Source organism: Furipterus horrens, unplaced genomic scaffold (assembly GCF_987537825.1).
Source record: "Furipterus horrens unplaced genomic scaffold, mFurHor1.1.pri manual_scaffold_10, whole genome shotgun sequence".
Lineage (NCBI taxonomy): Eukaryota > Metazoa > Chordata > Mammalia > Chiroptera > Furipteridae > Furipterus > Furipterus horrens.
Window position 1 is genome coordinate 50,990,797 of NW_028327180.1, and position 239,247 is coordinate 51,230,043.

A 239,247-nucleotide genomic window follows, 5' to 3' on the forward strand; every position below is an offset into this window, starting at 1 on the left:
AGCTATGAGGAGGCAACTGCTTTTTGTTCTCTGGTCTTCAATGCTTTCTTCTCTTAAATAGCCGATGTCCTGCCCGTACCTGTGGGTCTCCATTGTAATCCTCTCTCCTGTTTCTTTGGTTCAAAGTTACTCTTCTGCTATTCAAGGCTAACTCAAAGGCCCCGCCTCATTAGTTGTTTGGTAATTTTCCATCTTTAGCTCTTTGACTCTCACCAGAAAGCTTGAGCAGAAGCATGGACCACTTGCACCTTCATCATCTCACCATTTCAGGTATTTCGGGCTTGAACATTATGACCCTGCATCTGAGTCCCCATAACCTGTGTCTATTCCCTGATAAACACATTGAATATTCTCAGTATAAGTGGGAAGGACAAGGCAAGTCTGCTTTCTTGGGTGAGCCTCTGAAGCATACATTATTAATGCAAATAACGGGAGTAAAAGTCTGAAAGTAGCATTCATACATGGATACATGTGTGCAGTTTGTTCAGACACCGGAAGGGGGGAACTACCGGCTTGGTCATTTTTTAACAACGTAGTTTAGAGTCAAGATGACTTGAATCCAACTCCACCAGTCATGGGAAAAATGCTTACCTTCCCTAAACTCAGTTTTATTTATTTTCCATAAAAATAAGATAACAGCAGCTTTTTAAATAGGGTTGCTTTTAAATTAGAGTGGACTTAAAAGCATTTACTTGGTGCCAGACAAAACCGCTTCTATCAGGATGTGGTGGTCCGCACAAGTAACAGGAAACCAGACTGGCAGGGAATGCTTAATGACCCCGTGTAACAAGAAGTCTGCAAAATTGGGTAGGAGCCAAATCATCATCACGATTTTCTTGGATCTGCCCTGGCCGATGTGGCTTGGTTCGTTGGAGCGTCGTCATCCCATGCACCAAAAGGCTGTAGGTTCGATTCCCAGTCAGGGCACCTGCCTGGGTTACAGGTTAGATCCCCAGTAGGGGTGCATGTGGGGCGGAGGGGCAATCAGTGTTTCTCAGATTGATGTTTCTCACCTCCTCTCTCTAGAAGCAATGAGAAAAATGTTCTTGGGTTAGGATTTAAAAAAAAAGATTTTCTTTGATCCATTTGTTCTACCATCCTGTGTTGCTGAGTGGCTGCTGCAGCTCAACATTATTTCTTCCAATGACAAGTGCCAAAAGCCAAAGCAGGAAGCAAAGTAAACAGCACTAAAGAAACTTTCTCATTGTGCTTTTATCAAGGAGGAATAGTCTTCAGAAGCCCAAAGAGACTTGCCCCTGTGTCTCCTTGAAAGAGCTGGGCCATATACGCACTCTTAGGGCACTGGCCAAGAGGATGGGTGGGCCAGTTTTCTCCCCTGTCACTGTGCATTCTGTTGCCTGACACACGGTTTTGTTAGTATGGAAGAAGCAGAAATGACAGTCCATAAGATTTGCCATGATGTTCAAAAAACGACTATTGCAGTAAAGTCAAAGTGTATCTAGATAGAATTTTTTTAAACATTAAATTACCTTTTATTCTATAAATAAATTTTAACATTTAGTACGCATTCTTTCGGACTCCAAAACTGTATATTGTGTATAAAGTTAGTTTTATCATGTGACCTATCTCACCCCAAAATATAAATAGTTCTCCTACGTTAAGGAGCATCTTGTACTTCAAATACTCCTGAGCTAGCTGAAAGGGCCAGTGTTCTTTAATCCTCATAGACCTACCCACGTGGTCCAATTGAACCACCCAAGCTCAAATGTTCCCCCGGGGCAGGATAATCAGAAATTTTTGGAAATGTCTCTTGCACTGTACAACATAACACTAACAGCTCTATTAAAACCATCTGTGGCCTCTCAAATTTCACCCAACAATCACCGATTTCAGGACATTTTTGTTCTTCCCTTTTTTTTTCACTATTTAAAAAGCTTTGTGATAAATCTCTTATTGTTGTCAGTATCCTCAATTATAACTTTAGGATTCTTTATTGAAAATGACTTTGCCAAATCAAACTCTATGATATTTTTTACCTCCCGACTGCTTGCCCCTCTTCCCATGCCCATCAACAGTGTGTAAGAGTTGCTCTTGCATTTATAAAGTTAAATGTGTAATCACCATTTTGTCTTTAAACTCTATAAATGTAGTGAATAAAAAGATGCTGAGTAGGAGGCCTGGCCTGTACTCACTGGCCCTCTAGGTAGATAGCTACTGTCCTTTCTCTCCCTCCGTCAGACACCAGGGGGGGCTGATGTGCGCCCACAGTTTGGGAACATGCTTTCCAAAGTCAGCTGTGTTCTTCCCAGTTGTGTTCATGATTGTAATTGCACAATTCAATTAAATATTGTATAAACTAGTAAGATAGGGCTAAGAGAAAATGCTTTTGATGAAAATGGGCTAAATACCTTCTTTTAAAAAAATTATTTGTTTATTTTTAGGGGGGAAAGGAGAAAGAGAGGGAGAGAAACATCATTGTGTGGTTGTCTCTCACTTGCGCCCCCAACTGGGGACCTGCCGTGCAACCTAGTCATGTGCCCATGACTGGGAATCGAACCAGCGACACTTGGCTTGCAGGTCAACGCTCAATCCACTGAGCCAGCACAGGCAGGGCCTTAAATACCTATTTTAATTGAATATATAAGCTGATAGACTAATTGTTAAAAGAAAGTTCTTGTTTCTATGGAAACTAAGGTAAGTGCTTTGTAAAGACTAAATGAAGGTGAGTCACTCAAAAATACCATGGAATTAGGTTTAGGTGAGATGAATGTAAAGATAGGGGAGAAGTGTAAACACCCAGAGCAATTCTGCATTCACATTGTTTCTCTGCTTTTGGAGAACCCAAAACTGGTGATCTCAGCAGTGCATTATGGGTGTGTGTAGTTTCCGTGGAGTGCTAATCAGGGGACACATACGCAAAGAAATGGATGTGTCCTTACACCAAAAGACTAGTGGACGCACAACCATTTATAAGTGATCAGTTAAAAGAAAACATTCAAAATAGATATGTTTCTCTTGTTAATTAGTTAAGATTAGGCTCAGCTATGGGAAATGGAGCCCCCAAATAACAGTGACTTTAACAGATAGAATTTTATTTTTCTCTTGTAAAAACCCAAAGATGCACAGTATGAGCTAGTACGGCAGCTCTGACTTACTTTAAGGATAACTGAACAACCACTAGTCCCAATAGTGACAGAAGAGCTATCAATTTGCATACTTACATAAGCACATCCTCAACCGCGGAGTAGAAACCATGTGCTGTTGTAACTGCTTCCTGACACTTGCTCTCAGTGCCCTTGCCCGCCTGTCTTACTCATCTGACAAAAGCCCACTTTCGGGTAAGTCTAAATCTCTGCTGGCTCAGCATCTGCCCTGAGGGCTTAGACTTGGCTGGAGAAACACCCACAACCAAGTGGAGTGGTCTCACCTTAAGACCAATAATATGTTGTATTTTCCTCATCCACTTACTCCCCACTGCCCTGAGGGTACTTTCTAACACCTTTCCCTAAATTCCCAGTCCTCCAGCACCTCTCCCCTCCTCTCTCACTCAATGACCCTGCTCCCTGTGCATGAAGACAAAAGGAGCGATAGAACACCAGGTTCCCACTACCGCATCTAGCTGTCCCCCTGCCTCTGCGTGCGGGTAGTCTTTCTCCTGTCACTGTGGGTGAACTGTGCTCCTCCCAGACCGAGCCCTTCGCTGGTAACTAGATCCCGTCCCCTCTTACCTACTCAAAGGATATTGCTCAGCAGTGCCCTACACAAGTGTTAGCACGCACATGCACACACACGCGCACACACCATTTCCCTCTATTAGATCAGCCTCACAGGTTACAAGTAGGCTCCTATGGATCCATCTTAAAGACAACCAATTTCCCTTCAGCTTTGCATTGGCTTCTCGTTATCACTTTTCTCTGCTTCTCCTTGCAGCACAACTTCTTGAAAGAGTTGTCCTTACTTGTCCCCACTGCCTCTCACTCATCCTCTCATGAACTTGTTCCTCTCAGCCTCTCACCACTCCACCCAGAAGGTCACCGGTGAGGCCTTGACCAAACTGAAAAGTCGGTCTGCAGTCCTTCTGCAGAACCTCTGATCCCATTTGACACAGGTGATCACGCCTCCCTTCCTCAGGTACCTTCTTTTCTTGGCTCTGGGGTCACTGTCATAACTGTGCCTTATTGTCTCACTGGGGGTGCTCCTGGTCTCCTTTCCTGGGCCCTCCCCATGTCCCCACCTCTAAACATGGGAGCGCCCAGGGCTCAGGCTTCAGACTGCTGCCCTTGTCCATCTCTCTCATTCTCTCAGCGAGCTCATCCAGGGCCAAGCCGTCAGCTCTCTCTGTCTGTGGCTCCCAATTTATCATCTCCATCCTGGACCCCTCTCCTTGGTCCCAGCCTCACATCCAACTCTCCTGTCCCTTCCTGTATGCCCAGTAAGCAACTCAAACCTTTCTACCAATTTTGGGAAACACAGGGCCCAAAATAACCCATGTGAGTCCAGTCAGCAAAATCCTGACTGTTGACAAGACAAGTGACTCAATTTCTTTCAGGAACAAATCATAAGGGGAAAAGGGGGGAAAGGAGGGAAAAGGGGAAGAATGAAGGAGGAAGCCACAGATTATAAGAGATTGAAGAGGTGATGTCAGTCAGGGGCAATGTAGGGACATTTTTTATGTACTGCTCTAAGAACTGCAGGAAACTCAGCTTGGAGACTGCATTCAAAGCCCTGCACTGAGTCTAGACCAGATTTAACATGGGTTCCAGCATCCTAAGGCCATGTCCCTGGGACATCCCAGTCTCTTCTTAGTCTCTGGAAAAGGTCAGAGATATCAAAGAAACTGCTGTTGTTCCCCTAACACCTGATATAGACTCCTAATCTCTTTCTTAGAGCATTTATTTGATTGATTGATTGATTTAAAACTGTACCCTGGCTGGTGGCTTGAGTGGGGTCTGTGAACTAAATGGTCACTGGTTGATTCCCAGTCAGGGCACATGCCTGGGTTGTCGGCCTGATCCCTGGTTGGGGGCATGTGAGAGACAATCAACAGGTATTTCTCTCACACATTGATGTTTTTCTTCCTCTGTTTCTCCCTCCCTTCCTCTCTATCTAAAAAACAGATAACATTGAAAAATAAAAGTGCTTATAATTGTGAATCCATGAGTCTGGATAGCCTCCTGGTCCAATTGAATTGATCACTCAACACTTGGTTCTTTAAAGGAGAAAGAGATTTATTTCTTAGTATAGTGCACAAAAATGGCATCCTGTACTCCCCTCCCATGCTAGTACAGGATACTTTCACAATTGGGCATTCCCACTCTGAGGCTGGCAGAAGTTAGTGACATATGTAATGTTGACAGCTCCTCTTGGACTGTGTCAGCTAAGTTCTGATGGAGGGTAGGGACTGAAGTGCTATTGGGTCTCAGAGGTATCATCTGAAGAAATGGGGATAGAAGGACAACTCTAGTAAGCCCTCCGTGTGGCCAGTTTTTGAGTCAGCTCTTCTGAAGCTTTGTTTCTGTTCCCTTCAGTGGATTGGTCTCTGGTCCACTTCCCCAAAAGGCACAGCAGGGGGTTGGGCTTCCTTCTCCTTGGCTCATTTACATGTAAGACCCAGTCAGCAGGAAAAAATGCATCTTGATCATCACTGATCCCACAACCTTACCGTGTGCATTTTTCAGTGTTTAGTGGAAATATAGAAATAATTCTAGGTATTCTAAGCAGAAGAGGTAAATACAGGAAAATAAGGGTTTGTGGACTGATTGGGAAGCTGGAGGAGTACGCCACTGGTTGTCCTCCAGGAATCAGAACACCAGGGAACTGACCTACCCGGGAAGCTATAGCCCTACCTTCATCAGGAAGGGGGAAGATCAGGACAGAGATAGTAAGTTCCAGAACACCCTGAATAGGTGCAGTCTAGGGATCAGGAAGTGCCCACAGGCTCAGCTGCCTCTGCAGAATCACAGACCTGAAGGTCAGACCCTGGGACACCTAAAGAAAAAACCCACATGGAACGTGCCCACTGTGTACTAGCCACGGTACTAATTTAGGATACCTCAGTGACAAAACAGAATAGTCTCCCTCCTGGTGGAACTTAATTCTAGTAAGGGAGACAGACAATAAGCATAAGTAAGTTACATAGTATTTAGAAGATGACGAGCACTTGGGATTTTTTTTTTTTTTTTTTAAGGGTAAGGAGAGTCTGTGGGTGGTAGTGGGGCATGTCTCAGTGAGTAGGGTTTGGGAGAGCATCATTTGAGAAATGGAACCAGCATAATCAAGGGAGTGGGAATAGCTAGAATCAAGACCGGCAAGGAGACTTCAGGAGCAGAAGCAATGATGGGAGAAAAATAGAAGAAGGTGTGGGGTTGGGGTCCGGGTCATGAAGGGCTTTTAATCAATTGTAGAACTTTGGCTATTCTAAATGATATGGTTAGTTGAAACAAGTGTCAGTTAAATTTTAAAAGGCATATTTAGCTGCTGTGTTGAGGCAAGGGAAGAAGCAGAGACTGCCACAGTAATCCAGGCAACAGATGGCAGTGGTGTGGACCAGGGAGGTAGCAGTGGAAGTGCTGGGAAGTGCTTGGGTGCTAGACACTTGTTTCAGAGGTAGAGCCAGCTTGATCTGTTGGTAGAGTAGACATGGGGTGGGGGGTGAGAGAGAGACAGGAATCAAGCTGACTCCACAGTTTTGGCAGCAGAAAACAGTCTAAGTGGTAGAGAGAGGGCCCACACATTCACATTTGAAATCTCAATGGGTAGAACCAATTTCATATGCAGAACCCTAGCACAAGAGATTTTGGGGAATGTGGTATTTCCTTTCTAGCCCCCATAATCCAGGCTGGCATTTAATAAAGAGGCAGAAAAGGGGTGTGAGTCAACCATATTCCCCACAATGGGCTAAAATTAAAATTGCTTTTATATTGTATTGTGTGCCCGCCACCCAAAGTCAAAATTGGAATGTAAAGATTTCTGTGACCATATATGCTGCCAAGACAAAGTTCTCTCTGATTCACTTCCTCAATACAGCATTTCCATGTGCAAACACACTCAATGCCTAACACCAACTGCATACTCAGTGGGACTCTAGAAACTTTCACCACGCAGGATAATTATATAAATATTTTTGGAAATGTCTCTTGCACTGTACAACATAACACTAACAGCTGTATTAAAACCATCTGTGGCCTCTCAGATTTCACCCAACAATCACTGATTTCAGGACATTTTTGTTCTTCCCTTTTTTTTTTCACTATTTAAAAAGTTATGTGGTAAATCTTATTGTTAAGTTGTTGCCAGTATCCTCAGTTATAACTTTAGGATTCTTTATTAAAAATGACTTTGCTGAATTAAACTGACATTTTTACCTCCCGACTGCTTGCCCCTCTTCCCATGCCCATCAACAGTGTGTAAGAGTTGCTCTTGCATTTATAAAGTTAAATGTGTAATCACCATTTTGTCTTTAAACTCTATAAATGTAGTGAATAAAAAGATGCTGAGTAGGAGGCCTGGCCTGTACTCACTGGCCCTCTAGGTAGATAGCTACTGTCCTTTCTCTCCCTTCGTCAGACACCAGAGGGGGCTGATGTATGAAGAATGCTCTGCGCCAGCAGTTGGGAACATGCTTTCCAAAGTCAGCTGTGTTTTTCCCAGTTGTGTTCATGATTGTAATTGCACAATTCAATTAAATATTGTATAAACTAGTAAGATAGGGCTAAGAGAAAATACTTTTGATGAAAATGGGATAAATACCTATTTTAATTGAATATCTAAGCTGATAGACTGTAAGTGCTAAAAGGAAGTTCTTGTTTCCATGGAAACTAAGTTAAGTGCTTTGGAAAGACTAAATAAATGTGAGTAGCTCAAAAATACCATGGAATTAGACTTCTGGCCAAGATGGAGGCCTAGACTGACACGCTCTGTCTCCCTCCACAACTAAGAAGTAATACAACTACTGCAAAACCAGAAATAACCAGAAGTTCCAGAAAATAAAGCTACATTGAAGTCCAATGTACAAAGTTATAAACAGGTGGTGCTTGTCTGGACTGGTAGGAGGGGCAAAGCCAGGGCGGAGAAGTAAAGCTGTGCTGGCAGTGGCAGCTGCAGTGATGGCGGTGGGACAGTGGTAAGCACAGACACCTGTATTTAAGGGGAGGTGAGAAGTGCCTGGGGGCACCCCTGGCTGCAGACCAGACCTGTTAGCTTGTGATTTCAATGCTGGGGAAGGCAGATCCCCATTGCCTCAGACTGTGAGGGCCAGAGTGGGTGGAGACAGAGGAAGAAGATCCTGGTAAACGGCAAGAATTCATCTTGGACCCCCGCCCCCACACACATGACACCACAGGGTGGTGAGAAGGATCGGTCACTCAGTAGTGACAAGTGCATGGGACTCCACCCCCTATAATGTAGGAGGTGTGACAGCCCGGCCCAGGAAGCAAAGGTAAACACAAAATTGTCAGGATGGCAGGGATCATGATAGAGATCCCAAACACACAGATGACCAGACAGCAAATATATGATTTAACGGACCAGCAGATAGGAAATCTTTCTGAGGCACAGTTCACAGCTTTCGTTATAAGAAAGCTTACAGACGTAACAGCAGATCTTAAACAAGACACGGAAGGAATGGAGGCTAGCCCTGCTGAAATGAACGGAAACACATAAGAAACTAGTGGTGAGGGAAGGAAAACCAGGGATCAAATCAACAAATCGGAACATAGGGAAGGAACAAACAGTCAACCAGTGCAGAAAGAGGAATCGAAAGTGAGGAAAATGAGGAGAGGCTCAGGAACCTATGGGACAGCTATAAGCGGGCCAACATCCGAATCATAGGGCTGCCAGAAGGTGAAGAAGAACTAGAAATTGGAAAATTATGTGAAAAAATAATGAAGCAGAACTTCCCTAACTTGGGGAAAGAAATAGACTTACGGGTTCAGGAAGCACAGACAGTTCCAAAAAAACTGGACCCAGGGAAAACCACACCATGGCACATTATAATCAAAATGTCAAAAATTAAGGATAAAGAGAGAATCTTAAAAGCAGCAAGAGAGAAGAAGAGAATTACATACAAGGGGATCCCAATAAGACTGTCAGCTGGTTTCTCAAAAGAAACTCTGTAGGCAACAAGGGACTGGCAAGAAATATTCAAAGTAATGAAGGACAAAAACCTACAACCACGATTACTCTATTCAGCGAAGCTGTCGTTCAGAATGGAAGGGCAGAGAAAGTGCTTCCAGGACAAAGTAAATCTGAAGGAGTTTATCAGATCCAAACCACTGTTATATGAAATGTTAAAGGGACTTGTTTAGGAGAAAGAGGATCAAAACTATGGACATTAAAATGAAAACTATCACAACAGCCAACAACAGAAGATAAGGAATCGAAACAAAGGCAAACTAAGTAGGCAATGAGAGTGGGAAAAGAATTATAGGTATGGGGAACATTATGGGGGGAGGTCAGCAGGGAGGGGGAAGAGGGGAAAGGGAGGGAGGTGGTACAGGAATTAAGCATAGTAGGAGGGAGTGGAGTAGACAGGAAGATGTGGAAAAGAACTATATGCACAACCAATGGGCATGGACTAAGGGGGTGGTGGACCACTGGAAGGAAGGGGGTCACTGGGTGGAAGGGAACAAAGGGAAAAGAATTTGGGACAACTGTAATAGCATAATCAATAAAGCATATTAAAAAAAAAACGAATCTGAAGGCTTCTTTGGAGAAGGTAACAAGTGAGCTGACAAAGCCATAGGGAGAAGGGAAGGACTGGAATAAAAAATAAAAAAACAACAACAACATAGAATTAGGTTTAGGCGAGATGAATGTAAAGATGGGGGAGAAGTGTAAACACCCAGAGCAATTCTGCATTCACATTGTTTCTCTGCTTTTGGAGAACCCAAAACTGGTGATCTCAGCAGTGCATTATGGGTATGTGTAGTTTCCGTGGAGTGCTAATCAGGGGACACATACGCAAAGAAATGGACGTGTCCTTACACCAAAAGACTAGTGGACGCACAACCATTTATAAGTGATCAGTTAAAAGAAAACATTCAAAATAGATATGTTTCTCTTGTTAATTAGTTAAGATTAGGCTCAGCTATGGGAAATGGAGCCCCCAAATAACAGTGACTTTAACTGATAGAATTTTATTTTTCTCTTGTAAAAACCCAAAGATGCACAGTATGAGCTAGTACGGCAGCTCTGACTTACTTTAAGGATAACTGAACAACCACTAGTCCCAATAGTGACAGAAGAGCTATCAATTTGCATACTTACATAAGCACATCCTCAACCGCGGAGTAGAAACCATGTGCTGTTGTAACTGCTTCCTGACACTTGCTCTCAGTGCCCTTGCCCGCCTGTCTTACTCATCTGACAAAAGCCCACTTTCGGGTAAGTCTAAATCTCTGCTGGCTCAGCATCTGCCCTGAGGGCTTAGACTTGGCTGGAGAAACACCCACAACCAAGTGGAGTGGTCTCACCTTAAGACCAATAATATGTTGTATTTTCCTCATCCACTTACTCCCCACTGCCCTGAGGGTACTTTCTAACACCTTTCCCTAAATTCCCAGTCCTCCAGCACCTCTCCCCTCCTCTCTCACTCAATGACCCTGCTCCCTGTGCATGAAGACAAAAGGAGCGATAGAACACCAGGTTCCCACTACCGCATCTAGCTGTCCCCCTGCCTCTGCGTGCGGGTAGTCTTTCTCCTGTCACTGTGGGTGAACTGTGCTCCTCCCAGACCGAGCCCTTCGCTGGTAACTAGATCCCGTCCCCTCTTACCTACTCAAAGGATATTGCTCAGCAGTGCCCTACACAAGTGTTAGCACGCACATGCACACACACGCGCACACACCATTTCCCTCTATTAGATCAGCCTCACAGGTTACAAGTAGGCTCCTATGGATCCATCTTAAAGACAACCAATTTCCCTTCAGCTTTGCATTGGCTTCTCGTTATCACTTTTCTCTGCTTCTCCTTGCAGCACAACTTCTTGAAAGAGTTGTCCTTACTTGTCCCCACTGCCTCTCACTCATCCTCTCATGAACTTGTTCCTCTCAGCCTCTCACCACTCCACCCAGAAGGTCACCGGTGAGGCCTTGACCAAACTGAAAAGTCGGTCTGCAGTCCTTCTGCAGAACCTCTGATCCCATTTGACACAGGTGATCACGCCTCCCTTCCTCAGGTACCTTCTTTTCTTGGCTCTGGGGTCACTGTCATAACTGTGCCTTATTGTCTCACTGGGGGTGCTCCTGGTCTCCTTTCCTGGGCCCTCCCCATGTCCCCACCTCTAAACATGGGAGCGCCCAGGGCTCAGGCTTCAGACTGCTGCCCTTGTCCATCTCTCTCATTCTCTCAGCGAGCTCATCCAGGGCCAAGCCGTCAGCTCTCTCTGTCTGTGGCTCCCAATTTATCATCTCCATCCTGGACCCCTCTCCTTGGTCCCAGCCTCACATCCAACTCTCCTGTCCCTTCCTGTATGCCCAGTAAGCAACTCAAACCTTTCTACCAATTTTGGGAAACACAGGGCCCAAAATAACCCATGTGAGTCCAGTCAGCAAAATCCTGACTGTTGACAAGACAAGTGACTCAATTTCTTTCAGGAACAAATCATAAGGGGAAAAGGGGGGAAAGGAGGGAAAAGGGGAAGAATGAAGGAGGAAGCCACAGATTATAAGAGATTGAAGAGGTGATGTCAGTCAGGGGCAATGTAGGGACATTTTTTATGTACTGCTCTAAGAACTGCAGGAAACTCAGCTTGGAGACTGCATTCAAAGCCCTGCACTGAGTCTAGACCAGACTTTAACATGAGTTCCAGCAGCCTAAGGCCATGTCCCTGGGACATCCCTGTCTCTTTCGAGTCTCTGTTTAGAGAAATCAGGACTGTCAAAAATTTTTGCATTTTGTTCTAGCTAACACTTGGCTAAGGCCGTGAGCTGCCTTTCCTAGAGCATATACTTAAAGGACTTATAATTGTGCATCCTCCATATGTCCCTTTGAGATGTATATGTCTAACCTCTTACTCCAGAGTGTGTGTCTCAAGGAAGTGAAAACCATTTGATTGACATGTTATCATCAGAAAGAGAGGGCTTCTGTCTCCCAGTCTCTGGCAGGATAGAACCCTTACTTCCATAATTTCTATCTGGCAGACACTTCTGGCCTAGTCACAGTTACAGTAACCAACCCTCAGCAATCTCCCACTTGAGCCCTGCGCTCTCCCCTCCCCCTCCCACCCATTCTCCCTTTAAGATGCCCTGTCACCTGTTTGTAAATCAGAATGGAGCTTATCTCTTTTCCCTACTGTCAGTAGTCACTGAATAAAATCTGTTTTCACTACTTTAATATCCAGCATTGCTTATCTTTGATATTTCTAACAAAATGTAAAAAAAAAAAATCATGAGGCAATCAAGAATATTTCTATATTGACTAGATGGTTGATACCATTGAATAGTTATTGTTATTTTTAGCTGGAGAATAATGTTGTTTTCATTATATTTTCCAAAATAACAATTAGAAAAACCTATCCAGAATGTTACCATTCCTCACTGCTTCCAGCTTTATCGCTCTTGACTAAACTAGCATCGTTTCTTGTGGGATTTTGCCTCTTATTTGATGGGTCTACTTCTGCACCTCCTCACTCCCCCAACCCCCTTCCACCAGTCTGTTCTTTACAGGGCAGCCAGAGTGATCCTGGAAAAATGAGCATATCCTGTCATGTCCTGCCTCATTCAGAGTAAAAGCCAAGTCTGTTCAATCTACAAGACCCCATGGGATCCTCCCTGACCGCTGTGACCTTGGGTCCTGCTCTCTTGGTCAGTCCACTTCAGACATGCAAGTCTGGCTACTTTTGTAAGAGTGAGCAGGTCCAGCTTCAGGGTTTTCTCATTATTTTCTCCCTGCCTAGAACCCACTTCTCCCAGATACCTTCATGTCCTGTTTCCTCACTCCCATAAGGTCTCTGAGGTTCCCTGTCTATCCTACCTGAGTTAGTAACATCCTGTCCCTGACACTCCCTATGCCCCTTTCCTGCTTTCTTTCTTTCATAGTGTTTAGCACCATCTGACTTATTATTTCTCTTTTTGTCTGCTATCCCACCAGAACATAAGCTATGTGAGAGTAGACTTTTGTTCATTACCATATCCCTAGAACTTAAAATAGTTCTCTGCACATAATAGGCACCAAATAAAGGTTTGTCGAAAGAATGAAGGCATGACTATTGTGTGTGGTTGTAAGTGTGTGACAAGAATTGATAACCACATTTCTGAGCAAGTGAAAAAAGGACCCTTCAAGTCTGCCGGCTTCCTCCCAGGGAAGAATGTCCCTGACATTTCCGGGTAGAAGAAAGGATCTCACCAGCTTAGCAGGCAGGGCTTTAGGCCAGTTCCATGTGCTGTCCTCGTGGCTTTTGTTGCTGCATATGTAGTCTACCTGGTGTTTTCTGTGAATGTACTGTGAGTGCTCAGAGACATCCAAAGGATTATACCAACAGGAACTTGTACTTATAGAAAAGTGCTGCTATCTGTGCGACCCCACAGCCTGGGACCCCTTTGAAGGAAAAATCCTTCTGATTGATCCTTTTCCCAACTGGAGCCCTGGAGGGGGTTGTTTCCTCCCTGAGGTGGCAAAGAGATACATGTTTTTTCAAAAGCAACTCATAGCTTGCTGTTGGGAATCTGTCAGAACCGAGCACCTGAGAGTGTTAACACATACCACACCCCCTCAGAAAGAGGCCTTGTGACTGATATTTGGGGGTTAGGTTAACTTGGACTCAACAGCTAATGGTGTGGGGAGGACCCAACATGCCTTACTTGTCAGGTGGAAATGTCTATGTAAGTCTGCACCTGGCCTGAGCCAGCTGGCATTTTCAGCTTCACATGAAAAAAGGCAGCTAGCCCTTTAGTGGAAACGTTACCTTCCACCCCATAGCCTGAAGGAAAGCCACTTGCTCAACGGGTTTCTCAGTCCATGGAGGTCCCCCAAATGCCCAGGCCTGGTTCACTGGTGGTTTGGCGAAGCTGAAACCCATGTTGTGTGCTGGGCTGCTGTGGCTATTCAGCATCACTGCAAGCTGTGTGGAATGGAAAACAGATGTGGTCGCTCCACTCAGGAGGCAGAACTCAAAGCCCTCTTTACAGCTCCGGCCAGTAGGCCTCCCAAACCTTGTCATATTTTTACTGACTCCTGGGCTGTTGACAATGGCCTAACTGTTTGGTCAGCATTTTGGAAAACTGCAGACTGGGAGATTAAACTATAGACTTCCCTCTCTGGGGCCATGAACTGTGGAAACAAATCATGGGTGTTGATGGAACTGCCTGAGTCACCATGTAGGAGCCCATGGTGAGGGTCCATTCTCTGATGAGACCAACTAGAATCAAGTGGTGGACTGAGCCTGTAGTACCCAGACCTTTACTGCCCAGACCTTTGCTGCCCAGACCTCCCATTGAACCAGACACACAGCACACTGCCATCATAGGTTGGGCACCAAGTAAAGGACTCTGTGTTTCAGATACACTAGCTCTGACTCACGCCAGGCCTGTGACTCCTCATAGAAGCCTCTCATTGAGGGAGGCCCTTTGCACAGGGTGAGGCAGTTGAGTGCTTGGCAACTTCGGCCCCTTCTGTGGATGCTGCTGGTGGCTCACCACTGTTGACATTTGTCCAGTTTGCAGTGTTTCTGTCTCAGTCCAATTCGCTGACTCTGGCCAGACCACTGTGGCCCTTTAAACTAGTCTTTGTTCTATTTCTGGCTATTTGCTGTCTGACAATGATATGCCTTTGATCACAATGGGCTCAAGCGACTGAAGTTATTTCATGGGCCTTCCTCACTGCCCACCACCCACAGGCATCTGGTTTGCTGAGCACTGAACTGCCTTCTCAAAAGTCACCTTAAAATGATTTCTGGTCCTCCCCCTATTGCCCCCAGTCCATGTGCGTTAGTAAGGCCGTGCGGTCACTAAATATGACTTTTCTTAGAAAGTAATCATTTCTTCTTAGCCATACCATAGCTACTCATAAGATGAAAAGGTGAGGTGTTTTATAGACCTATTGTGAGAATTTGGGATTCCCTCCAGGCATGATGTTTCTTTCTTCATGCTAATGGCACTCAGCAGGACTGGTGGCTTCACCTCTGGTGGCTGCCCATCGAAAAGGGAGCCTAGGGGAGTCAAACTTTATGCTGGCTCAGTATTTTTAAAAAGTATTAACTTTCTATACAATTTGTTAACGTTCACACTATTGAGTAATATTAAGTGTGACAATCGGACTTTGAATTTTCCGCCGAAGAATCTTGTCCCCCAAACTGAATAACAGTTCTGTTGGGCCCACAGCTCTGAAATTGTGTCCGAGGCACCCCAGGTGCAGCAGCAGCATAAACTATTTTAGGCGTTCAAGGGAAACACAATGATACTCAGCATCTGCAGGAAACCGTGCGAACTGCAAGTACAAGGTAGATCACAGTTGTTTCAACACGAGATTGTTATCCTTTTAATAATGGCCTATATCTGCAAAGTTGGGTTTTTTGCAGTTGCTGTAATAAAAAGCAAGTATTGTGTGAATATGTGTGGAATAGGAAATGGAAATAACAGTGTCCAATCTTAATCCAAGGATTGAGAAGTTGTACAGCACCCAGTACATCCCAAGAGCAAATAATTATGATTACTTAAAAATAGAATAAAAGCCCTGGCTGGTGTGGCTTAGTGGGGTGGGTGTTGTCCCGGAAGATGGAAGGTCCCTGGTTCAATTTCTGGTCAGAGCATATGACTGGGTTGTGGGCCTTGTCCCCAGTTGGGGCATGTGCAAGAGGCAACAATGTCGCTGATGTTTCTTTCCCTCCCTTCCCCTCTCTCTAAAAATTAATAAAATCTTTAAAAAATAGAATAAAAGTATTATCTTTTCTTTCAATTTATATGTGTTATTTTTCAAGTGGCTACAAAGTTGTGACAACATAAATATGTATTAAGATATTTGGACCTGACAACTGAATAATGGAACCCTTAGGTATTTCTTTTGTACTGAGTTGCTATTTACTGAAACACTAGGAGAACAACTGAGTAAATTTTATAAAAATAACCTTGTTCCTCTTGTACCTGATTCTTCTGCACACAAGGTCTGGGTGTGACAAATGGTAAATTTATATTTACTGGAATGTGACGCCGTGAAGGAAGAATAATGACTTAGGGAGGGATCACTTCAGTCCCCCAGGGGCAGTAGAAAGCAAAAGGAAATTAATGATCTTGGTCTGTCAGAGCTGCCCCTGAAGCTTCTGGTTCTCTCCGATTGTCACAAACCGTGTAACTGAACGTCTCGGCTAAGTTGGCCACCCCCTGCAAGGTGGCTCTGGTATTGATTTGACCACCATTCTCTTCAGTCTCAAGTGGGAGTCTACTGGAGACAGCAGGGGCCAGTCCTAGCTCCCGCCCCTCCGGATCTCACCGTCATTGCCCCAGCCATTGCTCGGTCATTCCACTTGTGATGAAAGCATCCTTGGATGAGATCTGTCTCCCTCCCTGCATCATTCCTTCATCCCTCATTCCTGTTCCCTGGGATCACACCCCCCAATAAAATCCTGGCATGAAACCTCAGTGTCAGGCTCTGCTTCCTGAGGAATCTAGGCTAAGCCACCACCTATCAGACCCTGTTATTACTTTGTCCAATCAATTACTTTACCTATGATTTCTTTTTTTCATCTCAGACTTTCCTTCTGGGGGGTCACTTTCCTTTATTTTAGTGTTTTCACTGGACTTCCTGATTCTAAACTATTGTAACTTTCATCAGTTCTGAAAAATTCTCAGCCATTAACTCTTGAAGTATTGTCTTCCTCTTTCCCCCATGTTACCTCCTTCTCAAACTCTGTTGGACCCTCTGTCACAACTCTGCTCTCTGTGTCTCTCAGTCATTTTCCTGCTTTCTATCTCTTTGCCTCTGTGCTACATTCTGGGTAATTACTTCAGATTTATTTTCTAATTCATGTCTCCTTTAAGCCATGTCTATTCTCTTATAAAATTTTTCCTCTAAATATTTAATTTCAATTTTATACTACTCATTTTTAGAACTTATATCTTTTTCAATCGGCCTAAGCAATTCTGGTAACCTTTTCTCTTTACTCACAGTTTAATTGCCACCTTTATTTCTTAAAACAATTAAAAATGTATTTATATTCTGTGTGCAGTGAATCTTTTTTGAAATTTCTGTGTGTCTGGCCTTGTTCACTGTAGTTTCTGTTTGTTTCTTAATGTGAGTTTTAAAAATAGATTTATTTATATATCATAAAATTTACCATATTTAAATGTATAATTCAATAGTTTGGGGTAAATTTAATGAGTGGTACAGACATCACCATAAACCAGTTTTAGAACATTTTCATCCCCCTAATAGGATCCCCTAGGCCTATTAACAGGTCATCCTCATTCCCACTCCCAGCCCCAGGCAACCACTATTCTACATTCTGTCTCTATACATTAGTCTCTTGCAGAATTTTCAGGTAAATGGAATTATACAAAATATGGTCCCTTGTGTGTGGCTTCATTGTATGGCATAGCATAGAATGCTATGTTCCTTTTTACTGCTGAATCTGTCCATTGTGTGGGTATAACACATTTTGTTATCCATGCACAGTTGATAGGACATTTAGATTGTTTTCAGATCTTTGACTCTAATCCACAATGCTGCTATGAACATTTGCATGCAAGTTTCGTGTGAATATATGTTTTCATTTCTCTTAGGTAATTACCAAGAAGTGGTATTTTTATTCCTAGAATAATTTTTGATTAAACTTTTTGAGAAACTGCCAAATGTTTTCCAAAGCGGTTGCACCATTTGACGTTCCCAGTAGCCATGTGTTAGGGTTCGGGATTTTGCCACATCTGTTTTGTATCAGTCTCAGCCTGTCTGGTGACGAGTCCCCACAGACAGTTCCCCGATGGAGCCAGTGTTGTACCTGGCCCTGCCCTTGTGGTTCCTGCGGTGATGGCAGGATGCACCTCAGCAACAGCCACCAGGGCAATTTGAAAAAGCAGGGTTTATGACTCACAGGTCCTGGGGGACAGGGGAAGGGAGGGCAGATCTGAGAGTCTGCCTCTGTTAGCGTGGAGGGTGGGGTGCCTAGGGTTTCACGGGTTCACTCTTTACTGGCAAATTTAAAGCATAAGAGCAGGAATTAGCATCCAGGAAGGGAAAAGCCGAAGCGTTCAAGACGTCAGTTATCTGGGTTGCCCACGGCTTTCTAAAAGGGGGACTTCATGGGCAGGGCAGCCTGGTTCTTTACCTAGTTGTGTAGCTGACAATACCTTTATTCAAGATGGATGCCTCTGAACTGTGTGCCTCGGCAATCAAAAGCTTAATCTCGGGCACTTACGCTGCAATATCCTTGCTGCTGATTATTATTATATTTGTCACCTAATGCTGCCATAACAAAGTAACACAAATGGGGCAGCTTAAGCAACAGACATTTATTTTCTTACAGTTATGGAGGACAGAAGTCCATGACTGAGGTGCTAGTGAATTCGATTTCTGATGAGAGCTCTCTTTCTGGCTTGTAGACAGCCACCTTCTTGCTGTGTCCTTACATAGCCTTTCCTCTTTGTTCCCATGGAAAGAAAGAGAGATCTCTGGTGTGTCTTCCTCTTCTTATAATGACATCAGTCCTTGCAGAATAGAGCCCTACATTTATGACCTTATTTAGCTTTAGTTAATTCCCTATAGGCCTTGTCTCCAAATATAGCCACATTGAGAGTTAGGCTTCAACATATAAATTTGGGGGCGGGGAGGCGCGGACACAATTTAGTCCATAACATTCTGCCCTCTGGTCCCCTCAAATTTATGTCCTTTTCACATCAAAATACATTTAACCCCAAGGCTTTGACCCATTCCAGCATTAATTCCAAGTCCAAAGTCTTATCTAGCTATCATCAATATCAGGTGTGGGAGACAGCTGAGCTATGAGCCATCTGGAGCCTATATTCCACTCCGGCTGCAAACCTGGGAAGACAAACGGCTTTGCCCCCTGGACCTGTGGCAGGGAGTGGCAGCTCAGCAAATCTCTGAACCACCTTTGGGGTTCTTCTCCTTTTTTTGTAAAAGGATAAAGCAGGTTGAATAGCTCTATTATCCTGTTCTGTAGAATCCCAGAAGTCCCAAATACCCCCCTTTAGAAAATCTTTCTTTATTTCATTGTAGCATCTATTCCCTTTGGTCCAAACTGGCAGCGTTTCTGCCTGTATAATCCCATCTTGACTCCTAGCTTCTGCTGAGGTGGCTGATTAACTCCACGGCTAATCATGGATAATTTCCTAATAGAGTGATTGTCTAACCACACGCTTGGTGTTCTCTCCAGAACAAGCTTTCTTATTCTTGCAACATGGATAGGCTGACAACTTCCCAAATCTTCAAGTTCTGCTTCCTTTTTGCTCAATTTTTCTTTCAAGTTCTCTCTATCCGCTTGCACTTTACTCTAAGCAGTAAGGAGAAGCCAGGTTAACACTTTCAACACTTTCCTTAGAAATCTCCTTGGCTAAATAATCCAAGTTTATGGCTTGTGAGTTCTTCCTTTCACAAAACACGAGATTGAACACAATTCAGTCAGGTCTTCTGTCACTTATAACAGGAATCACCTTTCCTCCAGTTGCCAATGGCATACTCCTCACTTGAGTCTGAGCTCTCTCTAGGAGCACTATCAATGTCCTTATTCCTACCTATAGTCCCTTCAGGCAATCTAGGCTTTCTCTTGCATGTCCCTAAAAATTTTCCAGTCTATTCCCATCACTCATTCTGAAGCCACTTCCACATTTTTATGTATTTGTGACGTCAGCACTCCACTTCACAGTATCAAACTCTGTATTGGTCAGCGTTCTCCAGAGAAACACAAGCATTAGAATTGTGGAGGAGGAACAAACTTTACCCTCAGGGTTCTCCTGTATGGCTGCTCTAATAATCACATATACATGAGACAGATTAGCAAGAGAAAATAACGAGATTTAATGCATATATATGGGAATTCCCACATACATGAGAGAGTCAGAGACCCTACAAGCAGGAGAGATTCAGAGGTAGAAAAGGGGATTCAGGTATGTTTGAGGTGATGCACCTGGGGGACTTCAAAGCGTCAGCGCAGGTTGACAAGAAGAGCAGACATTTGGTAAAGAGAAGTTTGTCCTGCCCTACAGATAGGCCCAAAGAAGTTATCTGATAATCTCCCATTATGGGTAAGCCCGATTCCAATTCTTCCAGGTAGTCAAGGGGAGGGCAGAAGTTGGGTTTTTGTTTGTTTGTTTGTTTGTTTTTTGAGCCTGCAGCTAAAGTCCCTTTAGTTCATAACAATCTGCACACCACAGAGACACATCTTGGCGTGACTCGTTCTGGAACCCCACAGGATCTATAAAGAATTGGGTCAGGTGATTACGGAGGCTGACTAGTCCCAAGATCTGCAGAATAAGCTGGTAAACTGGAGACTCAGGAGAGCTCATGGTGTGGCTCCAGTCCAAGTCAGAAGGCCAGAGAACAGGAGAGTTGATGATGTTGTTTTAGTCTAGATGCTGGCAAGCTCGAGGTCCAGGATGAGCCAGTGCTTTGGTTTGATTCCAAAAGCAGGAAAAAGCTAATGTTCTGGTTCTAAGGCAGTCAGGTAGGAGGAATTCTCTCTTATTCCAGAGAGGATTGGCCTTTTTGTCCTATTCAAGTCTTCAACTGATTGGATGAGGCCCACTCACTTTAAGGAGGGCAATCGCTGTACTCAGTCTCCAGATTCAAATATTAATCTCACCCAGAAACATTCTCCCAGAAACACTCAGGACAGTGTCTGTTCAAATATCTGGGCACCCCATGGGCCAGTCATGGTGATGCATAAATTTAACCATCACAGTTATTGTCTATCTTATTATAGCCACTCTAGTGGATGTGAAGAGATATCTCACTGTGGTTTTCATTTGCATTTCCCTAATGATTAATGGTGTTGAGCACATTTTCATGTACTTTAGCCATTTGTATCTTTTCTGTAATGAAAAATAAGTTCATATCCATTGCCCATTTTTTAAAAATTGGGTTGTTTGTCTTTTTCTTATCGAGCTTAATGTGTTTTGTGAATTTTCTTGTGAGCTCATATTAATTGAAACTTTTTAGTATGGTAGCTTTGGGGGCCGGGTTGAGAGTGTATTTCTCCTGGGAGGATCAGAATTTACTACAGACATACATCCATTTTCAATTAAATCCTCCCTATAATTTCTAAGCCAAACAGGTAATATAATATTCTCCCTTAATCTTTCTGTGGCTCTGGTGACTATATTTTCTGAACAACAACAACATCAAAATACATAGTCAGAATGGAAGTACTTATGGGACCAAGGGCCAGAGTATTTGAAATCATGATTGCCTGGGAAACCCAGATGGTATGTAGCTATAGGACCGTGTTCACCCCAAGTTTTCAAGCCTGGCAGGGCCAGGTGGACAGAATTTTGTGTTTTGAAAATATCTGCAGTTTAATTTTAAATACTTTAACAGCATGATATACGTGCATTGTTTTTAACTGCTAGCCTAAGGATGGTAAAGTAACAATGGAAGTGCCCTGATGAGGAATATAAATTCCAGCAGAGGCTGATTAGCTGTTGGAAGGTTCTAGGCAGATGTCCACACGTTAGAGAGCTTCAACCATCTTTATCTCCAATCAGTGCTGAGACTACATAGTTTTCCTTTGGTGAAATAAACACTATTTGTGATGTACAGATTGGCAACGAATACTGTACAGAGGCCACCTACACAACAGGATGTAGAAACCTAGGGAACCCAATGCGTATATACCCTTGTCATGGTGTTCTGGTTTAGGTTAGAAAACCGATGGCTCCAGAGAATTATTTGAGGATTCTTATTGTGAAGATATGCTGAATCTTGCCCCTAAAATATTACTTCCTGAGTATGGAATGAATCTTTTATGCAAGGTTTGGTAAGAGTACTAAGAACGACAGGGAACTAGGGCTTTATCAAGATCACAGAACAGCTTTCATAATAGTTTTTGAGTGCATTTGCTATTACATGATTGCATGAGCAACAGAATAATTCTGCCTATGTTACTATAACATAAAATTTTGCAGTAGAACTTCCACTGTTACAACATAATGTTAAACAAATAACATCTAGAAAAAGAGGAGTATTCCTGATTTGAAAATCCCCCTGCTTCAATAATTTTCAAACTCTATTCTGATTTGGGAACGAGAGGAGAGTCTTGGACATATGGATTAAAACAAGGTGTGAGATATCTGAGGCTTGGAAAGGCCTTCTTCTGCCCTATACCATGCAGAGTATTTGCATGGCTCTACAGAGAAAGCCAGGATCTCTGAAGCCTGATTCAAACCACCTCAGAAAAACTGGATTTGGTGAGGGGTGCAATTATTTGCCAAAATGGTTGGGAGATGGGGAGAAATCTTTATTTCTTTGCGTGAAAATATTCAGTAATAGCAGAATTAAACATCAACACTTTTAAATAGTCTGAGGAAAGCTCTTTTTGGCTTACAGATTTAGATATCAATAAATAATAACACCTGGCTGCTGTGGCTCAGTGGATTGAGCGTGGGCCTGCGAGCCAAGTGTCACTGGTTCGATTCCCAGTCAGGGTCCATTACTAGGTTGCCTGTCAGGTCCCCAGTTGGAGGCGCGAGTGAGAGGCACCCACACAGTGATGTTTCTCTCCCTCTCTTTCCCTTTTCCCCTCTCTCTAAAAATAAAATAAACAAACAAATAAATTATGTTTTAAATAAATAAATAATGAAAGGCAACATTTATTGCTGGCAATCTACTCCTTGTGCTAAGTATTTTACACACATCATCTTATGAATGTATGTACATTTCCATACAACCCTATGAATGCATGCTTTATTCATATTTTATATATATATGAAAAGTGAGGCGCAGAGATGACATAATTAGGTGTTTGTAAACCCAAGCTTACTCCTTTATTCACCACCTATATCCCTATATCCTCTAACTGGAAAGGATGGGGCAAGTCAGTTTAAACATGAGCGTGTAAGCTAAATCTGTTTACAGAAGTTGCCCACCGAAAGGGAGTCACAATCTTTAAAATATGACACATTTTAATGCTTCAGTTCACTTCTAACTTCCGGACACCTATTTCTAGCACCTCTTCGGTGCTCACTTTCCGATACAGCGAGGCTGCTAGAAAGGGAGCAGCTCTTTCTGCAGGCGAGCCAATGAGACGGCTGGATCTTGTGAGCGGCACATGTTTGGCCAATGGGCTCAGCCGTGGAGATCCGCAAGGGGACCGGAAGTTCGGGTCTGAGCATGTGGGTTCTTGGGTGTGGCAGCTGCATTGAGTCCGGGCTGTTCCTGAGCCCCGCAGAGCCGGGCAAGGGCGAGGACGCTGGTGAGGGGCCATGAGGTGGGTGTGGAAGGCCGGGAAGGCCGAGGTCGTTCCGGTACAGGCCAGTGGGCATCGGCACCGGCTCACGGTGGCGAGCGGTGGCCCTCCACATCCACGGCAGGTTACCCCTCCCCCCAGCCGTGAGGCGCCTTCACCTCCCAGTGGGGCCGGGGCAGGAAGTGGTTATTTGAGGCTGCGTGTGCACGAGGACATAGGACTTCGAAGAGTGTGGTGGCGTGAGGAGCGCGGGGACTCCTGCAGGGTTTGAGTGTTCGCAAGTGTTAGTTGGACCGAAATGGTGGGCAGGGCCTTGCGGTTTGGGGGATGGTGCTTTTTTCTGAGGTGGAAAGCGGGTAGGATTTGCCTTTGGGGTGGGGGTGGGGGCGGAGGCTCCCTTCCGGTGAGGTTCCGGTCCTAAGAGCCCAGCTTGGAGCTGTACCTGGAGGTGGGAAGGTAGGCCTCGCCTGGGACCCGTCCCTGCTGGACCTTTCAGTCAGCCAACTATTTGCCACTAATCAAAGCAGGGCCCGTTATGACGTAGGTGGGGGCAGTGCGGGGCGGGGAAAGAGGAACATTCCAGAAATCCTTAATTGGTTGGCGCTTCTCAGTGTGTCCCAGGTGGGCAGCTGATTGTTCTGGATTCTGTGGTGGTGCTAGGAAGGTGTGAGCCAAAAGGCCAGGCTAACTGAAAAGGAGTTTAAGAAATTAAAAGGGGGAATCTTGGAGGAAGGGAGGCATATCCTGCCATTTTAGTGTAAAAGAGGATAGTTCAGTTAAAAGTTTTTTGTCAGATCCTGGACCCTCCACTTAAAGTATCGATCTAAGAATTGTGTGTCAGTCTTGTCTTTATGTGCATGACCGGATTTCTCTGTAGCTAACGTGTAAGACAGGTTTGCAAGAGTTAAGAAGGTTATTTGAGTTTTCAGTTAAGAAAGATTCTTCAGGGATCAGGGGTGGGTCAGGACAATGGAGGAAGTCCGTTAAAGAAGATTTTGTGAAATCTGTAGGTTATATAGTGATTTTGAAGAGTACCTGAGATTTGGGAGGCAGGAAGAGCCTCAATCCTGTTACCTGGGGGAGAAAAAAGTGAAATGTCACCTGACATTCAGCAGATATTGAAGGCACAATGCAGAAAGGGTCTGTACCCTGGAGACCTCAATTTGGTGGAATTTGAAAAGTTTTATGGGAAGGAATTGGACAAGATGTAGAGAAGCTACTCAGGAGATCAAGTAGGAGTTGAGATAGTTTAATGTTATAATGAGCTGGAAAAAAAATAGCACTCTGATAAAGGAAAGAGGCCAAAAGCAAAGCAAACCTATCAATATTTATTGACAGAATATTACGATATGTCTGTGTGAACTATAAGTTTTCTTGTGCCCATACATAAAATGTACTTTCTTCTAAAACTGGTAGTTATCCGATGGGACTAAATTCTCCAAGAGGCTGTTTGGGTAGGAAATAACGGGAAAATTCAAGGAGGACTTAGCCTCTGAGGGATTGCTAATGGGGAGTGTTTAGAATATTCTGGGCTAAATAGAAACTTTTGAAGTGAACATGATACAGGAGACTGGTTGCATCACTGGTTTGACCAAAAGTCAGTTTTTCATTAATGCTTTATGAGTCTGTCTGGAAGGAAAAGGAAAACCATTGGGAAACTTGACTCTTTGTAAAATGCTGGCAGGTGACTACCCAGAACAGGATTGACACCCGTGTTCTCTCAGGTCTTCCATGGATCCTGTCCAACCGCCCTTCAGGGGCCCTTCTCCTGGGCACCCGTTTGAGTGTGTGCGGATGCCAGGCTCCTGGCCACAAGCTTCTAAACCTCCGGCCTCCACTCTGGGCAGAGCAAGACCCGTTGGCAGAGGCCTCCTGTTTGGAAAGCCGGGGGAGCCAAGCCCACCAAGGGGGCCAGCACCCAGGGTAAGACAGACCATTTCTGGACATGTAGTAGCAGCATGTAGCTTATCATTAGAGAACATAATGGATCCAAAGTGCTTAGAAAACTGTGAAGTGCTATATGTGAAAATAAGGTTTGTTTTTTTGTTTATTAGTTTGTTTGTTTTTCCCCCTTTAACAAAGTTGTATGTTCTGAGCATATATTTCAAATTCTAGTTGTGAGTCTGGAAAAAGTGCCTCATAATGAATGCTGAATGGATTTGGGTAAATGCCTTTGTCCTCTAGCTTATATAAATATAAATATATAAGTGGTAGGTTTAAAGATAAATCCTTTTGCTCTGAGTGTTTAGATTTTTACTCTGGATTTGGCTTTGTGGTATTAGCAGCCACTCCTACCTCTGAGGTAATAATTGTTAAGAATGGTTGGTTTTTTTTAGAAAGCTCTTTGCCCAAATCTTTTTAAAAAGAGGATTTTCAGCTATTACTACTGCCTGTATGTACATTCTTAATCTCCTAATTATATAGAAATTTTAAGATGGTATTTGTCTATAATTAATAAATCTCAAAGAATAAAGAGTTAGCAAATATAAGGAAACCTAGTAACACAGTTATGACAATTTTAAGTAGAGTTGACAGTCAGATATAATGTTCTGTAAAAAGAAAATTTGATGACAGTAATCTTGTATTTTTACTCTGGTGAATTGCTTGAAGTCTGTATGGCAGTTTGAACTAGCGTAACAGCAGTAAACGTTTTAAGACTGCTGCAGGAAACCAATAGCAAGTTTTGTTGGAGGTTGTTAAAAAAAAAAGACCCATGTACCCTTAAATGATCCAGCTTTTTTGAAAATGTATTAACCAGTGTACTCATTCCCTCTTGAGTATACTGGTCCACCTTGTGTGTACTGGAAATAAAACAAAAATATAAAAGTTAATTCTGTTATACTGTATATCAAATCATGGACCATAGCAATTTATGCTTAAAAACCTAATATAACATAGTTACATGTTTTTTAAAAATTGTAAATATTTAAAAATTTTTATGAGATGTTTTTATTCTTTACTGTAACATTTATAGAATCTAAAGAAGATAATTTTTATTATTTACTAAGACTTTAAGAAAACCATCAGTGTCTCAGGTTTTAAACTACATCTTGGAATGACTTTATTCTTTGACTTTCCATAGATATCGGCAGGTTTGGTCTCCATGTTCCAAGGACTAGGCCTTGAAACAGAGTCCCAGACCCTTGTGAAACGGGAAGTGTCTTCTTCCATGTTCCAAGGACTAGGCCTTGAAACAGAGTCCCAGACCCTTGTGAAACGGGAAGTGTCTTCTTTAGGTGCGTGGAAAACTAACTTGAGAAGACATGGTAGTATGCACGATTGCTTTATTCTTCAATTCATACAGTTTATCTTCAGAAAAACAACCATACTTTACAACATGTTCAACTCACAGTCATAGTTGGGGTTTGATCCTTCCATTCAGGCAGAGGCGTTTTAGGTCGAGGCTTGTCTATCAGTATGGTGCCCAAGGAAAAAGAAGAACCCCATCCTGCTTTTCTGGATCCATCAGTGTTGGCAGCTGGGGATAGCAAGATGGTCGAGACCTCCATTGGTTGGAATAGGTGGGTAAAGGTTCCTTCTCAGGGAATTGTCAAATTCAAATATAGTAGCTTTATAAGTCCAAAGGGGAACTCTAAAAAGGTTCTGTTGCCCTGGCTGGGTGGCTTGGTTAGTTGGAGAATTGTCCCGTATGCTAAGGCATTATGTTTGATTCCTGGTTGGGACACATGCCTGGGTTGCTGGTTCAATCCCTGGTCAGGGCTCGTATGGAAGGCAACTGGTAGATGTTTCTCTCTCACATCAACATTTCTTTTTCTCTCTCTCTAAAATCAATAAAACATACCTTGGGTGAGGATTAAACATTAAAAAAAAATTTTTTTAATAAAGTTCTTTTAAATGAAAAGGTTGTATTAGCTCACAAACTATGCATGGTTTTATATTTAAACAATGGGTACTTTCCAAGAGTGATCAGCAGCTATTGATTCAATTAGTCATTGAAAAAGGGCAAAAAAGTAATTCTCCACTGGATAATTCATTTGACCTCTGAAGAAGTTAACCTGATTGTAATGGTTTTTGAATCTAAGGGAGCCAAACTCTCACCTCAATTCTGCCATGAAAATTTGGCCCTGAGAGTCACTATTAGCAGCAATTGGTGAGTGAGTCAAGTTGGCATATTAGACTTGGAGAGAATCCCAAGGCTTATGGCCCTCTTGCTGACTCCTTAAGGAGGAGAATGTAGACTTGAGGAAATCATTTTGAATCAGCAGAGGTATAGAAGCATGATTAAGAAAGTCCTGATTTGCCTCTTTTCAACATTTCAGAATGCTTGGAAGAGGGAATTTGGATGTGCCTGTATTACCATTGGGAAGTGCAGCTGGTGGAATAGGCAGAGGTATGTACAAGGCTCCCGGTGCTGTCAGCGTGCCTCCTGGCAATCCTGTCCAGCAGCCTTCACTGCCACCTCTACCCCTGTCCTCACTGCACTCGCTGGACCACCTTCCACTGGGGACTGCAGGACACACGAAAAAGTAAGTAGGGAACTCAGCCTTCTGTGCTTGGTAGTAAAGTGGGATGGGGCCTTCTCATGGTATTATAACTGTTTCTATTATAAATGTTGTTTCTGGTGTGTCTGAAGTCCTCCCTGGGTGGTAGGTACTGCAGGGTTGTTGGTTTTGTAGTTTTGCTCGTGGGGAGAATGATAGAGAGGTGGGACAATTCCTGATGAAGGGAAATGGGATTAATGATATATAGAGAGTATGCACCAGAGAGTGGACTTGTGACTTCCCATTTTCCTTCCAGTTCAGACATAGACAATTCTTTGTCACGGTGAAGATAAGGAAATCACTTAGGAAAAATATTGCACAGTTCATTTTTTTCTGTAGAATTAACTCTTGTGTTCTTAGTTAGCTGGCCTAATTTATTCCAGTGGTATTACTCAGACAAATTGGGTGACCTTGCTTCTTTAGACATTGCTATTCATGTATCTACTAGCCTTCAAAGCTTGCTTTTATATGCTTCAATTCTCGCTTTGTGTATCTTGTAAGCAATGTGTAAAATACTACTTTCCCTTGTCTGTGTATGTGTGTGGTGTGGATTATTTTTGTTTGTTTGTTTTTGGTATGTGTGGGTGCTTTTTTTCTAATTTTCTTTTCCAGAGAGCTGTTGGTGAAGCAAGGATCGAAAGGAATACCTCAACCTTTGGGATTGAACCTTATCAAAATACAGTGTCAGAATGAAGCAGTTTATCAATATCATGTGACTTTCAGGTATTCACAGCTTTTCTTCTCTGTATTGTTCACTTCTTAGAGAGCAGTAATGAAATCGTTTACCTGGAATAACTGAATATTTTTTGTGTATAATTCCTGATGAACTTCTCCCCCACACCCACAATAATGCATATATGCAGATCCTTGCAGTAAATTTAAGGTTAGCTTATTTAAAAAAAATTTTTTTTAGTTATATTACCAGTTAAGATTTTAACTTAATAGGTGCAGTTTTATGCATGAGATTAGAGGTGATTTACTGTGAAGTCAATGAAGCTTAAGTTCAGGTCCTTGTACTTACATAGACCCCGTTCCATATTTTTTAACTTATTTTGTACCTGTAATTTTGTATTCTTCTTCTTAAACAGAGTCCCTCTCCCCCAGTGGTGTAAGATGCACATCCCACAAAACCTGGGTCCTCCCTACATGAGTTCCATATCACTGTTTGATGGCTCTCCAGTGACAGTCTAGGGTTAAATTTGAGGGTGAGAAAATCAGAGAAAGTAACTTTACTGTTAGATCAATAACTTTAAGGTTGACCATACCTTTTTAAAATTAAGAATTCATATTAGTTTGTGTTCTCTCTTAAAATGTCAAGAGAGGGGAGGTTGTTAGCTGGGATTGTGAAAATGAATGAGTGTTTTGGAATATCTGTGGAGAAACTAGAAAGATGGAAGACTGAATTTAAAAAAATAATTATTGATTTTAGAGAGAGAGAGAGAGAGAAAGAGAAACATCAATGTGAGAGAGAGGGGAAACATCAATTGGTTGCCCCCCATATGCACCTTGACTGGAGATTGAACCTTTCAACCTCAGTATGTGCCCTGACTGGGGATCAAACCAACAGTCTTTTGGTGTACAGTATGATGCTCCAGTCAACTGAGCCACCCGGCCAAGGCAAAATATTGCATTTTTGAAGGACAACTACTAATTGGTACACAAGGAAGAAATGGAGTGAAAGAGAAGAAAGGAATATAGGGGGAAAAACCCTGAAAACAGGTTATAAAAACCAAAGGAATGGGCCCATTTAAATGGGGAGGAAGTGGTTGACTTTGGCCACAGGAAAACAAAGTTACTGAATTTGCTTCCAAGAGCATCCTTGGTGATTTTCTAAGTACTCTGTTCAAGTTATGAAGACAAAACTATACTAAAAGGAAAAGGAGAGCATAGGAATATTCAATGAATTGGCCATTTATTTCAAAGATGTATAAGAGGGATGAGAAATGGTATGATGATTAAAGAAGGTAGCAGCATTGCTTTCAAGGTTTCTATGATGTAAGAAAGCAGAGCTGAGCACATAGAACAGGTGAAGAGAAAGATTTAGAAAAGGGAGAGATCGAACTTTGGAGAATGGAAGGTACTAGGAATGGGCCTGTTCTGGAATGTAAGAAGGTGAGCATTAATGAGAGGGAAGAACTCTTTATTTGGAAATGGATTGACAAATGTTAATGAAACAGAAAAGAGTGTGAGAGTCGTCACAAGTCTCTGCATTGTCTGGGAGAAGACATGGGTTCCATAAATTTATGCAAATCTGGACCTTTGAAGCTACAGTGTGGAGAGGATGTCGGCCACTGGGAGAATACTGAAAGGATGTATTACAGTGGACCGGTCATCCTGTAGCTTCTTGTACTACAGGAAAGGAGTCTGGAAAGACATCTTTGAATATTGTGTTCATATACATGCATATATATGAATTTTTTTGAAGAAGCATTTTGAAATACAGTAGTCCCTCTATATCGTGGCTCACTTCTTGTGGCCTCACTGTATCGCGGGATTTTAAAAAATATTATATTTAATTATTGTGGATTTTTTGCTATATCACAGGATTTTGTGGCACTGTATACGTATATTAAAGTTACGTAGGTTTAAGAGTAGAATATGTTTAAGAACATAAGTAGTGTTTATAAGTGTGGAAAAGGTTAATAAGGGAGTGGGGAAGGTTAATGAAGGACAGGGAATGGTTTATAAGTGTGTGGGAAGGGTTTATAAAGCCTTAAAATATATATAAATACTAAAATAAATATAAGGTTCCTACTATGCGGATTTTCACCTATCGCGAGGGTGAGGGTCTAGAACTTAATACCTGCGATAAGAGAGAGAGTATTGTATTATGTTAACATGTGAGTGTTTGGTTTTGGGGACAGTACATTGGATTACCACTTGGTTTTTTAAATTCTTATTCTTGTACTTGAACATGCTTGACCCTTTTTAGCCTTGGATTTATTTAAACTTTGCAGTTGTAGAACGAGGCTGTGTGTTACTATGATGTAATGGGACAGTCATGGTACATAGCAGCTACTAGAGTTTTTCAGAACTGTAAGATTTGTGGTAATGAATCAATAAAAAGTTGAAATTTCCATGAGTGAGAAAAGATTAGAGTAAAATCCCATAATCAAGTTTTGCAGGAACGCAGCCCTGCTCACTGGTTTACACATTGTCTGTGTGGCTTTTGTGTTGTGTCAGCAGAATTGAGGGGTTGCAAGAGACCATATGGCAGTAAAGCCTGAAATGTCTACTACCTGGCCCTTTACAGAAAAAGTTTTCTGACCCTGTGGTCTAAGCTCTGGAAAATGCTGTGGCATTTGTCTTCGGGGGAAGTTATGGGTTTTTATTTTTGTGAGCAAGTATCCTTGGGTCAAAGTTCTTTTTCAGTCAGGGTATTTGAATTTTTAATACGACCACTAGATGGAGCAGTAGTTACAAGAGACTGCTTCTCTAGCAAACCTGTTGCACAGCTGTAGTTAAGACTGCTGTTTGAGTCAAATTGAAATAAAATCCTCTTTTATTATTTTCTAGCCCCAATGTGGAATGCAAAAGCATGAGATTTGGCATGTTGAAGGACCATCGAGCTGTCACCGGAGATGTCACTGCTTTTGATGGAACCATTCTCTATCTGCCTGTTAAGCTTCAACAAGTGAGACCAAATGGGAAATGTACTTGCAGTACTTGCGGATGAAACCTAAGGGTGTTCTGGTGCTTTTAGTGATGGGGGGGTCATAAACTTCCTGAACGTTTGAGTTGTACTTTCCTAATTTTAGAGGGAAGTTAGACTTCTCCATAACAAAGAAATGACAAACTGAGAAACATTTACATTTGAATTCTTCAAGAATTCCCTTCTTCCATAAGGGGAGTGGTAGAAATCCTTTGACCTCACTGATAAAGAATGGTTTAAGGTTTCAAATTCAGAGGGATCTTTTGTTAGATCTCCATTGGGTCTCTCTCACCAAATACAGTCTTTTAAAAATTTTTTATTATTTTAGAGAGAAACATCAGGTTTTTTGTTCCACTTTATGCATTCATTGGTTGATTCTTGTATATGCCCTGACTGGGGATCGAACCTGCAACTTTGGCATATCAGGATGATGCTTTAACTGACTGAGCTACCTGGCCAGGGCCTCACCAAATCTGGTCTTCAATCCTGGTTGTCATGCTGTGATATTGTCCAGTGTGGGCAGCAAAGTGAGGGGAAGGTAGAAAACATATCAGAGACAGAATTGGATTAGATTAGGGCTTGGTAGTTTTGTCATTTTTTTTTTTTTTACTTGCATGTATTTATTTGTTAGGTTCTTGAGTTAAAAAGTCAAAGGAAAACCGATGGTGCTGAGATCAACGTTAAGATTCAGTTGACCAAGATCCTGGAGCCTTGTTCTGACTTGTGCATTCCCTTCTACAATGTTGTTTTTCGTCGGTGAGAAAACAGCTGACATCTTATTTTCTTTACTCTCAGTCTTGTAACGCTGCTCTTCAAGCAGCTTAGGTGGTACTACACTACAGTGCGTATGGAGATGAGTTTGGAAACATTTAATACATAAATGTATGATACTGAGGCTAAGTTACTCAAAAGTTATCTCAAGGGATTGACCATATTTGGGTATGTGAAAGTAGCTTTCAGGTAGTTGGATGTGGGATGGTTTCAGGAACTTTAAAAACAGGTGTTTAAAATGGACATTCATGTTGTTAGTGGTGGGGCTATTTGAAGAGGTAGAGTGGAAAGATTTTTGCTGGAAGAATTTTTTCCCAGACACATACAGCTCATAATTTTTAAACTTTTCTAGACTCCCTAACTTTCATAATGTTTTTTTCCAAACCACCTCTTTTTTAATGAAATATGGAATCTAATTTCTGTCTATTTATCTGACCGCTCAGGAACAAACATAACTTCCTTCACCAGACTGATATCCACAAATTTAGAAACTGACTCTCTTGCATGCTTTTTAGTTAGTGGTGAAAGTAATCCAAATTGAGCCTGGGAAATCAACCCAATTCTTGGTTACCTAGTGAATAGGAAAAGCAGCAACCAGTTGCATACACCCTGAGATAGATGCCAGGGCAGCTTTCTCGTTCTTTTATCATGAGTGTTCTCATGGTAAAAGCTACACGGTATGTGACGAGGGTTCTGATGTTCTGACCCATTAGGTTTCCAAAAGAAATGGCACTAAAAGTAATGGGGTTTAACTTTTTGGATTCTTCTGCTAGAAAATCTGTTCTTGCTCTTTATTTCAGGGTAATGAAACTTTTAGACATGAAGCTTGTGGGGAGGAATTTCTATGACCCAACGAGTGCTATGGTGCTGCAGCAACACAGGTTGGTGTCGTGTTCCTCTTCCTCACTTGAGAATGTTCTGGCAAGAAATTTTTCATTGAAATCACCATATTTAGGACAAAAATCTCAGTGGTATTTTAGGGTTGTGAATACAATGTATCAGTTAAATCTCTTCCATAGTTTAGTATTTCGGTAAGTTCACAATGATGTTGATTTAATTGAGTTTGTTTCCTTGTCCTTTCTTGTTGTTACTAGGGAAGGGTAGTATCTGCTCCAAGTATTGTTTCAGATGGGGGCATGGAAGTGTCTGTGATTCTTTTAAAACCCTAAGGTAAAGCTCACCTGTCTGTTCAGACTGCAGATCTGGCCAGGCTATGCAGCCAGCATCCGGAAGACAGATGGCGGTCTCTTCCTGCTAGCTGATGTCTCCCATAAGGTCATTCGCAACGACTCTGTGCTGAACGTCATGTGAGTGAATAGTGGGATCTTCCTTTAACAAGCTAACAGGTTTCTGAAAAGCTCATTAATAGCTGGTAATAAATACAGAATAGCCATTGTTCTCTTTGGGCTTTAAATTGTAGATCAGATGAAGAATGCTGAATGGAAGTGCTCCATTGTCTAAGTCCTGCCAAATTAGAGGGGGACTTGGTTTAATACAAGCACACTCTTAAGTTTTTGTTTAAATGTCTTACTATAGCAAATATTTACTGTAGTAAGGATACATGTGTATAATTTGTAATGGTTACATGAAGTACATCTGTGATTCATTTATTAGGCTATGTACTTAGAAATGGAATTACTTTTTCTCATATTTATTGAGTTTTAGAGAGAGAGGGAGAGACATCCATTTGTTGTTCCACTGATTTTTGCATTCATTCATTGGTTGATTCTTGTATGTGCCCTGATGGGGGATCAGACCCACACCTTGATGTATCAGGACAATGCTCTAACCAACTGAATTACCCAGCCAGGGCTAAAATGCAATTACTTAATGAAAAGGCTAACCATTTGAGGCCCTGGTCAGGTAGCTCAGTTGGTTAGAGCATTGTTGTGCTATATACCAAAGTTGCAGGTTCTATTTCCCATCAGGGCACATACAAGAATCAACCAATGGCCTTGACTGGTGTGACTCAGTGGATTTAGTGCCAGCCTGTGCACCAAAGGGTCGCCAGTTCAATTCCCAGTCATGGCACATGCCTGGGTTGCGGGCCACGTCCCCAGTTGGGGACATGGGAGAGGCAACCGCACATTGATGTTTCTCTCCCTCTGTTTCTCCCTCCCTCCCTCTCTCTAAAAATAAATAAAATCTTGGGGGGAAAAAAAGAACCAATTAATGTATAAGTGGAACAATAAATTGTGTCTCTTCTTTCTAAAATAAATTTTTAAAAAGGCTGAACATTTTAAAGACTTTAAATATATATTTACTATAACAAGATATTTAAAATACACTGACAGATTACCTTCTGAAAGTTTATTTTTATGCAGTTCATTTCCCCACCAGCTGTGTACAACTACTGGGTATTATTAGGTTTATAAATCTTTGCTTATCTGATAATTTTATTCACTCTTATACTCAGTGTGTACCAGAGTCTTGGGACATATCAGTTAACAAAACTTTTTTTTACAATGGAATTTACATTGTAGTCAGGTCAGAAAAAATGATAAATAATAAGCATGGTGAGTCAATTGTATACTAGAAATGATGAGAGCTACAGAAGAAAGAACAGATGCAACACAGGGTGGGAGAGATAGGGACTGGAGGCGGGGCGTGGGGTGGGAGCGGTGAGCTGTAATTTTACTTAGAGTAATCAAGCTCATTTGAGCCACCTCTTGCAGGAGGTGAGAGAGTTATCCAGGTGACTGTATAGGTGAAAGGAACTTTGGCAGAGCGACAGCTGGGGCAAAGGCCTTAAAACAGAAGCATGCCTGGTTGATTCCAGAAGAGGCAGGGAAGCCATGGTGGCTGGACCAGAGCCAGGTCAGAGTGTGGAGTAGATGGAGGAGTGAGGACAGAGGGCTCTGTAGGGCTACTGTAAGGATTTTAGCTTTCACCCAGAGTTAAATGCAGGCCTTGTAGCCAAGGAGGGATGTGGTGTGACTTGAGTGCAAGGAGAATAAATTAGGATGGGGAAGAAGTGGGGAGACCAAATAGGACACTGTTGTATTCCTCTGGAGGAATGAGGGAGGCAGCAGATGAGGTGCTGAGAAGTGGTTGGCTTCTGGGTGTATTTTGAAAGTAACATTCAGCCAATTTCCTGACTGACGTGGGGTGTGACAGAGAGGTTGAGGATGGTTCAGATTTTGGGGGGATTTATAATGATTTATCCTATCTCTTCTTGATCATGGGGACTGTGTCTCTTTCACATGGTATACCCAGTTCTAGTTTAGTCTTAGCATGTAGTAAGTGTTCAAGAATACTGAATAAAAATAGATGTCTTTAAAATTACTGTTTCTTTCTTTGTTTTCTGCCTTCACTTTTCTGTCTAGAAAGGTCTGCTTATTTTATGTTTTACGTTTTCCAGTGTTAACCTCTTGCAGTGAGGTGAGGTTATTATGATTGTCTTGGTGCTCTTAGATGATTTATTGAAAAATATTTTTCTTTAGATTTAAATCACTGCTTTTATCATATTCTAAAATACTCGGAGTTACTTCTGAATACTTCATTTGATTCACTGGTTAAAACCAATGTGATGCTGTTTTAATTGTTATCATTTTATTAGGTTCTAATATTTGTCAAGGAATTTCATGTTCAGACATAGTGAATGCCATTCACATACTCTTTTGTGTAATCCATTAAGTAATTTAGTGAAAATAAGAAAACAGTCATTGACATTTTGATTGGAATTGATTGGGGAGAATGTTTAGTGAGTCTTTCTATTCACAGATATGGCATGTCTTTCCATTTATTGAAATGTGTTTTATTTTTTATCGAAGTTTTACTTTTGTAGAACTTTTAGTCATATTTTATTGTGACTATGCAAAAGCTATATATAAGTGAACTATGTAGTATATACTGTGATTATTTCTGTTTTCTGCACAATTATTTATCTTGCATATAAAATTATTTTTCATCAGGTCCCCAGTTCGGGGTGCAAGTGAAAGGCAACCACACATTGATGTTTCTCTTCCTCTCTTTCTCCTTTCCTCTCTCTAATAAAATAAAATAAAATAAAATAAAATATTATAAAAAAATAAACAAATAAATGAATAAATTATTTTTTTTTAATTATTTTTCATTTACTAAGTACATAATTGTATATATACTGGCCACTAATTTAACTTCAGATTCTCCTCACTCTACATTCCAATGCTAGTTATTTTGTCAGTTTCATCCTCTCCTCCCCCAAATTGTGTATTTCTTAGATTATCTAAATAAAATTACCTTCAGCTTTGAGCACCTGTTCTCCAAGATAGTTGGAAGTCCTATGTCAGGCATTGCCCTGTTACGTCACACACACGAATGCTGGGGTGTTTGTGATCCTGTCCTTAGTCCAGCTGCAGCGTCCAAGCACTGGGCACAGAGAGTGTGACCATGCTGTTGGTGTGGGGTTCTCACATCTTAGTCCTCCTGGGTACCCGTGCCACTGTTACATGCTTGGGGTTCTGCACCTCTCTTCCCCTGTGCCCTTTATGTTCTTACAAACCACTGGAAACCACAGAAGAGCAATTATTTTCCTGGAGGTCAGAAATGTTCTGTCCTCAGACATGCAGCAGTTTTTGTCCGTATCAGAAATGGTGCAGGAATGGTTCACATATTTCTCAAAGGACAGCGAGTCAACTAAGGTTTGCCAAATAAGGTTAAGTTGCTATTAAGTTCTCAGTAATGCCTTTAGTGACCCATCGCCACAGAAGTCAATATTGTCTTAAAAATCTCTGAATCTCTGTGAAAACCTGATTGGTTTCAGTGTGGTCTGGTTTGCTCCCAAGGCTGGCTGGACGGCTGTGGTCCTGGGGTCGCTCTACACTGCAGCGAGGACTCCCTTGCCCTCCTGCAGCAAGTCTGAGTTGGGATCCATGACTGCTGCTTCTTGGTTTATTCTCTTGTTTGGGGGAAGGCTACATTGCAGGAAATGTTTTTGAGATCTTACATGTTTGAAATGTCTTTATTTTACCTTAATTTGGGCGTAGAATTCTAAGTTGGAGATAATTTTTCCTCAGAATTTTTAAAACATTTCTCCAGTGCCCCTTTTAAAAAATAATCTTTATTTACATTTACATATTCTTTCGTAGTGAGACTCTTTCCTTATTTAAATTGAACTCTTTGGGTGTTCTCATAGTAATGATCTATCGAAAACACCTTATTTCTGGATTTTTCCTCTTCTTCATCCTGTAGGTGAGTAAACAACCATTTCCTACACCATTATTCTTTTTTACCTTATTTATGCCTTTTGGGCAAGCCCAAACTTAATTTTGACATTGCTCATCCCTTTTTTCCCCCATATTTTTTCCTAACTTTATCTGTTCAATACTGTATAGGTATTACATTTTAAAAAATTTATATTATATTTTAGCAATATATTTTAATATTGGTAACATATTTTTAGCTTCCTTTATCTTTTCTGTAACTATTTTCACATTTATTTTCCAAGATAATTTTAGAGGTTTTTTTTCTGAGTTTCCCAAAAACGCCATTGCAATTTTGCTCCACTGTCGTTTGGCTTTCTGATTTGCTGCTGAAAAAAATCTAAAGCTGTTCTGATTTCTGATTCCAGAATCTTCGTAGGTTCCCACCGCCACATCGTCTTGGAAGCTTTGAGAGCTTTGCTTTACTTTGGTCTTCTGAAATTTTATATATTCTTCATTTCTTTCACATCACTTAGGAATCTTGATTATTTTTCCTTTGCCTGAAGAAACCCCTGTAGTATTTCCTTTAGTGTGGAATCTGCTGGTGACATATTATCTCAGTTTTTGTTTATTTAAAATTATTGGGTTGACCAAAAAGTCCGTATGGTTTTTTCCATAAAATAAAAGACACATTTTTCATTTTCACCAATAACTATTAATTTGGATATTTTGAGTGTGTCAGCTATCTCCCGTGTGGTATAGCGTTGATTGTTCTCAGTGTCTTGATTTGATCACTATCAACTTCAACTGGTCTACCTGACCGTGAAGCATCGTTTAGCGAGAAATTTCCAGCACACAACTTCGCAAACCACTTTTGACACATTCAGTCAGTCACAGCATCTTCTCCATGCAGTGCACAAATCTTCTATTTTTTTTGTTTCATTTGTGCTTTTTACCTTTCTTGAAATAATAAAGCATAGTATGCTGAGAATGTTGTGTATTTTCTTCCATCTTCAGTACTAAAATAGCTACACAAAAATTTGCAAATTTTGATTTTTTTTAAAATGCATGCTGATATGACAGCTTTTACAATACAATCTAACAAAATTGTTTTGAATGAAATTAAAGATAACTAAGCACTGCACTCAAGTCAATAAACATACCCTTGGGTGAAGACTAAAAAGGAAGAAATAGAAATCTTTTATCAGATACATAATTTGCAAGTATTTTCTTCTGGACTGTGGTTGCCTTTTCATGTTTATTAATGAAACGGAGCAAACATTTTTACTTTGAACTCTTAATTTATCAGTTCTTTCATGGATTATGTTTTGGTGTCATATTTAAGAAATTATTGCTTAACTCAAGGTCACAAAGATTTTCTGTTTTATTTTAGGAGGTTTATTGTTTTCTCATACATTTAGGTTTGTGATCCAGTTGAGTTAACTTTTGTGGAAGATAGTAGGTAATGGTCTAGGTTCATTTTGTTGTATGTGAATATCCAATGATCACAGAACTATTCTTGATTTATCTTGACACTTTTGTTGTAAATGTGTGGATTATTTATTTATTCCTCATATAATTTTAAGCTATACATTTCCCTCTGACCACTGCATTAGTTACAGCTCCTGAATTTTTGATATACTAGTTTTGTTTCCTTTCAATTCAAGTTATTTTATTTCCCTTGTGCTTTCTTAGATTATTTAGAGTGTGCTGTTTAATTTAGAAATATTTGGAGATTTCCTATTTTTCTTGTTTCTAGTCTTATTCTAATGTGGATGGAGAATGTAGTTTGTGTTCTTTTAGGTTTTTTAATTTTTTTAAAAGGTTTTATTATTTAGAGAGAGGAAGGGAGGGAGAAAGAGAGGGAAAGAAATATCAATGTACGAGAGCAAAATTGATCCGTTGCTTCTCGCCTACCCCCAACCGGGGACCTGGCCCACAACCCAGGCACAGACCCTGACTGGGAATCAACCGGTGACCTTCCGGTTTGCAGGATGATGTCCAACCCACTGAGCCGCACCACTCAGGGTGAGGTATTTTAATTTCATTGAGACTTGTTTTATGGCATAGCACAGAGTCTGTCCTGGAGGAAGTTTCTGTGTATTTGAAAAGATATGATTCTGCTGCAGTGGGATGGGGCACTTTTTTGTATGTCAGTTAGGCACATTTGGTTTAATAGTGTTGCTCAAATCTTCTGTGTCCTTCCTGATTCTCTACTTGTTCTGTCAATTACAGAGAGAGAAATATTGACATCTCTAATTATAATTGTCAAATTGTTGATTTCTTTTCAATCCTGTCAGTTTTCCTTTAGATACACACCATATTTGTAGTTAACTAAACATAGGGGCAAAAGGAGGTTTACAGTTCCATGGAAAATAATACAGTAATTAATAAATAATACAAAAAATATATATTCACAACTGCCTACTTTTCCCCTACCTTATATGTATTTATAATTGTTATATATTCCTGATGTAGTAACCTTTTATCATTATGAAGTGTGCCTCTAGTAATAATCTTGTCTTAAAGTTTCTTTTCTCTGACATTCATGTAGCTTTTTTATGGGTACTGTTTGCTTGGCATATATTTTTCTATTTTTCTGTTTTCAATCTATTTGTGTCTTTGAATATAAAATGTATGTCTTTTAGACAGCATGTTGCTAGATCTTGGGTTTTAATCTAGCGTGAAAATCTTTGCGTTTTGATTGGCATGTTTAACTCATTTATATTAAGCATCAGTATTGATATTGTTGGCTATATGTCTACCATTTTCCTATTTGTTGTCTATATATCATGTTTTTCCCCCTTTGTTCTTTCTTTATTACGTTCTTTTGTGTAAAATATTTCTTATTGGACTATTTAAATTCCTTTGTTAAGTGTGTATCTGTATGTGTAAGCATCCTTCAAATAGCATAATCAACTTTAGGTTAATATAAACTTAATTCCAGTAAAATATAGAAACTTTGCTCCATAGCTCTCTCCTCCTCTGTGCTGATATTTATTTATTTTCCCTATATGCTATTAACCCAACAATTCCATGTTTTAATTATTACTTTAAACAGTCTTAGGATTTTTAAAGAAATCAAGAGAGGAAAAATATGTACAGTCTTATATTTACTCACATGTGTATCATTTTCAGTATTGTTTCTTTCTGTGGATCCAAGTTGCCATTTACAATTCTTTTCTGTTAGCCTGAAGGACTTCCTTTAATATATAGAGCAGCAACAAATCTTAGTTTTTGTTTACCTGGGAATGACTTTGTCACCTTCATTTTTCTATCAGCTTTATTGCAGTATAATCATATACTATACAAATCACTCATTTAAATTTTATCAATCAGTATATTTTAGTATATTCAGTGTTTTGTACCCATCACTACAATCAATTTTAGAGCATTTCTATTACTGCCCCCCCACCAAAAAAAACCCAATACCCCTGAGCCATTACCCACAGCCCCACCGCACTCACCACCACACTCCCCTCCCCAGCTCTGGAGAACCACTAATCTACTTTGTCTCTAATAAGTTCTGTCTCCAGTAACCTGTTCTGGACATTTTATATAAATGAAATTATACAGTATATGGTCCTTTGTGACTGGCTTCTTCATTTTCATTTTTGAAGGATAATTTCACTAGATATGGATTTTTGCTTGACAGATTATTTTTTCTACACTTTGAGCGTGGCATTATACGGCCTTCTGGCCTCAGTTATTTCCGATGAGAAGTAGGTTGTTAATCATGTTGCTTCTCTCCTGTGTGTGATGCATCATTTTTCTCTCACTGCTGTCATGATATTCTCTTTGGCTTTGGATTTTGGTAGTTTGTCCATGATGTGTCCAGGTGTGGTTCTCATTGTATGTAGCAAAGTTGCTATTTATTGAGGTTCGTGGATCTGTGGGTTAATGTTTATCATCAAATTTGGGAAGTTTTAAACCACTGTTTTTTTTAATATTCTTTTTGTTTTTTTCTCCTGTTCTCCTTCTGGGACTCTTATTACATGCTTGTGAGACTTTTCATACTGTCTCACAGGATTGTGAGACTTCATTTCTCTTGAGTCTTTTTCTCTCCTTTGATTGGATCTCCTCTGTTGATTTATTCTTATATCTGTGATGATTTATTTTGCTATTTTAAATCTGCTGGTGAGCTCTTCTGCCCAGTTTTTCATTTTGATTACTTTCAAATCCTATAATTTATTTTTGTTTTGCTTTTTAGTTTATTTATTGAATTTCATATTTGTTGACTTATCACATTTTTTTTTTTTTAGTTATTTGAACCTACTTATAATTGCTGCTTTGAATTTTTTGTGTGCAAAACCTAATATCTGAGCACTTCAGGATGAGTTTCTTTTGACTTTATTTTTTAGGATTATTGGTCACACTTTCCTGTTTCTTTGCATATTTAATAGTTTGTAATGGAAAACTAAACATATATTGTAGCAAGTCTGGATTTTGTTTTATTTTTTCTGAGTTTTAAAAAATTCTGATATGGACTTCCGGTCAAGATGGAGGCCTAGACAGACACACTGTGTTCTCCCTCCACAACTAAGAGGGACTACAACTACCTCAAAACTAGAGGTAACAAGAAGTTCCAGAATATAGAGCTGCATGGAAGTCCAACAAACAAAGATATAAAGAAGATATATCCAGACAGGTAAGAGGGGTGGAACCGGGTTGGAGAGGATGTGGTGTGGTGATGGCAGCAGTGGCAGCAATGGCAGGCCAGCAGAAAGCGCAAACATTTAAAAAGGTCAAGAGGGACACCTGGGGAGCACTCCCAGCACCAGACCAGACTGCACAGGTCATGATTCCAGCGCCAGGGGAAATAAAGCCCCATTGCTTCTGACTGTGCAAACCAGTAGGGGTTGGGGTAGAGGCAGACAATGTGTGTTTAAAGGGCCCCCATGGTCCTAGAACCTCTGCAGACCCACCCACTCTGTGAACAGTGGCCAGGGCAACAGCTAGAGAGGTTCCAGGCCCATGCGGAAGTGGGAGAAGTGCCTGGAAAAGGGGTGACTGCTGAGCAAGCAGCATTGTTCCCTCTCAGACCCCTCCCACACACACAGCGCCACAACGTGGTGAAGCAGGTCACCCATACCGATGAATACCTAAGGCTCTGCCCCTTACAGCATAACAGGAGCAACAGGTCTACCTAAGACACAGAGGCAAACAAACACAGGAACCTGTCAAGATAAGGAAACAGAGAAGTACATATGGCCCAAAAGAGGGAACAGATCAAGGTTCCAGTGGGAGAACTTAAGCGATGAGAAGATAGCCAATGTAACAAACGAGGAGATAGCCAACCTAATAGATGCAGAGTTCAAAACACTGGTGATAAAGATACAGACTTGACAGATATGCTTAAGTATGGCAAACACATACAGGAACCAGTGAAGACTATGCTAAATGAAATGAAAGAAATTGCACACAAAACCAATGGTGAAAAGAAGGAAATCGGGGTTCAAATTAATGATTTGGAATATAAGGAAGAAAGAAACAGTCAACCAGTGCAAAATGAGGACACAAGAATTGAAAACAATGGACGAGAGGCTTAGGAACCTCTGAGACAACTTTAAACATGCCAACATCCTAACCATAGGGGTGCCAGAAAGAGAAGAGGAAGAGCAAGAAATTGAAAGCTTATGTGAAAAAATAATGAAGGAAAACTTCCCAAATTTGGTGAAAGAAATAGACATACAAGTCCAGGAAGCACAGAGAGTCCCAAAGAATCTAGACCCAAAGAAGACCACACCAAGACACATCATAATTAAAATACTAAAGGTTAAAGATAAAGAGAACATCTTAAAGTAGCAAGAGAAAAGCAGAGAGTTACCTACAAAGGGGTGCTTATAAGACTGTCAGCTGATTTCTCAAAAGAAACTTTGCAGGCAAGAAGGGACTGGCAAAGAGTATTCAAAGTGATGAAAAGCAAGGACCTACAACCAAGACTACTCTATCCAGCAAAACTATCATTTAGAATGGAAAGGCAGATAAAGTGCTTCCCAGACAAAGTAAATCTACGGAGTTCATCATCACTAAGTCATTATTATATGAAATGTTAAAGGAACTTATTTAAGAAAAAGAAGATCAACACTATGAACATTAAAATGACAACAAACTCACAACTACCAACAATTGAATCTAAAAAATAAAAACAGAAACCAACTAATCAAACAACCAGAACAGGAACAGAATCATAGGTATGGGAATCATTTGCAGGGTTATCAGCTGTGAGAGGGAAGGGGGAGAAATGGGGAAATGGTGCAGGGACTAAGAAGCATAATTGGTTGGTACAAAATAGACAGGAGGATGTTAAGAATAATATAGGAAAGGGTGAAGCCAAAGAACTTATATGCACGACCCATGGACATGAACTAAGGAGGGTGGGATTGCTGGAGGGAAGGGGGGTACTGGGAAAAGGGGAGCAAAGGGAAAAGTATTGGGACTACTATACCAGCATAATCAATAAAATATACTTTAAAAAAATTCTCATTTCTCCATACTTAAACTGTGGACTCTGTGGTGTGCAACTGCTGATGTTTTTGCTCAGTTGTTCTGTTCTTATTCTTTTAGTTAGCCCCCCTTCCTTGGCGCTACACCTTTGTATAGCTTACTGGTTCATACAGTGATTTGGGTAGAGGTTGTACCTTATGGGTTGAGCCCATAAGGCTTCCATCCTCGGCTGATGAATCTGTGTAGAACTCATTCAAAGTTACAGGTAGTTCTCACGTCTGTCTTCACTTTCTTCTGAATATGTGTAAATCTCCCAGACAGCCTAGGCTATGTGGTGAGCTTATCATAAGCCCTTCTATGTTAAATTTCCAGCCCGTCTGTTGTTTGCCCCAACATGGACTGCATTGGACTAGCAAAACTTTGGTGTTCCCCATAGCCATTTGTACCTGGCTTTTGGTGCATTCCCACCCCTGCCCTCAGGGGGTGTTATCCCACATTGGCAGGTAAAGCTACCATTCTCAGTGACTAGACTGTTGGGATGGGTTAGGTGGGGTCTACCAGGCAGGGAGACCACACACTCCTTCTGTTCTTACAAGGACTTTCAGCAGTTGTTAAAAAGTAAATGCTTCTCAATTTGTTGTCTACCTTGGGTCAATTTCCAGTATCCTAAAATGGTGGTTTTTGACAGTTTTGTCCAGTTTTATGCTTGATTTTTATAGAGAAAAATTGCTGTCTTCATACTGCCGCAAAAGTTTTTTAGTGTAAATCTTGTTTGAGATATAATTAACATGCCATGAAATTTACCATTTTTAAGTACTTAATTCACTGGTTTGTAGTATATACACAAATCATTTTATGTAAAAAGTAGTGAAAGCTGAATAAGGCCACTATCTAATTCCAGAACATTTTCATCACCCCCAAAAGAAACTCGTTACTTATCATCCCTTTTCATATTTGAAATGCATATTTTTTCAAAACTTTTTAGATATAGGTCATTTTTCATTGATTTGCCAACTGTTTCTTGAGCTCTTTCAGTTCATTCCAACTCTTCAGTTTAGTTGCTTTTTATTTCTTTGATTATTTCTCTTCTGTAAATTATTTTATACGTATCTTTTCTCTCTTGGAGTTCTACATGTGGGTATCCTTTATTTTATCACACTCATCTCTTTGTTATATTTTCAAAATACTAAAACATTTCTTAAACCTGTGTATTTTTAATTTATAAATTTGATTTCCAGACAGATTTTCTGCCTCCATTATCTTTGCTAAGATTTCTAAAAGTTAGCAGTCATGCTTTCTTTTTCCTTAAAGCAATCACTGTTACTCTCAAATGATCTTTTCATAGACTCAGTAATCTTTTGAATATCATTGAAAATAAGAATAAGTTACAATATTTCCTATTTTATATATCCCAACTTTTTTCTTTTTTAGAATTAGGCTAGTTTTTTATTTTTCCCTTCCTTGCCAGAATTCTAGTATTTATATTTTAATTATTATATATTTTTCGACTTTTAAAAGTGTTGAGTTGTGAAAATTTTAAAACATTTACAATGGTAGAGCAAATAAGTATAATAAACTCTGTCATTCCCATTTTATAGATTCAGCAATGATCAATTAATGAACAATCTTGTTTCCTTAAGTCTCCTACCATTTTCTTCCACAAAACAATTACTTTGAAGCGAATCCTAGATATCTTATTTCTTTCACAAATATTTCAGTATACACCTGTTAAATTGACTTCCATTTAAAAACAGAATTGTAATATCATTATTGCACCTACATTTTAAATTTTTTATGAAATTACAGTGGCACATTCATAGGTTCTTCCTACACCAGATTGTCTTCATAAATTAAAACCAACACTGGCAAATTCTAGTTCTTTGGAATCAAAAATGACTTGTTTGAAAATAGTTGTTTGTTCTAAGAAACTTAGTATTTGTATTAACATGAAAGACTATCTGAATGATAGTATATGATTGATTACACACTTCTTTTTGGAAATTACTAGTATTAACAAATTTGAAGAAAGCTGAGGGAAGGAAAGTAGGTCTCTATGAAAAATGGATTGTAAACCGTGTTTAATTTTTGTTTTATAGTGGTGTTTTTATTTTTATTTTGCAATGAACATGTAACACTTTTTAAGCAAAACCATGGTAAAGATAAAAGAAAATAACAATCCAGTGAGAAAATGGGCAATAGTTATTTTACCAAAGAATGGTTTAGAAGGTAAATAAGTACATGAAGAGATGTTCATTATAGTTAGCCATTAGGGAAATGCAAGTTATAACTACAATGAGATATCAGTGCACACCTATTAGAGTAAGTAAAATAAGATATAGTGAAAATATTGTACCAAATGCTGGTAAGGCTGTAGGGAAACTGTCCCACGTATGTTGTGAGTGGGAATGTAAAATTGTTCTGCCAATCCAGAGAATGTTTTTGGCAGCTTCTTATAAAATGAAGCACGCACTTAATCAGGAGCCCTGCAGTCACACTCTCTGCACTTTTCCCAGAAAAATGAACATTTAGATTCACACAAAAACTGGTACACAAATGTTCATAGCAGCTTTATTGGTAATAGCAAAAAATGGAAACAACCAAAATGTCGTTCAGCAGGTGAATGGTTAAACAAACTCTGGTCCCTCCATACAATGGGATACTGTACTGCTCAGCAACAGAAACAAATAAGCTATAGATACACAAGACACCCTGGATGGGTCTTGTGGCCATTATGCTTAGTGAACAATGTTGATCTCAAAGGTTGGGTGATAATATTCCATTTATATAGCATTCTCAGAATGACAAAACTATAGAGATATAACCCAGATTAGGGAAGGGGAAGGAGTATAACTAATGGATAACATGAAATAGTTGCTTTGTGGTGATATGGAACAGTTCTGTGACGGTGGTAGTAGCCACACAAACTTATAAATGAGGTAAAATTGCATAGGACTACACACACGCAAATCAGTGTATGCGAAACAAAACAGTAGAAACTGAAGAAGGGCCCTGACTGGTGTGGATCAGTGGGCTGGGCGTCATCCTTCAAACTGAGAGGTCATGGATTTGATTCCCAGTCAGGGCACATGTCTGAGTTGTGGGCCTGGTCCCCATTTGGGGTGCACAAGAGGCAACCACACATTGATGTTTCTCTCCCTCTCTTTTTCCCTCCCTTCCCCTCTCTCTAAAAGTAAATGAAATCTTAAAAATAAGTAAGTGAAATCTTTAAAAAAACTAAACTAAATAAGGTCTGTCAGTTTAGTTAACAATATTATATCAGTGTCAGTTCCATAGTGAGACCCATGTACAAATTTTGCACCTTCCTTTGATTTTATAATTATTTCAAAATAAGAAATAGAAAATAAAAGGTTTTTCATTGGAGATAAGTGAAATTCAATAAGTTTCTCTCGTTTAACAGCCTGATCTGGTAATATATGTTGTGAATCTTAAAAAATAAAAGATGCAGAATGGATACAGTGTTTTTGATTGTGGAACCTTCTTCACCCCCTCATGATCTCTCAAGGGACTAGTGTTCCTGAGGAATATACATTCCCTGGTGACACTGGCCCACAGAAAAATGTCCAAGCTCTGTTCCTTGACTTACAAGGCAATTCACATCTGGACCCTGCATGTCTGTAACCTACACTTAGCATCTTCTGTTCCTCTTTTACCTACTCGCCCTACCCAGTCCCAGGTCCCTAATTATCCCCTGAATACCACTGCCTCTGCCTGGGATGTCACTCATTCCTCTGCCCCAGTGTCTCTGCCTGGCACATTGTGCCTTCAGGTATCAGCTGCCTCTGTAAACTTTGGGTATATTCAGGCAGGCTTTCTGCAAGTTTCCTATGTTGCTTTGTTTATGGCACTGTTAGGTTACCACAAGGGTACTTCTGTCTACAGTGAGCCTTTTCATCTCTGCATCTTTAGCATCTTCACCAGTGCTGCCTTCTGATAGGTACCATAGCTTCTTCCTTCAGCTAGTAGTTTAAAGAATGTTTTATTGTTCCTCTGTAGACTACACCCTAATAATGATGATACAAATCATGGTTATTTTGATGACTGAAGTACCTTATTTTAAGGAATATCTTGATTTTTATTAATTTGTAGTTGCTGTTTTTAATTTGATTTTTAATCCTTTCAGTATTTTTTGAGTTTTCTGGTAATGTTGAAAAGGAATGGAAAAGGTGGAGCCTTTTGGTGCTTATAGCTCTGAGTGTACCCCTAAAGTACTTATTTGCATGCTCAATCTCTTTTATATTGCTCTATAGATAAATGTCATCCACAAGTTTTTTGTCTCCTCTCAAAGGCATGCCATGTATCAACAGAACAAAGAAAACTTCCAGGATGAGTGCACTAAGCTTCTGGTTGGCAATATTGTCATAACCCGATACAACAATCGTACCTATCGTATTGATGATGTGGATTGGAATAAGACTCCAAAAGATAGCTTCACCTTATCTGATGGGAAGGAGATCACATTCTTGGAATACTACAGGTAGAGAGAAGAAACTGGACTTGGTGGTGGGTCACTGGTGGGAGGCATAGTCTACCATTCTGTAGCATAATACTGAGTTTCATAGTGGTGTACAATGGGACACTTAAAATAATCGAATTGGTAATATGCCTAAGAATGAATGAACTCCTTTGTGGGATTGGACCTGAATATGCCGCCCTTACAGTTTCATTACTTTTAATACTTTTGGAAGTTAATTCGTAAATTAATCTCAGGGCTTTGAATTGCATTTCCTTTGCTGGTTTGGTTAGAAGTCTGGTTGGAGAGCTTAAATGCAAGTCATTAATCATTCAACTATCATTTTGTCTTTCTAGTTGCCTAAGCCCTTTAACCTGATGCAGTTTTAAACAAATACTTTCCTTGACTGTTAACCTGTTCCTCTATTTAATTGCAGCAGTAATTTGGGTCTACCTTTTCCAGTTACAAATATGCTGTGATGAGTTTCTGATGGACCCTTGACAAGGGTATTTTGCAAATTAGCACCTCAGACCTGGTTAAAACACTCAAGACTATGTCGCTGTAAGGGTAGTGATAGTGATGCTGATTCTGAAATTTTTTCCTCCTCTGTCCTACTGTAGCAAAAACTATGGGATCACAGTTAAGGAAGAGGACCAGCCATTGCTGATCCACAGACCCAGTGAGAGACAGAATAACCAAGGGATGGTGAGTAAGGCTGTCCATCAGCCGCTCTTGGCCTTCTTCACGGCTTTGGGAGCCAAGGAGCAGTAATTACATTGTGGCTGGAGAAGGCTGTTGCAGTTTTGTCTGTGTCTTCTAGCCAGAGATGCCACCTCTGTAGTCTTTGCTTTTGAGATCTCCATAGTGAGGAGCTAAATAGTCATATGTGCGAGGTAGATTAAGGAATCAAGAGAACTTGAGAATAAAGAAAAAAAGGCTGGATTCATTAGGGAAGTTTTAGACATTTTAAGAAGGCTGGGCTGGGGGAAAGTGCCTTGACACCTGACTCTTCTATCTTAAGTGTGGAGGTTGTAGATTGACAGGCTAAGATAAGGTGGAGGCACCAGCCTGATAGGATGTATGTATTGTCTTAGCTTGTCTGCAAGTCAAGAGGGACAGAATTTTTTCCTAGTTCTTTCTCTCCTTTTGACAGTTTCAATATTTTTCCCTTTACTTAATGTAACAGCTGTAAGTGTTGTGTTGGAGGGGAAAAGGGTAAAATACCTGTAGTGATTCACTGCCTTCCGGGGTTTTATGCTTCTTAGCTTGCCAGTGACAGCTCTGCAGGGCCAGCGCTGGGCATGGCATGTCCTGTGCAGAGCAGGGGACAGGGTCCTCTTCTACATTTTCCCCTCTAATCTCTCTTCAAAGCTGCTAAAAGGTGAAATCCTGCTGCTGCCAGAGCTTTCCTTCATGACTGGGATCCCTGAGAAGATGAAGAAGGACTACAGGGCCATGAAGGTAAGAAATGCCTGCTTGAGCAGACCTTTCCAACAGCAGATTGAGCTAGAACTGTGCCAGACTGGCATCTTTACGTGGGCAGGTCCATTCTCCAAAACTCCAGTTTTCCACTTTGTAAAACATGATCCATGCCCCTTCCCACAGACTATAAAAGCCAATCCAAGTCTCCTTTTGAAGGTTGTTAGAACAGTAGAGTGACCAGATTATAAGGTAAAAGGAAGCAGTTCTCCCTTACCAGTCCAGTGGATGACTTGTAAACTGATCATTTGATCATAAATGAGATTCTATGAGAGCACTTAATTTTTTTGAACATTTCTATAAGACTTCAATTTATATAAAGGGATGGAAGAGAGAGTGTAGGAGAAAGTCAATAAGTCAGAGGATGAGGTAGAAGGACAGAAGTTCATCTTGCAGGGCCTGGGGAGTCCTGGAAGTTTCAACCTCAGTTTCAGTAGGAAATAGCCTGAGGTGCAGATGAATCCAGTCCCTGGGTGCTTCACCTACACACTTTCAGGGACTGCTGGGCCGTCCATGCTCGAGACCTTCTGCTGCCTCACCCCTCTAGCCCATGTCTGTCTAATCCTTGGACCATGCTGGTCTCAGATGCCACACTGGACTGTCAGTAACATCATAAAAAACCTGACATGACGCTTACAGTTCCTGTAAGAGGTTTCTTTCATGTGTACCCTCTGATATTTCTGCCTTTAATCTGTGGGTAGGGCTCCTTTCTTACAACTCCCAGTTGCCTAATGACTTTATCACCACAGACTCCTCTTACTAACCCTGACTGCCTCTCAGGGAATAACAGCTGTATAATTGATTAGTCCCAAAAGAATAAATAAAGAACTCAATTTGATTCAGAATCTTCACCCACACTTGCTGTACACTTGTTAGATATTCATTTAGCAATAAATATTTAGAAAGCAACTGTCATTGGCTAACCTCTGGACGAAAAAACTGATGTTAAATGGTTGGTTCAGTATGACATAAAATATAAGACTGGATGTGGTTTTCCATTCAGTTATATTTCCCAAATATTAAATGGGTAAAATAAAGTTCCCTTTGCTCTTGTTTCGTAGAATCTTTTAGGAAATTTAAATTCAGAACATAGCATTGAAAAAGAGATAAGACTTAGGTATCATGAGAGAGAAAGAAATAATAACATTTAAAATTCTTTCATGATTAAAATTTTAATCTTATACCTTATTAACATTCCTGAGAGATATTTATTAAAGTCCTTGGAGACACTTGAAAATTTTTACAGATTTCAGTATGAAGATTTCTTATGAAAAAATTAAGCTTCCAGTCAAGATAGAGGTGTAGGTAAACATGCTTTGCCTCCTTGCACAACTACAGCCAAAATTACAACTAGACAACAAAAAAAATATTGCTCAGATATATCAGAAAATCAAGCTGTATAGAAGTCCAACAACCAAGGATTTAAAGAAGCGTCATCTATTCAGACAGGTAGGAGGGATTGAGACGGAGAGATGCATGGAGGGGTATAGAGATGCGGAGTGGCACGGAGAGGCATAGAGGTATGGAACAGGTGATCCCACATTCAAGTGTGGTGGATCAGAAAGTATACCTAGGGAGCAAGGGATCCTAACCCTGACCAGCCAGCCCAGGGTTCCAGCACCAGGAAGATAAGTCCCCATAACTTCTGGCTATAAAAACCAGTGAGGCTTGGGGCAGTGGAAAAAACGGCAGGATTCCCAGGAGACTCCTCTTAAAGGGCCCACAACGGTCTTAGGACTTATGCAGACCCACCCCCTCTGGGATTCAGTAACAGGGCAACAGCTGGAAGGGCACTGGTAGCATAACAGCTTCCTCCCAGGCAAAACTCCAGAGACCACGCAGCAGCACTGCCCTCTCTGTGCCCTCTCACACACAGAGCCATGGTAAAGCAGCAAGAGAAAAGCAGAGCATTATCTACAAAGGAGTTCCCGTTAAGACTATCAGCTGATTTCTCAAACTCTGCAGGCAAGAAGGGACTGGCAAGAAGTATTCAAAGTGATGAAAAGCAAGGACCTAGATTACTCTGTCCAGCAAAGCTATCATTTAGAATGGAAGGGCAGATACAGTGCTTCCCAGACAAGCTAAAACTAAATGAGTTCATCATCACCAAGCAATTATTACATGAAATGTTAAAGGGAATTGTATAAGAAAATGATCAAAACTATGAATAATAAAATGGCAATAAATTTACAACTATCAACAACTGAATCTAAAACTAAGCAAACAACCAGAACATGAACAGAATCATAAGTATGGGGATAGTTTGGAGAGTTATCAGCTGGGATGGGGAAGGGGGAGAATGGGGAAAAAGGTGCAGGGATTAAGAAGTACACATTGGTAGGTCCAAAATTGAGGGATGTTAAGAAGAGTTTAGGAAATGGAGTAGCCAAAGAACTTAGATGCAGGACCCATGGACATGAACTAAAGGGGGAGTTGCTGGAGGGAATGGAGGTATGGGGAAGAGGGGGGTAAAGGGGGGGTAAATTGAGACAACTGTAATAGCATAACCAACAGACTATACTTAAGAAAATATTTAACACTCATTGAGGTTTATTTAACCTCATACTGAAAGAAGTAATGCTTATAACTAATTATCTTCATTTTAATTGTACTTAGGATTTGACCCAGCACATTAACTTGAGCCCCAAACAGCACCATAGTGCTTTGGAATGCTTGATACAGAGAATTTCAAAGAATGAAACAGCCAACAATGAACTAACACACTGGGGACTCTGTCTGCAAAAGGATGTGCATAAGGTAACCCAGAAAACGTGATGTGGTAGGAACCAGTGATTTCAGAGCTTTGTGAGACTCAGTGGTAACTTCCTATCTTATCTTTATTTTGGAGTTCTTGCTTTATTATTTTACTGTTTTTTTTTTTTTTGGTCCTTCTCATAATACTTGAATTTCCTAGACTTAATTTGTCTAGTATCTCTTACAGATTCTTCTTTTGTATTTCCCAGGGATCTGAGCTGTTAATTTCCAGTTAATTAGATAGCAAAAAGAATATTAACTTAAATTTTACTGCATTTTCAGTTTTCCAGCCCAAATTACTTTTATAAGCATAAGATGAGTCTGATGCTTTACACACTTTTGCCAATATGAGTATCGTTCATTGTGTTAGACTTTTCTAATGTTAAGAAAACCATTAACTTTTTTATTATGAAGTATATTGTTGTTGTTTTTTGTTTTTTTAAGAAACCAAACAGTAGAAGTCATAGGAAGTAAAAGTCCTCCATAATTACACTTTCTCACAGATAATCACTACTGAGTATGGACTTACTCAGTTTTCTGTGGTACATACCTTAGCATTCTTTTTTTTTCTTTTTTGCAAAAACAGGTTTGTAGTTAGAAATGATTTTAAAGATTACAAAATAGTCCATGATATTGCTATATCATCAACCTAGCTATCTTCCTATTTTGGTATACTTAGGTCTAACTGATTTGTTATTCTTAACTTAATTTGTTCTTTCATTATGTTTATGCCTCTTGCTTCCAGCTTTTCCTGTGTATAAAGTAGAATAGTAGTTTATGTTCAGCATATTAAGAAATTTTATCTTCAGTTTTTCCCTTAAAGTAAATTTATTTATGTATTCAAAGATTTAACTCATTTTTAGAGGGGAAGGGAGAAAGAGGGAGAGCGATATTAATATTAGGTTGCTTTTTGTGCACCCCCTACTGGGGACCTGGCCTGCAACCCAGGCATGTGCCCTGACTGGGAATCGAACTGGTGACCCTTTGATTCGCAGGCTGGCGCTCAATCCACTGAAACACACCAGCCAGGGCTCCCTTAAAGTATATTTAAAGATTATGTTCCTGCTTTCCTTGAAATTATAGTTGTTTTATAGGCATTTTCTGCTTCTAAAAAGACAACGTTTTCTAATCTCTTTCTTGGGAGACCATATTAGAAGTAACAGGGACAAGTCCATGTTGTGGAGCTGAGCAGTCCCCAGAGAGAACAGTACCTGTGTTTTTCTAAATAGTGTTTGCAGATGGTTCATGTCATAGGTACTTTCTTTTCTGTTTAGATTGAAGGACGTATTCTGCCAATGGAAAGAATTAACTTACGGAACACTTCGTTTATTTCATCTCAGGAAGTAAACTGGGTTAAGGAAGTAACCAGAGACCTGTCCATCTTGACTGTGAGTGGTTTTCAGGGTAGTGAAAGGAGGACCAGTATTCCTGACATAGTGGAAATCAGGAAGGAGGAATGATTTAGTGCCTTCTTTTTGGGAGAACGTTCCAACTGAATTCTATTCTTAATTTTATCTACTAAACCAGGTCCTTCAAAGAGAGCAAGGTGATGAGTTGTTAGAGGCAAGCCCTTTGCTTGACCATGGACTTAGGAAAAGAAAATAACTTGCTTTGATAATTCATGTAGTACCAACCTACCACTCACTCTTGCTTTCTCTTCCTCCTCTTTTTTCCTGGGGGTTCCTGGAAGATGTGAAATTAAAACAGTTCCCTATCAAGAGAACCAAAGAAAAAAAATGTTTTTGGCTAACCTTTATGGCCACACATAAAGTACACACATCTTTTTCTAAACTTTTTATTGAAATATAGTATATTCAGAGAAAAAAATACACTTTTAAGTGTATAGCTGGATGAATTTTCACAAGTTAGATCTGTGTGATTACACAAAGGATTGAGAAACAACTTTACCAGAGCCCCAGAAGTACCTGTCCATGCTCCTAGTTACTACCTACCTCTCTCCTTACCCCAGAATAGCCACGACCCTGACTTCTGACAGTGTAGATTTGTTTCAAATGTGTTTTTCTTTTTTCAAATTATAAGAGAGAGTTTATTTAGGAAGTTACAGAGGTAGGAGAAGTGAGCCAGCTGGGCTGTGTAGGCTCAGGAAACAAGTTACAGAAGCAAAAGAAGGGCCCTTGGAGCTTAGGAGAAGGCAAAGGTAATGTGCCTGGGGAAAGCAGAGGGGGAGGGGAAAGGCTCAGCCTGCTCCTGAGAGGGAGGGTGTGTGTTGTTTTCACCTGTTTCTGTACAGAAAACCATAGTCCAGATTTATTTCTTCAACCTTATATTAGTGAGTTTCACTCATATTCTTAGGTGTGGTTGTAGAGCTTCAGTTCTCATTGCTGTATAGTATTCCATGCCCTGATTTACTTACTGCACACATCTGTGTTAGTAATAGGAAGTAGATAAGGCAGGGCTCAAGCCAAGAGAGTGAAAAGCAATTTATTTTCTAATAACATCTCTGGGATGTGAGTTTGGAGTGTTCAAGTTATGAAGAGTACTAAAAATAGCTTGTTGTTCCTAGGTCCCCATGCATTTCTGGGCACTCTTTTACCCAAAGAGAGCAATGGACCAGGCTCGAGAACTGGTTAACATGTTAGAGAAGATAGCTGGCCCCATTGGCATGCGCATAAGCCCACCAGCCTGGGTTGAACTAAAAGATGATCGAACAGAGACCTATGTCAGAACCATTCAATCCATGCTGAGAGCAGAGGTAATAATTTAAATTGAGTAGATTTATAGGATGTCTGTTCTAAAATACTTTGAACATTTAATTTTAAATAAACCTGGGTTATCAGTCTGCTGTGATGCTGTTCAGAAACCTGTGTCTTACTCATATGCACATGAAATACTGACAAAAATAGCCTTTACACCCTTCGGTTAATTTTGCTTCTCTCATTCTAGGTTGGCACTCTCCTGCTAGCATTCTGTTCGTCACGTAACTGGCTCAGGGAATAGCTGACTTAACTTCAGTTTGTTATCTACATAGAACATATCGTGCTCAGAAAGCAACTTCTTGGGCCAGTTGCCATCTTGCACGATTCAGTACTGAGCTATTCCAATTTGGTCTGGTTCTAGATTCAAATTGCTCTAGTGATGAACTTGGCAGGTGGCCCATCAGCTCATTGCTGATAGCCCATTAGGATCACTGGAGCTGAGCAGGTCATAGTCCTCACAACTCGGTAGTTCAGGCCTGCAGTTCTTATCTGTATATACATAAAACAGAGGAAGAATATTAAGGAGGAAACAAAAGTAGAGGCAAGTTTTTGGAAGTAATTAGTCCTTGAATTTTGACAATCAGTTCTTATGGAATCAGTACTAGAATTAGATTCTTTTGGTATCATAGCTTTCTGTGTTTGATACACCACTCTGGGTGTATCCATCTATAGCAGCACGCTCATGTTCTCTTTCTCTTTGTAATTTCCTCCTGTCTTCTCATGCCTACTGTACTCTGCTGTGGCCTCCCCTGTGCCTGGTCATTGATGAAGTTTGCTTTGCTTTCAAAAGAACAACCCAGTTCAGTACATCCACTCACCCATTCCACAGCTTCTCATGTTCTTTTCCTGAAAGTGTATTCCCAACAGTTTTCAGGCAGCATGGATATGAGTTTCGTTCATAACGTTTACCAGGTTTAACTCATATTGGTATTGCTGTCTCTCTGTAATCTTCATGGCATTCTCTTTTATTATTCTCTTCATTAGGGGTCACAAACTCAGATGTCTACTGGAGCCAGATGAGTAACACAGATGAGTAAAGTGGGCCAGGAGGGGACTATAATGAACTAAAAAGAGTAAACCCCCTGACGGCAGCTAAAAGCCCAGCTTTGTCAAATTGATTTTTAATTTGTCTGTTTTTTTTTTTTCAATAGATGCAAAAAAATCTAGATTTGCATATGTGTGCACCTCCCTATGTTTAAATACTTGCTAATAATAATAAAAAAAAAAAACTTAAAAATCATTGCAGGGACTGAAAACCACATCTGTTTGCTAGACCCAGCCCATAATAGGCTCCCCATTTTTAGCCTGTCTTCTACATGACTTTGGAAGTATACTTTGATGTGACTGCTGGAACATCCTCTGAGAAGTCTTAATCTAATACTAATCTTGATTTCCAATAGAGTACTATTGATTACCATTTATAGCCGTTTTTGCCAACTTTATTTTTGCTGGAGTGCTACTGTATTCAGACTTTGAAAGATTCTCTATTTTTAATACTGGATCTCTAAAGCAGTGAGGGTTGGAGGGTGTTGATGTGAGATGTGCTGCTGGCAATGCCATTCTCTCCTTACCAGAGAGAGCGTGCCCTACTTACAGATATGGCAGTAGCCTGATTTTCATCTGCATTTGGCCCCAAATTGTTTCTTGTGGTATTGCATGCCATGTGTCCTCAAAGTTATGTAATATGAATATAATAAGGTGCTTAGTTTACTAAAGTGAGTGGTAAAAACATGGCAAAGAATTGAAAGCACGTAATAAGTAACCCTCGCTTATTTTCAAGTCTGGTCCTTTTCCAGGCATCTTAAGTTTCCTAATAAATAAAAGAGATAATCAGCTCTCAGTCATTTTTGGTAACATTACATATCTGTGCAAAGAAGCCCTGGACCTAACATTCAGGTTCAAGGACCCTTTTCTGTATTAGAATGTCCACCACCTTTGTTTGAGTCCTCTCTCTACCCTCAAGGTGCCTTGGCTTCGCAGACTGTCAGACTGCCTCCAACTGGAGCCCTGTCCAAGTTCTCAAGCCTGACTTACATATACTTTACCTCCTCAAGGGGAAGATACAGATGGTTGTGTGCATCATCATGGGCACACGTGACGAACTCTACGGGGCCATTAAGAAGCTGTGCTGCGTGCAGGCTCCGGTGCCTTCGCAGGTGAGTGGGAGCTGGGCAGGAGGTTCAAATGGAAACTAGCCTCCCTTGAGACTTGGAAAAGAGGGGCAGGTATGAGCAAAAATACTGAAGTAACTGTTAGAAGGTAGCATATGCACACCCTCCTACAAAGCCTTCCCCTTATTAAAGTAACCTGGAGAATAGCAGCTGCTGTTCGTAAGTGCTGCCTTCATGTTCCCAGATTAGTACTTTTGCTTGTTCAGAGGGTGGGTCTCCCAAGTGGTTTCACATGACTGGGTTCTGAGATTATAGGCTTCACTCAAAGAGGAGAAAGCTATTTTCCTATGGAGATTGAAAAAGTTTTTACTCTGCATGAGATCTTTTGAAGGTTTTTGTTTGTTTGTTTTTAAGGTTTTATTTATTTATTTATTTTTAGAGAGAAGGGAAAGGATAGAGAAAGAAAGGGAGAGAAACATCGATTGGTTGCCTCTTGCACTCCCACTACCAGGGACTTGGCCCACAATCCAGGCATGTGCCCTGACAGGGAATTGAACCAGTGACCTTTCTGCTTGCAAGCTGGCACTTAATCTGCTGAGCTGCACCAGCCAGGGTTTTGTTTTTTGATTTTGGCTTGTGTTTGTGTTGTGCGTGTATGCATGTGTGCCTGCCTAGAAATCCTAGAATCAGAACTAGTAATGCAGAGTGTATTAACTGCTAACTGGAGTTTCTTAAACAAATATAGTATACACTTTGAATTGTTTAGATTGTCTGAGAGGTTGACAGTGTCTTCTTTCCCCATACCTTTTGGTCCCTTCATTACAGGTCATCAATGTCCGAACCATTAGTCAGCCCAACAAGCTTTGGAGTGTGGCCCAGAAAATTTTACTCCAGATTAACTGTAAATTGGGTGGTGAGCTCTGGGGAGTGGATATTCCTCTGGTGAGTGATGCTGAGATGTGTCTTCATTCAAGTCAACTCTCCAGAGAATCGTGCCTACCTGTTTTCCTCATAGGGTCAGCCCTACTTCCAGTGCTTAGCATTCTAAATGAGTTCATTGATTGTTTTTGTATTGCTTAAGAGCTGAGAATGGTTTTTGCCTTTTTTAAATGGTGAGACAAAAATAAAGCTAATATTTTCTGACACATGAAAATTAGGTGGAATTCAGTTGTCACTCTCCTTAAATGCAGCTTTATTGGAACATCCTGTAGTCCTTTACGTGTATCGTGGCTGCTTTTGTGCTGCAATAGCAGGCTGAGCAGTTCCTGTGGAGACCACGTGGCTCAGAAAGCCTAAGACATCTAGTTACTCTGGAGTCCTTTCCAGAAAAAGTGTGCTAATCCCTGGTATAGGTCTCTTATTTTGTACTGTGTTTTAAAGATGTGTTGATTCCAGTCTTGTTTTTCCTTTCCCAGAAATTATTTTCACATGTTGCTTTGGGGTTCAGATAATAATTAAAGATGGGGTTTTTTTCATTCATTTTTCATTTTCTAACACAGAAACAGTTAATGGTGATCGGGATGGATGTTTACCATGACCCCAGCAGGGGCATGCGCTCCGTGGTCGGCTTTGTGGCAAGCATCAATCTGTAAGCACCCCGCGTCGTGCCACTCTTGTTTGGTTACCTCGTCTTGTTACCTAATCTTAAAAATATAGCAAATGTTTTTGAGTATTTCTTTTTTTTTTTATAAGTATATTTTATTGATTATATTGTTACAATAGTTCCAATTTTTCCCCTTTGCTCCCCTCCGCCCAGCACCCCCCTCCCCCAATTGAGTATTTCATAGTATAGTATAAGTATACTCAACTCCATCCTCCTCTGTCTTCCTACAGTATTAGTTTACACAGTCTATTTACCAGCCTTGTCACATGTATAACTTCCCTGGCTGCAGTGTAGTTTCCTTCAGAATGGGGACTGTGTCTTGTCGGTGGTGTTTTTTTTCCCCAAAATGAAGGTTTTTTTTTGTTGTTGTTGTTCTGTTTGTGAAATTAAGGCATGCCCATGCAAATACCTGCTAAAAGTTAAAAGTGAGTTTTTTTATGGTTCATTTTCTGTTAACCACTACCTAAGGTTTGATGTATATATACTTTCAGATTCTCTTATGCATATACTAAACACATAGGTGCTGTAGATATGTGTATACAAATGGCATAGCATTATGTACACTGTTCCTCAGCTTGATTTTTGTACTTAAACTATATATTTTGGACATTTTTTCATATCAGTACAACTAAATCACAACCGGTTCTCTTTAACTCTTGTATGGAGTTTATTGTATGCCACAACACTGATTATTTAATTAGTCCTCTGTTGGTGGATATCTACATTGTCCAGTGTTTTCAGCTAGAAGCAGTTTTGTGGCAAGTATCCACAACTATGCCTATATTTTTACATTCTGTATGTGGCTTGTATGTGTGTATGTTACATGTGGCTTCACATGTAACATAAATACATTTGCTGCTTGTTGTGGCCTTGGTGCTTAGAGAAGCCTGTGTGTGCTGCCATTCAGGCTGTGAGCCTTCCTCTGTAAGTGTGTGTTCATGCTTTCCTCTTCCTCTCTCCTTACTGCCTCCACCCCAGCACCCTCACAAAATGGTATTCACGAGTGGTGTTCCAGATGCCGCATCAAGAGATTGTGGACAGCCTGAAGCTGTGCCTGGTGGCCTCCTTAAAAAAGTTCTATGAGGTGAGGAGAATGGGAATCCCCAAGTTTCAGGGTTTGGAGGAGTGCGTACCCAAGCACTTGCAGAGGAAGTCTGAGTTAGTGGAAGGGATCCCACTTTGAAGGTGAGTCTTAAACGCACGGAAGAGTTGGTTATTGTTGAGTAGGCACCTCGACAGGGCTGCTTTCAGTCTGCTGCTTGTACAGAGCGGCTACGGAGCTAACTGCTTTCATTCAGTTCGGTAAATAACGATTATTTCCCAGGTCGTGAACCTGATGCCTGTAGACATAGTCTTCGTGCCCCTATCAGGGAGACTGGGGGTACATTTCAGCAATTAAAGCAATTTATGAATTTACTCAGCTTTATGGCTGTCATTAGGCACTGGCTCTTTTCATTTGGGTTCAAGACAAATGCCACCCTATAAATCATCCATAGAACTCAAAGGAATGCTAACCATGGAGAATTGCTGTCATTAAGCTGATACTGGGTCTGGAAAAATGAACAAGCAGAATACTGGGTTTTGACTTGGCTAGTACATCAAAGGAAGCATTGATAAGTAACTTTCATTGCTTAGGGTCAGAGTTAGCCCTTTGCATGGAGATTAACCAGCAAGAAATGTAATAATTTCATGTGATTAAAGTCAGTCTCTAGAACTCTTCCTTGTTTCTTTTTCAAGTAACTGTTTCTTATGGTGTCAGGATTAATCAGAGATTACGTAGAAAAAAAGTTGAATTTTTGTCTCTAAGGAGGTCACTGTGATATGTTACTTTGTCACCAAGTTCTACCACACCTTCCTTTTTCTTGTTGTTACTGCTTTCCTGCCAAGTTGTGTCTTTTAGGCCCATGCTCAAAAGTTACTTCCGTGAAGCCCTGTCCTTTACTCCTGCTCAGCTCTTAGCAAGACTTACATTTTTATGTTTCTCTCCCAAGGCCCTTAGTTTATATTCTGTGTAGTTATTAGCATATCCTGCCTTACATTAATTTCTTGGATCATTATGTATCTTTTCCCTTGTAACTTACCTGAGCACTCTGATTCTTGATGACTGTGTAAGAGATTCCTCTAAAACTTAGTGACATGCAGTGAACATTGATGGTGTTCATGGTCAAGAAGTTGGACAGGGCACAGTGGGCTCCTATTCCTCCTCAGTGTGGTCTTTCCACATCTGCTCACTGGGCTTCCTCACAGCACGACGTGTAGGTTCAATGTATGAGTGTTCCAAGAGACTGAGAGAACAGGTGCAAGTCATGTCTCCTTATACCTTAGCCTGGAAGGTCATGCAGCATTTGTTCTACTGCATTCTATTTGTTGGCTGATGTCATTATGAATATGCCTAACAGTTTACCCCGCCAAGCCCTTAGGAACTCTTTAACATAAAGATTTTTAAAATAGCCCTGCCTGGTGTGGCTCAGTGGATTGAGTTCTGACCTGTGAACCAAAGGGTCACTGGTTTGATTCCTGGTCAGAGCACATGCCTGAGTTGCAGGCTAGATCCTTAGTTGGGGGCATGCAAGAGGCAACCACACATTGATGTTTCTCTCCCTCTCTTTCTCTCCCCTTCCCATCTCTAATAATAAATAAAGTATATTTTTTAAAGATTTAAAAATAAGTTATAGTTTATAGCTTAGAGATTGTTACAAGTCGAATTGTGCCCCCACCCCTAAAAGATGTTGAAGTCCTACCAGTGAATGTGACCTTATTTGGAAATAGGGTCTTTGCAGATGATCCAGTTAAGATGAGGTCATTAGAGTGTATGACTGTCCTTATGAAAAGAGGAGATGTGGATACAGAGACCGTACATGTAGAGGGAAAGCAATGTGAAGACACAAAGAGATCACAAAGGAACATCTAAGGCAACCAGGAGCTAGGAGGGAGTCATGGCAAAGACTCTCCCAGGCCTCAGAAGGATCCAGCCCTGCCAATGCCTTGATTTCAGAATTGTGGCCTCCAGCCCTGTGAAATTGTACATTTCTATTGTTTAGGCCACCCAGTTAGTGGTACTTTGTTACAGGAGCCCTAGCTAATGAAGACACAGCCAGCTTTTGGCACCTGCAATTGCCGCACTGATCCAAGAACCACTACATCAGGTACAAAAAAGAGTGTTCTACTCCTGGGGGAAAACAAAGAAAAGTATTGTTAAACCTGCATCCTCCCCACTCCAGCCCCTTCCCTAGATCCCATGGAGGAGGGGAGGAATCTGTCTAGCAAGACATTTCCTTGGCCCCTTCTCAGGTTGAGTGTGAGTACACAGTCGTGAAAGTGTGTTAGCCAGCTCTCATAGCCTTCTTTATTCCTTCCATTTGAGATGAGAAGTGTTTTAGTTGCCCATCCTAATTCTGTCACACTGTTACTCTGAGAATGAAAGTGTGTACTTTGGTGTGAGGAAATGTGACTTGGCTGGCCAAATTGGTGAAATATCTTCGATTTCAGTCCTTTTTTAGTGTTTTGAGCATTGGCATCTACCAGCAGGTATATAAAGCCCAGTCCAGAATAGGTGTCTCTTTTTCTCAGGAACTGTAGCCTGGAGCCAGCAGGGACAGTCCAACTTGCCAGCTCTGTGCAGGGCCTTTCTTCTGGAATCTACCCCAGAGCCATCTGCATTCTCTGGGCCGACAGAACAGTTCTTGCTGGTATTTTGCACTTCAGAGAGTGCAAGAGAATATGTCTAGATTCAGCCTATTTCTACATTGCTGCATCCCCCAATGTCTACTCATTTCGTGGACCCAGGTATCACCTCAAGCAAGCACATCAGGATATTCACTTGCTGGTTTCAGCCACTTTCTGATCCTGGGAGGAGGTAATTAGTCCCCATTCACCCTTCTCTCTACTTCCTGGTAACATCCACTTTGCTTTCTGTGTCTACAAATTTGCCAATTTGGGATATATTCTATAGAAATAATCATAAAATACGTGATTTTTGTTTTTGGCTTCTTTCATTGAGCATGTCTTTTTTTCCTTTTAATATTTTATTTATTTATTTTTAGAAAGAGGAAAAGGGAGAGAGAAATGGAGAGACATGAATGTGTGGTTGCCTTTCGCACACCCACAACGGGGAACCTGGCCTGCAACCCAGGCATGTGCCCTGACTGGGAATTGAACCAGTGACACTTGGTTCACAGGACGGTACTCAGTTCACTGAGCTACACCAGCCAGGGCCCATTGAGCATGTTTTTAAGGTTCATCTAAGTTGCAGTATGTATCAGTACTTCATTACTTTTTATGGATGAATAATATTCCATTGTATGTTTATTTCACAATTTGTTTATCCATTTATTATTGATGGATATTTGAACTGTTCCCACCTTTTGACTATTGTGAATAGTTCTGCTATGAAGATGCTTATCTATGTATTTGTTAGAGTACCTATTTTCAGTTCTTTCGGGTATATACCTAGGAGTAAAATTGACGGGTCATGTGGTAATCCTATGTTTAATTCTTTGAGGAACTGTCAAACTGTTTTCCACAGTGGCTGTACTATTTTACATTCCTAATAAGAATGTGCAAGGGTTCCAGGTTCTTCATGTGCTCATTAACACTTTTTATTTTTCATTTTTTAATTAACTTGAATTTCCTTAATGACCAGTTATGTTTATATGCTCATTGTCCATTTGTATATCCTCTTTGGAAAAATTGTTTCAAATCTTTTCCCCACTTTTTAATTGAGCTATTTGTCTTTTTTGTTGAGTTATAAGAGGAGTTTTTAAAAAACATTCTGGATACAGAACGCTTGTTTGGTATATGATTTGAAAATATTTTTGCCTTTTCTGGAGGGTGTCTTCACTTTCTTGATAATGTTATTTGCTGTGCAAAAGTTCTAAATTTTGACAAAGTCTATTTTATTTTTTTATTATTTTGTTCCGATGCTTTTGGTGTCAAATCTAAGACTCTGTTGCCAAATCAGAGACTTACTCCTGTAATTTCTTCTAACAGTTTCACAACTTTAGCTCTTATATTTAGGTCATTGATCCATTTTGAGGTACACTTCATATGGTGTGAGGTAGAGGTTCAACTTTATTCTTCTGTATGTGGTTATCTACTTGTCTCAGAAGCTCTTGTTGAAGAGACTGTATTCTTTTTCCATGATAAGGTATTGGCATTCTTGTTAAAAATCAATTGGCCATAGGTCTGTGGATTTCTTTCTTTCTTTCAAATTGAATTTATTGGGTTGACATTGGTTAATAAAATTACATAGGTTTCAGGTATACAATTCTACAATACATAACCTGTATATTGTATTGTGTGTTCAGCACCCCAAGTCAAGTCTCCTTATGTCACCTTTTATCCTCCCTATATGGATTTATTTCTGAACTCTAAATTCTATTCCATTGGTCTATATATGTCCATCTTTACGTAAAGCACTGTTTTGATTATTGTTTCTTTTCCATTAATTTTGAAATTGGGAAGTGTGAGCCTTCCAGTTTTTTTATTTGTTTGTTTTTTGTTTTTTGATGTTGTTTTAGTTATTCAGGGCCACTTAGAATTCCATATGAATTTGAGGATAGGCATTTCCATTTCTGCAATTAATGTGATACACCGTATAAACAAAAGAAAGGATAAAAAATTGTATTATCATACCAGTAGATGCAGAAAAAGCATTTGACAAAATCAAGACACCCATCTATGATTTTTTTAAAAAACTCAGCAAATTGTTATCAGAGGGAACATATGTCACAATAATAAAGGCTGTGTGTGACAAACCCACAGCTAACATCACACTCAACTGGAAAAAATTAAAACCATTTCCCTTAGTATCAGGAACAGTACGGGAGTGTCCACTTTCACCACTCTTATTCAACATAGTACTAGAAGTCCTAGCTGCAGCAGTCAGACAAGAAGAAATAAAAGGCACCCAGATTGGAAAGGAAGAAGTAAAACTATCATTATTTGAAGGTGTTATGATACTGTACATAGAGAACCCTAAGGATTCCACCAGAAAACAATTAGGTCTGATTAATAAATTCAGCTCTGTAGCAGGATACAAAATAAATACACAGAAATTATTTGCATTTTTTATAGCAAAAATGAACTATTAGGGAAACTAGTAAAGCAGTTTCGTTTACAACTACATCAAAAAACAAACAAACCTACGAATAAAGTTAACCAAGGAGGTAAAAGACCTGTACTCAGAAAATTATAAGACACTGAAGAAAGAAATTGAAGAAGATACAAATAAATGGGAGCATAAATCATGCTCATGGATAGGAAGAATTAGCTTCATTAAAATGTCCATACTATCCAAATAAATCTATAGATTCACTACAGTTGCTATAAAAATAATCAATGACATTTTCACAGAACAACTAATCTAAAAATTTATATGGAACCAAAAAAGACCCAGAATAGCCACAGAAATCTTGAGAAAGAAGAACAAAGTTAGGAGTGTCAGCTACGTGATATCAAACTATACTACAAAGCTGTAGTAACCAAAACAGCATGGTACTGGAATTAAAACACACATAGGTCAGTGGAACAGAATAGAGAGCCCAGAAATAAACCCATACATATATAGTCCATTTGTATATGAAAAAGATGGCAAGGACAGTGAGGTAAAGAAGTCTATTAAATAAACGGTGTTGGGAAAATTAGGTATGTGCAAAAAAATAGACCATCTTCTTAACCATATACAAAAATAAAATAGATGAAAGACATAAATATAAAACTCAAAACCATAAAACAAAAAACAGGCAGTAAAATCTCTGACATTTTTCTTAGCAATATATATTTTTTATTTATTTCCTCTGGCAAGAGAAATAAAAGAAAAAAATGGGACTACTTTGAAATTTCAGTGCTTTTAGTTCTTTGAATTGTTGAGTAAAAGGTGAAAGTACCAGTTTATATTATACTTTGATATGCTAAAGTTTTGTGTTGTAATTTGTAGGGTATCCAGTATTAGAGTAATAAAAAAGTATGCAGCTCTTCAATGAGAAAGAAAATAAAATAGTAAAAAACGTTTTAAGGAGGAAAAGAATGTAGAACATGTGAGATCACAATACTTTAACTTTGAAAATGTTCCACCAAGAGAAAGAAGCCAGTCACAAAAGACCACATATGCGATTTCATTTGTAACAAATATTCATAACTGAGAAATATAGAGGAAAGAAAGTAGATTATGGTTGCTTGAGGCTAAGGTAGGGAGAAGTTAAGAGGGTGGGTAGAGAGGTAATAACTAAAAAATACGGAGTTTCTTTTTGAGGTGGTGAAAATATGATAAAATAGATTGCTTTGGTTGTGCATATCAGTGAATATACTAAACATTGGATTTTGCACTTTAAATTGTTTTTTCTTTCTATAGAATATGAATTATATCTTAATATAGATGTTTTAAAAACTTTCAGCATTGATGGTGTGGCTCAGTGGATTGAGCACTGGCCTGCAAACCAAAGGGTCACCGGTTCAATTTCCAGTCAGGGCATACGCCTGGATTTCAGGTCATGTAAAAGGCAACCACACATTGATGTTTTTCTCCCTCTCTTTCTCCCTCCCTTCCCATCTCTAAAAATAGACAAAACTTTTTAAAAAACAACTGGATACAAATTCCTGGAGTTGTAAAATATAACAAATGAAAATATCACTAGAGGGGCTTTACATGAGGTTTGATTAGACAGAAGAAATAATGAGTGAACTTGAAAATAGGTTAAATGAGAGTATTCAGTGTATGGAAAAGCAAGAAGAAAGAAATGAAGAAAGAGACTTAAGATCTGTGGGATGCCATCAGCCATACCATTGTGAACATAATGTGATTCCCAGAAGGGGAGTAAAGAAGAGAGAATATAGGGGGGAAAGAATGTTGAAAGAAATAATAACCTGAAATTCCAAAATTTGATGACAGACGGTAACCAACTCATCTAAGAAGCCCAATGAACACTAAGTAAGAAAACTTAAAGATATACCTACCTAGACACATCACAGTAAAACTTCTAGAAGACCAATAGGGCATTCTGAAAGCTCCAAGAGAAAGCCACTTATTATGTTCAGGACCTCTTCAATAAGATGAGAAGCTGACCTTCTCTATCAGAAATTATGGAGGCCAGAAGGCAGTGAAATGCCATATTGAAAATGATGAAGGAAAAGGTTGAATAAGAATTCTGTACCTAGAAAAGTTATGTTATATTGAAGGAGAAATCTTGATAATATGCTCAATGAAAGAAAAGCTAAACATAGTTTCACTCCTTACATGTAACAGGAGCAACAGCTCTATGTAAGACACAGAGGCAGACAAACACAGGAGCCTGTCAAGATGAGGAGACAGAGAAGTATGGCCCAAAAGAGGGACCAGATCAAGGTCCCAGTGGGAGAACTAAGTGATGAGGGTATAGCCAACTTAACAGACGCAGAGTTCAAAACACTGGTGATAAAGATGCTCACAGGCCTGACAGATATGCTTGAGTACGAAGCATAAGGGAAGAAATGAAGGCTATACTAAATGAAACAAAGGAAATTCCACACAAAGCCAATGGTGAAGAGAAGGAAACCGGGGTTCAAATCAATGATTTGGAATATAAGGAAGAAAAAAACAGTCAACCAGTGCAGAATGAGGAAAAAAGGATTGAAAAAAATGAGGAGGGGCTTAGGAACCTCTGGGATAACTTTAAACGTGCCAACACCCGAGTCATAGTGGTGCCAGAAGGAGAAGAGGAAGAGCAAGAAAGTAAAAGCTCATGTGAAAAAATAATGAAGGAAAACATCCCAAATTTGGCAAAGGAAATAGATATACGAGTCCAGGAAGCACAGAGAGTCCTAAACAAGCTTGACCCAAAGGGACTACACCAAGACACATCATCATTAAAATGCCAAAGGTGAAAGATAAGGAGAGAATCTTAAAAGCATCAAGAGAAAAGCAGAGTTACCTACAAAGGGGTGCCTATAAGATTGTCAGCTGACTTCTCAAAAGAAACTTTGCAGGCAAGAAGGGACTGGCAAGAAGTATTCAAAGTGATGACAAGGAAGAGCCTATAACCAAGTTTACTCTATTCAGCAAAGCTATCATTTAGAATGGAAGGGCAGATGAAGTGTTTCCCAGACCAGGTAAAGCTACAGGAGTTCATCATCACCAAGTCATTATTATATGAAATGTTAAAGGGGCTTATTTAAGAGAATGATGAAAACTATGAACACTAAAATGACAACAAACTCACAACTATCAACAACTGAATCTAAAAAAACAAAAACAAAATCCAACTAAGCAAACCAGAATAGGAACGGAATTATAGGTGTGGGGATCATTTGGAGGGTTATCAGCTGGGAGGGGGAAGGGGGAGAAATGGGGAAATGGTGCAGGGATTAAGAAGCATAATTGGTTGGTACAAAATAGAGGGGGAAATTAAGAATAATACAGGTAAGGGTGAAGCCAAAGAACTTACATGCACAATCCATGGACATGAACTAAGGGGGCTGGGATTGCTGGAGGGAAGAGGATACTGGGCAGAGGGGAGCAAAGGGACAACTGTAACAACCTAATCAATAAAATATACTTTAAAAAAAAGTTAAACATAAAAAACCACATTTTATATCATTCCATTCTATGAAATCTCCACAGTAGGCAAACCAATTGAAACAAAAAGAGACTGATTACTGGTTTTCAGAGAATGAGGACAAGGACAGGAATGCAGAGTTACTGCTAATGGGGTACAGTGTTCTAGGGATGATGAAAATATTATAGAATTAAATAGTGTCGATAGGTCCATACTTTTGTGAATATAAAAACACTGACCTTCTGGTCATGATAGTGGAGTAGGTAAATGCAGCTTGCCTCCTTGCACAACCAAATCAAAATTACTACTGAACTATAGTATAACCATCATTCAGAATGATCAAAAATCTAGCTGAGTGGAAGTCTTACAACTATGGAATTAAAGAAACCATCAGCTCTGGTAGAAGGAGCAGAGATATGGACCCGCTGGTCCTACACCCATGTGTGGCAGATAAAAATTGGGAGGGGTGTTTCAGGAGCAAGGGATCCTATCCCCACACCAGGCCCTCCAGCCCAGGGTACCAAGGCCCAGAAGCTAAGTCTCCATAACTTATGGCTGTAAAAACTAGTGTGGGTAGAAGCTGTGGAAAACAGAAACTCTTGGGAGTCTCAGGCAGTTCCTCTTAAAGGGCCCACACACACTTACTCAGACTCATTCCCTTGAGCTCCAGTGCAGGGGCAGCAGATTTGAAAGGTATCAGAAGTATGAGGAAGACTGAATTGTCCAGCATCAAGACAAGAGCTGGGGAGCAGCTTTCTCCCACACAGAGGTGCTGGAAGAGGCCATTGTTCATTTTCTGAGTCCTCCCTTCACAGAACCATAGAGTCAGCAAGCGGGTGCCATATCTGAGACTCCCATTAACCTGGCTCACACTGTTTGCTCCACCTGGTGATTCCCTGAGGCCCAGCCCACCCAATTTTCAGGCCCACCCAAGCTGTTTCCAGTGGCTTGTCTTGGTTCCTGCTTCAGATTTTCCTTAATTGGCTCAACAAGCAGCACCTGACTTCAGCAAGCCCATACCTCTCACTACCTTGCCGCAGACCCAGCACTAATAGCAGTTGGCCTTGGTTCATCACTTGGCCTCACCTGGGCACCTCCAAGGCCAGCACAAGTGGCAGCCATCTGCAGATTGCTTTGAAGCTTATGTTGTGTGACCCTAGAGAAAACACAAGCGGTGGCTGACCTTGGATGTGCCAAAGGCAATCAAGGCTCAACTACAAAGGATGGTGTACACAGCCCACACAGTGGGAAAACCTTGAGTACCCAGCTTGGGTAATAGGGGCAGCTGTGCCACTGGACCCTACAGGACACCTACTACATTAGGCCACTCTGTCAAGCCTTGGAGACATAGCAGACCTACCTAATACATAGAAATAAACACAGGCAGGCTGCCAAAATGAGGAGGCAAAGAAACATGGCCCAAATGAAAGAACAAAACTCCAGAAAAAGAACTAAACAAAATGCAGACAAGCAATCTACTAGTTGCAGAGTCAAAACACTGGTTATAAGGAAGATTGAGGAACTTAGTGAGGACCTCAATAGCATAAAAAAGATCCAATTAGAAATGAAAGACACGCTGATTGAAATAAAGAACAGTTTGCAGGGAATCAGCAGTAGAGTGGTTGAAGCCGAGAATCAAATCAGTGACTTAGAATATAAGGTAGCAAAAACAACCAATCAGAACAGCAAGAAGAAAACAATTTTTTAAAATGAGGATAGTGTAAGGAGCCTCTGGGACAACTTCAGTTGTTCTAACAACATTTGCATCATGGAGGTGTGGAAGAAGAGGAAGCTAGAAATTGGAAACCTATATGAAAAAAAATGACAGAAAACTTCCCTGACTTGCTGAAGGAAATAGACATATAAGTCCATGAAGTTCTGAGAGTCCCAAACAAGATGAATTCAAAGAGGCCCACACCAAGACACATAATTAAAACACCAAAGGTTAAAGAATCTTAAAGCAGCAAGAGAAAAGCAGTTAGTTTCCTACTGGAGCATTCCCATAAGACTGTCAGCTGATTTCTCAAAAGAAACTCTGCAGGCTAGAAGGGGTTGACAAGAAATATTCAAAGCGATGTAAACTAAGGACTTTCAACCAAGATTACTCTTCCCAGCAAACCAGCATTTAGAATTGAAGGACAGATAAAGAGCTTTCCAGACAAGAAGCTAAATGAGTTCATCACCATCAAAGTAGTATGACATGAAATATTAAAAGGTCTTCTTTAAGAAGATCAAAAATATGAACAATAAAATGACAATAAATAGGTATTTATCCACAACTGAATTTACTAAACAAATAAGAACAGAAACAGAACCATAGATACAGAGAATGTTTTGATGGTTGCCAGATAGGAGGGAGGTCAGGGGAATGGAAGAAAAAGGTGAAGGGACTAAGAAGTACAAATTGGTAGTTACAGAAGAGTTGTGGGAATGTAAAGTACAGCAGAGGGAATGGAGTAGCCAAAGCCATATAAATGCATGACCTGTGGACATGGACAACAGTTGTGGGAATTGCCTGAGGGAGTGGCAGGGGGCTGGGTGGCGTGAGGCAAAGGGGCTAAAATTGGGATGACTGTAATAATGTAAACAATAAAATATATTTTAAAACACTGAACTATACAATTTAAAATACTGAACTTTATGGTATGTGATTTATATATATTTCAATTTTTTTTTTAAATGGAAAAGTTAAGATGTTCTCAGATAAACAGAATCTGAGAGAATTTGTCATTAGGAAACCTAAAGGGAGACCTTAGCGTGGAAATGAATTGACACTAGATAGTACCTTGTATCCACATGAAGAAATAAATGTCACCAGAAAAGCTAACTATATAGATAAATATAAAAGAGGATAAACATATATTTTTAACTTTTCTTCTGTAATTTCAGAGAGAAATACAAAAGGCTATAAATAAATCTGAGTGAATATACATATAATATTTAATGATTAATTTGTATGACAATAAGGAGAGGGAATGGACCCATATAAGAACAAACTTTTAAAAATACTGAATTTTATATTAACCAAATGAAATTGTTTTAAGTTCATATATTAATTGTAATCCCCAATGGAAACAGTTAAGGAAATAACTCACAACAAAGGAATTAAAATGGTAACTTGAAAATGCCTACTTAATACAATATAAAGCAGTCACGGAAGTAGAAGGACAGAAAAGATATAAAGCATGTGGAAAACAAGCAGTAAAATGACACGTGTAAATATTAGCTTATCAGAATTGCATTAAGTGTAAATGGAGTAAACACTTTATTCAAAAAGTACAGATTAGTAGAATGGATTAAGTAAAACAATATGTAGGTGTGCTTTCTACACAAGACACATTTTAGTTTCAAAGACAGTTGACAGTAAAAGCATGGAACAAGATATACCATGCAAGTAGTAACCAACAGAGAGCTGGCATGGTTATACTATGAGGGGAAATAGACTCTAAGATGTCAGTTGTTACTAAAAGCAAGGAAGGATATTTTATAATGGCAGAGGCATCCATTCACAAGAAAGACAATCATATGAACCTAATAGACCCAGAATACATGAAACAAACAAACAAAAAAAAACATAATTGAAGGATGAAATAGAAAATTCAATAATAATAGTTGAAGATTCACCTCAAAATTCACTTTTTAGTAACAGACAGAACAAGTAGAAATAAGATTACCAAAAAAGATAAAGACTTGAACAACACTATGATTCCCCTAACCATAACAGACATCTATAGGACAAGCCACCCAACACAAGAACACACATTCTTTCAAGTGTACATGACACATTCTCCATGATAGACCATATATCAGACAAGACTCAGTAAATTTAGAAGGATTAAAATAATATGAAATTCAAAATAGGGAAATTTAGGAAATACACAAGTATATGGAAATTAAACAATACTCAATAATCATGGGGTCAAAGAAGAAATCAAAAGGGAAATAAACTATTCTGAGATGAACGGAAATAAACAACATACCAAAGCCTGTAGATGTAGGTAAAGCGGTGCTTAGAGGAAAATTTATAACTGAGCAGTTACATAAAAACCTTTTAGTTTTTTGTTTTTGTTTTCTTTTCCTGTTAAGAATCTCCTGATGTGTTCCCATTCTTTCCACAATAGATGGTTCTTTTCCACTTTCCTAACTTGGTATTTTCCTTCGCCTGGTTTGTGCTACTCAAGACACACCTGAAAATGCTACCTTTTCCATGAGGTGATTCCTAATCAGCTTGTGAAGTCTTAATCCTCTAAATCCACATAACCTTTAGTGCCTGTCATAACACTTAAGAAATGCGGTCGTAGGCTGCTTTGTTTCCTTTTATAAAGAAATGGCTGCTTCTCTGACCAAACCCAGCCCCTCAGAGTTGGCATTAATAGGAAAACATCCACCTGGAAAAGACGTGGCTGGACTCTCCTCTGACTCCTCATTTCCAGAGATTTTTCATCTGCCTGATCTTTCTCTGGTTGATTCCTGTCTTACCACTGCACTGTACTAAAGGACTCTACTCCTTCTCACTCATTCTGGCTAAGCTTGCACACACAGTCATCCTTAATTTTTGTCACATATTTGAGGTCAGCCTGGAACTTGGAAACAAATAATGGACTAAATGTTCATGGAAATCAACACACAGAGATAACAGACAATTGTAACCTGGCTTAATGATTAAAAAATAGTCTCTTAATTTAAAAACATGCAACGAGAGACCACCTCACACACACTAGGATGGCTAAAATTAAAAACAGATAAAAGTGGTGTGAGGGATGTGGAGAAATGAGAACCCTCACACATTCCTGGTGGGATTTGAAAACAGTGGGGCTACTTTGGAGAACAATCTGGCAGTTTCTCAAAATGTTACACATGGAATTACCATGTGACCCAGCCATTCTACTCTTTGGCATATACTCCAAAGAACTGAAGACATGTCCTCACAAAAACTTTCACACAAATGTCTATACTAGTATTAATAATAGCCAAAAATAGAAACAATCCAGATGTTGGTGAACTGATGACTAGATAAACAAAAGGTGATATATCCTGCAATGGAATATTACTTGATGAAACTGATGAAGAACTGATACTGATACTGCTACAACATGGTTGAACTGTAAAAACATATTAACTGAGATTAATTAGTCACAGAAGATCACATATGATTTTATTTGTCTAGAATATCCAATTCAAAGAAACAGAAAATCTGTTAATATGTTCCAGGAATTGGGTTGGGAGCAATAGGAAGTGACTGCTAATGGATATGAGATCACCGTTTTGGGTGATGAATATGTTTGTTCTGAAAGTAGGCTATGGTGATGTTTGCAACATTTTATAATATAGAAGCAGTTGAATTTTATACCTTAAAAGGGTAACTTGGGTGGTTTAGCAAATTATATCAATTCTTAAAAAGTATTCCTGAATCTCCTAGCCTTTTAGGTAACTTTGTGAAATTAGCAAAATCAGCTGCCAGAGGGAAAAGATTTAAAAGCCTGGTTTATTTCCCTAGACCCATATTCTTCCTCTCATGCTGCCCAGATCTAAAACCTTTACCTAGAAATCTTAATATTTCGTCCAGCGTTTCCAATTTTCCTCGGCTGCAGGGTGTCTCAGAAATCCTGGTCTTCCACCTGAAGCCACATAGACAGCTTACGCTCATCTGTGGCTTAACTTAATATGTAATATTTAGATTTATATCTCTAGTCACACAGTTCTCAAGTTTTTCATGTAAGGAACACTTAGGTCTTAACATGTGAGTGTGAGTGCCAATGTTTCCTTCCACTCAAGTATGAAAATCAACACTAAGCTATGTTCTTGATTGAGCTTTATCCTTCATGACTAGTAATCACCAGATGTTGAAAATTCATCTGTTATTTGGCTTGCTTGAGCTTTAAGAAGATTGACCTCAGCTCAGGTTAATTCAGCCCCTGTTGGTGCTAGTGTTGCTCTGGCTGTGGCTATGACTACATAGGCCTAGACTGGTTATGACTAGTGTTTGACCCTAGAGTGGGTCAAGATACTGCCTTTGGCATCAGAAGTTGCAGGCAGCTGTAGGATGTGTGAGAGTATGGGTTCTTTCTGCATTTCAGTTCTACCTTCACTTCCCTCTTCTCAGCAGAATTGGGAAGAGATTGGAGTGGAGAGTTGTCTTGAACAAGTGATTATTGTTTGCGGGGATCTGCCAGACTTTAGCCTCCCCTTTCTGCACCCACGGTTGCTGATGGCTTCCTGGTTTCTTATTCTTCCTTTATTTTCAATTTTTTAATTGCGTTAATACACATGACATAGAATTTGCCATCTTAACTATTTCTGAGTATACAGTTCAGTGGTATTAAATACATTCATAATGTTGTCAATCATCACCACCATCTCTACTTTTCATCTTGGAAAACTGAAACTCTGTGCCCATTAAACAATAACTCCTCATTCTCTCCTTTTAACCACTGGCAACCACCATTCTACTTTCAGCCTCTGATTTTGACTACTCTAGTTACCTCATATAAATGGAATCATACGGTATTTGTCTTTTTGTGACTGGCTTATTTCAATTAGCATAATATTCTCCAAGTTCTTCCATGTTGTAAGCTATAGTAGAATTTCCTCCGCTGTTAAGGCTGAATAATTCATTGTATGTATATAGCATATTTTGCTTATCCATTCACCTGTCAGTGGACATTTGGATTGCTTCCATGTTTTAGCTATTGTGAAAAATACTGCTACGAACATAGATGTACCTATATCTTTTCAAGAATGCTCTCAGTTTTTCATTGTATGTATCCGGAAGTGGAATTACTTGATCATATGATAAACTTAAATTTTCTGAGAGACTGCCATACTGTTTTCTGCCATTTTACAAGGGTTTCAATTTCTCCATATCCTTGTTTTCTGGGTTTTTCGTTTTTGTTTTTCATTTTTTCATTATTAGCCATCATAGTAGGTATGAGATGGTATCTTATTGTAGTTTTGACTTGCGTTTCCCTTTGATTCTGTGAATTTTTGCTTTATATATTTTGATGGTCTGTCATGAGCTGTGTAATAATTATATCTTCTTATACTATTAAACCTTTTATTAATGTATAATAACTTTTTGTCTCCTACAACCTTTTTATTTAAAGTTTGTTTTTAACCTTTTTTAACTTAAAGTTTATTTTGTCTGACATAGTATAGGGAACCCTGCTGTCTTTTTATAACTATGTAATGGAATATATTTTTCTATTATTGCATGCTCAACCAATTTGTCTTTGGATCTAAAATGAGTCTCTTATAGACAGCATATAGTTGGATCCTGTGTTTTTTTATTTTTTAAAATCCTCACCTGAGGGTATGTTTATTGATTTTGAGAGAGAGAGAAACATCGATCATTAGTTGCCTCCCATATGTGCCCTCACCTGAGATCAAACCTGCAACCTTGGTGGATGGAACGATGCTCCAATCAGCTGAGCCACTCAGGCAGGGCAATTGGATCCTGTGTTTTTGTTTATTCTGCCTATCTCTGTCTTTGGATCACAGTGTTTAATTTATTTACATTTAAAGTGATTGCTGATAAGGAGGGACTTCTGTCATTTTGCTCTTTGTTTTACTACCTGCCTTATAGATTTCTGTCCTTCATCGACTGCATTATTATCTTTTGTGTTCAGTTGGGTTTTCTTTTTGTAATGAAATGGTTGAATTCCTTTCTCATTTCCTTTTGTGTATGTTCAATAACTATTTTTGCGTGTGTGTGGTTACTATGGGGATTACATTCATCATCCTAAAGTTGTAATACTAATTTGACTTTATAACAGCTTAAATTAAATAACATAAAAATTCTCCTTTCAGTTATGTCAGAAAATTACATCTTTATGCATCATGTGTTCCAATATAAAAACGAATAATTCTTTTAAATGCACTTGTCTCTTAAATTATGTAAAAATCATAAGTAACAGTAATATACTAGGTTTTAGACTAACCGGTCTTTTTCTTTAAATGTGCAGTCTCTTAAATCATGTAGTAAACAAGAAGTATAGTTACAAACCATTGTTAACAATAATACTGATTTTATAAATGTTCATATTTTTTTTTCCTTATTGAGATCTTTATTTTTCCACATAACTTCACATTACTGTCTAGCATTCTTTCATTTCATCCTTGTAGGGTGTGTTCACTGATAACAAAGTCCTTCAGCTTTTGTTTATCTGGGGGTGTCTTAATTTCTTCCTCAATTTTGTAGGAATGTTTTGCCAGATAAAGGTTTTAGATGAGTTTTTATCCATTGGCACATTGAATGTATCAGCACACTACATAGTGGCCTCCACAGTTTCTGATAAGCAGTCTGCTGATAACTTAATTGAGGATCTCTTGTATGTGATGATTTGCTTTCATCTTACCACTTTCAAGATTCTTTGTTTGTCTTTGGCCTTTGAAAATTAGATTATAAGTCTTGGTGTGAGTTTCTTTAAATTATTATCTTTTATTGATTTTTTTAGAGACGGAGAGAAGCACTGATGTGTTGTTCCACTTATTTATGCATTCACTGGTTGCTTCTTGTATGTGCCCTGACCAGAGATCAAACCTGCAACCTTGGTGTATTGGACGATACTCTGACCCACTGAGCACCCAGCCAGGGCAGTGTGGACTTCTTCAAATTCACAATACTTAGTTTATCGAGTTTCTTGAATATTTATATTATAGTCTTTTAGCTAATTTGGGAAGTTGTCAGCCATTATTCCTTCAAATACGTATTCCCTCTTCCTCTTCATTCTTCTCCCGGGTCTCCCATGATGCATATGTTCACTGGCTGGTGCCCCACAGGTCTCTTTGTCTTCTCTTCACTCTTTTTTCTTCCTGTTCCTAAGACTCAATAATTTCCATTGTCCTATCTACAAGTTCACCAGTTCTTTCTTCTGCCTGCTCAAATCAGCCTTTAAATTAGTCTATTGAATTTTTAAATTTCAGTTAATGTACTTTTCAACTCCAGAATTTCTTTCTTAATTTTTAGGTTTTCTCCTTATTGCTAGTTCCATTTTTTAATATATTGTTTTCTTTACTCTCTGCGTATCTTTTAGTTCTTTGAGCATCTTTAACGTGGTTGTTTTAAAGTCTTTGGCTAGTATACCTGCCATTAGATCTTTTTCAGTAACAATTTCTGTCGATTTAATTTTTTTTTTTAATGGGCCATACTTTACTGTTTTTTTGTATGCTTTGTGCCATTTTGTTGAACTGGACATTTAATGTGGTAACTCTGGAAATCAGATTCTCTTCCTTCCCCAGGGTTTGCTGGTTTTTCTTTTAATTGATGCAGGATGTGTCTGTGCTGGGGCTCAATGAGCAGTGTAAAGGTAAGGGTTCTCAGGTCTCTTCTGAGCCTTTCCCTGGGTGTATGTGGTCACTATAATTTACTCCCATGGATGCAATTCGTTTTCAATGTCCTAGTCTTTAATATCTGACTCCTAAAAGAGGAGAAGGACAAAAATGAATGAAGGCAGGGAAGAATGGCATCAGCCTGTGAAATCCCCTGGAAGTCATCTCAACTGGCAGGGGAAGTTCAGCAACAGTGCTCGGCAGCCTCTTTGTCTGCCCTCCTGTGATCAGAAGCAGCCATCCACAATCAGAGCACAGATCCTAGTGTTTCTAAGACAGGGTCCTGTTTGGTGGCTGAGGATAGGGGATGGGGAGCTGCTATTGTGCTAATTGCTGATACTAATTGCAGTTTACCCTCCGCGTCTTCTGTTGGAAGTTGCAAGCCTTCAACACACTCCAGAATTCCAAGATAGTTACATCAGATAGATTTGTTAAGTGCAGTTGTTACCTAGGTGGAGAGACCAATTCCTGGTGCTTCCTACTCAGCTGTGTCCCCCAAATCCTGTCTGTCTGGCCTCTTGTTGACCTGGTAAACTTTCCCAGAACTCAGGCCTCCTCTTCCTGCTGCCTGCACTCTCTCCTGGCAAAGCTTCAGAAACGCACTGCCCACATGTGAAGGCTCTTCTCTCTGGACATGAGGTTATCGAGGCTTTCTGTATTTGCTGGTCTTCGATAGTCCCAAATAGTGTGATTTTTATGTTATTTTGACTTTCCTGCTGTTACCATGGGAATGGAGGTTTTCTGTATCTTTTGATATCCTGAACTGGAAATAATCTCCTAATATTCATTCTTAATCATCTTCATTCTGTCTTGTAGATCATTGCCAGAGTAGTCTTCCAAATATGGGACTGATCGGATAGGTTGCTCTTCTGTCATTTAACTGTAAACTGCAATTAGTATCAGTATCAATTAGTCTAGGCCATTGCTCATGCTCCACCTGGATCCTTTTACCCTTCTGTGCTCACTGAATTGACTGCTAATTCTTTCATCATGCCTTTTCCTGAGGTGTAATATTTACTTCTCCCTCCAGAGAACAAATGTCTTATACTTCTCTGTTCTCACAGCATTTTACTTATACCTTAATTATGTTGCTTAAAATGTATTGAAAGCATTTGCTTTATGTGTCTGTCTCCTAGTTCTAATTTGAGTTCCGTGAGTATTTGGATGGTATCAAAGTAATTTTCTAACTTTATGAGACGAGAACAATGGCTTATAGCTAGTGGGCATTAAGTGTGTCTTCTGTGAATGAATGGAGCCACCCATAAAAGAACATCTCAGACTTCCAGCAGATACTTGTTTTCTGCTTGACTCTTGCAATTGTATTCAGTACTAGGGATACCAAACCAAACAAGTCCAGTCCTGCTTTCCTTTTTTTTCCCTTAAGTATATTTTATTGATTATGTTGTTATAGTAGTCCAAAATTTTTTCCCCTTTGCTCCCCTCTGCCAAGTACCCCCTTTCCCCCAGCAATACCACCCCCCTTAGTTCATGTCCATGGGTTGTGCATATAAGTTCTTTGGCTTCACTCTTTCCTATATTATTCTTCCCCCTGTCTATTTTTTACCAACCAATTATGTTTTTTAATCCCTGCACCATTTTCCCATTTCTCCCCCTTCCCCCTCCCAGCTGATAGCCCTCCAAATGATCCCTATACCTGATTCTCTTCCTATTCTGGTTTGCTTAGTTGGATTTTGTTTTGTTTTTTTAGATTCAGTTGTTGATAGTTGTGAGTTTGTTGTCATTTTAGTGTTCATAGTTTTCATCTTCTTTTTCTTAAATGAGTCCCTTTAGCATTTCATGTAATAATGCCTTGGTAATGATGAATTCCTTTAGCTTTACCTTGTCCGGGAAACACTTCATCTGCCCTTCCATTCTAAACGATAGCTTTGCTGGAGAGAGTAATCTTGGTTATAGGCCCTGGCTTTTCATCACTTTGAATACTTCTTGCCAGTCCCTTCTTCTCTGTGAAGTTTCTTTTGAGAATTCAGCTGAGAGTCTTATAGGTACCCCTTTGTAGGTAACTCTCTTCTTTTCTTTTGATGCTTTTAAGATGTTCTCTCTATCTTGAACCTTTGACATTTTAATGATGTGTCTTGGTGTGGTCCTCTTTGTGTCTAGCTTATTTAGGACTCTCTGTGCTTCCTGGACTTGTATGTCCATTTCCTTTGCCAAATTAGGGACATTTTCCTTCATTATTTTTTCAAATAAGGTTTCAGTTTCTTGCCCCACCTCTTCTTCTGGCACCCCTGTGATTCGGATGTTGGTACTTTTAAAGTTGCCCTAGAAGTTCCTGAGCCTCTCCTTGTTTTTTTCAATTCTTGTTTCTTCATTCTGTACTGGTTGACTGTTTATTTCTTCCTTATATTCCAAATCATTGATTTGAACCCCAGCATCTTTCCCTTCATCACTGGTTTCATGTGTCTTTTGCTTCGTTTCACTTAGTATAGCCTTTACTTCTTCCCTTTTGTGTTTGCCGTGCTCAATCATGTCTGTCAAGTCTGTGAGCATCGAAACTGAGTCTTCACGATCATAGCTGAAAAGCAGCTGAGTCAGACTCAGTCCAGATCACCTGGCCCCAGATCCTGTGTACTTCCTGTCTTAAGTGCCTGTGATACCCACCTGTTAACACAGTGCATCAATTAGGGGTTTCTGGGAAGTCACAGAAATGTGCTTTCACATAATGGGAACTAATTGATAAGGTCATGGAGAGTCTCAGAGAAGTGGTGAGAAAGTTGAGCATCAAGCTGGGGCATGGACAGTAGCCAGGGACCTGAAGAGGCAATGCCAAAGAGGAACCAAACTCCAAGTGATTTTTATTCTCTGCTCAAGATTCAGAGCGAGGGAGAAGTGTTCTGTTGGCATGGCTTGAGTCATTTCTATGTCCTTTGGTTAATGCAGTGTTTCTCAGCTCAGGTAGTTTTGTCCTCCCAGTGGGCACTGTCTAGAGATACTTTGGGTTGTAACTGTGGGCGACTGCTAATGGCATCTAGTGGGTAGAGGCCAGGAATGCTGCTAAATATCCTATAGTGTCAGCCCTCAATAACAAAGAATTAACCAGCCCCTCATGTCAGGAGTGCTGAGGTTTGAGAAAGCCTGGCGTTGGTGTAGGAAAGGCACTTTCATTAATCGTCCCACTAGGCTGTCATATTGAAGGAAACTAAACCCTCTTACCAAAAACGTGGAATAGATACTAGATGGCCAAAAACAGCACAAACAAAAAACATGCTGCAAACTGGGACAGTAATTTCCATCTTGGACTGTGCATGTTTGTAAATGTAGTACTTGAGTGGCTCAGAAAGAGGAACATTCATAAAATATTTGAAATCTGAACTTAGCGTCCAAAAAGATTCTGGCTGATTATTTTTAAAAAGGTTTTTTTTTTTTTTTTTTTTAATGAAACTTAAATTTTCTTGTGGAGTAACCTATAAAGAATGTATAGTATGTGCATATTTAATTCATGATAATTTGAGATTTTGAGGGGAATTATGACAAAAACCTAGAGGAACCACACTCAAACTGAATTAAGCTAAAGTGCTTTTTGGAGAACTCCTAGTTTAAAATGGAACAGCCTAGTCTGTTGAACTATTGAAGTCAAACATGATGAGAATGTAATTATATTCTCTAAATAGAGAAAAAAAATTACTCATCAAACTGACTCCAGCCAGCATTTAATTTTATTTGAATTTATGGACAATTTACCATGACTCTTTGCTAATTGCTTAGTTATAGTAAAAATGTTTCATATTATACTGGATTGTAGGATGATATTTAGCAAAGGACTCTTTCACTTGTTAGCAACTTTGGATGTTGCTGATACCTAAAAATGTGAGGAGGTAGATCTGTGGGAAGTGTGGTCTGTGGGAGAATTTCTCTAACAGCTCACCTTGTTCTTGGCCTAGACAGTGATTAGTGTTAAATCCAAGTAGAAGGAGATAGATTGAGCCCATAATTTTCCTATTTTCCTTCTAACTTTATTCACAACATTCGAGTATGAGCCATATGCATATGAAACAACTTGCTCATTTTGCTTTCGTATTTTATGTATGCCTTTGCTATACCAGACCTGTTTCACTACCCTGAGGATGGTTAGGAAGGACAGAAGCTCTCCCTGCTCCGACACTCCTGCTGTATCTGCAGGCTGTCCTGAGCAAGCTGCTCACTGCCTTGTGCTCATTAGCCTCCGGGCTCCCCTCTTACCTGGTAGGTGTCATTTCAGGTGAACCACTGTCTCCCAGAGAAGATCGTGGTGTACCGAGATGGAGTATCTGACGGCCAGCTCAAGACAGTTGCCAACTATGAGATTCCTCAGCTACAGAAGTGTTTTGAAGCTTTCGAGAATTATCAGCCCAAGATGGTGGTATTTGTAGTTCAGAAGAAAATCAGCACCAATCTGTACCTGGCTGCTACCGAGCACTTTACAACTCCCTCCCCTGGAACAGTGGTAGATCACACAATCACAAGCTGTGATTGGTAAGTAGACAAAACATGACATTTTAGCAGGAATAGGTTGCAGAAGTTGTTCATTCCTTGGTGTAAGAATGGAGTTGCTCAGAAGCCCATTAAGATGCGGTGAGCAGGAAAAAAGTTTATTGGGAGAATCAGCAAGCGGGGAGGGAGCCCTGCCGTGAGTGGCTAGGACTCCAAGCTTCCAGAGGAGAGGGGTTGCTTTATAGAGAGAAGAAAAAAGGGATTTTTGAGCTTAGTTGGCCCATTTGGTTATCTTGCAGCAGCAGGTGCGATGGGCAGATCAAAGAAGAACGTGGTTTTGTTTATTTTCAGTTTGAAGCACCCTGTTATCTCCCAGGCAGCTGCAGGGGTAGGGGAAAGGGGGGCATGGGAACCGGGGATGTCACCTGGGTATTGCAGTAGATAGGTTGCCTGCAGAGATGTGGAATGGAATCCTCAGATTTTACTTTTAAAAAATAAAGCTTTAATGGGGATGTAAAGTACAGCATAGAAAATATAGTCAATAATATTGTAACAACTATGTATGGCGCCAGTTGGGTACTAGAAATATTAGGGGGACCACTTTGTAAAGTATATGATTATCTAACCACTATGCTATGCACCTAAAACAAATAAAAATAATATTGAATGTAAACTATAATTGAAAAAAAATAGATGTTTCCCTCTTAAAAAAAAATAAAAAGAGCTTTAGCCCTGATCATTGTGGCTCAGATGTTTGGGTGTCATCCCGCAAAGCAAAAGGTCACCGGTTCAATTCCCAGTCAGGGTACATGCCTAGGTTGCAGGTTCGGTCCCCAGTCCCGGTGCATTTGAGAGGCAGTCAATCAATGTTCTGTCTCCTTCTCTTTCTCCCTCCTTTCCCCTCAATACATAAATAAATAAAATATTAAAATAAGCTTTAAAAATTATTAGAAAAAACAAATCAAGGAAGTTTTTACCTTTTGGGTATAAAATATTAAACATACACTCTTAAGATACATGCTTTATGTTCTGCACACAGATATGGTAGTTTCAATCATGATTCTTGAATAGCCTGTTGAGTTAGGATACCTGAGTTCTAATTATGGTTTGGTCCCTGTGTGTCCTTGAGCCAGTTATTTGACCTCTCTGAGCCTTAGGTGAAGGACCTACAATGATCTCTCAGATCTTTTCCACCTCCCTGTGGTCAAATCCAACCATATCATTGCTTTGTCCTTTTTCTTTACCAGGGTGGACTTCTACCTTCTTGCCCACCATGTACGGCAGGGATGTGGCATCCCCACACATTATGTGTGTATTCTCAACACTGCCAACCTGAGCCCGGATCACATGCAGAGGTGAGCTGACCAGTAACTCCCTCTTTCTTACTCTGAGCAGCTAGCTAAGGAAGAGTCACTGCCCACCCCCAGAATATGTACCCCTCAAGTTTCTTCATGTCTTCCATAGCAATGGTATCTTTTTAAGGAGTGATTGGTAATCCTGTTATATATTAAATTTACTTGAAGAGCTTTAAAAAATATACTGATGCCCAAGCTTCACACCTGAGCATTCTGAGGCATTTATATTTTTTAGAAATGATCCTGATGTTTATGAGATACAGCCTAAATTTGATATCCAAAGCCCTTAAGCTCAGATTATATAAATAAATTGCTGGGTACTTACCCTTCTGCAGCCTCTTCTTGAGGCAAAATTTTTTTTTCTCCTTATTTTAATATAAAAACAGGGGGCACCTAAAGTGAGGGAATTTACCCATGTTCTCCAGACTCGCAAATGGTAGAAATGGAAACAATTCTGCTTAAAAGAATGATTCTCAAAGTTGCATCATATAAAAAAATAAATGAAAAAAAGATGCATCATGTATTCCTTGGGCCCCAGTTTGCTGGAAGGTACACACCCATAAGTACATGAACATGTCTCAGAACGACGGTGGGAAGTAATAAGGATCATGTTTTCTTCTTGGCCTGCAGGTTGACTTTCAAACTGTGCCACATGTACTGGAATTGGCCTGGCACCATCAGAGTTCCAGCTCCTTGCAAGTATGCCCACAAGCTAGCTTTCCTGTCAGGACAGATCTTGCATCACGAACCAGCCATCCAACTGTGCGAGAACCTGTTCTTCCTGTGACTGGACAGCCAGGATATGGGCTGATTAGAGGAATTACACTTCTGAGCTCAGCTGTGATTCATGCAGGATCAAGGGATTTTTGTGTTGATGTTTTCCCTTTCACCAACTTAGTAGGATAAGATAACTTTTTATCCTATTTTTTTTTCTTTCTATTTTAACCCTGGTATCACCAAGAAGCAAGTTCTATTCTAAGTATCAGCTGGAGAAATTGCCTGGTTGCCTTTGTGGAGCAAATGGGGGTGATACTGCTACTGTGTAGATGGAGTGGGTGAATACAGGGAATGTTTAAGAACCCGCAAAGCCAACAGGAGCTGTAGAAACCTGCAGAAGTAGCAGTTACACCTAGCTCTGCTTACTAAGCAGTTCGCATTTCTGGTGCCATAAGTGATAATGAAGTAAACACCAAGGTTCTTAGAGAATTACTTTATATGGGCAACTCGGACAGGTAATAAAAAGGTCTGTGAGGCAAAGTGTTTCAACATACTGCTATTCCTGGCAAGTGTGAAAGACTTGTAGGAAAACCAGCTGGTGGTATAGTCAGGCCCTTGCTGGCCTGATCTCTGGGGATTGAGTGTGTGGCACCTGTGAATTGAGTGGGTTTAGGTCTCCCCTGTGAAGTCCCAAAGTTTTTCTGTATATATCAGTTATTTAACAGTAGACCATGTTGATTTCTTCCTCTGCCTCCCAACTCCCACCAGTCTTTGCTCTTTGTAACAGATTTCTAGTGAGTTGCAGGTTTTTTATTTTTTATTTTTATTTTTTTTAAGGAGAGAGGGAGGGAGAGACATCGACTTGTTTCACCTATTTATGGATTCATTGGTTGATTCCTTATGTGCCCTGACTGGGGGTCAAATTTGCAACCTTAGTGCATTGGGACAATGCTGCAACAGCTGAGTTACCTGGCGAGGGCCATAAATTTCAGTATTTAAATTAAGAATCAGAACAGGTGAAATTCAGCCGCAAGGAAGGTTTATGATGGATGTGAGCTTTTCTTAAACCTTTCTCCCAGTTGTGTGGCACTTGTTGATACATGATTGTAAATTCAATCACTCATTTTCCTAACTCAATAACCTTTTCCTGGATGTTGGTTCATTTTGTTAGGAATTTTTCTAAATCCAGGTTATGATTTCCAGAAGTTGGCTTTGGAAAGCGTAACACTTCTGCCAAAGTCCACGCATTTGAGTTTAGAGAGTTGTCACTGTGCCTGGGGGTTTCAGTGTTTTGGGGGAATACTGTTTTTTGTGTTGATTTTTCCTGATTTAAAAACTACTTCCAGTCCCTTCAGGGTTACTTCAGTCTTACCATGCTTTAATTGGGTTTTAAAAGCCAGTTTTATTTAACCTTTTCAGGTTTTTATTTACTTAATTTTTGGTGTGATGGCAGGAGTGGATAAGTCAGAAATTCCCATTTTATATGACAGTGTGTAAGAAAAGAAACTTTAGCTTAAAATTCCTCAGAGGACAAAAACCAAGCAAATTGTCAGTTTGCCGTAGAGCTCAGCAGTGGTGGAGGAACTTTGGGTGTTGCTGGTACTCAAGTGCACTCTGGTTTTGTGTGGACTACAGCACGCGAGGCCGGGTGAAGACCTAGAATTTTAAAACCATTGGGTCAAACAAATTGGAGCACTGGTCTCTTGTCAGTTTTCTGATTCTCTTTGGAAGCATTTTGAGTTTTTCTTTAGAAGTTTGGATTTCTTAATACTCATTTTTTTTCTCTTATGTAATAAAAATACTTCAATATAATACAGAAATTTCTTCAATTTTTATTCCTGATTTTCTTGCTTTGCATTTGTCTTTTTTTAAAAAAGATTTTTAAAATTTATTTTGAGAGAGAGGAGAAAAAAGGGAGAAAGAGGAGAGAAACATTGATCGGTTGTTTCTTGCAACCCCCTGTTGGGGGACCTGGCCTGCAACCCAGGCATGTGCCCTGACCAGGAATTGAACTGGTGACCTTTTGGCTTGCGGGACCCAACCCACTGAGCCACACCAGTCAGGGCTGCTTTTCAGTCTTAATAAAAAATGGTTGGGTCACCAGATGGGAAATAAAAACAAAATTATATAAATCTGTAGTCATGTTTGGAATAATGTCGATACATTGGTATTGTTTTTTTTTTCCAAGGAGCCACAACTCTTGTTAGAGTTACTAATTTATTACTTGACATGCAAAGTGCAGCTCTAATAATAGTAGCCCAGTAATTTCACTATGACCTGGATAGTAAGATTTTTGGAAGACACTGAACAGTCTTACTTCTGAAACACATGAAACACTTGTTTGTACGTGTGTGTTTTGTCTTGTTTTTTGAAATTCTTTTCCCCTCAATTTCTCTTAGTCTGAGTAAGAGCCAGCTCCTCTCCCCTTTTTCTAATGCTTGCCCCTTTTTGCATGTACTTCACGGTGTGTCAATAACCCTTAAAAATACCTTCCCAAAGCACCCTAGTGGCTCGCTGCATCGCTACATCCCAGTCTATTTATGTAGAGACTCCATTCTTAACCCTTTTGAGTGCCATGCGTAATTCAAAATTTGGATCAACATGAGAAAAAGTTATATCAATATATAACCTGAGGTACAAAAAAGAGAACAAAACATAAAATACAAATTGACAGCCTCGGTTCCCACACCACCCCCCCTCCCCCCGCCCACCTGCACCTGTCTGGGAGTTTCCCATGATAGTGGGGTACATCAACCCGAACTCTGTTTGGCCTTGATCAGCCCTAGACTCACAGCTGCAAGATAACTACTGAGTTCAATAGTTTCTTTTTCTTCCCCCTATAAAACAGCCCCTCCTTCCCCAGGACCCCGGAGTCAGGCCATTCGTGGCACGGCTTCCTCCCCTCTTACTAATTCCCTCAAAGAAACTTTTGTCTGCTCACTGCCTCCTCATGGTTCTCTGAGCGACACCATTCTTACATTATGGTGCTGAAACCCGGATTGGGACACAGGTTCAATTGGGACTCCCAAGTCGAACTCGGGCCTGAGCCGGCCCCAATCCTTGGACCTGGAGTCGCTCAGACCTCCATTGGTCAGCGGCTCGAGCTTCCCCTCTGGCTTGTTGACTCCTGCCTCCTTTTTCCTCCGACCCCTCCCCTGACTGCCATATACTCCCAGTCAACACTGGCCCTCAGATATATGAGTGAGTTCTCCACCTCCGTTTTCTCAAGTGGTTCTGTTTCCTGGTCTAATCTGAGACCATTCCGGGCAGTCCGGCCCTAAATCTGAGCACTCAGTCAGAACCACCTCCTTGGCGTCAGTCCGGACCCCTTTCTCCAGAGCCTGATGAATCCCAGGGACTCCTGCAGTAAATCAGGGCCTCCTCTCAGCGTTTGGCCTTCCACCCTCTGCTCGAAACAGGAACGCTCGTCTCAACAGTGTGGAGCCGGAAACATTGGCTTGAACTCACCCTCCCCCTCTCCTTCCTTCTCGGACCCACAATAACCTTAACAGTTGCCATGGGACTCCGCTAGTCCCTCCCACCCAAAAATACCCCTCTTGGGTGTTTAGCCCATAATCTCAGACCTCGCCAAATAAATGGAGAAGTCAAGGCACTATCACGTAACCCAATATCCTCTAAATAACCAGCCAGTAGCCAAAAAACAGCACACTTTGGAATTCTCAAAGACCTCCATTACTCTATCTGGCAGTCAGACAGGCAGGCAAAGAATTTCCCTATGTTCAGGCTTTTTAAACTCTTAAGACCACTATCTGCAAACAGCTCACTGTCCACCAAACTCATCCGAAGAAAACCACCTTCCTCTCAACCTTCTGCACTCCCTTTAGCGCCTTCTCCTTACACACACACACACACAATTACGATAAAACACCAAAACACAGATTTTTAGCAATAACCAAAACATTTATTCACAGACCGGCAACTTTAGGCGTAGCCAAGGACCAAGGGGGCTGCCTAGCTGCATTTTCCCATTTCCCAAGGTTTAGAAATGAAGGCCAGTCCGAGGATTTCAGATGGCCTTTGTTCTCAGAGGCGTTTGTGCTAAGCCGAGAAATGCCCCTTTTCTAATGCTAATGTTAACTCTGGCTCAAAGAAACCCCTCTAATTACATTTGCCCTTTACTGCTAAATATTTTTCCACTGGTCTAAAAGCTTCTTACATTTAAACACTTTCGGTCTCGCTCCCCTGCTGCCCCACCAGCACTGGGGCTGCCTGAGCTTAGTGCCAGAAGGGAGAGCCCCTGGGGCTCGCCCCGCCCCTGACTCACCTGGTAGGTGAAAAAACGGATCAGAGTAGTAGTACTTCACTTGCGCCCCACGAGGCCGGCGAATCCCGCCCCGCCGCCCCAGTCAAACTCCCCACCTGGCACTGTCCCCAGTGCGATCCCGTCTCTCCACACCGCGGCCCGAGGGAGAACTTAGGTGCATGGCTTCCCTTCGCCCCGACCCCACTCGCCTCCCAGGCTACGGGTGAATCTCCGAGGTCGCGCCAGGCCCAGGCCGGCTTGTGGCTTCGCCCCCGCCCCCGAGCACGCGCGTCCCTGCCGGCTTCCGCGGCAGCTAGGACGATCCACGGGAAGGGCCCGACTCATGTCCAGAGTCACTGCTGGCCCCGGGAGTGTCCGGGCCCTGCCGCATTCAAAACCTCTGTCACCTAACTCCCCACAGTTGCCACCATCCCTGCCCCCCCACCGCGCAACTCTTCATCCCTCCTCCTCCCTCTTGCTGCTGCCACCTTCTCCAGCCAATCCCAGAGGCCCATCCCTCCCTCCCCTTCCCCAAGTTCCTCCGAACCTCCGATCAGCATCGCCCCTCTAGTCTCCACTCCCCACTATAGCCACCATCACTCATATTATAGGTCCTGCTGCTCTCTGCACCCTCTTCAGGCATGTCAACGACACCCACATTCAGCCTTGCTCCTTAGGCTCATTCAACTCTTCCCTTCTCTACAACCACACCCTAGACCTGGCCTTAATACACTATAAAAGTCAACCAAAAACTCCTACTCATCCTTACATATTAGCCCAAATTCACAATCACACCAACACTTCAAATTTTCTACCTCCCTATCCTCTCACACCTGAGACCCACCCTCCAAAGCCCGACCAATTCAATCCTACCCACCCCATCCACTAATCATCAAAACTTACGCATTACGCCAAAAGACTATATCTATCTTAAAACCCTTACACCTAAAGCTCTCACTCCCCGGTGGCCCGGCCCACATCTAATCCTCCTAACCACTCCCACAAAATACACTTATTCAAATCACCTTCCAAATATAAAACTGGCAATAAAAGAGGGAAGAGGAGCCACGAAAATGGAAATACAAGCACTCTTTTCCTGGCTAATGCCCTAAAAAATTCCTCCAAGGAAAGAAATTAAAATAAGCCTAAAAATAAAGCCTCGACCATCAGGCAGCCTCCAGCCCCCTGTTTCCGGTGCAGTCAGGAGAAACATTGAACAAAGCTCTGTCCAAACCCCCGCTTACCTCCTCTCGGTCCCTGCCCTTTCTGTCAAAAGACAGGTCATTGGAAGGTAGACTGTCCATCGGCCTCTAACCAAGGGACTAGCCCGCCTACCCTGGCAGTGGATCTGGACGCTAGCCTTACGGTTCCAGACCTCCTTGGACTTTCCACCACCTGACAGGGCCCAGGTTTGAAAGCCGCGCCTTTCACCATCACAGCTGCAAAACCCAGGGTAAACGTATTGGTGGCAGGTAGGCTTGTTTTCTTTATCCTTGATACAGGACCTACGTATTCTGTCCTGCCCAAATTTTCGGGACTCCAAACTCCCTCTGCCATATCAGTTGTAGGAATAGATGGCAAGGCACCCAACCCCTAAATACCCCTCCCCTAACTTGTCTCATAATACATCAGGCGTTCACCCACTCCTTTCTAGTACTACCCCACTGCCCAAGCCCACTTCTCAGATGCGATATTCTAACCAAACTGCACACACCTATATCTCTTAGTTATTTTGACTCCATACCCCCACCAAATAATCCCACCTCAAAACCTCCCACTTAACCATCCTGGACCTCAAAAATACCTTCTTCACTATCCCACTCTCCCCAGTCTCCCAAGACCTCTTTGCCTTCACCTGGACCGACCCAACCACAAAAATAACCCAGCAACTGACATAGACAGTCCTGCCTCAAGGGTTTTGAGATAATCCCCACCTCTTCAGTCAAGCCCTAGCAGCCAACTTACAGCAGCTTGACCTTTCCCCACGCGTCCTCCTACAGTACGTGGATGATCTCCTTCTCTGTAGTCCGTCTGAAAACCTTTCTCATCTCCATACTGCCCAACTCCTAAACTTTCTTGCCAGTCAGGGATACCGCGTGTCACAAAACAAAGGCCAATTCTCTCAGATTCAGGTCACATATCTCGGACTCTCCATCACCCCCACTCTTAAACACCGAACTCCAGAAAGACAGAACCTAATAACTACCTTCCCCCTGCCCCATACTAAACAGGAACTCCTATCATTTTTTGGCCTCACCAATTTTTTCAAACCTTAAATACCTAATTTTGAATACCTAGCCAAACCTTTCTATCAAGCAACAGCTAGAGACTTGTTTAAATCCCTAGAAAACTCTCGAGCCCTCCTTAAACCCTTCACCACACTCAAAATAGCATTCGGCCAAGCCCCAGCCTTAGCCCTCCCAAACCCAAATAAACCTTTCCTCCTATACACCAACACAAAAAATAGCTTTACTCTCGAGCTATTAGCACAGCAATATAAACCAGACCAACGAGTTATATCCTATTTTTCCAAACCACTCAATTCCCCCTTCCTAGATTGGCCAGGCGCAGAAGCAGCAGCAGCAATTCTCAGTCAAGAAACCCTTAAGTTAGTTCCCTTTGCCCAGGTAACAGCCCACTCCTCTCATGGTATTTCTGGCCTACTAACCCACCAGGCCATCGCTGCAGCCTCCTCTTCCCAAATTCAGTTCTTACATGCCCAACTACTTCAAAATCCTCAAGTCTCCCTACATAAATCAGCTCTCCCCCTCAACCCTGCCTCATTACTCCCCCTCCCCCACTCCCATACCCATCACTACACTCAACATCTCCTTTTTACACCCCTTCCCCAACATACAAAACACCGCTCTACCCCAGGTAAATTCCTCTTTTATAGATAAAAACTCTTACAAGGTTGGCCCAAAAGGAGCAGAATATGCCATCACTACCCTCACCTCCATCATTAAGTTGGAACACTTGCCCTCCGGTACCTCTTCCCAACAGGCATAAGTTATTACCCTAACGTAGGCCTTGGCCCTTACAAAAAATCGTCATGTTGCTGTATACACTAACTCCAAATATATCTATCACATCATACATTCACACATAAAAAACACATTGACATTATTGCCCAAGCTAGGGAACAGGCATACAGAAAATCCTAATTTAAAACCTTCCTCTCATACTTCTCCTCTCCCTTCAAAGTGATCCTAGTGCTTCTCATAACCGCACTGCTTCTCCTCCTATTATTTCTTGCCCTTGGCCCTTACTTCTTCAAACTGCTAGTTAACTTTATTCTGAAAATAGTACAATCCGTGACAGTCTCTACCGTCCATAATGTACTCTTATTAAGATCTTTTAGATATCAACCCATGGCAAGAGATGACCCCGAGCCGGCAGTCAATCCCCTTCCATCGTCCTAACTCAGCAGGAAGTCATTATAGAACAACAGAGATTCGACGACCCCTCTCCCAAGCCGTCTCTGCCACCCCCCAAAAACACACCCCATACCTCGCCTCTTTTTATTAAAACAAAAAGGCTAGAATGACAGCCTCAGTTCCCACGTCACCCCCCCTCCCCCCGCCTGCCTGCACCTGTCTGGGAGTTTCCCATGATAGTGGGGTATATCAACCCGAGCTCTGTTTGGCCTTGATCAACCTATACTCACAGCTGCAAGATAAGGACTGAATTCAATAGTTTCTTTTTTCTTCCCCCTATCAAACAGCCCCTCCTTCCCTAGGACCCCAGAGTCGGGCCATTCGCAGCACAGCTTTCTCCCCGCTTGCTAATTCCCTCAAAGAAACTTCTTTTTGTCTGCTCGCTGCCTCCTCATGGTTCTCTGAGTGACACCGTTCTTACACAAATTATTCCATTGTTATTTACATTTATAGCCATCGAAAAAAGAGTCACTGGGAGTGACACTGGCACTTTTGGGAAAATCTGTCAGCGTCACTCACAGCAACGTAGGCACTCAAAGGGTTAAATGATGCAGTGCTCTTGAACTCCTGCCAGAAAGAACCTAATTTCTATACAGTGCTATAGGGCCCTTTGTACTTGGGCAGCATTTTGTTGAGTGGTGTATAGAAGGGAGATGTTTTCCAAATGACTAGCTGTTTATATTGAAAATGTTAAAATTTGTGTCTGAAATTTTTCAGTGATTTGTGATTACTGGAGAAGACCCTCCTCCCTCTCTTTGTGGCTCTATATCTGAGTTTCTTAGTAACTTTTCCTGTCTGGATTTATTTTCTTTGTTTAAAAAAAAAATGAGGAAAGTCAAGAGAATTAAAAGATGAGCCAAAGACTGGATGAAAATATTTGCAAAAGATACATCTGATAAAGGATTCTTATCCAAAACATACAAATAACTCCTAAAACTCAAGAAAACAACCTGATTAAAAATTGGGCAAAAGACCTGAACAGAGAAATCTTTTTGCCAATTATGTATCTCACACCAAAAAAGATACACGGTTGCCAAATAAATATATGAATAGATGCTCAACATCTTGTGTCATTAGAGAATTACATATTGAAATGAGAGACTACTACACACGGAATGGCCAAAATCCAAAACACTGACATCAAGTGCTGGTGAAGATGTGGAGCAACAGGTACTCCCATTCATTGCTGGTAGGAATGCAAAATGGTACAGCCACACTGAAAAACAGTTTAGTAGTTTCTTACTACTAAACACTCCTGCTATATGTCCTAACAATCACATTCCTTGGAATTTGCTCAAATTAGTTGAAAACTTACGTCCACACTAAAAACCTTTATACAGATGTTTATAGCAGCTTTATTTACAATTGCCAAAACTTGGAAGCAACCAAGATGCCCTTCAGTAGGTGAATGGAAAAATAAACCCTGGTACATCCAGACAATGAAATATTCAGTGCTAAAAAGAAGTGAGCTATCAAGCCATGAAAATACCTGGAGGAAACTTAATTGCCTACTACTAAGTGAAAGAAGCTGATCTGAAAAGGCTACACACTATATGATTTCAACTATATGATATTCTGGAAAAGGCAAAAACTGTGGAGATGGTAAAAAGATGAGGGGTTAGGGACAAGGGATGGATGAGTTGGCAGGGCACAGGATTTTTAGGGCAAGGAAACTCTTCCATATGATACAATGGCAGATACCTGCCATACATTTGTCCAAACCCATAGAATGTGAAACATGAAGCACGAACCCTGTTGGAAACTATGGACGTTAGGTGATTATGCTGTGTCACCAGAGGCTCATCAATTATAACAAATGTACCATTCTGGTGGGGGTTGTTGATAGTGCTGGATGGAGACTGGCTATATATGGGAAATCTCTACTTTCAATGTAGTTTTCTGTGAACCTAAAACTGCTTTCAAAAAAAAAAAAAATAATAATACTTCCAGTCAAGATGGTGGCATAGGCAGATATGGCTCACCTCTTTGCACAACCACATCAAAATTACAACTAAAATAAGGACAGTCATCACTCCGAACCATCAGAAATCAAGTTGAATGAAAGTCTGACAACTATGGAATTAAAGAAACCACATCTATTCAGACTGTTAGGAGGGCCCAAACCCACATGTGGTGAATAAAAATTTGGGAGTGTTATCTCAGCAGTGAGGAGTCCCAGCCCCACACCAGGCCCCGCAGCCCAGAGTTCCAGTGCCCAGAAGATGCGTACCCACAACTTTCTGGCTGCAAAAACCAGCGAGGATTGAGTCTGTGGAAGAAACTGCTGGAGCCCCAAGCAGTTCCTCTTAAAGAACCCACACATGGACTCTCCTACTCAGATTCACTCCCTCTGAGCTCCAGCACCGGGGTAGCAGCTTGAAAGGTACCAGTGGTATACAGGGAGGAACTGAAGTGTCTGGCATCAAGGTGAGCAGAGGCCATTGCCCCTTTTCTAAACCCCTCCGCACACAGAACTGGCAGGCTGGTGCCATACCTGAGACTCCAACCTGGCTAACACTGTTTGACCCAGCTTAGAGATCCCTAGAGACTATGCCCCACCCAAATTTCAGGCCCACCCAAGCTGCTTTTCCATATGAATGGTTGGTCTTGCCTCATGCTTCTCAACTTTCTAAATCCTGTCAAATAGCAAAGCTGGCCTCAGTGAGCCCCAAGCCCAGCACTAGCAGCAGCCAGCCTAGATTTGCAGCTTGGCTTCGCCTGGGAATCTCCAAGTCCAGCACAACTAACAGCCATCTCAGATTGCTTTATAGCTCAGGTAGGGTTGCCCCAGGCAAGCACAGGTGGGGGCTGACCTTATCCTGCATCACCTGGGAAACCCAGGGCTAGCGCACCAGTGGACAGTTACAGACACCACATTGGATCACCACCACTCTGCCACTGCACAGCTGATCCTCCATGGAGGGCAGAGGTTGGCAGTCAGTGGTCACAGCCAATCCTTGCAGCTGACTGGCCTGTATGAATCCCTCCCATTGATCTGCCAACAGCTGCCAAGCCTCAACTACAAGAGGAGGGTGTACTCAGCCCACATGAAGGGCACACCTTGAATACCAGGCTTGGGTGAAAGGGGAGGCTGTGCCACTGGACCCTACAGGACACCTACTACATTAGGCCACGCTGCCAAGACACAGAGTCAAAGCAGCATTACCTAATACATAGAAACAAATACAGGGAGGCTGCCAAAATGAAGACAAAAACAAAACAAAACAAAAAACCTTGCTCAAATGAAAGAACAGAACAGAACCAGAAAAAGAGCTAAACAAAATGGAGATAAGTAATCTATCAGATGCAGAGTTCTAAACTCTGTTTATAAGGATGCTCAAGGAACTGAGTGAGGACCTCAACAGCACAAAAAATATCCTGTCAGAAACAAAGGATACACTAATTGAAATAAAGAACAATTTATAAGGCAACAACAGAAGAGTGGATGAAGCTGAGAATTAAATCAATGACATGGAACATAAGGAAGTGAAGACCAACCAATCAGACAAGAAGAAAAAAAATTTTTTTAAAAATGAGGGTAGTATAAGCAGCATCTGGGACAGCTTCAAGAGGTCCAACATCCAAATCATAGGGGTGTCAGAAGAAGAATTGAAAGAGCAAGAAACTGGAAATTTATTTGAAAAAATACTGAAAGAAAACTTCCCTAATTTGGTGAAGGAAATAGACATGTGAGTCCAAGAAGTATAGAGTCCCAAACAAGATGGATGCAAAGGGGCCCTCTTGAAGACACATCATAATTAAAATGCCAAAGGTTAGCCCTGGCTGCTGTGGCTCAATGAATTGGCGCCAGCCTGCGAACCTAGAGGTCACCTGTTTGAGTCCTGGTCAGGACACTTGCCTGGTTGTGGGGCCAGGTTCTTGGTTGGGGGTGAGCACGAGACAACAGGTTTGTGTATCTCTTGCACATTAATGGTTGTCTCCCTCTCTTTCTCCCTTCCCCGCTCTCTAAAAGTAAATACTTTTTTAAAATCTTAAAAAAATAAAGATACTGTGCTTAAAATAAAAAATAAAACACCAAAGTTTAAAGATAAACAATCTTAAAAGCAGCAAGAAAAAAGAAGTTAATTACCTATAGGGGAGTTCCCATAAGACTGTCAGCTGATTTCTCAAAAGAAACTTTGCAGGCTAGAAGGGATTGGCAAGATATATTCAAAGTCATGAAAAGCAGAGACCTACAGCCAAGATTTCTCCACCCAGCAAAGATATCATTTAGAATCAAAGGGCAGATAAAGAGCTTCCCAGACATGAAAAAACTATAAAGGAGTTCATCATCACCAAATTATTATTATATGAAATGTTAAAGGGACTTATTTAAGAAAAGAGGATAAAAACTATGAACAATAAAATGGCAATAAATACAGATCTATCAAGAATTGAACGTAAAAAACAAACTAAGCAAACAAGAACAGAGACAGAATCATGGATATGGAGAGTGTTTTGGTGTTTGCCAGATGGGAGAGGGGTGTGGGAAAATGGGTGAAGAGGTGAGGGGACTAAGAAGTACAAATAGGTAGTTACAGAACAGCCATGGGGATGTAAAGTACAGTATAGGACATGGAGTTAACCAAAGAACTTATAGGCATGACCATGGACATGAACAATGGTGTGGGGACTGCCTGAGGGAATAGAGGGTGCTGGGTGGCAGGAGTAAAGGGAAAAATCAGGAAAACTATAATAGCATAACTAATTACACACACACACACACACACATACACACATATATATAAATGAATAAAATGAGGGAGACTTCTGGCAACATGGCACGCTGAGCTGACTCTACTAACAAATGTTGGCCAAAACATATTTTTTAAGTATTTGTTTTTAAGTAGCTGAATTGGGGGGAAAGGGAACGAGAAAAAGAAGGGAAGGCAGAGAGGCATGAAGGAAATTGTAGAGGTATAAAAGTGGGCAGCCAGATGGAAATAGATGATGACAACACAACTCTTATGATTGTAGATAAAATGTAACACTGAGGTTTCTCACTCCAGGTAAGGAAAGAAGATGCGGCCTCAGTTTCTATAAGGTGCATGATTGCTGGAGTGAAATCTGGATGAAGAGAGCTGGAACCTGGAAGGGGAGTAGAGAATCCCTGCCAACCATCCAGGAGCAGCAATAAGGAAACTCAAAGGTAAAAAGGCATTCATGAAAAGTCCTCAAGCCTGGGCCACATGCAGGTGTGTGTAGTCTGAACTTACACTGCTAACATATGGAGGGACCATAAGCTGAAAACTTACCATGACGACTGGCCCAGTAGAAACAAATGCTAAGTCAATTGGATTGCAGCACAAAGAGGTATAAATAGGAACAATGCTGGTTAAAATGGAAAGAATGAGTCACACAATATGGAAGAAAGAATTAGAGACAAATATGAATCTTCTACCTGAAGAAACTCATTGAGGATAAAGGAAAGCACATTCACTCCTAGGTCTGCTGGAGTGAAACTCAAGAACACCAAAGACAGAGAATCGTAAAAACAAGCACATGTGGGAAAGGTTGCTTACAAAGAAAAGTTTTCAACAGCAGACTGTCCTCAACCACAACAGCTGCTTAAAAGAATAAGAACTTGCTGCAATGTGTCAAGTTGGAATTCTGTTCCCAGAGAAAGAGTCATTCAAAAGCGAGGACTTTATTTTTAAATAAAGATCAGGCAGAAATTAATGAAATAGAGACTAGAAATACAATAGAGGAAATCAATATCATAAGTTGGTTCTTTGGAAAGATTGACAAAATGGGCAAACCTTTAGCTAAATTTGCCCCGCACCCCCCACCGCCAAAAAAGGACTCAAACTACTAAAATCAGGAATAAAAGGGGACTAATGACCTTATAGAAATAAAAAGGATTATATGAGAATTATATGAACAATTAAATAACAATTTAGTTACCTTAGATGAAATGAACAAATTTCCAGAGATAATGTGATACTGAGCAAAGTGTTACTCTTCTCAATTGTCTATTTTCATTTGCTGAAATCATCAGATGGTAACAGAAACGACAGCCGTCTAAAGGCGTTCTCTTTGGGCTGACGGAGTGTGGGCTGCTGGTTCTTTGAACTAATTTCAGGTGAACTAAAACCTTCACATTCCTTCTTGTGCTCTTAAATTAGTTAAGTCATGCAAAAACGCAGGAAACTCATTTTTCCTCTCAAAGTGTCATAGAAACCTGGTTGGTCATTGGTTTCTCTCTCCAGTCCCTCTTAAGCTGGCCTTGTAGCTGCGGAGTGGATCTGCCCCACCCTGCAGATCAAGTTGCCTACATTGCTGATACACAACACACAGGTGCTTTAATATTCTTGGTCCCCAGTCCCACTCCATACACACTCAGGGCCAGGGGTTGGGAGGCTCATTTCTCTGGTTTCTTTCCCAAGGTCCACTCCCCTCAGCTATAGGAAAACTGTCTGCATGCCTTTATCAGGTAGCTGTGCTATCTTGCCAGAGGGTAAAGCAGTCCCCAAAATGCCAGGTTTCTGTGTTTAGTTCCCTTAAATACTACCCAACATCAAACTCAGTGAGCTAACCTGATTTATTCATCCAACAAATATTGATTGAGAATCTGTTATGTGCAAGATGTTATGTTAGGGGATGTAGGTATAGACAGAAATCTTTGGTAGTCAAGGCAGATTAAGATCTAATAAGTAGGTTAGAGACAGAAGTGAAATAATTTTAAGGGGAAAATGTTGTAATTCTGTGGATCATGATCCAGTAATGGGTCATGAAGTCAGTTTAGTGGGTTACCACTTTTTTAAAAGTTGAAATAGAATATAAAGTATCAGTATATTGCAGGTACTAAGAACATTTTGTAAAATTTTTGTTTGCTATTTTGTACTGGAGTTACAGTGTAAAATATCTTTAAATGTGGGTTACAGTAAAAATAATTGAAAAGGCAGATCAAATAATGCTTCAGAAAAATCAAGAAGCTTTCTGAAGGGAGGTGGGATTGAGTTAGAATTTTGACAAGTGGAAATGGGGTAATAAGAGGCAAAGGTCACATACTGTATTAGGTAGAGGAAAAAGTAGAATTGGGACCATGAACTTGACACTAGTTATGAAAAAATAAGTACTAACTCCTCAGCGACAAAGATGGTCTTAGGGTATACCTACAGAATTTTGTGCGGGGGTGGGTAGAGAGAGTTAAAACCTTTTGATTTCAAGCTGTGTTAATAATTAATTATATTCCCCTAAGGGATTACTGATAACTTATCAGCTTTGGTGGACTTTGGCAGCTCTACCCCTTCCTCTGGTTGCAAACAAATGAGAATGCTGTGATAGGTGAAGTGGTGGGTGTCCTGTCCTGCCTCTTCTACCACCTCTCAGGTACCTCATTCAATTGCGGGTTATATTGACACCTGACATGGGAAAGCCATGAGTTTGCTTTGGGACCTCAGTTTTCAGAAGTGATCCATACCCTTTGTAATGTGTATTTATGGCCTTTGTACTTTCCAGAGCTCTGGGTGTTAGAAGCATGTTTGTTTTACTTAATTTCTGTTGAGTTTCTCATTCCTTTTCCTGGAACTTCAAGGACAGGAAGGAGTGGTCAAGACTGGACCATTTCTGACAGCCCCACTGGAGATGGGATTTCCCCAGTGGATGACATAATGTCTAAAAAATACTCCACGTTTAACCAAAAAACGCAAATAAAAAGGGTTATTAAAAAGATGACAGGGCTCTGAGGGGAATTTTGCAAGAGATAATATTATTTTGAAATTGCTTGGAAAATGAGAGTAACATCACCACATCCCTTACCCAACTGAAGCACTGTAACTGCAGGGTGAGGATAATGGACTTCTACAAGAACCTGGGGCCTAGCTGGTCTCTTCAAGAGTGGCATGAACGATCTGCCTGTTCCGGCTTTGCTTCAGTGCATTCTTTTTCCCTCTCCACCCAGCCCTGAAGGGCAGGCTGCCATCCAGCTCTGGACTCTTCCTGTCACCTGCTCCAGACATCCTCTGCTTTCCTTTCCATTAGTGCTGCCATCGTGGGCGTTTTCTCCCTAGGACCCGCAGAGCGGGATGTGGTGCCCCTTCCCTTGCAAATGCAGACATAGGCAGGGGAGCACGAGTCACGGAGCTAGAACATGGACACAGGTACTAACTAGCTACAGTTCCGCTAAAAAGCCTTTTTTTATTTTTTGGTCCCCTAGACCCAGCAGGCAATGGTTTAACCATACAGGAAATAATACTGATGTCCAGCAGAACAGAACAATGAGAATTTAATGGGTGGCTTATTTTCTCAAGAAATTAGCATTTCCAAGGCCTGATATCCATCTCAATAGGACTATCCCACGTCGAAGAGATTCCTAAGACAGTCCTCACACAAAAAAGAACATTTCTCCCAGCTTTGGGTTAAGAAATCTGTCCTTAAAGAACATTGAGTTCGAAAATGAGTGTAATATGGTTTATTTGGCATGCGAACAAGAAATTTTTGTTCTTTTGGCTGGTGGGAAATTACAGAAGAAACATCGTCTGGGTGCTCCCCCTCCTAAGGTACATTTCAGAATTGAGTTGTGTTAAAATAGGTACATACATGAGGAGCAGCCTTACTCCTAGGGGATGGAAGGCAGGTTGTGAGAGCTCCCCACGTAAGGGGCGGGGGTGGCGGGGAAGTCTAATGGGAGGTTCCCTTCCCGAGGAGGGCGCTCCGGCGGCCTCCGTGAATAAAGAATTCAGTTCGCCGCACGGTTAGGAGATGACCCTGATCAAGCTAAGACAAGAGCTGGTATCTTAGCAAGCTAGGATCGCAGCCTAGGGCCGCCAGGCGCAGCAGGGCGCTGACTCGCCCTGGCAGCCCCGCGCGGCCCGAGCCTAACCCGCGTCTGGCGGGCTGCCGGCTCCCGCACGTAGCCCTCCTGCCTGCCAGGGCCACACGTGGCAGGCCCCGGGGAGCGCAGGGTGGGGCGGGAGCGGGCGGGGGCGGGGCGAGGCTGACGTGCAGGGTATATAGCCGGGCATGCGCGGCGTGGCGGGGACGAACGCAGGCCGGGGAGCGAGGGCGCGCGGGCTGTTTGCGCGGACGCCGGGACAGAGACGCTGTCGCTGCAGCCGCCAAAACAGGCCGCCCGAGCACCTGGCTTGTGAGTTTGCGCGGGCCCGGTGGCGTCCGCCCCAGCTTCAGGTGAGGGGCGGAGGGCGAGCGAGCCGGGCGGCGCCGAGCCCCAGGGATGCGGCAGCGCGCCTCCGGGCGCGGGTCACCCGGTGGGGGTGGGGACCCGGTCGCAGTCCCCGAAGCCTCAGGCTGGACCGGGAAGCCTCTCTGGAGGACCCACACACGGGCCCGGCCTCTCGATGGTGGCGACACCTGGCCAAGGTGCACGATGAGGTTATAGAAGAGGGAAGGAGAGGTCGCAGCTGCGGTCCAGTGTGCTGGAGAGCGCGGGATGTGGGAGCCAGAGAAGGTGCCCAGAACGTGGAAAGCCGCGCTGCAAGCTCAGGGAGGCTTCCTGGAGCTCACCGACGCGAGGATAGAAAAAGTGGGGAGTGGATGGGTAGCTCTTGGGGCGGTCCGGATGGGGCACTGGTGTCCGGACTTTGCTTTAGAGCAAATGTGGCCCCCACCCCACCTCACCTTGGCCAGACCACGGCCTAATTGAAGAAAAATGACTCAAATCTTCCTGCCGGCCGGTAGCAGGCAATGGAGGATGGCAAAGCAGGGACTATGCTAACTCCGACCTGCCTTGCCTCGCGGGCATGGATTTTTAACTATTTTTGGTCTGTACTGACCAACTTAGGTGGTCCGGTTTAGGCTGCCCTCTCTTGGTTGGTTATGGCAATAGGACAAAATAGGCATCCAAGCAGTTCACCATGTGATCTTGAGGTCCAGTTCAGCCAAGAAGATTTCTTGAGCTCTGCGTTGTGGCTACAGTTTTGAGGATCTAGTGTCTGCCAGGGCCTGAGTGTTCAAGAGGACTGTGAGTGCGTGGGGGCAGGAGCAGCTTTGACCTGACCCTTCCTCCTGGAGCTACCCTGGGCCTGGGTTTGCCTTTGGCCACTGTTCTCCAGGAAACCCAGGCTCCTCAGGGAGATTGCTGGGAAATGGCGATGATCCGTGTAGAGGGGACTGGCCTGGTGACCCTGGCCTCTGTCCCAGCTCTGCCGCTAACTTACCCTATGTCCCTGGGAAGGGGTCAGTGCGGAGGTCAGGCTAGATCTGTGGTCTCTTATCCATTAATCGTTAGCTCTTAAAACAAGGGCCATAACAACTGAGAGGAACTTGGTGAAGCAAGAGAATCATAACTTGTAGCAGCTGGGATGAAAAAGCACATATTCTATTTCCTCTTGGAGACTCAGGTGAGTGTTTCATCCATTGTGTGGAAACCAGGAGATAGACTAGCATTACTCTTCCTGCCATTGGTTGCAGGTTGACTAGAGGGCACCAGACATAGGATGGTTGGCCTTGTCATTTAGGCAAGAAGTTCTGTGATTCAGAGCCATCATTCATCCTTCAGTTTGTAAGTCAGTCACAGGGCCTGGTCTGTGGTTGGCTCTGCACTGGCCACTGCAGGATGCAGAGAGGGGTTGAGGTCCGGCTCCTGCACTCTTCTTGGGCAGAAAGCACATCCATACATAAAGAATGAGGTAGCAGCACAAGGGAGAGCCCATTGTTGTGTTTAGTTAAGCTTGGAGAGAACAGACTCTGCTAAAGGTGATACTGGGTGGCAGGAGCGTGCTGGGCTTTTGAGCCAGGTGAATCTGTGTTCGAATCCTGGCCCTGTCACTCTTGGGCGGGGAGAAATACTTCATTTATGTGGGCCTGTCCTCACTGCCATGCAGCATGTTGTCATTGTGCTTGGAACATAGTAGAGGTCTCCTCTTCCTCCCATCCTCCTCCTCATCATAATCTGAGGGGGGGGGCTAGATTATTTAGGGGTACTCGAAGGAGAAAGATGAGGTGGGTTGTAGGGGTGAGACGAGCCCGCACTTAAGGTTGGTTCATCTCCCTGACTTTCTGGGTAGGCCTCCTTTCTGTGGCCTACAGATTGTCCCATAGGTTCACTGGGCAAAGGAAAACTTTTTTTTCCCCCAACCGTTAAGTTTTGGGAGCTCCTTTCATTTCTTAGATAATGGAAACACTCCTCTTTGGGGCTGATAAAAAGGCAGGAAGGACTGACAGTGTGTGCGCACGTAATATAGATCAGTCACTGGACTGGTTCAGTTTTCAAACCCTTCCCACCTCCGTCTTTCCTTACCTGCTCACACCCTACTCTATTCTAGGAGGAACCTCAATCCATGTCCAGGGATCTAAGTAGCAGTGCTGTGAATAGATTATATATGTCTGGGAATTGGAGCCTTCTCTCCACTCTTCCAGGATAATTTAGCCTGTTTGCTCTTGATGCCTGAATAAAGTCATGCTTGGGCATTTTGCAGAACCACAGACTATAGGATGTTGAGCTGAAGGGACTCTGGAAAGCGTCAAGTCTAACCCCTTTGTTTTATAACTGAAGAAATTGGGTCTGGAGAGTTTCATGGGTATCCTGAGTCACATTGCCTACTAGCAGCCAAGAGGCTAGGTGGCAAAGACCAAAGAAAGGGTCCATTTTTATTCCTAAAAGTGATGACGAAGTTGCTGATACTCCTAGTCTTTTCCTTGAAAATGTGAAGAGGAAGGGGCCAGTTGTCTCTGTGTCACTTGGGGGATGGGGGTCTTTGCTTGTGTGAAGAGAAGTCACTCCTGGACAAGTCCTCTGCTTCCTTCTCTTTCCAGACTCCGGAGACCTGGGAGGGTGGGGAGTGGGTAAGAAGGGCTCCAGCCAGGACTCACTAGGTGTCTAGAGAGGACTTCTCTGACCTCTAGGCTGGGGGGCTGGCAGAGTGCCGGCAGATAAGGAGTCCAGAGTCTGCTGCCAGCAGGGGGTCTCGTGCTCTTTCCCAGGGGACAAGCAGGGCAGCCTCACCACAAGGTCTCCATGCCCCAGCTGCCACATCCCCACCCTTACTGTGACTATTGGGGCTCCCAAAGGGGACCCTTCGTTGAGCCCAGCTGCGATCCAGAGGCAGAGCCCCATGTGGGCCCTCTGGGACTCCCACAGAGACAGGAGGAAGGGCAGCTACAGAATCAGCCTGAGAGAGCCTGGCATGACCAGTCATGGGAAACCAATTCCCTGCCTTGGAAACTGGAGATCTGACTGTGCTCTCAGCCACCCCCTCACCCCCACCTGTCTGCATCATAAGGCCCAGGAGCTGCTGGGGCTTTGGTGGAATGAGCAGGTGACTGTCCTGAATTTATTGCCAGTGAGGCCCTAGAGGCTCTTGATCAATGTACTCAGTATTAGTGGTTGATAAAAAACATCAGCCAAAAGTTGAGAATAAAAAAAAAATTCATGTTTTAAACGATTTATTTTACCTTAAAAACATGTGCATATATTGTTGTTTGCCAAAGCTTTGATTTAGGGCCTTTTCTTGGAGTCTAAATCTCCTAGTGAGACTTGCAAATTGTTGTTTATAAAAATCACACCACGTGTATCACTTGCAATTTCTCTCTCCCTCTCTTTTTTAATTAAATGTTTTTCACTAGTCCATACATTAACATAGCTCAAAGATCAAAAGGCTAAAAAACAGTTTCAAAAGTCACACATGTGCTTTGGCTGGGTGGCTCTGTTGGTTGGAGCGTCATCCCGTATACCCACCCATAGGTTGAGGGTTCAGTCCTCATTTGGGGCACATACAGGAGGCAACTGATCAGTGTTTTTCTCTCTCTATCAATAAATATATCCTATGTGAGGATTAAAAAAAAAAAAAGTCACACAGTATTCAGTGAAACATACTGATGCTACAAGTTTGCATTTTAGACATATTGTTTAGCATATCTTGTTTTTTTACCTACCAACTGTATTAGATATTTTCATATCAGCACATAGAATACTTTTCTATCATCCTTTTACTATAACTGCATATTATCCCAGAATATGGAAGTACAGTAAGTTTTTAATCACTGTATGTTGCCTCCCTCTCTCCCCAATTTAGGTTGTTTCAATGTATTTTGTCATTACAATGCTTCAGTGAAAAACTGTACAAATGGCATTTCACTGTGTAATGTGTAAATGTATAAATGTAACTATAGAAGAAATTTGCAGAAGGAGAATTGCTAGGAAAAGGATTTATACATCTGTTCATTAGTTTACATTAAAAAAAATAAAGCAAGAATTCAAAAAACATTTGCAAACCAGCCCACATGCACAATCCTGCTTTTATAATGCACACACCTAATTTAGTCCTTGTTTTTTCATTTGTAACACATCTTTCTAGGTGAGCAATTCTTAAGCTTTTTGATCCTAGGATTCCTTAATACTGTCTATTGCTTATGTGGCTATTCCTATTGATATTTATCATGCTAACTATTATTTTTAAAATTTTTAATTGATTTTAGAGAGAGAGGAAGGGAGAGAAAGAGAAACACTGATTTGTTGTTCCACTTATTTATGCATTCATTGATTGATTCTTGTATGTGTCCTGACTGGGGATTGAATCTGCAACCTTGATGTATCCAGACAATACTCCAAATGCACTGAACTACCTGGCCAACGCTATCATGCTAATACATTTTTAAAAAATTTAAAAATAGTTATTCATGCCCTAACTAGTGTGACTCAGTTTGTTGCGTGTCGTCCGCAAAGTGAAGAGTCGTTGTTTCGATCCCCAGTCAGGGCACGTGCCTGGGTTGTGGGTTTGGTCCCCTGATGGGGCACTTATGAGAGGCAGTCGATCCATGTTTCTCACATTGATGTTTCTCTCTTTTTCTCCCTCCCTTCCCCTCTCTTTAAAAATAAATAAATAAAATCTTAAAAAAATAAAAAGTTATTCATTTAAAATAAAAATAAGGTCATTACATGTTAGCATTAAAAAGCATATTTTTATGAAAAATAACTTTGAAAATAAAGTTTTTACACTTTTATAGATCTTCAGGATTTCAAAATAATTATTACTTGTTAGATAATAAGATCAATTATAACAGGTATGATGTAAGTTGATGGCCAGTAAGTTGAAATCCTGAGAATAAAATGAGTTAATCTCTGAAAGCAAATATATTTATACCCTAAACTTCTACCTTAGAAATTTCTAGAAAACTCAAGACTACGTGGTACGCATTCATCACACTTCCAGTAGCTTCTGAAAAATGAAAATGAGAAAGATTTTACCATCTTAATATGATAATAGAAACCGCTTTTACTTTACAGACCTCCTGCCGTGGCCTCAGTGACCCAGGTGTCATCATGGTATTTCAGACCACAGTTACAGAAGTTCCCGTCTAGGGCACTTCATTTAATTTTGTAGAAATCAAAATGTTTTCTTTCTGCATTTCTATTTCAGTTACTGCTTAACTTAATTGTAATCTTAAAAACAAGCAACAGTGGCATGAAGAGTTTGTGGAACAGACACAGCAGACCCCTGGTCAGTAAATCCTCAGCTGGTGGCAGCAGAGGGGCTGTGTGCTGCAGGGAGGTACGGAGGAATAGGGGGCATGTCCCAGCCCATGGTGCTCAGCTGAGACAGCTTCCACTCTGCAAAGACCACAAAACACAGTCTCTTCCAAAGCTGCTTGTAGAATATGAGTGGCGGTCAGCTGAGTACACACGGAAAGTTACATGCTATCTCGTTGCATTCATTCCCTGAGACCTACTCAGTGTGACAGACAAGAGGCACTTAAGGAGTTTGGAGCAAGGTGAGGCGACTGGGGACAGGAGTGGTCTGGGAAGGCTTCCTGGAGGAGGAATTAGGCCAAGCTTTGAAGGCTAGGAGGAAAAGAGGGAGGACTGGAGTCCTGACAAGAGAAGTTGACTAATGAACCACACAAAGATGTACATTCCTGGGGCAAGGGTGGTCTTATGTAGGCCAGAGTGGTTGGTAGAGGGATAAGTGATGTGGCTAGAAATTTAGGCTGGGCCCCTGCTGGTATGGCTTAGTGGATTGAGCACTGGCCTGTGAACCAAAAGGTCATGGGTTTGATTGTCAGGGCCCATGCCTGGGTTATGGGCTGGTCCCTGGTTGGGGGTGCGTGAGAGGCAACTGATCAATGTTTCTCTCACATGTAGATGTTTCTCTTCCTCTGTTCCCCTCTCTCTAAAATAAATAAAAATAAAATCTTTTTTTTTTTTTTTTAAAGAAATTTAGGTTGGGTCCAGCAACTGTGAAGGGCTTTGGGGTCTAAGGTACTGATAGTGTTTGTGTCCATGTCAGAGCCTTGTCGCTGTGTTTTAGCAGCCCTCTGTGTTGGGGTCCAGACTGTTCTCACCTAAAACAGCTCCACACCCCCAAACAAACAGCCTTTGCACCAGTCCACTTATTCCAGCCTCTTGCCTCTGCTTATCAAAAGTAATGCATACTTATTGTAAAGATGGGTATAAAGAAGCATCGGAGAAAAAGCTGTAATCCTTCAGCCCTGAAGTAACCCCTGTTAATTTACCCATCCATTTCCTTATATTTTAAACTTTCTATTTTGGACTAATTTTAGACTTAAAGAAAAATTGTAAAAAATATAGCAGAGTGCCTTTTTATCCCTCACCCCATAGGATAGTTACCAAGAACAGGAAATCAACATTGGCACGTTAGCTAAGCCACAAGCCATATTTAAACTTCACCAATATTTTGCCCTGGCTGGGTGGCTCAGTTGGTTAGAGCATCGTCCCATACACCAAAAGGTGGTGGGTTTGATTCCCAGTCAGGGCTTCTATGGGAGGCAACCAGTCAATGTTTCTGTCTCACACCAGTGTTTCTCTCTCCCTTCCTCTCTCTAAAATCAATAAAAATGTATCCTTGGGTGAAGACTAAAAAATAAATTTCACCAATATTTTTACAAATATCCTTTTTCTGTTCCAGAATCTGATCTACAATCCCACATTGCATTTAGTTATTTATCTTTAGTTTCCTTCAAACTGGAACAGTTCCTTTATCTTTCTTAGAATGAGGTCATGCATTTTTGGCAAGACTGTCACAAAAACAATTGTTGCTTCCTCTTCAGAGCGTTAGATGGAGGTATTCAGGATGTCACTAAGTCTTACTCCTGGTGACCTTTCCTGGATCACTTCGTTACATTGTGTCTGCTGGATTTCCATACTGTCTCCCATCTTGAATCCTTCTCATGCTTCAGATCCCTTTTGCCAGGAGTCTGTCCCTTTTAAGGGTTTACCTGATGAGTTCTGGCCCTATCTGAAGGTCAACTACATTGGTCAACTAACACCAGCAGAATCCTTTTGTTAGATAATGTAACACAATAACAGGAGTGATACCTCATACGTACGGGTCCTGCCTGCACACGAGGGTGAGGGTCATTGGCAGTGACCTTAGGATTCTGCCAACTGTAGCAAGAGAACCTGAGATACAAGGTCTGAATCTCGGCACAAAGGATTAATTTCCTAGGGTTGCCTGAACAAACTCACAAACTTGGTGGCTTAAAACAATAGAAATTTATTCTTTCATAGTTCTGGAGGCCAGAAGTTCAAAATCAAGGTGTCAGCGGGGCCATAACCACTCCCCCCTACCCCCTGGAGAGCTTTAGAGGAGAATCCTTCCTTCTTCCAGCTTCTGGTGGCTGCAGGTGTTCCTTGGCTAGTAACATCGCTCCCCAATCTCTGCCTTTGTCTTCACATGGCCTTCTCAGTGTCTGTCCAAATCTTCTCCTCCTTTCTCATGTAATGATACCAGTCACAGGCATCTGAACTAATTACATGTATCTGTAAAGACCCTGTGTCTCCAAAAAGGTCACATTCTGCAGCCTTGGGTGGACATGGTTTTGGAGTACTTATCTAACCCACTGCACTCAGGATGCTAGGGGATAGCCTTTGGAAACCCTGGTTGACAGAGCTGCTCAGGAATGGGAGATTTCTTTTTAAACCTAAGACCGGAAGCAGGCCTGGCTGCTGTTGAGCCAAGGGCCCAGCCTCAGGCTGCCTGCTCCCCTGATGTTGACAAACCTCTGAGAAGCAAGTGGCTGAAAATATAAAGCTGGCTTCAGAGGCCCTGCACGCTTAGGATCCAGATGCCACAATACCAACAACTTGCCTCTGTGCGAGGAGCACTCACTGAGTGTTTGTTTCCCTGCAGGCTGGGCAGGGCAGAGATGTGGTACCCGTTTGCAGGAAAGGGGGAGCTGACTTCCAAGAGTTCAGATAAATCACAGGATGTTGTAGGTGACCCATGTCTAGTCCAGCAGTACTGAAATGTCAAACCAGTGCCCCAAAGGAGAGTGAGGTTGATCTCTCAGAACTAGATGCACAGATACTGGGTCTCACCCAGGAGGCTCTGATTCAAAAGACCTAGGCAAGGCTCTGTTCCCTGGAGCAGCCAGGTCTCCAAGAAGGGGAGAAACAAGGCTGCCCACATGGTCATCGGTAAGCCTTTCCCCTTTCCTCATTGGACTCAAAAATTCACTTCTTAAAGTATTACATGTTCTTTATACAAAGTACGGATGAATAAAAAGATAAGGTATCAGTAAACCCACCTGTGGGTTTAACAGTATGTTACACGTTTTAGCCTTTTTCTGTGAATGTGTACATTTTAAGGGAAGATGGTCTGCTGTACACAGTTTTGTAAGCCCTTGTTTTTCAGTTAACATATGAATGGCTTCCCATGTCATTCTTCTCCCAAATAACTAGCATTGGTTGAGTGACTAGTATACATCAGACACTGTATGATTTGTACTGAGTATCTCATTTAATTTTCTAAACTGCTGTGAGGGAGGGACTGTTAGTAGCTTTGTTTTTTCTAAATTAGGACAATAAATCGTCTTGAACTTGGGACTTGACCCAAGCCCTGAAGCTGGGAAATGTGGAGTCAGGATTCACAGTGGGGTCTGTCTCACTCAAAGCCCAAACTCTTGTCTCGGTTTTCAAACAGATTTTGTCATATGGGCCACCTTACATTAGCAGTCACCTCCCACTGTACATTTCACTGTTAGGGTCACCGAGAATGCACGCTCCATGTGGGTCAGGATTGTTGTCTGTGTGCATTGCTTTTCCCCTGGCACTTGATGGATATTTGTTGTTGCACGTACACTTTGTAAATTCCTTTAAGCTGAATTCCCCCATTGAAGACAATTTCCATGAGATGAGTTCCCAAAGTGAAGTATTGGGACTTGACAGGATGATTTTAAAAGCTGTTTTTTTCCTGAAAGAATAAACGCACAAGGATAGCCAAAAACAATTTAAAAAAGAAAGTAGTGAAGTTGGAATTGCTTTACCAGAAAAAAAACCCAAAAAAACCAAAAAATATCCCTGGCCGGTGTGGCTCGGTTGGGCATCATCTTGCAAACCAAAAGGTCGCCAGTTCGATTCCTGGTCAGGGCACATACCTGGGCTGAGAGGGTTTGGTTCCCAGTCGGGCGTGTATACAAGAGGCAACCAATCAATGTTTCTCTCTCACATCTATGTTTCTCTCCTCTCTCCCTTCCCCTCTCTAAAATCAAATCAAAAATAAAAATAAAAATTTAAAAATGAAGTGTGACATTGGCACAGGATAGGTAAGTGGAACAAAACAGGAACATCTGAAAACAGACCTCAGTATGGGTAGGAATTCAGCCACCAATGATGGTATTAATTTCTTCCTCATTGTGTGCTTTTAAGCAAATCTACTTAGCATCAGTGTCCTCATCTGTAAACTACTTGTTGAATTTTAAGATACTTTTTGTTGTTTTAATGTTTCTGAAACAGGGAGGTGCTCGTTGATGTACACAGTGTCTTTCTCTCATGAATTAGGGAGGAACTGTAGAATGTATCTTACACAGTTGTTGAGAAGATTAAGTGAGATAATGGAAACAAATTGCTTAGCACAGTGCCTAGCAGACAGTAGTAAATCCTAGCTGTTATAAAACTAAGGAAGAAAGGACAATGGATGAGTTAACAGGGGTGTTTATATGTAAAAAACAGCATCATTCCAGTGCTGGTCGGCAGATAGCAGGCAAAGCCTTGCGGGAGGCCCATGTTCCTGCGCAGTGATGCCTCTAGGAACCCAGGCTCTTGCCCCAGATCAGTCTGCACTGCCATCCTTCACACAGTGGGCTGTGTTCTTTCTCATGGTTGTTCCTTGGCTGGCCTGTACCTCGGAGCAGGAAGGAGGAAGGGAAGAGGTGGCACCCACACTGTGCACTGGCATGCATTGGCTAGACCAGCCGCCTGTGGCCTCTCAGTGCAGAGGATATAATTGACTTTACCTCTATGTCTTTCTCTTTTTTTTTAAAGTTTTTATTTATTGGTTTTAGAGAGAGAGTGAGGGAGAGAGAGAAAAACATCGATTTTGTTTTTCCACTTATTGATGCATTCATTATTTGGCTCTTGTATGTGCCCTGACCCAGGGGATCAGACCCACAACCTTGGCGCACCGGGAAACGGCACTCTAACCAACTGAGCCACCTGGCCAGGGCACTTTACCTCTATTTCTAACCTTAGACTCCATGGTTGAAGTTTACAAGGAAAATTGACTTTTCATTAAACAATGTTGAGATAATTGGCTGTTTTTAAAAAGTTAGATTCACTTTCTCACACTGTACCCAAATTAAATTCTAAATGAATTAGAAATTTAAATTTTTAAAGGCAAGAAAATATGTGTGTGTGTTTCTGTAATTTCAGAATGGTAAAGGTTTTTCCAGGCATGGTAGTTAAAAAAGCAGAAACCTTAAAGGAAAAGCTTGATATATTTACCTCTTTCAATTTTGTCAGTAATACCAGTTAACAAAATTAAAAGGCAGATGATTAGGAAGATATGTGTCATATGTGACAAAAGATTAGTATTTTATTAGTCCATGCCGTGAACGCTTTCATACACAGGTAAGAAAAAAGATGAACGTGTGGCAGCAAAAGATGGACAAAGGACAATAACAGGCAGTTTGTGAAAGAACTATCAATGTTAGTAAACCTGAAAATGTGATGAGCCACACTGTTGACCAAAATAAAGTAAATGAAGGGAATTACAAGAATGGTTTTTACCCAGTGTGGCTGAAATGGAATAGGATTTCAGTGCTCAGCATGGACGAGGCTCTTGTGAAACAGGCATCCTTATACACAGGCAGTAGGGTTATTAAAGTAGTTGAACCTTCAGAAGGGTAGTTTAGCAAATTGTGTAGCAAGGTCTTCATAAATATTTGCTGGCCTGGGGACAAGGACTGTTCCCCAGCCAACTTGCTCCTGGACCTCTCCAGTCTGCTTCTGGGAAGATCCCATTCACCCCTTAGGGCCTTTCCCTGTGCGCTGCTGGCGGGGGCGGGGCAGCCAGCCCTCCTGGAGTCCTTCCACCACCGGCACTGCCCGCCCCCCACCCCCAGGGCAGCTGGGCTGTCTTTCCAATCCACTGTTTCTTCTTGTGTCTTTTACTGGAAACCTGGAAGGTTGGCTTGTATGAAGCAGGACTGTCTGTGTATGTACGTTCTTTTAGTCCAGAAAGTCCTGTAAGTCCCAGTGGGCAGGCCGAATTGTCACACTCGTCCTTTCCTGGAAGCCAGAGGGTTCCGGGCCAGCCCCCAAGGGACTCCTCCCCCCCCCCCCCCCGGGAGGCTGGCCCCGCTCTGCCCCTGCCCGCCTGGAGGTGAGCTGCAGGTTGTCGGCCCTGGTGTCCCTTCCTGCCTCTGTTCTCCTCCCCGCCACCCCCCCGCACTCCCCCACTGACGGTGTGTCCTGTGCTCTGCAGTCCCGGGACCTGGTGACGTTGATTGGCATGTATGTATTTCTGTGCGGACCATTTCCTTGGTGCTGCAGACTTTCCATCTGAGAGGTCCGGCAAGATGTCAGGAGACCCGGGCCGTTCTCATCCGCTTTCCCAAAAACGTGCAGCAAGAACAAAGTCGCCCATCCCCCAGACTCTGGCCACTAGCCAAAGCGCCCTCGAGGGTGGCCTGACCAGCCCTAGGAACAGGGATTCTGTCCGTGTCCCGGTCCTCGCTTCCCTCCCCGCCACCCCCAGCGTGGGCAGACGGGGTACGGAGGGGCCGCCCACGGCAGAGGCCTTGACTGCGGGTGAACCCTGGTGCGTGCACTGCCCTGCTGGCCAGATTTGCCTGTGACCTTGGCTGTCCTCGCACCCTCCCTCCTCTGGACAGCAGCGCGGGAGCCCCGCCCTCTGGCGTTCAGGATGTGCCGTTGGCACGTTGAGAGAGGCTGTGTGCCCCGGGACCGGGACTCAGAGTTTCCATGAGAAGCTGAGAAATTCTAGAAACAGCCTGTACTTTTGAGGTTTCCTTTCCTTTCCTTTTCTGCCCCTGCCGCTGGGAAGAGTTAATGTTTAATTTTCGGCAGGATTATCAGATGGTGGCCTGCCTCCGCACACTGGTGTTCTGAGTCGGGGGAAAGGACGCTGTCTGCCTATGCCTGTCTCTCTCCCACCACCTCCCTCCTGGACCCCCACACCACCTTAAGTTTTTCTTTAATTTTTCTACCTTATGTTTTGTACCCCAACTCCAGACCAACTTCCTTGGGGTCATCAGTTCTATTGAAGCTTCAAGAGAGGGGGGTTCTGCCCCCAGAGGATGCTTGTAGTTCAACTGGGGGTAGAGAGCAAAGCACAATAAATTTAAACTGAGCAGTGGGCAGGGAAATTAACACACTCGTTTGGCAGGTACTTTTCCTCCCAGCTCTGCAGCAGGGAAAATAGGCCAAGTTACCCACTGTGGAGTTTACAGTCTAGTCGAAGGAGACAGATACATGTATTAACTATGTCAACAACAGAAAAAAGACTATTTTAGATAGTGATCATAGGCTAAGGAAATAAAGCAGAGTGTTGGGATTCTGAATGACTGGGAATGGGTTGTTGGGTTGTTTTTCTTTTTTTTTCTTCCTTTTTTTTTCTTTTTTTAAACGGTGGCCCTCCACTTAGAGGAGGTGACAAGTGAACTGAGAGAGCTGATGTGAAGATCTAAGGGAAGAGCGTTTTAGGGAGAGGGAAGGTCAAGTGCAGAGGCCCTGAGGTCAGAATACCCTTGATGTGTGAAAGGGAGAGAGGAGGCAGGATGTCTGGATCGGGAGAGACAGTGGGGTCAGCAAGGACCAGAGGACACAGTGATTTGTAGGCCAGAAACAGGAGTTTAGATTTTATTCCACTTATACCGGGAAGCCGTTGAAGGGGTTAAAGGAAAGAAAGTGCTGTGATCAGATTTGTACTTTATAAGAGGATGACTCTTCATTGAGCCTCACAGGTAAGATCTGGGCACTTTACATATGTATCTATCACACTTGAAAGAGAAAGAACTCTTGACACTATGGGGGTAGGTGCCCAGTGGAAGCTGGAAGGCTGTTTAAGAGATTTTATTTCAACTAGAATTTCAACACTGCCTCTATTCACATGTCCTGTGGTCTGTCAGCTTTACCAGGTAACTGGAACGGCTCTTGTCCTCAGGGAGTGGATGGGTAGTTTCTCCCAAGTCTTCCTGGAGGAGAGAACATGAAGAGTGAGTAGCACTCAGTGTTGACATCGCCATGGTCCATTCACTTGGTTGTATATGATTCCGATGTGAGGACGGGTTTGTTTATTCACCGCTCTCCTGCTGATGGGCTCTTGGATTGCCTGCAAGGTTTTTGTTATTGTGAGAAGTGCTGCCATAAGAATTATCATGCCCATCTCTTTTTTCCTCTCTGTTTGGGGTGAAAATCACCCAAACTAGAGCATGTCTGAGTTGCAAATGAAAGTCAGAAACCCTTCCCAGGTAGCAGCAGTCTGATCGCCCCCTGGGGATTGGTGTTAACCAGGGAGGTAAGCCTTTAAGTCTGGGGAGAATGCTGATCCCTTTTTAATGGGCAGCAGTTTGTAGAAAGTTGGGGAGTGGATGGCCATGGAAATGCAGCACAAATTGTGTTGTTAGGGAAGGGGCTGCTTTTACCTCATGTTGCCTGGAGCCTGCTGCTGTAACCATAGCCCCAACTGGGTGTTTTTACCCTGAGAAAGGGTGACTTTGCCCATGTGGGTCTTTTTCTGGCCTAAGTATGATAAGAGCCAGAGGCTTGGCCGCCTTTGCTCTGGAATCCACCTGTGAGTGCGCGTGACAGCCTCTCTCCAGAGCAGTGGCTCCTGGGAAGAGGTGGGAGAGCCAGCAGGGCATGGGGTTGGGTCCTCATGCTCTCCTTGTGCCTTAGACAAGAGGAGCTTTGAGAAGACACTGTGGTCCCAAATACTGCACCTTCAATGAGGTCTGTCCCAGCCATTCTATAACCTCTAGAGCAGCGGTTCTCAACCTGTGGGTCGTGATCCCTTTGGGGGTCGAACGACCCTTTCACAGGGGTTGCCTAAGACCATTGGAAAACACATATATAATTACATATATTTTTTGTGATTAGTCACTATGCTTTAATTAAGTTCAATTTGTAACAATGAAAATACATCCTGCATATCACATATTTACATTACGATTTATAACAGTAGCAAAATTACAGTTATGAAGTAGCAATGAAAATAATTTTATGGTTGGGGGTCACCACAACATGAGGAACTGTATTAAAGTGTCACGGCATTAGGAAGGTTGAGAACCACTGCTCTAGAGAAAGCGAGGTTGTATCTGTTCCACATGCAATTTGTATTTACATATTCATGTGGCAAGTATTTATTTAGATCCTACCAGACTCCTAGGCTTGTTACGAAACAACCAAGAAAGTCAGCTGGAGGTATTAGAACTGTCATTCTAAAACAGCATAGCACTGAGGCAGAGTGGTGGGATTCCGAGGAAGGGGAGGCTCACTCCCAGGTGGGCCGGCCTTGTGGTGGGGAGGGGCTATTTGGGGTAAATTAGAGCTGGTGCTCCTTCCTGCAGGTCACCCCTTTTTTTTAAAACATCCAGGCCCTTCACACTCGTGGGGAGAGTGCCTGGAACACATGCAGATATGTTCAGCTCTCTGACAGATGCTTCTAACGGATGTTAGTCGGACTTCCTAGTCCTGTGGGTGGCTGTGGAGACAGGAGGGGAGGGGTGAGCATTTTGGATGGAGCTTACGGTCCAGGCAAGAGAAGAATGGCAGGTGAGAGGGTGGGTGGCAGGGGCCTAGGTGGAGGGACCCTTGACTACTAGGCAGAGGGGAGGGATGCGTTTATTTTGTGTATTTTATGACACTATCACCACCGAGGGCTGAAGGCATGTGTTTCAGTGGGAGAGTGATCTGATCCCAGCAGTGCAGAGGGGACTGGAGTGAGTGTGGCCGAGGGTGTGAGAGCACGAGGCAGTGGCCGCTGTGGCTTCTCCAGAACCCTAGGGAGAGGGGCAGAGGGGCGCCCTGGTTGCTTACAGAGGCCCACGGTGAGGAGGCAGGGGATGGTCACTGCCAGGGACCTTGGACCAGAGATTGAGCCATTTGGGAAGTTTGGACAGATGTGGGGGGAGGAAGGAATCATCCAGATATCATGTTACTCAGTCCCCTCCCTTTCCTGCCACCATTCTCATTCCAATTTGGAAATCTGGGGTTTTTCTCTCTTTTTCCCAGTGACCCTGTTTCTTATGGGAGCTGGGCTCATTCATTGCTCTGCTGGGATATATTTATGGTCACTGAGAAATCTGGGGGCCCTGGCCACGTGCTCATTGAGCAGGGGCCACACTGGACAGTTGTGGCTCTTGTTGTCTTTGGTGAAGAAATCTGGAGCTCTAAAGAAAGCTCTAGGTCTTCCTCGAGAGTAGTGGTCCTCATGCTTTTGTGGGGATCATGGTCAGCTGGAGGGCTTTCTAAAACACAGATTGCTGGTCTGCATCCCCAAGTTTCTGATGCAACTGGTTTGGGTGGGGCTACGAATTTGCTCTTCCAAGTTCCCAGGTCGTGGTGATGCTACCAGTCCAGGGACCACACTTGGAGAAACACCTTGTTGGAGAAGTTATCACACAGAATTCAGCGTCTCAACTGGAGAGACTGGTGTAGTCAGAGCCTTTGAGGAGTGGGGACTTGAGCTGGCTTAAGGCTGGGAGGGTTGTGAAGGGGTAGACAGTGGTACAGAAGGGCACTGAGGCAGGGAGGGAGGCTGGGTGGGCAGACCGTGGGCAAGCAGAGGCTTTGCTGCAGGTTGAGCAGTGGAGCTGCCCTGGGGCCTGGATTCTGGTAGAGAGAGGGTCCCTGCTGCGGGGAAGCCAGGCTTGCCTCTGCTTGCTGGCTGTAGTGTCTCATCATGCTGGCTCGCTGTCTAGGAAAGGAGCCTGGGGCTTAGAGAAGTCTTTTTACCTGTTTTGGAAAGAAGGGAACATAGAGATGCTTCTTGTGAGAAGCCCTTGTTGGCACATTCTGCCCCCCGGATGTTGCTGCCAAGACATTGGAGTTGGCATTTAGCCGTGGCCCTCCCGTTCCAGAAAGAGCAGTGTGGAGACTTGCCTCAGCCTGTACGGTGGGGGTGGGTGGTCCTCAAACTCACTGATACTGTGGTTTCTGAGGACAGTGATGGGGCTTGTTTCTCTCCTCGCAGCCACCAAAGAGGAGCTATTCAGTTCTGTAGTGGGAAACAAGGAAGCCAGCTGCCCCCAGGGCAGGGCAGGCACCCCAGGCAGGGCTGAAGCTGGAGACAGAAGCCCTGCTCTTCAGACCACACTGGGTGCTGGGTTTCCCACCAGGATACCTGCCTGCCTCCTGCCTAGTCTCCGGCTTCTGTTGGTACCCACCTTGAGTCCACCCTCCATGCTGTAGTCACATGGTGACATCTCTACTGAAAGTGATCCCCACTGCCCTCCAGTTGAAGTCCAGCCACCTTACTGTGGCTATAGGCCGTCCCTGCCGTGGTCTCTGCGACATCCTCTGGTGTCCACCTGGTCCGCACGGGACTCTTAAGTTCTCAGATGTGTGTGTGTGCTGAGTCTTTCCAAATGCATCAGCTTCTTCCTGGACTGTCCACCTCTTTCACCTCCACCTGGCCCGCCTTTACTGCCCTTCAGGTCTCTGCCGAGATGTGTCTTTTGGGAGACCTTCCCTGTCCCTCGGTGTTCTCCGTAGCTCCCTGTGCTCCGCCTGGTCATGATCTGTGGGGGGTGGAGAAGGTGGGCTTGTTCACCAGGCACTCCCGTGCAGGGAACCGTACAGTTTACTCCTGCTGTCCTGGCGTGTTTATTAATAGTGCCTCCTTTCACTATCAAGTACACTATGGTGGGCAATAAATTATAGTCCAGCCAACTAGACAAGGAGAATAAAAAAACTACTTTCCAGACATCCTGACACTCAAATTCCCAAGGTGACTTGGATTCTGCCAGTTAGCTCTCCTTGACCCCGTCTGGAATGTGTGGCCATCCCCTTCCTCCAGATGGGCCTGGGACATCCAGGTTGCTGGTGTGGATCACAGCAGGGGTGGCGTACTCTGGAGCAAGCTACTTCTCTGGGCCATGGCTTCCTGCTGGTGGCAGGGCCCCCACCCACACCTTGGTGGCCTGGCTCTGCACAGGGGCTTTTGGGAGTAGCTCCTGAAAGCTCCCGTCTAGAGTCTGTTTCTTCAGCTTCTCCTGATGATTCTCTAAGCCATTTAATACCTTGTACAACATTCCTTCCTGCTCAAAATGCCCAACTGAACCCCAATCAACGAATAACCCTTGTCATCATCATTCTTGCAAGTCACTTGTTGGATTGGACCCTTCCCTGCTTGGCGAAGGCAGGCGCGAGACACCCCCAGGGCCTGCACAATTCCTGGTATTAAAACTGGTGGGCAGGGAGTGTTTGTTAAATGAATGAACTCTTGGACTGAGTTTGTAAACGTCCAATAGGCATAGCCAGACTTTAGTTCAATGAGTAGAAATGAAATGGAAGGAATGGAGAGTAATAAGGGTCATGACAGCCAACTTTGGGGTTAAACTTGGTCTGTGGGCCCCAGAGAGTTAGAACAGCTGTGGGAGGAGGTTCTGAGCTCCCTATTGCTCAGCAAGCCGGGGGAGCCATGCAGACAGACATCAGTTTGAAGACAGGTTGGGCTTCCCACTTTCCTGCAGAAATTCTCTGCTTCTCCCGCTGTGTTACAGGGAACAGTGAGGGGGGCCCTCCTTGCCTTCAAAGAACAAAAATCTGTTGGAGGCAGGTAATTAGGAGTCCAGAGTAGTTCAGAGAGTGGTCCAGGTAGGCTTCCTGGAAGAAAAGGTAATTGAGCTGCCACTGAGAATAGGCAGGTATAGTCAGGGGTTAGGCTTGAGAACTTGGAGGGCCAGGAACAGACCTGATGTATACCCTGTATGCTGACCTTTAAGCTCTCTCATTCATCAGAGTCCCCCTAGGAGGTTGGACGTTTCAGAATGTAATTGTGCTGGGGGACACATGGTAAGTTAGTGGTGGGCCCCACATGTGAACCCAGGTCTGCCCAGCTTGTCATACTGTCTGTTGATTTAGCCACTAGCCCATACATTTTACTTTTATATTTGACCTTGAATAACAAGTTGGAGTTTTGCCTCCAGTGGGTGATGTAAGCAGTGGGTATGAGTAGAACCTAATTCCAAGTCCACGTACTGGGCCCTGTGGCCTGACAAACAGGAGTGGACTCAGAGGGACAGCAGGTCAGAATTTTGCAACTGGGTGTATGGGAAATGTTGATGGACAATGATGAGAATACCGGTGACTATTACCGTGCCTCTGCCAGCGGGGACGTCCCAGGGTGGGGTAGCCCTGGCTGGCCTCTGCTCACTGGGCTGCCTGACTCAGTCAGTTAGTTTTGGACGACCTTTTTGCTTTGTCAAGCCCAGGCTCCGGCTGGGACGGCTGGGACGGCTGGGACGGTGGAGCTGAGCAAATACACTCCTGTCTCCCATGCTGGTCCTCACTTGGGCACCACGTGTGGCTAAGTCAGCCACTCCTGCTGTTTGCATCTGCATCTGCGCCTGCACTGGCTACCCGGCTGCCCCAGGCTGACCCCAGCCTCTGCCAGCCCTTCCCATCCTCCCTGCTGCACGCAGTGGGGGGCTCAGTAAGTGCTGGTCAGTGAGTGGCAGGCTGCTGGTTCTAATTTTGTGCCCTGCTTCTGGGTCACCACTAATGTTTTTGTTTTTGTTTTTTTTAATGTTTTCTCATCCCATCCCTCCTAGCAATGTGAGGCTTTTTGCTGGGAGAGTAAGTGGCCCACCGAGACCTCTAGGGACCCCTGGCAGCCCTCCTGTACTGCCTGCTGGAATCTTTCACCCTGGGCCAGAGCTTGGGGATGAGGTCCTGGGCATGGGGTCTGAAAGAAGAGGACACGTCCTTTTAGGGCGTGCTGGAGAGCAGTTGGGTGGGAGGCCGGAGGAGGTGGCAGGAGAAAGAGCCTGTTGAGTCCTGGGCCGCTTGGCCTGGCCTTGAGCTGCAGTATTTGCACTGTGCTTGGAAGGGGGGTTGAGCCTGGCTGACAGGAGAGAGGCCTGTTGACCATGTTCATTAGGTGGATGGGGAGTATCATTAGTTGACCAGCAATACTGGGAATATGCTAATTATTTGTAGAACACTTGGCAGTTTTTGGTATTGACTTTATTTATTATGGCTTTCACCCCTTCTGAGGTTTGCACCATATTCAAAAAATTCTCCCTAACTCCTCAATTATAAAAATAATCAACCATATTTTTTTCTATTGCCATACCCCTACCACCCATTGGGACACATCAGTGAGTTAAAGTTAAACAATAAAATAAACCCAAACACTCCAAAATTCCACCACCAATGTTAAGTGAACATTATTCCAGATAATTTTCCAGGCATTCTCACAGATAAAGAAATATAGAGAAGTAGATATAAAAACCATAGCAAAATTAAAGGAATTATCAAGCTTTTAAAGAAATGTGTTTTTCATGAGAGAGTATTTCCTCAAAGACCCCAATAAGGTTAAGAAAAGTATAAGACCTTGTGAGTCATAACTATATTATTTGTTTCCATTTTAAACAGTATTGATTGACTCTTTGCCATGAAAAATGAGGATATTCCCATTTTCACTTTTTCCATCTCCTTCCCATCTCGATTGTTTTGTTAATAAATTGTCCATTTTTATAACATTTAGATTCTTCCCTGTAACTGTAATCCCCATAGTTGTTGTTGTTTTTATTTGAAGGGTTGATTACTTATCATCAGTTGTCTTACCATGGTTTCTGCATTCCTGAACTCTTTTTAAAAACAAAACAAAACAAAAAATCAATTCCTCTATTAATTAGCTGCATTTCATTTTATGTGATTCTCCCCCCAACCCCTGCCTCGGAAGGGGGCTGTTATTCTCTGACTTTCATGCTTGGGATTTTTGCCTGTTGTCTTCATCAAACTTGTAGGACATCTTGGATGGGAATCTTATCTGTGGTTCATATTTTCTTTCCCTCAGAATTGTGTAAACACTGTTGCATTTTCTTTTGATATTGAATGTCACTGTGGGGAAGATGAGGGCAGCCTGAATTTTCTTCCACTTAAAAGAAGGTTTAGTATATTTAACAATTTTTGTAATAAAATATTTTGGGGCCAAAAAAAGTTTCCTCTGGATGCTTGAAAAGTCTCTTAACAATTCAGTAGTTTAACTGAACTGTCTCAGTGTTGAGCATTCGGCATCACATTTTTGTGGAATCGGGTATATTATCTCAGTCTTCAGATTCTGTTTTTTCCTTTCATTTCAGGGAAATCTTGTGTTATTTACCTTGGAACACACCCTCAATTCCATCCTTAGGTCCTCTACTTCAGGAACACCAGCTATCCCTATATTAGTATCTTTGTCTTGTTATGGTTACTTGCCCCATAATGACTTTACAGTCAACGGCTGACCACGCTAATGACCGTGGTTCCGCAAGATTATAATGAAGCTGAAACATTCCTATCAGAGCTGTCATAAAGCTGTAGCGTGTTGCCTGCAGCATTCAGTGTGATAACATGCTGTACAGGTTTATAGCCTAGGAACTGTAGGGGAGTAGAATTTTTCACCCCCAAATATGTCAATTTGACATAATGATCATTTTAGGCTCGTTAATTTTAAGAAACAGCAGGCATGGGAGAAGCTCTGAAAACCAAGTAGAGATTACCTTTTGTAAAAAGACATACGCATTTGTAAAGGGTATCTCCCTCACTGTACTTGTAAGAGGAGGATGAACTTATCTCTGGAAACTCTTTTATCAGTGCATAAGGCAATGACTTGAATTTGCGCAACAGCCTCACCTGGTTTACTGTGCTTTTCCTGGCAACGTGCGGTACCTGACTCTGCCCCTTTTGTCTTCAGATGAAGATGGTTATTTAAGGTGGTGGCTTTTGCAATTTTTGGTGAGTTACTCAGTTTTCCTGGGTCTCTCCCATGTATGCAGCAGATACATGTGATTAAACTTTTGTTTTTTTCTTCTGTGAATCTTTTATTGCAGGGATGTTTCAGCCAAGAACCCAGACAATAGAGGGAAAATTATTTTTCCTCCCCTACAGAGCAATAGAATACAGTAATTTCTCTCTATATCGTGGTTCACTTATCGCGGCCTCTGTGTATCGTGGAATTTTTAAAAATATTATATTTAATTATTTATTGCAGATTTTTCACTGTATCACAGGATTTTGTGGTACTGTATATGTATGTTTGCCCTGGCTGGTTTAGCTCAGTGGATTGAGCGTCGGCCTGCGAGCTAAGTGTCGCTGGTTCGATCTTCCAGTCAGGGTACATCAGAGAAGGAAAACTCTGATTCCAAAAAACCTCCGCTGCCTTGCGGCATACCTCTTCAGGGGAAAGGCTAAGGGAGTAAACCCCGACAGAAAATCCGGAGCCGGAGTCCCTAAGGCGGTTTGACGTTGTAGTCAACACCGGCAACTCCTGCGGCGCACCTGAAGCCAAGCTGTATCGACTCCGTCTTTCCCTTGGACCCTTCAGCTGCGAAGAGAGGGGGGGTCTGCTGCATGGGCAACAGCAGACCCTCCATATCACTCTGCCCAGGCTCTGTAGCTTCAGCTCCACTGGAGAGGACACTCCAGTGTCATCGCAAGATGTCGATTCAACACGGGAGGAGACAGATGCCGTGTCACTCCCGAGTCGGACTGCACAGCCATCCTCGGCGGTGCAGATAGACACTTAAGAAGCTACACCATCGTCTCTCGAGACGGATGGCTGCCGACGACGATATGTATGTTGTTAAAGTTACATAGGTTTAAGAGTGTAGAATAAATGTAAGGTTCCTACTTCTCAGGGGGATCTAGAACGTAATACCCGCGATAAGTGAGGGAATACTGTATACCATTTAGGTTTGTGTACATTTACTCTGTGATGTTCGCACAGATGTTGTTCAGCGGTGCCTGACTGTATTTGCATTCATTTGTCTTAAACTTCTGCATTCACTGTGGTAATCTCCAGCGTTCCTTCGTCAGTATTTTTATTTTAAATTACTGACAGAATTTTGTTCTCTGTTTATGGTGATTTGTTTTTAGTTCTTCAGTGGTGTTGTTCTGTTTTGTCAGTAAGCTTTCATCTCCTTTTATTTCATTTTGTTCTATAACCTCATCTTTGAGCTGTTTGTGTGGCACTGACCTTCTGATTAAGTTACTTTGCGGTGTGAAGGGTCCTTAGGAGTCAGTTGATATCTTTGTCTTTTGTATAGCTGGCTGGCTGTTTTCTTTTCGCGTTCATGCTAGTGATATCTGGCTCTGGCTCAGTTGCCTCTAAAATGAGGCAGTAACTTTCTTCCCACCACCTAGAGGGAGGTTTGTCCCCACCCCAACCACAGCAGTGCTGAGAGCTGGGTATTTATGACCTGTCTTTTCGTGGCCAGAGTGAACGGTGATTGTGCGGACGGATCAGGCGGGAGGTGGAGTGGCTTCTATTCTGGGATTTTGGTAACAGCCCCTGTGCTATGGCTCAGCCCACTTGTTTTGATGTGTTCCATTTCTGTTGGAGGGGGAGGAATACCCGCTGGAATTGGGCAATTTCCCCCAATTCAGTGTGTAGCCTCGGAGCCCTGCTTTCCCTCAAAGAGAGTCAGCCATTGTTCCCTGAATGGCACCTGTTTGGTGTTCTTCCCAGCAGCTTTTCCCACTACTGCTGTATGGAAGAGGAAGAGGAAGAGGAATTGGCCATTTGCCACTCTCCAGATCTGGGGGAAGTTAGTGAGAATTCTCTTGGTTCTGCTTTCCCCACTGTGGCTTTTTTTTTTTTTTTTTTTTTTCCCACTGTGGCTTTTTGGCCCCAGCCAGGCTAGGAGATGGGCCATGCAGGGCGCCTCCCACACTCCTTTTCTGGCCTACGGTTTGGAAGTTACTCTGTGCCAGAGTTTGCCCATCTCCTTGTTGGGCTGCTGTTGGTGGCTTTTTTTTTTAACTCAAATGTTAATTATCAAGGAAAGGAAAATTTTGATGCCATTTCAATTGTCCATCATCTTAAGTTAGAAATCTTTATTTTTATATAGTGTTTCAACATACTTTATCTTCCTTAATACTCATACAACTACAGGTTTGTTTTCTTCTTTCCCAGCTGGGCAAACAGACCTGGCGAGAGCAGTGAGTTGCTTAGAGTCGCTGCAAATTGGACTCCTGACACCAAGTCCACTGTCCTTCTGTTGCCAAAGACGGCACAGCCCTAGTTAGTAGCACCCACTGTGCCAAAGACAAAGGAGGGGTTTTGGGTTCCCCTGGGGCTTGGCTTTGTCTGTTGGCTGCAGGTTTCAGGCGTTTTTGTACACCTCTCCTCACGGAGGCTTAGGAACATAGCACTGGACCGTTCAGAGCCATCTGCCTTCGGGAATGTCCTGTTAGGCTGATAATTCCCAGCCTTCCCATGGGGTGGGGCTGGGACTGGAGAAAGGCCCGCCTACCTGAAGCTCTTCTGCAGAGATGAGCTGCTGATGGGCAAGAACCCCAGAGGGTTGGCAGCTGCCTGATAACAGTTGGGTGTTGATGCTCCCAGCCCTGGAGGACATGCTGAGGCCACAGGTGCCTCAGGGACATCTGCTGTCTGTCTGGAGAGAAATATAAGAGAACTAGACACCTCTTCTTACATTCTTTGGGTGTCAGGTGGGGATGAAGACAGTTGAGAGGAAAAATGCTCAAGATGGTTCACTGAGGCCACTCAGCAGTGTGCTGGGTCCTCTGGGAATCATCTTCCTGCCGCCACAGCTCCGCCTCTCCCCACCTGCACACAACACCTGGTCCACCTCTCCCCCTCCCACCCCCCCTGCCCAGGCTCATTCTTTGGTGTGGCGATCAGCCTTTTCTCAACATCAAATAAAGCGCGCTGTCAAAACCCAGTATACTGCTCTGCTTGGATGGCCACCCCAGCTGCCTGAGACCCCAGCGGAAGAATCCCAGCCTCATCATTGACTGTGCTCCCGCATCACCCAGACCTGAAGGAGGCACAGAGCCAGCAGGAGTGGGTGGGGGTTCAAACACACATGTCTTACCCATTTCCTGTGGCCTTGGAGACCGTTGTGCCTTCACCAAGTTTGTCTCTGGAGCGTTTGATCTTATCTTCCACACCTCATTCCTGGGCGCAGTGGAATCTGAGAGTGCGAATGGTGGTCAGGAAGGGGGTGCATGTTTGGAGACCTAGCAGTTCCCAGGCCCCATGGGTCTCTGTCGTCTGTTCTACTCACATCCATGTCCAGCCTCTGGGCCAAGCATCATGGCATGTCACTGCTCTGTCACTCCAAAGAGAAGGAACTGCTCCTCTGCGAGGGAAGGTGGGCCTAGAAACAAATGCAGCATTGTAAGTCCAGCTGTCAGGTGTGCTCCCCAGGCAGGATGCTGCTTCTAGGATGAGACACTTCTGGACCCAGGGAAGGGGCGTCAGGCAGGTGCTGTGCTGATTTGGATGCCTTCAGGATGACGAGGAGACTTTTAAAGTTCCACAGAGGGTCGGGCTCCCTCGTAGATCTTTCATTTCCCTGTGGGAAGGGTTGGGCCTGGGGCCTTGGAGACATGGCTAAGGCACTACAGTAATTTACTTCTTTGAACCCAAGCTAGGCGAACAAAGGAGTGGAGAGACTCCAGTTTCTCCTCAGTCGGAGCCTGCCCCTCTGAGCCATCCATCAGCACACTCAAGTCTTTGTCCCTCCAACTTGTTTTGTTGCGCTGTCCCATATGCTCTTACCACCCCTGGAAGGTGTCCTTAAGGGCAGCTGGCTCAGCTCCTTGGGAGCCCATTTCCATGGCTTTGATAGAATAGGCTTCCTCCTGCAGCTGGGCCACCGGCGGCGAGGACTTTCCCAGCCTCACCATCAGCCTCACCAGGCTTTCTGCCTCTCTTTGTTCTTTCCTCCAAAGAATCATTTATAAACTTTTTTTTCTAAGAATAACTTCCGGTTATGGGGGAGAAAAATCGGCATTGGAACAGAAAGCTCCCCTTCTGTGTCTGCCGAAAGTCCAGGGTCACTTGTATTTGAAGTGTGCCTGAACCAGGACTTCTTGCTGCCCCACCACTGTTCTCAGACTCGGCAGGCGGGTCAGGCGCGCTGCTGGATGGGTCCACTTGCTCTAGGCTGCCTCACCCGGGGCCAATGGGCTGCGGGGTCTGCAAGGAGCAGATATTTTAGCTCAATTCCATACTTGAAGTGTTTCTGTGTTTGTTTTTCTGATGTTCTGAAGCTGCTGCAGATATATTTGAGAAATACAGCCAAAGTCGGAACCATTGGTTTTGTGGATGTGATCCTCCAAAAGGGGCCCTGAGACAGGGCTGGCCACTGAGACATGCCTGGGGTCCCCTACTCGGGGTTTGCTGGGGCGCATAGAAACTGGGGACCTTCTTCCTAGAGGCGTGCAGGGTTTGGTGGCTCTTCGGGGGACCCAGGGCATGTATTTTGTGTCTCTACCCAGTGGGGACAGTGGTTAAGAAGGCCCTGGCTTTAGTGCCATTCAGACCTGGCTTTCATTCATGAAAAATTCAGTTTCTGGCTTCACTGCTCTGCTTGCTGACTATGGATCATGTTTCCTGATCTCTGAACCCCAGTCTCCTCATTTAGTAGATGTGGGTAGGTATCCCAACTTCTCCTAAAGGAATTGTGACTATCATTGCTGAGCAGGGCGCACCCTGGCAACGCCAGCTGCTGTCCCCATTGTCTCCCTGCCTCTCCCCTCCTAAATCCATGCAGCTCCTCACTCTGAAGTCCAGCACAGGCCTTAGACAGATGAGTGTGGAGGTGGAGAACAGCTTTCTTTGTACAGTAGGGATTACCCATTTTGGACCAAGATCCACCCTGCATACCGTAACTCAACTTTTGGTTCTTGGTTGGGATTTGAGAGTTGTCAGTCTCAAAACAACACTTTTACAAAGCATTGTTTTTGCCGACACCTAATCCATCCATTCGTGTGACTCAATATATTCCATGAAGAGTGATGTTTTGTGTCCCCGGATTCTGCATGTGCCCCATGCAGCCTGCAATGTCCCAGATGTGCTTGTGGTCAGGGACTTGTTTGATGGAATGCCACAGGCCTGGAATAAATGACATCAGCCATAGGTGTTTCTGACCATTCTGTTAGCAGCTCAGTATCTGCACTGAACAGGAGTCTTAAGTAGAGGAACTCTACTAATTATAAGTCTTTAAATAATAGCCATGTTTTATTGAGTGCTTTCTATAGTCCAGGCACTTGGTATTAAATCATCACAACAGTCCAGTGCGTGCTCCCAGATTTATAGATGAGAAAACCAAGGTATGGAGAGAAGGAAGCTGTAAGTAACTTGGAAAGGCCATTTTGGGGAAATTCGAGCTAGGAAAGGCCAGTACTGCTCTGGGCGATTCTAGGATTTTGATGCTGGTTAATAACTGGCCCAAGATCACACAGCTGGTAAGTGGCAGAGCCAGGATGCAAGCAAGCCTGCTCTGCACCCCTCTCCTGTGGGGTTCCTCTGCCACTAGCCAAGACCTGGAGGTGCAGCAACCCGCTGCAAGACCTGGTGCCCAGAGGGCCCTGGAAACAACTGCAGGGACCGAGTTCTGAGTGGATTTCACAGGAGGCGCATTTTTCTTCCCTTCCTGATACTTGTTTATTTCACTAATGAAATTAGAACTGTACAAATGATTAACAAAAGAAAAATAGTTAGTCCTAGTATCTTAAAGGTTTCATTTTTCTCTGTTCTTTCTCAGTTCCTAACTCTTTTGCATCATTATTCTCCTTCTTAACATTAAACTCATGAATCTCCTTTTTAGAGTTGCATACAAATCCCTGAAATTGATATATTCTAATTCACCTGAGAATAACACATTTTTCTGCCTTTTTCTTTTTCAACTGCTTCTATTAGTGTGAATTCTAGAAGTAGAGTTACAGATTCAGAGGATTTAAATACTTCTGTTGTAACTTTTCAAGAGCCATGTTATTTATATAGCCACCAGCCATATCTTTTTTGGCTGTTCAACCTCACTAACATTTGGTTTTATATCTTTTACACAAAATCTGTTCTGCTATTTTAATAAATAGCAGGAGCATCATTCATCTTTTACGTCTGTATTCTTAACAAAGCAGAGAGACTGAATCTTTTCCATGTTTGTTCCCTAATTTAGGCAGGATTGAAATAAACCTTTATCATGTTTGATGGTATATATTTTTCCCAGTCTGATTTTCTTTCTCTTTTATTTATAGTATTAGTGTTTTAGGTTTTTATTTTGGAGAATTTTAAATGTACACAAAAATAGGACAGTGTAATGAATTGCCATCTGCCATCTCTCAGTTTCCACAGTGACCAACTCATGTCTACTCTTGTCTCATCTGCACACCCATACAAATAGCTCTCATTATTTTGAAGCAAATCCCAGATATTATTTAATCCATGATTATGTCAATATCTCTAAAAGATAAGGACTTTAAAAAAACATAACTGCATAGTTCTTTACTTTATTAAGTTTAGTCAAATCTGTTGAATTTGTCTTTTTTATTTATGCTCTACTTGCAAGAGGGTTTTTTTTTGGAAAGCTAGATGGAGGCATTAGAAAAGGGGTAGAGAGTCAGCTTTGATCCCAACTGGATTCGGAATCTGAGGAGAGACCCTGCCTGTCAGGAGTGTGGCTGATGGGTTTAGGGTCGGCAGACGGGACGGTGGAAGGGGAGGTGGGCTTTTTAAGCCCCACCCTCACCTGGCTTTTTGCTCTTGCAGGCTCATCTGTCACCATGAAGCTGCTACCCCGAGCCCTCCCTCTCTGCTTCCTCCTGACCCTGCTCAGTGTATGGACAGCTGCTCCTGAGACTCGCGCCGTGTCTGTAGGGAAGCCGGCTATCAGTGCGGCCTCTTTCCTGCAGGACCTCATGCATCGCTACGGGGAGGGGGACAGCCTCACCCTGCAGCAGCTGAAGGCCCTGCTCAACCACCTGGATGTGGGGGTGGGCCGGGACAATGTCACCGGGCCCCTAGAGGGACAGAGGAACCTCTCCACGGTAAGGCTCTCAGCTCTGCTCAGCACTCTGCCCTCTTGGTTCACAGTCCAGCCAGGCACAGGGGCTGAGCTGCGTGGGGCGGGCAGGCCTTAATGACAGCAGAGAGGCCAGTTCTTCCCCTGTTGTCGGGTCAGCAAGTCTGAGTCTCCATCAGCACTGCCTGCCCTCCTGCGTGGGTGTTTGGAAGCCATTACCAAAGGGCAGCCAGGAAGTGGGGGTCCTCAGCCCTCCGGACTCTTCCCTGCAACTGCCCTGCGATCCCCTGGAACTGCTGGTAAACTGGAGATCCCAGGACAGCAAGTGTTTCTAACAGAGTTTGTAGATGACAAAGCCCCTCATCCTCTCTCCTGGGTGAGCCCCTCAGCACCTCTAGGTGCAGGTGGAAAATCTTCATTCTCGGGACAGGACACTGAGGGTCCCACAGTGTGATCCTGGAGGGATGAGGACTAAGGCCCAGGTCTTTTGGCTCCTGGTTCTCTGTTCTTTCTTCCTTATCATCTTGGCTAATCTGAATCTGAGGCTGTCTGAGGCTGCCAGCTATAAGGCAGCCAGCAATGGCTTTCTGTCTCTACTTTGTTGGCTGTGCTGAGCGTTGGGAGAGATAGAGAAAAATTAGTCATGCTTAGGGGGTTGAATGTCAAGATGGGGAGCTCATCCAACCGAGAACAAAGTTAGCTGACATTAACATGAAGCATTAAATGTTGTCGATTGGCGGATTCAGAAATGAGTCCAGTGGGGTTGTGGGTGAGGTGTCCTGGAGCTTTGCCTTGAAGGAGTGGAGTGTGGCGAGAACAGGGGCCTGTGTGGCCTGGGTGCAGAACTGCGGGGTTCTGTGGGTGTCTGAGTTAGTGAGGGGCCTGCCCTGGGAGTTGATGCAACACAACACGGAGAGTCTTGGGGTCAGCAGAACCCTCAGCTTTGAAGGGCCAGATACCCAGGAGGCTAACTAGAGACAGACCCACATAAATCCAAACTCAGACAAAGACTGAGGTGCATCAAGTATAATTAGAAGTAAAATGGCCGTGTTGCACAGAACGTGTCTGAGAACCACTCCCTGCTGCCTCCCAAGGGGACCAAGGGCTCATGTCCCCTGGCCGGCCCACCCATGCTTCGGGAAGGCCATGCTCAGTAGTTCTGTGGTAGTGTCTGGAATCTGCGTTTTAGTACAGTAGCTCCCTCGGCCATTGTGATGTGCAGCCAAATTTGCTTTGAAGCTGTATCTTCAGGTGAGCAGCAGCATCATATTTTCTAGAAACCACATCCTGGTTGTAATGATAGGAATTCAGTTGCTCCCAGAACCTCTGGGCAGCCACTCACAGATGTTGTACGTCAGGTAGGCATGAACCCCGTGGCTGATCTCTAAGATAACTTATCAGTTTTTCAAGCTGAATGACTACCTTGTGCTCACCACTGGAGATTAGACTTACAGAAATCTGAAAAATTCTCTTATTTTTTCTTGGAAGGCTTGGTCTGTCACTGCCTAGGGCAAGGCGTGACTTTGGGTTGTCTGAGGCGCCCTGCCCCCCGTCTGTGTTTCAGTGCTTTAGTTCTGGAGCCCTCTTTGCTACCCACAACTTCAGTGATCAGTCCCGGATCGGGAGGAGTGAGTTCCGGGACTTCTGCCCCACCATCCTCCAGCAGCTGGACTCCCGGGCTTGCGCCTCCGAGAACCAGGAGAATGAGGAGGATGAGCAGACGCCAGCGACGGGGCCGAGCCCAGTGGAAGGTGAGCTGGCAGAGGAAGGCCTGGTCCCTGTGCTTGTCTTCATGTGGCCCATTGCCAATCGATAGTGCTGCTCGCTCAGTGTTTAACCGGCGACCAGGTTATCAACATCAGAGGGAACGAGTTAGAGTGGCAGTTATACCATTGTCTGCACTTTCAGGACCGGTTCAGCTGCTGTCAGATGGGACAATGTGGCTGGTGAATGTTCAGCGCTGGGCTCCCGGACCAGCCCAACTATCGATTGCTCTTTACGGCCACTTTTCCACTTTAGTTTTTATGAAACCACCAAGGAGGCCAACGCTTTGGTTTTTCAGTTTAGCATTTCGGAGCTTATAGGGTCTGCCATCAGCCTACTTCATCCCTGTCCCCCGCCCCGCCTGGTCCCTTTGCTCCAGCCCCTGTGGACTTACCGTGGTCTATGAGTGTGCACGGCCCCCTCAGCCCGAGTGCCCTCTGGAAACGCTGAGGTGGTGGTGGTGCTGAGTAGCTACTGACACTTGATACCTAGTGCAGGCTGCCTGTGTCATGCCTTACTGCTTCCTGCTGTCGTTCTTTAACTCTTAACCTCCCTTATTTTTACCTGCCTCCATCTTAAAGGTGAGCTTCTTCCAGATGGCAACTTTGCTGTATTTTTTTAGGCTTCTTTACAACACCCAGCAAGAGACAGACTCAGCAAATATTTACCAATGGTTTGGTAGATCACTGTGTGCCCTGGCAGCAGTAGCATCACACCCTCAGTAACGGGGGCCTCATTTGTTCTTGTTCCTCCACAGTGTGGGGCTTTGGTTTCCTCAGTGTCTCAGTGATTAACCTGGCCTCTCTCCTGGGAGCCCTCGTCCTGCCGTGCACAGAGAAAGCATTTTTCAGCCGTGTGCTCACGTACTTCATCGCCCTGTCCATTGGAACGCTGCTCTCTAACGCGCTCTTCCAGCTCATTCCAGAGGTGCAGTAGAACAGACAAGCGCGGCTTCCTTCCCCGGGACGCCCGCTGAGCCTTCCGCCGGCATCCTACCTTGCCCTGTGCTCTAGGGCACCTGACAGCTGCCTCCTGACAAATAAACTTCTTCCTCCTAGCAGGGCACACAACTGACTTCTGACTCTGGGTCTCAAGGGCCTTCGCTCACTCCTGGGACACCAGGGCTCCCTCTGCCTGCTCAGGGGATGTCAGGTGCAAGGCTCGAAGCCTCCGCCCGCCTGTCGGGGTCGCAGCCTCGCTGCCTCAGTGCCTCCCCTTGGCTCAACTGGCAGGGCTCCGAGGAAAGCTGCGACCGGCGGTCTCCATCCATGCCCCTGGCACTCTGTACCCCTGTTTAGAGGCCTTCACAGTGCTCAGGGGTGGCTGCCGAGAGATTATCCATCTGGAATGAGGCAGAAGGAAAAGAAGTTGCCAGTTGATAAGCAGAGCTGACTTAAAAGATGAGCGATCCTTTTTTTATTTTTTATTTTTTGAAGCAGGCCATAATTCGTAGCAGAGAGAGCCAGACCTAGAAGAAAGACTTCCCACAGAAACAAACACAATGAAAAGAACAAGATAAAGGAACAGGGACACTCCATCCTTCCTGCCTTGCACCTTGACTTTCTCCTGACAGGACTGACTTCCTGGTGCCCTTCCTTGACTGTTTGAAATGTTGTTAATTTTGTTTTTTAATTGTGACCACTGAAGAGCTGAAAAAATAAGTCTCAAGTTGACAGTCTGCCCCCCTTGTCAGGACAGCGGGGAGGTGATTCCGTGGGGCCCTCCCCTGGGGTGGCGGCAGCCGCCTTTCATAAAGCACCTGTGTCTGTGGTCGCCCTGCCTTGCCCGGTCAGCAGACTCGCAGCCAGAGCAGGTACCAAGTGCGGTGCCCAGGCCTGGTCTGCTCCTTCTAAACAACGGGCGAAGAACTCTGATTTAGGATAAACCATTTCAACGTTGTCTCAAAATTCCCCATGAATCTACCAAGCACTTTGCAGGGGAGGCCTTATCTTGGGCTATTTTTTTCAGCTCCAAAAGTCAAATTTGTTAATTTTTTTAATGATTGAGTTAAATGACATACCTCATTGCCTGCTGATTGGAAGTACAGTAATGGCACACACTCCAGCCCTGTGGCTCACCAGGGAGCTCTGTGTTGTCCAGGCTGGAGTGTGTGACACCAGGAAATGGTAGAGGAAATGTTTGCTGTGCAGGGTGACTTGGGAACTCTGTCCTCTATGCTGCAGCCCTCTCAAAACAAAAGGGCTCGCCCCTGCCCTCCCCCACCAAAAGAAAACAGCCTTGAGAAGTTAAGAATCTGGATTGCACGGGCATCGGGCCTCACTTGTTCTCCATCGCCCTGCCCTGCACCTAGTTGTATCTCGTGCACACACCAGACCCAGGCCAGGTGTTGGCACAGGTGCCCGCCTACATGGCACGCGGTGGACACAGGAAGCATCCACAGCAGCATGGCAATCGGTCTCTTCCCAGCTGCTCTGGTTTCCTGTTACAGACAGCCCTCAGACCCAGCGTCTGCTGTCCAGGGCAGCCTCTAGATAGGCCTGCGCTCACCTTGGCTATGTGACTAGGTAGCACCCGCCCTGCCAGTCATCCCATCTGGCAGGCGCAACTTCGGTCACCAAAGGCAGTGGGGGCAGGAGCCACAGAGTTCTAAAGCCATCTTGACTTCCTCTTCATTTCCTCTGAACTGATTGGAAGAAATTGCATCAGACTTGAATCACTAACAAATTTTCTGTTTCTCTCTCCCTCCCTGCTTCTCTCTCTGATTTTCTCTCTCTGTCGCCTTTGTTAATATCCACCCAAACCTTCCTCGTTGCCTCCCCACCCCTCCACCTCCTTCCCCCGCCATGGTGGTGGTCGTGCCATGGGGCACTCACCTCTCCCTTGTCCTGGGTGGGGCTGGCTGTCCCCCGAGGGCAGTGTGGGGATATGGTCTCCTCTGCGTGACCGTCATCTCCCTCTGCTCCCTCCTGGGGGCCAGCGTGGTGCCCTTCATGAAGAAGACCTTTTACAAGAGGCTGCTGCTCTACTTCGTAGCTCTGGCGATTGGCACCCTCTACTCCAACGCCCTCTTCCAGCTCATCCCCGAGGTATGGCAAGCCAGGGCTCCTCACCCAGGAGCACCTTGTCTCCAGGGGACAGCGGGCACAGTGGGAGGACCCTCCAGTCTGATGGAAGGCAGGGAGAGGAGGTCCTTTCCCTTAGGAGAGTGAAGCTAAGACTTAGGCAGACCTGGGAGAGGCAGCATAGCACAGGCTGGAGAGCTGGGTTCAAGTCCAAGCTCCCCCCGTGAACAAGACCTGTGCCTCAGGTGTCACTTCACCTCGCTCTCTTCTGTTTCCTCACAGTGTAAGATGAGGACAGTAATGGGCCCGACCTCATGAGGATGCTGTGTGGGTTACGTGAGGAATATTTGTAAAGTGCCCGGTGCCTAGGAAGTGCTAACTGTTGGTGAAAAGATGTAGTGTAGGTAGATCACTTACAGCTCCTCGTTGAGGGCTTTTAGCACACAACCAGCAAACATCTCCACAGAATCCACGGGCCACAGTAAAAAGATCCATTCTCGGTAGGGCAAAGGTGACCCAGATAGAACCATCTGGCATCACATGCACTGAAGGCACCTTTGTCCCTCAGCCCAAGTTAGTGAGGAAATAGTCCACAAAAGAGGAGGGAGCTCCGACTTTGCGTCAGTTGGACAGATGGCCCTGGAGCGGTTTCATCGGAGTTGTCGTCTCTGCCATGGACCCACTAGACACAGTCAGCATGAGGCACTGTGCCCGGGGTGGTCTGACAGGCCCGGACAGAGCTGGTGGCGAGGCGCAGAGATGACGCCACATGCTGCCTCTGGCATTTTGTTTTCTCAGATGTGGTCCCGTGCTTTCTTAATTGGTCTTAGATAAACTCTGTGATATCCGGAGAACAAGTCATGTTTTGCGTATTGACCAGATAAGGACTCTGACCTGGACCAGAGCCCGGACCCTAGAGGCCAGGGTTTTCATTCCTGAAGCGTGCTCTTGTCCCTGTCACCCGCTATGGCTCTTTGTGGAGCACTGTCAGTTGCTTATTTTTACTCCACTTTTCCTGAAGATGGTTTGACTGTCCTGGAAAGTTGACCCGAATGTGTTGTTTCCACTCTAGAACCTGACCTTTGTGTCTCTTCGAAAACTAGACTAGTGGCTAGGGATTGCTATTATGTCCCTTAAAAGCAGAAAGGAAAACCACTTACCTTTCAGGCAGCCTAGAGTTCCTGGTATTCAGGATCACTTTTCTCCTGGACCTGTTCATGAGGCAGCTGCAACGCATTCTCTTAAGGGGGCAGTTTGCTGTCAGAGCTTGAGCAGCAGATCACAGGACACCTTCCCAGGGCCCCGCCACCAGTCCGGAGCAACCCCAGGATAGGCATCCTTCTGATTGCTTCTCCTGTCTACTCCCCAGTGGATTCTGTCCCCCCTCCCCTCATAATAAATAGAGTTTCCAGAAGGAACTCAAAAACAGAACCCCCCAAATGGACACATGCAGTAACCCCGTCTGCTTTTTTGGCTTTGTGGTCACTGGGAGGTCTGTGGTCAGGAAGATGCCGCAATTCTCAGTATTGACCTGGGGAATGGAGTTCCCATTTTAGAAAGTATAACTATAGTGCCTCCCGTTGTGTTTGCAGGCAGATCGTGCAGGGACATGAGATAACGGTGAAAATAGACACAAGTGCCTTGCCTTTCAGTATGGAATTTGCCAGCAGCACCTAGCAAACGGAGACACAGAGACAGTCCTCACTAAAAGCAAAACAGCTGTCTTCAGCTATTCTTCCTGACAGGAGAGTTCTGAAGATGATCTGTCTTGTGCATCAGAAACTAAGCTAGAGAGACCCTGTTAGGCCTGGTCATGGGACATTCGGGACAAGTCAGGTGTTAGCATTTTCTGGAAAGGAGATGGTAGAGGGCAGTCATCCCCGTGCGCATGCGCCCTTTTACGCAGTCACGGAAGGGGCTGAGACACCAGAGGGGACCTGTGGAGGTGGTTTATTTTCTTAAACTCATTTTCTTTTCCTGGATCCACAGGCTTTTGGTTTCAACCCTCTGGAGGATTACTATGTCTCCAAGTCTGCAGTGGTGTTTGGGGGTTTCTATCTTTTCTTCTTCACAGAGAAGATCTTGAAGATGCTCCTTAAGCCGAAAAACGAGGTGAGGCCCAGTTGTTGGTAAAGGAGACGTGTCTGGGGAAGCGTCCGTCTCCAAAATGCTTGTGTGTCATGGCAGCGTCAGCTCAGCAGCGCTGCAGTGAGCTTGGGAGGAATAAAGCCCACAAGTTTCATGAGTCTACCCCCATTTCTCCTCACAAGAGTAACAGCAGGGGGCAAGGGCGGCCCAGAAACCAGATCTGGCCTTTGTGCCTCCCACTAGACAGTAATGCAGCCCCTCTGTTTTATTCTAAATGACTTCCCTAATGTACTTCCATGCCTTCAGGAGATAAAGGAGGGGCTAGATATAGATATACACTGTGTATGAAGTATGACCACAAAGAAATAAGGCTGATTATTATAGTATAGATCCAGGAGGATGCCTTTCGGACATCTCATAGTCACTCCAAACTAGTTGCTGAGTTGAATAAAATTAGCCACTGCACAGGAGGAGCTATAAACAGTTTGAGCATTGCCGCCTCTGTGGGATGAGTGTGGGTCCTGCGGTCTCTGCTCTGATACCTCTTCTGGGCCAGTCCTTGCATTCACCTTGGCTCAGCTCTAACACTTTCCCTGGGGCTCTGTGTGTGCTGCTGCCTACGTGGTCTCTGGTGATGGGAACGGCGCCTGCCCAGGGTTCGGAGCACTGGCTCAGCAGATCTCAGGAAGTGGTGTGGTTTGGATGAGCATCGCTCTCACTGCTCCTTGTCCCTCCAGCATCATCACGGACATAGTCACTATGCCTCCGAGACGCTTCCCTCCAAGAAGGACCAGGAGGAAGGGGTGACAGAGAAGCTGCAGAATGGGGACCTGGACCACATGATTCCTCAGCACTGCAGCAGTGAGCTGGATGGCAAGGCCCCCATGATGGACGAGAAAGTCATCGTGGGCTCACTCTCTGTCCAGGTCAGTGGGCCATCTGCTGCTGGGTGGTGACCTTTAGGCAGTAGTAGCCTTGATGATTCAGGCCTGCCTTGAACTGTCTTTTTTGTAGGACCTGCAGGCTTCCCAGAGTGCTTGCTACTGGCTGAAAGGCACCCGCTACTCTGATATCGGCACCCTGGCCTGGATGATTACCCTGAGCGATGGCCTCCACAACTTCATCGACGGCCTGGCCATTGGAGCCTCCTTCACTGTGTCCGTTTTCCAAGGCATCAGCACTTCGGTGGCCATTCTGTGTGAGGAGTTCCCACATGAGCTGGGTGAGTGCACGTGCTCCCAACCCTGGCCCACTCAGCTGTCTTGTTATTTGCACCAACACCCTTCCTATGGCCGACTCCTCCCCCATCTTCAAAACACTTGTTGTAATTCATTAATGCGTTCTTTATGTGATGTGAGACTTAACCACTAATTCTTAACAGTTCAATTAATAATGGAAAGTTGGTCATTGAAAATGATAGTGTTTTACAAGGATGTCTGTTTTCCTTCAGCCCCTTATGCTGTGGCTCAGTTTCCTCATCTCTCCATTGGGGAGATGACAGTACCTGCCTCGTTGGTTTATCATGAAGATGAAACGGGAAAATAGTGAAAGAGACTTCCTACGTGCCATATGCTGTTCCTCTAAGTGCTTAGCCTACATCGTTCCTGACATCCTTTTACTCTCCCAAAGTCTGAGATGCATGTTAGAAGTCTGGTGGGTGGAAGAAGCGGATGAGCCAGGGGTTGTTGGGTGGGAAGCCCTTAGTTTTATCAGAGGGACTGTAAAAAGGCTGGACTTTGGAGCCTTGGAGACTCAAGTTCAAGTCCTGGGTTTTCCATTTATTGGCTTATGACTGTGGGCAAGTTACTTAATTTCTCTCAGTCTCAATTTTGTTTCCTAAAAATATCATTCGTTGTGGTAGTGAGGAGGGAAGTGCCTTCTATTTCACCATCAATCAGAAAAGAAATGGGGCTGTTGCTAGTCGGCTGTTTATTATTTTCAGCCTCTCAGCTGGACATACGTGGCCAGCTTTGCAAACAGAGATAAGACAGCTCCCAGACACAGAGAGAACAGGCACTTTCATCTTGTCGCTGCCATCTCGTGTCTGGGCTGTCTGGGTTTTCACCCAGACTTGATGCATACTTTAAGCAGTCTGTCCTCATCATGCTGTCTGTCCTTACCTTCCCCTCTGCCCTCCCCACTCCAGGAGACTTTGTCATCCTGCTCAATGCTGGTATGAGCCTCCAACAAGCGCTCTTCTTCAACTTCCTTTCTGCCTGCTGCTGTTACGTGGGTCTGGCCTTTGGCATCCTGGCCGGCAGTCACTTCTCTGCCAACTGGATCTTTGCACTGGCTGGAGGGATGTTTTTGTATATTTCTCTGGCTGATATGGTAAGTCTTCCTTAATTTATACCCTGGGAAAATGACCAAGCTTGCCTGGGTTACTGAAGTCATTGGATGGGAGGACAGCTGAGGAGACACTGGTTAGCTCGTTTTTGATAACAGCTTTATGGAGGAATCATTCACAAACTACACCATTCACCTGTTTAAGGTGTACAATTCAGTGCTTTTTAGAGGGACATTAGATTTTAGAGAATGAAAAGATTATGTTTCTATTAGCTTAAATCCTTAAAGAAAATGATTACTGAGCTCAATTCCAGGGTCAAAAACATAAGTCTGTAGAACAGTTATGGGGTGAAAAGCATTACCAGCAAGCAGTCTGGATGTACACATTGTACCGTACCCACTAACATTTGGAGTGACCGTTTAAGCAGTTCTGAGGTTCTAGTGAAATACCTGACCTGTCACACCTTGGTGTAACTAACCTTGGTTGCGGGCATGCCATTTTCTTTGGCACATTTGCATGGATTAATTTTTATAGCCTTTGAAAACATTTTTGATGAGATGATGAAAGTAGACCACCAAAATCTAGCCTCACCATAGAAACATTCTAGATTCTCCTTTCTTGTGGGGCGCTCTCCCTAGGGTCAGGATGTTTTTGCAGTACTTGAATTGGAAGGTCTCCTCATTGTTGCCTGCCTTGCTGGCCAGCAGCGAGGGGCCTTGAGTCATAGCTCTGATCTCTGGCCCCTTACACAGTTGCTCAAGCAGTTGCCCAAAGAGGTGACAGTAACATTTTGATGGCAGAAAGATCTTTGCAAGTGTTTTTAAGGGTCACAGTAAAAAGTTTATTTTTATCCAAGCAGTTATTTTTAGCCAGCATCTAAACACATCCAGGACTACATGCATGTATCGTACTCTGTTTTACCTCTATAGTTGTAAAGTACAGTTGACCCTTGAACAGCAGGGTTTGAACTGTGCGGGTTCATGTGTACATGGATTTTTTTTTCGATAAATACACGTACCGCTTTCAGTCTGTGGTTGAGAATCCATGGGTGTTGAGGGCCGACTGTATGCATGTTCTAAGCCATTCTATATAGCGGATTTGAGCATTCGAGTATTTTGGTAGCCATAGTGGGGGCAGAAGTCCTGGAACCAATCCCCCATGATACTGAGGGACAGCTAAGTTTTTAAGGGGGTGAGGCTGAGTTACATGCATATTTTCAGCTACACTAGGGTCAGCAACCCTGACCCCCATGTTGTTCAAGGGTCGGCTATAGTAACCACGTTGGAGAAAAGCTGTTGCATTCAAATTCTAGAGCTATTGCTGTTAATTTTCTTTGTTAAAAAAAACAAACATATATATATATATATATATATATGATATTAAGGATTGTAATAGTCATATGTTATATATTAATTATGTTACTACTACAATATAAATATTAATGAGATGAATATCATAACAGTTATTAGGTATAATATCTATATTGCACTGAATTCTCCTGGACTTACAAGGTTAGGAAAGGAACTGCAGCTCTCTTGGTTTTCTCTCCTTTCTCAGTTCCCTGAGATGAATGAAGTCTGCCAGGAGGATGAAAGGAAGGGCAGCATGTTTGTCCCCTTTGTCATCCAGAACCTGGGCCTCTTGACCGGCTTTGCCATCATGCTGCTTCTCACCATGTATTCGGGACAGATCCAGATCGGGTAGGGCCCTGCGGGAACTGAGGAACTGGACATCGGACCCTGGGCTGTCTGAACCCTGGTCCTTGAGCTCCGCAGCCCTGAAGCGCCTTGGGAGAGACATTTCTGTTAAAAACTGACATGGACTGGATTCCTGCCCTTCAGCGTCAGCTGCTTTTAAAATGCTCTGTCCTAGTAGTAAGCTGCCTTAGACGGTTTCTAGGGGGCACCTCCCCCCTTTCCTCTCCCTCCTTCTCAGAGTGACTTGGGGACCCGAGTATAGCTTAGAAGACAAACCTAATTTTTTTCTCTGGTTACCCTGACCCTTTTCTCTTCGAATCAGTGCTGGGAGATTTTGGATCCTTTGCCCTACAACACAAAAATATAGGCAGCAGTCATAACCTGGTTAGAAATAGCAGAGGTGAATCTATAGTTTGGGGCCCATGAATCTAACTGTGTGTCCTGGACCTCAAGATAACCCATTTTGAAGTGGATTCACCAATTTTTTTACAGAGAAGGTACAGGAGATAGCAGTTCCTCCTGTTTTTTTGGTCAGTTCAATTGCCTGTTCTCTCAAGGAGACCTGAAGTTTGGAATAGACGAGGAGGGCAGGAGGGAGGCGGGTCATCCGGAGTGACTGGGGAAGTGGGGCCCATGTGTGTCCCCATCATGACGGTTACCTGTACCCACTGGGATGCTGATGTCAGTTCTGTGGCTGCACCTGGTGGCTCCTGGCCATCCAGGGGAGCTGGCATCTTGGTTCAGTTGCCTGGACATCCCCCCCACCCCCCCACCCCCCCACCCGCCGCCTTCTTTCAGATCAACACTGATGAGTGGAGGGCAGAGAGGGAAGACATGCAAAACATCAACCGGTTCGCAGAGATTCCCACCTTCCCTTCCCCGCTCCCTTCTTCTGAGACTTTAGCTGCCTCCCTAGAAGCACATTCTGAGCACATTCACGATGCTGGTGTGAGAGGGGACACTGCATACATTTATCTCCCCTGGCCAACGCCTCTGCTGCACAGTGGCAAGTTGACCTGCGGAACTGGAGTACAACTTGTGCTCTTTGACAATGGTGCCAGGAAAGGAATCAGTGCAGACGCCACTTAGGATTTGCTAATTGCATGAATAAAAGCACGAATAATAGAAGTCTGAGGTGTAAGGTCCAGAACTCCATTGGGCTCTGCAGATGTGTGCAGAGCAGAGGACCTGCCAATGGCCCTGTGAGTGGGTTTTCAACGGTACAATCTCAGTTACCCTTCCTTCCTCACCCCAGACGAGGAAGGACGAGTCCTGTATTGAAAATTAATTGCTCTAACACTCTTCAGAAAGTGGATGGATAGACCTGTCTGTGAGACTGGAGGCCGGCCTCAGGCACTGGGGAGCCTTCTCCTCAGAACTTGGGCTTCAGGGGGAGCTGATCTCCAGGTTCACTAGGTGAATTGATTTATTATTATCATATTGATAATGTGAGATTCTTTAGCCACTTTGGGGAGCCAGTTTCCCCAAAAGCCTTTCTCCATGGTGCCCACAGCTGCAGCCCCGGGGTTGTGTCCACAAACTGTGATGTGTGCATGACCCGCGAGTGCTGGTTCTTTGCCAACACCTGTGAGCTTTTCTCTCCTTACCCAGAAAAACTTCCCACCACACAGTCATTAAAAGCAGCCTCTGTTTTTTTCTTCTTGGGAAGCATCCCTCAAACCGGGAATAGTCTCGAAAAGAACTTGAGTAGGAAAATTGCTGTTGATGCTTTATAAGTGTTTCTCCTTCTCTCAACTGTTGACTTTGGTAGAATGAGCTGAAGAAGGCAAACAGTTATCAATATTCTAGATTAAATTCTAGGACTGTCTCCTGATAGGATTATGGTCCAGTTTTACCAAAGAACCAATTCCTTGAATGTTGGAATCTAACTTTATGTTATATTGTTATTATTATTGTTATTGTTACTGATTCTTCATCTTTTCTGTTTTATTTTTCTCAAATTGCTTTCAGGAGCTAGCAGAAGATAACACTCAATCTTTAAGACTTGAGAAGATTTGCTTTCCTTAATTCACATTGATATATTAAATTTATGATTTTAGCATTCCCTATAGATTACTCCTTACAAATACAATTATTCTTGGAGTAAAACACTAAGTTAGGGTTAGTTGGTTTTTAGTCTTAGAAGAGCTCAAAAATATAATCTTTAACAAATTAAAAAATACAATATGAAGTATAGGGTGCTTTCCCTTTCTGTGCACATCGATATGAAGAACCTTCCTTTCATAGACAGCTGCCTCAAAGGGAAATTCTGTTTAAACTGTAATTAGTTCAGAGGCCAGTCCTGGCTAGAGCTGAGGAGGCAGGGAAACACTCAATTCATGCAACTGATTGTATGTTGCCATTGGCAGCAGACTTGCCTCATGGGTCGAAAATGTGGCGATTTCATTTTAAGTGTTGGATTTGCTGGTTTAAAAGCATTTGTACATGAGAAGTCTGAGGGGTAGAGAATTTTGAGGACGTTGGTACCCCTGGCATTCGCATCTTCGACCCCTCTGTTCCCAGATGGACCAGCTTCTATTAACAACAGCAGGGAAAGGCTGTGTCCCATGCAGGAGCCGTGTTCCAGGAGTGGGGCTTCTGCTGCTTCTTGCCCTGCCCCTTCATGCAGGTTGCCTTCCACCTCTGCTCCCAAAAGCCTTTGTGTCTAGTGTCACCTGGGGGCTTTCCTTCATTGATCCTTCACCCAGGTTTAGAAAAAGAAGGCTTCTCTCTTTGGGTTTCCTAAGATCTGTTTTTAGTAAGTCCTCTTCCAGAGAGGTGTTAAAACGCTGCAAATCTGCTTAAAAACAAAAAGTTGTCTGATTTTTTGCAAGAGAGGTTAGGTTTTTATTGTTCATCTTTCCTTTTACAGTTCTGCAGTTCCATCATAGTATTTTTAAAAATAACTCAGGAGTTAGAAGGATGAACTAGAAGAGAAAATAACTTAAGTTATATGGACTTTAAATGTTTTATTTGTAAGATTCTATAAATAAAGCTATATTCTGTAACTGTTGAATCCTAAGTGGGATCTTTTGCAATAATGCGGGTGCAGTGAGGTCTGTTCAGCACAAGGTGGCGATGGTGTCTCACATACTTAGAGGCTGTATTTTACTGGTCCAGCTTATATTTGGAGAGATTTTCGGAGGAACTTAAATATCATAACATGCCCACTTAAATGATTAATTTTTCTTTTGTGGGGCCCATGACTTCACGGAACTGTGGTGTTTCCTAAGAAGAGTTTTCCATCACATTTTCCCCTTGTTATAAATCCATAATTTTAAACTTGAGGAGTACATTTGGTTCATGTGAACCACATCTCCTGTATGTCTTACAGGTGAAAGCCCTGTCATAAGATTTAAAATTATAATTTATGTTTAGTCATAGGAACAGGAATTTGACACTAAAATTAGCAATAAGATAAGAGAATTGATGTGATCTTACTACTACATACATTAGAGGCTCCCAATGCCTATTGCTGAGTCCTTCCACTTTTTAAAACTCATGAGAAATACATTAAGTGGCTCATATTGGTCTTTTTAGGTTACATTAACTAGCTACTATATTAGACTACCATCTGCTGTTCAAAATGACATTCACTCCATCCTTTGGCGCCTCCCTACACATACCTGTTACTGAAATTGAATTGTAATTGCTGTTGTCTTGACACACCGTGTTCCTTCTTGGGTGAAGCTGTAGCTGGTTGCCTTCTGTGATTTCAGTACTTGCCACCCAGAAGGAATGAATGAAAGGACCAAATGAAGTGCCTGTAAGTTCTGTGTTTGTGAACATGCTCTTTTTTTCCCACTGCAGCAGTTCCTGCTCTGTTTTCCTGTCTTTAGTGTTGGTTTTGCTTATGTCTTGTTACCTGGTCGTTCTTCATTTGGAAACAGAGCTTTGAGAGAGGCAACTATGGCTCATATAGAACAGAGCTAGGCAAAGTAAACAGGTCATTAAGAGGATTAAAACTTTGATCTTAGCCATGTCTTTGTAATACTCTTGACCAGCAAAGCCCTTTAGGACATTTTGGGTGCAAGGGGAATGGCCTGCATGCCCTTCTGTAACATGCAGTGATGCCAAGATATGATTTGAGCAAACTCCATTTCAAGGAATAATAAAGACACTAAATGTGGACACAGGGCTTTTGAGTTGTGGGGGAAAAAATGCTCGTCTTTCAAGAATCTGGTGTGAAATACCTAGATTTCTGAAGGATACGTTTGAATTCCATCAGAAATAAATCCCTTTCATCCTTCTAGAATAAAATGAATTGCATTCTGTTTTAAAGTACCAAAACTTGGTGTTTGGAAAAGATCCACAGGTCCTTATCAGCCTTTAGCTAAGTATGCTTAGTGCCAAAACCCATGTTTCTTTCCAACATCACAACCCCTTCTTGCCAGATGTCTATTTCGGATTTATGTTAAATGAAGGAAGGGAGTTCACAGGGACTGCCCTTCCCGTATAACAGCAATCTTTGACCCGGCAGTGGGCGGGATTCCAAGGTGGTAGCATTAATTTTAGTTAAGGAATAACCCAAAATGTCCTCACTCTGGCAATCATAAGCCAAGAAGTGGTTCTTCCACTAGGCTCTGGATTTTTCCCCCTCTATCTGTGATTTGCTTACAGACCTTTGGAACATGGAGGTTGCCTAAGAATAAACTTAGGCAATAATCACACAGGTTTGGTTTGTTTTTTTCCTAAATACACATATAATAGCCATCAGGAAATTCCTAGTGGAGGCCCCAACAAATCTTTTGATGAAGTAATTCTAAATGTAAAAGCGCTCTTAAACTATGTATCATCCTGCATTTGGTACTTTTGTTTCTTTTGGCAAGAAAACATTTATTTAACATGGAAGGTGGGGTATTAATGGTCTCAGTGTAGATGGGGTGGTAGGGAGACAACCAGAGGGGTTTCTTCCCTGGAGTAAGAGGCTGTTCTGGCTCCAGGCTGAGGTATGGGGAGCAGACTGAGGGGACAGGAAGTGTCCTGTACACATCCTTGGAACCACAGTCCAGACTCACCCAGTCAGTCACCAAAGCACAAATCAAATAAGGTGTAACGCTGGGGTTGGGAGATGTGGAACAGGAAGGCACCCAATGCCCAGGTCTGGCCCACCTTCTGGCCCGACCTGCCTTCTGGCCAGACCCTATGAGACCGGCAGCGCCCCTGTGCAGCAACTGGAGGTAGCATAGGTCTTAAAGCAGTGGTTCCCAGCATTGGCCACCATCACATGGCCATCTGAGGTCAGCACCAGTCCCTGTGGGCCCTACACTGGCTCTAGATGTGTTGCTGTAGGACAGGAAGGAGCCAGATCTGTTGCGTACCTGGATGTGGCTGTTGCCCAGGTAAGCTACAGGATGTTCCTATTGGAGTCCACCACTACACCCATGGGGGAGCTGAACTGACTGTTTCCCTCACCATGGGAGCCAAATATGAAGAGGAACTCTGCTGGCACTATACACCTTTAATGAGTGGCTATGGAATCCATCACTATAATCTCATTCTTCTTCTTCACAACCATAGAATGGGGTCCAGTCATCCAGGGCCCCACAGCCCCAAACCTGGCCAACCAGCTTGTCATTAGCTGGAAGGTGAAGACACATTGACTTGTCAACTACAATGGTATGTCCATTTAGGTTTAGGGCCACTCCCTGGGGGCCCATGGGACCACTTGCTCTAATCTTGGTCTTGAACTTGCCCTCTGGGAAAGGGATGCTGACCCAATGGTTGATATTGTCTGCCACTATAATGTCCTCATTGGTGTCCACCGTCACACCTGTGGTGTGCTGCAGCTGCCCAGGTTGAGTGCCCTCGGATCCCAAAGCAGAACATGGAGAAAGCCTTCATTGGAGAAAACCTGGATATGTTGGTTGTTGCTGTCTACTACCACTATGTGGCCCTACCTGTGAACTGGTGAATTCACCTTTCTTCCTCCCACAACTGTCAATGTCTTCAGTAGGACTGTACTTCCATTTGCCACCTGACACCCCTGCTGTATTTAGAGCTGGGACCACACACCACTGACTGGGGCATGTGGCACCTGAGCAGCAGAGAGTGAACTCAAGGGAGCAGGACGCTGAACACAGGGCAAGCATGCTGCTGAGCTATTTTTAAATGCATCAAATTTTAAGAATGACACCTAAATCCAGTGAAAACTTTTTTACAAAACATGATGTTAACCTTGTGGGTTGTAAGGGGAAAAAAACCCCAACTAGCTCAATAAAGAAGTCACTTCTCCCTTAAGATGAAGAATCAGGTCTTAATTACAGATGCTAGTAAGGAAGGGAAGAAAAAAAAATTTTAAGTATATTTTACTGATTACGTTGCTACAGTAGTCCCAATTTTTCCCCCTTTGCTCCCCTCCATCCATTATCTCCCTTCCCTCCAGCAATCCCACCCCCCTTAGTTCATATCCATGGGTCATGCATATAAGTTCTTTGGCTTCACCCTTTCCTATATTATTTTTAACTTCCCCCTGTCTATTTTGTACCAGCCAATTGTGCTTCTTGATCCCTGTACCTTTTCTCCATTTCTCCTCCTCCTCCCTCCCAGCTGATAACCCTCCAAATGATCCCCATACCTATGATTCTGTTCCTATTCTGGTTTTCTTTTTTTTAGATTCAGTTGATAATTGTGAGTTTGTTGTCATTTTAATGTTCATAGTTTTGATCTTCTTTTTCTTAAGTCCCTTTGACATTTCATATAATAATGGCTTGGTGATGATGAACTCCTTTAGCTTACCTTGTCTGGGAAGCACTGTATCTGCCCTTCCATTCTAAATGATAGCTTTGCTGGATAGAGTAATCCTGGTTGTAGGTCCTTGCTTTTCATCACTTTGAATACTTCTTGCCAGTCCCTTCTTGCCTGCAAAGTTTATTTTGAGAGATCAGCTGACAGTCTTATAGGCACCCCTTTGTACGTAACTCTCTGCTTTTCTCTTGCTGCTTTTAAGATTTTCTCTTTATCTTGAACCTTTGGCATTTTAGTTATGATGTGTCTTGGTGTGGTCCTCCTTGGGTCTAGCTTGTTTGGGACTCTCTGTGCTTCCTGGACTTGTATGTCTATTTCTTTTGCGAAATTTGGGAAGTTTTTCTTCATTATTTTTTCATATAAGCTTTTAATTTCTTGCTCTTCCTCTTCTCTTTCTGGCACCCCTATGATTCGGATATTGGTACGTTTAAAGTTGTCCAGAGGTTCCTAAGCCTCTCGTCCATTCTTTTCAATTCTTGTATCCTCATTCTCTACTGGTTGACTTTTTTTCTTCCTTATGTTCCAAATCATTGATTTGAATCCCGGTTTCCTTCCCTTCACCTTTGGTTCGTGTGGATTTTCTTTCATTGCATTTAGCGTAGCCTTCACTTCTTCCTTTATGTGTTTGCCGTACTCAAGCATATCTTTCAAGTCTGTGAGCTTGTTTATCACCAGTGTTTTGAACTCTATGTCTGTTAGGTTTGCTATCTTCTTGTCTGTTAGGTTGGCTATCTCCTCATCGCTTAGTTCTCCCACTGGAATCTTGATCCGTTCCCCCTTTTGGACCATACCTCTCTGTCTCCTCATTTTGACAGGCTCCTGTGTTTGTTTGCCTCTGTGACTTAGGTAGAGCTGTCGCACCTGTTATGTTGTAGGGGCGGAGCCTTCGGTATTCATTAGTACATGGTGACCCGTCTCACCACGTTGTGGTGCTGTATATGGAGGAGGGGTCAGAGAAGGGACAATGCCACTTGCTCAGCACTCATCCCTTTTCCAAGCACTTCTCCTTCTTCCTGTATGGGACTGGTGCCTTTGTTGCCCTGGCCATCATTCCCAGAGTGGGAGGGTCTGTGGACGTTCTAGGACGATGGGGGCTTTTTAAAGAAGCAGACTACTGAGAGACCAGAAGTTTCTTCCTCCACCCCAACCCCCATAGGTTTGCACAGAAGTAATGAGGCTTTATTTTCCCAGTGCTGGAAACATGAGCTGTGTGGTCTGGTCTGGTGCTAAGAGTGCTCCCCAGGTTGTCCTCTCTACTTTTTAAAACATGTGACTGCACTTTCTACCGGCCTGCCACCACCGCTGCTGCTGCTGCTGCTGTTGCCACCACACCTCGTCCTCTCTGCCCTGGCTCCGCCCTTCCTACCTGTCTGGATGAGTATTTCTTCTTTATATCTTTGTTTGTTGGACTTCCATGCAGCTTGATTTTCTGGAACTTCTGGTTGCCTCTAGTTTTGAGGCAGTTGTATTCCTTAGTTGTGGAAGGAGATACAGCGTGTCTGTCTGGCTCCATCTTGGCTGGAAGTCAGGAAGAAATCTCTTTGATCTCCTGTATCCTCCAAGAATGGGAGATTCTTTTAAGCAGCATATTTCCTATAACTTCTGGAGGGTAATACAAAGCTCATTTGAAGCCCGTGTCTGGTTGTATACTATAGACAGGTTTCTTTGACAGTAATATCTCATGCTGCCCAATTCACACGCTTTAAATATTTTGCAGTAATTCTCCAAATAATGCAATTATCCCCACCCCCTTCTTTTGAAAATCACATGAGGAGAGAGAAGCTTAGATTTTTCTTTTCTAGAAGAACTGATTATTTAAAAAATTAAATTGTTTTTTCAATCTAAGTATCCTAACTAAAAAGGTAGATAAAATCTAAACATTAGCGATCTCACCATTGTTTTCATTTGGCCTTAGGGTGTGTTATATTTATTTGCACAAATCTCTTTTTCTAGTTATGCTCTACTTAGGCTTTTAGAAAACTGTTTTTCATTCCTTTGTACATACATTAAAATTTGGCTTGAAAACTGCCTTGATCTAGCTGATAGTAATATTTTTTTCATTGGAAATTTTAAGGCAGCCTCATAAGCAAATTTAAATACAAAAGTTCTTAGAGGCCCTGGCCGAATGGCTCCATTGGTTAGAGCACCGTCCTGATGCACCAAGGTTGCAGGTTCAGTCCCCAGGCAGAACACACACAAGACTCAACCAGTGAATGCATCAATAAGTGGAACAAAGAATCAATGTTTCTCCACCCTCCCTCTCAATCAATACATTAAAAAAATTTTTTTAAAGAAAGTTCTTAGAAAAGTGTTTAAGTTTGGTGTGTTTAGAAGCAAATAAAGATAAACAAGAGTAAATGCAAACTTACTAGCCCAGGGCTCTGGGTGAAAGAGCACAGGACCCTGAGTCCAAAAGAATGAATTTGTGTCCATTCCATCATTGCCTGGCTGTGTGAAGTCTGATAACATATTTAAACTCTCTGCACCTCAGTGTCTGTCTATGAGGTAGGAATGATCACTTCTATACTACCTATCTCCATAAGTGTAATAAGAACTACATGTGTGAGCAAGTGCTTTATAAATTAAAACTCTATGCCAGTGGTAATGAACATTCTGTTGTTTGGATTCCTTTGAGAATCTGGAAAACACATGCTTTCCCACACATTTCTCATCACCCCCCAAGGCACTTATAAATATCCTGAAACTCATCATTTCATTTACAGCTGGGAGCAGAGTAGGGAGGAAATTATCTGAAACCCTTGCACCACGGGTTAAGAACCTCTGCTCCAGACAAGAGTAAGATGATACTCGTTCATTTAACAAATGACCAAGTTCCAACTTTGTGATAGGTACAGCATGACCATGGCAGCGAATAAGACAAAGTGCTCCCCTTAAGGAGTGGGGGTAGACACATGTAAACAAGGCCGCTACGTCTGAACTGTACCAGGCACCGGGGAAGAGATTTGAGCTGAGTTCAAAGTAGACAGGAGCCAGCCCACTCTTGGAAAAGGAGGAGATATTGGGCAGGGGGGGGGGGGGGTTTCAGCTGAAGAATGAGACAAATCAGATTTATGTTTCAAGTATAGAAAGATCTGTTGTATGGAAAATGGCCTGCAGGGGGAGCAAGTTGTCAGGATACGGTGTGTGAGGAAGAGCTTCCTTCCCCCGCCCTGCCCCGGCTACGTTTTTGTCCCAGGTAACTTGATGACTGCTAGTGCCCATTCCCTGTGGCATCTTACCTGTGGAGTGCCCGAGCCTGGGCATGAGCGAGGTATTATATTCCATTATCCTAGGCTGTACTGTGTTATGTAGCCAGTAATGACTGTCACCACTTTCTCTTGCTTTGTAATGATGCAAACAATAGTAGGGCGTGGTGGTGGCTTTGGGGCTCCCCAATCTTTGTCACAGTTCTTACGGTAGTGGCTTTCCCCAGGAAGGCCAATGAAGGCACATTATTAAGAGATTTATACACTGCTCCCCACATGGCCTGGATATCAACCTGTAATACATAGTTATCAGTCAGCAGAACTTTTATTAGCACTTCTTACAAGCCTCTAAAGAGAGCATTAATTTGATATCAGGCTCTTAGTGGTAGAATATTGCTTTGGGCCATGTTTTTCCAATTACAACAAATATATATTTTAAAATCTGGATTTGCTCATTATTTTAGACCTTAAGACTGGGGGGGGGGGGGCGGGTATGGTGAGGTTCCCAGATCCTAAAAATCGGGGTTGTATGCTTCATACTGCTATCTAAACATCCTTAAACAGCGCATTTCTCTTGGCCCCTTCACCTCCATCCTTCGCCCTCCACCTACCCCCAGTTTGTCTTACCAGCTACTGCAATAGTGAATTGAGGTGGCGTGAGTCAGCTGAGACACCTACCTCATTGACACCTTTGTCTTCTGTAAAAAATGGTGTTACCCTGGCTGGTGTGGCTCTGTGGATTGAGTGCCGGCCTGCAGACCAAAAGGTCATCGGTTCAATTACCAGTCAGGGCACATGCCTGGGTTGCAGGCCAGGACCCCAGTTGGGGGCGTGCAAGAGGCAGCCAATCGATGTTCTCTCTCAGAGCGGTGTTTTTTTCCCATCTCTTTTTTCCTCCTTTCCCTGCCCTCTAAAAATAAATTAAAAAAAAAATTTTTTTTAAAGAATGGTATTGTTGTGGCTACAACCATCTCCTTCCTCCCGCTCCCTTCTTTCCATTAAAGTCAATTATTTTTTTGGGGAAAAAAAAAAGACTGTGTGTGGTAGGGGAAGGGGGTGATCCATGCCAAGGTAATTCAGTCAAAATTAAAGGCACTCATAGGAAAATATGGGTAAAATGATGTCCATACAATATGTATTACTAATAAATATAGTGCTTTTCATATAAAATTAGAGATTATACACTATAAAATACCTTTGTTCTGTATGGTTATTTTAGAAATGCTCATTTTACTCTAGTTTTAAAAATATTCTAATGTTCTCTTGCCTGCTGCATTTGACACAGAAGTTTAGTATTTAATGGCTTCATGCAAATAGAAACCGAAGCCTGGTAGAAACTAGGATTCTCTGTGCTTTTGTTAAATTAAAAGCATTCATAATTATTTCTCAGAAGAGCTGGTCATTAATTAAGATTTCTGAAGTGCTTAGGGAGTTTCATAAGGAAATACACCAAGTCTCACAAGCCCTGCTAGATGGAAATCTAGATTTGAAGAAATAATTAGAAATGTCTATTAAACGTGAGTCTAGGTAACTTCAAATATTTAGTCAATTCTAACCATTGCAGAAAGTAAAAGGAAAGAGAGTCAGATTCACCAATTAGATGAAAATATAACCATCCCTGTACCACCTGGTGGAGAGTGGTACAGCTGAGTGAAGCAGAACTCCCCAGCTGTTGTTGGGGACTGTCAATAGGATGACTAAAAATGTCACCACCACCGATAAAGTGAAGTCCTATTCATTTAAAAAAAAATGGATGAGGAGCTTAATTAGTTTTCTTCTTTTCATATTTTCATTGAGTGGCTCTACATGTTTTGTTTTGATCAGATAACTCAGTCAGAAAGTCCCCCAAATGAATATTTAACACTTCTGGAAACAAGCCTGGACAATAGGCCTTTTATTTTTTTGCACCTAATTATAAAGTAATACTTTCTCACCATAGAAAAATTGTAAAATACAGAAAATTACTGTTTGTTTTTTATAAGTCACTCTTAAACACACCACCAAGAAATGGCTACAGTTAACATTTTTTTCTCTTCAGAGCATGCTCCATAAGGGTATGGACTACGTTTATTTTATTCTTAAGATTTTATTTATTTTTAGAGACAGGGGAAGGGAGGGAGAAAAAGAGGGAGACAGCAATGTGTGGTTGCCTCTCACATGCCCCCAACTGGGGACCTGGCCCACAACCCAGGCAGGTGCCTTGACTGGGAATTGAACCAGCAACCCTTTGGTTCACAGGCCAGCACTCAGTCCACTGAGCCACACCAACTAGGCCCTGAATTATGTAGATTTTAGTTCATCACTGTATCCCTACTACCTAGCACAGTGCCTGGCACAGTCAGCACCTAATTAATATTTACTAAATGAGTGAATATATTAATATTTTCTACTAATCTTTTTATGTGCATTTGCTTCTTTGCTAACAAAATGGGATCCCTACTGTACATGATTATATTCTAGCTTTTTCACTTTTTATTACCCTCTGAGGCTTTTCTCATATCAAATATCCTAATCTAAAATATGATGATTTTTTCATAAGGCATAATATTCCATCCAATAAGATACTTTATTTAACCCTGGCTGGTTTGGCTCAGTGGATTGAGCGTCGGCCTGCGAGCTAAGTGTCGCTGGTTCGATCTTCCAGTCAGGGCACATCAGAGAAGGAAAACTCTGATTCCAAAAAACCTCCACTGCCTTGCGGCATACCTCTTCAGGGGAAAGGCTAAGGGAGTAAACCCCGACAGAAAATCCGGAGCCGGAGTCCCTAAGGTGGTTTGACGTTGTAGTCAACACCGGCAACTCCTGCGGCGCACCTGAAGCCAAGCTGTATTGACTCCGTCTTTCCCTTGGACCCTTCAGCTGCGAAGAGAGGGGGGGTCTGCTGCATGGGCAACAGCAGACCCTCCATATCACCCTGCCCAGGCTCTGTAGCTTCAGCTTCACTGGAGAGGACACTCCAGCGTCATCGCAAGATGTCGATTCAACACGGGAGGAGACAGATACCGTATCACTCCCGAGTCGGACTGCACAGCCATTCTCGGTGGTGCATATAGACTCTTAAGAAGCTACACCATCATCTCTCGAGGCTCTGTAGCTTCAGCTTCACTGGAGAGGACACTCCAGCGTCATCGCAAGATGTCGATTCAACACGGGAGGAGACAGATACCGTGTCACTCCCGAGTCGGACTGCACAACCATTCTCGGCGGTGCAGATAGACTCTTAAGAAGCTACACCATCGTCTCTAGAGACGGACGGCTGCTGAAGATACTTTATTTAATCACTTTTCTATGCAAATGAAATCATATACTCTTTGCATAACACAGGTTTGAACTGCATGCCACTCATATAGATTTTTTTCAATAAATACTGTAAATGTATCTTCTCATGATTTTAATAACATTTCTCTTACTTTAGTGTAAGAATACAATCTATATAATACATAAAACATACAAAATATGTGTTCATTGACTGTTTATGTTGTCAGTAAGGCTTCCAGTCAACAATAGGCTATTAGTAGTTAAGTTTTAGGGAGCCAAGAGTTATACAAGAATTTCAACTGCACAAAGTCAGTGCCCCTTTCCTCTACATTGTTCAAGGGTCAGCTGTAATATGTATTATTTTGAGTCTATTTTTTTTTTTTAAGATTTTATTCATTTATTTTTAGAGAGAAGGGAAGGGAGGCCTGTCCCGCAACCTAGGCATGTGCCCTGACTGGGACTGGAATTGGAGACCCTTTGGTTTGCAGGCTGGTGTTCAACCCACTGAGCCACACCAGCCAGGCTGGTGTCTTGTTCTTTTGTTCACCATGTTTTTGAGATTCATCCATATTGTTGCATGTATCAGTAATTATTTTTCTTTTATTAGCTGAGCAGTATTCTATTATTTGGATAATTATTGTTGTTGGGTAAAGTACCTAAGAGTAGAATTACTGAGTCATAGAATAGGTGTATATTTAACTTTATAAGAAACTTACAGCTCTGGCCAGGCAGCTCAGTTGGTTACAATGTCATGCTGATACACCAAGGTTTCTGCGTTTGATCTATGGTCAGGGCACATCCAAGAAGCAACCAGTGAATGCATATAAGTGGAATGATAAATTGATGTTTCTCTTTCTTTTCCTCCCTCTATCGCTCTCCCCCTTCCTCTCTCTAAAATCAATAAATTAAATTAAAAAATTCAGCCCTGGCTGGTGTGGCTCTGTGGATTGGGCACAGGCCTGCCAACCAAAAGGTTGCTGGTTTGATTCCCAGTCAGGGCACATGCCTAAGTTGTGGGCCAGGTAACCTGTTGGGGGTGTGCAAGAGGCAGCGGATAGGTGTTTCTCTCACACATCAATGTTCCTCTCAGAGGTGGATTAAGGTCAGTTGAGGCCCCTGGTGCAGAAGAAAATATTAGGCCCCTTAAAAAAACAGAGAGACAAGGAAAACAAAAATACATGTTAACCATATTTTTAAATAAATAAAAAATATTATGTACTATTAATGTTTTATTTCCAATAAAATTTGAATATATGTATAATATAATTAATAGCATAATAATAATCACAAAGTTTTGATGTCGTTTCATTTTTCTAGCTACCAATGAAAAGAAAAATATAAAATTTAGTAGTCTGAATGATTAGAATACTAGAGAAGAGATTTTTCGTTATAGTGGAATAAATCAATGATTAATTAAAATTCAAAAATTACTCATAAACTATGAAAATCCGGATGCTGATATAACAACAGGAATTAATTTTATGTTTTTGCATGTAACTCATTAAACCAGGTTCACCTCGTTTTGATGTGATGCAGTGGCTCCAACCTGAAATACATACGAATAGCTGGTTAATTTTTCTACTACTATATAGAATAATCCATCTTCTCACATTAGTTTGTGATGTTTTCAAAACTTTTTGTTTTTAGCTATTCTGTTTATGTTCTTTCAGGTGAATGTTAGCATCTATGCTGCAGGAACGAAGTCATTTTTTAAAAATGTCTGTCACATTATTATTTTTAAATTATTTATTTATTTGTTTGTTTATTTATTTTATTTTTAGAGAGAGGGGAAAGGAGAAAGAGGGAGAGAAGCATCACTGTGTGGTTGCCTCTCACTCGCACCCCCAACTGTGGACCTGCGTGCAACCTAGTCATGTGCCCTGACTGGGAATCAGGAACGAAGTCATTTTTGATCTTTAGAGATTTGCTGTTTGATAGAGCTGTGGAGCTCTGATGCTCTGGTTACGTCTTAAATGAAGAACTTCCTCAGGCTATCTAAGCAGTTCTCTTGGGTGGAAGCTTGAAGTCAAGACCCAAGAAAAGAGAACAAAATTCTACTCAGCTTCTAAAGTGCCCCAGTCTTGCTAGGGTCTGGCTCCAGTATATATCCCCTCAATACATAAACCTACATTAATGCAGATTCGGGCTTAACCCCTATAATCTTTTAGCTAGGAGCTGTCCAGAAGAATTTTCTGCTATGACGGAAATGTCCTGTTTTACCATGTCCCCTAGCCACACGTAATTCTGGAGCACTGGAAATGAGCTAGTGCACTTAAGGTACTGAATATTTAAATTTAATTGTTTATTTAACTTAAATGTCCATAGCCATATATATGACTTCTTACTGGCCACCACGGTGTTAAGGCTGCTTTGCCTATAATTTCCATATACTTCCCCGTTTCAGTATTTCATTATTATTGCTAAAATAAAAACACATTCGACTTTGCCAGACACTACACTCAGCGAGGGCGCGCAGTCCAAGTAAGGCAGTTTCGATTCTAGTTTACAATTTAAGGAAAGAAAAGGTCAGTCCTTCACTTAGAGATGAGCCCGGTTAAGACCCTCCCGAAAGACTCGCCCCTCGCGTTCCCCAGTAAACCTGAGCGGGGTGCGCCGGGATGAACAGGGGAAGGAGTCGCTTGTAGCCAGTTGACACATTTGGGTTCCTTTCACAGAGGAGGTGCTGCCCAGTGGCTCCCGGGAGGATGCAGAACCAAGGTGAAGGTCTTACGCGCCCCGCAGGGAAACTGAGTCCCGCCCACCCCCAACGCATTGGAACCAGGAGAAAGGCGACACCCGCAGCCATGTGAAAGGTTAAATCAAAGGTTTAAATCGGCTTGGTGGAGGGGACGGATAAACTGGGAGAAGGAGCAGGGTTCCATCGATAACGACTCCCACAGACCATGGGCAGAAGACCCGGAGGACAGCGCGGGAGACCTCCCGTGGGGAAGGCGTGGGAATACTAGGGCTCTTGGCAAGGTGCCTCCAGGGGGACAGGAGGCTTGTGGCTCCGTTTGTCCCAGCCGGTCACAAGATGGCCGCTGCTTGGCTCGGCCTTTCGGTGCAGGACCCCGGGGCAGCGGCCGGCAGCAAGGCAGGACTCGGCCGCAGGGAACGCAGGCGGAGGGGAAGGGAAACCCCGCTGTCGGAAGCAGGAGAGGAAGGAAGCGCGCGTGCGCGGGGCGCCAGGCACGGCTGCGCTGGCCTAGGGGAAGGGTCCAGCGGGGTGATCGCGAGAGCCGGGGGTCTGAGGTCAGGGGCGGTGCCGGCCCTCGTGACAGCCAGCCTGCGTGCTGTGCCGGAGGGCGGGGGGCGGCAGCGGCGGCGGCGCATGGACCGCCGGGAAGTTGGGAGAGCGGCCTGCGGGAGCGCGCGCGCGATTGCGCGCCGGTCGAGAAGCGGCGGCCGCTTGGGTCGCCTCTCTGTCTCTCCACCAGAGCTCGCTACTCGGTTCCTCAGGAAGGAGCGGCCAGTGGGCTGACGTCTTGTCCGCGGGGTTCGAGGCTGGGTCGTCGAGCCTGGGCCTGGGAACGGCGGGCTGACTGGCCCCCGGAGCCGAGACCGCGGAGGACGCCGGCAGAGGCGCACGTTGGCTGTCTCCTGGAGCCGGGAGGAGGCCAAGGGGACCATGTCCGGGAGGAGCCTCCGCCCCTCTACCACCGAGCGCGTCGTCAAAGGTGCCGAGCGGGCTGGGCCTTCCTCGTCGCCCCGCTGGGAGAGGGCTCTGGGCCGGGCGGCGATTCGGGCTCGGAGGGAGGGAGGGGCGGAAGGGATGCGGGCAGGCGGCAGGGGACCCCGGTTGCTCCCGGCTCCGGGAGGACTTGGCTGGAGGCGGGAGGGCGGGATCCCCACTGGGTGCTCCCCGCCGGGGCCTCGGGCGTTTTCTGCAGTACAGGGACCCGTTGCTATCTGGACCTCCAGGTGGGGTGCAGATGTCTCCTCCCATCGCCCCCAAAGGGCCTGATCTCATCTTTTTACAAAGAAACCACTCCTCCATTTTAGTCTCTTATCCGGGGAAGCCGGCTGGGGTGGTGTGGAGAGGGGGTCGAATAGATTCCTCTAAAGTCAGTGCCTTCCGCCGCTCCCCTTCGTTAGGATCCGATCGCGCCCCGCCCCCTCCCCCTTTAGGACGATGCCTTGTACCTTTTGGCCCACTTCCTGCAGATCCTCACAAGTCACTCCTGTTAACACTAAAAGAAACACTATGGTGAAGTAAATCCACATAAATCCACTTGATGGCGTTTGAAAGGAATGGACAGAACCTTGAACGTGATGTGGGTGTTTACTTTTGCTTTGGACCATAGGGGCCGGGAGAGTGATGTTCTGATGCCGACGTGCAGCACACACGAGAGTGCTCCTCACTAATACTTGTGGGGCTGTGCATGGTAGCTCTTCCTGCCCTTTCACTGAGAAGACGGGTTAAACACACCCACTGATGTATATGCTGTTTTTGTTCAGCCGCGAGGCCGAGTACAGCCCCTCTCGGAGCTTTAACAATCCCTTTGAAAACGCTCCTGGTAAGCTGGTCTCTGCTGACCAGCTGGATGAGTGGCCTCTGGATGAAGGGCTCAGCTGCAAGTGGGGAAAACTTAAAGTGCTTCTGTTTTTTCATTTTGATAATTAAGAGGAGAAAGCAAACTAAGATTAGAGCTAATACGGAATTTTTTTAAAGTGGAAGAGTCTATGGAAGAGCGAGTGAAGGGGGAAAATTTTAGTGTTGTACTACGTATTTTTCCCCCTAAACACATTAAGCACCATGAATATTGATTGCCTACACTGTGTAATTGTAGCGTGTACCTTAGTTTTCCCCCTAAAAAGTCCTCATCATATGTGCTCATCCTAAATGTTAATTATCTACCCTATAGTGTTTAGTAGATATAATTGGATTTTCAAGATTTATCTACTCAGCATTTGTCTGGTATCATTAGGACTTAACGTGAATTGTTCATATAACTGACAGCCCTTTAGCTGCTAAATTATTCTGGCCATTTTGATGTCAGTTTTGTATACTATGTAACTCATAAAGAGTGTATAACTGGCCCTGAACATCAGAGTATACCCAGCAACCGTTTTGGACGAATCAAGGACATCATTACATACATTAATCTCTGTCCTGTGCAGTTAGTGGGCCGGTGCTGTCTGCTGTCCAAGGGTGTTGGCACTAAAACAACTCCTCACTGCTACACCTGTTCTGTGCTTTTGTGTTTTTACTTTATCTCCTGCAGTACTCTTTTCTGTCAAAATATGCCCTCCTAACCTGCCACTTGTGAACTGAAGTAGGTGGAAAACCAGATAAATTAGAATTGTGTCAAGTCAGAATAAATGAGAAGGGAGTGAGCTTAGAGGCAGACCTCAGACCTTGGCGAATCTCAAATTCTGGTCGCCATTGTAGCGTGTAATTTCCACCCTAGCATGTCACAAGGCATAAAGGAGATTTTTAAATGAACCGTTCAGAACCTTAAACATCGAAGTATAATAAAATGCAGTGCTGTTAGAATGCAGTAGCCGGCTTGTGGCTGGGCATGCCCAGTTACGTGGACACCCTCATAGTCTGTATGATTCAAATTTGTTTTTTGGTGAAGATAAATTACTGCATGTTGTGTACTTTATAAGATTACTTTTAAATAAATGAAACATGATTTCGGGCACTAGAATGTGTGGATTTAACTTGTATATAAAAACTTTGGCATAAGAATTTGACCACAGCAATTTTGGCTTCTTAGTGACTAATGTTGCTCTTTTTAATGGGTTTTCTGGAGTTTGAAATACTTGAAGTTTGTTCTAAGAGAGTAAGGAGTCAGATCCTGTATAGAGATCCCTTGTATTCAGGGTACTAAGTCCTGGTGTAAGGCTGTCTTGTCTGGCCAGAACTGTCTGCATTTATTCACGCTGGAAATCTTTTCCTGTTGTTTTGGGTTCTGTCATTTCCTGTTAACTTTAAAGTCTACTTAATTGTTTTGTTTGAGCAAATCTTAGAGAGGAGTGGGTGGGTGGGAGTGGTTTGTATTGTGTCCTTCAAACAGCAGCTTTCCTGAATGAAGGACTGGACTGGTGGTCTGAAAACCTCATTTTTCCTGTTGATTCTGGAGCTTGTGAACTTGCCTTTCTTTAAACCTTGCCTTTATACTTAAACTTTCTTTTGCAGATAAACTCATCTGCAAAATTGGGTTAATAATACTTCCTTTGTCAGGCTTCTGAGCCATGTAAATAACAACAGATGTAGGAAGCTTTAGACAAGGTAATATTATGAAACATGATTGTTTGATAATAGATCACTTACTACATAAGTGGTTGTTAGTAGAGAAATTACTAAGATTTGAAAAATATCAGAACATTTGTGAAATTATAAATCAGAAAATGGTTCCCAGTCCAGGAAATACCTCCTCTGCATTATAGCGGGTACCTGGTGGAATCCCACAGCTACAATGTGAATCGGCCCATACAGTTCTGTCTAGTACTTCCTCGGCATCTGGTTTCTTCTCTAGCAGCTGCAGATGCATATTTCATGTTTAAGAATGTAGCAATTCTTAGGCTTTCACTCATTCATGAAATATTTATAGAATCATCTGCAGTGTATGCCAAGAGTTAGGTGCTCTTTTATTGTTTGTTTTAAAATAACATTTCTGTGAGCCTCTGCATTAGGCCATATGCACTGGGACATCACTGCTGGTATCTGGAGCAGAAAACTAGAAACTCAAGTAATTGGACTGTGAAAGTCTTTCAGCTTGGTCTTTTTTTTTTTCTGGTTTCCAAGTTTCTTTTACTATGTGAAGGAATTTACTTTCTTCGACAGTGATTTTTCAAACTATATAAATAAAAACAGTTTATTCCTTTGGGCTGAATCTTTCCAAAAGCAACACGGAAGTATGACTAGGAATTACGTGACAGATGTGGAGAACCCATTGTCTTAAGTTTGTTATTTGGTGGTCACATAGGGTTTAACAGAAAAGTCAGACTTCTTTTCAGTAAGATGCGGATACAGTTCTCTCATTCTTTTGGAATTCAAATATATTGCATATTCACAGAACGTACTGTCATTTGTAGCACACATAGGAGGCTATTAGTTTTTAATATCCTGCCACTGGGAATAGTGTGGCTAAGGCTTTCTTAAAAGATTTTAGGAAGAGTAGTATGGACAGAAGTTGCTATTACCACTAGAATATCTTGAACCTCATTCCAGTCTCTGGTATCTATATACCTCATTCATTTCCACAGCTCTTATCCCTCTCCCTCTCGTGTTATGAGAATGTATCTACCAAGGGTTAAAAAAATTTTTTTCTTTTAAATATAAGCTTAACTCTGCGAATTATAAAGTTGGAAAGGCAGAAAGGAAGGAAAACAAAGGTTTCATATTCATTTCCTCCAGAAACAACTGCTCTTAATACTTTGTTGTACTGTATTTCCATGTGCTGGTGTATTTTGAACTCAAAGGGAAATGGATCACATATATTAAAGCCTTTATTATACAGATGTGTTCAGATTATTTTAACATAAATATTGTAATTTTACCTAAATTCTTTCATAATAGTTTCAGTCAATGTGAAAATGGTTTGAAAATGCTTATTTTCATATTTTGGTTCTTTTATATTGTCATTCATTTGATTCAATACCAACCCAGAAGAAACATTTTCAGGTATGAATGTTCACTATGAACAAATCATGTAGGGCGTTATCTGTTGAATTTGTCAACAGTATTTGTTTTAAGTTATGCTTAGTTTACCATTGTAATTAACAAGCTGCCAAGCTATTTGAACATGAGAAATCAGTGCTATTTGAGATTCATACCTGTGAGTGGAAGTTTTAAACCTTGGAAAATACATCTTAACTGAAACAACTCTTTTTTGTGCAGGAATAAGATGGTCTTTCCTTGTTGTGATTGAAGCCTTATTTATATCAGATGTTTGGCAATAAAGCTTTCTTCTATAAAGTAACATTATTTATCACATTTTACTGTAAAGTTAAAAAATGTTATTAGATCATTTGAGAGAAACATGGTAAGGACTGATTACTTAAAGTGAATTAAAGAATTACCGGTAATTAAAAACCTTTTCCTAAGTTGTATTCAGTAATCAAAATAGAATATCTTTCCATTAAAGTGACATTTTGGGGAAAAGCTAATTTTTAGACATATGTCTTTGAGAGGCAAACGTAGCTAATTCTGGTATATGGTCATTTTGGGGCTTTGCTACTGCTTAATAGCTAAAGGACTAATGGAAATGAAAGGGTATCTTTTTAATAATTATCCTTTGGTATGGTCATTAATAGACTATAACATTCCTTTAAAGTTTTCATGTTCAATTTTAGCTGCATTTTAAATTGCAAAAGTGAGGTTTAAAAATCTCAACCCAGTGTAAGTGATATTTGACTTAGTTATCTTTATAATCTACCTAATTATTCAGATATATGCAGAGAGAACTTTTTATTCCCTATATGCAGTTTTATTTTGTTGACAAACTAGACTTTTATCATGAAATCTTTTAGTTTCTTGAGTCTTTATTACTAAAAGAAAGTCTAATGTGGTAACTAGGATCTCCAGACTGGGTGACAGAAAGGTATGCTGTATCAGCTGGCCAAGGCAGAGGGTGTGTCTTTGATGATCATCATTAGATGACAATTCATGATGAATTTGTGCAGTGTTTGGACATTGTCAGCCCAAGAGACTGAACACTGGTAAATCACCTAAGACTTCATTCAAGAATTACCTGTGTAATCCATGCTAAAGGTGGTTAACCTGAATCTAGTTGTAGTAAACAATCAGATCCAATGTGTGGGACTTTCCACGAGACAACTGGTCTGAACTCCTCAAAAAATGTCGAAATGATGACAGTTAAAAAGGTGGGGAGACTGTTATAGATGGAAGAAAATGAAAGAGATATGACAGTCAAGTGTAGTGCCAGGTTTTGATTGGGAAAACGAAAAGCTATTGACATTTTAGGGACAACTGGAAACATTTGAGTATGGAATATATATTAGATATCAGTGCTAAAAGTCTTGGGTGTGATAATAAGGTATTGTGGTTATAAAGGAGAATGTCCTTATTCTTAGGCAATATCTGATGAAGTATTTAGGTCAAAATGTCATATCTGCAATCTGCTCTCAAGTGGTCCAGAAAAAAAGATTATGTATTTGTCAAAAGAGAAAACAAAAGTGGCAAAATGTTCACCAGGGTGAATATATAAAGAGAAAATTTGTGTTCATTTTCTATTCTTTCACTTTTATATAGGATTTCAGTTTTTCAAACTATAAAGTTGTTGAGGGGGAGTACAATTAAGAAATGCCTCAAAGCAGCTAGGCTTGGGAAAGGCAGCCATCATATTTGATGATTCAGTAGTGTCTTAGGGAAAGTTAAAAAAGAAGAAAGTAAGTTTTAAAGTATTAAAATACATTACAGCTAATGTTAAGTGTTTAGCAGAAAAAGAGGTAGTTTCAGCTGCATGGTGGGGCTTGGAAAAACATGCAGAAGTAAGGACTGAGAGGCGGAGTGTACTTGCCAAAAGAGTAGAGAGGATGGGTAAACCAGAGTGTCAGGAACTGAAAAAGGTGAAATGAAGAAAAGGAGGAAAAAGAGGGGTAGCTGAAAACTGCTAGAGCAATTGACCATGATCCCATTAAGGGGTCAGCGAGATTATTTGGACGGCTGCGTGTTGAAAAAAAACAACAAACAAAACTAAAGCTTAATCAGCTTATAAACATAACCCATAATTACAGAAAATTCAAACATTATGCAAATAGATGCTGTGGAAAGTAAGACACTTTTTATTATATTGGAGAGATTGAAGTAAAGTGGTAGAGGGATAAAATAAATAAATATTAAAAAGCACTAATAAGAAGAGATAGAAAGGATTTTCTAAGTGTATTTCCCATCCCTGTTAAGCACACTATTTACCCATTTAGTCACTAGCACAGACAAGCCTGGGAATCAGGCCAGGTTCTTTCCTATCCCTTTCACTTCATATCCAGTACCCAGACTCAGTTCCGTGGACCTTTGGTTTCTACGTACCTTCTACTTCATTCCCTTGTCTCAATTCTGCTTACACTATAGCAGTAGCCTCTTTCTAGGGCTGTTTGGGCCCCATGCTGCCATCATGATCGGGTAACGCAAAGGGTCATTCCTGTGCTTGAAATCCTTCATGAGCACTTCCTGCCTATAAGATATCTCTAACTTTGTTGATGTGTAGTTTCCTTTCTGCTAAACCTCTAATCTTGTACAGTAAGTAGTCCCCCGTTATCTGCAGGGGTTATATTCCAAGCCCTCCAGTAGGTGCTTGAAACCATGGATAGCCCCGAACCCTTTATGTACGTACTGTTTTTCCTATATGTACGTACCTATGATAGTCTAATTTATAAATTAGGCACAGTTAAGAGACTAATAATAGTTAATAATAAAATAGAGCCCTGGCTGGGATGTCTCAGTTGTTTGGGCATCATTCCACAAAGTAAAAGGTCGCCAGTTGAATTCCTGGTCAGGGCACATGCCTGGGTTGCAGGCAGTCTCCAGTTGGGGCGTGTGCTAGAGGCAACCAATTGATGTTTCTCTCTCAAATCGATGTTTCTCTCCCTCTTTCTCCCTCCCTTCCCTTCTCTATGAAACTAAAAAAACCTTTAAATAATAAAATAGAACAGTTGTAACAATATACTATAATAATAGTGATTTTCATATCGTTCAGTCCCAAACCTATTCCTAAGTCTGTGTAGCTGTCGTTTACTTGCAGTAAATGATTTGGGTCACTTGTTTCAGGGCATCCCTTGCTGAAAGCTCTGTTTAGGCACCATGCTTTTTTCATGCAACGCTGTACTGTCATTTGGAACACATCTGTTCAAGTCTTAAACTATAAGCTTAATTCCTTTTCCATCTTAGCTAGCCCTTATCATGTACTGTGGCCATGATTTTGCAGTTTGAGGTGCTACAGCAAAACTAGCACGAACTTCTTTTTCCTTCACAATTTCATAGACAGAAAATTTGTTCTTACTGTAGATCTTAGCAACTTCAGCTTACAATATTTTTTTAGGTGCAGAATTTCACCTTTTCACTTACAGGAAGCCCTATGGCTTCTCTTTGGCACACCTGAATTGTCAACATCACCACCCTTGCACTTTGGGGCTATTATTAAGTAAAATAGGGTTAGTTGAACACCGTGGATCTGATAACCAAGATGGCTGCTAGTGACTAACGGGTGGGGAGCATGGACTATGGAGACGCTGGACAAAGGGCAGAGTCCCATCCCCACTGGGACTGAACGGGATAGTGCTACTCAGAACGGTGCACAATTTAAAACTTATGACTTGTTTTTTTCCAGAATTTTTCTTTTAATATTTTTGGACCATGGTTGACCACAGTAACTGAAACCTAGGAAAGTGAAACCATGATGAAGGGGGACTGTCGTTGTCCTTTCTTTTCCTCATTTTCATGCCCCCCATTCCCAAACCTGCTTTACTCCTACCCGCATTTCCCTAGAATGCCTTGTTGTTTTGTGTGTGTGAACGGCAGTATGCATGACTTCTGTGTAGAATCTTGCCCCCTGACTTTTATCTTTCAAGATTTAGTTTGAGAAGCTTTTTCTCTTTGACTAGGAGGCTATATGGAATAATGGTTTTAGAACATGGTCTTCAAAGTCAGAGACATAGACCTGGATTCAAATTTTGCCTTTTAGTAGCTGCATGACCTCAGACAAATCACTTAACCTTTTTTTAAACCTCAGTTCCTTATCTGAGGAAGAGAGATAATAAAACCTAACTTAGAGTATAGTTGTAAGGATTAAAGAAACTCCACAAAGTACCATAGCAAGTACAATACATTTAAGTGTTCATTGCGTGTTAGCCACTATCATCATCATCATCATCAGAATGGTTAGATACTGCCTGCCATATATAAGCGCCCATGAGCAATCTCATTGCCTTACAGATTTCTTTAAATATTTTTATGTTCTTTATTCATATTCAACTGTTTTAAGGACAAGAACTATGTGTTCTTCCTTTTTTTTTTTTTTAATAATCCTCACCCAAGGATACACTTTTTATTACTTAGAGAGAGAAAGGGAGAGAGAGAGAGAAAGAGAGAGAGAGAGAGAGAGAGAGAGAGAGAGAGAGAGAGAGAGAGGCATCAATATGAGAAACATTGATTGGTTGCTTCTCATAAGTGCCCCGACTGGGAATTGAACTCACCACCTAGGTATGTGCCCTGACCGTACAGGCTCTTGGTACATGGAATGACTCTCCAACCAACTGAGCCATCCGACCAGGGCAGAGCTGTGTGTTCTTAATGTTCAATTCAGTGCCTAGCATACCAGTGCTTAGTAAATGTTTAAGTGAAAGCATAAGAAGCTTATTTTATGGAAGGCAATGTAGAAAAGAGCACAAGTTCTACTTACTTGCTGTGACTTTAGGTATTTATTTTTCTTGCTTCAGGTTTAAATGGGAGATAACAGTACCTACCTCAAAATTTAAAGATTGCATTTCATATTACATGTAAAGTGCTTAGCATAGTGCCCACACAGGATGCTTACTAAATGTTAGCTGTTCTTGATTAATCTTCACTCTTGGTTAAGATTTGACTGCAGATCTGTTTGACTTTAGGTGGCATGTATGAAATGAAGGTTTAAGAGTGTATTGCATTTTATATTTTCCAACCTTAGTCTCCTTAGCTTTTGAAAGGATTTAAACTTAAAATGTTTAATAAGAAAATGGTGAAAGTTTCCTTTTCTGTAGTATAGATAGAATTTTGGAAATCATATATTAATAAAAAATACTGAGTTTCTACCACAGACAACATGTTTCTGGTTATCCTTAGAAGCTTAAATACTGTCTTGAAAAGTACTCACTATAGCATATAAAAATGTAACAAATGTAGAACTATGGAGCTACTATGACTAATACCACTAGGAAGAGCAGATGACTGTAGACTGTCTCTGGTATGAAATGTTTGCTCCCTCACTTTGTAAATTGATAATCCTTTCAAGTTTAAGCTTTGACTGTAGATTAGTGGCCTAAAGAGGTTAAGACCTAATTTGTGTTTTTTTGAGTGTGTATGCCTAGGGACATTATATTTATGTTACCTAAATCTTTGTGGAAGTTTCAAAATGAAAGAGGATGGTTTTAATGAATGGCCAAAGTAATAAAGGTGGGATTGTCTATGAAAACAAGTTAGTTATTTTTGCACTGTTTTATTGAAAACATGATGTCACTATAAAGTTATTGATTCTGTTGGACTATCACTGCTAGTGGTTATTACTTAATTGGTTCAAGGAGGGCCAATTTCTAAGGGTTTGAAATGTGAGTTCTGTGGCTGTCAAAGAACACAAGGAATGATCTCAAAGAGCTGTGCCAGATCATTGAAATAAAATTACTGGTCCTATTAGGTTATGGAAGGCTATGAAAGGTACACATGACTTTCAGTAATAACATATAATATAACATATTCAGTGGTGTTTAACAGGTTTATGATTGGAAAGGCTGGGGAGTAGATTAGGAATTAAGTCTGCAAAAGTAGGGCAGGCTTGTTGGCTTAAAATAGGAATAAAAGCAGAGTTATTTGCAGTGAACAGAGATAACTATTTAAGTAAATCCTAGTATCCCATGAGGGTAAGACCACACAATAATTTAATAGTTTATAGGCCAATCATTTTTAAGGCTTATTTTTCGTACTTACTGCAGGATTAATGTGGTCATCACCAATGTGGCCTTTCTCTTTTATGCAGATCTGCATCAGATGTTAGGTATATTTACCTGAAAATACATATGTATGATTTATGTAGCGGATGTATTTTGTAGCGTTACGCTGAATTGAATTTGATGTGAAAAGGCTGCGGAATTTCTTCAGTGTACTTTAGAAACTTAGTTTAAAAACTAAGTTTTAATTTTTATAATTATAGATTCACAGGATGTTGCAAAAGAAATGTTCATGTAACTATACACCTTCCGTAGGTCTTCCACACTGTCAACATCCCACACCATCACCGTACATACCAAAACAAAGAAGTTGACATTGGCATAGTCCATACAGCTTATTCAAGTTTCACCAGATACACAAGGAGTTGTCTCTGTGTGTGTAGCTCTGCAATTTCACATATGTAGTCTTGTGTAGCTACCACCATAATCAAGATAATCAACTGTGCCACCACCACAAGACTCTTGTGTTCCTACCCCTTTGTAGCCACACCCATTGCCTTGCCCCACTTCTATAATTTGGTTATTGTTTTGAAATCATGTGCAAATCTGGTTGGAGTAGGGTTTTTGCTTCTGAGTTGGAAGCATTGTAAAATAATTTTTATTTTAATACAGGTAATCTTAAGAGCAACTCACTAATGGTAAAAAGCTTGGTTAAAATATGTTAGCAATTTAGGAGCACTGTAAGGTTTATTAGATGAATATATAAAGGTGTAGAATAATGATTCTCAGCTCTGGTTACCGACCAGAATCACTTGTGGAGCTTTAAAAAACATGAAGGAAAAAAATAGGTACCTTGGCCCCATTCCTGGTAAATATGGAAAGCAATGTTAAGTGTAAAAATGCAGATTGCAGCCCTGGCTGGTGTGGTTCAGTTGGTTGGAACATCTTCCCTTAAACCAAAATGTCACAGGTTCGATTCCCAGTCAGGGAACATGCCTAGGTTGTAGGTTTGGGTCCCCAGTCTGAACGTGTAAGGAGAGGCAGTGGATCAGTATTTCCCTCTCTCCATCCCTTCCCCTCTCTCTGAAATCAATAAGCATGTCCTCAGGTGAGAATTGTAAAAAAATGCAAGTTGCAAAAGGATACACAGTGTAATACCACTTATGTAAAAAATTAAAGCATACTATATTGTGTAAAGATATTGTTGTTGTTGGCAGCCGTCCGTCTCGAGAGACGATGGTGTAGCTTCTTAAGAGTCTATCTGCACCGCCGAGAATGGTTGTGCAGTCCGACTCGGGAGTGACACGGTATCTGTCTCCTCCCGTGTTGAATCGACATCTTGCGATGACGCTGGAGTGTCCTCTCCAGTGAAGCTGAAGCTACAGAGCCTGGGCAGGGTGATATGGAGGGTCTCTGTTGCCCATGCAACAGACCCCCCCTCTCTTCGCAGCTGAAGGGTCCAAGGGAAAGACGGAGTCAATACAGCTTGGCTTCAGGTGCGCCGCAGGAGTTGCCGGTGTTGACTACAACGTCAAACCGCCTTAGGGACTCCGGCTCCGGATTTTCTGTCGGGGTTTACTCCCTTAGCCTTTCCCCTGAAGAGGTATGCCGCAAGGCAGCGGAGGTTTTTTGGAGTCAGAGTTTTCCTTCTCTGTGTGTAAAGATATATTTGTAACAAAATTATATAATATATATGTGGGAAGGATACACAATTACTTAAAGGTACTAATTACCTCTGGGGAGGACAGAATAGGATGGAGGCTGTCTTCAACCATGTTGGTAACATTTTAGTTCTTAAAAAATTTTTGAAACAGCCCTGACCAGTGTGACTCAGTTGGATGGACGTCGCCTCACAAAGTGGGAAGGTCGCCAATTCGATTGCTGATAGCTGGTGAGAGCACATGCTTGGGTGGCAGGTTCGGTCCCTGTCAGGACATGTGTGAGAGGCAACTGATTGATATTTCTCGCCCTCTCTTTCCTCTTCCTCTCCCTCTAAAAATAAATAAATAAAGTCTTTAAAAATTTTTATGGCAAACAGTATTTTAAATCTACATGGTAGGTACATGGGTGTTTGTAGTATTTGTATTATTTTGTATTGTATTTTATGTAAAATTATTTTTGTATTATTTCATTAAAAGTATTCATACATACAGTATATTACATGTGTCTGGAATTTCCTCTTTTCTACCTTTTAATATACCTTCTTTGTGTGTGTGTGTGTGTGCCAAGAGTGGAGGCCTGCTGTAATAAATACCTAAAAATGTGGAAGTGGCTTTGGAACTTCCAGGAGAACCAGGTTACGTCTGAACTCTCTGATGCTCTTCCTTGATTTCTGTAGCCATTACTGATACCCCATTAAAATCTTTCATACTTACAGTCTGAACCATTCAATGTATTCCTTAACTGTTCCATGTTTACATATTTGTTTTACATGAATTATTTTGTCTGCTTAAATAGTCCATGTGTTACCTAACCAGTGTGAGCATGTATGTAGTAGGTGCCAGATAAATACCAAATTACAATATTCCCTTACTTATTGTGGGAATTACGTTCTAGACCCCCCGCGGTAGGTGAAAATCCGCGAAGTAGGAACCTTACATTTATTTTAGTATTTATATATATTTTAAGACTTTATAAACCCTTCCCAAACACTTATAAACCGTTCCCAATCCTTTATTAACCTTTCCCACTCCCATATTAACCTTTTCCACACTTTTATAAACACTGCTTATGTTCTTAAACATATTCTACACTCTTAACACTATGTAACTTTAACAGCACATGTATACAGTACTGCAAAATCTCGCGATATAGCGAAAAATCTGCGAAAATAATTAAATATAATATTTTTTTCAAATCCCGCAATACAGTGAGGCCACGATAAATGAACCACCATATAGAGAGGGACTACTGTATTTAACTTAGAATATAATTACTTCCGGAGTATATTTGAATTTAAAAGAACTGTAACAGCTTTTTGTGTCTCCTATAGACTTCAGAACTTCAGGTTTTAACAAATATCACTTTTATCCAGGATTCTAGGAAGGCTAGCTATAGAAACTTCTTAGATCTGTTCTGTTTTGTTTTTCAGTTGGTAACATGCAATCTGTCAGCCTTTAAAAGGATGGTACTGGATAATTAGATTTGAATTATAAAGCAGTTGGTGGTGGAGATGAAGCTGAAATATCAGAGTTTCAGAAAGAAACAGGAGTTGGTGGTTGTGCACAGTCTTTCCTAGATCTCATCTAATTATTAGGAAAAGATAAAGGTGGATTTTTAAAATTCCTCACCTGAGGATATGTTTATTGATTTTAGAAAGAGAGAAAAAACATTGATTGGTTGCCTCTCATATGTGCCCCACCATGGGTGGAACCGGCAACCTAGGTATGTGTCCTGACTGGGAACAGAACCTGCAGCCTGTTGGTGTACAGGAGAACGCTCCAACCAACTGAGCGCCCTGTCCAGTGTAAGAAAGGTAGTTCTAAATGTGGTCAGTGACTTTCTTCAGTTTGCTGCTTTTGAATCAAATCCAGGAGGTCAGCAACAGTAAGTAGAATGACCTTTCTTGCCACTTCCATTCACCATTTGTTATAGTAACACTATACAGTTGGCACCAAAATTACAAAATAATATATTTAAATATTAAAAGTTAAATGCTTCATTATTATGAAGAACAGTACAGTCTTAACATGTAGCATTGTTATGTTTCACATATGGAAGTTCACACCAGAAAAGTAATTTAGTGATTTATTGTTTTGTTTTTTAATTTTTGTTCTCTTTAAAGATAGAGCTACAGGTTTCTTACTATTTTTCTCTTATGCAGTCCAGGTGTGAAATATTTGTTAGAAACAATATTTTAAGTCCTGAAGTTTTTGGATGATTTTTTTTATGTCTGCGTGAGAACTAGAGTGAATTCAAGATGACCTAATAATCATTTCAGTGACACTTTGCTATGTGTTTGTGGGGTGTGTGTGTGTGTGTGTAAGAGACAGTTATAGCTAGTTTTATCTAGAATTGTGTAGAATCCTTTTGTTCCCATGAGAGTATATCTTAACATATGAATGTTATTTGTCATGTGTTATGCTTATATAGTTTTCATTTAAACTTAAACTTTAGTGGCATCTCAGAGATTATTTTCATTTTAACCCATGTGTATTACTTTGATTTAGGTATTAAGAAAAGGTATTGATATTAGAGCCCTGGCCAGGTGGCTCAGTTAGTTGGAGCATCGTTCTGTACACCAAAAGTTTGCAGGTTCAACTGCCAGTCAAGGCACACATACTTAGGGTTTATCTCAGGAATGCAAGGTTAGTTTAACATTTGAAAATCAATATAATCCACCATATTAACAAAAGAGAAAACACATAGGATTATTTCAGTAGATTCAGAAAAAGCATGTGACCAAAATTCAATTTCCCATTTATGATTTAAACAAACAAACCTCTCAGAAAACCAGGAAAAGGGGTATTTCCTCAATGGATGATCATCTATGAAAAGCCTACCATTAATGTCATACTTAATGGTAAAATATTGAATACTTTCCCCCTAAGGTTAGGAATAAGGCAAGGATGGTCTTTCTTGCCACTTCTGTTCAGCATTGTAATCCTAACCATTGAAAAAAAGCAAGAAATAGAACTAAAAGATATATATGTAGATTGGAAAGGAAGAAATAAAACTGTCTTACTTGCAAATTACAAGATTGTTTACATAGAAAATCCTAAGGAATCTACACAATAATTATTAGTAATTGAATTTAGCAAGGTCAGAGGATACAAAGTGAACAAACAAAAATCAATTGTGTTTTTATGCACTGTCAGCAAACAATTGGGAAGTGAAATTATTACCAAAAACTGTAACTACTTAGAAATAAATTTCAAAAATAGATGTAAATTCTCTTCACTGAAAACCACAAGACATTGCTGAGAGAAGCATAAGAGCTAAATATAGGAGAGGTATGTCATGGTCATGGATCAGAAAACACAGTGTTAAGATGTCAGTTCCCCAGATAGATGTGTAGGTACAATGTAATCTCAGTCAAAATACTAATAAGATTGCAAAATAGAAATTGGTAAGCTGATTATAAATTTATAGAGATGAAGGTTGAGAAGCAGCAAACCAGTTTTAAAAAGAACAAAGTTAAAGGACTTAACACTACCTGATTTCAAGACTTCCTGTAAAGTTATAATCAGGGTAGTGTGGTACTGATGCAACATAGACATATAGATCAATAAAATGAGAACCCAGAAATAGACACACACCTAAGTGGTCAGTTGATTTTTGACAAAGCAATTCAGCAGTGAAAAGAAAGACTTTAACAACAAATGGTGTTGGATCAACTGGATATCTATATGGAAAAAAAAGAAATCGCCTGTCACCCTACACAAAAAGTCAGTTAATAATTGGTCATGGACCTAAATGTAAAAGCTGAAACAGTTACCATTTTTATAAACTTCTAAAAGAAAGCATAGGAGAAATCTTTGTGACCTTGGATTAGTTTTCTTATGTCACAAAAAGCATACACCATAAAAACTGATAATTGCACTTCATCAAAATTAAAGTCTTTTGTTCCTGTGAATATGTTTTGTTAAGAAATAAAAAGGAAAGCCACAGACTGGGAGGAATTAAAAAGTGGGCAAAAGATTTGAATAGACAAGTCACAAATGAAGATATATAAATGGCCAGTAGCCTTCAAGAATATACTCAACATCATTACCAATTAGGGAAATGCAAATTAAAATGACAGTGAAATACCACTATGCAGCCATTAGAGTGGCTGAAATTAAAAAGACAGTTACCAAGTTTTGACAAGGATGTGGAGTGACTGGAACTCACTCTGCTGATGATAGTGTAAAGCTGCATTTTAACGACATGGGAAAATTACAGGGCACTTTCTTAATATGGTAATTATAGACTTCCAATACTACCCTGGCATTCCACCCCTAGGGGTTTGCCCAAGAGAAATGAAAACCTAAGATTTATACACAAATGTTTATATTAGCTTTAGTCATAATAGCCAAAACAAGGAAATGTTCAACAGGTAAACAGATAACCATGATATGGTATACATGTATTCTCACAATGGAGTACTACTCAGCAATAAAAAATTTTAAAAAAACCACACACACACACACCCCAACTGCTGATATATGCAGCAGCATGGATGACTCACAGAATCATTATGCTTAGTGAAAAAGAGCCAGACAGAAAGGACTGTACATATACTACTGGACAGCTCCATTGATTTAAAACTAGAAAGTGCACATTTATCTTTATTGACAGAAAGCAGAATAGGGATTGCCTGTTGCTGGACGCAGAGATGAGATTCTTTTAGAGGTATGGAAATGTTCTGTAAATTGATTGTGGTTGTGGTTTGACAAATATATCGTCGTCGGCAGCCGTCCGTCTCGAGAGACGATGGTGTAGCTTCTTAAGAGTCTATCTGCACCGCCGAGAATGGCTGTGCAGTCCGACTCGGGAGTGACACGGTATCTGTCTCCTCCCGTGTTGAATCGACATCTTGCGATGACGCTGGAGTGTCCTCTCCAGTGAAGCTGAAGCTACAGAGCCTGGGCAGGGTGATATGGAGGGTCTGCTGTTGCCCACGCAGCAGACCCCCCCTCTCTTCGCAGCTGAAGGGTCCAAGGGAAAGACGGAGTCAATACAGCTTGGCTTCAGGTGTGCCGCAGGAGTTGCCGGTGTTGACTACAACGTCAAACCGCCTTAGGGACTCCGGCTCCGGATTTTCTGTCGGGGTTTACTCCCTTAGCCTTTCCCCTGAAGAGGTATGCCACAAGGCAGCGGAGGTTTTTTGGAGTCAGAGTTTTCCTTCTCTGTTGACAAATATATACAGGTGTTAAAACTTATCAGATGCACACCTCAGTGGATGTAATTTTTTTAAAATATGCTTTATTGTTTATGCTGTTACAGTTGTCCCAATTTATTTTCTCTTTGTTCCCCTCCACCCAGTGTCCCCCCTTCCTCCAGTTGTCCCCTCCTTTAGTCCATGCCCATTGGTTGTGTATATAGTTCCTCTCAACATCTTCCAGTCTACTCCACTCCCTCCTACTATGCTTTTTAATTCCTGTACCATCTCCCTTCCTTTCCCCCCTTCCCCATCCCCACTGACCTCCCCCCAAAATGTTCCCCATACCTATAATTCTTTTCCCACTCTCGTTGCCTACTTAGTCTGCCTTTGTTTCAATTCCCTGGCTTCTGTTGTTGGTTGTTGTGATACAGTTTTCATTTTAATGTTCATAGTTTTGATCCTCTTTCTCCTAAACGAGTCCCTTTAACATTTCATATAACAGTGGTTTGGATCTGATGAACTCCTTCAGTTTTACTTTGTCCTGGAAGCACTTTCTCTGCCCTTCTATTCTGAATGAGAGCTTTGTTGGATAGAGTAATCGTGGTTTAGGATTTTGCTTTTCATTACTTTGAATATTTCTTGCCAGCCCCTTCTTGCCTGAAGTTTCTTTTGAGAAATCAGCTGATAGTCTTATTGGGACCCCTTTGTATGTAATTCTCTTCTTCTCTCTTGCTGCTTTTAAGATTCTCTCTTTATCCTTAATTTTTGACATTTTGATTATAATGTGCCTTGGTGTGGTTCTCCGTGGGTCCATTTTTTTTGGACTTGTCTGTGCTTCCTGGACCTGTAAGTCTATTTCCTTCCCCGAGTTAGGGAAGTTCTGTTTCATTATTTTTTCACATAATTTTTCAATTTCTAGTTCTTCTTCACCTTCTGGAAGCCCTATGATTCGGATGTTAGCCCACTTATAGCTGTCCGATAAATTTCTGAGCCTCTCATTTTCCTCACTTCTCGTTTCCTCTTTCTGCACTGGTTGACTGTTCCTTCCTTATGTTCCGATTTGTTGATTTGATCCCTGGTTTTCTCTCCCTCACCACTTGTTTTGTATGTGTTTTTGTTTGTTTCAGCAGGACTAGTCTTCATGCCTTCCCTGTCTTATTTAAGATCTGCTTTCAGGTCTGTAAGTATTTTTATAACCAAAGCTCTGAACTGAGCCTCAGAAAGATTTCCTATCTGCTGCTTCATTAGATCAGATATTTGCTGTCTGGTCAGCTGCGTCACCAGGATCTCTATCATGATCTGTGCCATCCTGACTGTTTTGTGTTTACCTTTGCTTCCTGGGCAGAGCTGTCACACCTCCCACGCCACAGGGGGCGGAGCCCTGTGCACTTGTCACAACCGGGGACCTGTCTCACCATACTGTGGCGTTTTCTGCGGGGGTGGGGGTCCTGGATGGATTCCTGCCATTCACTCTCCGTTAAGAGACCGGGAGCCTCCTCCTCCGTCGCCACGCCCTCTGGGCCTCACAGTCCAAGGCAATGGGGGGGTGCTCCCCAGGTGCTTCTTGCCTCCCCCTAAACACGGGTGTCTGTGCTTACCGCCATCCTGCCGTCGTCGCTGCTGCTGCTGCTGCTGCTGCCAGCACAGCTTGAACTCTCCTCCCCGGCTTTGCCCCTCTTGCCTGTCCGGATGAGCACCACTTCTTTATAACTTCATACATTGGACTTCCATTTATTTTCTGGAACTTCTGGTTATTTCTGGTTTTGCGGTAGTTGTATTCCTTCTTTGTGGAGGGAGACAGAGCGTGTCAACTAGGCTTCCATCTTGGCCGGAAGTCTCCTGTGTTTGTTTGCTTCTGTGTCCCAGGGAGAGCTGTCACTCGTACTACTAAGTTGTAAGGGGCGGAGCCTTAGGTATTAGTCAGTAACAGGTGACCTGTTTCACCAAGTTGTGGCGCTGTATGTGGGGGAGGGGTCCGAGAGGGAACAATGCCGCTTGCCCAGCACTCGCCCCTTTTCCAGACACTTCTTCCACTTCTGCACCGGACTGGTGCCCCTCTAGCTGCTGCCCTGCTGTCATTCCCAGAGTGGGTGGGTCTGCGGATGTTCTAGGACCGTGGGGGCCCTTTAACCAAGCAGACTCTGCTGAGAGACTGGTAGTTTCTGCCTCCGCCCCAACCGCCACTGGTCTGCACAGTCAAAAGCAATGAGGCTTAATTTTCCCCGGAGCTGGGACAGTGAGCTGCGTGGTCTGGTGAGGAGCTGGAAACGCTCCCCAGGTGTCCCTTCTGACTTTTTAAAACATGTAACTGCGCTTTCTGCTGGCCTGCCACTGCCACCCATGCTGCCACCACCACACCGTGTCCTCTCTGCCCCGGCTCTGCCCCTCCTAGCTGTCTGGATGATTATTTCTTCTTTATATCTTTGTTTACTGGACTTCCATGCACTTTGATTTTCTGGAACTTCTGGTTGTTTATAGTTTTGAGTTAGTTGTATTCCTTCTTAGTTGTGGATGGAGATGCAGCATGTCTGTCTACGCCTCCATCTTGGCCGGAAGTCTCTCTAGTGGATGTAATTTATTGTACCTAAAAAAACCCTCAATAAAGTTTATTATTATTTTTTAATCCTCACTTGAGGATATGTTTATTGATTTTAGAGAATGAGAGAGAAAGAAACATTGATCAGTTGCCTACTGTATGCACCTTGACCAGGGATTGAACTTGCAACCTTTTCGTGCACAGGACGATGCTCCAACCAACTGAGCCACCTGCCGGGGCTCAATAAAACATTTTTTTTAAAGGAGTATTGGAAGCTATACCCTAAAATTAATGCAGAATTTAGTGCAAAATGAGTGACTGGCTAAAATGAGATAGCAGGTGATAGGCTACTGTAAAACTGAATTGTAAGCCTGAAAGAATTGGAAATAAATGGAGAGAGAGGCCCTGTGAATAAGGGATTAGTAGTTTGCTTTAAAAAGATAAAATTGATTTTGAAATGTTGCCTGGAGTTGAAATATCTCTTTTTAAAAGTGTGCTTTAGGGAAAAATAATTTTTGCTCTTTAATATGTGGGTAAATTTCTAGCCATCTTTTGTAGTTAAATAACTGCTCATAGAGACAAAAAGAAAAGGGAGCAAAAGATATGATGTTTATAGATAATTTGTAAGTAGATAAATTCAGATGGCCAATAAACATGAGCTCACAGAAGTATGAACAAAGATATTTGTTGCCACATTATTCATAATCACAAAAACGTCAAAAACAAGAATAACTTCAGTGTTTAATAATAGCTGATTAGTTAGGTGAATTATATTATCTCCAAAATGCGAACTCTGAAAATCACATTGTAGAAGAATATTTGTTAGTGTGATAAAACTTTAGTGTTTAATATAAAATCCAGAAGACATTATAAGATTGTATAGTGTAACAATATAAAATAATATCTTTAAGTGTTAAAAATATAAAGATATACACAAATTTTAATAGTGGTTATCTCTGGTTGATGACATTCTAAGACGTATTTTCTGTGCTTTTTCTAGTTTTTTAAAAACTTTTGCATTGAGTATATAGTAGCTTTGATTTAGAGAAATTTTAAATAGTAGTTTTGAGGATTAGCAGAAGGTTGATAATTGATATTACACAGATATTCATTATGCTGTTCTATTTTTGTAAATTCTATGTTTGAGAATTTTTAAAAAGTTAAAATAACCTTAAACCTTCACTTTATTCATATCATAATATAAGCCATATTTATCAAGCATAGCTCTCGTCGTCGGCAGCCGTCCGTCTCGAGAGACGATGGTGTAGCTTCTTAAGAGTCTATCTGCACCGCCGAGAATGGCTGTGCAGTCCAACTCGGGAGTGACATGGTATCTGTCTCCTCCTGTGTTGAATCGACATCTTGCGATGACGCTGGAGTGTCCTCTCCAGTGAAGCTGAAGCTACAGAGCCTGGGCAGGGTGATATGGAGGGTCTGCTGTTGCCCATGCAGCAGACCCCCCCCTCTCTTCGCAGCTGAAGGGTCCAAGGGAAAGACGGAGTCAATACAGCTTGGCTTCAGGTGCGCCGCAGGAGTTGCTGGTGTTGACTACAACGTCAAACCGCCTTAGGGACTCCGGCTCCGGATTTTCTGTCGGGGTTTACTCCCTTAGCCTTTCCCCTGAAGAGGTATGCCGCAAGGCAGCGGAGGATTTTTGGAGTCAGAGTTTTCCTTCTCTGATGTGCCCTGACTGGAAGATCGAACCAGCGACACTTAGCTCGCAGGCCGACGCTCAATCCACTGAGCCAAACCAGCCAGGGCCCAAAACAGTTTTTAGTACTGTTTAGCATAGCTCTATTTATGAGGTTATTTAATGACAGATTAAAGGGCCTTAAAGTTTGATTTTAATGAACACATTGTATAATAAAAAATTGGTTCACACTGGTTACCAAACAAGAAAAGATTTTGAATTTTGACACAAAAACCTGTTGATGATGTATTGATTATCTTACTAATGGTCTGTAATCTTTCTAGCCTTGTAGAAACAGGTGAATTTTCCTCTCTGCTGACATCCATCCAGCAATACCCTGATTATTGGATGAATTGAAGCTGGATTGAATATTGGTAGTATTACTGTTGATTGAACGACTTATAATAGAGTTGTATATATTTCTAAATTCTAATTTATGTTTTTGAATAAATAATCCAATAACGTGGCATAAAAAATGTAAAGTTATGCAGCAAAAAGTCTTCTTCCTATTCCTCACTCTGGGCCACCAGTTCCCTGCCTTGGGGATGTTAAAGTCCACCACCAAAGACCACCGGGAACATATCTGTCGTCAAAAATAAGTTTATTTAGGTTGCTGCAGCAAGGAATAACTGTGGGGCCTCTCAGAAGGTGGGAGTTAGGGGATATGTAGGGTTTTAGGGGCTATGGTTTGTCATAGAGTGATTTTAGGATGGGAGTTAGTCGTCTGGGCAGAGATTGGCTAGAATATGTAATTTAGGTGAGTTATTAGAGCAGTGAATGGTTTTATCTTCAATATACATGAGTCCCAGAGGGGTTACTGTCAGTTCATTGTGTATATGGTATTGTAACCTAATGAGCTGATATTTAAAAGGGTATGAGCTTAAGTATTAAGTAGTCTGTAATGCACATTGTGGTTTGGTTTGGTTTAGTTTCTCTGTTTTACAAGTCGCAGTGTTTTTCTGAGCATTGATGAGCAATTCTGATTTTTGTTTCAATTCTCAGTCTCTACTTCTGATCATTTGTTAATTAAGCTGGAGGAGTTACCATTTAGGGGAAGTGATCAATAAAGATCTGAACCATTACTGGATAGGTTGTGAATGTTTATCAAGCTTCTGGTGCTAGTAATTTGGACTTCCATAAGCATAGTCTATTTTGTTCTTTTTCTTAGGTAATCATTTATTGAATTATCTGGCATGATAATGGCTGACTACAGCATTTAAGACCCCAGTGATCACACACACGTTATCTGCCACAGACAAAACCGCAAACAAGGACGATTATTAAAATTTGAAATAATGTCCCATATATCCCATATTTATTTGGATTTTCCTTTGGTGTCCAAGTAATTTTTCCCCCTTTGATATGGATTATTCACCTTTGCCAGGTCTGAAAAATTAGTCCTATATTTGGTGGTTATCAAGGATAAAGATCTTGGTAGTACTAAGAATAAAGGACAGGGTGGTTATTTATAGTCTAGAATCTTGAATCAGCAGATAGAGAGAAGAAAATAGCCAAGAGAATAAAGGGCAAAATCATGCAACATGCATGGTAGTCAGTGGCTTCTGGCACCTGGGAGGATGTGTTCTCATAGTCTTGGGTACAAACAGCCTGTTCACATTGTCTTCAGCTTTTAGACCAAAACAGTTCTGGAAATCCTGGCTCAGCCACAATGTCTGTCTATAGCAATGATGTCAGCAATACACATAATTAATTTTTTGTAGTATCAGTGGTTATGAATGTATGATACATACCTTTATAGAAGTTAATGATATCTCCACAAGGTCCAATTCCTGATCTTTAGGTGATAACTGGGAGTTTTAAGTGAACATAAGGAAGAAGCAGAAACTACTTGTGCATGTTGTTCTGTAGGCATTAGTTAATTTGTTTTATTAACCATCATTATTAGAATGGAAGAGAGTGGTATCCCCTATTGAAGTAAGTACATAGTAAGTTTTACAAGGAGTTAGTCACCAATTGTCCTGATAGTAAGAACATGCAATGAACAAGGACCATTGATGAATCCCCAGCCTTTTGATTTATCCTGTGAATCTCACCAGTACAGGCTTATTTAAAGAGGTAAAATCTTTTTTTAGACAGCAAGTGTCATCTTTGTATGTGAACGTATATTTCTTTTAACCTAAAGGATACACAAAATTTGAGGCATATTTACTTTTTACATACTTTATTTATACATGATTAATTTAGGAAGGCAGAACTTCCCATTTTATGTATCATGTTTTTTTTCTTTTAACTCAATTTTAATGAAGCAGAGAGTTCTTGCAATATTTTTAAGTTAATTAAAATTTTGATAATGCCAAACAAAACTAATAGTTTCTATAATCCTTTAAAAACATTTTTAATAAAAGGCAGCCGGTGTTAGTTTCTTGTGTATATAAAAGTGTATTTGTAATTGTTGAAAGACCTTAGGAAAGAACTTTGACTTTAAGAAATCTGTGTTTACTTTCTATTGCTGTGTAACAAATGACCATAAACAGTATCTTTAGAAAATACCATTTTTCCCCTTCGGCCAAGTTAGAGCGTTGTCCCCATATGCTGAGATTTTGGGTTTGATTGCTGGTCAGAGCACATACAAGAATCAAGCAATGAGTCATAAACATGGGGAACAACAAATCTCTCTCCCTCTCTCTCCCCCTTTTCCCCCACCCCTTCCTTCCTCTGACTCTCTAAAATCAGTTAGAAACTTTTAAAAAATCACACGTTTTTAGCTCACCGTTCTGTGGGTGAGAGTCCAGTTCTGGCAGGGACTTTTTTGCTCAGGGCTTCAAAGGCAGAAATCAAAGTGCCCACCAAGCACTTGTTCCTGTGGAGGCTCTGAAGGAAGAATTTGCTCTTAAGCTCATTCAGGTCGTTGGCAGTTCCTTGGGATGGTAAGATTGAAGTTCTCTCTCTCTCTCTCTCTCTCTCTCTCTCTCTTTTTTTGGGGTGGGGGGGCTACCATCAACCAGGGACCACTCCCAGCTCCCAGAGGCTGCCTGCACCCCTTGCTTTGTGGCACCTTCTGTCTTCCAGCCAACCATGGAGAACTCGTACTTCGAATCCCTCTCATGTTTTAAATCTCTGAAATCCTACAAATTTGATCCCTTAGATCTAGATTTAAAGGTGTCGTGTCAGGCCCACCTGGATAATCTCCCTATTTTAAGATCAGCTGATTGGAGACCTGAATTATATTTTCAGACTTCTTTCCCAGCAGTACCTAGATTATTATTTGTTGGAATAACTGGGAGAAGATTATGTATATCATGGGCCAGGGAGTGCCTGCTTCCTGTCTGCCATAACGTATTTTTAACGTTTTGAAGCATAAGCCACAGGATTTCCTCAGTGTTTTCTTAGTAACTCTTGGTTGTTTGTAGGTGTAATTTAAATTCGAGACTGAATTTTTGAATATTATTAAGAGTCAGTTTTGGGTAGAGCTCTGCTGACCTGAGAAAAGTCTTATTTACTTATGTATAAAACTGATTAACATAGGGGAAGTTAATGTAATTGCCTCTTTTTTTGCCCTTGGCATCTGTTACTTTTCTTTTAATAAAGTTTACAAAATTTGAAAAATTGAAATGTAGGACAGAGCGGATAGAAAAAAACAAAATCATCTATAGTCCATATACTTTTGCTTATGCTTTTATAATTTTCTTTAAGTTTTTATCGTTAACTTAAAAGAAATATTATGATTATATAGTGTATGAAATAATTATACTGACTTCTTAAATATATATTTTTGTATTAGAAGAGTAATAGAGGATCAAAGTTAAAAAACAGAAAAATAGGAAAAATAAAATAATTTGCAATTTTGTTTCCTGGAACTAATATTTAGACATATTTCCTTACTGTCTTTTCTAACACATTACTTAGTTATAGTTTAGAACATATTGTATGGATTTATTTTTAAATAGAGTTAACACTGAAAGACTTATATATTTAAGATGAGTTGTTTGACATATTATTTATCACCTAGTAGTTTTTTTGTATCCTAACCTTTAAAAATGACTTCCAGCCCTGGCTGGTGTAGCCCAGTGGATTGAGCGCCGGCCAGGGAGCCAGAGTTGTCGGTTCGATTCCCAGTCAGGGCACAGGCCTGGGTTGTGGGCCAGGTTCCCCAGATGGGAGCTCACAAGAGGCAACCACACATTAATGTTTCTTTCCCTCTCTTTAAAAATAAATAAATAAATAAAATCTTTTAAAAAATGACTTCATTGGTTCTATATGAATTTTAGATTATAAATGTGCCTTTTATTTTTAAATTTTTACATATGGATGTATGTGTGACACATATATGTAGGTTTATAATCAATATTTAATGGAACAGTAAAAATGAAAGAAAAAGAACTCCATTGTCTGAATTGATTCACTCCCTAAGGGCCCCTGATAAGCTGAATTTTTACTGTATCCTGTATATTATTATTATCCTCAATGGACCAAGGACATCAGTGGTTCTACTGGCTCATCTTCATACCTCTTGTTCCTTGAGACAAGACACCCATGGCTCTGGCAACCCTATGGGGAACTGTAGCTCAGTAGAAGAAAATGCTTTGAAAAGAGGTTTTAAAAGAACTTAAAAAGTAAAACAGAGCACCATGTGCCTCCTCTCACCTCTTCTGGCCTCTTATACTAACTATAACATCAGAATATCTCAGTTGAAGACGCAGACTGATGTTGGACCTCAGGGCAGCAGTATTTACCTGCAAAAATACTGATAGACTGGGCTCTCTCACTCTGAATTTTTGAAGAATACAAAAAAATATTATTTTAATTACTTGATAATGAAAATTGTTTTATTACTATTATACTTCTACTTTTGAGAGAGGGGAGGTAAAGACCAAATTTTGTCTCATAATTTTCCTTGCAGTGTGTCCAAAATGTGATTTGGATGTGGACATCAACCACATCGAGAGAGATTCTGTTTTAATAGTGGGCTTAAAAAACATCATTCTAGAAACACATTTCCTAGGATTGGGAAGAAAACAAAACAGAAGATGTGCACAGGAGTGAAACTTTTTCTGAATTACATAATCTTTCTGAAATCACCCTGGACTTCTGAGTCTAGGGTTCAAAGTGAATAAAGATAGACTTGAAAATCTTTGGTACCATGACTTGCGTAGGTTTTTCTTAATTTTAATTAAACTCTTGATGGTGGTCATCTAGATTTAAGTTTTTGCATTAAAAAGTTTTTTTTTAATTATTGAAGTATAATATACAAAATGCACAAATTCTATAAGTACAGCTTGATGAATTTTCACAAAGGGAACACACTTGTGTAACCAGCATACAAAACAAGAAATAGTTACCTAAAGTGTTGAGGTATTTTTGCTCAAAAAGGCTATGTTGGTGTTACACTTTCTAGTTCCTTTGATTCTGTGAATATCTTTCTGTAACCCTCACACATAGTATAAATTATTGGCTGTGCACAAAACTTATATGTCACAACCTCTTTTTGGAGTTCTATACATGTTATTCCAGTGATGTTAAAAATTTAATATTTCAGAAAAAACCTGTAGACCATTGTGATTGAAGTATTTTTCTTTATCCTTGTAATTCAAATATTTTTCAAGAATGTGATTAGCTTTTCTTGAAACACAGAAATGCAATTTAATTAGTTTAAGCAAACCTTTCTAGCTCAGAAAAGTTATCAAATTTATTTTGAGTATTTTCCCTGTCACATTGGTTCTAGTTTATTTCTTCGGAAATATCATTAACTCTTATTTTGGTTCTCCATACTCTATTCTCTGTGTGTCATCCCTCATTATTTTTGTATTTGTCCTTTTCCTTGGCATCCTAAAGAACTTCTCTAGTTTGTCTTCCATATTGCATATTTTATTTTTAGCAGTTTAATTTCTGCTCTTTGCTCTCTCCCAGAAATTCTTCTTTTTCTTTCTTCCTTTTTTTAATCCCTACTTTTATTTTATTTTTTAATTTTGGATTTATTTATTGTTTTCCTATTACAATTGTTCCACTTTTCCCCCCATTCTTCCTTTTCTGAACCGTCCATCCTTTCATTTCATCATTGCCTTATATCTCTATCTGTTACATAGAAGCCATGTTGTCTCATTTTTTATTTTTCTTAGCTTCATAAACATGTCTTTTGAACCTTTCAATTTCAGTGCTCTGCTCTTTCATTGAATCTTTGGGATGGTATTCTTTTTCTCTTGCCACCCAGAATTTTTGTCTCTCTTTTTTTTTTTTTTTTTTAACTGATGATTCCAAGTGCCTAAATACCACCTAGAATGTGCTCTATAAATATTGGGTTGACCAGACAGTTCACTTGGATTTTTCTGTGAGATGGCTCTAGTAGTTGTCTTTAACTTTATTTGAAACAATTTTGTTAGATTGTATTGTGACAGCTGTCCTATCAGTGAGCATTAAAAAAACATCAAAATTGGTGAATTTTTGTGTAGCCATTTTAATATTGAAGGTGGAAGAAAATATGCAACATTCTTGACACATTATGCTTTATTACTTCAGGAAAGGTAAAAACGCAACTGAAATGCAAAAAACATTTGTGCAGTGTATGGAGAAGGTGCTGTGACTGATGGAATGTGTCAAAAGTGGTTTGCGAAGTCTCATGCTGGAGATTTCTCACTGGGCAATGCTCCATGGTCAGGTAGACCAGTTGAAGTTGATAGTGATCAAATTGAGACATTAATTGAGAGCAGTGAGCATTCTACCATGGAGGGGGGAGATAGCCAATATACTCAAAATATGAAAATCAGTAGTTACTGGTGAAAGTGAAAAATGTGTCTTTTTACTTTACAGCCAGCCCCAATAGTTGTAGTCTTTACTTAAGCTTGAATGAAGTGAGTATGCCTGGCTCCGCTGAAATTATTGACAAGAGCATCTGCTGTCCCAAAGAACAAGCATTCCAGGAGTCACTTCCGCTAACATTTATTGGTTAAAGCAAGTCACTGAGGCTAGCTTGGATTCCAGGGGAGAGGAATTAGATTCTACTTCTTGATAGAGCAGAAGCAATATCACATTGCAGAAGAGTATATGGAGTGGGACATAGTTTTGCAGCCATTTTTGGAAAATAAAATCTATTACAGACATTGTAACAGCAAAATATGTAATAACTAGATTTCCAAAAATTGGATATTGGTTAAATAAATTATGATGTAAGTAAATTTTGGTATTTAGAAGAAAATATGATCTATGCATCAAAGTACTTATCTTGATTCAAGCTCTACTACTTGCACATAGAATAGTGCCTTACACATAGTAGCAGTTTTCAATAAAATTACTTAAATGAATTCCTTGAAGAGATTTGGTGAGTTGTTGTCCATCGTTTATTGTTTTTATGGTGAGAGCTTTTATTTTGTTTTGTCATTTTTGTATATATTTTAGTTAGAAATTAAGAGCTTTTAGAATCAAGAGTTACTAGTCATTTTCCAATGGAAATTCCATTTTATTTTGAGTCAACTATTTCTAAAATGTATGCTTTACATCAATGGGTTTATTTTTTGCATTTTTATTCCTTCTGCTTATTTAGTAGGGAAAGTCTTGAGTTCTTGTTTTGTTTTTTGTTTTGACAACCTGCAAGTCAGAAAATATTTAGTATATACAATTTCTAATGTGGCATCCTAAATTACTTTGAAACACTTAAGAATAATTAATGTTTTTCCTGTAGTAAGTTAATAGATATTCTTATTTGCTAAGAGTTTGGAAAATATAGAATGGCCCATTTAAAATGGGCTCTGATTTAAAGGTATTGTTAGAGGCATTGATAGCTTGGCTTGTTTTTCTTCTAAATAGAGAAAGTATTAACAAGTTCTATTTTCAAGAAATGACCACAGCAATATTTCTAGTCTCACGTTCTCTCACAGAATTTTGCTGCTTTGCATCAGTAAGTGGAATCTATTTCCTCTCTCCTTGCACTTGGCAGGCTGTGATTGCTCCAGACAATTGAATACAGTGTAAATAATGCAGTATGGCTTTCGAGGCTATAATATGAAAAGGATACAGGTTCCTCCTGGCCTTTTCTTAAGATGCATACCCTTAGTTAATATCCAAAATTTATAAAGAACATATAAAACAACTCAAAAAAACAAAAACCCAAACCAATTTAAAAATAGGCAAAGAATCTGAATAGACACATCTCCAAAGAGGTCGTACAGATGCCCCATAGACATATGAAAAGATGCTCAATGTCACTAATCATTAGAGAGATACAAATTAAAACCACAATGAGATATCACCTCACACTTGTCAGAATAGCTATCGTCAAAAATCACCAAAAAAAAAAAAAAAAAAAAAAAAATGTGCTGGCGAGGATGTGGAGAAAAGGGAACCTTCATGTACTGTTGATGGGAATGCAGACTAGTGCAGCCACTGTGGAAAGAAGTATGGAGTTTCCTCAAAAAATGAAAAATAGAACTGCCTAATGATCCAGCAGTTCCACTTCTGGGTATATATACAAAGGAAATGACAACTTTATAAATGGAATAAGGAGGCAACATACAGCCACAGAAGAAAGGATGCAAGAAGCAACCTTTATGTTATCATTTGTACGATGGTAGAAGCTAAAACTTCAGCTTGTTCATCTGCCTGCAGAGTTGAAGTGTTTAAATTATATTTTATTGATTATGCTGTTAGAGTTGTCGTGATTTTTCCCCCTTGGCTCCCCTCCACCCAGCACCACCCACTCCCTCAGACAATCCCCCCACCATTGTTCACGTCCATCGGTAATGAGTATAAGTTCTTTGGCTACTCCACTTCCTATACTGTACTTTACATCCCCATGGCTATTCTCTAACTACCTATTTGTACTTAATCCCTTCACCTCTTCACCCAGTCTCCCCTATCCCGCCTCCCATCTGGCTACCATTGAAACACTCTGTATCCATGATTCTGTTTTTGTTCTTGTTTGCTTAGTCTGTTTTTTAGGTTTAATTGTTGATAGGTACTTTTTGCCTTTTTATTGTTCATAGTTTTTATCTTCTTTTTTGTAAATAAGTCCCTTTAACATTTCGTATAATAACGATTTGGTGATGATGAACTCCTTTAGTTTCTTCTTTTCTGGGAAGCTCTTTATCTGCCCTTCAGTTCTAAATGATAGCTTTGCTGAGTGGAGCAATCTTGGCTGTAGGTCCCTGCTTTTCATGACTTTGAATATTTCTTGCCAATCCATTCTAGCCTGCAAAGTTTCTTTTCAGAAATCAGCTGATAGTTTTATGGGAACTCCCCTGTAGGTAACTAACTGCTTTTTTCTTGCTGCTTTTCAGATTCTCTCTTTACCTTTCACCTTTGGCATTTTGATTATGATGTGTCTTGTTGTGGTCCTCTTTGAGTCTAGCTTGTTTGGGACTCTGTGCTTCCTGGACATGATGTCTATTTCCTTCACCAAATCAGGAAAGTTTTCTTTCATTATTTTTTCAAATAGATTTCCAATTTCATGCTCTTTCTCTTTTCCTTCTGGCAGCCCTATGATACAAATGTTGGCCCTCTGAAGGTTGTCCCAGAGGCTGCTTATACAGCCCTCATTTTTTTTTTGGATTCTTTTTTTTTCTTCTTATTCTGATGGGTTGTTTTTTGGTGCCGTATGTTCCACATCATTGATTTGATTCTCGGCTTTATCCACTCTACTGTTGTTTCCCTGTAAGATGTTTATTTCAATTAGTGTATCCTTCATTTCTGACTGGATCTTTTCTATGCTGTTGAGGTCCTTGCTAAGTTCCTTGAGCATCCTTATAACCAATGTTTTGAACTCTGCATCTGACAGATTGCTTAGCTCCATTTCGTTTAGCTCTTTTTCTGGAGTTTTGATCTGTTCTTTCATTAGGGCCATGTTTCTTTGTCTCCTCATTTTGGCAGCCTACCTGTATTTGTTTCTGTGTATTAGGTAGAGTTGCTTTGACTCTGTGTCTAGGTAGTGTGGCCTAATGTAGTAGGTGCTCTATAGGGTCTAGTGGCACAGCCTCCCCTATCACCCAAGCTGGGTACTTGAAGTACACTCTTCTCTTATAGTTAGGCCTCTTTGCCTGAGCTGTATAAAGCAAACTGAGATGGCTGCCACGTATGCTGGGCTTAGAGATTCCCAGGCCAAGCCAAACTGTGAATCTAAGCTGGCTGCTGCTAGTGCCAGGCCAGGGGCTCACTGAGGCCAGCTGTTGCTTCTTTGATAGGATTTAGGGAGTTCAGAAACAGGATCCAAGACCAGCCATTCATATGGAAAAGCAGCTTGGGTGGGCCTGTAAGTTGGGTGGGCAGAGTCTCTGGGTATCTCCAAAGTGGGTGAAACAGTGTTAGCCAGGTTGATGGAGTCTCAGATATGGCACCAGCTTATCAGCTCTGTTGGGGGAGGATTTAGAAAAGGGGCAATGGCCTCTGCTCACCTTAATGCCAGACACTTCAGTTTCTCCCTGGATACCACTGATGTCTTTCAAGCTGCTACCCCAGTGCTGGAGCTCAGAGGGAGTGAGTCTGAGTAGGTGAGTCCATGTATGGGTTCTTTAAGAGGAATTGCTTGGGGCCCCAGCAGTTTCTTCCACTGACTCAATCCCTGGTGGTTTTTGCAGCCTTAAGGTGCAGGGACTTATATCTTCCTGGCACTGGAACCCTGGGCTGGGATCCTGGTGTGAGGCTAGTAGTCCTTGCTCTCGAGATATCACTTCCAAAATTTTATCCACCGCACACGGGTGAGAGACCAGCCCATTCTGTGTCTGTGCGCCTTCTACTAGTCTTGTTGGATATGGTTTCTTTAATTCTGTAGTTATCAGAATTCCATTCATCTCAATTTCTGATGGTTCTGAGTGATGGTTCTATATTTTAGTTGTAATAGTGATGTGGTTGTGCAAAGAGGCGACCCATATCTGCCTACGCTGCCATCTTGACTAGGTTGTATTTTTTTTTTATTAATGTAATCCTGTGTGCCTTTAAAGGCAGTTGGAAATGAACTTCTCAGGGATTTGGGTTCTTAGAGCAGGGTCATCATTCATTGTGAAGTGAGTAGGGAAGTGAGTTGAACATCATCTTTTGTGTCCATTAGATTTACTAAAATATCTAAACTCAGGCTTGAAGATGTATAAATCCATAGTATCTAAGTTTTGACTCTAGTCTGTTACTTGTTCCCCTTGTTACTTTATCCACAACAGTGTTAACTGTAAGTGTGGGTTGTAGAACAGTGTTAAGTCCATCCACCAATTGCTACTAAGTGCAGTTGAGCATTTAAAAGCTTTTATAGCAATTTGACACTGATACGACATTTATGCATGTGATCATCTTTCTAGTAATTTATTTTTATTGCATTTTACATAGTACTGACTTTGACGGATTGTTGGTGGGGGAGTTCCCACAGATAGTTTACAAGGCGCTACTCTATAGTCTTCTTTTCCCCTCAGAAATTTCAAACTCCTTGTATCCATGTGGCCGCAGTAGATATTGTGAGAAAGGATGTGAAGACTAGTAAACTATGACTGTGTGATGAGTGTGGGAAAAGGTGCCGATTATCTGAGATTAGTTCTGTCTTTACTTAGAATTTCCTTTAACCATTGTCCTGTTTTACTCTAAGACCATTTTAAAGTGCACAAGAATTGCCTGGGGCACCTGTTAACAGGAGATGCCTGTGGGGGAACCTCAGAAGTTCTCATTCCTCAAGTCTGAGGCCCAGACGGCTACAATTGTTGATTCTAACAAGTGTTGTTCCTGGATAGGTCATTCAAAACAGGGTACTTGAGAGTAAAGGGGGGGGCACTATTAATAATTAGATCAGGACAAAATAAATAAACTGGGACTATCACAATAGGCATACATGGACATACAGTTGCTCTGTATCTGGGGCATTTTTTTTCTTTTAACAGAGATTTAAAGTTTCATTGGGAAGCTGTTTCCTTCCGTGATTAAACTTGGCTGGATTTCCTTTAGTCTCCTCAGGACTGGCTGTTTCCACTCTTCTATGAATCAGCCTCAACTACAGTGCTCATGGGACGTGCCTATTAAAAGAAGGGAGATAGAATTCAGGGCTTCTAAACTTAGCCAGAAGTAACTTGAGGTGAGGTAGGACCTACTCCTTTAAAGTTGAAGTTTTTTATTTTGTGATTTCACAGATACTGATTTTATTTGCCCTAATCTAAAAATCTAGGACTCCTGAAACTTTCTGTTATGCCTGTCCCAAGCCAGTCTTAATTCCGCTTAGTGTTCCTGGCTCAGCTGTGTCCCATTTCTCTTAGCTGGACATAATCCCCTTGATCCATTTCAACCTTGCTGTTGCTTTTCATTTAACTAAGGGACTTGTTTACTTGTTTTGTTTTAAATAAATTACAACTGAAGAATAAGAGAAAGAACTTCCAAGTGAACATCATCCATCTATACCACTGCTCATTCCCTGTCCCCTTAAGGTATAATTTTCTTAATATAATTATATCAAGTAGCATATAATTTCATCTGGAAATATTTCAGTAAGAATCTCTAAACTATAAAATATTTTGTTGTTGTTAAACATAACTATAGTATCATTACATTTTAATAAAAATTTAAGGAAACCTGTTCAGGATTAACCTTTCACCCTGTCTTGGAGACTCACCAGATCAATAAAAGATTCATCATGATATTTTATTTCTGTTTTATTTTAATTAATTAATTTGTTGATTGATTGATTTTAGAGAGAGAGGAACATTGATTTGCTGTTCCACTTATTCATTCATTCATTGGTTGATTCTTGTATATGCACTGACTGGGGACCAAACTCGCAACCTTGACGTATTGGAATGTCGCTCTAACCAGCTGAGCCATCTGTCCAGGGTCTGTTTTTGTCTTAAGAAGTAGATTATTCTACTAAAGTAGTATATTGATAATTCACCTGAATAACACATGTCTTTTAAATGATTGACTTTAACTGTGGCCTTTTTAAAAATTAGAACCATGCCCTGGCTGGTGTGGCTCAGTGGATTGAGTGTCAGCCTGCGAACCAAAGGGTCGCCAGTTTGATTCCCAGTCAGGGCACATGCCTGGGGGCACATGAAAGGCAACCACACATTTGATGTTTTTCACCCTGTCTTTCTTCCTTCCCCTCTCTCTATAAATGAATAAATAAATAAAATCTTTTTTAAAAAAATAAAAAATTAGAACCAATCATTTGTAATATATAATACTTCGGAATTTTTTCCTACATGGCTCTGATGGTATGGATGTGAAATCACAGAAATGTATAAGGTTTAATTTGTTATATTAAAGAAATGTATTCATGATTATTCCCTTTCTCTAGCTGTCCCCTTCCCTCCAACCCAGCGGCTTACTTTGAAGGAAGTGTTTGAGAATGGGAAACCTAAAATGGACATCCTCAAGAACCACTTGGTGAAAGAAGGGCGACTGGAAGAGGAAGTAGCCCTAAAGATAATCCATGATGGGGCCGCCATCCTGAGACAGGAGAAGACGATGATAGAAGTGGAAGCTCCGATCACGGGTAGGAGAAGTATTTGCATGGTGGCACTTAACGTTTGAGCTAATTTAAGAAATGATCACAAATAACCAACTAGAAGTGTAGTCATTTTTTAGGAATGATGAGACAGTTGGAGGATTTTTGTTCATTGAAGAAATACAGTTTAAAGTGTCTGTTATTCCCGAAGGACTGTTCAGTGTTGATAGACTGACAGCAGCTATTGAGTGCCCAGTCAAAAGTAAAGTGATTTGAAAGTTCAGCTGTGATCACTGCTTGTGTGATGCCCTTTCTTGCCTAAGACATACTTCTTCACCTCACCCTGTGTCTTTTTTTTCTCCTAGTGTGTGGTGACATTCATGGGCAATTCTTTGACCTGATGAAGTTGTTTGAAGTTGGAGGATCACCTAGTAACACACGTTACCTCTTTCTGGGTGACTACGTGGATAGAGGCTATTTCAGTATAGAGGTAAAAATTAAACTGGATATGTTAGTACTATCCTATTGTCTTTTTAGAAAAAATTTGCTTCCCATTCTTTAGTAGGAAAAATTAAAATGAGAACATTGACAGAATTTATAAACTTTGTACTTTCAGTAAAATGATAACAAAATGTTTTACTTGATATCAAAAAATCTTCTCCTTTTTTCAGCCAGTAGAAAGTCTGACAAATAGAAGGCTATATTAACCCAGCTTTGCAAATAAGTTAAATGTTTCCTAACCTTTCCTCTTTGAAGATAGTGTACAGGCTGTATATAAATGCCATAAATTGCTGTTCACCTTAAATGGGGCTTGGATTAGCTGATCTTAGTTATAAGACCATAAGCAGCTAGGCTACGATTAACTCTTAAATTAACTGCAAATGCTAAATAAGCAGGCACTTAGCTTATTGCAGGAGTAATTTCTGATGCTGTTACGTATAGTAAGCACATAATAAATGTTCATTGAAGGGAAAAATGTTTAATTAATGAACTTAACCTGAAGCCTCACAAGTTACTTTTATATATTTTGAAAATTAAATGATGAGAGGAAAAAGGTTATGATTAAAACAAACTATACATTTTTATGGAGAAAAGATACAGTTATTTTAGAACTTAATGCAAGGGCTTGAGTACAGTGGAACCACAGCGCCCATATTTAATGTCCGTTGATTCAGCTGGACATGCTTGGCAACTGAAAGAAGTAACTTTGAAATAGTGTGGGTACTCGAATTTATAATGTGCCTGGAATGAACATGAGATGCTTATTGCTGTTCTTGTAGTATTTAGTTTTGCCTCTCCATCAGACTGAGCATCTCCCTGTACTAAGTGTGTTTCTGGTGATCAAAGGTTTATTGTTCGCGCATCATCACTCCTGAATACCACTCAGTTGTCTCACCTGGTGCCCAACCAAAGGAGCAGCGGTTTTTCTAAAACTGCTGGAGAAATAAATGACAAGAGAAATAGATCTCACTCTTTAGTTAGGCAGTCTAAATTCATAAGTCAGAGAAGTTCATTGTTACCTGCCAGGGCCTCAAAGTCTTCTAGTGTCATCTATGAAGACAAAAGTAATGATAAAAGCTAAGAAAATGAGCACATTTTCCCTACTGCTTAGTAAATTCTTGGTCTCTGAATAGGTACCCGAGATGGGTAGAGATCATACACGTAGACTATATCATTGAAAAGCGTTCGCATTCCTATTTTCTATTCATGTTTCAACAGACAGTGAAGTATGGATGTTTGAAAGGCACATTCAATGCTTGCTTCTTTGTGTTTGCTAACATGAGGAGGTTTGAGAAGTCGAAGAGAAGAATACAGAACTTAGTGAAGTTTTAATTAGTCATTTAATGAAACAACTTTTTAAAAAGAAAAATATTGTGCAAATTATCTTCTGATTGCTAACTTACATACTTTAAAAAGTTTCAGTGCATTAATATATTCAATAAAGCATACAAAAAAATCCACAATGATTTTTATACACATGTAGCATATTCAGAATATTTTGTTATGTATTATTTCCCCCACTCATCAACAAATGTTTCTTTTTTTTTCCTTTTTCTTTTTGTATGTTTTATTGATTATGCTGTTAGAGTTGTCCCAATTTCTTTTCCCGTTGCTCCCCTCCACCCAGCTGCTCCCCTCCCTCCAGCAGTCCCCCACCGTTAGTCCGTTAGTCCGTGTCCATGGGTGGTGCATAAAGCTCTTCTCAACATTCCCCTGTTTATTCCCTGCCCTCCTACTGAGCTTCTTAATTCCTGCACCATTTCCCTCCCTCTCCCCCTTCCCCCTCCCAGCTGCCCTACCCCCACAGGCTCCCCATACCTATGATTCTGTTCCCAATCTAGTTGTCTGCTTAGTTTACCTTTGTTCCATTCCCTAGCTTCTGTTGTTGATAGTTGTGATACTGTTCTCATTTTAATGTTCATAGTTTTGATATTGTTTTTCTTAAATAAGTCCCTTTAACATTTCATATAATAATGGCTTGGTGATGATGAACTCCTTCAGCTTTACTTTGTCTGGGACGCACTTTATCTGCCCTTCCATTCTGAATGATAGCTTTGCTGGATAGAGTAATCATGGTTGTAGAGCCTTGCTTTTCATCACTTTGAGTATTTTCTGCCAGTCCCTTCTTGCCTGCAAAATTTCTTTTGAGAAATTAGCTGACAGTCTTATAGGTACCCCTTTGTAGATAATTCTCCTCTTCTGTCTTGCTGCTTTTAAGATTCTCTCTTTATCCTTAACCTTTGGCATTTTGATTATGATGTGTCTTGGTGTGATCCTCCCTGGGTCTAGTTTGTTTGGGACTCTGTGCTTCCTGGACCCATATTTCCAGTTCCTTCCCCATTTGAGGGAAGTTTTCCTTCATTATTTTTTCACATAATTTTTCCATTTCTTGCTCTCCCTCTTCACCTTCTGGCATCCCTGTGATTTGTGATTTGGATGCTGACACATTTAAAGTTGTCCCAGAAGTTTCTAAGCCTTTCCTCATTTTTTAAAATTCTCATTTCCTCCTTCTGTACTGGCTGTTTGTTTCTTCATTATGTTCCAATTTGTTGATTTGATCCCCGATTTCCTTTCCTTCACCACTTGTTTCATATGGATTTTCCTTCATTTCAGCCAAGATAGCCTTCATCCTTTCCCCGTCCTGTTTAATCTTTGCTGTCAAGTCTGTGAGCATCCTAATCACCACTGCCTTAAACTGTGCTTCTGTTAAGCTCTCTATCCCCTCATCCATTAGACGTGCCATCTGCGCATTGCTTAGTTGTGTCACTAGGACCCTGACCTGCCCCCGCTTCAGGGTCTGTCTTCTCTGTTTCCTCATCTTTCTGTGTTTGCCTCTGTGATTTGGGCAAGGGCTGGTGCACCTCTTACGTTATAGGGGGCAGAGCCTTAGGTATTCATTATTGCTGGCAACCGGTTCATGACGTTTTGGTACTGTATGTGGGGGAGGGGTCTGAGAGGGAAAAGTGTCTGTTGCCTCCGCTTTCCCAAACACTTCTTCCCCTTCCTGTACTAAGCAAGCTGCCTCCTTTTCGATACTGGCAGCTTCTTCCTCCACCCCAGCCCCCACTTGCTTTCACAGTCAGAAGCAATGCGGATCTATTTTCTCAGGCTCTGGAACTGCAAGCTGTGTGGTTTAGTTTGGGGCTGGGATCCTTTTTCGGGTTTAAACGATATGACTGTGTTTTTTTGTCATGGCTGCTGCTAGCCATTCCCTCCTGCTGCTCTCCTGCAAGCCACGCCACCTTTAGCTGTGCTGCCACCGGGCACCGCCCCGGCAGCCGCTGCTCCACTCCCCTTTCTTTCCATCCGGGTCCACCCCTCTTACCTTTCTGGTTGATTATTTCTTCTTTATTTCTTGCTGGACTTCCCTGTAGTTTTTAATTTTTTGGATTTTCTGGGTTTTTTTAGTTTTAAAGTGGTTGTAAATTTCTTCTTAGTTGTGAGAAGAAGCAGCTCATATATTTACACCTCCATCTTGGCCAGAAGTCAACAAATGTTTCTTGAGTGCCAACTTTATGGCAGGCTCTGAGGATGAAGTAATAAGAGTCACACAATCTATAGGAGCTGACAGTCTAATAGAAAAGATACACTGATGAATAAATCTTTCAGTATAATACAAAATGTGTGTTTAATTATCAGCAGTATTCTTCATGTTAGGACCTTGTACAGTGCCTGACACATAGTAGACACTCGATTTCATCATTTCTCTACTGTTAAATAATTAACTTTATAGCAGGTCCTCCTTATTGCCTACCTTTTTCTTCTTTCTTACTGTCACAATCCCTGTTTTGTTCAGATAAATGGAATGGGGGTTCAGGGAGAACCTTTGATTTCAGGGAGGGATGGCTCTTATCCCCATCATAGGGATTGAATTCATGTTGGTCTGATCTAGTCATGACAGTCCGTTCCCTTTCACTGGTGGGTTGATGTAGGGGTGAACATGGGATCCTGTTTTGCCCAGTAATATGTATAAAGGAAACTCTGCTGGGTGTTTGCTTTGTTTTGTTTTTTGGTGGTGGTGGTGGTGGTGGTGGTGATGGTGGGTTGTGGTAGGTGGTGATGGTGGGTGGTGGTGGTGATGATGGTGGGTGGTGGTAGGTGGTGATGATGGTGGTGGTGGTGGTGGTGATGGTGGGTTGTGGTGATGGTGGATGGTGGTGGGTGGTGGTGGTGGATGGTGGTGGTGGTGATGGTAGGTGGTGGTGGTGGTGTGTGTGTTGAAACATTTTCTTTCCAGATTCAAAGACTCTTGCAGGGTGGAAGCTTTTGGATGCCCCATTTCATTATGTCATTTCAAATGTGTACTGTAGCAGCTATTTTGTGACTGTGAGGAGATGCTGTTAACTAAAGGTGAAAGCAGACCTGCTGGGAACCACAGGTCAAAGAGGTAGAGGGGACATGGTTTCTTGAAGATGATGTTGAGCTGGTGCACTAAACCTGGACCTCCGATTTCCAGACTTCTTGTTTCACAAGATATTTAAATGTCTTTATGGATTAACCAACAGTTAATTGGATATTATATCACTTGTACAATAAGGTTGCTTCCTAAATATTCCTGTTCTACATACTGCTGCAGTTAACATCTTTTTAATACAGTTTTGGTGGCATTTCTGGTATTTCCTTAAATCAGATCCTTATATGTAAATGAATTAACTGGATAAAAGAGTGTATTTTTAAGACTTTTGATAAATATTACCAAATTGTTGTCAGACAGCCTTAGTTCACTTTATTTTCTCTTTCCATGCTTAATAATTTTTCTTTCCTTGAGCCTTTATGAGAGAATCAAGGCATGGTGATTTTTTTCATGCCCAGAGCAAGCATTGATCTTCCCTGAAGTGCTGTGGGCTTTGATTAGTGCACCAGGGACTCATCCAAATGTCACTGATAAAGCAGAATACTAAAGTTTCACTTTTTTTTGAGCCCTTTGATGTTCCTTCTTCATTTGTACCTATTAGAAAGTACTTCCTCTGTGGTGGTAGAAGCTAAATTTTATTTCCTTTATTTGATTTTGCAATAAGAGAAAGGATTAAAAAGAACATTATCAGCATAGAATATACTAAATGCACAGGATCCGCCAAAGAGAAAATGGTACCAGATGACCAACTAATGAACAATTATTGACACACAGAAATGAATCTTTTTTTTTTTTTTAAGATTTTATTTTTTTTGAGAGAGGGGGATGGAGAGAGAGGAAGGGAGAGAAACATCAATGTGTGGTTGCCTCTCACACACCCCCAACTAGGGACCTGGCCTGCACCCCAGGCATATGCCCTGACTGGGAATCGAACTGGTGACCCTTTGGTTCACAGGCCAGCACTCAATCCACTGAGCCATACCAGCCAGGGCCAGAAATGATTTTTGAGTGGAGTAAAAACTCTCTTCACACAGAAATAAGGAAGTAATTCATTGTCTGAACAGATCTTCTCATAATCATGGCCCTGTCATTGAATTGTACAAGCCAGTTGTACAATTGCATCTTGATGTATAATTTAAGGAAATAAAACTTGAGATTAGAGGCTGAGGAGTATATCAACCAAATTACAATGTAGTGTGGGTATGGATTATGCTCTTATATATATCATTACTTCAAAAAGGTGAGTTGGTCTTTTCAGGAGTTGAAAGAAAGATCCAAATAAATTAGAAGATATATATTGTTCTTGGTTGGGAAAGGTAAGTATAAAAAAGAGAAAGTGCTTTCTAAGTTTCTATATGGTTTTAATATAATTTTTCCTTGGAATATTTTGTGCAAGTTATGTTAAAAATGAGTCAACCAAAAAAAAAAAAAAAAAAAAGAGAGAGAGAAAAGAAAGAAAGAAAAAAGCCTTCTAAGTATATTTATTTATTTATTATTTTCTTAATCCTCACCTGAGGATATGTTTATTGATTTGAAAGAGAGAGGAAGGGAGGGGAATAGAGAAAGAGAGAGAAACATCAATTGGTTGCCACCCAGGGATCGAACCTGCAACTTAGGTATGTGCCCTGACTGGTGTATGGGATGGTGCTCCAACCAACTGAGCCTCCTGGTCAGGGTTCTAACTATATTCATATGTATCTCCATATTTAAGTTTTATAATGTCTATTTTGCAGTGTCTCTCAAAAAGTACATATATTTTGATTCAAAAATTCCACTTTTTGAGAAATTACAGTGCAGATGCACTCATAATTATGTACAGTGACATATGAATTAATATTTTGTCACAATAATTGAGAGATTCTATTGGCATTTAATGAGCAGGGTCTAGATATACAAAACATCCTGCACTATTTGAAAATTGTGCTTTACAAATGGGTAGTAGTATCTATATTGAGAAACAATGTTAAATTCTGGGAATATATGCCAGTACCACTGCTTTAATGGTAGAAACTATGTTTTAACATCCGGCAGGGCTATTCCCCCCTCCTAATTTCTCTTCTTCAGTGTTTTCCTGGCTGTTTCCTGACTGTTCTTGCATGATTTTTTTCCACATAAATTTTAGTATCAACTTGTTTTTAATTCCGTAGAATAGCTTGTTGGTGTTTTTATTGGAATTGCAATGATATTATAAATTAAATTAGGAAGATTTAATGTTGAATCATCCTATCCAAGAATAGGGAATGTCTTTCTGTTTGTCGGTATCTACTTTGTATCTCTTGGGAGTGTTTTAAATTATTTCCTGGTGTGAGATTTGTACATAAATTTATTCCTATATGTTTAATCTTATTTACTGCTATTGTAAATGGAGTTTTCTCTACCATTGTGCTCTATTTATTGTTTGTGTATATGAAGGCCATTGATTTTGTATGTTAATTTTATATCCTGCCATGTTACTGAATTTTTTTATTATTTGCATTTTATCACTCAGTTTTTTGGAGTTTTTTAGGTATACTATCATATTATCTGCAAATAGAGATAGTTTTCTTTCTTACTCATTCTTAACCCTCTAACTGATTGCTTTTCTCTTAATTCCATTGGCTAATGTCTCCAAGTACAGTGTTGAATAATAGAAGAGATAGTGGATATCTTTTGCCTTGTTCCTGATTTCAATGGAAATGTCTCTAGTGTTTCTGTATTAATTAAAATAAAGGCTTTAGGACTAAGGTATATATTATAGATGTGTGGGTGGCTTTGCCACAGAGTTGTAGATATTTGTATAGAACATGAGAACAGAAATTAAGGTGAGATTTCTATGAAGACTACTTTATGCACTCTCAAATTCTAGGGCAAGGTCATACCACATTCAAAAGCTGAAGGTTCCACATTTCAACTGGGGAATAGTAATAAGCAGTGTCGTTACAAGTCATTTGAATTTATTTAAGTTATCTTTGTACATTATCATGGTTGCAAATAAAAATTATGCTTGTATTTGTCTTGTAGTGTGTACTGTTTTTATGGAGTTTAAAGATTAATCATCCCAAAACATTGTTTCTGCTTCGGGGAAATCATGAATGCAGGCATCTTACAGAATATTTCACCTTTAAACAGGAATGTAAGTATAATCGCCTCTCCAGAACTTGTCTAGTCACCCTTTAGCCAGTCCCAGAATGAACTGAACATAAAGAAAAAACAAGCTAATGGAACTCAAATGCTTCCTGTTTCTTTTTTCTGGTAAGAACCAAAACTCCACCTTTTAACACATTTATTTTGAAAATAACTTTGGGGTTCCCCCCCTCATTTTTATAAGTATTACATTTAGTGTATTTGGAAAAAATAGAAAAGTCCAAAAAGATAAAAATTGTCCACAATCATACCAGTGAAAGATAATCACTACTATCTCAATATTTGGGATGTAGTTTTCTTTTCTTTCTTTTTTTAAAATTTAATTTATTGGGTAACACTGGTTAACAAAATTACACAGGTTTTAGGTGCACATCTATTCTTTTCTGTGTACATAAAAACCTATCATGAAATAGTTTGACTACATATGTATATATTTTTTAAATAAAATTTTGCTCATATGGATTGTTTAATAATTTTCTCTTTTTACTTTATGTAATAGCATTTTCCGATATCATTAAATATTTTAATGTGATTTTAAAATGTTATTTTAATGTTTTTAAAGTATTTCATATTATTAATGTATCATTGCATACGTAGTCAATTTAGTAACAACTGTAGGACATTTAGGTTTTTTTCCAACTATAAATAATACTGTAATAGTAAAAAAAAAGTTTATTGTTATTATTATTTTAATCCTCCCCCAAGGATATGTTTATTGATTTTAGAGAGAGAGGAAGATAGAGAAACATTGATCGGTTGCTTCCCATTCACACCCCAACCAGGGATCGAACCGGCAACCTAGGTATGTGTCTTGACCAGGAATCGAACCTGAAACCTTTTTGGATTATGGGACGATGTTCCAACCAACTGAGCCACCCAGCCAGGGCAAAAAAATGTTTATTATTAAAGGTAGAATTTTTTTTGAAAGTTAAAACATTACTAAGTGATTTAAAAAAAATTAAACAGACAAAAAAAAACCTTACTTATTTCTTTGACCAGAATCTAGGTGCTCACAATTGTTCTTAACTAACATTCAGTGTGATGGTGACTATATTGGGGATGTTTGGCAGGACTTGCCCCAGGGCATTTGCACTCATTGTTTTTTGTTTCCCCAGATACCTGTCTGTTTGTAAGACTTACATCCTTCCTTCATTCTTGACATCTCTTCAGAGATTTTCTCCACTGGTTGCTATTTGTAAATTAAAATCTCATCATTTTACTTTTACACCCTGCTTTTTTTCATAGTATCAATCAACACCTGAAATTTTTATATATTTTATATGAGCCATGGCCAGTGTGGATCAGTTCGTTGCAGTGTCGTTCCAGGCACCAAAAGGTTGTGGGTTTGATTCCTGGTCAGGGCACATAGCCTAGGTTGTGGGTTCGATCGCACTGGTTGAGGTGCATACGGGAGGCAACTGATCAATGATCCTTTCTCACATTGATGTTTCTTTCCCTCTCCCTCTCTATCTCTCTCTCAAATCAATAAAAATATCCTCAGGTGAGGCTTTTAAAAAATTATATATATATATTTTTTTCTTTTTTACGATCTTTTTAAAAAAATAATTTGTTTATTTTTTAAAGAGAGAGGAAAGGAGAAAGAGAGGGAGAGAAACATCACTGTGCGGTTGCCTCTCACTTGTGCCCCCAACTGGGGACCTGACGTGCAACCTAGTCATGTGCCCTGAACGGCAATCAAACCAGTGACACTTGGTTAGCAGGCTGACGCTAAAAATTATATATTTTTAATATATTTTCTTGTTTATTATCTTTGTCTCCCACCAGAATTTAAGCTCCTTGATGGCAGGGACATGCTTTGTTCATTGTTGCGTTCTGAGAACTCTTATTTAACAACTCATAGGAGGTGGTTACTAAATATTGGTTGAATTAATTTGTTGAATGAATAATCATTTATGATTTGTATCTTTAAGACAGACGCTCAGAAGAGAATTGCTAGGTCTGAGGATATGAACATTTAAAAACTTTTTTGATACATACTTGAAATAGCCCTCCAAAAAAGTCATATGAACTTTATATAAGGATAATACTGAAATTATAAAAAATGAAATTATACCTTTATTAATTTCTAAAATGTTAGCATATTCATGTAAAAACAAGGAAGATAAACTGAATCTTGTCTGGCTCTAAAATCTACCTGTTTCCCTAAGTAATCCTGAACACATAAAAATACTTTGGTGTTCATATAATTGATATTTTTATTATGGATTTGACTTTGTGTCCTGTTCATATTTTTCTTCAGATTACTATCTTGGAGGAACATATTGTAATATGTTTAAAATTTTATTCCCAGAAGAATATTCAACACTGAAAAAAACTTTTAAATTTGTTTTTAAAGACTCAGAGTTTATTCAGCTCCTCCTCCCTGCCATAAAATCCCTTTACTCATGGGTGGATTACAATTTGGTAGTGTCCCATATGCTCATATTAACTTTTGTTGCCAACAGCTTTTTATATTGGAGTTGGTAGTTGTAATGACAATTCTTCCTTCTAGTAGAGCCTTAGAGGAAAGGCAGTTCTTACAAGAAATATTAGAGTATGAACACTTAAAAAATTCCTCTGAGAGAAAAGTCAACTAAAGATGGCAAGATACAGATCGTGCCATCCCTTGGGACTTGTTGGAACAAACATTGTAAATCAGCAGATAATAATCAGGGAGTTAAAAAAAATTAGATCTACTGTGGTGAGTGTTTAAATTGAAGTAAAATATTTAAAGAGCAATTTTGGAATATCTAAACATGTTGACCCAGCAGTTTGACTTCTAAGACCTTATCATGCAAATTATATTGGTTTTTTAATGCTGCATAACACATTACACAAGTTTAGATGCTTAAAACAACACACTTACTGCCTCACAGTTACTGTAGGTCAGGAATCCAAGCACAGTATGGCTGAATTCTCTCCTCCAGAGCCTCACTGAGCCAGAATCAAGGTATTTCTAGGGCTGCAGTTTTTAGTTTTTATCTGCAGCCTGGACTTTTGTTCCAAACTCACTAGTCACAATCCTTGTGACTGTAAGATTAAGGTCCCCATTTTCCTGCTTGCAGTTCCTTGCCCCATGGCTTCACGGATAGTTAAGTCACAACATGGGTGTTTGCTTTCTTCCAGGTTTCCTGAAGACATCTCTCTGCCTTTCTCTTCTGTGATTAGCCAGCAGGAGAAAATCCTCTGGGCCAGGCCCACCCAGGAGACTCTCTCTTTTGCCATAATAAAATGTAATGGGAGTCTCAACATGTTTACAGGGTCCACCCACTCAAAGGAGCACAGGTTATTCAAAGGTGTAGGTCATTGCAGGTCATTTTAGAAATATGCCTACCACCTATCTGCTCATAAAAAGATGATAAGATATGGATTTATATGGATGTTCATTGTAATGTTAATTATAATAGCAAAAAAAAAAGAAATAATAATAAATGTCAATAAGGGGCTGCTTAAATAAGTGATAATACGAGGTCTGTCCGGAAAAAGTCCAGCCATTGTTAATATAACAACAATGGTTTGCATGACATTGATGTAACCTGGCAGCCAAAGTGAGTGGACTGGAATGCACGTGTGTGAAAAATGATGACTTCTCTGTACTGGTCAGCAGGGGCAGTAGACACCATTGAGTGAGCATGTGTACTGTGTGGCCCTCTCATTCAAGATGACTGAGAGTAGAGCAACGAATCTGCATCAGATTTTGTATTAAGCTTGAACATTCCTCTGCGGAAACTATGGCGTGATTCAGAAGGCCACAGTATGGGCAATGCACTCGCTCATGCATCACATCTTATGCAGAGTTTTGGTGAAACATCAAATCACCCAGGTGATTCAGCCCCCCTACAGCCCAGATTTGGTGCCCTGTGACTTCTGGCTTTTCTCAAAACTAAACTCACCTTTCAAAGGAAGAGATTTCAGACCAACAATGAGATTCAGCAAAATATGACAGGGCAGCTGATGGTGATTGGAAGAGCTGTGTGAGGTCCCAAGGTGCCTACTTTGAAGGGGACTGAGGTGTCATTGTCCTATGTACAGTGTTTCTTGTATCTTATACCTTCTTCAATAAATGTCTCTATTTTTCATATTACATAACTGGATACCTTCTGGACAGACCTCATATATCTAAAAAATGGAATGCTAGGCAGCTGGGAAGTTGTTGAAAAATCAAGATGGATCTAGATATACTGATATGGAGAGATGTTCAGGTATATTGTTAAATGATAGGAACCATTTGCCAACATGTATAGTGTGATCTTTGTAAATTAAATATATAATATACAGAAGAAATTGGTGATAGTGATTATCTGTGGGGAGCTGGGTCAGGAGAACTTGCACTACTTAAATTATCTTTCATCACCACCATGCACTACTGTTATAATACTTTTTTTAAACCGGTAACTTTAACTTTAAAAAGACCCAGTTGGGACCCAAACATTTAAAAGGTTTTTTAAAGCACTGTGGGTAATTCTACTACATGCTGCTGGTTAAGAAGACTTGGCAGGTGTCTGCTGTTTGTCAGTTGAGAACCAAGTAGTTTAAAAATTGGTATATTTTGCATTGTTTTTCAAAGTCAAAATTAGAGCATTCCTCATTACGCCTCTATTTTACCTGGGAAAATTAACGCATATCATGCAGTTAAGAAAGTCCTTGGAAAGTGCAATATTTAGCAATAGAGAAGTAATGAAGAAAGCTGTCTGTAGATGCCTCTGTTCTGAATTAAACTTCAGGATTTTTTAAGGTAACATTTTATGTAATTCTTCCTCTATTTCCTCAGAGTCCTTTTTTTTTTTTTTTTTGACTAGTATAATTGATAAAGACTATTTTTAGAAGATGGAACAATAAATTCAGGATGACATTTAAGTGTCTTATTTTGCACTGAATTTCTTATCTCAGGTTTTTATTTACTGCTCACATGCTTTAATTTAGTTAAACCAGGTTTCTTTCGTTTTCTCTTATTTACCAAGGTACTCCATCTATTTCATTCCAATGCTGCATCTGAAATGTAAATAAATCTTGGAATAAGTACACAAATTCAAGTACAATTTTAAATTTTATTTTCATATTAGGAAAGAGCACGTGGGGTGCTTTGCATGGATTTTTTTTTTTTAATTTAAATAATTAGAAACCAAAACCCCAAACCCAAAAACCCTTCAGTTTTCCTACTGAAACATTTTATTCTGAATTTGTTGGTGCTTAAGGAAAACAGCTTTGCCTGTAATTCACTGTGCCCTGAACTTAGCACACTAAATTTGGCTAATTAGGAACAATGCCAAACTGCTTTCTTCTTTGAAGGTCTAGTCAGTTGATAAATGGCACTTAACTGATGCCTTCTTTCATATAACCTTTAACAAGAATTCATAAGTCGCATTGATTATGCCCCAAGAAATGAGGGACCGGTGGTAATTCAGATGGGCACCTCTGAAAAGATTTGTCAGTTTCCTGTCCCGTTCTAACCAAATTTTTTTGAAAACCTTGGGAAAAGACTGAAATTCCCCACCAATCTGAGACTGCATATGAGTTTTTACAACATTAAGGGGAAAAAACAAGATTCCCAACATGGCACCCAACAGACCTCCATAGATAAAATCAGTGACCAAGTGAGCACTCTTGAGTTGTTGCGGTGGGCAGGTGCTCCTTAATGGGACCTTGAAGGCCAAAAAACAGGACATTGCTAAAGCCATTGCAGAAAAGACGTGTCAAGCCTCGATAATACTCTCCAATTCCATGGCATTTTAGTGCTTTGAAAGCCTGATAGGTGTTTGTAAATTTGTCATGATGCCTGTGGTGTTGAAGCAATGTTTGAACTCTTTCAAATGGAGTGAAAATTGCTTCTGTTGTCCCTGCAAGTAATGCGGCCATGCTACGGGTTACGACCTCTGAGGTACTGATGTGCTTATGGAGAAGGCAAGATAAATCCTCAATACAGACCAAACATAAGCGCTAGTGTCGTCGTCTTCTGCATTAATGGAGGAAGGATCCCGCGATACCAGTTGCGAAATCCATCCCTCTTCAACTGAAGCACTGCATCCCTGGTTTTGATTCCATAAAGTTGTTGCCCAAAGAGGACCTACTGAATGGGGTACGTGATCGCTACGTTGTTGAAAGCTGCACAGTAGCCACACAAATAATGTTTCATTTCACCAACATCCGTAATATGAGGTGATATATCTTGTTTTGAAGATGTTATGATGGGAGACCTCTTTTCATGAGCTTCTGAATCCATCATGTGGCTTAAGATCTTTCTTCTTCATGAAGGACTTTTTTTAACCTGTAACATGATCTGGACCTGGTGTTTTGAGGAATGGTAGCTTTTTGATAACATTCTCAAATTCTTCCATTGTTAATGGTCTGTTAGGTTCTCTCTTCTGGAGTCAGTTATGATAACTGGATGTCCCATCGCCGCTGGCACCCGGCTCCAGGCCTGGTAGCCACCGGCCGGCGTATCGGCGAGCTAGCGAGCCTGCGCAGGCGCAGACGGTGACCGACCCCCAGTTCTCGGGGCGTAGCCTGAATGGATGTTTTTACAGATCACTGGCTCTCTCTTAAAGAGCTGCCACTGGCTTTTAGAAATAGAACCTTATAATTACTAATAAGTGATGCTTAGTTCCAGATTGTGGAGCTGCAATCTTATTAATGTTTCTAAAGGGGGCAGGTGGAGGCTTTTCTTTTTATATTAATTCTTAAATTACTTTATATAACTTTTTGCTTTCAAATCCAGAGATAATGAGTAGCAGAGAAACATATTAACAGTTAATTTTTGGCATACAAGATGTGGCAAACAGGTTTACAGTTGTGAATATGTGAAGCACAGAGTTTATTCTTGTATATTTTTTATTTTCCATAGAAACAGCTGTAAACCTACTTTACCCCCACCCACCTTGTATTTATATCTTTGCAAAAACATTTCTTTTTTTTAGATACTTGGAAAACAAGAAATTCCTAATGTAAATTAATTTTTTGTTTCAGTGAGCCATTTTTTGATGTGTAATGGTTATTATAACCAACTTACTGATAGGTTCCAGAAACTGCTGTGATTTTGCTAATGAAACAGTATTGTTGTGTTAGGTTGATTTTTTTAAAAAGAAATAGTTATTATTCATTATAGCATTACTTACAGTAGCAAGAGATTGATGTGGTTAGGTTGTGGTATATTTGTAAAGTGAAATACTGTGTGGACATTAAAAAAATAATAATCACAAAGCTCTTCACACAAAGATGTGGCATGATCTCCAAAATATGTTAAGTACAAAAAGGAAGTACAAGGACCTTCAGTCAAGATGGAAGTGTAGGTAAACGAGTCTCGCCTCCTCACACAACCACATCAAAATTACAACTAAACTACAGAACAACCGTCATTCAGAACCATCAGAAATTGAGGTGAATGGAAGTCCGACACCTATGGAACTGAAGAAAACATATCCATCCAGACTGGTAGGAAACATGGAGAAGCGGAATGGGCTGGTCCCTCATCCATGTATGGTAGATAAAAATTCAGGAGGGCTATCTCAGGAGTGAGGGGTCTCAGCCCCACAACCAGGCCCCCCAGCCCAGGATTTCAGTGCCAGGAAGACAAGCCCCCATAACTTCAGGCTGGAAAAACCAGTGGGGTTTTAGTCGGTGAAAGGACTACTGGATTCCCAAGCAGTTCCTCTTGAAGGGCCCACACAAGGACTTACTTAGACTCACTCCCTCTGAGCTTCAGCACCAGGGTAGCAGCTTGAAAGACACGAGTGACATATAGGAAAAAAACTGAAGTGTCTGGCATCAAGGCAAGAGCTGGTGGATAGCTTTCTCCTAGACAGAAAGGTAGGCAGAAGCCAATGTCCCTTTTCTGAGCCCTCCTCTCACAGAGCCACAGAGCTGACAGGTGGGGGTGATATCAGAGCTTCCATCAACCTGGTTTACACTGTTTGCTCTTCCCTGGTGAACCCCTTGAGGCTCCGCTCCACCCAATTTGCAGCCTTGTCATGCTGTTAACAGTGGCTTTTTCATATGAATGACTGGTCTCCACTCAGGCTTCATGTCTTCCTAAATCCTCTCAAACAAGCAACACCTAGTCTCAGCCAGCCTCCAGCCCCCTTACCTCTGGCTAAGCGGCCCCAGGCCTCACTCTAGCATCAGCTAGCTTTGGATCACAGTTTGGCTTCGCCTGGGAAACCCCGAGCCTAGCACAAGTAGCAGTCATCTGCAGATTGCTTTGTAGCTTATGCAGGTGCCTCAGGCATAACACAGGTAGGGGCTGACCTTGGCATGCACCATCCAGGAAACTCCAGGGTCAACACACCCAGTGCATAGCTATAGACTATGTTGGCAAACCACCACCCTACCCCTACACAGCTGATCGTCCACAGAGGGTGGAGGTTGGTGTTCACTGGTCACAGCTAGTCCTTGCAGCTAACTGGCTGGGTAAAATTCCTCCCATTGACCTGCCAACAGCAAACAAGGCTCAACTACAAGAAGAGGGTGCATCTTGAGTACCCAGCTTGGGTGATAGGGGAGACTGTGCCACTGGACCCTACAGGACACCTGCTGCATTACGCCATGCTACCAAGACAGGAAGTCATAGCAGCTCTACCTAATACATAGAAATACACACAGGGAGGCTGTCAAAACAAGGAGACAAAGAAACATGGTCCAAATGAAAGAACAGATCAAAACCCCAGCAAAAGAACTAAATAAAATAGAGATAAGCAATGTATCAGATGCAGAATTCAAAACACTGACTATAAGGATGCTCAAGGAACTTAGTGAGTACCTAAACAGCATTAAAAAAAAAAAAAACCCTGGCAGAAATGAAAGATAAACTGATGGGAATAAAGAGCAATTTACAGGTAATCAACAATAAAGTATATTAAGCTGAGAATCAAAGCAACGATAGAGAGCATAAGGAAACAAAAGGCAACCAATCGGAACAAGAAGAAGAAAAAAGATTCCAAGAAAATGAGATTAGTGTAAGGAGTCTGGGACAACTTCAAGCACACCAGTATTCACATCATAGGGCTGCCAGAAGGAAAATAGAAAGAGAAGAAATTGAAAATCTATTTGAAAAAAAAGAAAACCTGCCTAATTTGGTGAAGAAAGTAGACATGTGAGTCCAGGAATACCAGAGAGTCCCAAACAAGGTGGACACAAACAGGCCCACTCCAAGATACATCATAATTAAAAGGCCAAAGGTTAAAGATAAAGGGAGAATTTTAAAAGCAACAAGAGAACAGAAGTTAGTTACCTACAGGGGAGTTCCCATAAAACTGTCAGCTGATTTTGCAAAAGAAACTTTGCAGGCTAGAAGCAATATTCAAAGTCATGAAAAATAGGGATCTATAGCCAAGATTGCTCTACCCAGCAAAGCTATCATTTAGAATTAAAGGGTGGATAAAGAGCTTCCCAGGAAAAAAAACTATTAAAGGATTTCATCATTATCAAACCATTATTATACGTAATGTTGAATGGACTTAAGAAAAAAAGATCAAAACCATGAACAATAAAATGGCAGTAAATACATGTTTATCAACAAATGAATCTAAATAAACTAAGCAAACAAGAACAAAGAATCATGGATACGAAGAGCATTTTGAAGGTTGTCAGAAGGGATTGTGGGGGAATGGATGAAGAGGTGAGGGGATTAAGAAGTACAATGAGTAGTCACAGAATAACCATGGGGATGTAAAGTACAGTACAGGAAATGTAGTAGTCAAAGAACTTACACACATGCATAACCCATGGACATGAACAATGGTGTGGGGATTGCCTGAGGGAGTGGTGGGTGCTGGGTAGGGGGGGCAAAGGGGGAAAATTGGGACAACTGTAACAGCATAATCAATAAAATGTAATTCAAAAGAAAAACCAGTGCAAAACAAAGTGTATATGCTACTACTTGTATAAAAAAACAAAAGGATATTGTAAGACAAGAATATATGTACATGTCTGCATGTGTATGCATAGACTAGCTTTGTAAAGACTCCAGGAAACTAGTTACACTGGTTGTCTGCAGAGAAGGGGTAGGAGGCACTGTATACCCTTTTGTAGTATTTGAATTTTGAGCCATGTAAAATGTATTACATTTTTTAAATAGTAAAAACAAAATTAAAAGAAATATATAACCAATGACTAGAATAGGTTGTGATTTATAATTAGTGCTGACCTTCAAAATTACTTTCAAAGAATGTTGAAAAAATTTTTTTCTTAATGTTATTACTGATACTAGTTTGAACTTGTATTATGTGATCTATGAGTGACGTGCATTTTCCCCTCATTATAGAAATAATTGTTTTATGGGATAGATCTCAACATTTGTCATGAAAATGAAGTGCTTGAGTCAGCCAGTTTAACCTTTGGAAATTATATATTTCGCCATTTAGATTCTCCCATTAAATATTTAATTTAAAAAGAGTGATTGGGAAGAGTATTGCATGGCGTTGAGAACATGAACAGGTTCTGCCACTTAGTAGCAACTTTGGGTAAGTCCAACTTCCTCAGCTTTTTAGTGAAGATAGCAATTGTACCTACTTCATAGGGCTTCTGGGAGGAATAAATAAGGTACCTTTATTGGTTAACTTATGTAGTACCTACTGTGTGCCAAACATTATTCAAAGCATTTTACATAGATGAACTCCTTTAATCCTCACAGCAGCCTTATAATGCAGGTAGGTATTATAATTATGCCCAGTTTATACTTGAGGAAATCAAGTCACAGAGAGTTAAGTAGTTTGTCCAGAGTACCACAGCTAGTAGGTGTGCAGAGCCATGGTTCAAATCCAGGCGCTCAGGGTCTGGACTCCGTTCTCTTGGCCACCGTGTGGTCTTGCACAGCCAGCTCACCGGTGGCGCAGCCCACTGAAAGACTTCAACAAATTAATAAAATAATAAATAGTACTTTATGAAGATTACGTATCCATCTAGAAAAACTTAAATTAAGTCAAAGAAGAATATAGATGTCATCTTCAACTTAATCTGTCAGAAAATAAAAATGTAGGTATTTATATACATATTCATATACTTAAAAATGGTAACGTTTTATAATATATCTTGGTCATGTATTAATATAGCATGAACTTCTTGTTGCTTAATTTGACTTGTTACTTTCTGTTTTATACAAAATGTATTCCTTGCCATCGCTGTCCAGATTTGGCATTCTTTTGGAAGTAGACTAAAGATTTTTTTTTTTTTGAGTCATTCTTAGGGTTAAAAGGCATTTTATTGATGTAAAAATGGTGTTACGGAGCATGAATTCATAAGTAATGTAAATTCTTGCATATATATAATCTTAGGACTCTTCCAAAGGAATTCCTTATTGATGTTAGCAAAAGAAAACTGGCTGTAAGGATTTTCAGGGAAAAAGTCAATCACTGGCCACAGATAAATGGGGGTTTTGTTTGTTTGATTTTTTTCTCCAAGAGACTTTCTGGCCAATTCTGGGTATGCTTTTGAAAAATCCAAAATTTATAGTGTTCCAATACAAAGCAAAGTATAAGGATGTAATTATAAGGAGATACAAAGATACATAAGGCATGGCTCTTGTTATCTGGGATGTCCTAATAGATTCAGCATATATTGTGAAACAGATCATCTAAACTGTTGTCATGGTAACACAGAATGCCCGCAAACCCTGGTCACCCCGTATCAGCAATAAAGAGAACCTTCTTATTCAAGGATGGAAAACCTTATTACCTCATTATGTTGCCCACTGGCTTATACATCCCTTGTAGGGATTTCTCTCATCATTCCTGCCACCCACGTATGACACTCTGGCCCAGATCCGTTACCCTTCCTTGATTTGCCAAAGCCTTGCCAAGACCAGGCTCTGACTACTACTTAAATAAGTCTTTTCTAAAAGTTTGGAGATTACAAGAAGAAAATAAACACATGTAATTACCGACTGGATCGCCTCACTTGCTACGGCTCTGTTGTGTAGAGCCTGCAGGCTCCGTCTCGTCATCACAGAGATTTAGGAGGAGGAAGGCGCTCAGCTCTGTGGGGCTGGCTGCCGCCTGTGTGACTGCCCTGCCCCACCGACGCGCACCTTCCGTCACGGCTCAACTTTGAAATCCAAGGCCAAAGAAGAAAACATTCCTTCTCTTTAAACTAAAGCCATTTTCCCGTTCCCCTATGATTTCACGAGCTCTTTATAACTGGAGACCCCACCTTCTGCTTCCTGGAGTATTTACTTGTCCTGTAGCCCCAATATGACAACCACATCAAAATGTAATTCATTCAGATGAACATTTTTACATAAAATACAACCAGGGCATAATTTGCTTAAAGACCTAAAAGTCATGAACAAAGATTATTGACATTTTATTGACTTTGAAAACTCCCAATTTGTATTTATATATCTTTAGCACTCCCAGGGGGTCTTTTTAGACTCAACAAAATGTTCAGATTCATAAGACTACCATAGGTCCACCTGACCTCCATCTACTTAGGAGGAGACTGTCCAGGAAGGGCAGCACCAGACGTCCCTTTACTGTGGCATTGTCCTCCCAGGAGTGCACAAGCAGTCCAGAGGTCTGCTGCCTCTTGCCTCCCTTTCCCTCAGTCCCTCCAAGTCACAGCTAAGGTGCAAGGAAACAATATCCGCATTGGGCTTGTTAGGGAGCCATCCTGGCTTAGAAGCCCCTTGCATCACAAAACTTTTTTGGCATAGCTTCCAGGGTCCCACAAGGGACATACCTTCTGAGTCACTGCACTCAAGAGAAGCCCAAAGCTATAGCTTGCTGCCAGCTGATTGTGTAACTTTTACCATAAGCAACACTGCCTAATAACACAGCTGACATTCACCTTATCAGGCTTCCAGGACAACAGAGCTGGAAAGTTAGTCCAAGGTCACTCTTTAGAGTATGAGAGCGATTTTGTTTATTCTTTATCCACAACTTTTCAAAAATACCATTATCAAGATTATCGTGTTTTTGAATTAGCCTGAAATAAATGGCGTTGAAGTAGATTCATAATCTTCTGGCGTATACCCTTTTTCATACATGATGAATTTTAGCTTTTCTTCCTTTGACTGTTTTTCCTGTTTTGACAGGTCGGATCAAATATTCAGAACATGTGTATGATGCGTGTATGGATACATTCGACTGTCTTCCTCTTGCTGCTCTGTTAAATCAGCAGTTTCTGTGTGTACATGGAGGGATGTCACCTGAAATTACTTGTTTAGATGACATTAGGAAAGTAAGTAATCTTTCATTATTTTCATGGTGTGTGTATATATACACACACACACACACACACACATATATATATATATAATCTTGTTTTTTATTTCAATCAACTAATATGTCTTTACTGGTGAAAACTTCTAAAGACAATCAGAAGTAAGAAAATGGAAATGACCTGTGATTTCATTATTGGGAGATAATGCCTGCTAACAATTTGCTGTATATGTTCCAGAAAATTTCTGTAATTTCTAATGAAATCTGTGCTTTTACCAACTAGAAACATAACATTTTTTTAGTATATTCCTGAAACTGTAAATTCTGTAGCAGTGTCTGAGGAAGGAAGCCGGGGTTCTAATCCCTGCCCTGCCCTTCCTGTGTGGGCTCGACCACATCAGTTACCTCATCCTCTGAAATGAGGACGTCAGACAGATGGCCTGAAGACCCTTCCAGCTCCGAAATTCATTGACTTTGACATTTTAGATGATACAGTTCACCTGCTACACTTCTTGATTGGTGATTATTTCCAGGATTCTGTATCTTCATAATTGAGAAAAGATGACCAGTCTTTTTTCACTTACGTTCTACATTACCATCATCACTCCTCTACCTTTGTGTACCTCATCTCTCTCATGTAGGTACTAAAATTAAAGGTTTTTCTGTTTATAAAACTGGTTACTCTCCTCGGGGTATGAGATGTGTCTGTATGCACAACCTTTTTGGCTACTTGATTGTCTTTTAAATAACCAGCATTTCTCTTTTACATAGTAAGTCCTGGGTTTTACAATTCTGAATCGATTTTATATTCCACCTAGTATAAGTCCCCTTCTTAGCATTCAGCTATTCTAGTTACTTGTTTTGTTTTAATGCTTTTAACGACAGCAGCAGTGACTAAAGGCTTAAGTTAGTAACTTATATCGAAATGCTTCCACTGCATAGAAGGATGAATGCCCTTTACAAAATAAAACTAGCGTGCTTTAAAATAAAGAAGTTGCCACTGGAATGAGGTGAACAGCAAGCAGAACCATTGTAAAACCCCTCCTGTTATGGGAATATTGGCCCACACAGGCAGGTGAAATGAATTTCACACAGTGTTTCTAAATAATAGTGCATCTGAATAGCGGTTGATATCCCTTTCAAATTAAATAACTATATACTACTTGCAAGATTAGGAGGTAAGAGGCCCTTTTCTACAGAATGGTTAGAAAACAGGAAATTTTCTTTCTTTTCTTTTTTTTTAAATTACAGGGTAGGGCAAAAGTAGGTTTACAGTTGTGAGTACACAAAAAAGTTTATTCTTGTATTATTTATTTAGTATTGTATTGTTTTCCCTATGAACAACTGTAAACCTACTTTTGCCCTACTCTGTATTATAAAAACATGCTATAAATTGTGTATCTCAATGTAATTTAAATGTTCGTTTTCTTGCAGGAAAATCCTTTAGAGGCTTGTAGCCTTCTCTCTTGATACATTCTTGTGGGCAGAAGGGTTGTTTTCCCATACCAGTTTTCAGAAGCTCTTTTGCTTTCATGATTTCTTTCCTTTTGGCTTTTGCTTGTCTTCTAGTTAGACAGGTTTAAAGAACCTCCAGCCTTTGGGCCAGTGTGTGACCTGCTTTGGTCTGACCCCTCAGAGGACTATGGCAATGAGAAGACCTTGGAGCACTATACCCACAACACTGTCCGAGGGTGCTCTTATTTTTACAGGTAAGCTGATCCTCAGAGTTATGAAGTTGGGTCCGATTTGATTCCTGGTCAGGGTACAGGCCTGCGTTGCAGGTTCAGTTCCTGGTTTGGGTGCGTATGACAAGTAACCTACTGATGTTTCTCTCGCTCTCTTTCTTCCTCCCTTACCCTCTCAATAAAAACAAATAAATAAAATCTGTTTTTTTTTTAAGAGTTATGAAGTTGGGAAAGGAAATGACAGTATGTTTAGTCAATTTATTTTGAATTCATGTAGTATAAAGATTTGTTTAATTTTTTCTTTTTTTAATAGTTTATTTTTTATTGTATTTTTAATCTTACCATTTATCCCCCTTATACCCTCTTCCCCTTCCACCCACCCCCTTCCCCCACAATCACCACACTATTGTCTGTGTCCATGAGTTCTTTCTCTTTTTTTGCTCTATCCCTCCACCCCCAATGTTTAATTTTTTGATTAATACAAGACAGAAAACTCTTTGTTTCTTTCTTTTGTTTTTATATTTATTAGATGTTATGCCCAATAAGTATAATATACCGAACATGATTGAGCAGAACATCTTTCAGGACTTCATTGTGTTGTCTGACTCTAAATGATCTAGATTATTTGTTCCCAAACATCACCTAGACACTTTTTAAAAAAAGATTTCTTGGCACTTCCCCAAGACATTCCAGTTCAGTAGGCCTGACACAGGAGAATCCTGTTATTGTTTTTTTGAAAAGCTCTCCACGTTTGGAACTACTGGTATAGGCAAAGATATAAAAAGAACAAGGACTTTGTGAACTCAGGCCATTTCCTGGACGCTGGCTGTTTTAAATCTCATATGTAAGCTTTCATTGTGCTTTGCCTCTCAAAAGTAGGGAGAGGTAGGGAAGTTTGAAGTCTCAATTCTTTCATCTTGATATTTTATTATGACAAATAATACATGTATTTAGTCCTCTAAAAAGCAGTTAATTGCCTACGATCGTGCATTTTTTAAATGAAATCCACATACAAAAAGTAAGAAGCCTCAATTTTACCATAGTTTTAACATTCTTTAAGGAACTTTAGTAGTGGCTGATATTGATGAAATCATCAAAATTTTACCTTTCTTTACATTGCTTAAAGTACTTCTTTATGGTTAGCACACTAAAAACTGGTACAATTTCTATGGAGGTCAACTTGGCAATGTCTCTCAATTATAAATGCCTGTGGTCTTTGACCCAGAAGTTCTACTTCTAAATCATAATCCTCTGTCTGTGTAGTTGATCTTCATTATCCACAAATCCTAATTTGTGTGCTTTCCTACTTGCTGAGATTTATTTGTAACCCCCAAATCAGTGCCCACAGCGCTTTCACAGTCATTCACAGACATGCACGCATACAGAGCAACCAAAAATCTGTCACCCACACGTGTTCCCAGCGGAGGTTGGACGAGGAGTTGCTCTGCCTTCTGTTTCAGCTCTCAGATCTGTAGGCAGGTGTTCTTTTTGAGACCTATTTAGTGTAACATTTTCCGTGTTTTTTGTTGGTTATTTCACTGTTTAAAACAACTGCAAGCATACTACTGAAGTGCCGTCTAGTGTTCCAAGAACAAGAAGGCTGTGATGTGCCAGCCTTATAAATGCCTGTATGTTATATGAATTTGGTTCAGGCATGCGTTATCGTGTTGTTGGCCATGTTCCTGAATCAACAATATATATAATATTACATAAGGTGTCTTTACTCAGGAACACACATAAAAGCAAGGTTATTTATTGATTGGTTCATGAAAATGTTGTGACCAGACGCTCACAGGATCCTAACCCTGTATTTCCCCTGGGAGCAGTGCAGTGACTCAGTATTCGCTGATGCAGATCCTGCAGCAACTTTACAGAGCGTAGCTACTGTGAATAAGTAGAATTACTATACTTACATTTGTTAAATGTCTGTAACAAGGTTCTTCATTGCTACCTTATTTATGATAAAAGATGTAAAACAACCTAAACGTTCACTAGAAGCTGAGTTAAGTAAATTGTGGTACATGCAATGGAACATACCCAACAATGCATTGAGGCTGTTTTTTAAAAATAAATAAAAGAAAGCAAACTTTTTGTTTACTGGTATGGAATAACACTAAAGAAAAGTGAAAAAAAGATAAGAGTGCAGAGCTATGTGTACGATCTGATAATATTCCTGAAGTTGTGGTGGGTGTGCACGTGCCTGTGTGTGTGGGTAATTGCATGAAGATGAATTGAGTCTCTGAAAGCGGACTAAGGGAGCCAGGGGCATTGGCTGCGCCCAGGGTAGCTGGAGTATAGAAGTAGGAAGTGGAGAGGCATTTCATTGTATCCCCTCTTGTATCTTTCAATTTTATACCTTGTGAATGTACATACAACCTCTTTTAAAAGTTAATTTTTTTTTGCTAACGAGCACAATTACAAACAAAGATTTAAAAATAAACTAAATAACAGTTGGATAATTCCAGGATAGTTTTGTATTCTCTAGTTCTTCTTATCAGGTATTTGTTATTCAGAAAGATAAATAGTGCTAAAGAATATGTTAGGAGTAGATGCCAGTATCATACTTTCATTAGAATAAGGTTGGTATAATATTTGCATTTATGCCTAAAATATTACTGCATAATAATATGTTGGTGTTGATATTACCTGTGAAGTTTTAAGTAGGTTTTTTAATTTTTCTAACAGTTTTGACAGTTTGAAAACGGCTTGTTCTGTTTTTAGCACCTACAAGTACACACACACACACAGTAAAATAGTTTATTTATTTACTTTTAGAGAGAAGGGAAAGGAGGGAGAAAGAGAAGGAGAGAAACATGATGTGTGAGGGAAATGGTGATCGGTTGCCTCTCATATGCCCCCAGCAGAGGACCTGGCCACAACCCAGGCGTGTGCCCTGACTGGGAATTGAACCAGTGAACTTTTGGTCTGCAGGCCGGCACTCAATCCACTGAGCCACACCAGCCAGGGGCATGCTGCTCTTTTTTAATATCAGGATAGCAAGAAAAGTTTTTAGTGTTGTGCTATTATTGTTATGGGTTAAAACAAAAAATTAAAAGGAAGGAGCGCCCCATTCCTGTCCTAGGGTTGTCTATTATCTGTGTATTTGATCTAGAATGAGGTATGTTAGTGAAATGGAAAAATGAATGATGATTGCTAAGCTATTAATAAAAGTTCAGTAGTCTGTAAAAGCTATAATTTTGAAACAAAATCAGCTCATGCCATTCTAAGTTATTCCCTTCCGCCTATTAAAAATCAGTTGTTCTAATTCTGGATTTATGTTTTCTAATTTTCTTTTTCAGTTACCCTGCAGTTTGTGATTTTTTGCACAATAATAATTTGTTATCAATAATCAGAGCCCATGAAGCCCAAGATGCTGGGTAAGTTATATTAAAACTGTCCTATATATCACTGCAGAGTTTTTCTGTTAATATCAAGACAGACAGGCTGTCCTCTCTCTTCCAGGTATCGAATGTACAGGAAGAGCCAGACAACAGGCTTTCCATCACTCATTACAATTTTCTCTGCCCCCAATTACCTAGATGTCTATAACAATAAAGGTAAAGGAGTCCGGCACTATTTGAGTTTGAATTTGTGAGAAATGTGAGCTCTGGTTTAACCATATGTATGTGTATATATGTTTTTAATATTTATATTAAAAAATATTTTAATATTGATATATATATAAACTTTAAATAAGGGAAAAAGATTTTAATTGAAATAAAGGCCAAGAAACTCAGAATTTAGGCTACTGCTTTATTTTCATCTCCTAGAAATTATTGGGCTATTTGTACGTATAAATAACAATCATAATAGGTCTGGTTTGTACTACTAAATCAAAATATAAGAAGAATAAATTATTCCAGGTTAAAGTAAGAACCATCAGCATAAATTATTGGTTTCAGTGAATTTAATTTATTTATAACAATATTTCAATAAAGTATTACCATTTGGTGTTTTAATGTTTGTGAATTATTAAGCTGTCTTTGCTCTTGTTCTTCAACAAGAACAGTTAGAATGAATAATATACAAAAAGTGGAGGAAAAAATCTTAATTTAGTCCAAGCCCTTCCAGAAACTAATACTGTGACTTTAGGTAAGTCACATAATCTCCCTAAACTTCACCTTCCCATATAGAAAAAGAGCATTAGATGTATAGATGCCTTCAGTACAAAATTCTACTTGTAAAACTTTATCCTATAATTAAAGTCTTTTTTTTTAATTTAACTTTTATGAGTCATAGTTCCTAAGTTTGTTTCAGAACAGTGGTTCACCTTAAAGTTTCATGTCCCTATAACTATGTTGTTGTTTATAAAGTATGACTATAAAATAATAGAACTTTTAAACGAACATGCCAGAATGTATATACCCAAATGAGTATTGTCCCTTTAAATAGTTAACCTTGGGAGGCTATATGCTTATTCCAACAATGCTGCCATCATTCAGAACATTTTTGGAACTCCTCTTTTGGCATTGCCTTCAGAGTCTGCGACATAGTCTTTTGATAATATCCACAGTGATGGGAAATCTTCGTCCTTTGAGGGTGGATTTGATTTTTGGAACTGTCAAAAGTCATTCGGAGTGAAGACTGATAAATAAGGTGAGTAATCAAGCTAGCCAGTATCATTTGGGGTTAGAAACAAGGTATGATTATAAGGTAATGAGACTGGTTTTCCTTGTGTTGCTTATAAAATGGCTCTGGAGGCAATTCCAAAAGAGGAGTTCCAAAAACGTTTTGAGTAATGGCAGCATCTTTGGATTAAATACATGGTGAGGCAGCAAGGTGTATGGAAAAGGAAACTGAGCTAGGAGTCAGAAGGCCTGGGCTAGTCCGGCTTCATTTTAAATTCACAGTTAAGTTTACTTCACATTGAGCAACACTTCCCTGAGCCTCAGTTTATCTTTAAAATACCTGTTATATAGGGTTGTTGAGGATAGGTTGGGATAATAAAAATGAAATTAAAATTGTGAAACCGTAAACTGCTATAATGCTATACCATTTTACTATTATTGTGCCTGATGTGATCATATCAAAGGACCATGCTCATCTAATATATAAGGTCTGTGTGTTTGTAGCTGATGGTTTCTTAAGTCTCATTGCTTTATAGCCATACCTTGTACATGCAGTTGGGGAAAAAAGTTTAAAAGAGATCCACTGTATATGTACTATTGACTATTTAAAAATAAACTGAATTGGCACACCACATTTAAACCGAATTTGGATCAGTCATCTCAGTATACCCTTCAATGACTTGCTGTTCATTTAAAAAAAAACACTTTTTTGACTTAAGTTCTTTCCCAGCTTTATGTTTTCTTTTTACCTCTTGTCATCCTTTTCTGAGTCTTAACTGTCCTACAGCAACTATTTCTCCCTAATTCCAGTTTTTTCTTATTTTTTTCCCTTAATATTTCCAGTATATTAGTGGCTTGGTTTTGTTCTCACCTCCTCCCTTACAAATGGTATGCACTGCTTGTGTTGTTCAGCTTCCTCAGGGTCACTTTGGTTCCGGTCTTCATGTGTGAAGTCTGGATTTATCATGTGCAGAGCTGGAACATGTCACCTAAATCAGGAGCCACTTGACTAACTGCCAGCTCACTTTTTGCCCCATTCAAATCTGGTTTTATTCTTGGTTTTATTTTTATTATTGCTGTAGTAAACTTTCAAGTCACAGTCCATTCCACCGGTTTTCTGTCGGCTTTGACACTATTTATTGGTAACTTGATCTTGAAACAGTCTTCTTCCCCTTGGAGGTTTCTTAAGGGAAAAGGCAGGAAATGTGGCACCTGAAATAATTTCTGGTGGTGCTCCGTTACTCCCTGCGCACGCTCCTCTTTTCCTGGAAAAGGCAGCAGGTCTCAGCACCAACAGGCATTTCTTAGTTCCCCCGATTATATGAAAGACCTTTAAGTCATGATTTTAAAGACTTCTATTTCTGTTTTTTGTGTCTACTGGAAACATACCACAGAGCAGTTTTTAAGCTCCAATTTTAATCATCCATTGTTGAGACCTACCTCCCACCCCTTTTCCTGAGGGAATTGTTAAATAGTTGAATATGGTCATGTCACCTAAATAAAATGCATGGTACATGAAAATAGTGGAACAAGTACATTGTGGTCAATGTTAGGTTTTTAGGAGCTAGAGATTCTATTTTCATGTTTTTTCTTTATAATCTATGGTGTACATTTTAGACATTCAGTAATCTAAATTTGAGAGCACTAGGCTATTCTATAATAAGCAAAGAAATAAGAACCGGTAGATAACCCCCAACTGTCATTGCTAGAGAGCTGTTATATCCTGGTTCTATTTATGATCACAGTAAGAATTAATTAAGAGAATAATACATACAACATTGCTTTGCTAATGGTGAAGGCAAAGGAATTGGATATTAAAACTTTTAAAATATAAAGAAAATAAGTTTGGTACCACAGTATATGTACAAATTTATGAACTGGTTAATATTAAACATAGAGTTTAGCAATATATTGACTGTATATGGGAGAGATGGGCATTTTTATCCGCTCCGTTGTATGTAGAGATCATTTAATCTACTTTTGAACCTTGTAAATGACTCTTAGTTATCACCTGCAGATAACACCCAGAGAGTTTATAAAATCTTTGGCTCTGGCTAATGACTAGCAAAACTAACTGTTTAGTGAGAGATGTTTGCCCTCAAAGGAGAGCTGGGATTGTAACCCTTTAGCATATAAAGGGAAAGCATGACCAGCTTCCCTCAGGTAGAACCTGAGGTTTCTATAGGCAGTTACTGCCCTGTGACTCCGGGAAATTCCAGAGCTCAGTTACCTTTGCTCTTCAGGTAACTCTGTTCCTTGGGATAATTCTGAAAAGCATGAGCTCTGTGTGGTTGGAAAATGCTTTAAGATCTTCCATCTGCCCTTAAATACTGAGTCCCAAGTTTACAAGTGGAAAGTCCCTGAATTCTTTGTGGTTAGTGGACCCTGTGCAGAGTATACCCGTTGCCATGTCAGGTTCCTTGATGCCAGATTCTCTTGCTTTTTACCTTTTTAGCTGCTGTGTTAAAATATGAAAACAACGTCATGAATATCAGACAGTTTAACTGTTCTCCGCACCCCTACTGGCTTCCAAACTTTATGGACGTTTTCACGTGGTCTTTGCCTTTTGTTGGAGAAAAAGGTAAGAGAACTAAAGTGCATGGATCATCTGTTGTCTTAGCTAGTGACCAGAGCACACTTCCATATCTGCACGAGCCCCTGATGGTTCAGAAATGTTCTCTAACTTTCTTTTTTTAATAAATATTTTTAAATGTTACTTCATTGGCTTTTAAGTTATAATTTTAGTTCATTATGCTTTTCTTGTTCTAAATATCAACTTAGAGTAGCTATCCTACTGTGATCAAGATGTTAAAATAACATGTCACTATACTATTCCTTCAGTGATTTCTTCAGTAGTAAAGAGGTTTAAAGGAAATATTATTCTTAGAATTGTATTTGTGCACCTATATAAATAAGCTATGCAAATATAAAATAAGCCTCTTGGTCACAGGCCGGGTGGCTTAACCTCTTTGCAAAATAGGAGGAAGCCTTTTCATGTGCCTGTCAGTGAAGAAAGGCTCTGGATAGTAGTCTAATGAAATCAAGTAATTATGCAATAGAATCTTCAAAGATGCCAGACTGTTACTGGAGCAAGTAATCTCCCCAAATTTTATATAAACTAGAAGGCCTACATATATTGCTACCCGGTAGCTACTCTTAATAGCCCAAAGACAAGTCATTTTTACCTGTGTTTATTTAACAAGTATGTTCATTTAGATATCCACATCATTTTGGAGAAAGTCCATATTAATTGTTCAAATTTGGGGCTATTTTGTTTTATCTTACAGTCACAGAAATGCTGGTTAACATTCTCAACATATGCTCTGATGATGAGTTGATTTCCGATGATGAAATTGAAGGTAAACTTTCCTTTTCCTCATCTGAACTAGGAAAGAAGAAGTTTTGGTTTTGGTCTGAATGAGTTTTGAATAATTTTTTTCTTATTAAAAAAAAGAATTGTGTTCAATGTAAAAAAAAAAAAAGGAAAAATACAGGAAGGAATTTGCAAATAAGACAGAAAGAAAGAGAAAAAAAAAAGGCACCCATAATCCCATCATCTCAGATGTCCACTGATAACATCCTGATGTATATACTGTGTTGGCTTTTATCTTTGCATATATTTTCGTCCACTCTTTTTTCTTTCTAACAAAAATGAGGTCATGTGATAGTACCATGACATTTACTCTTTTTTTGTAGACTAATTTTTAATGGCTATGTAGTTGTTCATGCCAGTTATTCTTTGTTTTAATCAATCCCCTGCTGTTAGATATTGTATTTTTTTCCAGCTTTTGTTTTAAGCCCATAGTTTTGAACTCTTACAGATAAATCTTTGCATATTCTGTCAACAACCAACCTTTGTTATATGCTTGGTATTATGTCTCAAGTACTGTTTTGTTCCTTGCTTTCAATAAGCTTACGTTCTAGGGGAGGGAAGATAGACAATAAATATGTCATATGTTGATCTGTGGTATGAAAGGAAAGAAAATAATATTAGGAAATGAACAATAACACTTTCTTGATTATTTCCATAGAATAAATTTTTAGAAAGTAATCTGTGTCGATTAGTACTTAAAACTTTGAATTGGATACAGATAACCTATAGAAAGGCTGTACTGGTTTCCATTGTGTGTGTGATGCATAGTTCACAGTGCTTTCCCCAACACTGTTTATTATATTATAGTGTGGTTTTCTTTAATTTTAATTTGTATTTTTATGATGACTATTGAAAATTTTTTTCTTGTGTTATTGACCCCATTTATTTCTCTTCTGTGAGTTGTCAGTTCATACCTTTTGCTTGTTTGTTTTTCTTCCTATTGGCCTGTGAGGGATCTTAACACAGTAACATTTTGTTGCATGTGTAGCCAAGTGTGTTTTTCCTAGTGTGTTATGGGAGGTTTGATTTTAAAGGTAGGTCCTAATTTATCTGAGAATGCAGAAGATTCTGGAAAGATGGTGGCATCTGAGCACAAACATCTAGCTGTCTCATTCTCTGTGATAAGGTGTTCACTCAACTGCTAGGATAAACCGTCTACATAGTGGAGAAAGCCTAGCTTACTCAGAGAATACAGAGGAGGGTCCTCCACATACCTGTACTTCAGAGTCCACCTGGAAGGCGCAGTGCAGGTCATACAGAGGTTGTGAGCACTTTTGTGCATGAGATAGGAGAACACCATGAGGAAGAGAGTCTTGAGCAAAAAGTGCAGCCAGGAAAAAATTAAAACAAAATTAAAAGTTTAAGTTAGCAGAAGGTGAAATAGGTAAGAAATAGATTTAGTAAAAGTTATATTCAGTGGAAATAGACATTATTATGAATTCTTTATATATTAAGAGAGGATTTTTGAATATCATAAAGCTATGCTTACAAAATGATGCCAAAAATTGTATATGGAATTATTTGTTGGAGTATTGTCTGTAGTAGCAAAAGATTCAAAGCAATCTAAATGTCCCTCAGTGGAGATAAGGGTAAATCAGTTATGCTATACCCATATGATAGATTCTCTCCATGAAATGTATTTACGCAAGCCTCCTTTCTCCCTTTCTCTTCTAGTTAGCTCCTGTTCAGTTTACTGTAACTTTTTCTGACTGGCAAGTTGAAACTTAACAATATACATAAAAGATTTATGCCACCCAACCAAGTTGATGTATTCTAAAAATCTTAGAAGATTTAACATTCAAAATTTAATTAGCATATTGGAATATATATAGTGGAAATAGTTAATAATAATGGAAATTGGATAAGGGGTATAAGGGAAATCTCTATACTGTCTTTTACATACAGCTAAAACTATTCTAAAAATTTAAATTTTATTTTAAAAATTAGAATAATTCCTTGTATTTACATAAAAAATAAAGAAATAGCATATTTTCTCAGTAGATATAGAAACAGCATTAGATAAGTTTAATCTTTCATTTACAATGGATCTCTTAATCTTGATTTAGAGAGTTCTTTAATCTGACAGACAAGGATGATATCTATCAATACCTCTATACCATATCATATTAGAAGTTGTATCTAATACAATAAAGCAGGAAAAAGAAATACAAGGTATAAAGATTGGAAAGAAAGGAATAAAACTGTCTCTTTTTATAGATGATATGATATGTACAGGGGAATTTAAAAGAGTCTATGGATTAATTATTAGAATTGATAAGTGCAGGTAGTAAAAGCTACTGGATGCAAAGTCAGTAAGTAAAAATCATCTGTATTTCTACTTACCAGCAACAAAAATATGAAATTTTTAAAAGATGCCATTTATAATAAATCTAACAAATGATGTGTGATAAAGCAACAAACTATAAAATATTGTTAGAAAAATTGAAGCAATTTAAATAAATGGAAAGAAATATCATATTCATGGATTATTGGAAGATTCAGTATTGTAAAGATATAAATTATTTCCAAATTGATCTATGGATTCATAGTCAAATATTAATAATTTGATTCTGAAATTTATTGGAAATACTAAGGTTAAATTTTAAAGTTCATATGGAAATAGTCTTGAAGAAGAAAAAGGTGGGAGGTCTTGTTCGATATGATATCAAAGGTTACTATAAAGGTGGAGTAATTAGAATGATTAGTGCAAGGACAGAGAAACACTAAAACAGAATAGAGAATCTAGAAATACAATAGATCCACACATATAGGGACCCTGGATTTATGTCAGAGGTGGCACTGCAGAGTAGTGGGAAAATGATGGCATTTTTCATAGATGGTCTGGGGATATTTATTTGAGTAAAAATTAAACCTCTGTCATATTCCAAGCAGAAAAATAAATTCCAGGTGGATTAATACATTCAAATATGAAAGGCAAAACAATAAAGCTTCTAGTGTTTACAGTATAATATAGAATATCTTCTTGACCTTGGGGTAGAGGAACATTTCTTAAACGAGATGCAAAGAGCGCTAAGCACATAGGACACTATGAATAACTTGGACTGTGTTAAAAATAAGGACTTGTGTTTGTCGGAAGACTGTACTAAGAGTGGGAGGGGATGTTTGCAGCACAACTGACAAAGGGCTCACTTGCCAGAATATATGAGAAGCTACATAGAGATCAGTCAGATGAGTTTGAACAAGCACTTCATGAAAGAGGATATCCAAATGGCCAGTAAAAGTATGAAAAGGTATTCAGCCACATTGGTAATTATGAAAATACAGATTAAAACAGTGGATGAATTTAGACACCCATCACATTGTCTAAAATTAAAGATGATAACCCCAAGTGTTGACCAGGGTGTGAAGCAGTGGATGCACCAATTTAGACACTAAAGTATAAGTTGGTGCATCCACTTGAGTAGTTAATGCCAAACTGTTATCCAGAGTTGAACATATATGTACCTTACAACTGAGCATTTTAATCCTAGGAATATACTTAACAGAAATTCATGCAGTGAAGAGAAATTCACAGGAATATTCATAGCAGCCTAATTCAGAATAGCCAAAAATTAGAATCAGCCCAAATGACCACTGATGTAAGAAGTAAGTGGTGGCATATTCACATAGTGGAACTGCATGCAGTAATGATCATGATCTCCAGCAGCAGGGAAAGTATGGGTGAAGCTTACAATGCTGAGCAAAAGAAGCTAGATGCAAATACACATATTTGATTGTTCCAATTACATAAGGTTCAAAAATGATGAAAACCAGAGTGTTTGTGGATGCATGCTTACATGGTCCAACTGTAAAGAACAGCCAGAAGGTGATTTCAATAAAATTCAAGAGAATAATTTTGGGGGGCGTAGAGAGACTATTAGGAGGGGCTCAAGGGGCATCTGGAGTGCTGTCAGTTGTCTGTTTATTGACCTGAGTGGTGACTAGATGGCCATTTGCTTTCTAATAAATCACTAGGTTACATGTTTATTTTGTATACTTCTCTGTATGTTTATCATCCGTCACAATAAAAAAAGCTTTAAAAAGTTACAAACCTACCAACAGGCAGAGATTCTTACAGGAGTTTTTGGAAGCTGGAAAACAAATGAATTTGTATTGTATTAACAGACTTAGCTGATTGAAGAAAGCTGAAGTTCAGCTTACTGGTGGGCAATAAGGAATTCCAGCACAGAATCCTCAAAAAGCGAAGGAACTGGTAGCACTAGTTGTGAGAATTGGGGACTGTGGGGCGGGGCAGGGGAGATGGGCACGAGCTAAAATAAGGAGACTGGGTGAAAGCTTTCAGAAGGGCAGTTGAAGTCCTGGTTGCCAGTGGGCAATTGCCTCTTCTCCAAGTCTGGAGAGTAATCTCTAAAAAGGGTAAACCAAAGAATTTCTGGCCTGGGGATGTAATTGAGGACATCAGGACCGTGCTCAACATAATTATACTCAATACCGACAGAGAGGATTCCCGAAAACAGGCCCACTCTGATCACTCCATAAAGCTCCAAGTCTGCAGTCCATCTGCCAGCTCTGAGAGCTTCTGAACCCCTCCCTCTTAATCACGAGCAAACATTCAGGATTGCCAGATTCTCAAGAAAATCTCCAAGAGAGACTACAACAAAAACAGAAGAAAGCAACTTGAATGAACTTGAGATTATGAAGCAAATATAAAACTTAAAAAAGGAAAATCTGTAATATCCCTAGAAAGATATGGGAAGATATTGAATCCATTAAATAAAAACATAATGCGCCTGTTAAAAGAGATTTGTAAGCTGTTCGTGCTGTCCTTCATATTTCTGTTCCTTGTTTTCAGCATCATTTGTTCCACAAATAATATCTTTTGAGGGGGATAGAACATGTTGGATAATAATAGAGTGACTTAATATAAAACTATAAACATTTAAGTGGAAAAACGATTGACAAGTCTAATTTAACATCTGTCATGATACCAACAATATCTCTTGTAAGCTGATAAGTAACCTGCTTCTCTCATTGCATTTCACTTTGATTTTTTTTCTCTCTTCCATGTAAACTTAAATTGCTCTTCTCATATTTGTCTTCATTTCCTTGTTTCTTGATGTCTCTTCTCCCAAAAGATCACTACATTTCAAGCTATCAGAAAGGTATCTGACTAAAATGTGCTAAGAGCTTAATATTCGCTGCCTGTCCCACTACACTATTAGTTAGATGTTTTTAGTTGTAGTTGAATAACTTCAAACAGGCTCTCCATCCTCCCTTTCTTTTTTGATGTATATGTTTTCTCTGGACTCGCTATATGATTCTGCACAGGACACTGGGAGCTGGGGGTGGGGATGAAGGAGGAAGGGCCATGTTTCTTTTCCTGGCTTTTGAATGTGGTCACCTGATGTGTGCTGGACCTTGGCTTCTCGTGTGTGAGCTGTTTCCTGAATCTAGATGAGAAAAGGCCATAAAGTCTTGATAACTTTTGTGATGTCGCTTTATTAAAAAAACAAACAAACAAACAAAAACCTTAACCCATCATCATAATTTGTACTACACAGTTGTCGATAGCAGGAAGTACCGTAACTCACCAGTTTGTAAGTGAGGACTGTAGAGTGAAAGTAGCCCTCCCTAAGTCCTGGAGAGCTAGCTGTGTGTTGTGTTCACATGCAGAAGGCAATTGCCCACATCATCACTTGCCACGCATGTGCAGGCCCAGTCCTGCACCCTGTGGTGGCCCACAGCATCTCAAAAAAGGTCTCTGCTGTAGCAGCTGTCTTTGTTTATATGCGTGTGTTACACTCTTCTCTGTGTTCCGCTTTTCAGAGCCGCACATCAGTTCCTACCTCTCATAAACGTGCCCCTGTGGGCCCTCCACTGCTCATTTCACCTTCTTCTCTTCTGGGTTATTTTTTTCTCTTGCTCCTTAGAACTTCCTGGGATTTTTGTTTGTTTAAACAAACTTAGGCCTTGATTTCTTTATTTTAGATAACAGTTTCTTTAACTTAGAAAGATACTTCATCCTGCACTTAAAAGAATTAACTTGTTAACACATTCCTTTAACTCACTTATTCTTTGTATTCTCAAAGGAGGCACGACAGTGCGGAAGGAGATCATCAAGAATAAAATCAGAGCCATTGGGAAGATGGCGCGGGTCTTTGCAGTTCTTCGGTAAGGCTGAGTCATTACTGTGTGGGCTGAAAGCATTTTGAGAGTAAATTAGAAGTTGATTTCCTAACAGTTTTTTTAGAATTGGATGTTGGTGTTAGAACTGTAGACCAAGTGCTGATTAGAATTGGACCTACATGTTAGAATGACCGGAAATGTTCTGGCGAACATTCACTTGGTACCAGCTCAAAGGTAGTGGTTTAGTGTGGATTCTGGAGCCAGAGTGCCTGTGTGTACATCCTGGCTCTACTTCTTCTTGGCCGTGTGATCTTATGCCTCATTTTTCTTGTCGTAAAAGAGTAATAAAAGACCTGCTTTATGTGGTTTGTACGAGGATTAAATAAGATAATACATGGGAAGCACTGGAAGAGCACCTGGTTATGAAGTGTCGTTAATTGAAAAGTAAGACCTGGCAGACTCTTTAAAATTGGAATATGGAGAGAAAACATCCTGTTTCTGGGTCAGAGAAGGGGAGGGAGAAGGAGAGCCTGTCTTCCATCTCTTTGCATCTTCACGTCCTTCAAGTGCCCTTGGACTGCTGAAGCAAGGGAACGCTGTCTCTAACCCAGGGCTTTGATCTCCCTTTGCAGGGAGGAGAGTGAGAGCGTGCTGACTCTCAAGGGCCTGACTCCTACAGGTACACTCCCCCTGGGTGTCCTCTCGGGAGGAAAGCAGATGATCGAGACTGGTGAGTGTAAGAAATGCGCCTCTGAAGGGAGGGGCACCCTGTTACCTAGCAGTCAGTGTGAAATGAAAAATGGGGGCTTCCTCGGTGAGAAGGAATGAAATCTTGCCGTTTGCAACAACATGGATGAACCTAGAGGGTATTGTGCTGAGTGAAATAAGTCAGAGAAAGACAAACACCATGTAATTTCACTTATATGTGAAACATGATAAAACAACAAATGAGCCAACAAAACAAACAGACTCATAGATACAGAGAACAAACTGATAGGTGCCAGAGGGCAGGGGGATTAGAGGGATGGGCAAAAAGGTGAAGGCAAAATAAAGGTACAGACTTGTAATTATAAAATAAGTAAGTCATGGGGATATAATGTACAACACAGAGAACATAGTCAATATCACAATAACTTTGTGTGGTAACAGGTGGTTACTAGACTTGTGCTGATCACAGTGTAAGGTATGTAAACGTAAAATCACTGTGTTGTACACCTGAAACTAATGTAATATTGTATATCAACTCTTAAGTACAGACTAAAATAAATATTCTTTAAATTGGAGCTTCTTTCAATAAATGTTATTGGAGCAATTGGATGTTTATCTTGAGGGAAAAAATGAATCTTGACCCTTCTCTCCATTTACAAAAATTAATTCAAAATGAATTATAATTTAAATGTAAAAGGTAAAACAGTAAGACTCCTAAGAGAAAGTATGGAGAGTAGGCACTAGGGTAGATAGAGCCTTAAATAGAGCACAAAGTCCTAACCATAAAAGAAAAAAAATAATTAAGTTTTATTAAAATTAAGAATTTCTATTTACAAAAACACATGCGTAAAAAAGGGAAAAGGCAGGCCTCGACCAGGTAGTTCAGTGGGTGAGAGCATTGTCTCGATACACCAAGGATGCAGGTTCGATCTCCAGTCAGGGCACATGCAAGAAGCAACCCGTGGCCCCAGACTGGTGTGGCTCAGCGGGTTGGGCCTCAATTGCGAACTGAACAGTCTGGGCACTGGCCTGGGTTGCGGGCCAGGTCCCTGGTCTGGGGGCGTGTGACAGGAAACGAATTGATATTTCTCTTGCACATCAATGTTTCTCTCCCTCTCCTTCTCCCACCCTTCTCCTCTTTCTAAAATAAAATTTTTAAAGAAGAAACCAATGAATGCATAAATAAGTGGGACAACAAATCGATGTTTCTCCTTTCCCCTCTCTCTAAAAAACAAATGAAAAAAAATTTTAATAAAGAAAGGGAAAGGGCAAGCCATAAATTGGGAGATTTTTCCAATACATACATCTGACAAAGGACTTGTATTCAGAACATAATAGACAAAGAACTACACAACCCAATAAGAAAAATGCAAACAACCAGTTTGTTTTTTAAATGGCCAAAAGATTTTTTAACTGGCACTTTACAAAAGAGGACATCAAAATGAAAATGTCTGACAATACCAAGTGTTAATGAGTTTGTGGAGAGCTAGAACTAGATGCATTTCTGACAGGCGTGTAAATTGGTTCGGCCACATTGTAAAACTGTTTACTGGGTAGTAAAGCAAAATATGTCTACTCTGTAACCCAGCAATGCCACACCTGCTGATGTCCACCAAAGGATGTGCATTAGAATGTTCACCTTAACTTCATTCATAATAGCCCCAAATGGGAAACAACCCAAGTATCCATCAATAAATAGTGGAATAGATAAATGTGTTATATACAGTAGAATGCTACTCAGCAATAAAAAATAACATTTTGAACATATGTCAAAACATAGTTAAATCTTACAGGCATTATGGTGAACTAAAAAATCTAGACTCAAAAGAACACTGACTCTGATTTATGTGATGTTCAAGAGCAGGCACACTGGTCAGTGGTAAGTGCAATCAGAATGGTGTTTCCTGTGGTGGGAGAATATTGGCCCAGAAGGTACATAGGGACTTCTGGAGCAGTGGGATGCTCTGTATCACTATCTGGATGGTAGTAACACAGGTGTAAATATATGTATATTTACACATTCTTACACATTCAGGAATGTGTAAGAAGAAAAATACTAAGTTGGAGCCAACTTTTTAGAGCTTCTTATTCTGTCTTACTGATTAACAGGAACTGAGTTTATTTTTCCATTAGAATCTCAGTTCCGTAGGTTCATTGGCAAACTCTGGAGCATTAGCCGAATAAGACCTTTTATTGTTCATATAACTTTACTTGGAGAGTTTTCAGTCAACTATAGCCCATATGACCTTATTCCATATATTTATTTATGCCCCACCTTGTTCCAAGAGGGGCTGGAGTAAATTACAGTATACATACAGCACAATGAAATAAAATAACTATGCTTGGGAATTGGAGCACAAAGCAAAACAAACAAAAAGCACCAATAGTCAGCCACAGATGTGATTCCAATCTTTTCAGTGTCCAAAATGAAGAAGAATGCCAAAAAAAAAAAAGAAACAAGATTTACATAGACCATAAGATAAAAAAACAGATCAGTTATCAATTGGATTATATCAGAATTAAAAATGTGCTGCAAATGGAACATGAAGAAAGTGGAAAGGCAACCTGCAGAATAGTTGAAAGGTTCATAAATCATACAACTGATAAGGAACTACTACCCAAAAAATATAAAGAACTCTTATAGCTGAATAATAAAAGGACAAATTAAGAAATTGGTAAAGAATTTGAATAGACATTTTTCCAAAGAAGATATACATATGGTCAGTAAGCATGTGAAAGGTGTTCAATATCCTTAGACATTAAGGAAATATAAATCAAAACCACAATGAGATACCGCTTCACACCCACTAGCAATAGCTGTGACCAAAAAGACAGGTCATAAGAATTGGTAAGACTGTGTGAAAATTAGGCCCCTTGTACACTGCTGGCAGGGATGCAAAATGGTACAGGCCTTCCAAAACCAATTTGGCAGTTCCTTAGATGATTACACATATAGTTACCATGTGACCCAACAGTTTCACTCCTAGTTATATATTCCAGAGAAGTGAAAGCATCTGAACAAAAGAATTGTACATGTTTGTAGCAACATTTCTTGTAATAGCCAGTAAGTGGAAACAACCAAATGTCCATCAACTAATGAGTGGGTAAGCAAAATGTGGTATATCTATACAATGGAATACTATTCAGTCATAATAAGGAATGAAATACTGCGCTGGCTGGTGTGATTCAGTGGATTGAATGCCAGCCTGCGAACTGAAAGGTCACCTGTTCGATTCCCAATCTGGGCACATGCCTGGGTTGCAGGCCAGGTCCCCAGTTGGAGGCATGTGAGAGGCAACCCACACATTGATGTTCCTCTCCCTCTCTTTTTCCCCCCCTTCCCCTCTCTCTAAAACTAAAAAAATAAAATATTTTTTTTAAAAAAGAATGAAATACTGATACATGCTTCAACATTAATTACCCTTGAAAACATTATGCTAACTCAGCGATTTCCACCTGGTGTTCCACAAGAATTTTTAAAACTCACAATTCCTGACTAGTCAGGGCACTGACCTCTTTTCCCTTAGATTGTTAAATAAAAAATGACAAGAGCCAACAACAATAGTAGTCTAGTGTAAATGACTTAAAATTATACCTTTTTTTTTTTTTGTCAGCTAGGCAAAAAATATTTTTTGATGTGCCGCAGAATCTTAGTGATTGGTTCGTGTGGGCCATGAAATGGAGAAGGCTGAAAGTCACTGAAAGAGGACAGTCCCTAAAATCACATAATGTATGATTCCATTCATATAAAATGTCCAGAATGGGCAAATCTTGGGTCAAGGGGGTAGGCATGAGGGAGGAAAATGGGTTTACTTTGGGGTGATGAAAATGTTCTAACCATGGGTTATTGTGATGATTGCACAACTCTCAATATGTTAAAATCATTGTACACTTTATAATACAAGTGAATTGTATGGTACATGAATTCTACCTCAGTAAAGAAAAAAAGATCAGTTTCTCAGTTTTATGTGACCATTCCATAAAATGTCCTTTAGTACAGGCCAGTTTCTTATCCACTGCAAAAAGCAATTCTAGGAGTCCCCCAAAAATGTAACACTGGTACACGTTTTGCCACATAGAGCTTTTAAACTCTATTTAGGCAAACACTCTGTATACAATTTCAGGCAATGTTTTGTTCTCCCACTTCCTAACAATTGCATCAGTGACACACTATTAGAAGGCACTGGGGTTTCCTCATGAAAGTTTATTTGTTCTATTTGAGGAGATTAGTGAGGGTGAGACATTGCTTTAACACATGCCTACATATGGTTGACAAATGCAAGCCCTTGATAAGTTGTTTCCAAGTTTCCATTTGCACATTGCTTAGGAAGTTAACTTTCCATTCTCTCCACCGCTCCTCTCTTGTTGGTATAGGAAGAGTCAACTGTTACTGTTCATTATTCCCCGCCTTCCTTTTGAAAGCTGGTATTGGAGGAACTGACAGGTTCTCCTAATAGAATCTTTCTTGCTACTACAACCTGTAACCTAATATAATTTCATATATTAGGGCTTTCATTGTCTTAAAAGGAGATGCAAGAAAGTTTACCCATTGATGCTAATTGCTTCCTTTTCTATCACTGAAGGGGAAGAGGGCCTCCTTGGTAATTGGCCTGCTTCCTCACACAGTGGATAGAAGCTGTATTGCTGGAAGTGTTAGCCTCTGCTGTATCTAATCCCAGATGGTACATCAATTTGTATCCAGAATTGAACAGTTTTATGCCTTTGCTAGCTTAGTACTCCACCCCTGGACAAGAAATAACCCTTCATTTATAATCCATTTTTCTTTCCTTCTATTCAAAGGCCATCCTTTTCTGTTAAGTAGTTTAAAATGACAATTGAATGCCACCTAAGTTGCTTGACAGCAATCAGAAGTAGTTTTAAATAAGTGCTTCTGTATAGAACCCAGCAGCAGCTCATTCAGTACTATCTGAGCTATGACAAACCCAAGAACGGTTGTAATGTTAAGTTATTTGACTATCTGGCTATTAAAAATCAGAAAAACAATATAACTCTTGACTGACCCAACTGGCCTAGGTGTAAAGTCATTAGCTAAAAGGTTCTCATGCCATCTGAAATGTTAGAAACTCTCCCCACCTTGTTTTTCCCCTCCCCCCTATTGAGCTTTTCACAATAATAACGCTGGCTTCTCTAACAGGGTGACTTTTATTAGGGATGGGAGTAGGCTGCAAGATGGGCCCTGGGACTGTCTGCTGGCAGCACTGCTGCTGGTTTACTCACTCTTCTCTGTCTTCATTTTTGCATGCCACTGCTCCTGCCTCTTACAGCCACAGTAGAAGCGGTAGAGGCCCGGGAAGGTATGGCCCTGTTCCTGTGATGAGTGTGATCATGTGTCTGTCTACTAGTTTTAAAAAGCTTTGTCAGCATTTGAAATCTTTTATTATTGCATCACCAGAACTGTAAAAATGAGAAAAGGAATAGACAAATACTTGTAGGCATGCTCACAAAGCATCCTGTAGCTGTATTAATTTAAGTGACCCTCTCTGCAGCTAAAGGCCTTTCTGGGCTCTGTTTCAATACAATGGCTGGAGCTTAAACAGCTGGTCATGAGGGGTCAAGTGGTTTAATCCCGTAGCTCTAATGTATATGAGACATCCATATGATTAATAGAGATTCAAACAGGTCAGCCTCTAATGATTCTAAAGAATATCAAGATCAGAGGCAAAAGTAGGCAGGACTTTAGTTTGATTCATTTCTGAGGTTGCCCTAATGAAGTCAAGCTAAATTACCTGTGTTTCTGTGAAAGCAAATTTTAAGTAACAAATAACCTGCAAATCTGTGGATCAAAACCATTAGAACTGATACTGTGTTAAAAATTTGTGTTGTTAGGTAAGGTGGTTCAAATGGGAAAGCCTTTCCTTGACAATGCAAAAGCCCAATCAAAGAAAATATCTAGACGCTATTGTTTAGATGGTTTTAACTTAAGTTCAGCTCCTGGTTGTGCAAGATAAAAAGCTGTCCTTCTAAACAAAAAGACTAGTTCTTTTGTTACCTTTTTTGTGGTCACTGTGATGTGTGTGCTAAAGTAACTACTCTGTTTAACTTGTTCTATTACTCTAGTGTTTCCTTTTTTCTCTCACATTGAGCACATTTCTGGCCCACAAGAAAGTCTTTCCCCAATGTGCTGGGGCTAAGTAAGAACTGGCTTCCTTTTTGTCGGGTATACTTCTGCTGTGATCAGTCCTATTAGCTCCTATGAAAATTACTTGCACGTCACAGTGCCCTGGGAGCCTCAAGGAATTAGTAGCTTCAAGACGAGGCTAATGCAAACCAAACATTGCCTTGTGACCCTCACCCACCTGTGCTCCCTGGCCACCCACCCTTCTGTGTTTCCCCTGAGGAGGCTGAGCTTGTCGCTTTGCTGTCTAACTGAGCTCCTCCCCTTCCTGTTTTCCTGTAGCCATCAGAGGGTTTTCGCTTCAGCACAGGATCCGGAGTTTTGAAGAAGCCCGTGGCCTGGACCGAATTAATGAACGGATGCCACCCCGAAAAGATAGCCGATACCCTGATGGGCCCAGGAAAGTGGTGACCCCAGTACAGCCAAACACCGTGCACAGGAGCGACAAGGGGAGAAAGGCCAGTAATGACTCAGAGCCCAGCTGCGGCACAGGTGGATCCAAGACTTAAGAACAAATTTTATTTATTTATTATTGGAAAACAAAACAAAACAACTTAAACAACTTAAACCTAGAGGTGAACTCATAATGCACTCTGCATTTACTCTGTAAGAAAGGCGACCGTTTTATAAATCCTTTAATTTATGTTTTAACACATAGAGAAGAAGTGCATCTGTTTTGTTTTTCCCTTTTTTCTTAGTTTTCAGGAACTGATCTGATTGCCTGTTACATATGTGAAATCTTGTGCTACACAGGGGACCTCCCCCTAATAAAAGGGCCTTGGAAACTCCACCCTGGGTTTGACTTGAACTAGCTAGCCTTTCCTCTTGTTCGTAGAAGCTAATACATTTCATTTCAGACTAATGACTTTTCATATTCAAGGAGATTTTTGTTTCCTTTCTACAGGGCACCACTGAATAATCACTCTTAGATTTCAGTGGCTTAAACTTCTCTTCTAATGGAAAACTTGATTATAGTAGAATTTCTCAGTGAATAACGCAAACCCAGTGATTTTTAAGGGCCAAGGGGAATGTTTTCCATAACCTGCTTTCTTCTGGACTCTCAGTTCCTTTTAATACACTCTAGTAAGGCAAAATACAAGGTAATGAGGGATTTTCTTAGAATTACTGAAAATGTGTTCATCTAACTATGGGCATGATTGGTTTAAACTTCCCTTACAGCCCTGGCTGGTGTGGCTCAGTGGATTGAGCCCCAGCCTGTGATCCTAAAGGTCACTGATTTAATTCTCAGTCAGGTCACATGCCTGGTTGGGGGCATGTGAGAGGCAACCAATCAATGTATCTCTCACACATTGATGATTATCTCCCTCTCTTTCTCCCTCCCTTCCCCTCTCTCTAAAAATAAATAAATAAAATCTTTAAAAAAAATAGACTTCCATTAGAACTTGGGAGGTTCCTTAACTGTTGCCAGATCCTTTTGCTTTCATTTTTGAACCCCAGGTAATTTACCCCATCTGCAAAGAAAGCTACATGCCTAAACATTTTATAAGTGCCCTCTGTGAACCTTCAACAGGAGTGCTTAGCCTTCTGGGCAGCACATCAGCAATTACGGCATCTGTTCTCCTGTGTCAGCATTTGTTTAGCCAACTGGGGTAATGAAAATAGGGTAGAACAACCCTTCATGAATTGGAAGTCTTGCTAAAGGGCATTAGATGAGTAAGGATTTCATATCTTCTCTATCAGTTAGAGCATGCTTCTTAACCTTTCAGCACTCATTGGGTTGGACCGTATGTCAATGTCTGTCAGCGCATTTTGGAATACAAACTCAAGTGTTCAGATTGAATGTTCGAATAATCTTCCCTTGGTTTTTCAAGTCACAACCAACAAGTGAAGGAACTCTCAGGCGTCCCTAGGCTCCCATGTTTGATTTTGCCTGGTGACAGGTGCTATGTCATAATATTCATTGGTCAGCTTGACAGTGAGTATGCCTATCTGGGCAACACTACACCCAAGTGCATGTTTATGGTGTTTCTTAGTGCCCTTGGGATGTAGGAGTCCAACACAGAAGCAAGTGTCTCAGACAGGGATATTGGGTTGGCCACAGAGTCCGTTTAGTTTTTCCATCAGATAAAAGACACATTTTTTATTTTCATCAATAACTTTATTTATTTGAATATTTTGAGTATATTGGCTATCTCCCGCTATTGGCTTCTAGTGGGTAGAGGCCAGGGGTGCAGCTAAACATCTTCTAATGCATAAGACAGCCCCTCAGCAAAGAATTATTTGGCCAAAATGTCAACAGTACCAAGAAGCTTCAGAAACCACTTTTGACACGTTCGATCAGTCACAGCACCTTCTCCATGCACTGCACAAATCTTTTTTTGCATTTGTTGCATTTTTACTTTTCTTAAAATAATAAAGCATATATAATATGCCAAAAATATTGCATATTTTCTTCCCACTTCAATACTAAAATGGCTGCACAAAAATTCACCAATCTTGTGATATAATCTAACAGAATTGTTTCAAATGAAGTTAAAGACAACTATGCACTACTAAAGCCAAGTACAGAAAAAACTAAACGAAATTTTTGGCCAACCCAGTACTTTAGTTGGGAACTTCAAGGACAACAGAAACCTTATCCAAAAAACAATTTCACTAGAAAAAGGAGGATTTAGCTTATCTACCTCTGATTCCTATATCTTTGGCTAACAGTTCCAAATTTGTTTATGATAAAGATCAAAGCATTTTGGGGATTGGAATCTGGTGGCATGAATTACTCTGTTACCTGGCTAGGTAACTTGGTTAAGAGCGTTATCCCAATTCCCAAGGTTGTGAGTTGGATCCCCGGTCAGGGCACATAGAAGAATCAGCCAATGAATTCATTAATAAGTGGAACAACAAACTGATGTTTTTCTTGCTCTCTGTCACTCTAAAATCAATACATAAAGGTTTTTAAAATATATATAGGAAGGATATTGGGGACAGAGATAAAAAATTTCTTATTGTGTTGCCAATAAAACCTGTACAAGAAGGGAGAAAAAGCCTTTACTGGTTGCCATTTCTTTAAAAATGGAATTCATGCCCTGGCCAGTATGGCTCAGTTGGTTGGAGCGTCTCCGGTAACCAAAAGGTTACAAGTTTGATCCCTGGTCTGGGTGTGTTTAGGAGGCAAACAGTCGATGTTTCTCTCTCATATCAATGTTTCTTTCTCTCCCTTCCCTTCTCCCTTCTCTCTCTAAAAGCAATGATAAAAATGTCCTTGGGTAAGGGTAAATAAATGAATAAAAATGAAATTCATCACCTGGACATCCTCAGAATCCTCCCTTGGGCCCAGTATAGAAAAGACCACTTTTTTGGAAATCTCACCTAAAATGAAAGTCAGTGCACATGAAACATTTAACAGAGGGGAGAGGGTCCCTTATCCCTTTCTCATTTTCACTGAGGTGGTTGTTTTACATACACAATCTACAGATAGAAACCACTTTTATGGGCTTCAGTCAGCAGGCAAGTAGTGAAATAGTTATTATACATCCAAATGAGCAAAAAGTTAATATTGTGCTAGTAAAAAGGACCACTATTTAGGAATCTCTTTATAGCAGTCTGATAAAGCAAGTTTCCTTGCCAGAAGCCTGGCCAAAGGATGCGTCTTCCAGGTACCCTTTGAGCTGTGTAAGAACTGGCCACAGCAGAAAGATGAGTCATCATTCAAGGAAATTGGAGTTTAAAATAGAGTAATAACAGCTCTTGAAGGAAGTTAGGTTCGAAAAGCCTGTTGAATCCTAAAAGAAAAGGTATTTCATCTGTTCTGTAGAGAACTGGGCAGTGTATCTGAGCAATTTAGACAGCTGTGTTAAGTGTCTGTACAACACAGATAGCTTCTTAAAGTGATATCAGTCAGTGAAACTGCATAGGCTTGCTACTATGACTGACAGTTTAGAAGGCAGGAACCTTAAGAATATATTGTAATCACAGTTCTTCGCTCTAGACTTCATTGGAGGGTTTTAGCATATTTTTTAAATGTTTTAATCTAAATGGTGGCTCCCAGGATGGCCAGTTGTCTGCCCTGGGTGTGCTGTAGGACTGCGATTTCTGCCCAGCTCCGTGACTTCCAACAGACATTCTAACTGCTGTCAGAGATCTGAGTGCTGCTGTTTTCAAAGCCTCTTCTGTTAAATCTTCCCCTGCATGTGCTAAAGATACTAAAAATACTTTACTCTTGTTCTCCCTCTCTTTGAGGTCCACAGGGACCTTATTTTCTTCAACTTGTCTGATCTGGGGAAAAAACTGAACAACTTCTTACCTCAGTTGCACAGAGGTGTTGGAGGGCTTCTCTTTAAGTGCTGTGAAATGATGCTTCTCAAGGACCAGTTTTCCAAAGTTCGTCACATCCACGTAGGAAATTTC

General features: G+C 41.2%; 4 protein-coding genes and 1 pseudogene across 12 annotated transcripts; 3 read left to right on the plus strand and 2 right to left on the minus strand.

The window, feature by feature from the left end:
• The first annotated feature begins 25,039 nt into the window (after positions 1-25,039).
• On the plus strand, positions 25,040-85,051 carry PIWIL2 (piwi like RNA-mediated gene silencing 2). Its single transcript, XM_090288961.1, has 22 exons — positions 25,040-25,231; positions 26,391-26,493; positions 26,691-26,829; positions 27,589-27,795; positions 28,423-28,533; positions 31,327-31,444; positions 32,094-32,218; positions 33,034-33,114; positions 33,427-33,540; positions 48,110-48,298; positions 48,895-48,979; positions 49,646-49,735; positions 52,370-52,510; positions 53,782-53,895; positions 55,032-55,220; positions 57,279-57,380; positions 58,161-58,277; positions 58,835-58,923; positions 59,917-60,022; positions 82,012-82,265; positions 83,471-83,578; positions 84,209-85,051. The coding sequence occupies exons 1-22, from the start codon at positions 25,040-25,042 to the stop codon at positions 84,363-84,365; spliced, it is 2,931 nt and encodes a 976-aa protein (XP_090145087.1). The 3' UTR covers positions 84,366-85,051.
• A 15,928-nt stretch (positions 85,052-100,979) lies between these two features.
• Positions 100,980-140,752, plus strand: SLC39A14 (solute carrier family 39 member 14). Of its 3 annotated transcripts, none has more exons than XM_090290119.1 (9): positions 100,980-101,084; positions 128,887-129,164; positions 130,704-130,890; positions 133,781-133,950; positions 135,916-136,038; positions 136,752-136,940; positions 137,029-137,236; positions 138,161-138,345; positions 139,859-140,752. In XM_090290119.1, the coding sequence occupies exons 2-9, from the start codon at positions 128,901-128,903 to the stop codon at positions 140,003-140,005; spliced, it is 1,473 nt and encodes a 490-aa protein (XP_090146245.1). In that variant the 5' UTR covers positions 100,980-101,084; positions 128,887-128,900; the 3' UTR covers positions 140,006-140,752. The 3 variants fall into 3 exon arrangements, with proteins under 3 accessions (XP_090146245.1, XP_090146244.1, XP_090146243.1); XM_090290118.1 differs by lacking the exon at positions 133,781-133,950 and adding an exon at positions 131,661-131,830 and having other exon boundaries at positions 101,016-101,125; XM_090290117.1 differs by having other exon boundaries at positions 101,016-101,125.
• LOC150000195 (uncharacterized) lies at positions 113,992-131,519 on the minus strand. Of its 3 annotated transcripts, none has more exons than XM_090290120.1 (5): positions 131,298-131,519; positions 125,396-125,488; positions 125,204-125,302; positions 124,619-124,762; positions 113,992-114,486 (listed from the first exon to the last, which is right to left on the minus strand). In XM_090290120.1, exons 2-5 carry the CDS (start codon positions 125,424-125,426, stop codon positions 114,449-114,451), a joined length of 312 nt encoding a protein of 103 aa, XP_090146246.1. In that variant the 5' UTR covers positions 125,427-125,488; positions 131,298-131,519; the 3' UTR covers positions 113,992-114,448. The 3 variants fall into 3 exon arrangements, 2 of the variants coding, with proteins under 2 accessions (XP_090146246.1, XP_090146247.1); XM_090290121.1 differs by having other exon boundaries at positions 113,992-114,349; positions 131,298-131,516; XR_016513683.1 differs by lacking the exon at positions 113,992-114,486 and adding an exon at positions 124,183-124,292 and having other exon boundaries at positions 131,298-131,513.
• A 15,807-nt stretch (positions 140,753-156,559) lies between the features above and the next one.
• PPP3CC (protein phosphatase 3 catalytic subunit gamma) lies at positions 156,560-235,672 on the plus strand. 5 transcript variants are annotated; one of them, XM_090290122.1, is made up of 15 exons: positions 156,560-156,886; positions 191,050-191,247; positions 191,565-191,689; positions 199,055-199,166; positions 212,199-212,344; positions 213,895-214,034; positions 217,310-217,387; positions 217,473-217,567; positions 221,034-221,159; positions 221,866-221,937; positions 227,045-227,074; positions 228,002-228,083; positions 228,671-228,768; positions 234,032-234,061; positions 235,165-235,672. In XM_090290122.1, the coding sequence occupies exons 1-15, from the start codon at positions 156,838-156,840 to the stop codon at positions 235,389-235,391; spliced, it is 1,608 nt and encodes a 535-aa protein (XP_090146248.1). In that variant the 5' UTR covers positions 156,560-156,837; the 3' UTR covers positions 235,392-235,672. The 5 variants fall into 5 exon arrangements, with proteins under 5 accessions (XP_090146248.1, XP_090146249.1, XP_090146251.1 ...); XM_090290123.1 differs by having other exon boundaries at positions 227,048-227,074; XM_090290125.1 differs by lacking the exon at positions 234,032-234,061.
• LOC150000197 (mitochondrial nicotinamide adenine dinucleotide transporter SLC25A51-like) lies at positions 204,309-205,571 on the minus strand (annotated as a pseudogene).
• Positions 235,673-239,247: the final 3,575 nt, after the last annotated feature.

Coding starts and splice junctions, on each gene's coding strand:
- PPP3CC (XM_090290122.1), top strand. CDS start 156,838: ATGTCCGGGAGGAGCCTCCGCCCCTCTACCACCGAGCGCGTCGTCAAA. Junction 221,938..227,044: donor TTCCGATGATGAAATTGAAG/GTAAACTTTCCT, acceptor CTCTTCTCCCAA/AAGATCACTACATTTCAAGC. Junction 234,062..235,164: donor AGCGGTAGAGGCCCGGGAAG/GTATGGCCCTGT, acceptor GTTTTCCTGTAG/CCATCAGAGGGTTTTCGCTT.
- LOC150000195 (XM_090290120.1), bottom strand. CDS start 125,426: ATGATGCTTGGCCCAGAGGCTGGACATGGAT. Junction 124,763..125,203: donor TCCAAGGCCACAGGAAATGG/GTAAGACATGTG, acceptor ATTTCTCTCCAG/ACAGACAGCAGATGTCCCTG. Junction 114,487..124,618: donor TCTCTGCAGAAGAGCTTCAG/GTAGGCGGGCCT, acceptor AAAACCTTGCAG/GCAATCCAAGAGCCCATCAG.
- PIWIL2 (XM_090288961.1), top strand. CDS start 25,040: ATGGATCCTGTCCAACCGCCCTTCAGGGGCCCTTCTCCTGGGCACCCG. Junction 60,023..82,011: donor CCTTAAAAAAGTTCTATGAG/GTGAGGAGAATG, acceptor GTGTCATTTCAG/GTGAACCACTGTCTCCCAGA. Junction 82,266..83,470: donor ACAATCACAAGCTGTGATTG/GTAAGTAGACAA, acceptor TTTCTTTACCAG/GGTGGACTTCTACCTTCTTG.
- SLC39A14 (XM_090290119.1), top strand. CDS start 128,901: ATGAAGCTGCTACCCCGAGCCCTCCCTCTCTGCTTCCTCCTGACCCTG. Junction 130,891..133,780: donor GGGGCCGAGCCCAGTGGAAG/GTGAGCTGGCAG, acceptor CCCCGAGGGCAG/TGTGGGGATATGGTCTCCTC. Junction 137,237..138,160: donor GGAGTTCCCACATGAGCTGG/GTGAGTGCACGT, acceptor TCCCCACTCCAG/GAGACTTTGTCATCCTGCTC.